This window comes from Bos javanicus, chromosome 22 (genome assembly GCF_032452875.1).
Source record: "Bos javanicus breed banteng chromosome 22, ARS-OSU_banteng_1.0, whole genome shotgun sequence".
NCBI classification, from domain to species: Eukaryota; Metazoa; Chordata; class Mammalia; order Artiodactyla; family Bovidae; genus Bos; species Bos javanicus.
In genome coordinates this window covers 56,937,470-57,225,827 of record NC_083889.1, presented here as the reverse complement: position 1 = coordinate 57,225,827, position 288,358 = coordinate 56,937,470, and the positions used below count along the sequence as shown (strand labels likewise).

The 288,358-nt window shown below is 43.3% G+C and overlaps 2 protein-coding genes across 4 annotated transcripts; one reads left to right on the top strand and one right to left on the bottom strand.

Annotated features, from left to right (window-relative positions):
• Positions 1-56,277: 56,277 nt before the first annotated feature.
• SYN2 (synapsin II) lies at positions 56,278-246,351 on the top strand. 3 transcript variants are annotated; one of them, XR_009732589.1, is made up of 13 exons: positions 56,278-56,819; positions 165,186-165,243; positions 166,510-166,601; positions 168,970-169,126; positions 174,041-174,130; positions 184,751-184,813; positions 185,259-185,401; positions 191,017-191,091; positions 191,547-191,649; positions 192,962-193,111; positions 206,751-206,811; positions 245,076-245,772; positions 246,210-246,351. XR_009732589.1 is itself a non-coding variant. In XM_061397198.1 (13 exons), exons 1-13 carry the CDS (start codon positions 56,434-56,436, stop codon positions 213,568-213,570), a joined length of 1,764 nt encoding a protein of 587 aa, XP_061253182.1. In that variant the 5' UTR covers positions 56,280-56,433; the 3' UTR covers positions 213,571-214,380. The 3 variants fall into 3 exon arrangements, 2 of the variants coding, with proteins under 2 accessions (XP_061253183.1, XP_061253182.1); XM_061397198.1 differs by lacking the exons at positions 245,076-245,772; positions 246,210-246,351 and adding exons at positions 210,716-210,965; positions 213,435-214,380 and having other exon boundaries at positions 56,280-56,819; XM_061397199.1 differs by lacking the exon at positions 246,210-246,351 and having other exon boundaries at positions 245,076-246,100.
• Positions 171,603-183,183, bottom strand: TIMP4 (TIMP metallopeptidase inhibitor 4). The gene is made up of 5 exons (XM_061397200.1): positions 182,468-183,183; positions 180,982-181,079; positions 180,447-180,561; positions 177,091-177,215; positions 171,603-176,472 (listed from the first exon to the last, which is right to left on the bottom strand). The coding sequence occupies exons 1-5, from the start codon at positions 182,604-182,606 to the stop codon at positions 176,275-176,277; spliced, it is 675 nt and encodes a 224-aa protein (XP_061253184.1). The 5' UTR covers positions 182,607-183,183; the 3' UTR covers positions 171,603-176,274.
• Positions 246,352-288,358: the final 42,007 nt, after the last annotated feature.

The window sequence follows — 288,358 nt, the reverse complement described above, 5'->3', positions numbered from 1 at the left end:
TCTTAGAGCTTTAAGCTTGTAGCTCTCCAGCCCTGGTATTAAATTTCAAATGTGTCTATCAAAAACAGTTACATAAGCCTTGGGGACTCTGGTGTCTGGTCCCTGCGGACGGGACCAGGATCTTCCAATCCAGGTGCACCCTCCTGAAGGTTCCATAAAAACTCCTGCATCCAAAGACCGGTGCACCCTCTGGGCTGGAAGAGTTTGAAAAAGTCACCTGCTGTGCAACTCTCATGCTGGTGGGATTCCCCGCTGCAGCCTCCTTGCACAGAGCCATCGCCCCACCTAGGAACCATAGTGTCCTCAGCAGAGCGGTCTGCCAGGGCTTGGCATGGGTCTTGAGGGTGAATAGTAAGGGGAAAGAATTTCTGAGACATAAACCTTGGAGTGTTTCTTCTAGCACATTCCCCTGGAATCAACAACCTAGGAGCATGACTTACTTTAGGTCTCTGATTGGGGGACCGAGTAACCTGAGTGCGGCATGAAGCAGTGCTCTTGCCTTGTGGACATGTCTTGTAACAAGGACTTGGAAACTGGTGGTAAGAACTGATGCTGAAACTGAAGCTCCAATACTTTGGCTGTCTAATGCAAAGAGCTGACTCAGTGGAAAAGACCCTGAGGCTGGGAAAAATTGTGGGCAAGAGAAGGGGACAACAGAGGATGAGAGGGTTGTTTGGCCTCCCTGACTCAGTGGACATGAGTTTCAGCAAACTCAGGGAGATTGTGAAGGACTGGGAAGCCTGGGGTGCTGCAGTTCATGGGGTCGGAAAGAGTTGGACACGACTGAGCAACTGAACGACAAAAGTGAGTAGCCACGAAGGGACCTGAACCTGGTGAGGAGTGACCTCACAGGATTGAGTGACTAAGCATACACACAGGCACACGTATATCCCCTCCCTTTTGAGCCTCCCTCCCACCCCACCCCCATCCCACCCCACTCCAATAATCTTAATGGCAGTTTTCATTTATTTAATAAATGCCAGACCCTGTGCTAGGCATTTGATATACAGTATCTTATTTAACCTAAACCATGCAATGTTCTGTGTTTACAATGATTAAATAACTTCCAACCGTCTCGCCACTAAGGACGTACTTTTATGAGTTTCTTGTGATGAATTCATTCAACACATATTTTATGAGGGTGTGTGTGTTTGGGTGTGTGTGCACCAAGTACTGCCTGGACCTTGGGTCTATAACAGCTAAAAGAAGACACAAGGTCTGCCTTCTTAAAATGTATCAGTACTATAGTTACCCCCTGTGGCAACTTGAAATAAGTTCTATCACAAACTACATTTATAAACTGTGACTCTATTTCTTTATCTGTAGAACCCCTGGTGTAAGAGAGTGGCCACATGATTAGCTATTCAGCAAAGGAATTCTGGGGCTTCCCTGGTGGCTCAGACAGGAAAAAATTCTCCTGCAAGGCAGGATATTCAGATTCCATCTCTGAGTCAGAAACATCCCTGGAGAAGGGAATGGTAACCCACTCCAGTATTCTTGCCTGGGGTATCCCATAAGAGCCTGGCAAGCTACAGTCCATGGGGTCACAAAGAGTCGGACACGACAGAGTGATTATGCACACACACAGGCTTCAGGAAAAACACACACACACACACACACACAGACACACACACATACTCAGTAATTTTCCAAAGGAAAGAGTTGAGGAGAAAGGAAGATTTGAGTTGTTTTCTCTTTAAATCTCCTATGCCTTAGGAAGCACAGCAAAGAGCCTAACTTTTCATAATGTCAAAGACAAAAGTCCACATAATCCCAGGTTATCAGTCACTCCTGATTAAACCTTCAGGAGACTCTTGGGAGTTGGGGCGGCAGCCAAAGAGCAATGAGTCTTGATTCTCAGCAATAGAAGGACTAAACCCCTTAAATAAGGTTTTGCTTGGAAGCTAGGTAAGACGGTGAATTGGTTAGAGGGGAGCAGAGCAGATGGGAGATGACAAGTATAATGAAAGATGAGGACTCTTTCATTGGCCAGCAGACATGGAGACCAAGCTCTGTAGCCATCTGTCCATCCATCAACCCATTCATTATCCATCTCTCCATTCATCAGTTCAACCACTACCGCCCAAGCACATGTGTTATACACAAGAGTGAACAGAAAGAATCCTCTTCAAGGAGGTCTCAGGTGGAGCTTCCAGGTACGGTTGTATAGGGTGTACACGGCATAACTTCAGGGGCCACTCTTTACATCCTTGTCTCTTGTGAGTTGTGCAGTGTATAACCTGGGCAGCTATACCACAGTCTAGCGAGGAAGACAAACAAGTAAACAGGCCATTATGGCACCATAGTTAAGGTCAGTAGGGAGGGAGACTGTGGCAGCAGAGAGCAGGGATATGTAAGTCATCGGCCATGGAGGTGGACTTCACACAGGGCTTCCTGGAGAGAGTGGGGCCGAAACCGAGCCCTGGGACTCTCCTGGTGGTCCAGCGGCTGAGACCCCACGGTCCCGTGTAGGGGGCCTGGGTTCCATCCCTGGTCAGGGATCCCTAGATCCCATAGGCTGCAACTAAGGATCCCACGTGCCACAGCTGAGATCGGCCACAGCCGACTAACTAATTAAATAAAAATAAAAAATAAACTGAGCCTTGTGGGAAAATGGGAGTTATCCAGGGAAAGATGTGGGAGAAAATGGTCCAAGCGGTCGGAAGAGCATTTGAAGAGCCCTGGAGGCAAGCCCATATTTCAGCAATATGTGTACCGTGAACTTCCTGATGTTCAAGCTGGTTTTAGAAAAGGCAAAGGAACCAGAGATCAAATTGCCAACATCTGCTGGATCATGGAAAAAGCAAGAGAGTTCCAGAAAAGCATCTATTTCTGCTTTATTGACTATGCAAAAAGCCTTTGACTGTGTGGATCACAATAAACTGTGGAAAATCCTGAAAGAGATGGGAATACCAGACCACCTGATTTGCCTCTTGAGAAATTTGTATGCAGGTCAGGAAGCAACAGTTAGAACTGGACATGGAACAACAGACTGGTTCCAAATACGAAAAGGAGTTCGTCAAGGCTGTATATTGTCACCCTGTTTATTTAACTTATATGCAGAGTACATCATGAGAAACGCTGGACTGGAAGAAACACAAGCTGGAATCAAGATTGCCGGGAGAAATATCAATCACCTCAGATATGCAGATGACACCACCCTTATGGCTGAAAGTGAAGAGGAACTAAAAAGCCTCTTGATGAAAGTGAAAGTGGAGAGTGAAAAAGTTGGCTTAAAGCTCGACATTCGGAAAACAAAGATCATGGCATCTGGTCCCATCACTTCATGGGAAATAGATGGGGAAACAGTGGAAACAGTGTCAGACTTTATTTTTCTGGGCTCCAAAATCACTACAGATGGTGACTGCAGCCATGAAATTAAAAGACACTTACTCCTTGGAAGGAAAGTTATGACCAACCTAGATAGCATATTGAAAAGCAGAGACGTTACTTTGCCAACAAAGGTCTGTCTAGTCAAGGCTATGGTTTTTCCAGTGGTCATGTATGGATGTGAGAGTTGGACTGTGAAGAAGGCTGAGCGCCGAAGAATTGATGCTTTTGAACTGTGGTGTTGGAGAAGACTCTTGAGAGTCCCTTGGACTGCAAGGAGATCCAACCAGTCCATTCTGAAGGAGATCAGCCCTGGGATTTCTTTGGAAGGAATGATGCTAAAGCTGAAACTCCAGTACTTTGGCCACCTCATGTGAAGAGTTGACTCATTGGAAAAGACTCTGATGCTGGGAGGAATTGGGGGCAGGAGGAGACAGGGACGACAGAGGATGAGATGGCTGGATGGCATCACTGACTCGATGGACGTGAGTCTCAGTGAACTCCAGGAGTTGGTGATGGACAGGGAGGCCTGGCGTGCTGCGATTCATGGGGTCGAGAAGAGTCGGACACGACTGAGCGACTGATCTGATCTGATCTGATCTGGAGGCAAGAAAAAGCTTGATACGTTCGGGGATCTATGAGTAGTTTATGTGGTTGGAATGGGGAGAGGGCAAGGAATATGGAAGATGAGTTTAGAGAGGTTGGCAGGGGCTACATCCCAGGGGTTCTTGTAGGGCTGGCTAAGATGCATGGACTTTATCCTGAGGCCAGTGAGGACCAATTGAAGGAGGGCGTGACATGGTCAGAGTTGCTCTTTAGAATAATCATTCTGGCTGCTGTGTGGAAGGTAGGTTGGAAGGGGACCAGACAGGAAGCCTGGAGTTTAGCAGGGGGCTGGGACATCATCCAAGATGAGAGGGCCCAAGGTAAGGTTGTGGAAGAAGAGAGTGGGGATGAAATGATAGAGGAGGTAGCACTGTCAGAATCTGGTGACTGGTTAGAAAACAGAGGGGCTAGCAGTAGAGAGATTGGGGCCATTACTGAGCTGAACAGGGGTGTGAGGATTGTGGGGAGACAGTGAGTTGAGTCTGAGGTGCCTGTGGGACCCGTGGGTGTTGATGAAGGTAGCATATACCCTGACGCTTGGGAGGGTGATGGAGGCATCCTTAAACCCCACAGTCCTTGGAGGTGATCATCTAGGACCTTACGAGGAACGAGAGGAAAAGAAGAGCTAGACTAGAACTCCAAGAAGCACTGAATCTAAGGGATGCACTGCGATCCACGACGGGAGACTGAGGACAGCAACCTCGTTTTCTTCTTCCTGTGCCTCGTGGGTTTCCAAGTTTGGCTTTAGCTACTACAGGGGGGTTGGGTGACCCATGAGCTCTTAAAATATTCATCACTGCACCCAACGACTGGCATAGAGCCTGGAAAATAGAAGGCTTCATCTGATGTGGGTTGGAAAAAAAATGATTGAATAAATTAAGAAGTGTAACTATAAAGAAGACTTTCAAAGCAATATACCAATATTTATATATAACAAATATATCCCAAATCCTGTTGTTCCCTGCAAAGTGATCTCCTTAATGAGTAATTACCTCCATGGAGGAAAAGGCTTTTAAATTATACCAACAAAGGGAATTCCCCGGTGGCATAGTGGTTAGGATTCAGAGCTGGCACTGCCCTGTGGCTGGGTTAAATTCCTGGTCAAGAACGGAAATCTTATAAACTGCGTGGCATGGCCAAAGTATGTAGGAAAAAAAGGTATCCCAGAAAGAAAGATAACACACAGAAAAAGATCTATACATTTGGCTAACTGAAAGTAAAAGAATATGACTTTAAAAATCATTCGAGATTGAAAACAGTGACAAATTAGGGAAAATGACAAGACACACAAAGGGTTGGCTTCCTTACTATGTAAGCATTCCTCACAAAAAAGAAAAAAGAAAAAGCTAAATATTTCAGTATGAAAAATAAGCCAAAGTTATAAATAGGCAACACACAAAAGAACAAATACGATAAACCTATTAAAAAATTCCATCTTATTAATAATTCATTCACCTTAAAATAACATCTTCACTAATCAACTTGGCAATGAGTTTTGAAAGCTTTAAACATATACATACTCTTTGATCCAGAGGTTCTATGTCTAAAAGTTTGTATTGAGGAAAAAAATCAGAGATGTGCGAGAAATAGATATATAGGAGAATATTATTGCATCATAATTTTATTAGCAGCAAAATTGGGAACAACAAAGCAATAACAGGACATTAAGAATAATTTGTGCTTTTGTTTTCAATCTTTTCTATTTTCTACTTTCTGCAGTAAAGATAAATGGCCTTTGCAATTCAGAAAACAAATAAACACTGCTTTTCTGAAAAAGTAAAAAAGAAGTCACCTTGACTACAAATATTCCTTTGGAAGGCTGCCACTGCTTAAAATCTGCCGAAGCCCCCTTGCTAGCAGTCTTAAAAGCTAATTTCTGAGACACATAGGAAATTGATCATGTTACTCTGTAGTCATCATTTCGTTTTGGATCCATAAAAAAAAAAAGCCATGATTCAGTTTCACCACCCACCTAATTCATCTACCTCTATATCAAATGACTTTAGGGTCTTGTGAAAAAAATCACTCTCCCAAAGTATGAAAATGTTCCCTTCTTGAAGAAATTGCAAAGGAATGTTGTTTAGACTTTTGGAATATATATATTTTAGAATATATATATATGCTTATCACGGAGCTTGGCATATGGAGCTCAATAAATAGTAGCAGTTGTTATCCCCATTTTCTTATTTGGTTTTATTTATTTCCGCAGTTGTCTAGGAGGCCAGATTGCTGAGGCCAGATGGGTGAATTCTCCAGCCAATGCTTTTGATAAAATACTGACTCATTCCATCAGTTGTTTTTTTTTTTTTTTTTTGAGGGGGCGTGGTCGTGGACATTCTGTAGCCTCCCACCTTAAAATGTCAAGATTCCAGGACCCAGAGAAGCAAATGAATAACGTCCAATTAACTGCCTTAGCAACATCTGCGGACTGTGCGAATGGGCATCCTATTGACAGTTCCTCAGTGTATGTTAATACATGGTCTTTGAGATAAGGGGCTGGGTTTGGGGCTGAGCCTTGGTCTGCTCTCCACTGCCGCCTAGGGGCAGAGAGGGGACGTGCTGCCTCTCCTGCCTGGTGGTACCTTCTGGAGAAGACGAAGGATTGCATAGTGTCACCTCCAGAGAGAGCTCAAGCATGTCTTCCCCCGACATGAACGCGGGGTCTGGATGAAGATGAGAAGGTAAATGGAATCAAAACCCAGACCTCGGAGTGCGACAGACCTCCTTCGTATCCAGGCTCTGTCACTCACAGCTGCGTGACTTGGAGCCGTCGCTCTCCCTCTGAGTCTCGCCCTCTGTTACAAGGGGATATAATGATATTTCATAGGCGTGTTTTGAACTGAGACAGCAAAAATAACCACTTAAAATGAGGTCTGATGCATCGCAGGTGCTCCACAGATGGTGTCTCCAGATTCAAAGCATGTGATTCGTACATACTGCCAGCGGGGTGTAAAGAGATCATTCAAAGAACTGGTTGTGCGAGAAAATCTCTTAGATTTTTTCTTTCCTTGAAATTTCAGGATTGCACTTCTCTCTTCTTTCTAGTGAATGCAGTGCTGGGCTTCCGCCCCTGCAGGCAGGCTCTGGCCCCTTGGAATGGAAGACCTGTCCATGTTGGAGAGAGCAGAAAAGAGCCAGTGTACTGGGGGAGTCAGGACAGCGGCTCTGCCCAGAGTCAGAAGATCCAGGATCAGAGTGTGGGGCTGGAAAGAAAGATCCAGGGAGAGCACATAGTTTTCCTTTTGCACACCCAGTCTGATCTGGGGAGTAGCTGGCAGTGCTGAGAAGGAGTCTGGGATTGCCTTCCAGAACCAGTGTTGTGATCAGTTACCAGTGACCGGCTTGGCTGTGGACAGGAAGCTGAGGGCAGGTATTTGCTCCTCGGTGGTCTGCCAAGTGCTCTTCAGCCACAGTTCGGGGACCAGGGCTGATCTGTAGGCTGTTTGAAATTGGTCTGCTAACAAGGGAAGAACAGAAATTGAGAGTTAAGTGTTCAAGAAAGATTTATAGTAATTGGACAGAGTAACTTTATTGAATCTATTGAGTTTGTTGAATCCAATAATAAAACATTCAGGCTCTTATTTGCATGTTTTTTCTTATTTTTTTCCTAATGATTCACTTTTATCATATTTTATCAAATTACCTGTCCGTGATAGAGGCAGAGAGGGAAGAAAGGAAGTAGTCCTTCACCAAAGAGACTTTGAGAAGCACTTACTGTGAGCTCCAGGCAAAAGGAGTCATTTCTGCTCCTAAACTGAGCAGCAAGCTTATTAGAACAGGAGACAACAAAGTCACAAGGATCAGTTACTGCTGACATTTCTACAACTCTCCCTCAGGAACCTGTAGCCATAAGGGGCTGGTGGAGAGTTCAGAAGTGTGAGGTCCTGACTGCCTTTTGCCTTAGAGAATGGTCCAGAAACCAGATACTCCTGTTTGCTTTTTTTTTTTTTTTGGCCTTTTGTCCTCCCAAAGGTTGATTTGCTTTTGGGAAAACTGAGGCAGCTCCTCAAATAGGACATGTGTTCTCACAAAAAGTTTCCAAGGTGGGATGGTGACATGGATACTCCAGGCTCCTGTGGAGACTCTGCGAAGGGTGTTTGCAGGCCTCCTGAGGGGCTGGCCCAGGGACGTGCCCCAAGCAAATGACACGATGCACATGCAGAGGGCTGCCAGCTGGCTCAGTCCTAAGGGTACATTTATCTCCTCTGTTCAACCTAACTGTAGATTTGGGCAATCCGATTTGTGTAGCAGCTGAGCACTATGCTGCTGCTGCTGCTGCTGCTAATTCGCTTCAGTCGTGTCCGACCCTGTGCGACCCCATAGACGGCAGCCCACCAGACTCCCCCGTCCCTGGGATTCTCCAGGCAAGAACACTGGAGTGGGTTGCCATTTCCTTCTCCAATGCATGAAAGTGAAAAGTGAAAGTGAAGCCGCCCAGTCGTGTCTGACTCTTCGAGACCACAGGGACTGCAACCCATCAGGCTCCTCCGTCCATGGGATTTTCCAGGCAAGAGTACTGGAGTGGGGTGCCATCGCCTTCTCCGCTGAGCACTATAGGGAATGACAATTCCCAGGAAATCACTTATATGGAAATCATGAAACAAGAAGCTTATGGGAGGGGAAAGCAAAGAAAAGCCAAATGCTCAGCAGAAAATTGTGATTGTGTAGGCAGTCGATGTATGGGAAGGGCTAGTGGGCAGATGACGGCCCTGCCCCTCACCTGGGAGCTCTTTCTACTCCCCCAGAAGTAAGAGCATCTTGCCTTGCAGCCAAGGCTCTGCACAGTGGTCCCAGAGCCTCCCTCCTCAGGGGGTGTGGGCCAGCAGTGATAGAGGCCACCTGTTGTCGTGGTCCAGAGCCTGGGAGGGAATCAGACAGACCTGGGTTCAAACCCCGGTCGCTGCTTACTGGCTGTGCCATTGTGGGTAGGTTGCCTCACCTTCGAGATATGCAGTTTCCCATCTTTGGCGTGGGATGGCACTGGGATCCCCTCAGGGTCCTCGGGATCTCAGCTGACAAACCCCGAGGGACAGACACCGAGGGCTTGCTGGGGTGTAGCCCCCTGCACAGTCTCATCAGGTGGGCTCTGAGGAGCTGACCGGGGCCAAATGTGAGAGGCCATCTGGTCCAGCTCGCCTGTATTTTCAGAGGGGGTCCCTGAGGCCCAGAGAGGAGCATGGAATTGCCTGAGGTTAACATGCCAGGTCTGGGTCCAGACCCAGGTTTGTTGACTTGCCAGCTTGCTAAAAAGAAAACCCTCAGAACTGCTTTGTCATCCAAGTTTAAAAGTGCTCTAAAGCTGAAATGGTTTCCTAGTATTTAGCTTACTTTTGAGAGTAGCTCAGGTTCTAGCTCAAGCCTTAGTAAGGGTTCAGATCCGAATCCTGGCTTCCTGGAATACCAGTGCCTCCCGGGAGAGAAGTCATCCTTAGGAGAGAGGGCGCCTGGCGTAACAAGCTTGCATGTGTGTGCTCAGTCGTGTCTGACTCTGCGACCCCATGGACTGTAGCCCACCAGGCTCCTCTGCCCATGGGATTCTCCAGGCAAGAGTACAAGAGTGGGTAGCCATTTCCTACTCCAATAACAAGCTTGGCTGGTCAGCAAATTCTTATCTTCAGATGGGGCCATGTCCATGGTTCCCCCATGACTCTGGCTGGACCCCAGACACTCCTCTCAAAGTCCTTGCCCAAGAGGATTGTAAGTGACCTGTTTTACTAACAATTCTATGTTTTGAGTGTGATCAGCACACTCTGTGATAATTTCTAACAGAGAGTGGCAGGAAGGGAGGAAAGAAGCATTAACTCCACTTGGCTGCTACACGCAGGGCAGCCTGACCACCTGGAGATTTCAGTCGTGGCAGGAGATTGAGTGTGATCAGCACACTCTGTGATAATTTCTAACAGAGAGTGGCAGGAAGGGAGGAAAGAAGCATTAACTCCACTTGGCTGCTACACGCAGGGCAGCTCTGACCACCTGGAGATTTCAGTCGTGTTGTGAAGAAGAAACACAGGGAGAGAAGGCAGGTGGAAGGAAGCCTGTTATGGTGGAGGTGAGTCTATTCGAGTTGCAGTTGACACAGCTAGTTGTCTATCCAGTACCATTTCCTCTTTGCTGAATGAGCTACCATCTTGTTCAAAGAGGCAATGAACTTGGCCCAAATGATGGATTGCTAATAAGTCCATACCCTACTTTCCTAGGCTCCCTTGAAGTCAAGGAATGACTATATGCCCTAGTCTGGTCAATGTGCCCTAACAGGTAAACTACTGTAGATACTTCTGAGACGGTATACAGAATATAAGCACTGGGGGAGGGGAGAGGTGACTTGTCCTCTTTCTTCCTCTTCCTGCCTGAAATGTGATTTGATGGCTGGAGCTGCAGCAGCCATTTATTTCGAATCTCTATTAGATAGTTCAGGCAAAATAAAACAAACACTCTCCTATTTGTTTATGCCACAAAGTTCATGTTTTCTCTTCTTTGGGGGCACAAAACATTCCAAACTTGATAAGTGAACACAAGAAAAGAAGACCTGCTTTGGAGTCCAAAGGATGTTGGACTTGAGAGGAAAGCAGATTCTACAGAGAGCTCTGTTGTTCTGTATAGTAATTTGGGTTATAGCATGGCACTTAGGTAATGCACTCTGAAGCAAGAAAGATTAAGAGGTATGGTTATTGGAAAGGAAGCAACAAATATGTGATCATTTGTAGAAACTGTAATTGTGTATGTGAAAAATTCTGAAGAATCTACACAAATGATTAAATAAATAAATGAATTTAGCAAGGTCTCTGGAAACACGGTCAATGTACAAAAATAATTTTAGGTCTAAACACTAGCAATGAACAAATGAAAAAAGAAATTTAAAGAATCTCTTTAAAATAGCATAAAAGACGTCAAATACCTAGAAATAAATTGAATGAAAGATGTATAATACCTTAAACCCTACAAAACATTACTGAGGGGAAAAATAATCGCAAAAAAAGAAAGGATGTTTCATTGGAAAGATTCTCTATTGTGAAGATGACAATTCTTACCACATTTGTTTGTAATTTTAATGAAGCCCAGGGAGGACAAAAAGAAAGCCTAACAAGTATTTTGGTAGTTATTGACAAGCCTGGCAAAGAGCTAAAAATAGCCGAAGCAATTTTGAAGAAGAATAAAGCTGTCTTCGTTATTACAGCTTTTTGTTACCATCAGATGCACACGCGTGCTAAGTCCCTTCAGTTGTGTCGGATTCTTTGTGGCCCCATGGACTGTGGCCCGCCAGGTTCCTCTGTCCATGGGATTCTCTAGGAAGGAATACTGCAGTGGGTTGCCATGCCCTCCTCCAGGGGATCTTCCCAACCCAGGGATCAAACCCACGTCTCTTAGGTCTCCAGCACTGGCAGGCAGGTTCTTTACCGCTTGTGCCACCTGGGAAGCATCAGATGTAAAAAAGCAACAAAAGATGATGGCAATTAGGACTCAAGGACAGACGGGCTGACCGAATAGGAGGGAGAGGCAAGGGCCTGAGTGACTCTTACAGTTATGGAGAATGAAAGAAGATGAACACGAAAGGTTACATATCCTATACTTAGATTTATGCAAAGTTCGGAAACGAGCAAAGTGATTCATGGTATTAAATCAGGATGGTAGTTACTCTAGGCGGCAGGAAGCGGGTGGGGCTGAGCAGGAAGGCACTTCCGGGGTCTGATCGTATTGTTTCTTGATCCATGTCTATTCTTCTGTACAATGTTCACCAGTTAAAATACTAAAGAGTGTGGCCTCTGGAATCAGACTGGTCAGCCTCTCATTGTCTGTGTCCTTGGAGAAGTTCCTCGGGTCAGTGTCTCTGTTTCTTCACATGTAAATTAGAATGAAGAAAGGCAAATGAGTTAATATCTATAAAACTCTTAACACTATCTCTGGCAAAGAGTGAAGAAGTGAAGTAAAGTCGCTCAGTCGTGTCCAACTCTTTGCGACACCATGGACTGTAGCCCACCAGGCTCCTCCATCCATGAGATTCTCCAGGCAAGAATACTGGAGTGGGTTGCCAGACTGGCTATTACTGTGAATTCCCTCATGGTCCAATGGCTAAGACTCCATGCTCCCAATGCAGGGGGACCCGGGTTCGATCCCTGCTCAAGGAACTAGATCCCACATACTGCAATTAATACCTGGTGCAGCTAAATAAATACTTTTTCAAAAAGATTGGTCACTATTAGTTCAATAATAACGAGAGTGGAACTCAAGATGGGTTAGGGTTAGGGAAAGAACTGATAAAGGACTAGTGTTTGGTCTTCCCTGCTCGCTCAGATGATAAAGAATCTGCCTGCAATGCAGGAGACCTGGGTTCAATCCCTGGGTTGGAAAGTTTCCCTGAAGAAGGGAAAGGCTACCCACTCCGGTATTCTTGCTTAGAGAATTCCATGAACAGAGGAGCCTGGTGGGCTACAGTCCATGGGGTCACAAAGAGTCAGACAGGACTGAGCAACTAACACTTTCACTTAGTAGCCAAAATGATAAAAAGGAAAATCAAGATGGTCCCTCGGACTATTTGCTTGCCTACTTGCTAGCTAAAGTGTTTCCAAATCAAGATGAATCTGAGCCAACAAAAGAGCTGGAAATCCACGGTGGAGTCCAGTTATTCCCTAGCTTGTTAGCTAGTTCTGAACTTTGAAGGAAGAGGTTTCCTCATTAGTGTGCAAGTTTAAGAAAAAAAAAAAAGAATTCAATTTCTTTGCTCATTAATTTGTCAGTCAGCTGAAAGCCTACGATTGAAGACTGCTCCCAGCTTTTCACTTACAGTTGTCGTCCCAAGACATTCCCAGTTGTCAGCTGCCAGAGGGCAGACTCAGGGTTCCTGATAATTCTGGGTCTTTGCTGGTAGATAGGCTGGCAAGCCCTCACCTTGCCTTTCTCCTGGACATCTGCCTGTAAGCCTCATCGGTCATTATAGAAGAAAAGCTTTTGTCCTCCCGTGAAAGGGTTTTCAGGCTTCAGCAATCAGAAGGGGAGGTAGACAGTCCTGTATCCTGGGAGTCACCTTGGTGGAGGGCAGAGAACCATGGTGTGCCCTGCGGGGAAGAACACAAAATAAGATCTAGTAATGGTCCTGCTCTTTAGAACAAAAACCTGCCAGCTGGTTCAAAATGCCACCTGATGTATATGTTTTTTTCATGATAGGAAATTAAATGACCACACCCGCCATTGTTTCTGCATGAAACCTTTAGAACAGAGGACTTGTCTTTCCAGATCCCCGGGGCAAATTAAAACAGCAGAAAGCTCTGATGAAAACCTGAAGGCAGGAGCTCTGCACAACCTCACTCTGTTACTGGCGCCCTTCAAAGTCGAGTATTTTCATCCATTTCTCCCTTTGGGGGCCTGAAGGATGGATGGCAAAGCCAGTCCCATTCCTAGTTGGATAGCAGGCACTCAAGAGAGATGGATGAAGGTCCAAGGAGCAGTTGCGCTCTGAGTCTCCTAGGCTTAGCAGGAATGGATAATTATTACGCTGCAGAGTTGGAGAAAGAATATTTCTTTCTTTGTTTAAAGGCCAAAGTAGGCAGTGATCTATGAGGCCCGGCTTCACAGAGTGAGAAGGAAAATATAAAGTGCTTATCGGAGCAAGGGTGGAGTTTAAATCTTCAAACCACAGCTCTGTCACTTACTAGCTGTGTGACCTTGGGGCTTGTGAACGTGAATCTCCTCGCCTATTCAGAGGGTCCCAGAGTACCTATTTCATAGGGTGCTGGTGAAGATTAAATGAGATAACGCGTGGAGAGTACCTAGCCTGGGGTCTGGCACCCGGCAGGCCCTCAATAAATGATAGCTTTTATTTGTTATTATTCATGTCAAGTGGTACCACTCGTGGCTTCTGAAATTACAGTCCGTCTCTTTTGACATCCCTTCTCTATTGGAGTGTTCCAAACAAATTTTGTGGTTGGAATGTTTGTCTGTCTCCGGTGGTCTGGCGTTCTAGATAATCAGGCTGCGGATGTCTGTACCTTGGAGACCTTTTGCCTGGATAATTGGTAAGAAATTGAGTTAGGGGCTGAGGTCGTTTTCTCAGGCTGACCAGTTGTGCCTCTCATCTCAGGGGCAGGGCAGCCTGGCTTTTGTCTCCATCCTGAGGAAGCTGTCAGCGTGGGTGTGAGGTGAGCTCAGGCCTCAGCTGCTGCTGATGCCGTTTGGAGGGTTGCCAGCCGGAGAGGGGGTGGCCCACGCCCACGTTTGTCTGCTTCTGTGTGCCCGCAGCTGGGAGAACAGGGCAGGGCGCTGGCTGCCTGACTGTCCACTGCTTGAGCCGCTGGCCTGGCCCACTTGGTGCTGGCCAACTCCACATTCTGACTCCAGCCTTAGGATAACTTTTTAGGCCTTATTTCTGGGGTTCCCCCCAATAATGACAATATTAGTGACATCGGTTACCATACTGTGTACTTGCCTCACAAGATACCTGGCTTGCATTTGCAGACACACGGATGGACCTAGAGATGATCATCCCAAGTGGAATAAGTCAGGAAGAGAGAGACAAGCACTGCACAACATCACTTTTACACGGGATCTAAAATACGACGCAAGTGAACTCATCTATGAAACAGAGTCACACTCACAGACGTAGAGAATGGAGCTGTGGTGTCCAAGGACAGAGGTAGGGAAGGGAAGGATTGGGAAGTGGGGATTAGCAGATGAAATGAGTACGTGTAGGATGGCTCAACCTCAAGGTCCTAGTGTACAGCACAGGGAGCTATACTGAATATCCTGTGATAAACCATAATGGAAAAGAATACAAAAAAGGGTATGTGTGTGTGTGTGTGTAACTGAATCACTTTGCTGTGCAGCAAGAATTCACACAGCATTGTGAATCAACTAATTAGATCAGATCAGATCAGTCAATTAAAAAGAAAAAGAAAAGAAAGACACTTGGCTCGGCCATTTAGTAGCTCTGTGAGTTCAAACTATATGACTGTTACTGACGCTTGTGGTTCTCAAACTTTGCGATAGAGTAGAATCATCTGGGGGAGGTTTTAAAAATCCCAATGCCCAGGCCACACCCCTACTAATTACATTCGGAATCCATAGGGACAGGACCCTGGCATCAGCAATTTTTAGTCAACACCAAAGAGCAGCTGCCTGCGGACCTGAGAACTCACTCTCCAGGCTCAACCTTGCTCTCAGTGTGGTCCCCGGACTTCAGGGTGGATATCACCCGGAAGCTTGCCAGCACTCCTAGGTTTTGGGCCCCACCCCAGACTTACTGAATCAGAATCTCCAGGTGATTCTCCTGCCCATTAACGTGCACGGGAGAGGCACTAGTCCAAGACTAGCTTTCCTTATCAGTGCGTGCATACTCAGTCGCTTAGTCGAGTTCGACTTTTGGGCCCCTGTGGACTTAGCCTACCAGGCTCCTCTGTCCATGGAATTTCCCAGGGTAGAATACTGGAGTGGGTTGCCATTTCCTCCTCTGGGGGAACTTCCTGACCCAGAGATCGAACCCAAGTCTCCTGTTTTTTCTCCTGCACCGCAGTCAGATTTGTTACCTGCTGACCCATTAGGGAAGCCCCCTCCTTATCAGTAAAGTAGGGATAATAATAACACCCACTGTGTTTCTCAAACTTACCTGCACACAAGGGTCCCCCGGAACACTTCATGAAAACAGAATCATTAGACCTTACCGCAGCCCCACTGAATCTGAATGTCCAGGGCGAGAGTTTGTGAATCTGTAATTATACCATGTTGATTATTATAACCACGTACATTCTTACAACAAGGTACATTTGGGAAACACTCAGTTACAATTCTCGGGGATTTTTTTTTTTTAGAAACAAAGATTTTGTTCTGACCTGGATCATTTTAAAAGTCTCTATTGAGTTTGTTACAATACTGTTTCTGTTTAGTTTTGGTTTTTTGGCCCCGAAGGCATGTGGGATCTTATCTCCCCTATCAGAGGTTCAACTGGCACAACCTGCATTGGAAGAAGTCTTAACCACTGGACCGCCAGGGAGGTCCCTGTTGTCATGATTAAGGTCACAAGTGTTAGTCGCTCAGTTGTGCCTGACTCTTTGCAACCCCATGGACTGCAGCCCTCCTCTGTCCATGGGATTTTCCAGGCAAGGATACTGGAGTGGTTTGCCATTTCCTTCTCCAGGGGATCTTCCTGACCCAGGGATCAAACCTGGATCTCCTGCAGTGCAGGCAGATTCTTTACCATCTGAGCCACAAGGAAGTCCATTGTCATGATTAAGTGAGACAATAAAGCTCTATTTTTGTTGTTGTCATGTAGAGGGTAACTATTTGTGACACAATATTAGCTGTTTTGTGTACAGTCTGTGTTAATGGGTGTCTCCACTCATTGTCTACATTTTTACAGAGAAAGCAATGGGTTTACTTTCTGGCTATTAGGAAAAATTTGTTTCTCGGTTGATCAAAGTTTCCTGGGAATCCTCTCCAACCCCGAGGGCAAAGTCCTTCACATGCTGATGCTCAGGACCTAGGCTGGTGCCATTCTGTGGCTCCGCCAGCTCAGCCCAAGACTTCTGTACTCACCACGGTGGGAGGACAGAAGCAGAGAGAACTGCCACCTGCCCTCGGGTGCTTAGCCCAGGAGTGACCCATGTCACCTCGACTGAGCCTGCTGGCCAGAACTAGCCAGGTGGCCCTGTATAGTGGCAAAACTGTACTCTCCCTATGCACTCAGAAAGAGGAAAAGGAAAACCAGATTTTCATGAGCACAAGTAATGTCTATCCCAGGCAGGCTAATAATTTGGCATTCCTACAAACCATTATTCTTCAAATATTTGCTAAAAGGGTATTTAGAGAAGAGGTTGAATGTTGCTGGGTTTTAAAAATGAAAACAAATAGGAGTCCTCTTGGCAGTATTTAGTCTCCCTGTTGTCCAAGCCGAATGGCTCTGACACATCTCCATCCTTCACTAGCAGAAGGAAGGCTAGCATTAATCTGAACCTCCTTCCTAGAATATGAGTTAAAAACCTGTAATTATTGGACTGGAGTCTGAAGTCAAGTGGGCCTTAGGAAGCATCACTATGAACAAAGCTAGTGGAGGTGATGGAATTCCAATTGAGCGATTTCAAATTCTAAAAGATGATGCTGTGAAAGTGCTGCACTCAATATGCCAGCAAACTTGGAGAACTCAGCAGTGGCCACAGGACTGGGAAAGGTCAGTTTTCATTCCAATCCCAAAGAAAGGCAATGCCAAAGAATGCTCAAACTACCGTACAATTGCGCTCATCTCACACGCTAGTAAAGTAATGCTCAAAATTCTCCAAGCTAGGCTTCAGCTTGAACTGTGAACTTCCAGACATTCAAGCTGGATATAGAAAAGGCAGAGGAGCCAGAGATCAAATTGCCAACATTAGTTGAATTGTTGAAAAGTGAGAGAGTTCTAGAAAAACATCTATTTCTGTTTTATTGACTCTGCCAAAGCCTTTGACTGTGTGGATCCCAACAAACTGTGGAAAATTCTTAAAGAGATGGGAATACCAGATTATCTGACCTGGCTCCTGAGAAATCTGTACGTAGGTCAAGAAGCAATAATTAGAACTGGACTTGGAACAACAGACTGGTTCCAAATCTGGAAAGGAGGATGTCAAAGCTGGATATTGTCACCCTGATTATTTAACTTATATGCAGACTACATCATGAAAAATGCTGGGCTGGATGAAGCACAAGCTGGAATCAAGATTACCAGGAGAAATATCAATAACCTCAGATATGCAGATGACATCACCCTTATGGCAGAAAGCAAAGAAGAACTAGAGAGCCTCTTGATGAAAGTAAAGAGGAGAGTGAAAAAGCTGGCTTAAAACTCAACATTCAGAAAACTAAGGTCATGGCATCTGGTCCTATCACTCCATGGCAAATAGTTGGAGAAACAATGGAAACAGTGACAGATTTTATTTTGGGGGGCTCCAAAATCATCACAGATGGTGATGGCAGCCGTGAAATTAAAAGACACTTGCTCCTTGGAAGAAAAGTTATGACCAACCTAGACAATGTATTAAAAAGCAGAGACATCACTTTGCCAACAAAGGTCCATCTAGTCAAAGCTATGGTTTTTCCAGTAGTCATGTATGGATGTGAGAGTTGGACCATAAAGAAAGCTGAGCGCCGAAGAACTGATGCTTTTGAACTGTGGTGTTGGAGAAGACTCTTGAGAGTCCCTTGGACAGCAAGGAGATACAATCAGTCCATCCTAAAGGAAATCAGTCCTTCATATTCATTGGAAGGACTGTTGCTGAAGCTGAAACTCCAATACTTTGGCCACCTGATGAGAAGAACTGACCCATTGGAAAAGACCCTGATGCTGAGAAAGATTGAAGGCAGGAAGAGAAGCGGATGACAGAGGATGAGATGGTTGGATGGCATCACTGACTCAAAGGATATGAGTTTGAGTAAACTCTAGGAGTTGGTGATAAACAGGGAGGCCTGGCGTGCTGCAGTCCATGGGCTCACAAAGAGTCTGACACAACTGAGTGACGGAACTGAACTGACTTATTGGACCATGCTTCTTGGGTGTCCCATCTACCCAAACAGTTCATCAGAGAATATTCTTCCCAACCATGGACAATACTTTCCTCAAAAGGAATTCTAAAGATGGAACAGTGGAGATGGTTAACTGTCTATCCAATGTTCAATCTCCTTTCCTTCTTTCTGACTATAGGCTATCAATGAGAGTTAGCTACTTACCCAGTTACAATTTTCTTTCTTTTTCCTTAAGAGCAGGACTCTGTTGTGTACCTATGTGAAAAATTATATGTGTCAGTCTCCCCTGAAGGCAGAATGGCCAGATGATAGTACTTAGGTGGGACTTCCAGGAAAGCTCTTTCAAGGATGTTGCCTGTGCTGAGACAACAAGGTTACCTCTTGTGACCTTGTCCTTTCCTACTACTTGAATATAGATGTGATGGCTGGAGATGCAGCATCACTCTTACCACTATGAGGTGGTTTTGCCAATGGAAGTTATTAGATAAGCAACACAGACAGAGGATGGAGTTATCACATCTGCCATGAAGTACCCATATCCAGACTTCTTTTATAAGAAAATGAAAATATGTTTAAGCCTGTAGCTGGGGTTATAGGTTGTCCTCCACTGCAGGCTTGTCACAGAGAGAAAGAGGTAGAGAACGAGAAGTAGAGATAAAAGACAGCATTATGCGTCAACAGTGGAAAAATTAGGAGACACAGAAAAACAAGAAGAAAAAAGAATGTAACTGTCCCTTGTGGTAGGTACCATCAGCTGACTAACCTCACGCCAACCAACCCTGGGTTTTTCCCAGCTTCCCTTGCAGCTGGGGTGGCCATGTGACCCAGTTTTGGCCAATGAGATGAGAGGGTAAAGCTTTTGATTTTCTGGCTCAGAGGAACAGATGGGGCTTGTGCTATCCCTTCTCCCTTGAATGCAGGATGTAGCGTGTGGTGTTGCAACCATCTTGAGACCATGGAGAAAGGCCGAGGGAACTGCACAGATGCTGGCCCTGACAATGTTGGGCTGATGAGTCAATGCCAGCAGCCACCCACTTCCAGACTTCTCATTTTGTGAAAAGAATAAACCCTCATTATTTTAAGCCACTGTTAGTTGGGTTTTCTGTAACTTTCATCATAACTATTCCTTTAATATACTCTCATCATCCAGGGATCATGAATGATGACATCCCAGCATGCGTCTTTTCAGATCTTTTCTCATGCCTAGGCAGCAGAAAAATATTTTCAGAGATAAATATTTCGTTTCCTCCTAACACATGCCACCTTGTACCTTGTGTTCTGCACCCACCATCTGGGCATTTTTCCAGGCATTACCCATGAGGGACAATAAATAGTTTAGAAAAACAAAAAGCCCAAGTCTTGGCTACTCTGAGGGTGACTTGAAAATTTACAGCAGAGACAAAAGCTTAGAAGCCAGAGTACATTTGATTCACAAGAGCCAGGATTTTGATGGAAAACAAAAAGCTTATCTTCAGATTTGCAATAGCCTGACTTTATATATGAAAGAGCAAACCTGGGTGCTTCAGAGCACAGTGTTTGGAAGATAAGCCCCAGAATGGAGAAGAATGCAGGTCTGAAGAAAGAGAAATGAGGTGGGGTATCTGGAGAGAAGAGGAAACGTGGGAAGGCTGAGAACAGAGCTGACCTCAGTTCTGAAGAGGGGCTCAGAGCTCCGCCCCATGCTTGAGACTGGCTGTGTGCCTTAGGAATCCTGAGTAAGTTTAGTGAGAACAGGAAAACGGGAGGCACTTGAGCTTCTCCTCCCGGGATATGAGTCCATTAAAGTCACTCCATGTCAAACCTGGTGCCTTGAGAGGCAAAGTAGCCATTGCTTGAGTGGAGGTGGTGAGACAGAGGGCATCCTTTCGGATGTGGAAACATCTAAGAATTCCCGCCATGGGCCCCTGTGAAGGATACCAAATGGGCTGAAAATAAATTGGGACCAGGAAGACCAGGGAGTGCACACATTTCTCAACTAACAATTAGGACCAGACCAGCAGAGACTTCAGTAGCAGACGCCAGAGCTTGATGATGGGGACCAGAAAAGATGACCTGCAGAGGCTAAGGGAAGAACAGAGGGAAGGGTGGGACCAGATGCCACTTCTCTGGATTCCAGGACAGCACATCTGTCTACAGAAGAGCTAGAGAAGCAGGGGAGGAGGAAGAAATAAAGAGGATCTTGAACTGACCATCTTAAATTAGGAAGTGTCAGAGTTACTTTGAGTTACAAGATTAAGTTTTCTATAATCAGCAAGAATGTGGGATAATAGGATTAGTTGGGTTTTTAGGAATAAAGTTCATTTTCGAGGGGTGGGGCTCCCAAGTATATATTCTGTAAATTTCAGCTCACCATCATGCATACAGTAAAGAATCTGCCTGCAATGCGGGAAACCGGGGTTTGATCCCTGCGTCAGGAAGATCCCCTGGAGGAGGAAAAGGCAAGCCACTCCAATATTCTTGCTTGGAGAATCCCCATGGAGAGAGGAGCCTGGCGGGCTACAGTCCATAGGGCTGCAAAGAGTTGGACGCAACTGAGTGACTAGGCACAGCATACCATGTATACATTTATAACCTATATGTAATTTTTCTCAATATGGAAGAATATTGAACATGCTGTTTTGTCAATTTCTGTTCTCCCAATATATTGTGAACATTTTTCTATGCTTACAAATATTAATTTGAAAAAGTGATACTTAAACTTTGTTTGAAGGTTTTGAGAATCTAAAAAGAATCATGCACCCAGGAAAAGCATATGCAAAAATGTTTGCCTGTCTGTATTTATTTATTGATTTGAAATATTTATTTGGCTGTGCCAGGTCTTATTTGTGACACACAGGATCTTTGATCTTCGTTGCAGTGTGTGGGATCTTTGGTTGAGACATGCTGGATCTAGTATTGATGTATTTAAGGGTACTTGTTTAAGAATGCATGTTTAAGAATCCTTTGCCTGCTACAAAATTTTCAGTCCCTGTATAGTATATACTATAGCCACTCTGCTATGTATTCCATCAGCCTCCTATTGTTGCACATTGAGACTCCAGTTTTCCTTTATTATAGATGCTGTTTATGATAAATTCCTAGAAGTAGAATTTCCAGTTATGTTAGGAATGTTTCCACTGCATATAACAGAATACTCAAATAACAATGGCTTGTTTTTCTCCACATTATAAAATATTCAGAGGAAACGGCCTGAAGTCAACTCAATAATGCCATCAAGGACCCATACTTTTGCTCTCTTTCTGCTCTGCTGTGCTTTGCTTTTTGGTTTGTCACCTCATGGTTACAAAATGGCTGTTGCAGCACCGGATATCATATCCTTCTTTAAGGCAGGATAAAGAGAGGAAAAGGCAACACTTTTTATCAGGAAAATTGATTATTGCTTAAGTCTACATAGCCGGAGCTAGATAACATGTCTGTAGGTCTCTAAGGGAGACTGAAAAAGTAAATATTCCATTTGCCCAGATTTTTTTTAGTGGAGGCAGCAGTTAAGGGAGAAGAACGTCAGTGGTGGATCTTAGGTTAATCAGTATGCCACACAGGGCCTAAGTCTGAACATTTTAAAGGAGTTGATCTACAGAGGCAACATACTTGAAAAGGTTTTATAAACCAACCAAATATTCTGTACAAATGTGAGGTATATAATTTATTAGAAATGATGCTGTGTTTCCCCCAGTAGATTGAATATGTAGTATTATTGCTAATCTCCGGGCAGCTGCCTTTCTAATTGGCCACCTCTGTTCAGAAATAAATTGTTAAAAGCTCTTTCTTATAGAAACAGCTTTTCCATCCCCAGTGACCAAATTACTTGTTTAGACCCTGTTTAGATACTTCAGTCACTTCCTGCTGGGGTGTAAGGGAAACAACTTTAGGCATGGGGTCCAAAGACTTGAGTTGATTTCTGAGTTCTGCTTTCTGACCACAAGAAAGCCATTTTCCCCCAGGTCTTGGATTCCTTATCTATAGGATATGAATAATAATTTCTACTCTACAGCATTGCTGGTGGGGCACGGTGCCGTTCTGAGTAGGAATATAAATTTTGGTTACCCTTGTTTTTTTTAGCACTCATTCTCCTTTAAAAAAAAAAATAGTGTATTTATATTTGGCTGCACACACTCCAGTGTTCTTGCCTGGAGAATCCCAGGGATGGGGGAGCCTGGTGGGCTGCTGTCTATGGGGTCGCACAGAGTCGGACACGACTGAAGCGACTTAGCAGCAGCAGCAGCAGCAGCACTGGGTCTTCGTTGCTGTGCTCAGGTTTTCTCCAGTTGTGATGAGTGGAGGGCTACTCTCAAGCTGTGGTGCTCGGGCTTCTCACTGCAGTGGCTTCTCTTGTTGCTGAGCACACACTCTAGGGCAGGGCTCAGTTACTCCACGGCAGGTATGATCTTCCCGGACCAGGAATCCAACCCACGTCCTCTGAATTGGCAGGCAGACTCTTAACCACTGGACCCCCTAGGGAAGTCCTGCACTCAATCTTGCTGGTCGTTTTCAGACCTGTTGAATCAAGGCCAGGGCCTGAGGTTTGCTGATGAACTCTCCAGGGGGAGAAAATTAACTTGATTTGTAGTCTTTGGTGATAGGCACAGCGGATTTCAAACTATCAACGGTTTAGCAACTAGCAACAAAATTTCTAGATATTTAACAAATTCTCTTGTTAGCTGGTACGAGCCAGCTCCAGCACGTCATTGGCCCAAAGTAGACAGTCAGCCACCTTGTAGCCAACTGTGCCGCTGGGCCATAATCAGCGTTTGGGTCCACCTGGCAAGTGTGGTTGGCTTCCCCAGCGGTCAGTGGTAAAGAATCCACTTGCAATGCAGGAGACGCACGAGACTCAGATTTGATTCCTGGGTCTGGAGATCCCCTAGAGCAGAAAATGCAAACCACTCCAGTATTCTTGCCTAGAGAATCCCATGGACAGAGGAACCTGGCAGGCTACAGTCTGTGGAGTCACAAAGAGTCAGACACGACAAAAGCGACTGAGCACGCACAGGACAGGTGCTCTCGTATGTCCTCCCTGTCTCCAATACCTTTTCTCATACATACCTCTGGATTTTTGAAAGATGTCTATAAACTCCAGAGGGAGTTTAAATGCAAGTTGTTTGAAGAATTGATTTCTAGTAGTGTAGTTCTAGGCCTGCAAAGAAAGGACCCAAGTTACACAGGGAGAAAAGCTATTGAGAACTCTCTCACTCTTTCTCCTCTTCCTGTTTATTTTTGTTCAGAATCAGATCTCAGTTGATTTCACATCATCTCCACCCCGTGTGCCATTTGTTTGGTTGATAAGTGACAGAACCCCAAGTCAAACTGATTTAAAAAGGAGGAAGGTTTATTGTTATTCAGGATTATGCTGGCTTCAGCAAGGCTAAATCCAGGTTCTCGAGCAATGTAACCAGGACCTCAGGCAGGCTTTCTCCAGGTGACAAAATGGCCATCAGAAGTTTGAGTTCAGAGGAGAGAGCGCGTCTTTCCTGACACAGCCTGTCAGACTCCCAGGAATTGCTGATTTGCCCAGCTGGGGTCATGTTCTCCTTGCTGAGCCATAGTTAACAGAGAATGTAGCGCTTTCAATGGCAGGCTGGAGCTATGTACTCATTCCTGGAGCTGGAGTTGCGGTCTGCCCATCTAAAACCACTTGGGCGGGACTTCCCTGGTGGTCCAGTGGTTAAAACTCTGCCTTGCGACGCAGAGGACAACCCTGGTTGGGGAACTGAGATCCCACATGCCGCAGAGCAGCTAGGCCCACGTCCCCTAACTACTGAGCCCGTGCGCCCTGGAGCCCGCTTGCCAAAACTAGAGAGTCTGTGGGCCTCAACGAAAGATCCCGCATGCTGTAAGTAAGATCAGATGCAGCCAAATCAATCAATAAGCCACATGGGCTAGGAATGCCGGGAGGTGGGTCACCCAAAGAGCAGTGGGATTCCACTAACAGAAGAAGAAGGATCAGGGTTTGGCAGGTCAAAATAGCAAATGTCCACAATTCTGGTGTGCTTCCTGTTACCCTGGGAAGATCTGTGTGGCATCAAAGACAGAAATGACAAATAAAGCTAAACGTCCCTGGGTTTCATCAGCCTGTGATTCCCAAGGAGGTCATATTAACACTAATACTTGTAATTTTTTTTCATTAAAAAAACCTGCTTTTATTTATTTATATTGCTTATTTTATTAAAAAAAACTTTTTTAATTGGAGGATAATTGCTTTACAAGGTTGTGTTGGTTTCTGCCGTACAACAACATGAATCAGCCACACGTAAACATATATTCCCTCCCTCTTGAGCCTTGTTCCCACCCCTACCCACCATCCTACCCCTCTAGGTTGACACAGAGCGCCAGGCTTAGCTCCTGATGAAAAAACTGCTTTTAAAGGCAGCTGCTATGATAATTCAGAGAGTCTCTCTGGGTGGATTCACGTGGCCTCATGAATCAGTTTGGGGTACTTACTGCTCCAGCAAAGCTGTCCAGCCAGTGCCCTGCTGATCACTGTGACCTCCAGGGCTGTCAGGATAAAAAGGCGCGGGCCCTGTGCCTGGAGCCCCAGCCCAGGGGGCAGCTGAGATGAACCGCAGCATTGTATATGAAACACGGACTATAGACTGGGTATTTTACATGTGGTTTCTCCTTTAATCCTCTCAATAACTCTTTTGTTGTTCAGTCGCGTCTGACTCTTTGTGACCGCAAGGACTGCAGCACACCAGGTTTCCCTGTCCATCACCAACTCCCGGAGCTTGCTCAAACTCATGTCCATTGAGTCGGTGATGCCATCCAACCATCTCATCCTCTGTCGTCCCCTTCTCCTCCTGCCCTCAATCTTTCCCAGCCTCAGGGTCAGGGAATCTGACTTTGAAGGTCAGCGGGATTCAATTACAGAACTTCCACAGGACTGTGCAAACAGAGACTCGTGGAGGGCACGAACAAAACCTGTGTGCTCCAGGACCCAGGAGAAAGGACCACTGACCCCACGAGAGACTGAGCCAGACTTGCCTGTGAGTGTTTGGGAGTCTCTGGCGGAGGCGTGGGTTGATAGTGGGTCAATAGCCCTTGGAGGTGTGTATTGTATCATCCTGCCCTTGATGATAAAACTGGAGACTAGAGGTCATGTCCAGACTAAGTTTGCAAGACAGGGAGCTGGGATCGGATGATCAGCTGTTCTGGTTTTCAATCTCTCACTCTTTCTCCTCTTCCTGTTCATTTCTGTCCAGAATCAAGTCTCAGTCAATTTCACATCATCTCCACCCCTAAAACAGAGCTCCCCTCCCAAGGGAAGCTTAATCAAAGTTTGTTGAATGTAAGAACCTGTTCTTGTCCCTCAGAGGCCATTGGTCTGCATGGGTGAGTTAATCAGTGTAGCACAGCGTCGTGGCATGAGCTGCATCCTCCAAAATTCACGTGTCCAAGTCCTGACTCCCAGGCCTCAGAAAGCGAAGGTATTTGGAGATAGGATCTGAGAAGAGGAAGTGGAATTAAAATCAGGTCTTGTGTATGGGCCCTAATCAAATATAATATAATACAGTATAACTGGTGTCCTTGTGGGAAGAGATTAAGATCCAGACCTGCACAGAGGGAAGACCAGGTAAGGACAAAGAGAGAAGACAGCCATCTACAAGCCAAGAGGAGAGGCTTCCGGAGAAGCCAACCCTGCAGACACTTTGGTGTTGCACTTTTTTAGCTTCCAGAATTATCAGACAGTAACTTTCTATTGTTTGAGGCACCTGGTACTTTGTTCTGGCAGCCTGGCAAGCTAATAAAGCCAGAAGTATCTTTGAAGAAAAGAGAAATCAGAATTAAACACTGCTGAGATGGGGGAAGAATGTCTTTTTTTTGTTCATTAAAAAAATTTGTCTAGGACTTCCCTGGTGGTAGAGTGGATAAGAATCCACCTGCCAGTGCAGGGGACACGGGTTCAATCCCTGGTCTGGGAAGATCCCACCTGCTAAGGAGTTACTAAGCCCGAGCAGCACAACTACTGAGCCCGTGTGCTGCAGCTACGGAAGCCCAAGGCTCACAAGAGAAGCTGCTGCAACCAAGAGTAAACTGCCCCCCCCCCGCACCCCCGCCCCCGCTATAACTAGAGAAAGCCCTCGCACGAAGCAACAAAGACTTAGCACCGCCAAAATAAAAATAAATTAATTAAAAAAAAAATTGTCTGGGTAAGAATACACCCGAGGGCAAAAGGCATAAATCCGCCTTCCTACCTCTGTCCCTCCCTTAAGCCACCTGGTTTCCCTTCCGGAAGGTGAACGGTTACCGATCTCATATGTCCTCCCAGAGTCATTCATTCTCTCTCTCTCTCCACACACAGGCACAAATGTATATTTAAATAATTTTCCTCACCCTATGCACACTGTTTTGCACCTTGGTTTCTTTGTTTAATAAAACGTGCTAAAGATCCTGCAAGAATGACTTTAACCAAGCATGTTGGGAAAGTAAGAGAAATACCCTGCTGAATCACCAGTGCGATTAAAAACTAAAAGCAACACATTAAAACAGCGCTGCCACCCTGTCAGATATTTTAAGCCTGCTGCCTTCTGCAGAGGCGGGAGGGAGGCCCCAGGAGCTTCCGAGAGGGGCACTGACAGAACCATTAGCGGCTGGAGAGGAGCCTGGCTTGTTGGGAGGGCAAACCTTTGGTTATTCGCTCCTGCCTCAGGCCTCCTCTCTGCCCTTCTCTCCCCCAACACACGACAAAGTAGGTCAGCCGGAGAGATGCTGCCTTGAGCAGGCAGGAGAATGGTCCTGCTGAGTGGGAGGGCCCGCTTCTGGGCCCATATTGGGATGCCATCTGTAATCATAGATTCTCGGAGCTGCGAGAGATCTTAAAGATCGTTCTGTCTAATTCCTTCGGTTTACAGATGGGGAAGCTGAGCCCAGAGCGAAAAAAGAACTTTGCTAAGGTCACCAGCTAGGTGGGGATGGAGCAGGGACAGAAGGTCAGTGTCCTGCACGTTTCACAGCACAGTCTGGACCTGCGGTCCCCAACCTTTTTGGCACCAGGGACCGGTTTTGTGGAAGACGATGTTTTCCATGGACTGGCGGGGGAGACGATGGTTTTGGGATGATTCAGGCGGGTTATATTTATTGTGCACTTTATTTCTATTCTTACTACATCAGCTCCACCTCAGATCGTCAGGCATTTGATCCTGGAGGCTGGGGACCTCTGGACTGTAGGCAATATATTGAGTGGTAGTCCCTGCGGTTGTGCAGTGCACAGACTGGGAGACCGCACATGGGACGTGGCGGGCAGTGATGAGCTAAATGAAACTGTGCTCGTTATTCCTTTAGCATACTAAGAGACAATTAAATGTTGGCTATTATCATCATTATCATTTTTATCGTCTTCATGAAGAACCAACTGTCTCATTTCTAGAAGCAGAAACACATAGGAGAACTAAGAAGAAAAGTCATCTTTTCATGTTTCTTTTCTACTATAAAGGTAACAAGCGTTCAGAACAGAAAGCCTGAAAAACAAACCAAATAACACAAATAATACAATTCCACCAACCAGAAACAGCTTCTTTTGACATATGGTATGTGGTTTTGCAGATCGTTCATTCCCAGCTGCTTTTTGGCTTACACATACATCGGGGGAAAGGTGTGTGGTTTTGCAGATCGTTCATTCCCAGCTGCTTTTTGGCTTACACATACATTGGGGGAAGAATTTCCCGCGTCCATAAATGTTCGTCTACAATGTCAGCTTCAGAGACAGGACCACAGCCTAGTGGGAAAGAACATGGACTCTGGATCTAAGTGGCCTGTGTTCAGTGTCAGCTCTACCCCTTACTAGCTGTGTGACCTTCGGCAAGATAATTAATTTCTCTGTGCTTCAGTTTCTTCTTCTGTAAAGTAGAGCTACTAATAATAATATCCACCTTGTGCAGAGTGCTTGCCATATTTCTGTTCTTAGATCAGCCTGTTTTGTGAAAATACTATCATATGCAAAGCTGGTCCTCTATTGTTGGCCCTTTAGATGGTTTTCAGTTTCTCCCTGTCCTGAATAATGTGGTCACAAATATTCTCAACCATGTATCTTTGAGCACATCAATGGTTATTTTTATTAAATTCATAGAAATGGAATTGCCAACATATAGGGGGGCTTCCCTGGTAGCTCAGATGATAAAGAATTGTCCTGCAATGCAGGAGACCTAGGTTCCATCCCTAGGTCAGGAAGATCCCCTGGAGAAGGGACTGGTAAGTCACTTCAGCATTCTTGCCTGGAGAATCCCATGGACAGAGGAGCCTGGCAGGCTACAGTCCACGGGGTCGCAAAGAATTGGACATGACTGAGTGACTAACAATTTCATTTTGTCCCCCACCAGGGGATATACTTGCCAAATTATCCAGAGTTTGTACCAACTAACTAAAGGACTAAAGAGCAGCATGAGGCCCTGGAGTTCTGGAAACAGACCAGGGGACTGTGGGGACGCAATTTAGGACATGTGATTGATTGATTGATTTTTAAATGTATTTGGCTGCACCGGATTTTAATTGCTGCATGCATGGTCTCCATTGCAGGATCTTTCAGTTGTGGCATGTGGTCTCTAGTTCCCTGACCAGGGATTGAACCCCAGTCCCCTGCACTGGAAGCACAGAGTCTTAACACTGGGCCACTAGGAAAGTCCCTCAGACATGAGATTTAGTTGTCAGTAGATCCATGTAATTCCCTGGAGAGGCCATGTCTGCTCATGCAGCCTAATACCATGCTTCCCCCCTTCAGGATTTTTTTTCCATATAGAAGAAGGTATATACCATAATATGTTTAATATTGAAAAGAAACTTACTTTAAAGACAACACTTACTTTAAAAGAGAACTTTTACTGTTCAGTGGCTGACTCATGTCTGATTGTTTGTGACCCCATGGACTGCAGCACACCAGGCTTTTCCGACCTTCACCACCTCCCAAAGTTTGCTCAACTTCAGGTCCATTGAGTCGGCGATGCCATGCAACCATCTCATCCTCTGTCGCCCCCTTCTCCTTCTGCCCTCAATCTTTCCCAGCATCAGGGTCTTTCCCAATGAGTCGGCTCTTTACATCAGGTGGCCAAAGTATTGGAGGTTCAAGAAAAGAGAACTGTAAATGTAAAGTCAGAATCACTCACGTAAAAAGTAAGCAACTGTAAAAATACACATAACAGTAGCAAAATATCATTGAATTGTAGCTAGAAGCTTTTGCCTGGGAGGGCTCTGAACTCCAGGCCCTGCACTTGGCATCTCTGGAGGGGGATTAGCAAATTAGCAGGAGCCAGAGAGGTGTTAAGACTTAATTAGCTCCAACCTGACACTTTCTCTTTGGTATAGTCAGAAAGATCAAGAGACCATTGAAAAGCGATTTTAGTGGGAGTAGAGGGGACATTGATTTTATGTTGAAGAGCCTGTGAAGTTACCTTCTAAAATTGCCCTGTAACCATTTTCTTCAGTTTAGGAAACATGAGCCAGAATTGCTTCACCAAGAGCCAACTTCCCAGGTGTGAAAGAACTCTTCCTGCACACGTCCATCCCATTAACAAGGTGTTGTAAGTAATGATCAGCTCCATTTTACAGATGATAAAATGGAGGTATAGAAAGGTTAAGTAACACAGCCAAGATTGCTATAGCTAAAGGCCAGTAGGGCTGGCGTTTGGAACTCAGGTATTCTGGCTCCAGAGTTTAAGCTCCTAAACAGCACTTGATACTGATCCTGTGGCTGATCCTGTGACTAGTTACCAGTTACATCCCCATTTGCATCTCATTCTCAGAGCTGAGAATGTTTAGACAACAGGACTCAGCTTGGACCCCTTTAACCCTGCTATAACTGGCTTCTCACCTTGCTACATTTACCTCGCTTTGACCTTGACTTGACCTTGAACTTTCCTTGTTACCTGGCCTGGTGACGGAGACTCTGCTATCCTCCGCTGGCACTGATGGCTCTAGGCCTTTTTACACCAGGAGCACTTGGGTCTAGAAGTGAATGTTACACTGGCATTTTGGGGGGTTACAGTGTAGAGGGGAGTTACTTTGTCAAGGGCTGCAGAGTGAGTTCCTGCCAAGCCTGAGCTAGAACCCTGATCTGCCGAGTCCTACGTGCTCCACCACACCCTGCAAGTTTCTTAATTACATAAACAATTTGTCTTCATAACAGTGGTCTTACTTGCTTTTCCCAGCAATCTTGGGAGACAGATAAGTGTAAGTGTTGGGGGAACTGAGGCCGTGCCCAGATCAGAGCTAGTTCTGTACAACAGACGAAATTCTATCAGAAAAGGGCATGGGACGAGAACCCAATCCTGTCGAGCTTTAAGTTCAGATCCCTTCCTATTAATACAAATGCCCCATCTCCACTTCTGTCTCTTCAGTTCCCCAGGTCCTCTCTCTCATTTCCTAAGACTTTTCATCTTGTCTCTTTTCTCGTAAGGATGGTGGTGCCAAAATATGGGTGATTCATGCTGAAGTGTGGATGACTATGCCTAGGGTCATATGTTTCTCCGTCTGGGTGTGTTTGCACTTACAGAGATTGCTCTCTGCTGCAATGGAGGGTTTCATTACTATATTTGTAATCTGCTGCTATGTAACAAATTACCCTGAGACTGGTGGCTTGATATTAATACAACAGCAGTCATTTATTATCTCTCACAAGCTCTGTGTGTCAGGAACCCAGACAGGGCAGAAAGGAGAAATCTTGACTCCATTCCACAACGTCTTGGTCCTCAGCTGCAAGACTCAAAGGTTGGGGGCAAAATGAAGACTTTCACTTATGCATCTGTGGTTGGAGCTGTGTCCGCTGGAAACACCCCTCATGGCTTCTCCGTGTGTCCTAAACTTCCTCTCAATTTGGTAACTCAGTTTCCAGGGCAAGTAACCCAAAAAGAGAGCCAGACAGAATTTATTGCCTTTTTTTTTTCTTTTCATATAATAAAAAATATATATATATATTATTTTGGCTGTACCAAAGTATTATTTTGACTGCTGCTTAGTTGTGGCATGTGGAATCTTTCATTGTAGCATCTTGGATCAAGTTCCCTGACCAGGGATTGAACCCAGGCCCCCTGCATTGGGAGTGCAGTCTTAGCCACTGGACCACCAGGGAAGTCCCTGAGCTCACTGCCTTGTATGGTCTAGTCTTGCAGTTCCTACAGTGTCTTTTCTGCCTAATCCCACTGGTTGAGGCAGTACCCAAGGTCCATTCACTTCCCAATGCAGGAATATCAACGTCATATTATAAGAAGAGCGTGTGGGATGGACACATATTGGTGTAGCCATCTTTGGAAAATACAATCTGGCAAAACTCTCTGTTGCTGGGATCTCAAGCACAAGTCTGTGGGAACCGCTCTTAGGCACTTGGTGGGGAGGGTCTCTCGCTGTGTCTCCCATCAGACTCACTTGCTCTTGGGGTTCTCTTTGCTCTAGCTTCCTGCATTCCAAATTCTGCTTTTCTCTGCTCTGCATTTACACTGCAGTTAGTTTGTGATACATTATTTCTTAAAAGGTTCAGACAGCCCTCTCCACTGATAGGCAGGGGCGTGATCCTGTCTGCCAAGAGGAACTGACATTGAAAATAGGAATAAAAAGTGCTGATCCAATTCTGTGCCATTGGATGGAGCCCAGCCAACAACGACTAAAAAGTTTCCTCTCTGGAGTAAAGGCCTTCCCTGGTCCCAAAGGAGGAATTTAAAGGCTGAAGGTGGGCTGAGCTTCAGGGATTGTGTATACTGAGTGTGCACGTGTGCGTGCTCAGTTGTGTCCAACTCTTTGTGACGCCATGGACTATATAGCCTGTTAGGTTCCTCTGTCCATGGAATTCTCCAGGCAAGGATACTGGGGTGGATTGACATTTCCTTCTCCAGGGGATCTTCCTGATCCAGGGGTCTAACCCACGTCTCCTGCAGCTCCTGCATTGGCAGATGGGTTCTTCTACCACTGAGGGTGGAGGTTATCAAGATCTGTCCAGCAAAGTGGTAGCAGTTGCAGAATTCCTAATTTGGGGTAGGAGGTGTTTTTGGGCAGCAATCTGTTTAGCAGAAGGGATTGGAAGTTCCATTTGCATAACATTTTACAGATATTTGAGAGAGCATCAGTTGTCTATTTCAAGGATTTGGAAGGGGAGCTGTCTTAGTTTGAATTTGACTACAAGCAGACTCTGAGATAGATTCAAGAATGGAGAAGTGAAACAAACAAGGGGAGGAGGGCAATCAAAGGCATGTTATCAAGCTAGGTACGACTGTAGGTGAATGGAGCTGAGCTTGCTAGGGAAACCATAGGAGTAAGTGCAAAACTCTCACCTCCAGAAGTGTCCCACCCAAGAGGTGACAGAGCTGGGGTATTGATATTCCAATTGCCATCAGGGCTGCTCTTGTAGAGCAGGGTTTAATCCCATCCTGCTGTTTCGAGCCGACCAGACTTTCAAGGCTGTCGAGAAAGGCTATAGTCAAAGAGATGCAGGCGCTGGCAGGGGAAAGGCAGCTGGTACACACCCAAGTGGAAAGGGTTACAGGCATGACATTGACAACGTATCCTGCAGGGAAGGTGAACACCCAGGATTAAGAGGGTTCTGGGAGGTGAGACTTTCAGTATTAAGCTAACAAGCTTCCAGACAAACCAGGATGAAGGGGTCACTCTAGCTCTGTGTGTGTGTGTGTGTGTGTGTGTATGCGTGCATGCGTGCTCAGTTGTGTCCAAGTCTTTCTGATCCCATGGACTGTAGCCCACCAGGCTCCTCTGTCCATGGGATTTCCCAGGCAAGGACACCGGAGTAGATTGCCATTTCTTTCTCCAGGGGATCTTCTCGACCCAGGGATCCTACCCGCATCTCCTGCGTTGGCAGGTGGATTCTTTACCACTGCGCCACCTGGAAAGCCCCACCCTAGCTTTGAGGGCAAAGAAAAACAAGGAACCCATCACCCAAAACTACTGTCTGGAGTGAAAGGATCAACAAAGGATTTACAAATGATAAAACTGTTCTGGAATTAGGCAGTAGTGATGGTTGTACAATTATGTGAATATTCTAAAACCCACTTAATTGTATGCTTAGGGTGAATTTTATGGTGTGGGCAACTACAAAACCCCTTTGAGCCTTTGTGTTTTCTTTATGAGAAAGGAATGATAATAATATCAATTCCTATCTCAGGGGGTTGTTGTGAGGCTTCAGTGAGATAGTGCTTCAGACACTACTGTTGAGATCCTTTGTGTTCTTTACTCTGCTTGTTGGTATAGACAAGCCCAGGGGAAAACCAGGTGTTAGGGCTGAGCTGATTGAGAATTTCTCAGAAGGCAGCAGCATCAGTTTGGGAAGAAGAGCTTATTTCAATGGGCCTCTCTAGGCTGGAGGGAGGAGAGTTTTGGCTGAATTTCAAGCATTCGCTCTCGCTCTCTCAGCACATTCAGAGGCTGCCTCCCGGGTGGAATCCTGTACCACTGTAATCGCCTGTCTGGCTTCCTGCCTCAATCCTTCTCATATCCACAGCTGAGATCTCTGTCACCCGCCGTGGCCTCAGCATCACCCTGACTTCAGGCAGAATCTAAGGAGACTGACACAGAGCGGGAGCATCATCATTAACCAGTGAAACAGCATTTCCACGGCTTACATTTATCATGTATTGGCTACACACTGGGTATTATCCTGGGCTTCTCTGGTGGCTCAGACAGTAAAGAATCCATCTGCAATGCAGGAGATCCAGATTTGATCCCTGGATTGGGAAGATCCTCTGGAGAAGGGAATGGCTACCCAGTCCAGGATTCTTGCCTGGAGAATTCCATGAATAGAGGAGCCCAGTGGGCTACAGTCCATGGGGGTCACAAAGAATCAGACATGATTAAACAATGAAGACTTTCAGGTATTATGCTTAGAACTTCACCTGTGCGATCTCGTTTTGTCCCCCCTGATAAACTTACAGGGAGGTCCTGCTATGACCCTCATTTTACCAGTGAAGAAACTGGTCTTAGAAAGTCATATAAATTGCCAACCCCCCTGCCCCCGCCCCCGAGCCTTAGCTGACTGGATCGGGATTGGACAAGCTGGGTGACTCATTCTCTCTCCCAGAAAATTTGGGGATTGGATTTGGATCCTTGCTAGTGTCCGCTGGCCACTCAAAATGAAGACATATAAACTAGGGAGTTGAGGGGGAGGTGCTTAATAGTCATGTGTGTCTGTTTAGTCGCTAAGTCATGTCCGACTCTTTTGTGACCCCATGGACTGCAGCCCACCAGGCTCCTCTGTCCGTGGGATTTCCTAGGCAAGAATACTGGAGTGGGTTGTCATTTCCTTCTCCACCTTAATGGTCATCAGTTCAGTTCAGATCAGTCGCTCAGTTGTGTTTGACTCTTTGCGACCCCATGAATCGCAGCACGCCAGGCCTCCCTGTCCATCACCAACTCCCGGACTTCACTCAGACTCACATCCATCGAGTCAGTGAAGCCATCCAGCCATCTCATCCTCTGTCGTCCCCTTCTCCTCCTGCCCCCAATCCCTCCCAGCATCAGAGTCTTTTCCAATGAGTCAACTCTTCGCATGAGGTGGCCAAAGTACTGGAGTTTCAGCTTTAGCATCATTCCCTCCAAAGAAATCCCAGGGCTGATCTCCTTCAGAATGGACTGGTTGGATCTCCTTGCAGTCCAAGGGACTCTCAAAAGTCTTGTCCAACACCACAGTTCAAAGGCATCAATTCTTTGGTGCTCAGCCTTCTTCACAGTCCAGCTCTCACATCCGTACACGACCACAGGAAAAACCATAGCCTTGACTAGACAGACCTTTGTTGGCAAAGTAATGTCTCTGCTTTTCAATTTGCTGTCTAGGTTGGTCATAACTTTCCTTCCAAGGAATAAGCGTCTTTTAATTTCGTGGCTGCAGTCACCATCTGCAGTGATTTTGGAGCCCCCCCAAATAAAATCTGACACTGTTTCCACTGTTTCCCCATCTATTTCCCATGAAGTGATGGGACCGGATGCCATGATCTTCGTTTTACACACAAAGGTGGGAAAGAATGAGGCAGACATGCAGGAAGACACAGAGATGAATGGGCCTTTGGAGAAAGAGAAAGTGAGAGAGAGAATGGCTTCAGATTCCCCAGCTACACTTCTTGTCCTGTGTTAGTCAGGACTCTAGGAAGTCAATGATAGGGGTCTGACTCCTACTGACTTAAATGAAATCTATTGACTCTAGGAATAACACTGGCTCCAGCCATGGTTGGATTGGGGGATCCTCTTTTATTTTTGCTGATGTTAATTTCTTATAAAGAAACTGCATTTACTTGTGAATTAAAGAGAAGATATAGAAAAGAAATCCACGATACTGTAGGGAGCTCAGGTAAGAGGAGGCATTTTAAAATATGATAAACATGTTAATTTTTTTTGGCTGTGCCCCATGGCATGGGGGATCTGCACCCCCTGAATTGGGAGCACTGAGTCTTAACCACTGGACCACCAGGGAAGACCCCAAACATGCTACCTTTTGATGAATAAAATATATGCACACTTTTCCGTTGAATAGTTTCTTGAGTGTGGTTCGTGCTGAATTATCTCAAACTTTTGAGCTGCTAGAATCCAACTTTATTCCCAAGAAGTCTACATAAAATGTGATATTTTCCTGCCCCCTTGTTAATCAAAGAACTAATCATGTTACAATGCTGACCAGGTGTGACATATTGATTTTGCTTTAAAAATACTTTCCAGGGAGCTGATTATGAAAACATGAGGAGGATAATGTGCTTCTTTCAATACTGAACCCAATTAATTTCAGTGACTCATAAATGCTAGGGTGAAAAATTAGAATACTAAAGCTCCATTTGTTTAAGAAAGGAACTATTTTCCATGTTCTCAGTAGACTTTCAGTTGTCTTGAGCATAAATTTCTCTCTCAGGTTAGAGAATTCACTGAAACTAAAGGAAAGTTCATCCCCAAATGTTAGTGAAAATATATCCAACTCTCAGGTGACAGATGGCTGGCTGAAGAAGAATTGATCACCCTGTGAGGAAAGAGAGGCAATGTCTTTGCGACCCCATGGACTATGCAGTCCATGGAATTCTCCAGGCCAAAATACTGGAGTGGGTAGCCTTTCCCTTCTCCAGGGGATCTTCCCAACCAAGGGATCGAACCCAGGTCTCCTGCACTGCAGGTAGGTTCTTTACCAGCTGAGCCACCAGGGAAGCCCAAGAATACTGTAGTGGGTAACCTATCCTTTCTCCAGCGGATCTTCCTGACCCAGGAATCGAACTGGGGTCTCCTGCATTGCAGGTGGATTCTTTACCAGTTGAGCTACCAGGGAAGCCCAATGATTATCATAACTAATATTTATTGAATCCTTTCATGGACCACACAATTTGTTGAATTTCTCACAATACTGTGAGGCAGGTAATATTTTGACTTTTTTTTTGGGGGGGGGTGGATAATTTTTAAAGTCTTTATTGAATTTGGTAAAATATTACTTATGTATTTTTTTTTTCTCTTTTGGCTACAAGGCATGTGGGATCTTATCTCCTTGACCCGGGATCCAACCCTCACCCGCTGCATTGGGAGGTGAAATCTTAACCACTGGATTGCCAGGGAAGTCCTCTGACACAGATACGTTTAATTCCCATTATACAGAAGGGGCAAATAAGGCTTAGAGAGGTTTAGTGACTTGACAAGTTCTTCCAGATGGTAAGTGATAGACATGACACCCTAATCCAAGTCTATTTGGAGAGCCGTGATCTTTAAAAATCTACCACTAAATTCTAACATGTCAAGGGGAGATTGTAAGATACAATCTCCAATGCTTACGCATGAGGAAAGCAAAGTTTCGGACGATTCCTGGTTCGGTGTGGTTTCTCATGCACCAAATGCCTTTTACTGAAACGGGCCCACATCTATAAAGCTGGTGAAATTGATCTGTTTGTAACGCATAGGTGATTCCCTACTGGTGTGACTTTGAGAGCCCTGGGAAGACTTTGTTTTCTCCAAGATAAGATTTCCCCTCCATTAGATGATCTCTGAGGTCCTACCATTAATTCCTCTACTTTAAGCCATTCTCCTGTTTTTCTTAAAATGCAGCTGCTCAAGCATTCCAGTGCCGGTGTGTGCACGCTTTCCTGAGAGCGGATTTTAATTGGAGAGAGGGAACCAGGAGAGAGAAGAGGAACTGACTGACATGAGTCCTGGGACAAGAAAGAAGAATGAAGAAAAGCATGAAAAAAAGGGAGGTGGGGTCTGAGCATCCAGATGGCAAATCTCTCTAACTACTGTGCTAAAGAACTGCTTTCGACTAAAGGGGGACACTTAGGGTTCATGATACATTCTTGTTTTGAAGGCGGAAAAAGACGACACTGAGCAGACCCGATTTCTCACACTAAGATCACTTATAGATACAACGCGGATGTGGAGCACAGCTTCAAAGAGCCTGAATAGGAGACTTAGTTGTTCTTGTGACCTTGAGCGAGTCACTCCACCCTGCTCCCACCGGGCTTTACTTTGAAGACTTGCTGTCAGGTGGGGCAAGGGAGCAAGGGTCACTTGAGAATTGATTTGGCTGCTGAGTAGACATATTTTTGAAGCATTCGGAATCTCTCCTGGATTCCTCCAAAAGCTTCTCCACTCTGGATAGGGGTCAAACAAGGCTGACATTCAGTTCAGTTCAGTCGCTCTTTGCGACCCCATGGACTGCAGCACGCCAGGCCTCCTTATCCATCACCAACTCCCAGAGTTTACTCAAACTCATGTCCATTGAGTCAGTGATGCCATCCAACCCTCTCACCTCCATTAAGCATGAAGCATGCTCAGTCACTCAGTCGTGTCCAATTCTTTGTGACCCCAGGCTACTCTGTCCATGGGATTTTCCAGGCAATAACACTGGAGTGGGTTGCCATTTTGTCCTTCTAGAGAGTTCTCAACTCACAATAGCTCCTCCGGTTCATTTCCCTCTCCTGCTTTGTGGTCATTAGTGGAGCAGACTCAGTTGTCCTTCTGTCCTGTTTGGCCAGAGAAGCCCCTGCTAAGGTCCTTTTCTTGGAAGGGTCCTTTCTCACCTCTGGGTGAAGCAGCAGGAGAAAGAGACCGTTTATGTAATGGTGTGACTGCACGAATGCCTCAAACTCATTTTTTCTCCAATTACCACATTTTCTGACAGCTAGTTTGGAAGTTGTTAACCAAGAAAATGTTTTTCCAGCCAGAGAGCTTCCAGTTAGAGATACAAGTTTATCAGAGCATAACTTTAAAGAACACATTGAAAGAGAACTTCAGGTTTTAAAAGAGAGACAGTGAGTGCTTTTTCATGGATGACACAGAGTGGGAAGAGGATGACTCTAAGAAACCTGTATTGTTGTTCAGTTGCTCAGTCATGTCTTTCCCTCTGCGACCTCACGGACTGCAGCACGCCAGGCTTCCCTTTCCTTTGCTGTCTCCTGGAGTTTGCTCAAATTCATGTACATTGAGTCGACGATGCCATCCAACCATCTCATCCTCTGTTTGCCCCCTTCTCCTCCTGCCCTCAAGTTTTCCCAGCATCAGGGTCTTTTCAATGAGTCGGCTCTTTGCATCAGGTGGCCAAAGTATTGGAACTTCAGCTTCAGCAACAGTCCTTCCAATGAATATTCAGGGTTGATTTCCTTTAGGATTGACTGGTTTGCTCTCCTTGCAGTCCAAGGGACTTTCAAGAGTCTTCTCCAACACAACAGTTCAAAAGCATCAGTTCTTCAGTGATCAGCTTTCTTTATGGTTCAGCTCCTACATCCATACATGACTACTGGAAAAACCATAGCTTTGACTAGATGGACCTTTGTCAGGAAAGTGATGTCTCTGCTTTTTAAAATGCTGTCTAGGTTTGTCATTGGTAACTTGCCTGCTAAATTCCTTGAACATTTAATTTGTTAAATATGTGTTGCTTCTCAAAGGACTAGATGGAGAGACTGCTTCAGGAGAGCCTGCTGTGGGAAGCAGGGTGACTGAAAGGCCTCGATGTTCACCCCTGGACCCACAATTGCATTTTGCTGAGGCCACGTTCCCCTAGACTGTTTCTAAGCAATAACTGAGCAGGTGGGGGGGGTCAATATTGGACCAATACTCTATTGGGGAACTTTGGCTTAGTGACTCCCCATAGGCCCGGCCCAAACGTTCTTAGAACTGTGCTATAGCCAGAGACTTTCCTAACCAGTCGTCTCTCCTTCCCTGGCTCTTTTCATAGGTCAGGCCTGCTCTCCCTGTCTTGCTCCTGCTCACCCCCCCCCCACTATCCTCCATAGATGTTTCCCTAAGGAATCTCTTCTATGTCTATCCCACTTGGTACACACTTTTCAAAAGATGAACTAACATAAATAATAAAAAGGTTGGGAGTAAGTCTTGTATTTCACCTTAGAATTTCTACCCACCATAAAGACTATTGTTCTTTAATTCAGTTTCTTTCTTTCTTTATTTTTAATCTCCAGGAGAAAGACTAATTGACTTGGCTTGAGCCAGGTAAATCAATGAACTGTGGTCAAGAGAGTGAGTCATGGGAATGCATGGTGGCCATGTGGATGAATTATGGATTATTGGATTTTTTCTCCAAGAAAAGGTTGGAGAAGAGGATACCAGATGATAATACAATAAAAAATTTCCACAGGGTCTTGAAGGCATTTCAGGTTTTCAGAACTCTTTGGAAAATCCAAAATCAGAACTCTTTGGCAAAAGGGGCTGGAAAGAAACATTCGTAAACCTAATCAGCTGGTGTCTTAAGGGTGCTGACGATTGTCAACGCAGAGAGAAGCTTTATGGAAAATGCCCAGAGGATAACAGCGTCATTAAGCTGGGCCAAGGGCCCTGGGATGGCGTGGGAAGGAGTTAGAGGCAAATTTGTATCTTCTTCCCAATTCCACTAGCCTTATCTGGGTTCCCCTTGGGCAGGGGCAGTGATGGAGGTACTTAACAACTATAACGGCTATTCAGATAACAAATTATTTAGGAACCCTGAGGTCTAAATGCCAGGGGAGACACAAGATACAAAAATCTAGAAGGAGCCAGAGGCAGGGATCGAAATCCGGGAATGGAGCCAGGGGTTTAGACCTGGGAGGCAGATAGACCAGAGAGCATTGTGGGATTGCCTGACATGTCAGTCACCATTTATAGCTTGCTTTTAAGGTCTGGCAGGAATATGATGAGTGGGTGAGATGGTCTTATTGAAAAGTCCTGGGGTAGAATGGCCGACGCACAGGGTAAAATGCACACATTGAATTCTTACCATGAGCTGAGTTGAGCCACAATGATAGATTAGTGTCCCTGGAGCCTTAATGGAATTTCCCAGGAGAACTCAGGGCCAGAGAACACCACGTAGGTCAACAGAAATCTGTAATTTGTGGATATCAGAGGCTTCAGGAAATAAAGAAAATAACTATGGAAAGGGTTTGGGGTATTTGGATCTTCTGAGATAAAAGGAGGTGACTTTGTGACTGTCAGTGGAGTGCAGACATAGGCCAACAGCAGGCAAGTTGAAGGAGTCAGAGATCTAGCACTCTGTACTTATCCTGATTCTGGGCAACCACTAACTAAGCTGTCACATCCACTCTCCTCTGAGCACATGCAAAGTGCCCTTCATGCATCTGCTGTATGCCAGACATTGCCCTGAGCATTTATTGTGCACTTCCTCTTTGAACCTCAGAAAATCTGTGATCATTCCCATTTCACAGAGGAGAAAACTGAAGGTCATAGGATGAAGTCAACTGCCAAAGTCAGACAGCTAGCACAAAACAGATCTGGACCTTGAATACCAAGTTCAAGTCCAGATTGAGCACCCTACTATACCCCCCTCCACCCTTGCTTTTAATTTAAACTCTCTCAGTTATCAACTTTATTACTCATTTTCCCACATAAGACTTTGATGCTCACAGTGGTCCTTTTAACTAGTACCCGGAGTCTTATTGAGTATTATTTTAAAATAGTTTTTGTTTTTCCCCCTTTTTTTTTGAGCTCAGTTTTTTTTTTTTTTTAAACTGGGTAATATAGCCAAATGGTACAAAATTTAGAGACACAAAAGAGCATACAAGTGTTGTTTCCGCATTACCCAGCCTCTGATTATGATGAGGTTTAGAAGTCATTTGTATTTTCTTTCTTTCATGTCAATTACCACCTTCACTATAGAATTGTTTTTTTCCTTATTGCAATGTGTTATAGAAGCTTCTAATATATGAAGGGAACTAGTCCTACGCCTGTGGTATGAATTGCCAGTATTTTTCCCAGTTTCTCTTTTGCCTTTTGAAAATGTGAAGGTTTTTTTCCACGGAGAAACATTGTGGCAGTCAAATCTGTCAATTTTTAAATTTTATGACTGGGATATGCCATTCTCAGACAGCTACACCTCACTCCAAGATTATAAAACAAAATTCCCTGCGTTTTCTTCTATTACTGTTTTGGGTTTGATCCATCTGAAAACTTTTTGCTGTAATGAGATATGGATTCAAGTTAAGTTTTTCATAATAACAAGCCAGTTATTCCAACAATGTTTATTGAATAACCTTTGTTCCTCACCGATTTGAAATGCCACATTTATTCTGTGCTAGATCTCTCAATATATTTAATTCCGAGCTTCATGTTATGGATATGTTTGTCTCTTGATGTAAGTACCACACTGTTTAAATTACTGCAGCTTAATATCATGTTTTAATGGCTGGGAGACCCCGTCCCTTTCTTTCGGCTCTTCCTTTCAGAATTCTCCTGGCTATCTGATTGTTTACTTTTCCATGTGAATTTCAGAATTCATCTCTCTAGTTCTCCCCCATCTCTAGGACCCCAAAAACTATTTTTTTTTCTATTGGAATTGCACTAAATATACAGATTAATTCAGGAAGAAATGACTTCTTTATGCGTTGAGTCATCCTATTTAAGAAGAAGATGTAACTTTCTGGGACTTTCCTGGCAGTCCAGTGGTTGAGAGTCTGCTTTGCAGTGCAGGGCACATGGGTTCAATTCCTGGTCAAGGAACTAAGACCTCCCAGGCCACAGAGCAACTACGCCTGTGTGCCACAACTACGGAGCCCAGGCATCACAGTGACACAGCTAAGATGCCACGAGCCACAACCAAGACCTGATGCAGTCAGATAAATGAATAAATATACGTTTTTTAAAAGATTAACTTTCTTGTTTAAAGCGTTCTTTGATGTCCCTCAGGAATGTTAATTTTTCAAATAGAGTTTTCATGCATCTTGTTAAGTTAATGGATGGATCAGTTCAGTTCAGTCGCTCAGTCGTGTCTGACTTTTTGTGACCCCCACGGAATGCAGCACTCCAGGCCTCCCTGTCTATCACCAACTCCAGGAGTTTACTCAAACCCATGTCCATTGAGTCGGTGATGCCATCCAACCATCTCATCCTCTGTCATCCCCTTTTCCTCCTGCCTTCAATCTTTCCCAGCATCAGGGTCTTTTCAAATGAGTCAGTTCTTTGCATCAGGTGGCCAAAGTATTGGAGTTCCAGCTTTAGCACCAGTCCTTCCAATGAATAGTCAGGACTCATTTCCTTTAAGATGGACTGGTTGGATCTCCTTGAAGTCCAAGGGACTCTCAAGAATCTTCTCCAACATCACAATTCAAAAGCATCAATTCTTCGGTGCTCAGCTTTCTTTATAGTCCAACTCTTGCATCCATAAATGACTACTGGAAAAACCATAGGTTTGACTAGATGGACCTTTTTTGACAAACTAATGTCTCTGCCTTCTAATATGCTGTCTAGGTTGGTCATAACTTTTCTTCCAAGGAGCAAGCATCTTTTAATTTCATGGCTGCCATCACCAGCTGCAGTGATTTTGCTGCTGCCCCCTCAAAAAAAGTCTGTTGCTGTTTCCACCGTTTCCCCATCTATTTGCCATGGAGTGATGGGACCAGATGCCATGATCTTAGTTTTCTGAATGCTGAGTTTTAAGCCAATTTTTCACTCTACTTTTTCACTTTCATCAAGAGGCTCTTTAGTTCTTCTTCACTTTCTGCCATAAGGGTGGTGTCATCTGCATATCTGAGGTTATTGATATTTCTCCTGGCAATCTTGATTCCAGCCCAGTGTTTCTCATGATGTACTCTGCATATAAGTTAAATAAGCAGGGTGACAATATAAGCCTTGACGTACTCCTTTCCTTATTTGGAACCTGTCTGTTGTTCCATGTCCAGTTCTAACTGTTGCTTCCTGACCTGCATAGAGGTTTCCCAAGAGGCAGGTCAGGTGGTCTGGTATTCCCTTCTCTTTAAGAATTTTCTACAATTTTTTGTGATCCACACAGTCAAAGGCTTGCATAGTTAATAAAGCAGAAGTAGATGTTTTTCTGGAACTCTTGTTTTTTCAATGATCCAATGGATGTTGGCAATTTGATCTCTGGTTCCTTTGCCTTTTCTAAATCCAGCTTGAACATCTGGAAGTTCACAGCTCATTTATTGCTGAAGCCTGGCTTGGAGAATTTTGAGCATTACTTTACTAGTGTGTGAGATGAGTGCAATTGTACGGTAGTTTGAGCATTCTTTGGCATTGCCTTTCTTTGGGATTGGAAAGAAAACTGACCTTTTCCCATCCTGTGGCCACTGCTGAGTTTTTCAAATTTGCTGGCATATTGAGTGGATGGATAATCTACATTTTTATTGCCATTATAAATATCTTTTTCCCTTCCATCATATTTCCTAACTAGATGTCATTTTAGCTACAGTTGTAAATCTCCACTCTGACAGTATTGCTGCAAGTTATCTTGGGAAACTTCACATCTGACTTGGGTTCCAGTTGTTGGAACTCAGCAACAACTCCAGTTGTTGCCAATTCAGGTTCCAGTTCCTTCCACCAGCCTATAGTCAAGACCCAGACCCTTTGGATTCTGAGGGTTCTGGCAGAGGGAATGCCCTACCCATACAGCTAGGTGCCTTTAGGATGGGTGCCATGGGTACTCAAATAGGTTGATGATGTTATGTATGTCATAAACAATTACAAATGTGTATGAATCCAAAGCCTTTTCATCCTCTGGGACAGAGAAGAAGATAGCAAAGTAAAGTTTATGTTGCTTCAGTCTGAAACCGTTTGGATAAACTTATCTCTGGTATCCTAACAATTGATCACTTGGAGGAAACTGAGGCAGTATTCAATATTACATGTTCTAAAGATGCTACGCTATTTTTTCCTCAAATCACAAAAGGTGATAGGGTGTCAGGTGTCCTCCCAGGAAAATTGAATCAGTCTGGTATTGGAATTCATCAATGTTCATTAGTATTCTTGACCATCACTGGTATTTAATGAACATCTATTATCTATGTGCCATCTGGTGCTGGGATTTGAGGACACGGAAATGAATAAAGCTACAAGTCCCACCATCCAGTAGGGAAGACAGGCAGAAAGTCACTCTAAATTGAATAAGGACAAATATTCAATAGACTTATGTTCAACATGCCACAGGAATGTAGAGGAGGGGGCTGTGGAATTTACTTGGATTTGGGCTTCCCACGTGGCTCAGTTCAGTTCAGTTCAGTTGCTCAGTTGTGTCCGACTCTCTGTGACCCCACGGACTGCAGCACGCCAGGCTTCCCTGTCCATCACCAATTCCCGGAGCCTACTCAAACTCAAGTCCATCTCGTCAGTGATGCCATCCAACCATCTCATCCTCTGTCATCCCCTTCTCCTCCCACCTTCAATCTTTCCCAGCATCAGGGTCTTTTCAAATGAATTGGTTCTTCCCATCAGGTGGCTAAAGTATTGGAATTTCAGCTTCAGCACCAGTCCTTACAATGAATCAATCCAAGGATTGATTTCCTTTAGGATGGACTGGTTGGATCTCCTTGCAGTCCAAGGGACGATCAAGAGTCTTCTCCAACACCACAGTTCAAAAGCATCAATTCTTCAATGCTCAGCTTCCTTTATAGTCCAACTCTCACATTCATACATACCCATGAGGCTCAGTGGTAAAGAATCCATCTGCCAAGCAGGAGATGTGGGTTCATCCCTGGGTCGGGAAGATGCCCTAGAGAAGGAAATGGCAACCCACTCCAGTATTATTGCCTGGGAAATCCCCTGGACAGAGGAGACTGGTGGACTACAGTCCAGGGGGTCCCCAAAGAGTCAGACAGGACTGAGCGACTAAACAGCAACAGTGGAAGTCTGGCTTTAGAGCTAGGCTTTTGGCTTTTGAGCTAGGCCTTAAAAGGTGAGGAGTAGTTAACCAGTTCAGCAAGGGTAGCAAAGGGTACTAGGACCTCTGGGCTTTACCTGAGAGCTAGCACTGGTGGGGGCTGGGCCTGGCTCTTGCCCAGGGCAGGATGTTAGGAGTGGGAAAGGGGTGTCAGTGGCAGTTATTGTTCCCAGGAGCAGTGCTCAAGCAATCTGGAGTGGGATAAATGCCCTAATTCTTACTCACCTAGTGGGACAGTTCCAAAATGTGTTCTACAATACTGCTCAAGGGATTGGGCCCCAGTTGCTCAAAGGGTAACTTGCTCCCTAACACACATCTTCTCTGCTTCCTTCCCTTTCTGTCCTATTTGTCCAAGTCCCCACTGGATCCCTTCCTGGGATCGCCTCTTCAGCAAACTGCCTGCTTACGTGCTAAGTCGCTTCAGTCCTGTCCGACTGTGATCCCATGGACCGTAGCCCTTCAGGGTCCTCTGTGCATGGGACTCTCCAGGCAGGAATACTGGAGCGGGTTGTCATTTGTGCTCAAATCCTGGTGTCATGGTGTGCGTCTGGGCAACTAAGCCCATACAGCAAAGGATGGGCAGAGTGCATTCCTGGCAGGAAGAAAGTGTCATCGAAGGCACAGAGGTATGACAAAGCATGACTTGTCTGGGGACCAGAAAGAAGTTAAATACCGTATGGCCGTAGAGCTGTTCAAGGACGCTCAAGGGAGATGAGCTTGTCAGGCAGTGTGGAGAAACATGGGTGCGGGGGTACCCAGTGGCTTGACCCTTTGTGGAGAAAGGATGTGGGATTAAAACGAAATGTTTTAGAAGTTCCGGGGATGATTTGGTGGTGGGCAGGGGCACTGCCTGGGGGCTTCTCTGGCGGGGGGGCGGGGGGGGGGGGGCGCAGAGGTAAGGAATCCGTTTACAATGCAGGAGAGTCTGCCTGCAATGCAGGAGAGGCAGCTTCCATCCCTGGGTCAGGAAGATTCCCCTGGAGAAGGAAATGGTAACCCACTCCTGTATTCTAGCCTGGAGAATCCCATGGACAGAGGAGCCTGGTGGCCTGTAGTGCTGGGGGCCTCAAAGGGTCAGACACAACTGGAGCGACTAAACCACCAGCACCCGGGGCACTGCCTGGGGAGCAGCGAGGAAGAAGACCCTGCCCTTCTCTTCCTCTTCTCTCTCTGACGCTTTTGCCCAGGGTTCGGGGCTCCCAGCCCCAGCTCTGGGGCTCAGCACACTCCACCCCACGTGAGCGAGCCTCCAGCCTTCCAGGAGAGATGCTGGCCGCCTCCCCCACCTGCGGCGCCGGCGCCGAGCGGTAGCCGAGGATGCAGCGCAGGTAGCGGAGGTGGGCGGGGCGCCGCCTGCAGCCCCCACGCGCCGTTTCCAGGCCTGGGACGGCTGTCTGTCCCCAGCGGCGGCACAGACGGAATTTTCCTTTCTGCAGCTGCGCCTTCGCGCCGCCGTCCCCACTCTCTGAATGCCGGGCTCATCCGAGGCCTCCTGCTCAGGCGGTCATTGATATTCTCATCCTGTTGCTGGCTCCTGTCGATGGAGGACGGAGGAACCGGGAAGGGCTCTCAGAGAGGCTGGGGGGACCAGGTGCCTTTCCTGTCTGCGTGGACACGGGGACAGGCGTTTCGGGCGAGCACGTGGTGCTAAGCAGACCTGTGCCTTATTTTCTTTTCCTTCTGTCTTTCCTTTTTCTTTCTTTTCCCTTTCCCTTCTTCCTAGGCCCTGAACTAGGCATTCCGGATTCAGAAATGACTCATTTGAAACCTTTGCCCTCAGAAAGCTCCCAGTCGAATGAGGGAAACAGAACACGATGACCCAATACTTACAGTTTTGTGTGCTGAGTACTGTGATTGAATTCTTTATGTATTTCAAATATTTGTTGAATGATGAAAAGAAAAAAATTGAATGAATGTTAGGGCAGGGAGGAGGGAGGTGTAGTCAGGGAGGAGGGAGGTGTAGTCAGGGAGGGCTTCATAGAGACAGCGGTGTCTGAGCTCATTGGGAAGGGCTGGTTATAATCACTAGCTCTTGCTAACTGCCGGGTACCTCAGTAGGCCCTTTTAGCTGGAATCCTCATGACGAAACTGTGAGGCAGACAATCCTATTTTACAGAGGAAGAAAACCTCAGAGAGATTGGATAAATTGCCTGAGATCATAAAGGATTCCAGAACAGCTCCGTCTTCTGCAAAGCCTACGGTCGTTCCACCAGGCCTGGGGAAGCATATCCCAAACAGGGACCAGCTTGAGCACAGGCTTGGGGGGCACACTATACATGACAGAGGAGCTTATTCCCTGAAGCCCTTGGCTGTCACGCTCTCTAATATACTCCAGCACTTTCCAAAGCACTCACTGTGGCTTGCAGGAAAAGCAATTGGCAGGTGAGTGTTTAACACTTCCTCCTAGAGCTGGGAATTAGAGTCTGAATCTCAGCTCTTCTGTGATGGGCTGTGTGACCTTGGGGAAGTCCCTTCCCCTCTCTGAGCCTCTTTTCCCTCATTTGTTTAAATGACTCTGTGATTCTTTGAGGTGTAAGAATTCAAGGCAATGTGTGAAGCCTTGAATTACAATCTATCCATTCAAGGTGACTTTGGGATACCCAGGACTGGCTCTTGATGAAGGGTTTGGCTGAATCACCAGGCAAGGGGACTTTTAGATAATTGGATAGGGAATGCCTTCCATCTTCCAAGAAATGAGGGTGCTGGCAGACAGCCTGCTGCTAGCCTGCTTCAAATGGACCAGATGCTATTTTGGAGATGAGAAAAGACTTTCTCTTGACAGTGGCAGAGTAGAGAGAAGATAAAAACCAAGAAAGAGAAATACTGACTGACTCCTGATCAGGAATGGGAGACAAGCAAGCCAGCCAGGTGTCTCCAGCCCTTGAGAAGGCCTCTAGTCCTGGCAGCATCCTGCAGATGTTCACGGTGATAGGGAGAGGATGGAGAGAGAATGCCGATGGGCTTTCAGGCTGAATCATACTCATGAAAACGACAGTCAAGTGTTTGACCTTGGACTATGACTCTGTTTTTCTCCAATCCCTGGAGCTGGTTGTTTTCAAGAGAAGAAGAAATGGGGCCATCTGCTCAGAGCTGGCCCTGGCACTGAGGAACCTTTCCCTGGGGACAGCCATGCAGGAACTCATACAAGGTGGTGTCAGAGTTGGGGTGGCAAATGTTCTTCTCAATGTACAGATATTTACATTAAGGAGTAAAGCCATTAACGCCTCATGCCATCTCACCAGTAAAGAAGAGGATGTCTTTTTTTTTTTTTTTCTGGCCCAAATCCTCAGGTTCTCGGCAGAGATATTATAACCATACTTTCAAAATAAAATCTTCACAGAGTCTATGAATCTCATCCTGACCTCTTCAAGAAATGGGAGACTCAAAAAAAAATTGACTGCAGAATATCACATAGCTATTAAGTGATAAGCCACGGATTCAAATACTAGTCTGTTTCCAAACTGGAACATAAGTTTCATTACACTCTTTTTTTTTTTTTTTTAAGAAATAATTGCTATTATGAACATGTACTTACCATGTGCCAGACACTGTAATGGGCACATTTTATACATGATCTCTTAATTTTCTTCAGTAACTCAGCAAAGAATGATTAACCCCACTTTACAGATTAAAAAAACTGAGTCTTACTAAAGAAATTGCAGGAGGCTGCCTGGCTAATAGGTGGCTGAGGCAAAGGATAAACCACTTGGATCTGACACTAACGATCTAATTGATCCACGGTCCAGGAGTGGTGGAGCAGGATGGGAGTCAAGAACTTCCCACTATTTCTGTAAACAGCTCATTTACTGGCCTCTTGTAAATATCTCGTCCTACCACCTGGAAGGCACCTCCTTGAACAACAACTGTAGCAGAGGTAGAGAGAGGGGGTTGCCTCCTGTGCGGACTTGGTACAGAAGGCTCAGCTCTGTCCCTGGGATGGGGTTAAATGCTAAGTGGAAGGGATGCTCTTTTACTTATCTGTGAAGTGGTGTGCAGATGCTGCTACAAAACAACCTCTGATGAATTCTCTGAGTTTCTCAGGCAGGGAAAAACCCACTCTGTGCTGCTCTTGCATGCATGACAGAAACAGAAATGTTCCTCTATCACCATGGCAACAGCCAATACACCCGCATCCCACAAGAGGCCAGAGCTGCTCTGTGGGGAGCTGTGGTCCAAGCTTGGTGGGAGTAGGAGTGGGGTGTATGGGGGGGAGGGGTGTCTCATCAGCTAGATTCTTCTTGCTTGAGGCCAGCTTGTTCCTGGAGCAGGAATGTTTATACAGGATTCTGAGCCTCCTATATCTGCAGGAATTTGGGCAAAGGGAGATGGCAGGGAAGCTGAGGAGAGTCCAAGAGGCCTATTATTTTTTTCTATGGCTTCCAATAAATGTATTTAATAGGCAAGCTGCTGATGAATGCCACCCTTCTAAAGACGCCTGTTGATACACCCTAATGCAGAATCTCATGGGCCTTGCACACAACCAGATCTGACTTACAGCTTTGTAACTTTTTAGTTCTAAGAGCTCACGTTAGTTGGCGTACCCTCTCTGAAGTCTAATTGCTTCATTGGCAAAAGGGGGATATTTAACACCACTATGAGAGGTTAAATGAGGTGACACATGGACAGTTCCTGGTATCCGGTCAGCATCTAATCAGTTGCAGTGAGTATTATGTCCCCAGTACTGTTAGAGAAATGGAGACTTGGCGAGGGGACCATCTCTGACTCCCTTAAGTCAAGGGCGGACTTGGAATTAGAATTCATGCCACCTGTGTTGCTTCTGGGCGCCCCAGCTTCTCTCTCTTCCTAAAGCCATCTGCCAGTGTTTAGCCTCTGTCCCTGTGTTCCCCAGCTCAGCCTGGTGACGTCAGGTGCTTACTTCCCCCTATGGGGCCCCGCCCAGAAATCTCACAGCACCAGACCTTGGGGATCACCCAGCTTAGTTCCCTCTCCTTCATCTTTTCCAGCCCAGGAAATAGAAGTCTGGAGACAGAAGTGAAGTTCCTTCTTCAAGGTCATCCAGAAAGGCAAAGTCATTAGTTAAAGTGCTTGTTAACCTTTATTTTGGCAGTTATAACTCAGCCTGGGAGTAGCTGCAGAGGTGAATCTTGTGTCTTCTATGAATTCCCTTGGGTGTGTAATGTGGTGATACGTATGTATGAGAAGAGGTCTTATTTTGCATTTTAGTTGTGCTAGTGGCAAGTTCTATGATTCCCCTGGCATCAGAAATATTAATAGCTAACATTTGCACAGTGCTTTACAGCTGATAAAATACACTCACATACTTGATCTTATTTAGGCCCCCAAATAGTCCTTCAAGGTCGTTGTGATAATTATTGCCATTCTTCTACAGATCAGCAAACTGAGGCTGAGAGTGACTTCTTCAGGACACAGCTACCATGAGGCAGGTTTAGGAGTTGAACTTATATTTGTGAGATTCTTAAATATAGCAAAGTGGCCCAGGCGATGTGCCACCTTCAGAGAATTCAAAGATGCAGACATGGCTGTCTTCTGCGCCAGGGTGGAGGAGAAGGGCATCCACAGGGCTGATGGTCACGATGGCCTACCGGAATACAGATGACAAACCCTCAGTTCAATCAGGTTCTCCAAATGACAGGTCACAAGATAGTACGGGAGGCAATCGTGATGCCTCTTCCAGTAAAGCTTTGTCACCTTCGAAGTTTTCCCATGTTATCTCATGAGAGGCCCAAGGAAGACCTGTTCCTTCCGGTTTACATAAGAGGCCCAGGTTGCTGAGTAGCTTGTTGGAAATTGCAAAGCCAGTGAGTGACAGAGCCAGGACAAGGACCTATTATACTTTCTGAACCCAAAGTCTACCTCGCCTTAGGGCAGCTGGGTCTGAATGGGGTCCCAGATCCTAAGGCATGAGGGAGGGACAAGGATAATACCTATGTTCCAACAAACTTCCATGTTTGGGAGGAACTGAGACAGTGCGCCACGGTTTGCCTTTAAGCTCAGTTTTTTGAGCTCTGCCTGCAGAACGCTCCTGTAGCCAGCCTGGCTGCCTGTGAGCCTTCTCCACTGCACTGTTGCTCAAGGGGAAGAGAGAAATTCAAGAGGCGGTAAAGCATTTAAATTGGTTCCTGATTTTAGTAGGATTCTTTTCATCTGCAGTCGCCAGATGTTTGCTTGTGTTTACAATTCAGGAGGAAGATAAAGATTACACAGGGAAGGACCTCAAAGAGTCCTAGGCTTCCAGGCTTGGAAGAGACATCCGAGATTCTGACAGTTGGTTTAGTCAATCCCTGAATGATTAAGAAAGATGGGGGAGACACCCCACCACCTCCTGCCTTCCTCACCAATCGCTCTGGGAGAAATGCCTTCCCCCTGCAGACGAAGAATGGTGCTGGTTGGTTTCAGAGGAAGATAGGTAGAAAAGGGCCTAAGTGCACCAGAATTTTCTATTTTACAGCATTTCCTACTCCTGCTTCTCCTTCAGTTCCAGAGAAAAGGCACTGGTAGCTCAGATGGTCAAGAGACTGCCTACCAATACTGGAAACCTGGGTTCAATTCCTGGGTTGGGCAGATCCCCTGGAGAAGGAAATGGCAACCCACTCCAGTATGCTTGCGTGGAGAATCCCGTGGACAGAGGAGCCTGGTGGGCTCCAATCCACGGGGTTGCGAAAAGTCAGACGTGACTGAGCGACTAACATACAAGACAGATGAAGAGCACTGTGTTCTCCTTGCATCAGGATCCTAGATCCACAGGTTAGGATAAGGGACAACTTTGAATTACAGCTCATGAAAAATCCCAGCCCATTTATAATGCAGCATCTTTGCACGCTGCAAAGACACTTCTTGGCAAGGACTCAGAGGAACACAGAAGATATTGGTTTAAGCAAATACGATTTACAGTTGTGCCAACAAATGAAAATCTTCTGACCTTATTCAACTGATTAATAACCTCCCATGCCCCATCATAAGAAAATAGTCTGTTCTTCTGCAAGAGTAATATCTTATTAAAACCAACCAGAAGATAATTGTGAATGAGTTGGAATGTTTGATAAATATTTTTACTGGTCTTGTGGGCCTCTATTGTATCAGTGAAGAACTCTCTAGGTAAGCAATTCTCTGGGAACATTTTGGTCTAGCACTCAAGACTGGGAAACTTCTTGTGTGTTGGATATTATATGAGGCTTTGCAGATCATTCTAAGAGAACTAGGAGACAGAATTCCTCACTGGGATTGCCATCTAAAGAAGTAGCTAGATAGGGACTTCCCTGGTGGTCTAGTGGCTAAGACTCTGTGCTCCCCATGCAGGGGGCCTGGGTTCGATCCCTGCTCAGGGAACTAGATCCCACATGCCTCACCTATGAGTTTACATGCCACAGCTAAAGATTCTGCATGCCACAAAGAAGACAGAAGATCCCAAGTGCCACAGACATGGCATAGCCAAATAATAAGTAAATATATTTAAAAATTTAAGAAATAGCTGGAGAGACACTAACAAAATAAATATATGCATAACTACAGCCCCTCAGAGCACCTCTACAGACATTTGAGTACATTCCACATGCCAGGTGCTATTCTAAGGCTTAAGGAGTACAATGTTAATACAGGGAAGGTCTTTGCCACCAAGGAATAGATCTATACATTCTTATGACTTACCCACTGCATCATCCCTGACTTTGCTCTTGCCATCTGCTCTGTCTTGATTGCCTCCTCCAGCCTGTCCTGGTTATCTGAATTCTACCCACTTTATAAGCCCTCCCGTGTGAAATCTCTTCTACCCCTCCTCTTCCTCTGGCTCCTTTGGCACTCACTGCCTGCTCCACTCTCTGGTCACACACAGCTGTTGTTGTTGTTCAGTGGGTAGGTCACATCCAGCTGTTTGCAACCCCGTGGACTGTAGCACACCAGGCTTTCCTGTGCTTCCCCATCCCTTGGAGTTTGTTCAAACGCATGTCCATTGAGGTGGCAATGCCATCCAACCATTTTATCCTCTGTTATCCCCTTCTCCTTCTGCCCTCAGTCTTTCCCAGCATCAGGGTCTTTTCCAGTGAGTTGGCTCTTCGCATCAGGTGGTCAGTTTTGGAGCTTCAGCATCAGTCCTTTGAACGAATATTGAAAGGTCACACACAGGTTTCTCTGCTATTGTTAGTTATGTGTTCACCTGTTTCAAAGTTGTCTCCTTATGGGCTCAACTTGTATTTTCTTCATCCTTGAATCTCCTCTACCCTCCAGTGCCTAGTATCATGCTTTGTGTGTATCAGTTTCTCAAAGCATGTTTGTTAACCCGTTGATTTTTGAATATTATATATGCACTACAAGCTTAATGGTTAGGGGGAATTACTTAAATATGAAAAGAAATATAACCCACTCATCCACACACACACACACAAAGTGATGCAGTGTCTGAAATCCCAGATTAGAGATTCATGCCTTTGAAAAGATTCCCCTCACTTTCTAAAACAGTACTTCTAGGAAGGACAATATATTAATCAAAGTTTATTTACTTAACATATTAGTGACTTACTAGTTTTATTCTCCAACAGACTCAGGAACTAAGTTGGGTACAGCTGGATTGTAAAACAGCAGAGTCCTTGCTATGTATCAGGCAGTGTGCTTGATGCTGGGGTCCAAAGATGATCACGACCCAATCCTATCCTTGAGATGCTTATATTCTAGTCATCAGAATATTCTGTTATCATTTCTTCAGGGACTCTGATGAATCCAAGCACAGGCAATGAAACAGTGCAACGTGGGGACTGAGGAAAGGTTTCCTGGAGGAGTTATCAAGGCACATTCCTCTAGGACTTCCCTGTCTGCATGCTTTCTCCACTTCTCTGCTGGTAAACTCTTACAGCTGCCTCGAGACCCATCACAAATGCCACCTCCTCTGAGAAGCCATCCCTAAGCCTCACAGGCAGAATGAATCCCTTGTTGTATGACAGTGTTTCTCACATCTTATTGTGGTGATTGATCCTCCCTACTCTTTCCTCTAGCCCACATGGACAATGAACTCACAAACAGGGGCCACTTTCTAATCACGTCATTAGGGAGATTGGTGAAAGTCGCTCAGTCGTGTCCGACTCTTTGCGACCCCATGGGCTATACTGTCCATGGAATTCTCCAGGCCAGAATACTGGAGTGGGTAGCCTATCCCTTCTCCAGCAGATCTTCCCGACCCAGGAATCAAACCCAGGTCTTCAACATTGCAGGAGGATTCTTTACCAACTGAGCTATCAGGAAAGCCAGGGAGGAGACGGGAGGACCGCTGTATTACTACAGTTGACCGAAGACCTCTCGGGCATCACTGGGTTTCTGGCTCAGGGCTGGACTGTGCATCTCCAGCTCTCAAGCTGAGTGCCAGCTGGGATGTAGGAAGCAAAGACTGCCTGCCAACATTAGTGCCAAGCTGCTCAGTGATTCCATTCAATCCAGTATATACTTAACTTACTGAGCACTGAGTTCCAATAAGAGTAAGAATCTGGCCACCACTCCTGGAATACTTACTGTGTGCCAGGTGCTTTACATACATGATCTCACTGGCTATGTGTGACACTTTTGTAAAGCGTGATCTCCTTTTACTAGCTGAGGAAAATAGGCTGGGAGGTCTGATTTTGCCAAAGGTCACACATCACTCGGAGTGGTCTGAATATAATGTGTATATGCTGTGGCCTGCTCCAATTCAATGTGGGGACTAAGTATATCTCCTGAGAGGTGAAAACAAAGGTCTGGGGGTGGAGGGCATACAAAATTTAGGGAATGTGCATGAGAAGGCCTTAATCAGAAAAACTCCACGGAGGTCAAGGCAGATCTGGCCAATAAATGAACTGGAAAAAAGACATCGATCTTTAACAGGAGACTTTCTTGGCAGAACACAGGATGTACCAACACCTGTTAGCAAGGATAGAGAAGGGGTGGGGGAGTCTTAGATGTCTCACTTTGGGGGGGCTCCTCCTGGGGGAGGGGCATCTCCAGCCTCTCACCTTTTCTCTCTCTTATGGAAGAGAAGGAAGAGAGGATACGTGCTCTAGGGTGAGGCATCTCTAAGGCGCAGGTGCTGAAAGTGCATCTCACACACCCTTCTAAGATGGGTGCAGAGAGCCTATCCCCCACCCCCTTACTCCCCAAAGTGGAGGAGATGACCCTTGGCTTCCTCACGAGGTCTTGTCACCTTAGGGTGTGTGGTGGGGGGTGATTTTCTCTCCCTGCATTGAGCAAGGGATAGTTCTTTTTCTTCTCACTATAGGGTGTATGCGTGCGTGCGTGCGTGTGTGTTACTGGGGGTGGATTATTCCTTTCTCCCTCACCTGGGGGTTGGGGAGATGGCACTTTTCCCCTGCTTTGGGAAGGGAGGTGGTTCTTTTCTTTCTCATTCCCGCCTTTGTGTGTGTGTGTGTGTGTGTGTGTGCATGTGCGTGTCCGCGCGCGAGAGAGGAATGGCTCCTCTCTCACCTCAGGGTGGGGAAGCTGACATTTCTCTTCGCTCCCAATGGGGACAGTTTCCCTAGCCTCCATCTCGGGTGGGACACGGTTCTTTTCTCCCCCAGTCATAAAAGGGATAGGGGCTCTCGGCTCCCTTTACCCACTTCTTGGGGAGCAGGACTGGCTTCCACGCCCTCCCCACAGAGCCGCGCCCAGGTCGCAGGAGCCCTGGCATTCCCCGGACCTCGAGTCCCCAGACCCCGCAGACCCCAAGTCCCCAGACCCCGCAGACCGGAGGCTCCCCGCCAGCTGCATTGGCGGAGAGTCGGGGGCGGTGCCGGCTCTGCGGAGAGGGGCGGGGCGATCAGTGGCCCCGCCCCCGGCCCCGCCCGCTCCCTGGCGCCGAGCCTCGCGCCGCCCCGCCCGCCTGGCCCAGTCCTCCCCGGCTGCTGCTGGGCTCGCGCGTCGCGGACTGAGCTTGGGCCACCTCAGCCGCCTCAGCCGCCTCAGACCCTCGCCGCCGCCTGCGTCTCGCCCTCTGCGCCGCCCGGCCCCGCCGCCCCGTGCGCCCCCAGCCTCTCAGCCAGATGATGAACTTCCTGCGGCGCCGGCTGTCGGACAGCAGCTTCATCGCCAACCTGCCCAATGGCTACATGACCGACCTGCAGCGGCCGGAGCCCCAGCAGCCGCCGCCGCCGCCCCCCGGCCCGGGCGCGGCCTCGGCCTCGTCGGCGCCCCCGGCCGCCTCACCCGGCCCCGAGAGGAGGCCGCCGCCCGCCCAGGCGCCCGCGCCGCAGCCCGCGCCGCAGCCGACCCCGGCGCCGTCGGTGGGCAGCAGCTTCTTCAGCTCGCTGTCCCAGGCGGTGAAGCAGACCGCAGCCTCGGCGGGCCTGGTGGACGCGCCCGCGCCCGCGCCCGCCGCCGCCAGGAAGGCCAAGGTGCTGCTGGTGGTCGACGAGCCGCACACCGACTGGTAGGTGTCCGGCCGCCGCCGCCGCCGCCGCCAGGGGCTCCGGGCTGGGGGCGCGGGGGCCGCGCGGAAGCTGCTCCGGGGCCCAGGGAGGTGTCACAGCGACGAAAACCAGGGTCTGGGGGCCCGCGGTGAGGACAGGTCCTGCGAGCGCGCGTGCGGAGGGGGCGGGGGAGGCAGTGATCGGCTTCGAAAGGTGAAGTCTGAGGTAAAACAGCCCCTCAGTTGACTCAATCCCTCATAATATGCTGGAGCTACTTTATCCAATAGGGAAGAGGCGTAAGAAGTAGTTTTTTTTTTTTTCTTCTTCTTTCTGAGGGGTCGCGGAGGGGACAGACTTTTCTGCCTCTATACATCAAAAGCTGAGGTGAAAAGGGTCCCGAGGCCCCGGAGGGACATTTAAGGCCAATAAAATGGGTTCTGCTTCATGAAGCCGGGGGGTGGGGGGCGAGTAAGGGATTAAAATAGGTATTTTGAGGGGCGGGGTGGTGAGGTGGAGAGGGCAAAGGTAATTTTTCACCTGGTCGGTTGAAGGCTGATGTCAGTATTGACATCAGGGTTGATCAGATCACAGATGTGGGAGCCCAGGTGTACACGGACCTGTACAGCATGGGGAAATCGTTTAAGAATAGTACGATTCTTGTATTTTGTGCAGCCCCAGGTGTGTGAGTGTGGGCGGGGGGGGAGTCGGGATATGTGGCTTAATAAAATCTTTTTTGGAAGCGGGTATTAGTGTTTTGGGGTGGAAGTGATGGTGGCTTTTTCCAGTCTAAAGGATGATGACCGAGGTAAAATATTCTGGATCATTAAAGGATCACAAATAAAAAGAGATCTGCCTTAATGCAGTAGATGGGGAACTTAAACATTTTTTTCTTCTTTTATTCTTTTCTATTTTTTAAAAGGGATATTCCAACTTGGAATGGTGAAGGTTGGGGCACTATGTGACCTCTAGTTGGTAAAAGCATGAATGAGGTCTGTTTAAGACAAATTCGTTAAAAGAGGTTCTAATTTATGGAGGAGGAAATTGACCCAGGGGCGCATGGTTGGGGTGGGAGGTGATAGTGGAATTGACTGGTGAAAGGCTTGAAGAAATGAAGAGGTGAGGGAAAGGGGTTGCTTTTTCTTCTGGACCCTGGAAAGGGTTTCGTTTTGTTTTTGTGTTTTTGTTGGTTTTTTTTTGGCTTGTTTGTTGGTGGTTTTTCCTTTCCTCACTAGAGTTGGGGTTGGAGACTAGACCTAAGTCTTTCCTCCCAAGAGGCAGGCACAGAGGGACCACTGAGTTATTTATCTCCATTTCCTCTTCTGACTTCTCTGGTTTTCTCTATCATTTTCTTACTGGGAGACCTACAAGGAGAGAGTGCTGGTGTGGGGGTGATGAAAGTGAGATGTAGATGTGGAGAAGCCCTCTTGCTGGCTGGTAAACATGACCATTCTAAATAGTCACTTGGGTGACTTGTGCAGTTGGCTTTTTCTTAGGACGGCAGAGTAGAAAATCTAAAGGGACCTTTGTAAGGAAATGACAAAGACACAAGGAAGAGTGTAATGGGGAAGGTAAGAGAGTGTACAATGGTGCCATTGGCAGTACCCTATGAGAATTACTCTAACTCAGTTCAAAATCAACAAGTGCTTATTAAGTGGGAAGGAAAGGTAGCTAAGCTTTTTGAGCATTGTTATATGACAAACCTTGTACTAGGTGTTCGAATAGATCTCTTGTCAAATTTTTACCACCAAACTGAGGCTTAGAGAAAGTAAGTAATGTGTTCACATTCAAATGGTAGGACTAGAATTTGAGCTTAGGCCTATTTGACTCCATTATTGCCACTCCATTATATTACCTCCTATTATTATTATTTTATTATTAGTAATATTAATAATTAGCTCCCTCTAGAGGCTAGGCAGTGTACCTTACAGGGAACTCAGACTAATTTGAGAGACAAAACGGAAACATAAAACAGTTAAGAAAAAGGAATCTAGAATAATTAGTTGAGACTAATGTTTCAGGCATTCAATAGATGTAATGATTAGTGAGAGTTAAAGTCATTGGAGAAAGCTTCACAAAGGCTGAGTCCTGAAGAAAGGCCAGGAAAAGGAGGGGAGAAACGAGAATGAAATCAGTGCTTCATTTTTTATGCAAGAATCTGATCCTCCTGTACACGCTCCTGCTCTCCTACCCTGTTGAAGGCATTTGTTTTGGATCTAATTACCAGTTAGGTACCCACAGGTAGGAAGATACTCATTTGTATGGGTATGTGTTTATAACTGCTTCAGTGGCTTGAGATTTGAAACTCTCCTTGGGTAGTGTTATTCTCTAGGAAGACTACTTACCTGGCATGAACCACAAAATTTACCTTGCCTTGGAGACTAGACTTCTGATGAAAGTAGTAGAGGACATTTTCCTATGGCCTGACTCCCAACTGTTTTCTCTGAAGTAATAATGTTGATTTATTAAAACTCATAAACCCAGTTTGAGTCTAGTGCTTGACAACAGTTCTGTGCTTCTGTGTTTCTGTGCTTAACAGCAGTTCTCAGACTTGCAGAGTCTGTCTTCTTCTAAGGTGTCTATGTTTGTTAAAAACATCTCAGTTAAATATTGCTGAGTCGTTTTATTGAAAAGTTTCTATGAGTTAAGAAGCAGATGCCTGTTTATGACAAGCTCAGTGACTTTAAAAGGTATTGTTTGTTCTAAAGGTTGATTTTAGTAAATTTGTCTCACAGTTTAAGCTACCTACATAGTATTCTGTGAGCAAGTGTCATACATGCCTGATATTATTTTCTTGGTGCTTGAATAGGAAGTCAAAGTATAGCCTCCCAGTAAAATTTAAGAATTTTGGTCCCATTTGAATTATGGAGTTTTAACAAGTATTTCAATAATTGGAAATCTAAAGGGGGGCTTAAAATAGGCAGCCTTGATACAAGCTGATTCTTTTGAATTTCTGTAGCATAATTGTGGGCAATGGAATTTGGGGATCTTATCACTAACCAGGTTGATGGGAAAACTGGAGGGTGTTTCTCTCTCTCTTTTTTGCTTGAAATGTGTTTTCATTGGGTGCCCGAGGCCTTGAGATTAATTGCACATTAAAGAATCATTGAAAAATGTTTCTGTTCCACTAAAAAGTGATATCAAGCTCATTATATACCTTTTTAGTTAATTATTACTGTAATTATAATAATTTATTTTAAGAAATTACTATTATATGATAATAGCTGTATTAATATATAATAATATATATGTATATTGTGTGTATACACACACACACACACACACACACATGCCTGAAAATGCATGTTTTCTTTCACAGTTTGTACCTGAATTTGAAGTCCAGTTAAGACTGCATTTTAATGACCTTTGTGCTTAAACAAGGAACAAGCATCTAATTGTATATATTACTTTTTCTGTGTATTATATTCTCACTGGTTATGAGGTAAGTTTTCTCTCAGATTCTTCCCTGCCTCTGTTCCTGTGAAACTAATTCCAGTGACCAAGTGCTTTTTCAACATCAAATGTCTCAGTGTTTGAATTTGAAAATCAGGGTGGTATAGGTGTTCTAGGGACTATCTAGAGTATCTAGAGACTGCAGATTGGTAAATCCACAGATGTTTATTGAACACCTCTGTATAGGGTATATATGCTAAGAAAAATGAGACATAGTACCTCTCTTCTAAGATCTTTCTGTCTGGGTAAATAGACAAGATAAATACATTTTAAAAAGTTTCCAGAAACTTCCCCTCCTATTAGAACTATGGTTCTTGGATCAATAGAGGTGGCATCAACAGGAGCTTTTCTTTTTATTTTTAAATTTATTAAGGGATCATTTTACTACCTTGATGGACATGGGTTTAGGTAGACTCTGGGAGCTGGTGATGGACAGGGAGGCCTGGCGTGCTGCGATTCATGGGGTCACAAAGAGTTGGACACGACTGAGCGACTGAACTGAACTGAACTTACTGCCTCTACTTTTGTCTTTGTTGTTGTTTTTAATTTTTTTAATTATGAAAGTATGGTAACGCATTTACAGGAGACTTGGAAAATACAGAAGGTTACATATAGTTCCACTATGTATTACAATTATTTTTTTAAGTAGATAAATGTAAGATTTTAGTTGAAGTTTAAGTATCAAACACTCAAAAATTAATAGAATGAATATACAGAGAACAGAAGGATATAGTAGACCTGAAAAGCACTATGAACCAATTCAACATAATTAGATGTATACAATTTTTACACAACAACAGAATTTGTAGGAACTACAATTTCTATGTAAATTCCCATAGACTGTAAACTGGGAGACACTGGAACATATCCAGGGACACAAAACAAGGTGCAAAAGTTTCACGGTCTAAACGTATTAAAATCATATGGAGTCTGTTTTCTTATCACTATGGAATTATGTTAGAAATCAATATCAAAAGATATTTGAAAATAATCCACATATTTTCAAGCACAATGCACAACTTAGCCATCACATGTCTCAATAAAAGACTGAAAAAAACAGAGGGTAATTGCAGAGAAGAAAGCAGTTAAGTGAGAAATTAGTATCAAAATGAGAAATTAGTATTAAAGATACTTTAAACAAAATCCCATGTATTTGGAAATTAAATGTCTACTTTTAAATGATGGGTGTATCTAAGAAGCCATAACAAGGAAAATTAGAAACTATTTGTAATAGAATAAAAATGAAAAGAGAATTTATCACAATTTGTTGCATGCAACTGAAGCTGCTCAAAGCAGTTGAATACAATATGGAGTCTTGAATAGGGTATGAAAACAAATAATGGACACTAGCATAAAATTTTGTGAAATTTGAACAAAATGTGTACTTGAGTTAATAATACTGTATCACTTTTTAATTTCCTGGATTTTTTTCTTTTTTTTACAGCATAGTATTTCTTTATATCCTCAGAATTGGGTTGGAAGTTTCAAGCCTCATTCGAATTTTTTTTTAATCACTGCTGCTGCTGCTAAGTCGCTTCAGTCGAGTCCGACTCTGTGCGACCCCATAGACAGAAGCCCACCAGGCTCCCCTGTCCCTGGGATTCTCTAGGCAAGAACACTGGAGTGGGCTGCCATTTCCTTCTCCAGTGCGTGAAAGGGAAAAGTAAAAGTGAAGTCACTCAGTCATGCCCGACTCTTAGCGACCTCATGGACTGCAGCCTACCAGGCTCTGCCGTCCATGGGATTTTCCAGGCAAGAGTACTGGAGTGGGGTGCCATTGCCTTCTCCTTTCAATCACTAAGATAATAAATTTTCTTTACTTTTATCAGTAATACTAAATGCCAAAATACATAGAACTATATCAAAGTTTTTTATGTGAATATAAATTAGAAATCTAGCATTCTATTCATACTAAGTAAAACAAGTGGAATCAAAATGTCATAAATTGTTTTAGCTAGGCAATAATTCATAAATTTTCTAAAATATATATATTATACATTATATAGGCTTCCCTGATGGCTCAGATGGTAAAGAACCCACCTAGCAATGCAGGAGACGTAGAGACATGGATTTGATCCCTGGGTCAGGAAGATCCCCTGGAGAAGGAAATGGCAACCCACTCCAGTATTCTTGTCTGGAGAATCCCATGGACAGAGAAGCCTCGCAGGCTACAGTCTCTGGAGTCGCAGAGTCGCACATGACTGAGTGACTAAGACACACACACACACACACACATGCCTTATATATACATATACACATATACACACACTACCTCTACTTTTAATATACTTTGGGCATTAGGACTTGCTTATTCTTTAATACACAGCAATATTAATTAAAAGGCACAAATAGACAATGGTTCGGCAATGAACTTGTCTAAAGACTGATGGGCACAGAACCCTTCTTAAGCAGGAGCTTTTTGAACTACAGATTATCAGGTCCCACTTGACGCCTACAGAATTGTAATTTGCATTTGAATAAGACCTCCAGGTGATTCACAAGCACATTAAATTTAGGATGCACTGAATTAAAGGTTATGTGATTAGTGCTAAAGGTGTGGTAAAGCACCAACTCCGATCCTTTTTTGAGCCACTGCTATATGTCATGTGTGGTGCCACGTTCTTTACAAATATCATTTAATCTCTACTACAACGGTGTATTGTGGATGTTTGAAAGAGGGAGAGATGGATGTGGGCTAGAATGGAAATAGTGAGATTTGAACTGAGCTTCAAAGGATTTAAATCAAAAGAGACAAGTTTGCTCAGTCCAGACAGTGGATGGCATAAGCAAAGTGCACCGGTAGAAAAGAGGGAGACCACCATGAGACCAGCTTGATGTGTTTGTTATCTGGGAAGCACGTGTTTCCATTCTTCTCTGGTCTGTCTTTGGGCATTTCATTAAGAATAGGGGAATTCAAAGTACAGTAGCCTGGACCAGTGCTTGGGTGTAATTCAAGAGAAATATTTGAATTGAAACTTGGGGTGGGAAGCTCAAGTGAGGTCTGAGGCTTCTCTCTGCCAGATGTTTTATCGATATGTCCTGTTTCTAATACAAACATACTGATTCCATAGAATTTCATTGTTCATAGCAACAGTAGCCTATAGCTTAGAATCCTAAGTTTTTAGAGCTGTTATATCATCCAGATTATTTTATAAATGAGGGAAATGTGGATCTGAAGAGGCAAAGTGGCTTGTTCAGGTTTACTGAGAACTAGGATCTAGAACTTCTAAGGCTTTCTTCTAAGCCCAGAGAAATGGAATGGTTTGCCCAAGGTCAAATAAGAGGTTAGTGAGAGAATGGAGACCAGAATTCTCATCTTCTCACTCTTTAATTACTCTATCAGTAGATTCCTTAAATTTAACCCTTTTACTCTGAAAATTCTGTTGTGTTTACTTCTTTTAAGGAGTTATTGTGGAGTTGTGAATGCTTCAAAAAGAACCACTTGAGCATAATATTGCACTGTATCTCCACCAATAATTTCATTCTTATTTGTGTTATTGTTATTTCAGCAAAGATCATTGTAAAATGATTGAAGGAGACTCTTAGAGCCTACTCATCAAACTCCAACAGTATAATAAAGTTAGTAGGACTGTAGTATTAGGATGACCTTGCTCCCAGGGATGCATTTTTACCTTAGTGTCCCTGTCTGCCTAAGATTGTTTACTGTCTTTCTGTACCCAAGTTCGGAATGGAGGCCAAAATAGCAAGTTTCCCAGAATCTCATACCTTCCCCTCAAATTTACAAAAGAGTTGACTGGGATATGTTCAGTTCACTTGAGTGTTTAAACACAAGCCAGGTGCTGGGAATATAAGATTAAGTTGGGCGTAGGCCTTGTCCACTGAGATCTTCCAGTCCAGAAGGGGAGAGGACAGACATTTAAGTAGGATTTTAGTATAGCATGGTAATTAGTATGGATAAGATGCTGTAGGAACACAGAAGAATAATGTTGTGGTTAGAGGTGTTTGTACCACTACCCGTTAAAAATGTGCCACTGTTGAGCCTGATGGAGAAGGAAATGGCACCCAACTCCAGTATTTTTGCCTGGGAAATCCCATGGACAGAGGAGCCTGGCAGGCTATAGTCCTTGGAGTCACTAAGAGTCAGACACGACTGAGTGACTAAGCAGCACTGAGGCTCTGCTCTAGAACCCGGAAACCACAACTACTGAAGTCCTAGGGCCTGTGCTCAGCAGCAAGAGAAGCCCCCACAGTGAGAATCCTGTGCACCGCTACTAGAGAGTAGCCCCCCACTCGGTGCAACTAGAGAAAAACCCAAGCACTAGCAAAGACCCAGCACAGCCAGTAAAGACATAAGTAAAAACTTATTTTAAAACGTGTCACTGTGTATTCTTAGTTAAACCACTTTGCATCTTTGGAGTTTGATTCTCTAAACCCTGTCAAATGAGAGCATGGACACAGACATTCTCTAAGATCCTTTACAGTGCTACGTTAGTTCCATGTTATCATTTTTGTGTGTTTTTCTTTCAAAGACTTTGGCTCTATGATTTGCTCTGTGTGGTAATGCTTGCAAACTTTTGAAAGAGGAGGCATAGGTCAGTATATGGCTCACATGTCCTTGGATGAAAAGCTCATCTTCAAGTACTCCCCTTTCAGTACCCCTTTCTTACAGCATTGATACCATGTGGTTCAGTTCGGTTCAGTCACTCAGTTGTGTCCGACTCTTTGCGACCCCATGAATTGCAGCATGCCAGGCCTCCCTGTCCATCACCAACTCCCGGAGTTCACTCAGACTCACGTCCATCGAGTCGGTGATGCCATCCAGCCATCTCATCCTCTGTCGTCCCCTTCTCCTCCTGCCCCCAATCCCTCCCAGCATCAGAGTCTTTTCCAATGAGTCAACTCTTCGCATGAGGTGGCCAAAGTACTGGGGTTTCAGCTTTAGCATCATTCCTTCCAAAGAATACCCAGGACTGATCTCCTTTAGAATGGACTGGTTGGATCTCCTTGCAGACCAAGGGACTCTCGAGAGTCTTCTCCAACACCACAGTTCAAAAGCATCAATTCTTCGGCACTCAGCCTTCTTCACAGTCCAACTCTCACATCCATACATGGCCACTGGAAAAACCATAGTCTTGACTAGATGAACCTTTGTTGGCAAAGTAATGTCTCTACTTTTCAATATGCTATCTAGGTTGGTCATAACTTTCCTTCCAAGGAGTAAGCGTCTTTTATTCATGGCTGCAGTCACCATCTGCAGTGATTTTGGAGCCCCCCCAAATAAAGTCTGACACTCTTTCCACTGTTTCCCCATCTATTTCCCATGAAGTGATGGGACCAGATACCATGATCTTAGTTTTCTGAATGTTGAAATCCCACCCCAAAAAAGGGGTTGATCCTGTAATGCCCACTGTGTATGTTTCCTCCTCAATAGTGGGGACTTGTGGTTGAATTTCTCTTTCCCTGATAGATGGAAGAACATTTGAATACATATTTCGCAGTGTTGGCTAACTGCATTTATTTCTTGATCCCTGCTGGGTGCACTGTGTTGCAGTTTGCACAACATATTCATACCCATTGTCTCATTTTATCTTCATGATGATGAACAAACAGGCTCATAAAAGTAGTTGCTTGCCAAATATTAAATAGCTATTCAGCTTTCCAGCTCGTCGTTTTTTGATGCACATGAACACCCCATGCTTGCTCTTCCTTCCTTTCTGGAGAACAGCTATTGTGCTCTCTGCCTCTTCTGCTCTCTCAGCCTGGGCATGAAGATGTCTTTCTTTTTTCTTTCTGTCTAAGACCTTTCTTCCATTCTACTCCTCCCAAGCCCAGCTTTAATCCCTTTCCAGGACATTGTGTGTATCTAGTTCTTGTTTAGGGGACCTAACAACTTTATGAAGTAACTTGAGCCTGATTTAATCCTACAAAAGGAGGCTTGGGCTTTGTGGGAGTAAACTGGAAATCCCCTCTCTCTATTGTGGACTTGAATCCTTGGAGGGGCCCTAATATTAATAATAACACAGTTTAAGACTGTGTTTTCTTTTATACCTCAAAGTTTTAGTGATATAGAATGAATCTTCTGTCATCGGACCCTGTGATGTGCCTCTTGGGACACCTATGGATATAATTCCCTCTTCAGTCCTATCACATCCTGAGGCATAGCTGATGATGAGAATTTAAGTTCTGTAGAGTCCTAGGTTTACTAACATTTTAATTCCTGGGGAAAAGGACAGCAATGAAAGATTGATCTGCTAATCAATTAGCGAAGAGCTAATAACTCCAGTTTGTTAGTTTCCATGAAGACTACAAAATAAGTGAAAAACTTGGAATTAGATAAATTATATAATGCATGCTTTCACTTTTGAGAACTTGTATAGAATCTTAGGGAAGACAAAATTAGCATTGTATAGTGGAAAGATCATTGCAAACATTTAAAATATCTGGATTCACATCTCTCCTCTGCCATGTAACTTTTTGTTTCACCACAGGCAGTTTAACTGTTGAAGCCTCCTTTTCTATTTCAGAAATTAGGGATTAGAGCTAAATCATTTATCTTCAGAGTCCTTTAGAAATTTGATTTCTAAAGGTGAGATTGTTTGATGGTATAAAGAGTTGTTCAGAGAAGGAAGAAATCACTGTGGGCTGATAAAGTCACAAATGTCACAGAAGGGCTAGGTCTCACCTAGGCTTTGAAGGCTGAATGAGATTTGTATTCATAAGGAAGGAGAGAGGCATTATAGTTAAAAGGAAGAGAAAGCAAAATTACAACAGCAGTAATGCGTAAAATGTGTGTAAGAGAACTTCTGGCTAGTCAGCATATACGTTTCAGGACAGGGAAAAGAGGAAGGGAGGTTTGGATAAGCAGGGTGAAATGATGACAGGAGAAATGATAACAATAATATCTAATGTATTGGGTATACAATGTGATAGGGGTTCTTTTATACAGAAAGTTATTTTTGAGATGGCTTATTTGTAGAGACAGTTTATACTTTGAGGACTGTCACATCCATGTCTCATTTAATCCTCCATGCAGTAGTATTTGGGCTTTCCAGGTGGTGTTATATATGTGTATGTACATATGGGGCTTCCCAGGTGGCTCAGTGGTAAAGAATCCCCTGCCAATGCAGGAGATGGGGGTTCGATCCCTGGGTTGGGAAGATGTCCTGGAGAAGGAAATGACACCCCACTCCAGTATTCTTGCCTGGGAAATCCCATGTACAGAGGAGCCTGGTGGGCTACAATCTGTGGGGTTGCAAAGAGTCAGACATGACTTAGTGACTAAACAGCAGCAGCATATGCACATCTGCTCTTTATTTATTATTTCTGATTGCACTGTGGGTCACGCAGGATCTTAGTTTCCCAACCAGGCATTGAACCCGTGCCCCCTGCATTGGGAGCACAGAATCTTAACCTCTGGACCACCAGGGAAATCTCAAGGTGTTCTAAGTAAATGTATTAACTCATTTGTTAAGTTATGAAACAGATTACTGTTGTTAACCTAATTTTACAAATGAGGAAACTTATAGTGAATTTGAGATTTGAACCCAGGTAGTTCAGCTCTTCAGAGAAGGCAATGGCACCCCACTCCAGTACTCTAGCCTGGAAAATCCCATGGATGGAGGAGCCTGGTAGGCTGCAGTCCATAAGGTCGCTAAGAGTTGGACACAACTGAGCGACTTCACTTTCACTTTTCACTTTGACGCATTGGAAAAGGAAATGGCAACCCACTCCAGGGTTCTTGCCTGGAGAATCCCAGGGACGGGGGAGCCTGGTGGGCTGCCGTCTATGGGGTCGCACAGGGTCAGACACAACTGAAGCGACTTAGTAGCAGCAGCAGCAGTTCAACTCTTTAGACTATGTTCTGTAATCACTAGATAACAATGTTCCAAATTTCTCCTTGGCATCGAACACGTTGGTGTTTCTTTTCCTCAGTGTCACAGACACGTGTTTTATGTTGAGCAATGTCTTGTTCTCTGTGAACTTCAGTTTCTTCAACTATAAAGAGGAAATAAAGTATATTTCAAAGGGTTCTTGTGAAAATCAGTTGACATAAACTCTCAAAAATGCTTAATGTGACTAGGACCTGGGAAATGTTCAATAAATGTTCCATCCTGACAAGCAGATTTTCATAGCAGCTTTGAGGCAGCAGCTTACATATGAGTATTTACAGGAGCCTTCGAGTCAAGTAAGATCATTTGTAGACAGGTTTCTGTGACACTAAAATTAATTTTGAAAAATAGGACAAACCTAAATGAATATTCCTTCATTTTGGTTGGAGTAGTTTGTTGCACATGGTTGAGAAAACACTCATTACTAATGTTTTGAAACAGTCTTGGGGTAAGTTGTTTTTGAGATGGCTCAGTTGTAGAAATTATACTTTGAGGACTGTCACATTCATTGTCTCATTTAATTCTCCATACAGTAGTCTTTGGGCTTCCCAGACAGCACTAGTGGAAAGAACTCACCTGTCAATGCAGGAGACGTAAGAGACACAGGTTTGATCCCTGGGTCAGGAATATCCCCTGGAGGAGGGCATGGCTACCTACTCCAGTATTCTTGTGTGGTGAATCCCATGGACAGAGGAGCCTGGTGGGTTAGCATCCTTGAGGTTGCAAAGAGCTGGTCAGACACAAGAGAGGCAACTTAGCATGCGTGCATGGTAGTATTTGTGGGGCAGTAATTAATGTTATTTTAATTTACCTATGAAGGAATTAAGGTGGGAAGGTTACCCAAAGTCAAATAGCCAGGAAGTGATACAGTCAGGACTACCACCCAGGTCTCTGTCTTTGGATCTTGTGTATTTTTCTGTGGGCTTCCTGGACTGAGTTGCAGGTGCCATAGAGCTAGCTGGTTAACTAATTTAGTTAGAAACTTGATTTAAGTGAACAATATTATTAGTTATCCCAGCCATTTATTAAACTTTGTTTGCCATGAGTATTTAGATTAATGATTTCCCTTTAGTGCTACCTTGGGGTTCTCTTGCAGAAACTGTGATTGTATACTGCTTGTATATCTATTAACACTTAGAAGCGTAATACTGTGTGCAGAAAAGTGAGGTGAATATAGTTGATGGACTGCAAACTGGAAAAACCTTTTATAGGAAACAATATTTGAACAATATTATTAGTTATTCCAGCCATTTGTTAAACTTTGTTTGCCATGAGTATTTAGATTAATGATTTCCCTTTAGTGCTACCTTGGGGTTCTCTTGCAGAAACTGTGATTGTATACTGCTTGTATATCTATTAACACTTAAAAGCGTAATACTGTGTGCAGAAAAGTGAGGTGAATATAGTTGATGGACTGCAAACTGGAAAAACCTTTTATAGGAAACAATATGGCAATATCTACCAAAAGCTACATATATCATCATAATCTTTTTGTTTTTAGCAACACTCACAAGGCATAGCCCCAGGCCCCCAGGGGCATTCAAAGTGTCAGTGATCAATGTATCCTGCAATTTGCATTAACTCTGGCAACTGTGTTTTACATTGAGATTTGAGCCAAGAGATCCAATGCTGAGTTGTATTATAATATTCAATCAAATAGTTCATTTCCTGAATGTATATATTTGACAGAAAAAACCAGTGAACAGTGCCATGAAAGATGGCAGGAAGGTTGGGGCTGGTATTTATCTTCTCTGGTGAGGTTGGAGCCAAAAGACCTCAAGAAGCACCATGATGTTCTGAACAGCTTTGGAGATTTGTAGTCAGAAGGTCTGGGTTTAATTTAGCCACAGCAAGCTGCTATTCTCTGACTCTCAGTTTCCTCATCCTTAAAACTGGAGTCATAAAACCTGCTCAGCTTTCTTCATAGGATTGTGCTGCGGACAGATTTCAAGCAGTAACATCCACAACAGATTTAAATATATACGTATTGAAACTGTAGCAACAGGTGGGACTAAGAGTAGATATGAGGAAGAATTCCACACTTAATTTCCTTCTAAGTATTGTCATGGGATTCCCAGGTGGCCAAGTGGTAAAGAATCCACCTGCCAGTGCAGGAGGCACACGAGACATAGGTTTGATCCCTGGGTCAGGAAGATCCCCTAGAGAAGGAAACGGCAACCCACTCCAGCATTCTTGCCTGGAGAATCCCATGGACAGAGGAGCCTGGTGAATTACCGTCCATGGGTGTGGAAACAGTTGAACACGACTGAGTGACTGAGCGCACACACATAAGTAGTGTCGTGGGCAATTTTTCTATTTTATTAGGAGTAAGAATTTAAGGGAAAAATAGTTTTTTTGCAAGTGTCAGGGCTGCTGATTCTAGTGGGAACTGTGGAAACAGTTAATTCTGTTTCTTCACGTTTCTGCACCTTCCCCCTCCACTGATGCCTTTCATTCTTTGTCCATGGCCTCCTGCGGCCTAGGACCCATTCCAGAGGTGAACATATTTTCTAAAACAAATTTGGGAATGAGGTCTTGTTTTTCAGTAAGAAGATAGTTTGAGAGATGTTTAGATGCTGACATATGGAAATTGGGGGGAAATTTGGGGCTTCCCTGGTGGCTTAGATGGTGAAGAATCTGCCTGCAATGCAGGAGACCCAGGTTCAATCCCTGGGTCGGGGAGATCCCCTGGAGGAGGGCATGGCAACCCACTCTAGTCTTGCTTGGAGAATCCCATGGACAGAGGAGCCTGGCAGGCTACAGTCCATGGGTCACAAAGAGTAGGACATGACTGAGCGACCAACACATTTTGGAGGTTGAAGACAATGGTGGTTGCTGATAGGAACCTCTTTGAAATCCAGAGATTCCTGGCCAAGTTGTTGTTGGCTTCCTTATTTCTGAGCTTTTCATTTTCAGCAGGCTGAATTAATCTTTGTTCAATATGAGTTGTTAGTGGCTATTGACAATCCCTTTTTACAGGTTTTTGCATTTTCCTAGAAGGATCTGGAAAATAGAAAAATCTTCTGTAACCCTAAGTAATGAACAGTGCAATTTTAGCATTAAGATAGGAGGAAAATGAGAATCATACTTTATTGCCACCCACTCACATGGAAAGTCTACTTCTTAAAAGAAAAAATTATCATGACTTGGCAAAGAGGGGTGAGATCGATTTTCCTGTAGCCTCTGGATGACTTACACAGTCAGATCAGGCTGAAAAATGCACTGACCTTAACTTTCACCCTGGAAGGAAATTGTAGCATTTGTGATTCTGTAATAAGGCCTATGTTTAAGTAAAAATGTATAACGTATTACATACTTCAACTTGCATGTATCATCTCATTTAATTGTCATCTTAACCTTGTGAGGTAAGTTGGTATGGTTGCCTATTTTGATTAGGAAACCAATGCTCAGAGAGAGTGTGGTTTATTTAAAGTTACAGCATGAAACAAGTAGAGCTGTATCTAAAATCTAGATTCTTCTTTCTCTGCACCCTTCTCTCCTTGCTCAGTGTCCCATTCTCCACGCAGCTAAACTTTGAGCTCTGCATGAGTCAGTTACGATGCTCTTGCCTCGAAGCACCAAGGACGGATTAAAGTTTGCCTAAGCTGAAAAGAGCCTGTATGGTCTGTGACAGGTGCTGCGTAGGTTGGTTGAAAAATAACTTAAAGATTGTCTCCTTTCCCTACGTGTTTTTTGTTAATGCTTATAATATTCTGATGACTTACAGTCCTTCTGGTGCCTCTGGTATATTTCAGAGTGCTTTTAAGTTGTCAGGAAAGAGAATGTTCACTCCAGAGCTCAATTCCTTTAAAGCTTCTTATTTTCCTTTTGTATCTGGAAATTTATTTCTTAGCCAGAGCTACACCCACTCTTCCTCACCTCAGTTTCAGCTGGAGTCGTGTAAAGTTCTGCAAGTCAAGAGCAGCGAGTTTGGAGGCAAAGAATATGAAGCTCCTGTCCCTTCTGACTCTGCCTTTTCCCCGAATGTGCAAAGCATCCTGCTTCTGTGTCCACTTAGCAGAACCCTGTGCCTTTCTCTAGACCCTTCAACAGCAAAGGTCTTGGCAGTGGCCTTGAGGGAAGAGAGGCTTTCCAGAGATTCTTCAGTGAGATTATTTGGTTTTCCCCATAGTTAGAGCTTAAAAACAAGCATAGAGACCACCCTTTTGTTTGTTTGGTTTTGGCCTTGTGCTTTGGGATCTTAGATTTCCCAGAAACTCTCCTCGGTGAAAGCATGAAGCCCAAACCACTGGACCACCATGGAATTCCACCTTGTTTCATTTTTAATTACCCACTTCTTCACCCCTTCTTGGGGATTAGTTTGAGGTTTCCCGTTTATCTCATTAATTCTTTCATGAAATAAGGAACTAGTGCTATAATGCTGAACACAAGTGACATTGTCCTGTCTTCACAAAGCTTATAGTTTATTTGGGAAAGTAGTCAATTAAACAAGCAGTGTTAATAAAGTATGCATATCAACATGATTAAGCGAAGTTTTAAATAGAACATGTTTCTATCATAATTTCACCATAGCAATAGAGCAGCTGTTGCATATTTATATTCTCTTCCAATATTTGTCTAAATACAAGCATATTTTTACAGAATTGTGATTGTTATTTAGCTGTAATTTCATATTTTGTTTTTCTACTTATAATTTTTATATATTATTACAGTCTTAATAATTATATATATTTTAAGAACTGTTGTATCATAAATTACTCAATTATGTTTCTTTTAGAGAACTGTGTTGACTTCCAATTTTTCAACATTATTACATAGTAATACCACAGGCATTTTCATTTTTCAGGAAATGAACTATTTGATTGAATATTATAATACAACTCAGCATTGGATCTCTTGGCTCAAATCTCAATGTAAAACACAGCTAGTTGCCAGAATTAATGCAAATTGCAGGACACATTGATCACTGACACTTTGAATGCCCCGGGGGCCTGGGGCTATGCCTTGTGAGTGTTGCTAAAAACAAAAAGATTATGATGATATATGTAGCTTTTGGTAGATATTGCCATATTGTTTCCTATAAAAGGTTTTTCCAGTTTGCAGTCCATCAACTATATTCATCTCGCTTTTCTGCACACAGTATTACGCTTTTAAGTGTTAATAGATATACAAGCAGTATTTGAATATTTTATCAAATATTTCTATGAGTACAGATGAGTTGAATGTTTTACCTAATGTTTGTTGATAAATATGTGAGACAACTGCTCTGGGATTTTTGGCATTTTACTGGTTGATTTGCTAACTTGATGGTTTGATTTTGAATGGGACATTCATTGTCAATGAAGAGGAATGGATGACAGTGGTAGAATGTCTGCTGGGGATTTGCTCTAATTTGACAAAAAACTTCTGTGGTTGTAGCATTAAGAATCAGATTCTTTGAGCTAGAATCAGTACTCGGTGTAGACCTGACACCTGTGGGGTCTACAGTGGACTGTGAGCTCCTTCAAGGCAAGAGTCGTGTTTTATTCTTTGCCTCAGCATTTAGAGCCTGGCCAATACGAGGCCTCAAAAAAAAAAAAATTGTTGAAGGAATATGAATTTCTTGGGATAGTCTCCTTCTCAATATCATTCTCACATCTTTACCATTTAAAATTCATTCTTTGGATCTCAGAGACTTTCTAATCTTGAATGCCTCTAGGAATTTATGAGTACCTATAGGAGGATGAGTGTGGTGGTCTCAGGAACGTATTGGAGATTATAACCACAATACAAGAGAGCAACACTCTGTAGAGGTGGAATGAAAAATGGATAATCAGTGATGCACGTGTGGAGAGGGAGTGAGAGAGATGCTGAGAAGAGTGGTAGGTGGTTGTCAGGAATAAACCTCATTTATTGTAGAGAATCCCAGGAATGTGAGGCTAGGAAGGTAACGTTAGTGATAACCTGAACTTTGGTGTCCATATGTATAAATGCAGATAAGGATATTTACTTTCCAGGTTTTTTGTGCAACTTTATTTAAATAAAGTAAGTTATAAAAGTACTTTGTAAACTCTGAAGTGCTATGTGAATAAAAAATCATTGTTGTCATCACCATCATGTAGGAAACCAAGGAGTAGAGGGATAAAGTTACTTTTATTTTTTTGCCAGGAGCTAGATTTCATCTTCATATTTTACAGTCAGTCTTTATCATTTGAAGATAAAATGAAAGTTTCTAAAGTATTATTCCGCCCCACCCCCACCCCATTATAATAGTGAGAAAGAATGGAGGATGGGGTTGGGTAACTTTAGGGACTGAATAGACTTTGTTAAGCTTTTTGTCAAATGCTTTTCACCAAATGATTAGTTTCTCTCTGCCCAAGTCCTTTTCCGAGAGCACGAAGCATAGCAAAAGGGGAGGATAAAACAACCTGAGCATGGCTGTGTTCAGAGGCAGTAAGTGATTTGATTGAGGCAGTGGGTTAAGGTGTGGAGGAATCATGAGCCGATTCTGGATTAGTAGATTAGGATCCAGCAAGGAGGACCTTGAATACAAAGCTTAGACATTGTCAGTAGAGAACAGTGAAAGTTTTGAAACAGGAGAGTAATTCAATCAGTGCTGTGCTTAGGAAGGTTTATCTGGGATGCTTAGTTGCTCAGTCGTGTCTGACTCTGTGGCCCCATGGACTGTAGCCTCCCAGGCTACTCTGTCCATAGGATTTTCCAGGCAAAAATACTGGAGTGAGTTGCCAATTCCTACTCCAGGGGATCTTCCCAGCCCAGGAATCAAACCAACATCTCTTACGTGTCCTGCATTAGCACGCAGATTCTTTACTCCTGTGCCACCTGGGAAGCCCATTTATCTGGAGATGGTGTAGAAAATGGGGAGGAGGAAGAACTTGGATAGGGCTGGAGACCAACTTAGTGCATGCTTTGGCTGTCCATTGGTGAGACACTGAAGGCTTCTAACAGGACTATGGTAGTGGAAAAGAAGGGGTCAACACAGGATGTCAGAGAGTGTGGTCCCAAGCTGAAGGAACTCTGGGACGTTATGACCTTTCACCTGTTATCTCTCCCAGAGGTTTGTTTCCCTGTAAACTTTTTTAAAAATTGAAGTATAAAAGTGCATGAATAATAATAGTTCAGTGAGTTTTTACAAAGTATAAAGTCTGAGCCAAGTTAAGATACACAACATAACCAGCACCCTCTAAGCCTCTATAAGCCCCAGTCCCGGCTCAGACAGAAAAGAATCTGCCTGCAGTGCGAGAGACCTGGGTTCAATCCCTGGATTGGGAAGATGCCCTGGAGAAAGGAATGGTAACCCACTCCAGTATTCTTGCCTGGAGAATTCCATGGACAGAGGAGCCTGGCGGGCTGCAGTCCACAGGGTCACAAAGAGTCAGACATGACTGAGCGACTAACACTTTCACTTTCAAGCCTCTATAACCCCTTCAGTCATTACTTCTCCCTCCCCAACAGGTAACCACTGTTTTGGCTTCCTTCACTATATGTTAATGTTGCCTGGTTTTGAGCTTTCTCTAAACAGAATCAAGTGGTACTAACTCTTTTTTGTCTGGCTTCTTTTGTTTGACATTATGTTTTTGAGATTTTTCTGTTTTCTGGTATGGAACATTAGTCCATTCTCTTTCAGTGCTCATTTGTGTTTCATTGTATGAATATATCACAATTTATTTATCCATTCTGCTATTGATGGACACATAAGTTGTTCCCAGTTTGAGGCTGAATAATGAATTTATTCAAGTTATGAATCACATTGCTATGAGAAATTCCTGTGCATGTCTTCTGATAAATGTAAGCTTTTGTTTCCTACCCACGAGCATAATCTGCTGGATTATAGGGCATATGCAAGTTCAGCTTTAGTAGATACTACCAAATAGTTTAGCATTTTACAGAGTTTACTGGTTTACACTGCTTTTAGCAGTATGTCAGAGTCCCTTACCAATTCCTGTGTCTTGGTCAGCTTGAGATGCTGCAGTACATACCATAGGCTGGTTTAATAAGCAGTTATTTCTTTCTCACAGTTGTGAGGCCAGAAGTCCCAGATCAGGTTGCCAGCATGATCAAGTTCTGTTGAAAGTCCTCTTCTTGGCTTGTTGATGCCACCTGCTTGCTTTACCTTCACATGGTAGAGAGACAGCTCTGATCTCATCAACTCCTTATGTGGGCACCAATTCTATCACAGACTCTCCACTCTTAAAAATTCATCTAAACCTAATTACCCCCCAAACGCCCCACTTCCAAATACCATTACACTGGGGATTGGGGCTTCAACATAGGGATCGTGGCAAGGGACACAAACATTCAGTCCATAATAACTCAGCATTGTAATATTTTAAGGGGTTTCCCAGGTGGTGCTAGTGGTAAAGAACCTGCCTGACAGTGTAAGAGATGTGGGTTCGACTCCAGGATCAGGAAGATATAGTGGAGGAGGGCTTGGCAACTCACTCCAGTGTTCTTGCCTGGAGAATCCCATGGACAAAGGAGCCTGGTAGGTTACAGTCCATGGTGTCGCAGGGAGTCGGACATGACTGAAGCGACTTAACACTCATGCACGTAGTATTTTAAATGTCAGAGGCTCTTAAATTATAAGAAACTTGAACAGAGAGGGCTGAGTCTAGCATAAAGGAAGAAAGTGACTGCAGTCCTCCCTTCGCATCCTCAGGGGATTGGTTCCAGAACCCCTTCCCCACACATTTATGAATACTCAAGTCCCTTGTATAATAACGGTGAAGTATTTTCCATACAAACTATGCCCATCCTCTTGTATACCTTAAATCATCTCTAGATTACTTACAATACCTTGAATACTGGAGTGGGTTGCCATGCTGTTCTCCAGAGGATCTTCCCAACCCAGGGATTGAACCTGGGTCTCCGGCATTGCAGGCAGATTCTTTGCCATCTGAGCTACCAGGGAAGTCCAATATTAATGTAAATGCTATGTACATAGCTGTTGCATGGCAAATTCAAATTTTGCTTTTTGGGGGGAACTTTCTGGAATTTTTTTCCCCAAATATTTTTGAACCCCAGTTGGTTGAATCTGTGGATGCAGTATCTCAGGTACAAAGAGCCAACTGTGCTGGTTATTGAGGGCCTGCCACATACCAGATACTGCCTCAGTGCTTTCTACTTACATTGTCTCGTTTAATCAAGATAATTCTCATGTACACTTTGAGCTCAGTGTTATTGCATTGATGTTTCAGGCCAGAAAACAGACTCACAGGTCAGGCAGCTCATAATTACTTCCAGAATCCAACCTAGATCTGCTTGAATCCAAACAGTCACATCACATAAAACTGCAGTTTGTCAGTGAGGCGTTTTCGGTTTTTTGGTGCAAAAGGGGGCTCTTGCTGATGACCCCGAAGTCCCCTCATATACATAGTCCCCTTCTGAGACTTAGACTTAGCTGACCCTGTAAACAGCAGCCTCCCAACCAGGCACCCCCCTGCCTTGTGCCCTCTCTGCTTCCCCACTGAAGCTCTTAGCAGCCAGTCATTAAGACTGTCTCAGGGTAGTTATTATTCTGACACACACGTCCTCCAGCTAGCAGGATGACGGAAGAAGCTCCCATGGAATTTTTAATGCTAGCCAAGCCTCTTACTTCTCTCTCTCACCAGTTTTCTTCATGTAGCTTTCCCCTCCCAAGACTAGGAAGACGGACATGACATATAATAGAAAGAGCTAGAAGGCAGGAGACCTAGTACAAAGTACCAACTACTAAATACTAATACTGACCCTAATACTAAATTGTATGCTCTTGAATGTCACCTGCTCTTGATCCAGGTTTCCTAATTCATTAGAAAGGAGATTGGATTGTGGTTGGTGGTTACATGGGTCATCCTCAGGGCTTACTGCGGGAAGACTCAAGCAGAAGATACTTAGAATTCTCTGTATGTGATTAAACAGAGCAGCTCTGGTTTTACTTTTGTTGTGTATATATTGAGCTTCTTCCTGAGATTTTAGGTAAGGTGGAAGATTGTATGAAAGTACATGCTTGAAATCCACTAGACTAGATGATATCTATTAAGTCAGTATATCACTTTGTGAAAACCTTATGAAAGATTATAAGTGGCAAAACTGAAACGAGCAAAATTTTCACCCTTTACATACACACACAAACACACACACATACAAGCCTTCATGCTCTTCTCTGACCACTGTAAGGGAGTGGGGCAGATATAATGAGTTTTGCCCAGGGTGGTAGGTTGTGGAAGGATTAATCAAAGAGGAGGCATCTGAGCTGGACTTAAAGGAAGAGTAGAGCTTCTCTAGGTAGATTAGGAGACTGGAGAGAGAAGCCATTTCAGGCAGAGAAATGAGGCAGGAAGACATGGGAAAACACTGCTCTTTTAGAAGTATTGTGTTCTTGGTGTAGAGGTTGTATATGATGGAAAGAGAAAGAAGGAGGAAGGCCAGGTGACGAGGCCTCTTTGTGAAGGGACTTGAACATTTGAGGACTAATGAAGTGTGGATGTCACTTGAATTAGCACTGTTCATTCATCTGGGGCTCCTTTAGTCTCAGGACCCCTGATCCACACAGCAGTGGTTTTGCATGGTAGCTATGGCAATGATGATGCTCACATACTCAGAAGTGACTTTGATTAGAGGCAACCTTGCTGATCTGCATTAGTTTCTTCTTAATTGGCTAGGAGTACTGGGTATATATGTGTCATACTTGTATAAAACGAAAGAGTAGGCGTGGGGGAGGCTGTGCTTGTGGGCAGTGACTTTCCACACTGTAATAAACTCATTAGTGTCCTTACCATTTACATTCATCATCAAGAGTGGAAGTGGCAAGATTGTCATTTTACCTCCTATGTGAAAAACTAGAGTCAGGCTTGTGGCTCAGACTTCACAGCTCTTCTCCATAATGGATCTCCTGATTCTGTCCCTGGAAACATATGTTTATTTGTAATGCATTCAATTTGTGGTAATTGGAGCACCATGCCTTTTGATTCTCCTGTCAGATGGCTGTCTTCCTGCTTGGAGAGCCTCAGAGCCTGATATAATGAGCCTATGAATTGCATTGGATCGGGAATTAGGTTTCTGATTAAACATGTAGAAGGGGCATCTCACCCACTTGCCCCTTTTTCTCATTTGTGACCTTGAGATGTCCCTAAATCTCATATGAATCCTATCCTGGTTGAGGACAGATTTCAGATTGGGACACATATCTGCCCATTTGGGGGTAGTGTCAGCTTCATCCATTTTACAGAACAATGAGGAGGAGTGAGCTGACAGTGACTGAAAAGTTGCATGGAGCAGGCACTTTATGTACATTGTCTCACTGACTGCTTACACCTAAAAAGAGGGCTTACCAACATTTTGCGTATGAGCAGATAGTTAAGTAATTTCCCCAAAGTTGTATATAGCTGGAAAGTGATAAGTGAAGATTTGAATCTTTGAATTCAAAACTCATGTTTTTTTCTTTTTTTTTCCATTTCATGACTCTGAAAGCAGAATGGTTGTGCTAATAGAGTCATAGGAATTTTGTAGCTTGATGGAAAAATTTTAGGGAGGAGGCTTTAGGCATTAGAGCCAGAGGAGCGGCTTTGGAAAATCAACACTAAAGGCTAATCAAAAGAGTAGCCTTTATAAAATATAGAGAGTAAAGAATTATAAGCTGTTCTAATACTTTCCTCACTTTGGGTTTACTGTGACCAGTGTTAAATTTAGAGGATATCCAGTGTGAGGCAGAGTAGGGAGCAAGAAATTGATAGGACATGTAGCTGGGACTTAAAAACAACTGAGATATAATTTGCATATCATATAATTCACCTTTCTAAAGTGTACAGTTTGTTGACCTTAGTGTACTTATGAGATTGTATAACCGTCACCACTGTCTAATTCCACAGTCTTCATCACTCCAAAAAGAAAATGACCTGTATGTCTCAGCAGCCATTCCATTCCCCTTGCTCCCTTCCTTCAGCCCCAGAGAACTGATTATCTACTTTTTGTCTCTATGAATTTGCCTGTTCTGGATATTTGATGTAAATGTCTAGAATTACACCATAATGTGACCTTTTCTTCTTCTATGTCTAGCTTCTTTCACTTAACATTATGCTTTCAAGGTTTATCCGCATTGCAGAATGGACATAAAAAGGAACTAAGTAAATGGCACTTAGTAGTACTTAGTTCCTTTTTATAGAATTTTATTCCTCTGTTCCTTTCTGTAATATTCTGTTGTATGGATGTACCACATTTTATTTACCCATTCATCAGTTAATGGATATTTGGGTTGTTTCCACTTCTGTGCTGTTGTGATAATGCTGCTATACACATTTGTGTATGAGTTGTTATGAACATGTTTTCACTTTTCTTATGTGTATTCCCAGAAGTGGAATAGGAGTGACTCTATGTTTAACTTTTTGAGGGACTGCCAAACTGTTTTCCAAAGCTGCTGTGCCGTTTTACATTCCCATCAGTAATGTGTGATGGTTCCATTTTTTTCCCACCTCCTCAACAACATTGTTATTGTTCTTTTAAAAATTCTTATTCTAGCCATCTTAGTGTGTGTAAAGTGGTATCTCATTGTGTTTTTTATTTGTATTTCCCAAATTAAAAGACGCTTACTCCTTGGAAAAGACTCTGATGCTGGGAGGGATTGGGGGCAAGAGGAGAAGGGGACGACAGAGGATGAGATGGCTGGATGGCATCACTGACTTGATGGACGTGAGTCTCAGTGAACTCCAGGAGTTGGTGATGGACAGGGAGGCCTGGTGTGCTGCGATTCATGGGGTCGCAAAGAGTCAGACACGACTGAGCGACTGATCTGATCTGATCTGACTCCTTGGAAGAAAAGTTATGACCAACCTAGATAGCATATTGAAAAGCAGAGACATTACTTTGCCAACAAAGGTCCTTCTAGTCAAGGCTATGGTTTTTCCAGCAGTCATGAATGGATGTGAGAGTTGGACTGTGAAGAAAGCTGAGCACCGAAGAATTGATGCTTTTGAACTGTGGTGTTGGAGAAGACTCTTGAGTCCCTTGGACTGCAAGGAGATCCAACCAGTCCATTCTGAAGGAGATCAGCCCTGGGTGTTCTTTGGAAGGAGTGATGCTAAAGCTGAAACTCCAATACTTCGGCCACCTCATGCGAAGAGTTGACTCATTGGAAAAGACTCTGGTGCTGGGAGGGATTGGGGGCAGGAGGAGAAGGGGATAACAGAGGATGAGATGGCTGGATGGCGTCACTGACTCGATGGATGTGAGTCTGGGTGAACTCTGGGAGTTGGTGGTGGACAGGGAGGCCTGGCGTGCTGCGATTCATGGGGTCGCAAAGAGTCGGACATGACTGAGCAACTGAACTGAACTGAATGATTAATGATGATGAGCATCTTTTCATGTGATTATTGATTATTTGTATATCTTATTTGGAGACGTATCTATTCAAATATTTTCTCATTTTTAATTGGATTAGTTGGGTTGGTTTGTCCTTTTGTTGGTAAGTTGTAAGAGTTTTCTTTATATGTAATAGCTATAAGTAACCTTACCAGAATGTGATTTGTAAATATTTTCTCACACTTAGTGCATTATCTTTTTACTTTTGATAGGGTTTTTTGAAGCACAAACCAAATTTTAAAATTTTGATGAAGTCAAGTTTATCTGTTTTTTTCTTTTGTTGCCAGTTCAAAGTCACCTGTTTTCTTTTTAGAGCTTACCTTAGAGTTTTACCTCTTGCATTTAGACCTTTGATTCACTTTGAATTAATTTTTATAGATGGTATAAGGTAGGAGTCCCACTTCATTCTTACATATGTGGACATCTATATTTCCCAGCACATTCATTGAAAAGATTCCTCTTTCCTCATTGAATTATAGATTCATTTTTGAATTTTCAGTTCTCTTCCACTGATGAGATGGATTCCAGTGATCTGCAGTCTATCCTTATACAACTATCACACTGCCCACACTGTAGTTGCCTTGATGTAAGCTTTGAAATTGAAAAGTATGTGTCCTCCAACTTTGTTCTTTTATAAGACTTTTGGCTATTCTTGGTTCATTGAATTTTCTTATGGATTTTAGGATCAGTTTCTCAATTTTTAAAACTTGTTTATTTATTTTTGGCTGTGCCACACAGCTTGTGGGGTCTTAGTTCTCTGACCAAGGATTGAACCTGGACCCCAGCAGTGAAAGGGCTGAATCCTTACTTCTGGACTTCCAGGGTTTCTTTTAAAAAGGCATTTGGAATTTTGAGAGGGTTTATGTTGAATCTGTAGATTTATTTGAAGAATCTTGGCATCTATTAAGTCTTCTAATCCATGAATACTGTTGATTTTCCACTGTTTAGATCTTCTTTAATTATTCTGTAGTTTTCAATGTATCAGTCTTGTACTTCTTTTTAAACATTTGTTACCAATAATTTTATTCTTTTTGATGCTATTATGAATGGAATTGTCTTCTTGATTTAACTTTTAAGTATTCATTACTGGTATATGGGAATGCAACTAAATTTTTTATGTTGGCTCTGAATCGTGCAACCTTGTTAAACTCATTTATTAGCCCTAATAGAATGTATGCATGTATTCCTTAGAATTTGTTGTGCATAAGATCATATCATCTGCAGACAGCGGTAATTTTGCCTCTTCCTTTTCAACCTGGATGCCTTGATTTTTTTTTTCTTGTCTGATTGTCCTGGCTGGAATCGTACCATGCTAAGTGGAGAGAGCAGACATCTTTGTCTTATTCCTGATTTTTGAGGGGAAACTTTCCGTCTTTCACCATTAGTATAAAGATAACTGTGGTTTTTTTCATAGATGCCTATTATTAGCTTGAGGAATTTCCTTTTGATCCCTGGGTTGCTGAGGGGTTTTTTGTTTTGAAAACATACTGGGTTTTGTTAAATACTTTGTGTCTGTGATCATGTGGTTTTTGTCCTTTGTTACTATTGTGTATTATATTAATATTTATATGTTGAATCAACCTTGCATTGCTGGGATAAATCTCAGTCATCATATATAATCCTGTTTTTCCCTCTTGAGTGTTTTTTTTCTTTATTGAGGTCTAGTTGATGTATAATATTATATATGTTTCAGATATACAACATAGCGATTCACATTTTTTAAAGTTATATTCTGTTTATAGTTGTTATAAAATATTGGCTAATATATAATTCTTTTTATATATGGTAGATTTGGTTTGTTAGCATATTGTTTGTAGCTGGAGCTTTTTGCAAAGTGTTTTTAGTAGATCTGACATTATACAGAGAGAAATAGAAGGTGCCTCACATTTCACCAACTGCTGTGTGCTGCCACAATGCTGAAAGACTTACTTGTCTTTCTCTTATTTAGACTTCTAGGCCGTATTGTCTCTGTCTTGCTTTTAAAGGAACTTTTAAAGATGAGAAAACAAAGAGGCAAAATTTTTTGGCTCAGCACTTCTCTTAAATAGGGATTGATACTGCAAGGAAAAGGAGTAAGACAGAGCCAATAGCTAAAAAAGCAGCAGAATTTTTGAAGATGTATCGTAAGTTATAAAGCTAGCTTTATGTATGTAATACCAGAACTGAACCTGTCATGGGTATAATCTTAGGCTAGACATCTCATGTAAGGTAAAGCGTTGGGGATAGAAAGAAACACAATTTTTTCTTGGCTGTATGACTACCCTTTTTTGATATCAGATACAGTCAGGCCTTTTCATACTGTTTATAGTTGAAAAGATGGAGAAGCTCTAAACAGTCAGCAAAAACAAGACCGGGAGTTGACTATGGCTCAGATCATGAACTCCTTATTGCCAAATTCAGACTTAAATTGAAGAAAGTAGGGAAAACCACTAGACCATTCAGGTATGACCTAAATCAAATCCCTTATGATTATACAGTGGAAGTGAGAAATAGACTTAAGGGGCTAGATCTGATAGATAGAGTACCTGATGAACTATGGACTGAGGTTCGTGACATTGTACAGGAGACAGGGATCAAGACCATCCCCCTGGAAAAGAAATGCAAAAAGCAAAATGGCTATCTGGGGAGGCTTTACAAATAGCTGTGAAAAGAAGAGAAGCAAAAAGCAAAGGAGAAAAGGAAAAATATAAGCATCTGAATGCAGATTTCCAAAGAAGAGCAAGAAGAGATAAGAAAGCCTTTCTCAGTGATCAATGCAAAGAAATGGAGGAAAACAACAGAATGGGAAAGACTAGAGATCTCTTCGAGAAATTAGAGATACCAAGGGAACATTTCATGCAAAGATGGGCTCAATAAAGGACAGAAATGGTATGGATCTAACAGAAGCAGAAGATATTAAGAAGAGGTGGCAAGAATACACAGAAGAACTGTACAAAAAAGATCTTCACGACCCAGATAATCACAATGGTGTGATCACTCACCTAGAGCCAGACATCCTGGAATGTGAAGTCAAGTGGGCCTTAGAAAGCATCACTACGAACAAAGCTAGTGGAGGTGATGGAATTCCAGTTGAGCGCTTTCAAATCCTGAAAGATGATGCTGTGAAAGTGCTGCACTCAACATGCCAGCAAATTTGGAAAACAGCAGTGGCCACAGGACTGGAAAAGGTCAGTTTTCATTCCAATCCCAAAGAAAGGCAATGCCAAAGAATGCTCAAACTACTGCACAATTGCACTCATCTCACACACTAGTAAAGTAATGCTCAAAATTCTCCAAGCCAGGCTTCAGCAATACGTGAACTATGAACTTCCAGATGTTCAAGCTGGTTTTAGAAAAGGCAAAGGAACCAGAGATCAAATTGCCAACATCCGCTGGATCATGGAAAAAGCAAGAGAGTTCCAGAAAAACATCTATTTCTGCTTTATTGACTATGCCAAAGCCTTTGACTGTGTGGATCACAATAAACTGTGGAAAATTCTTCAAGAGTTGGGAATACCAGACCACCTGACCTGCCTCTTGAGAAACCTCTATGCAGGTCAGGAAGCAACAGTTAGAACTGGACATGGAACAACAGACTGGTTCCAAATAGGAAAAGGAGTACATCAAGGCTGTATATTGTCACCCCACTTATTTAGCTTATATGCAGAGTACATCATGAGAAATGCTGGACTGGAAGAAACACAAGCTGGAATCCAGATCACCGGGAGAAATATCAATAACCTCAGATATGCAGATGACCTCACCCTTATGGCAGAAAGTGAAGAGGAACTAAAAAGGCTCTTGATGAAAGTGAAAGAGGAGACTGAAAAAGTTGGCTTAAAGCTCAACATTCAGAAGACAAAGATCATGGCATCTGGTCCCATCACTTTATGGGAAATAGATGGGGAAACAGTGAAAACAGTGTCAGACTTTATTTTGGGGGGCTCCAAAATCACTTCAGGTGGTGACTGCAGCCATGAAATTAAAAGACGCTTACTCCTTGGAAGGAAAGTTATGACCAACCTAGATAGCATATTCAAAATCAGAGATGTTACTTTGCCAACAAAGGTCCATCTAGTCAAGGCTATGGTTTTTCCAGTGGTCATGTATGGATGTGAGAGTTGGACTGTGAAGAAGGCTGAGCGCCGAAGAATTGATGCTTTTGAACTGTGGTGTTGGAGAAGACTCTTGAGAGTCCCTTGGTCTGCAAGGAGATCCAACCAGTCCATTCTGAAGGAGATCAGCCCTGGAATTTCTTTGGAGGGAATGATGCTGAAGCTGAAACTCCAGTACTTTGGCCACCTCATGCGAAGAGTTGACTCATTGGAAAAGACTCTGATGCTGGGAGGGATTGGGGGCAGGAGGAGAAGGGGATGACAGAGGATGAGATGGCTGGATGGTATCACCGACTCGATGGACATGAGTTTGAGTGAACTCCAGGAGATGGTGATGGACAGTGAGGCCTGGCGTGCTGCAATCCATGGGGTCGCAAAGAGTCGGACACGACTGAGCGACTGAACTGAACTGAACGGTCAGGCCTTAACCCTTGCTGTTGCTAAGTCACTTCAGTCGTGTCCGACTCTGTGCAACCCCATAGACGGCAGCCCATCAGGCTCCCCTGTCCCTGGGATTCTCCAGGCAAGAACACTGGAGTGGGTTGCTATTTCCTCCTCCAATGCATGAAAGTGAAAAGTGAAAGTGAAGTTGCTCAGTCATGTGGGACTCTTCTCGACCCCATGGACTGCAGCCCACCAGGCTCCTCCATCCATGGGATTTTCCGGGCAAGAGTACTGGAGTGGGGTGCCATCGCCTTCTCCCCTAAACCCTTAAGCCTCAGTTTTAAAGAAGACATGGTTTCCTGCCCTTAAGTATTAATAGTTAGTTTTCTAGTGTGGATGACAGGTAAGCTGTTCAGTGAGGTTCTGGGTTCCTAGCTATGCCCACATTAACCAGGTGGGCACTGGTGTTGGGGGAGCCTGGAATACTTATTGTATACTTAGTTAATAACAATGAAGTGTGGAATGATTAAGTATAAAATATGCTGATTTGGGACACAGATTGGTGATTTGGGAGATTTGTGTCTGTGCTTGACAGCAGAGATTCTCAGTTGGATTCCCATGAGTTAAGATTTCATGAGGATTCAGCTTCCAAAGATGATTGGAATTTGATGAGGGATTGCCTGGCAAGTGTGTAGCTGCAGACAGAAAAGAGTAAAAGTAGATGTCAGAGTGGGAAAGGAGGTCTTTGGACTAGCAAATTAATCTAGTTCTGATGAACAGGAGAGAAGAATGATAAGCATGACATTCTGCATAGTGATTACTTCTGATGGAAGCCAGGGTAAGGCAGGAGGGTTGGATAGAGAGCTTTAATGATATTGGTAAGTTCTGTCTCTTAAAACAACTGGTAGATCCATGAGTGTTCTTTTTATTAGTAGACTTTATAGTAACTTTATCATGTTTTAAAATATATACAATATTTCTTTCAGAAAAGGAGGAGATGAAAGAAAAATGATGGAGGAATAAAGGAAGAGAATCAAGTCCCAGCAGGGAACTAATGCCAGACGGCCTTTGCTTAATATGTCATTTTATAGTCATCTTGCCCATTTGGAGTTATTAGGGGATATATGTTTCTCTCTTTTCTTCCATGACTTATAACTGAAAGGTAATTTCTTAGAGCTAAGCTTTGGGAAGAAGAGAAGAAAATGAAGCTTTGAAACAGATTTTGTTTCTCCTTCTCAGGGGAGAAAGTGGAGGGTGTAGGAGTGGGAGCTCGTGTGTCCAGGCACCAAACTTGGCAGACAGCTCCCTCAGAGCAGATGGAGCGAGGATTTCATCACCTGACAGACTGACTCAGACCTGCCTCCCTGCAGCCAGCCACTACTGGGTATGCTGGGGATGGCTTGAATCTCTGTCAAAAGCGGCAGGATGGTGTTATTTCTCCTTCATCTCTAGCAGTGACATACTCTAACCTTCCCGGATGAAGAGTTGCCCAGGACCCGGCAGACCCCATATTCAGTCAAGGAACTGGTGTATCTGACCTCTGTTGTTTGCAGGGACAGTGGCTTTGGTGGAATGGGCATTTCTTAGACTGAAGTGTTTAAGCAGAGGCTGCAACTCGGAGTGGATGACTTCCCCAATCCATGTTGCTGTAGGGAGGATTTTTACATTGAATTAAATTGCCCATGTGTCCTCTGAGCTTTTTTTCTCCCTGGAGATTATGAGAAATGTGAAGTGGAAGCTCTTATGTAGTCCATGATTGGTTTAGTGAGGTCAGCATAGGGGAAAAAAAACCCTGGGAAAGACTTAGAATTATCGCCTAAGAAGTAAGCAGCTTTCTGGAAGTGACAGATCTTGCTGCCAGTCACGATTTTAGTAACCAGTGAAGATGAACATGTGCTGGATTAGGGCCACAGCCTTTTAGTTAGTGTCCTTGCCTTTAGTCTCTCCCCTGCCATTTTAGATTGCAAATGCTGCCAGGCCTTTTTTCCTAAAAGCCGACTTTCATCATGGCACTCTCCACTCAGGTTTCTCCAGTAGCTGCCGCTCTGCATCAAGTCTAGGCTTACTGTCTACCTTTGAAAGTGAAAGTGTGAGTCTGTCAGTCGTGTCTGACTCTCTGCGACCCCATGGACTGTGGCCCACCAGGCTCCTCTGTCCATGGAATTCTCCAGGCAAGAATACTGGAGTGGGTTGCCATTTCCTTCTCCAGGGCATCTTCCCAACCCAGGGATTGAATCCGCATCTCCTGCATTGCGGGTAGATTCTTTACTGTTTGAGCTACCAGGGGAAGCCTTTGAGATGTGTTATATCTGGCCTTCTCTATCTAAAACCTACCTACCTGTCCTGTAAGTTTTAGCTCAGTTTCCTCCTCCTTCAGGCTAACATTGATCACTGTCTTCTGTGCTCTAAGAAACGTATATCAGTTCAGTTCAGTTCAGTTCAGTCCCTCAGTCGTGTCTGACTCTTCGAGACCCCATGAATCGCAGCATGCCAGGCCTCCCTGTCCATCACCAACTCCCGGAGTTCACCCAGACCCACGTCTGTCGAGTCAGTGATGCCATCCAGCCATCTCATCCTCTGTCGTCCCCTTCTCCTCCTGCCCCCAATCCCTCCCAGTATCAGAGTCTTTTCCAATGAGTCAACTCTTCGCATGAGGTGGCCAAAGTACTGGAGTTTCAGCTTCAGCATCATTCCCTCCAAAGAAATCCCAGGGCTGATCTCCTTCAGAATGGACTGGTTGGATCTCCTTGTAGTCCAAGGGACTCTCAAGAGTCTTCTCCAACACCACAGTTCAAAAGCATCAATTCTTCGGCGCTCAGCCTTCTTCACAGTCCAACTCTCATATCCATACACGACCACAGGAAAACCCATTGCCTTGACTAGAAGGACCTTTGTTGGCAAAGTAACATCTCTGATTTTGAATATGCTATCTAGGTTGGTCATAACTTTCCTTCCAAGGAGTAAGCATCTTTTAATTTCATGGCTGCAGTCACCACTTGAAGTGATTTTGGAGCCCCCCAAAATAAAGTCTGACACTGTTTTCACTGTTTCCCCATCTATTTCCCATAAAGTGATGGGACCAGATGCCATGATCTTTGTCTTCTGAATGTTGAGCTTTAAGCCAACTTTTTCAGTCTCCTCTTTCACTTTCATCAAGAGCCTTTTTAGTTCCTCTTCACTTTCTGCCATAAGGGTGAGGTCATCTGCATATCTGAGGTTATTGATATTTCTCCCGGTGATCTGGATTCCAGCTTGTGTTTCTTCCAGTCCAGCATTTCTCATGATGTACTCTGCATATAAGCTAAATAAGTGGGGTGACAATATACAGCCTTGATGTACTCCTTTTCCTATTTGGAACCAGTCTGTTGTTCCATGTCCAGTTCTAACTGTTGCTTCCTGACCTGCATAGAGGTTTCTCAAGAGGCAGGTCAGGTGGTCTGGTATTCCCAACTCTTGAAGAATTTTCCACAGTTTATTGTGATCCACACAGTCAAAGGCTTTGGCATAGTCAATAAAGCAGAAATAGATGTTTTTCTGGAACTCTCTTGCTTTTTCCATGATCCAGCGGATGTTGGCAATTTGATCTCTGGTTCCTTTGCCTTTTCTAAAACCAGCTTGAACATCAGGAAGTTCACAGTTCACGTATTGCTGAAGCCTGGCTTGGAGAATTTTGAGCATTACTTTACTAGTGTGTGAGATGAGTGCAATTGTGCAGTAGTTTGAGCATTCTTTGGCATTACCTTTCTTTGGGATTGGAATGAAAACTGACCTTTTCCAGTCCTGTGGCCACTGCTGTTTTCCAAATTTGCTGGCATGTTGAGTGCAGCACTTTCACAGCATCATCTTTCAGGATTTGAAAGCGCTCAACTGGAATTCCATCACCTCCACTAGCTTTGTTCGTAGTGATGCTTTCTAAGGCCCACTTGACTTCACATTCCAGGATGTCTGGCTCTAGGTGAGTGATCACACCATTGTGATTATCTGGGTCGTGAAGATCTTTTTTGTACAGTTCTTCTATGTATTCTTGCCACCTCTTCTTAATATCTTCTGCTTCTGTTAGATCCATACCATTTCTGTCCTTTATCGAGCCCATCTTTGCATGAAATGTCCCCTTGGTATCTCTAATTTTCTTGAAGAGATCTCTAGTCTTTCCCATTCTGTTGTTTTCCTCTATTTCTTTGCATTGATCACTGAGAAAGGCTTTCTTATCTCTTCTTGCTCTTCTTTGGAAATCTGCATTCAGATGCTTATATTTTTCCTTTTCTCCTTTGCTTTTTGCTTCTCTTCTTTTCACAGCTATTTGTAAGGCCTCCCCAGACAGCCATTTTGCTTTTTTGCATTTCTTTCCATGGGGAAATAAACAAATAAATAAACGTATATAGTAGTTTCTCAATAACGTAGTGATAAATTGTTTCATAATGTTTATTTGTATATGAGTGTTGGACTGAGAGCCCTTTGAAGCTATGGACCATGTTTCCTCCTCTTCCCCATGGTATTTAAGGTGGTACCTGGCACTTATCTGTACATTTTGTTAAATTATTGAACACTGTAATTTTTGTAATAATTAGTATCTGTATATTAATAATTTTAGAGTTCACAAGTGCTTTCACATTTATTATTTCATTTAATTCTCCCAGAAATTTTATGATATTCCCATTTAGAGATGAAGAAATTGACTCTTAAGAGAGAGATAATTTTTCCAAGATCTCATGGTTGCTAACTGGTAGACAGAACTGGAGTCCAAGTTTTTACTTCTGTTGAAAATACCGACTTGCCTTAGGTTTTCTTAAAATCCCAGTTTTCTTTAAGGGGTTTGTAGATATTTGTTATTCAATACCATGGAAATATATGCGAGTGCAATGAGAAAGTACTGTCTTCCTGTGAACTAGACAGTTATAGAAGATGTTATGTTTCAGACTCAAACAGATCTGAAGAGGAAAGGTATAGTGAATTGAATAGGGTCTCTCTAAAATTCATACCCAGCCTTCACTTCAGAATGTGACCTTTTTGGGAAATGAAGTCTTTGCAGAAGGTAAGGACCTTGAGATGAAATCATCCTAGTTTAGGGGGGCTCTAAAGTCAGTGACTGGCGTCCGCATAAAGGAGAAGAGAGCACAGAGAGGAGCAGGGAGGAAAAGGCCTGTGAGGACAGAAGCAGAGACTGGAGTGAGGCAGCTGCACGCCAGGGAGCAGTGAGGGCTGCCGACAGCCACTTGAATCTGCAAGAAGCAAGCAACTGGTGGGCCCCTACCACTTTCAGGGGAAACATAGCCCTGCCATCACCTTGACTTTAGGCTTAGCCTCCAGAACTGTGAGAGAATAAATTTTGCTTGTTTTCAGCCATTATGTTTGTGCTAATTTGTTATAGCAGCCTTAGGAAACTAATACAGAAGGGGAGAAAAAAAGTCTCTTATATACCAGGCTAGTTCTAGGTACTATAATATGTTACTTTACTTTATCTCTCAACAACTTTATGTAGGTAGGCTGATTTATCCATATTTTATGGTCAGGAAAGTAAGACTCTGAAAGGTAAAATAGAAAGCTCATGTTTTAAAAATATTCTGTCATCCTGTTTTCAGCTGCGTACTTTTCCTGTTGATTGCCTGAGGAGCTTATTTTGTGGTCCTCACAGTGCCAGGGCACTGAACTGTGATGGTCTATCCTTATTAGATTGGTCAAAGATGTGAACGGTGGATTAATCAAATGAGGGCTGAAAGTCTCATATGCCCTTTCTTCTGAGCCTGACTTTCAACCTCACTCTCCCAACTTCCTTACCTACATATTCACACAGCCTTCCTGAATCTTTCTTAGGTTCCTCTTTACCCAATATTCAGTGTTTGTCTCTCTCTCTTTTTCATCTGAAACTCCATAGCAGCTTATCTATTGAATTTTATTACACTTATTGTTGTCTATCTTTTATTATGTGATTTGTGCCTGTCTAACTCTCCCAGGTGTATTGACAGTTTCTTAAGATGAGGATCTTGTCTCGTTCATTTTTATGTCTTCCGTATTACCTGTTGGGAATCCTTAGTTGTCACATCTGTTAATTAATGATTCGTTGAATTTTGCTTTCCTTTTCTTCCTCCTCCCCAGTTTTCAGGTTCCAGTGCCAACCTTTGGAAGGCAAAGTTCGCCTTTGGCTCCCTTCTGTCTTCCTTTCCAGTGACATCATTTTTCTGTGTGCCTCCTCCCTTCTCTGAGCCTTGCTGTCCACTGGCTATCACTTAATTCTCTTGTGAAGTGCCGCTGTGCTGTGCTCCAAATCACTTTATAAGAGGCCTATCGTAGCACTGTTACAGTGTTATGGCCACCTTAGGTGTCTGCCTCCCAAACTACAAACTCCTCAAATGGAAAAGAACTTTCCTCGCTCATTCTAGTACCCAAATGCCTAGCTCTTTGCTTCACATTCATTAAATGTTGATTGAGTGAGTAAATTAAAGGTTTTTTAAATTAAATTAAATTAAAGACTTCATAGGATGTCTATATTTTTCTAGGAAAACTGGTAACCTGATAGGCCTTCCAAATCTGGTTGAATCTGGTGGTAGAATTTTTTTAAACATATTAACAAGTATTGAGGTAGAGGTCTGAGTTGGGAGCCTTTTGATTCCCCAAGTATTCAACCTTATAGGTTACTTTCTATTTTATATGGCTAGTCTTGCCAGGTATAGATGCGAAGTAGATCATAAGGCCAAGGTCATCTTGAAAAGTGATGCCAAAACCCTCCATATGGAGCAGAAGTGTTTCCTGGAGAGTTTTGTGAAGCCGTCTTTTCATGAAAATAGCTTTTAAGAAGCAAAGCAAAGCATTTTAAGCTTCAGATAATTCAAAGCTTAGAGGTGATTGAGATTCTCTTTTATAGTTTCTTCCCCTAGGGGAGTCGCATAGTATGAGAAAGAACACCGAACTGGAAGTCCTACAGTGCAAGTTCCTCTCCCAGATATGACTGTTATTAGTTACATGGTTATAGTGGACTCTTGTGGGTTTTGGCTTCCAGTGTCTGTTTCTCCTTCTTTTAGATACCGGTGCCCAGGTTTTCCATCTCCTCCCTAGAACTCAGGCCTTATGCTTTGGACACAGCCCACTTCACCCCTGGCTCCAAGGATACATATGTGACTCATGCCTTGCTAATAAGAGGATTGCATTCTTTCTGATGATGTAGATTATGTAAGAACGGGCTGTGGTCTCAGTTTGGATCTATGCCTGACTTTTTAAAAAAATTTATTTTTTACTTGACGGATAATTGCTTTACAGAATTTTGTTGTTTTGTGTCAAACCTCAACATGAATCAGCCACAGATATACATATATCCCCTCCCTTTCGAACCTCCTTCCCATATCCCTCCCCGTCCCACCCCTCTAGGTTGATACAGAGCCCCTCTTTGAGTTTCCTGAGCCATATAGCAAATTCCTGTTGGCTATCTATTTTACATATGGTAATGTAAGTTTCCATGTTACTCTTTCCATACATCTCACCCTCTCCTCCCCTCTCCCCATGTCCATAAGTCTATTCTCTGTATCTGTTTCTCCATTGCTGCCCTGTAAATAAATTCTTCAGTACCATTTTTCTAGATTCCATATATATGCATTAGAATACAATATTTATCTTTCTCTTTCTGACTTACTTCACTCTGTATAATAGATTCAAGGTTCATCCACTTCATTAGAACTGACTCAAACGCATTCCCTTTTATGGCCGAGTAATATCCCATCGTGTGTATGTACCACAACTTCTTTATCCATTCATTTGTCAGTGGACATCTAGGTTGCTTCCATGTTCTAGCTGTTGTAAATAGTGCTGCAGTGAGCAATGGGATACATGTGTCTTTTTCAATTTTGGTTTCCTCAGGGTATATGCCTAGGAGTGGGATTGCTGGGTCATCTGGTGGTTTTATTCCTAGTCTTTTAAGGAATCTCCATACCACCTTCCATAGTGGCAGTATCAATTTACATTCCCACCAACAGTGCAAGAGCATTCCTTTTTCTCCACACCCTCTCCAGCATTTATTGTTTGTAGGCTTTTTGACAATGGCCGTTCTGACTGGTGTGAGGTGATATCTCATTGTAGTTTTGATTTGCATTTCTCTAATAATGAGCCATGTTGAACATCTTTTCATGTGTTTGTTAGCCATCTGTATGTCTTCTTTGGAGAAATGTCTTTTAGGTCTTTTTTCAACTTTTTGATTGGGTTGTTTGTCTTTCTGGTATTGAATTGTATGAGCTGCTTGTATATTTTGGAAATTAATCTTTTGTCAGTTGTTTCATTTGCTATTATTTTCTCCCATTCTGAGGGTAGTCTTTTCACCTTGCTTATAGTTTCCTTTGCTGTGAAAAAGCTTTTAAGTTTAATCAGGTCCCACTTGTTTACTTTTGTTTTTATTTCCATTATTCTGGGAGGTGGGTCATAGAGATTCTTGATTTATGTCATCAAGTGTTCTGCCTATGTTTTCCTCTAAGAGTTTCATAGTTTCCGGTCATACACTTAGGTCTTTAACCCATTTTGAGTTTATCTTTGTGTAGGTGTTACGAAGTGTTCTAATTTCATTCTTTTACATGTAGCTCTCCAGTTTTCCCAGTACCGTTTATTGAAGAGGCTGTCTTTGCCCCATTATATATGCTTTCCTCCTTTGTCAAAAATAAGGTACCCATAGGTGCATGGGTTAATTTCTGGGCTTTCTATCTTGTTCCGTTGGTCTATATTTCTGTTTTTGTGCCAGTACCGTACTGTCTTGATGACTGTAGCTTTGTAATATAATCTGAAGTCAGGAAGGTTGATTCTTCCAGCTCCATTCTTCTCAGGACTGCTCTGGCTATTCGGGTTCTTTTGTGTTTCCAAATGAATTGTGAAATTTTTTATTCTAGTTCTGTGAAAAATGCCATTGGTAATTTGATAGGGATTGCATTGAATCTGTAGATTGCATTTGGAAGTATCATCATTTTCACAATATTGATTTTTCCTATCCAGGAGGACATCTGTTTATGTTGTCTTTGATTTCTTTCATTGTCTTATAATTTTCTTTGTACAGTTCTTTTGTTTCTATAGGTAAGTTTATTCCTAGATATTTAATTCCTTTTGTTGCAATGATGAATGCGATTGATTCCTTAATTTCTCTTTCTGATTTTTCATTGTTAGTATATAGAAATGCAAGTGATTTCTGTGTGTGGATTTTGTATCCTGCAACTTTGCTAAATTCACTGATTAGCTCTAGTAATTTTCTGATACTATCTTTAGGGTTTTCTATGTACAATATCATGTATGACTGACTTTTGATCAATTTTTTCTTTTTTACAGAAGGCATGTATTCTTTTTATATTGGATATGAACCTGGGAAGATGTAAGATTGGGGTCCTCAGGAGAAGTTCTGCCTGGGAATGAAACCAAAACAGAGATGAAGAGCAACCAGGTCCTTTGAACCCCTAAAGTCTGTTGAACTCAAAACCTGGACGTTTCATATATGTGAATTAGTAAAAAAAATTTTTTGCCTAGTTTACTTTTGCAAGTCATCTGAAATGGTGACTTTCAACAAACTTTTTTGAGCCTTTATTTTAGTATCTTTAAAATGAGTAGACTGGGCTCATTAAGAGATAGATTAACTTCTGTGTTGATACCTGTTTGAAATAAAATAGATTTTTTTCACACAGGAATTATACAGATTGAGAGTCTAGGTGTTCTTGGTGCTACTAAATTGTGTTTCCCTGTAGTTAAATCTGACCACTGATGTTTCAGTGAATTTATAAAGTTATAGCCTTGTCATTGATCAGATCTGTGAACTTGACCACATCTTTTAGCCTCTGAGGTTTAATTTCCTCTTTTAGGATGTGATGCTGATGGTGTCTTGTTAAACTCACAAAGTCAAATGATAGAATGAAATCAGAGGGTCAGAAGAGAAGTGTAATTTTGATGGTACAGGATAGGTAGGGTTCAGATGAGGAGAGGAAGGGAAGGGAAGGCATGAACATGAATGATGTGAGCAAAGGCAAAAAAGAGTGAGTCAAAGTCTGTAAGTCAAATTTGTTCAGATTCCTGATGGAATATTGTGTTTCATTCTGTCTTTCCCACTACATGAATAATTAGGGTACTGAAAGATTTGAAATGAGATCTTTGTGGGAAAGTAAAGGCTTCCAGAAATATGACTGAGAATTTAGTAACTGTCTGTAGTTATCTTGCTCTGTGGTTGAAACAATTTGAACAACTATTTTCCATTCTTTCAGAGGAGAGGACTAGGGGAATTAATATGAGATATTTGGAATCTAATGAAGACATTTGGTTAAACATTATAACCCCTCAAAATAGGAGGAATCTTTATCCTGAGTCATGGTCCTCTAGCTTTGTAGACGTATGTGGAGGCACTGAGGTTTCCAGAGGAGCAGTTTGCCTCCCCCATTAGAACCATGTGGTCGTGGTTCTTGTTGTAAACTACAGATATTTCTGATATTGAGGAATAAGCACAATACCTTCAAATAAATTTTTTATATTTTATTGTGCCCCGTGGCATTAGGCTTACAGAATCATGGAACTTTAGAGCTGAAAGAGATAGAATAATAGAGCAAGTATTTATTGAGTTCTGATTGTGTGCTATCCACTGCCCTGATTTCTTTACGTATATTAAATATCTTCCTCGGCTTATGATGGAATTAAATTTTTATAAATCTATTATAAATTGAGGATATTGTAAGCTGAAAATGCACTTAATACACTTGATGTCCTGAATCACATTACAGCTTAGCCTGGTGGTGTTTTAATCATTAAGTCATGTCCAACTCTTCGCGACGCTATGGACTGTAGCCCACCAGACTCCTCTGTCCACAGGATTTCCCAGGCAAGAATACTGGAGTGGGTTGCCATTTCCTTCTCCAGGGAATCTTCCCAACCCAGGGATTGAACCTGCCTTTCCTGCATCATAGGTGGTCTCCTGCATCGTAAGCAGATTCTTTACCAACTGAGCCCCCAGGTGGCACCAGTGAGATGGAGTTTCAATCCCTGGGTCAGGAAGATCCCCTGGAGGAGAAAATGGCACTCTACCCCAGTATTCTTCCTGGGAGAATCCCGTGGACAGAGGAGCCTGACAGGCTACAATCCATACGGTCGCAAAGAGTCAGACATGACTGAGTGTCTGAGTGTAGCACAGACAAAAATAGCTCAAATGGACAGTATTGTAAGCTGAAAATGCCCTTCATACACCTAACCTCCTGAACATCGCAGCTGAGCCGAGGCTACCTTAAATGTGCTCAGAACACTACATTTGCCTACGGTTGGGCAAAATCAAGTGCTGAATCTCTCATGTAACTGCATACGATACTGAAAGTAAAAACAGAATGGTAGTCTAGGTGCAGAGTGGTTGTAAGTGCATCATTGGTTTACCCTCGTGTTCGTGTGGCTGACAGGTTCTGGGGAGCTGTGGCCCAGTGCTGCTGCCCAGCATCAAGGGAGACTGTCCTACCACATGTCGCTAGCCTGGGAAAAGATCAAAATTCAAAATCTGATGTATGGTTTGACGAATGTGTATTGCTCTTACACTATTGTAAAATAAAAACATTATAAGTCAAACCATCGTAATTTGGGGACCATCTGTGTGTTTAATTCTCACAGGTACCCTATAAAATAGGTACAGATATCATTCTTATTTTTAAAAATTGAAGTATAGTTGATTTACAATGTTTCAGGTATATAAATCATTCCTACTTTATGAGTGAGGAGATTGAAAGATTAACAGGTTAAGAAATGTACCTCTAGATCATGCAACTAAGAAGTGGCAGAGCCAGAATAATTAAAAATCTGTAATTGTATACCTTAAAGTTTCTGTGGTCTGGGGGTTTGCAGCCTGGGCTCCTGATGTTTAGCAATCTAGAGTCACAGTCCCCTTCCCTTCCAGGGTCTTTGCACTGTACCACCACCAGGGGGCAGTACTTGTGGTGTAGCAAAATCTGCTAAAAACGCAGTTTAGAGGGAAGTTTACTGCATTTAGTATTTTAGTATTTTTTAAAAATATTAACTTCAGTGACTGCTTAATGACTGAGATGTGATTATAATAAATTAGGACTGTTAGCCTTTCAAGATTTTTCTGATGCAATAAAAGAGTAGATAAAAAGCAAAATGCATAAATTAATTTTCCTTTTGCTGCAAATAAGAATTTTGGATTTAAAATGGTTTAAAATGAGATGCTAAGGATGAACAAGGAGAATATATTTCAGGTTTTTTTTTCCTGGGTTAAAAAAGTAAGTGGCGGTGCTGTTTCTCTATTTGAATGGGTGGTTTGTTTTTGTTTTTTTCTTGTCCTTTGGGGATTACATTACACCACCACTAATAACACTTGAGTAATGTTTCACACTTCACAGAGCACTTTCACTTATGTTATTGTACATATCCGGAGAAGGCAATGGCACCCCACTCCAGTACTCTTGCCTTGAAAATCCATGGACGGAGGAGCCTGGTAGGCTGCAGTCCATGGGGTCGCTAAGAGTCGGACACAACTGAGCGACTTCACTTTCACTTTTCTCTTTCATGCATTGGAGAAGGAAGTGGAAACCCACTCCAGTGTTCTTGCCTGGAGAATCCCAGGGATGGCGGAGCCTGGTGGGCTGCTGTCTATGGGGTCGCACAGAGTCAGACACGACTGAATCGACTTAGCGTAGCATAGCATTGTACGTATGAGTCTTTCCGTCTTTGGTGTTCCCATAGACCTCTGCACAGACCCTTCACTGTGTTTTACGTGTTATTTACTCCCCCACCAACTATAGTCTCCAGAACAGTGTTCCCAGTGAACTGGTTTGTGGGTCCTGTGGAGTTAGTATTGCCATGTTGAGTGGTAGGGAGCTCAGAGCTGCCTCCCAGAACTATATGAACTTTGAATCTGTTGGAATTAAGAAAAAAGTTAAAATCAATTTGCTTAGAAATAAAAATGAAGCTTCTATTTCAAGCATAATGTAGCAGAAAAAAAGCTTGGACTTGGAGTCAGAAGACCTGAATCTGAATTCCTTCTGCTATTTTACTAGACATTGATTCATGCTTAAAGCACCCTTGTTCTTCTCTATAGTATTTATTGCAATTGTAATCAAATAAGTATTTGTTTAATGATTGTATTTTCCACTAGTATATAAATTTGATCAGGGAAGAGACTACAGTATTCTTCACAATTGCATTCTCTGCACCTAGCACAGCAACTAATACCTTTTAGGTGCTTAATAAATATTTGTTGAATGAATAAATGAATGAAAACCCAGTAAACTGGGACAAGGGAAATTAAAATTGGCTTGACTGGATCTGAGGAGTTGGACACTTTTTAACTGAGGATGTTATATTTAAAATTGAGACTTGAAGGGTGAAGGGGAGTTGGCAAGGCAAATAATGAGGAAACTGTTCTGAAGGAAAAAACATCTGGGAAGGCGAAAGAGCCTGGTTAATTTGAAGAAACACATCCCTGTGTAATTGGAATGTAGAAGGGGCGGGAGGAGCGCCGTGAAGAGAGCCTGGAGTGCGCAGAGGCCAGATCATGCGGAGGCCTATGGGCTTTGCTAAGGCTTTTGCGCTTGATTCTAATAGAAATGGGATGCTCTTGGAGTTTTGGTAGAGGAGAGCCGTGATTAGGCGTCCCCTTTGAAATGGCTGTCCTAGCAGTTGTCTAGTGGGGACTGAATTGGAGGAGGGGGAATGTGGGTCCTGGGAAACCATTAGAAGTCTCTCACAGAAGCCCACGTGGGAGATGATGGTGGCTTGGGCAAAGACAGTGGCAGTGGGGATGGAAGGAGGTGGAATAGTATAATGTTTGCTAGATAAGATGATCAGGCCTTGATGATTAATTGGATGTGAGATGAAGGAGAGGGAGGTGGCCAACTATGTCTAATAGGTTTCTGATGAGGCACCCAAGTGGATGGGGTGCTGTTTCTTGAAAGGTGAGGAACACTGGAGGAGCCTGAAGTAACAGGTTTTAGAGTGAGAGGAGGAGTGTTATTTTAGACACGTTTCTGACATGTGTTTCAAGTGCTGTGAGACATCCGAGTGGAGGATGACTCTGGGGGTTAGGTATATGGGTTTGAACTTCAGGAATGCGTATTGTATTCTATGACTGTGAGAACAGAAAGAACCACCTTATTCTTTTTTTCATGACTGCATGTTTAAGTACTAAGGTACCAATTATGTGGCATAATTATCTTAAGGAAAATGTACATAACATGGAGAGAAAGAAATAAATGTTTTTGCCCAGATTGTTTTTTTTATTGAAGTATAGTTGATTTACAATTTTGTATTAGTTTTAGGTGTTATCACAGATGTGATCACAGCAAAGTTGTTATACATATATTTTCTTTTCCAGATTATTATTCGTTACAGGTTTTTACAAGATGTTGAATACAGTTCCACCCTGAATGTGCCCCGCCCCCCACAGTTGTCTAATCTCATAAGGTCAGCAGGGTGGGGCCTACTTAGTTGAGAGAGAAGAGTAGTTTAAAATGTGAGTTTCCTTTAAGAGAAAGGGGAAATGAGGTCCCCCAGCAGGTGGCTTTGGTCTTAGATTAGAGGAGGTCCACCCGATTTATTATTTTAACAGAAGGGATGGAGGAGAATGTACAGAGGGATGGAGAGGAAGATACAGAAAGCTGTGTGGACTGAATGGTGTGAAGTTGAGGACGTATCCATCTGGTGGATTCTATTTTCTTTGTTAAGTAGGAGGCTAGGTCATCTACTGAGATGGCAGAAGGGAGAAGGAAGGGATGCTATTTGAAGGGAATGAATAAGATTGGAAGTCACCATTGTCTTTTGACCAGACAAACACGTGATTTATTGGCAGTTGAAGACTTTGTTGAGGTCCTTTCTGCTGGTTATATGTGGGTGTTTTGGCATTCCTCAGCAGCTTGGGGACATATTTGGAGAAGGTGGGTAATTGAGCTTATCAAGGGGTTTTGAAGTTTTACCAGGTAGAGAGGATGAAAGGCAAAGGAAATATAGGCTATTGAAATACTGGGTCATGGAATCCAAGTTGAGTGGAAAGGTAGAAGATGATAGGAAAGGAGCAATGGAGGGAGAGAGTGGCACTCAAACTTTAGTGTGCATCAGAATCATTTGGAGGATTTGTTAAGACATAAGTTGCATTCATTTGTAAAACAGGAGGATAAGTTCTGATGCCTTTTTCATTTGATTGTTGTAGAGTATAAGGAGGCAGCATGTGAACATTCTCTTTAATTCGAAGAGAGCTATTAACATGCTTTTTTTTTTTTTTTTGCAGTAAGGCATTCAGATTTAAGGTGGCTCAATAAATCAGCAAGTAATTCTTGGTATAAGAATACTTTCGTTTCCTAGGTTCCTGATTACATACAGGTTACATACTTTGTGTATTCCAGCCTTTTGCTCTGACTTACAGGCAAAGTGCTCATTATTTGTCTCTAGTGGATCGAGCTTTTTCTGTGATCCCTAATGAAAGATTTAACCTCTCTGTGCCTTTTTAAAATGAGGCAATCAATGTTTGCATTGTTTTGCTTCCCCATGAAGAGAGTATGAGATTTCATTATTTTTTTTAAATAAAAACTTTTTTTTGTACTTTTGACACTTTTTCACATATAATAAAAGTCTTCATTTTAGTTATAGAATTTGGTGATTTATTATAATGGTGACGATGGCTAACATTTATTGAGCATTAATTGTGTGCCAGTCACTGTCCCAGTTATACAGTAAACAGGGCAATCCAAGGAAGTGCCTACTTAGTGTTTTTATATGTTTCACTTAATCCTTTCAGTAGTCTTAGGAAGGTATACACTACATTCCCCCTATTTTACAAATAAGTTAAGTAAGGCTTAGGTAAGCAATAGGCCCAAGTCAGGCAGTATCTGTGTGATAGCTAGGGTTCAAATCCAGGGTTATCCAATTCCATACCCCTGTTCATAATCACTAGACTAGAATTGCAGCAGTCAACATAGTAGTGTCTTCTGTTAGTCATTGAGTCAGCTGCCTTATTAATTTTGCAATCACCTGCAGACTTAAGCTCCAGGAGCTTGTGTGTCATTCTTTTGAGTTCTATATAAGATGGGATTGTCAGGGTTTATGAATATGCAGATGAGACTGGAGGCACTTGAAGTTAAGAAATGTTCACGGCCCCATCTTTATCATTTATTCAACAAAAACTTATTGAAAACTTAGGGTTTGTAAGGACATTGTGCTAAGTATGTTCTAAGGAAGACAGTCTGAATTCTTACTGGTTTAGCATAACTTAGAGATTTTAACATTGGAGCTCAAAACAGAAGCAGAGATAAATTGTGGGAAGAAGATTAGAGTGCAGCTTGAGAGATCTAGGTTCTAGTCTGGTACCAGAGTGCTATAGATGGGTTGGGGGTTTTATCAGAAATGGTACAGTACTTCCTGTGAACTGGCTAGAACTTGCTGAATGAAAACCATGGTTTGGAACTAATTTTGTTTTACAGTTCTGTGATATTTTCTATTATGAAATTCTTCTCTTTTGCTTATTCATACATCCATTGGGCCCATTGGGCAGTGTATATGTTTGTTCCACACCTCTGCCTAGGTGACTGATGAATTTGGAAACATGCTTGTGTGCAGAGGACTGGAGGGCAGATATAAGCCAGAGGTAGAATCAGTACCCTGGAGAGCTCCAAGTGGGCATGTGATCCGAAAACAAACCAGTCCTTAGGCTGTCAATGATGGTAATTCTCTGCAAGAATCTTAGAACGTTAACAGATCCTGAAGTTATGCCCTTCATTTACTATAGATTCCTTGAAAATGATGGCTCCAGTTTGAACTTATTTCATAAGTTTGTAGACTTGGAAAGATCTTTGGGATCATCTCACTAACGTCTTAATTTTAAATATAGAGAAAACAGAGACCCAGAATGAGAATAGCAAAAGGATAAGTGGTCTGGACAAGAATCCAGTCTTTTGACTCACAGGCCAGTGCTTCATGTGTGGTGATGGAGCCACCTGTCTTTAAGTGTCCTCTTAATAAAACCAGTTCGGATTATAGGAATAAAGGAAGTAGTAAATCTTACACAGTATTTGTAGCAAGAACTTATAGTTTTCTGAGTGAATCAGGGTTTAAGATGACCTCATAGTACTACAGTTAAGGGATATATAGTGTCAGTTTCTTTAGATACTCTTGGTGTCTTTCAGTGGAGAATATTCTTTTTTATTACTGGAACATAAACAGAGGGTATTGTGCTGAGAGGTGAATTGCTGCATTGTTCTACATCTCTGGAAGAGGCACTGCTGCTGCTGCTGCTGCTCAGTCACTTCATTCATGTCCAACTCTGTGCGATCCCATAGACGGCAGCCCCCCAGGCTCCCCCATCCCTGGGATTCTCCAGGCAAGAACACTGGAGTGGGTTGCCATTTCCTTTTCTGCTGGAAGAGGCACAAGCTCTGATCATTTCTTCTGCAGAGCTGCTACTGGTCTTGTAGTGTAGGGTGGTTGTGGTCTGTTCTTCACATTGCTGCTGCCCTAGTAAGTTTCCTTAGTAGAAATAGATACCCAAATGTCAGAGCTGAAGGGTCTTACCTAAGGTCTACCTCCTTAATTTAATGGAGTACTTTTAGTTCTGAGCTTCTCTCCAACTTTAAGTGTATCTCAGGGGCTCTGAAATTGAACACTCAGGCTTGTTCTTACATTGACCTACTTGGAAATGGCTTACCAGAGATCTTTTCTGAACCAGAGGAATATACCTTAAATAGGTCAGTTGCAGAGAACCTCTTTTGAAGCACACCCTGAAACAGCATCTGGCCTGAGGTGATAGGGTAGCATGTCTTCAGGCAAAAACTTTCTCAGATACTCATTTGACTTCTCCGCGAAAGAAGCTTTTTAGTCCACTCTATATTTTCTTATGAAGTTCACTCTCTATTTCCCATACGGGTTACTGCCTCTGGGCTGGCTTTCTGCTGGTTTCCTCTTCCATTCTGTTTCTTTATGTTGTACTTTTTAATGATGATGATTCTTTGCCTTTGAGGTGTTTCAGTTTTAAAATTGTTGACACATCCTTATTTAATCCTCCCACCAATTATATGAGATATATATTATACACATTTTAGTATATAGACTTAGCAAACGTTTATGAATGTTAGCTACATGCTCTCATATATACCATTTTCAGAGAAGGCAATGGCACCCCACTCCAGTACTTTTGCCTGGAAAATCCCATGGATGGAGGAGCCTGGTAGGCTGCAGTCCATGGGGTCGCTAAGAGTTGGACACGACTGAGCGACTTCACTTTCACTTTTCACTTTCATGCATTGGAGAAGGAAATGGCAACCCACTCCAGTGTTCTTGCCTGGAGAATCCCAGGGACGGGGGAGTCTGGTGGCTGCCGTCTATGGGGTCACACAGAGTCGGACACGACTGAAGTGACTTAGCATAGCATAGCATATACCATTTTTAAAAGTGTCAAGTTTTATCCACATTTTGGGAAAGAGAAACTAGAAGCTCAAAGAAATTAAGTAACTTCGATTCCATTCTTTTTTTTTTTTTCTTTCTTTCTTTTTTATACCTATCACCTGATTAGAATTGTTCTTAGCACTTAGGAGAAGTAAAAGACACGTTTGCTGTTCTTTGGAACTCATGCAGTGTCTGAGGGAGTCAAGATTTGTAAAGATAGTGTAAACTTTAATCAAGGTTAAGAGTTAATTGTTGGTTATACTCCCAAGGAAAAAAAAATAAGTTGATCTGTTAGAAGAGAGCAAGAAAAATCAGAGTGGACCAAAGAAACAAATACAATTTACTGATGAGAAGATAGAAACTAAATTGAGGGATCTGGAGCCATTATAGGTTCCTGATCTGTGGATAAGATGAGAAAGAGTTAGGTTAGGAATGTTAAACTAACTAGAGGGATTAGTGGGAAAAGAGATTAGAGGCTGAAACACAAACTAGGAAATTGTTTTAATCTAGATTACCCACAGGGGCCAGGCCTGGCCATGTCTTTGAAGTTATAAGAGAAAAGAGAATTTTTTTTTTAATACAAAGGATCATAGCATTTTTGAAATTCTTAGCTTTACCCCTGCAGTTTAGCCTTCAAAGAAGTGGTAATTTAGTGACTTTGAACTCCTCGTATCCCTCTTCTCTTCCTTTGACCCCAAAATGCTGTTTTGAACTTGCTAATACTCTCTTCTCCCATCTCCTGTGTGAAGATCTCCCTCCCAGAACCCTCTGTTCTGTTTCAATCTATTATTTGCTATCTAGGCCTATTGCATCCTGGGATTTTGCTTTTTCTTTCAATACTCTCCTGGGGATTAGACACTATTTTATGGATTCAGCTTTTTTTCTTTACTTTTATATCCTCATTCTTCAGGAGCACATACTCCAGGAGGTTTTAAGAAAGAGGCCTAAGAGATGAGTCTTCTGAGAATTGCATGTTCAAAAAGATTGTTTTTGTACTCATACATTTGGCTTACAGCTTTGTCGAATACAGAATTATAGATTGAAAATAGTAATTTTCTCCCAAATTTAGAAAATTATTGTTTCTTTCTTAACAGCATCTCATTTTACTTTGAGATCTCCAATGCATGAAAGGGAAAAGTGAAAGTGAAGTCTCGACCCCATGGTCTGCAGCCTACCAGGCTCCTCCATCCATGCGATTTTCCAGGCAAGAGTACTGGAGTGGGGTGCCATTGCCTTCTCCAACTGATAGATTAAGAAGGCACAATTGAAAATCGAAAAGCTCAATGCTTGAACTTTTGGTGATACAGATTTCTGTATCAAACAATTTAAGAATATACGTGGAACATTTATAAAAATTAATATGAACGAGTCATAAAGAACACATAAGGTTTCAGAAATAGAAATTATAAAGAATGATCTTTGACTACAAACTTAACAAAATTAGAAGTTAATACAAAAAACATAAATGTTTAAATTCTTTATGTTGAAAATTTAAAAGCGTATAGCTAACCTACTGTATATAGCACAGGGTAAATCTGTTCAGTATTCTGTAATAACCTAAATGGGAAAAGAATTTGAAAAAGAATAGATACATGTGTATGTATAACTGAATCACTTTGCTGTACACCTGAAACTAACACAATATTGTGAGGTTATTTTTTGACATTTTAAAAAATTGTCTAATAAAATTCACATTTTAAGTGCTTCACATTTCTATGAGTGCAGACTGTAACTTTTTTTTCATTTCATATGCAGAACATATTTACCCATTACCCATGTGACACCACTGAATATATTATTGATTTAGAAACAAGATTTCAGTAGAATTTTAGTTCTTAACACTATGGGGAAAATGCATTTTCTTTGGAATTATCCATTATTAACACATTATTAATCAACTGTATTCTAATATAAAGTAAAAAATTTTTGAAAGGCATATTGCCAAATAAGTAACATAAATTTAAGATGCCTAGAACTGAATGAAAATGAAAACATTACATAGCAATATTTGAAGGATAAAGCAAAGGTAGAGTTTTGAGGAAAACATATTTTAAATACATAAATTAGGTAAGAAATCTTTAAAATGAATGAACTGTTTTATGAAGTTAGGAAATGAGGAGAATAAGCTGAAAGGAAAAAAGAAGCACATAAAAAATAATGGATTTCCATACACACAGAAAAGACCTGTTGAGATTTTGTGATTGTAATGACTCTGTGGACCAGTTTTGGAAGAAATGACATCTTTGCAATTATGAGTCTTCTAGTTCATAAACATGATGTATCCCACCATTTATGTGTTGCTTCTGTAACTTCTCTAAATTTCGTTTTGTAGTTTTTCAGTGTGGAGACTTTTGCATATTTCATTACCTTTATCCCTGGGTGTTTGGTGGTTTTTTTCTGCTATTATAAATGGCATTATTCTTTGAAATTCATTTTTTATTTACTGACTGCTGGCACATAGAAACAAGTAAATTTTTGTAAAAAAAAAAAAAAAAAAAGACAAAACTAGAATATTATCATTTTGCAATGCCTAGTGAATTAATGTATCTAGGTATTAGTTCAGTTCAGTTCATTTGCTCAGTTGTGTCAGACTCTTTGTGACCCCATGGTCTGCAGCACTCCAGGCTTCCCTGTCCATCACCAACTCCCAGAGTTTACTCAAACTCATGTCCATCGAGTCAGTGATGCCATCCAACCATCTCATCCTCTGTCGTCCCTTTCTCCTCCGCCTTCAATCTTTCCCAGCATCAGGGTCTTTCCCAATGAGTCGGCTCTTCGCATCAGGCGGTCAAAGTATTGGAGCTTCTATACATATTTTCTGTGATCTGAACTAATGAGCAAGAGGATTAGTGGAGAAAACAAGGGAGCTGTATAAGAAAAAGTTTTTTTTTTTTTAATTTTTTTTTACTACTCTATGCTGGTCTCTGTGCTAGGGCATTTCACAGATAGTATCTTAATATTCAAAACCCACTATCCCTGTTTTACTGAGTCTTATAGAGGTTAAATAACTTGATCATTATAGTGAGTTAGCAGAGTAGAAGTTAAAGCCCAAACTTGACCTGGTTCCAAAGTACAGATTACTTCTGTTTTTCCCATTGATTTGATATTGGCAAGCAGAAATGTGGGGAGTACACCGATTTCTCTCTAAATTCATTCTCTATTGTGTTGGTCCTTCAATTAGTATTTTGTGTATATGAAAAATTTTGTGGAAACATGTATGCTAAGTTCTCTTTCTCCAGCTGATCAATACAGAATGTCTCATTATATTATTCATTCTAACAGGAAAAAATGATAGTTCTAAGAAGATACCATAAGATAAGAAAATACAGTATTACCTTTAAATATCCTTTTTTTAGGGGAATTGATTTTCTAGTGAAACATGGAAAAAAGATAGGAATGAGTTACAAATATAGTCTAGTTTCTGAACAGTGCCAGAACAGTCTTATACATATAGAAATATGTGTATTGGGGGAGATATTGTTTTTAATATTTTGTGTTGATTTTAGCCCTCAACACTATATAAACTTGGATTAGACTTGCCAATAGATTGACAAAAATTAAAACTGTTATTTTTCTGACTCCAGATTGATTTTCTAAAGTTTATTTTGTATTTAATTTTGACCTAGATTTATTTCTCTTAGCATTTTATCTGTTGATAACTTTATTTGTACTCTTAGTTTACAGGAAACTGATCTCTTCTACTCTCTGTTGTCCTACTTTTCCTTTCCCATGTTGCTGTTGTTTAGTTGCTCAGTTTTGTCCAATTCTTTGTGACCCCATGGAATGTAGCCTGCCAGGCTCCTCTGTCAATGGGATTTCCCAGGCAAGAATACTGGAGTGGGTTGCCATTTCCTCCTCCAAGGGGTTTTCCCAACAGAGGGCTCAAACCTGCATATGCTGCATCAGCAGGCAGATTCTTTACCACTGAGCCACCAGACGCCCTTTCTATTCCCTTATCATGCCTTTATTGTTACTATAAGACAATCAGGGGAGATTTTGTGAAATGCTTAAATCAAGCATATAAATTGAGCTGGTTTTAATTTTAAAAGAATGTTAAAACTAAAAATAGTTATATAAATATACCTGAAATATATTGACGGTTTTAATCATTTTAGAGCATGCTTGTCAAAGTGTGATACTCTGCCTGCCTGCGTCAAAAGCCCCAGCATGCTCATGATTGTAAAAGCATACTCCATAGGTCCCTCTCCAACCCTTCTGAATCAGGATCTCTGCATTTCTAAATGAGTGCATGCGTTTAGAATTTGATTTTCATCCTTTTCTCAATTTCCGTATTTCTTACCTATAATGTCTTTAATGACTTACAGATATCAATAGACCACCTGCAGGTTGACTTTATAGATTTGTGATGTAAGTGGAAGATATTGAGAGCATAAATACATTTTCTTTCCAACAAATTAATGATCTCTTTAATGATAATATATGATTTGTGAATGATTCCCAGCTGCATTATCAAATACATTAAATTAAAATGTTATTAGGCTTTGTGTATAGACTAAAAAAGGAATAAAGACTCAGGATTTCTTTTTCCAGAACGAGTGTCAGTTATTGCAGTCATTATTAACCTTTGTATGTCTGTGTGGCTTAAGATAACAGTAATTTACTTCTTTTCCTGACAAGCCGTTGTTCCCTTTCTCTTTAAATATGTCAGAGGCAGGAAGCTCTTTCCTGAAGCAAACTGTTCCTTGCCATGAAGGACAATTTGCCTCTATTATTTCCACTTATTCTAGGATCAGTTCTTCTGATAATGATTAAGCTCTAGCCTGTCAAAGTGGACCCAGTGAATGAGTCAAGATAAAAGTATTGGGGAAGGGAATATGAAGGCAGTGCTGAAACAGGAACAGCAGCCTGGGCAGAGAAAAGCCCAGAAAGGAACATGGGCGCTGGAGATCTATTTGATTATTTCACTTTCCCTGACCTAGTTAAAAGATTCTGTTGGAGTGTCATAAGGTGCTGAGAATGGCTTCCAAAAGGAGCACTTACCTTTATTATCTCCCATGCCACCCCACACCCTGAGAGTCCCTTCTCATTTCAGTTCCATGCTGGTTCCAACTACTTTCTCATCTTATAAAACAATTCTCTAATGGTAGCACTTGAGCTCTAAGTCACCATCAGTTTGGATGAGAAGGCATATTTAAATCTATCTCTCTGGTTACATGCATCTCAAGTATTATGTTGCCAGGTGGTTTCTCAAGAGGGCAGTTGATTAAACCATATGGATGAAAATGCAAGCAGCAGGTGTCAGTTCCCACATACAAAGAGCTTAGAAGTCATCACACCCATCCTCACACAAGAAACAACTGAGCAAAATGAAAACTGGTAACTTTCCTTGAGCAGTAGGAAATCAGTGATAAGTAAGTTTTCTTATCAGAGAGCTGAGGTTGCTGCCCCCAAGTATGGAGAGACTTATCCAGAAAAACAGTTGAGATCTGCTTACTTGGGGCAGAAGCTTCTGCAGTCGTAAACTGGTAGGAACACCTAGATGGTAATTTAGATGAGTTGCTGCAGGCTGAGTGTAGGCTAGCTGGAGAGTGAGAAACTCCTGGGGCCACAATCTTAGACATGTCCCACATTTTCATAGGTTTTACACCCAAGAACCTTATCAGGTTCTCACTGTGAAGAGCCAAGAAAGACCCCATCTTGATTCTGGCAAGAAGAGGAGAGTAACTATTATGAAATGTACCTGGAACCTTCTCTGTAACAAAGGTCTGCTTCCCAGGGGAAAAGACTTGGCCAGAGCCCTGTTCCACCTGTGGAAAGGACATTTCTCTGACTCCAGCCCCTCATGTCTTATTGTCTCACCTAAGTGAGGAGAGGAGAAAGAAGTTGAGAAACACTGGTGAAGGTCATAGTCCAGGGACAGAATCCTACTAAAAGACTGAGATATACTCATAAGACTATAGAACTCTTCCTTCTCCCTTATCTTACCACCCCATTAATAGGACTCTGATATAATAACTGGATTACAGCCAACGGTCTAGTATTAGATAGTTGGTGACATTTGCACAACCTTCTGAATACACTGCTGCTTCTGCTGAGTCTCGTCAGTCATGTCCGACTCTGTGTGACCCCATAGACGGCAGCCCACCAGGCTCCCCCGTCCCTGGGATTCTCCAGGCAAGAGAACTGGAGTGGGGTGCCATTGCCTTCTAAATCGTACACCTTAAAATGGTGAATTTTATCTTATGTGAATCATATCTCAGTAAACTAAGGAAAAAAAACAAATCTGAATAATGTTTGTACTTTAGTTAATAATAATAAAATAATTTATTAATTTTGATAAGTGTATCATACGAATGTAAATGTTAATAGAGCTAGGCTTGGGGGTTTTGAGAACTTTCGATCTAAAATTGTCCTAAAAAACAGAGTTGGTTTTAAAACAGGAAAGCAGCTGTTTCAACATCAGAAGTGAAAACAAAATCTCACTTATGAAAGCAGGAATAGTTGGAGTCAGTTGTTTTTGAAAAAAGAAAAAGATTTAGAGGGAGAGAAAAACCTAATCACTGCGAAGGATGGATTGAGGATGTTCACCAAAACTCCTGGGGCCATTCGTAGAAAGTCCGGCTGATTCTTATGCAAATTGGACATCGTACTGGCATAACTACTGAGTTTTTCAGCCCAAACATGTCCCTCTCTCCCCCCAACATTTCTGTACTTATATGTTTATAGCATGTTGGATATGGAAATAAATATGCTGGAGCCCTGATATCACAGGGTGATGTGGTAGAGACGTTTGGAAGGTAAAGCACTATATTCTGTTTCCAGAATCTCTTCACCAGTTTTGTGAAATTTGTCTCTAGGGGAGAAAGGACAGATGCAAATTGTAGCAAGGGAAAGGAAAAGAACAGATCCATGTCAAAATGTACTTCAAGTTGTGTTCAGTGATAAAAAAGGAATGTTGTTCCTTTATTGTTTCGACTGTCTGATCTTCCCTTGTGAAATTCTTTCCATCCTCCAAGACCATGTCTTCTATGAAACCTCTGTTTCTCTCTAGTCCTTATTATGTCTCTGTTGAATTGCTCTAACTACAATTGATGTCACTACTTTGGCTCTTAAGTACTTATATATAGTCTGATTATTTGGGACATTGCATATCATGTATGACATGTTTCCTTTTTGTGAGAATCGGTGGGAGGAAGTTCATTTTAGTTCTGATTGTGAGATGTAGTTGGGCTTTGAAGGTGGCGCTAGTGGTAAAGAACCTGCTTTCCAATACAGGAGACACAGGAGATGAGGGTTTTATCCCTGGGTTGGGAAGATCCCCTGGAGTAGGAAATGGCAACCCACTCCAGTATTCTTTCCTGGAAAATCCCACGGACAGAGGAGCCTGGCAGACTATAGTCCATAACGTCATGAAGAGTAGGACACGACTGAAGTGACTTAGCACGCACGTGAGATGTAGCTAGGTTGTATGTGCGTGTGCATAGTCACTCAGTCGTGTCCGACTCTTTGTAACCCTGTGAACTGTATGTAGCCTGTCAGACTCCTCTGTCCATGGAATTCTCCAGGTAAGAATGCTGGAGTGGGTAGCCATTCCCTTCACCAGGGGAATCTTCAAACTCAGAGATTTTCCTTGCCTTAACACTATCAGTAATTTATTTTGCATTTCTCTCTATTGTATGTATGTTAGGAAGCACTCATAAATCCTTTGTAAAAGGGTTTAAACATTAAAATTACTTGTGGGTGTGTGGTTATTATAGCTGGTATGGTGAGAACAGTAATTAGCAAGTCAGTAGACTTGGGTTCTCAGTGATCTGGTACATTAACTAGTTATTTGCATTTCCTAGCTTCCATTTTGCCACTTGCAATATGAACGAATACTATCTTATACAATTTCTAAGGACATTTTGTGATATAAAATTCGTGGGACTTCCCTGGTGGTCCAGTGGTTAAGAATCTGCCTTCCAGTGCAGGGGACATGGGTTTCATCCCTGGTTGAGGAACTAAGATCCCACATGCTGCAGGGCAACTAAGCCTGCCCACCACAATTTAGAGAGTCCGTGTGCTACAGTGAAGATCCTGTGTGCTGCAACTAAGATCCGACCCACAGCCAAGTAAATAAACAAACAAATGAACATTAAAAATAAATATGTATGTCAGTCTCATCCCACTATGTGAAAGTCTCTGACAGCAGCAACTGTCCTTCGTCTCTTGTATCTTGCAGAGCGTCATACATAAGGCAGAGTACCTGTTGGGATATTAATACAAAAATTTTTTAATTAAACATTTTTCCAGGCACTGTTCTGTGTATGGAATCATGGTTATATTTTCAAGTTGATACCCCACTAATTTTTATTAACAGATGAGGAGGTCAATTTATTTCACAGAATACTGCAGAGTGCAGACTTTTCTGTGCTGCAGGCATTATGAACTGTTTGCACATACCCTGGGGCTTTCTGCAGGGCAAGTAAGTGGCTGCACTTGTCCCATATCATTGATGTTCCATTTGGCCCGTTTATCAAAACTGAGATACTGTAACCTCTGTAGCAGACATTAATGTCAGGCTTTCTGGGAAGAGATAGCAAGTCCCTTCTATCTCTCTCAGATACAAAGGTCTTATCGTTGATGAAAGGCAGATAGAAGGACATGTAAGAGAACTAAACTTTGAGTTCTAAGTTCTGGTTCTGGCTCTGCCTTTGATTTTTATTTTTGAAACAATAAAGTTGGTTTTTAAAAATACAATCCCAACATTATTGGTCCCAAATAATTTTACACAGATTTTTCTTTTTCTTTTTTTACTTTCTTGTAAACTTTGGAAAATCACTATACCTCTGAGGTCTTTAGACTCTTCATCTTCACACTGAGGAGTTGGACAAGATGATTCTTGCAGTCCTTTCCCAGAGTGAACATTCCAGAACTTGTATGGCTTAAGTGCTTGAAGATGATAGGCTTTGCCTGAAACCCCTGATGGGTGATAAAAGTTCACAGTCACACTCATAACTTGAGCCTAGAGCACTGAGGGAATCCAGATTTTCTCCTTGATAATTTGTACAATCACCTCTAGCGCTTGAGGCACTGTTACCTCCTGGATAGATTCACTTCAGGTATTTTGCAACTGTACACGGGAAAGTTTATATGGAATCACACAGGTGCAGCCTAAGTTCTGTTTTTCATGTCCGAAAATACTACCCTAGTGCTTAATTGATAGTTACCTGGCTTTGGAGTTCTAGATTGGAAGTCTTTTTCCCTTAGAATGTTGAAGGCATTATCTTTTAGATTCCAGTATTGTTCCTGAGAAGTTCAAAGCCACTTTGATTGCTGATCTTTATTCCTGGTCTTTTCTATGTGATCTGTTCCCATCGCTCTTCCTTAAAAGCTTTAAGTATTTTCTCTTTGGCTTGCTCTTCTGAAATGTATAATGTTGAACCTTCATTAGAATCTATTTTCCTTCTTTGTGCTGGGCTCTCGGGAGCATTTTCAGTTGGGAAAACAAGTCCTTTGATCTTGAATTCATTCTCTTGAATTATTTCTTTGTTCATTTCCAACCCGTATTTTTCTCATCTCTCTTTCTGGAGCTACTGTTATTTGGATGTTGAACCTTCTGAACCACTTGGCTAATTTTCTTAATTTTCTTCTCTTCTGTTTTCTATCTTTGAGCTTTTTAAAAATGTATCTTTCAGAAGGTCTCCTCAACTTTTCTTCCAACCTTCCTACCTTTTTTCCAGCAATATTTTACTTTTTCTCTTAAAAAAACTTCCCATTTAAATCATACATTTCAGTGGTTCCTAGTGTTTCCACAGAGCTGTGCAGCCAACACTATTCGGTCTTAGAATATATTCTTTCTCATCATCCCTAAAAGAAACTCTGTACCCATTAGCATCCATCCTGTCTCTCCTCACCTTCTCAGCTATAGACAGCCACTGATGTAGTCACTAAGGCTGAAGTCACATGACTAGGTAGTCATGGAGCCAGGACTGAAATACAGGTCTGATGCTCTAAGTGCATGCTGTTCTCATTATGCTGTGGTGCCTTCCAAGGTGAGAAAAAGCAGGCTCATAGGAAGCTAACGAAGTAATGCCCGTGTGAGGTAATAAGTGCCTGTGATACCACAGCTCTTGAATTTTCTCGATGCTGATTTCAGATAGTCTCCTTGTCCCATGAGCCATGAAAATATTTGGCAAAATCCAGTGTTTGGGCATGTAAAGTATATTTCTCAGGTTGATTTTTGAACCTAGAAGTAATATATATATTTTTTAAATTCAGACCATGTGTACCAATATTTTTATATTATGATAACATGATCACCATGAGAAGTGAGGCTAAAGGAAAAAATTATTTCCAGGGAATAATGCTAAGAGTCATTACTAGGTGCCAGACACTATGCCAAGTATTTTACTGGTGTTGATTAATCCTCACAAGAATCCTATTGGAGAGGGATTATTTCCCGCCAAGACTAAGAAAGGTTTAATACCTTGTCTAAATATCACATGGCTACTTAGTAGCAGAGCTGCACTTTGAGCCTTCACCTCTGTCATTACAAAGCCCTTGAGCATCCCTTTACACTGCTCTGGAAACACAGTGGCTTCACCCTTACGGCCCAGGGAGAGATGAGTTCAGTCCCAGGAATATTCATGTAGGAATACCCTTCAAACATGGCTACAGATTTCAAACAAAATCAGCTTAAAGTGTTTTAGGGTTTTCTACCATCTTAATTGTGGTGGAAGAAAAATGTTCAACTATAAGAATATGAAGGTTGATAGTTTAGAGGAAAGATAATTACATTTTTGAATAGTGTGAAGAAAGTAAATAGCATCATCTGTTAGTGTATTTTTGCTGATGAGAGGATTTATCACATCTGGATTTTAGAGCATTTTTAGCCAGTAAACAACAAAGTTTAGTCAAAGGTTAATCTGCACTGTTAGCTTGGTAGTGCTTGGCATATAAATGCTTAATGAATGCTCATTGAATAAACAAGTGAAAAGCTGACTTTTATTTAAGCACACACAATTGTCTTTTCAAATGCAGTGCTGTAAGTATGTCCATAATATCAAATCACAAAAAGAACTTCTTGAAAGGAAAATGGAATAAATAATGTTACCTTCTGTTGGTTTCTGAAGGAATGGGCCATTGTTCCAGATATTTTGCATTTCTACAATAAAAATATAGCTGAAAGATGATTTGCTTTTTTAGCATTCCTCATTTTAGTGCATGATTTTAAGCATGACCTTACTAGCATGAGAGATGAGTGCAATTGCTTCTTGGCAGGAAAGCAATGACAAACCTAGACAGTATGTTGAAAAGCAGAGACATTACTCTGCCGACAACGGTATGTATGGTCAAGGCTGTGGTGTTCCCAGTGGTCATGTACAGTTGTGAGAACTGGACCCTAAAGAAGGCAGACGGTAAAGAATTGATGGCTTTGGACTGTGGTGCTGGAGAAGACTCCTGAAAGTCCCTTGGACAGCAAGGAGATCAAACCAGTCAATCTTAAGGGAGATCAGCCCTGAATATTTACTGGAAGGAGAAGCTGAAGCTCCAGTATTTTGGTTATCTAATGTGTACAGACGACTCATTGGAAAAGTCCATGATGCTGGGAAAGATCAAGGGCAGAAAGAGAAGAGGGCATCAGAAGATGAGATGCCTGGATGGCATCACCAGTGCAATGAACATTAACTTGGGCAAATTCCAGGAGATTGTGAGGGACAGGAGGCCTGGCGTGCTACAGTCCATGGGGTTGCAAAGAATCAGACACAACTGGGTGACTGAACAACAACGTTTTAGTGCATATTATCAGATTGTTCATTTTAGCTATTTGGACTTCTAGCTTCTTCCCTTAATTTACCTTTTTTTTTTTTTTTGTTACCAATGCAAATCACAGAAAGAATACTTGAGACAATTTGGTAATGATCAGTCCTTTATAAGGCTTCCCAGGTGGTGCGAGTGGTAAACAATCTCCCTGCCAATGCAGGAGACATAAAGATGCGGGTTTGATCCCTGGGTCAGGAAGATCCCCTGGAGAAGAAAATGTCAACCCTCTCCAGTATTCTTGCCTGGAAAATTCCATGGACAGAGGAGTCTGGTGGGCTACAGTCCATGGGGTTGCAAAGAGTAGGACATGACATGACTGAGCACACACACAATCCTTTGTAATAGACCCAAAGAATGTGTTTTGTACATTTCTGAATTAGGAAAGGTTCTGCAATTAAATTGATGATTTGTAACAGTGCTCAAAAATTAAGAGAGTGAGAATCTCAGACTTTTTTCCTTAATAGCCACCTGAGCCATCCTTCTGCCTCCAAATATGCCCCTCTCCCACAATCTTCTGCTTTATCCTGTGTCGAAGTGCTTGCCCTATTATCTAAATGGATGGATTTGTAATTTATTTTCCACCTATTTACATGCTACTCATTACTTAAGGCCCAACACAGGTATTATTTCCTCTAACGAGCTTTCCTATGGCTCATTGCTGTTCTCTGTTTGGTTCTTGGTTTGTCATTAACTTAGCATTTGTTCTAAGATGTAGAACTGAAGGACCAAGGGGCAGAAACTAAGGAAGGGAGAAAAAGGCTCCATCTGTGTGTCAGGAGTCCCTAAAACAACCCTCAGTTTTGGTGATTTGCTAGGAGGGAAGATTCTCAGGGCTTAGCATATAGTCATCCTCACAGCTAAGATTTATCATAGCAAAAGGATACAAAGCAATGTCAGCGAAGGGAAAAGATGCACAAGATGAAGCATGGAGAAAACTGTGTATAAGCTTCCAGGAGTCCTCCTTGGTGGGGTCACACAGGATATACTTAATTCCTCCAGCACCAGTTGTGACAAATAGAAATGGTGTCTTCCAAGAAAGCTCACTAGAGACCCAGCACCCCAAGTTTTCCCTTGGGCTGGTCACGTAGGCACCTTCTGCTTAGCATATACATAATTCTAGGCCCTACAAGGAAAGAATGTGCTTCCCTGGTGGTTCAGTGGTAAAGAATCCGCCTGCCAGTGCAGGAGATGCAGGTTCAGTCCCTGGGTTGGGAAGAGGAGATATATCCACTGCTGCTCTATAAGTCTGGGGACTTTTGTAGTCCCATAATATATGTTATTTTGTAGGTTCTTTGTTCCATATGTTAGTCCCTTATTACACTGGAGAATAGCACTGGATTAGAAATCAGAAGACCTGAATTTTGACTGATTTAATGCTGGATTATGGGTATTATTTCTGCTATATATTTACTTCTGTCAAAATAATGAAATCTCAAGATTTAGTGGAAACTTAACAGTGGTCTAGCCTCTATAATTTGCCCATGACTTGACATCTCTGCTTGCCGATCATTGGAATAGAGGACTTGACCATCAAATAGATGCAAGGCAGCAGCTTATGGGGAACTGGGGAGAGAGATTGTTGAGCCAGAATTTGAGGTGACTTCAGAATAATCTTTTATGTTTCTTGATCAGTACTGAAGAACCATTGGTGCTCTGAGAGTAGCTCTGTATTTTTCCTTTCCCTTCATTTTCATTACTTTTTTCACCAGGGGCCCTATGTGACTCTCCTTCTTCAGGATCTGTTTGCCATCCCAATGACCTTCTCTCCTTCAGGGTCCCTTTGACTTTGAACTTATCACTTATCCCCTTTGGGCTCCTGTGTCTTCATTAGTAAAATAAAACCAAAGAAATCTTTAACTTTCTTTCCAACTCTAATATTCTATGATGCCATTGTCCAGAAGCTTTGCTGAATGGTGGAGCAAATTATATATCACCATTTCATTGTCATAGAAGCCAAATTGGTTTATTGAACAGGCCCCTGGATAATTAAAACTTATTAATTCAGGCCTCAGATGTACTGGGTATATTAGTATTAGTGGTCTCTGTGGGTTTTTAATCCAAGGAAACTTTAGACAAAGGAATGCTCTCTTGGTTGCTTGCTGTCAACTGAGAGATGCAAGCTAGGAAGATGTGATTGATGTCATTAGCCCCTTTTGACAGCGTAATGTTATTCTCAGAACACACTACAGCATATGAGTTATTTTTGTCTCCTGTGGGTCAGAATCTGGGGCTTGTTCCTCTTCCCTGGGAAGGTGGGCAGATGGTTTAATGATGGCTTTGCCCGCCAAGATATTTGATCTTAATAATGGGCTCAAATTTTCCTTTGTTCCATTGGGAACTTAAATAGTTTCAAGGAAACTTAGTAGTAAAATACTTTGATGTGGGGAAAAGTAAGTACCTCTTGCTGAAATCAGTTTGCTCTCATCATTGATTCTGAGCATGTTTTTCTCATTTCCACATCTGTAACTTTATTTTCTGAGTGTCCTGCCCCTCTTTGCTGATATCCTTAATATACATCCTTCCTGTCCTAATAGACCTTTGCAGAAGCCCACTCCCATCCCCTTCCCCCCAACTGCCCTTTCCCCTTTCTCTGAAATTTTATTATAAAAAGACTCTGCTATGCAATGTAATGCTTAGTTATCTACTGTCTTATACTATTGTCTCATTGTTTTATGTTTTTTTTCATTTTGTCTTCTTAAAATATTGGCTTCTTGAAAGCAAGGAGCAATCTTAGTTCAGCTCTGTAATCCTAATATTGCTGAATTTGCCCCAGAAAAAAAATGTATAGAAGAAGGAGTAAAAGGCTGTAAAGGAACTTATTTATTGAACTGATACCCAGTACTAGGTATGTGTAACTTATAGTTTATTTAAAATTTTAAAATAATACCCTAAAGATGGAAAGTATTCAGTTCAGTTCAATCACTCAGTCGTGTCCAACTCTTTGCGACCCCATGAATCACAGCATGCCAGGCCTCCCTGTCCATCACCAACTCCCGGAGTTCACTCAGACTCATGTCCATCGAGTCGGTGATGCCATCCAGCCATCTCATCCTCTGTCGTCCCTTTTCTTCCTGCCCCCAATCCCTCCCAGCATCAGAGTCTTTTCCAATGAGTCAACTCTACGCACGAGGTGGCCAAAGTACTGGAGTTTCAGCTTTAGCATCATTCCTTCCAAAGAACACCCAGGGCTGATCTCCTTTAGGATGGACTGGTTGGATCTCCTTGCTGTCCGAGGGACTCTCAAGAGTCTTCTCCAACACCACAGTTCAAAAACATCAATTCTTTGGTGCTCAGCTTTCTTCACAGTCCAACTCTCACATCCATACATGACCACTGGAAAAACCATAGCCTTGACTAGATGGACCTTTGTTGGCAAAGTAATGTCTCTGCTTTTGAATATGTTATCTAGGTTGGTCATAACTTTCCTTCCAAGGAGTAAGCGTCTTTTAATTTCATGGCTGCAGTCACCATCTGCAATGATTTTGGAGCCCAAAAAAATAAAGTCTGACACTGTTTGCACTGTTTCCCCATCTATTTCCCATGAAGTGATGGGACCAGATGCCATGATCTTCGTTTTCTGAATGTTGAGTTTTAAGCCAACTTTTTCACTCTCCTCTTTCACTTTCATCAAGAGGTTTTTTAGTATTAGCTCCATTTTACTCCTGAAGAGACTTGGCCTCAGAAAAGTTGAGTGGTAGGGCCAGAGGTAGTGTGGAGTTACAATATTTAGTCTTGAATCCCTCTTTCTCTGCCATTTACTATCACAATAAATTTCTTATGCTTTCTAAGCTTCAGTTTCAAAATGGGGATAATTCCTGCTCTACTGGGTATTCGTTACCCTTAATAAGAAAGATAACGTAGATGAAGACGGCCCATAGACAGTCTGTAAATGAGACACATGTGAAAGTAGAATGAACAGGACTTTCTGTTGGATTGGGTGTGGTACATGGGGAGAGAAAAAAATGAACCATGACTGCCGGGTGTCTGTCTTGAACTACTGAGAAGATAATGATAAAATTTGCAGAGAATTTGACACACTAGAAGAAAAACAGGTATGGAAGGGGAATAAGGAGGTTAATTTCGAGATCTTGAACAGGCAATTGAATATGCAATTCTAGAGCTCAGAGGGGAGATCTGAAACAAAGATCCAGTGTAAAATCTGGGAGTCACTGGCTTGCATATGGTAACTGAAGCTGTTAGGTGGAAGGGAGGGAACAGCATTAGATGACCTAAATTCTGAAGAACTTCAACATTTAAAGGTAAGTAGAGGCTAACTCAGCAAAGATGACCAAAAAAAGGCAGCCAGATAGGTTGAAGAATCAGGAAAGTATAGTGTCACTGAAGTCAAGGGGAAACAAACATTGCAAGAAATTTGTCTGTACATGAAGTCATCTCTTTCTCACCTTCCATTTATTCATCAGCTCAGAACAGTCTGGCTTCTACACCATCCCCTTCAACTGCACTGAAAAGATGCCTTTAAAAGGACCAGCACTCCTAGCTGGACAAATACAGTGGGCATTTCTCTGTCCTCGTTGAAATTGCTCTGTCAGCAACATTCAGCACAGCTGGCCACTCCCTATTTCTTTCTCTTACCTCAGTGGCTGTTCTTTTTTAGTAGATTTCCTCGTTATTCCCCCTCTACCTGATCCCTAAATGTTGGGATTCCTCAGGGCTCAAAAGTGAGCCCGTATCTCTTTTCTCTCTCTGTTAATTATTTTCTTAGGTTATCTCAACCAATGCTGTAGATTTTATAGCTGTCTTGATCTTATAACTTCCAAATTTTTAATATCTGTCCTTTGAGTTTCAATTATCTGCATGACATCTCCACTTAATGTCTTATATTCATGACCAAAAACAGGGCCGTTAAATATTTTCCCTTTGAAACCCGTCTCCTCCTCAACACTTTCCCCCATCTTAATAAATAATATTAATACTGCAATATAACCATTCAACCTATAATGAGGTTTGACTCCTTTCCCCTTATTCTTCACATCTAAGAAAAGTGAAAGGGAAAAAGTGAAAGTGTTACTCAGTCGTGTCCGACTCTTTGCAACCCCATGGACTGTAGTGCACCAGGCTCCTCTGTGCACAGAATTCTCCAGGCAAGAATACTGGAGCAGGTTTCCATTTCCTTCTCCAGGGGATCTTCCAACCCAGGGATCAAACTTGCATCTCCTACATTGCAGGTAGATTCTTTACCGTCTGACCTAGCAGGGAAGCCCCTTCACTTTTCACTTTCAGCCTGACACCAAATCAAATATTTTCTGTCTCCAGAATTTCTCGTATCATCTCATTTCACTTTGGTTCAGGTTGCCATCAGTTTTCCCTTAAACTTTTGAAGTAGCTTCCTATCTACTTGTCCTGCTTCCTCTTTGTCTTCTTGTAATGCTTTTTCCATAAACCATACAGGAAAGAGAGCTCTTAAAAAATAGAAATTTGATAGAGCATGTATGGGTCAAAGATGAAATTAATCACTTCCACATTAAAGGGCAGATTCTTTTTGGCTCCTTCAGAATCCTACAGCAGGTCAGAAGGTGGATTGAAAGAGAACCCAGGTGTCCAGAGAATCAGTCCAGAGCACCAGAAGGACGTTCTCACTAATCTGATTCCAAGTGATGTTTTCTCAAAGTTAAATAAAAAGGAATTACATGACTTTTCTGTTTATTCTGTTAACTATAAGACTTTTTTTTTTTTTATTAGATTTGTATGATAAAATTCAGTTGTGACCATCAGCTTCTGCTTTCATCTGAGGACTCAATGCCTTTGATGAGATTGGTTTTTATTGCCAGTAGAGTGGTAACTTCTTTACTGAGAATCAGTTCAAAAAACATTTTCTCAGTGCCTTCTCTGTATGAGATTTTAAGTGTACAAAGATGAAAAGGTATAGTATCTGTCCTGAAAGATTTGCAGTCTAGTAAAGGAGACAGGATGAGATGGTTAGATAGCATCACCAACTCAATGGACGTAAATTTGAACAAACACTGGGAAATAGTGGAGGATGGAGGAGCCTAGCATGCTGCAGTCCATGAGCTTACAAAGAGTCGGATATGACTTAATGACCAAACAACAACAACAAAGGAAACAGGATACATTAAATATCAGCTATAATAAATAGATGCATATAAAGAGGGCTATAGGAAGAGGGGCAGGGATGACTGGTTTTGTTCATTGCTAGATGGAGTGAGGAGGACCTAACAGAAGAGTTGATATTTGAACTAGATCATAAGAATGAACCAGAGTTTGCTATAATAGGAAGAGGGTATTTAGGAACAGAACATGACCACAGATTTAAGAATACGTCAGAGGATGACGTGGAAATGTCTCATAAAAGTGCACAGTGACTGTAGATTCAAGAGGAAAGAAATTATGCACCAGAAGATAGAGAGTGTGAGGAAACAGGAATAAAGAAAATGAAGAGTGGGTCAAGTTAAGAAGAATTGCCTAAGTCAGGAAGGAAGTTAAGAGTTGCCTCAGTGAGAATGATGGAGTAAAGACCTCTGACAGTCCTCTCCATAAAAGCAATGAGAGTACTGGCAAAGATTGTCAGAATCAACTTAGTCAGAACTATGGATATGAACTAAAGGCTTACGGCAATGCAGAGAGCATTTTAAAAATGGCTAAATCTCAATAAGAACAAAAAATCTTGTTGTGTTGTACCTTGCCCTATTCAAGTCCTCACACCTCAGCTCCACTGTAGCCTTGAAAACCAGTAGCCTACAATCACCATTAGAACCAGCAGACTGTCAGCCACTGGATGGGTAGAATGAGGATGGAGTTCCTTTGAAGCCACATTGCCAGAGAATTGTCATTACTTGACTTGTCTTACGGTTCCCTGTAAGACTTCACTTGCAAGGCTTGACTGACTGGAAAATTGCCCAGTAAGAAAACCCTTTTCTCTGGGAGTATTTATTGAAAGCAATCAGTGGCAGTTGTTTAACATGACCGCCTGAGGTGAAACAAAGGGAGACATTAGGGAATGAGATGTCTATAGAGGACTTTAAAAAGCTCCATACTTTTCTGTATGATACATTTCTGGGAATGTATGTGGGCTTCCTTGGTGGCTCAGATGGTAAAAAATCTGCCTGCAATATGGAAGCTGGGTTCTATCCCTGGGTTGGGAAGATGTCTGAGAGGAGGGCATGGCAATCCACTCCAGTATTCTTGCCTGGAGAATCCCCATGGACAGAGGAGCCTAGCGGGCTACAGTCCATGGGGTTGCCAAGAGTTGGACACGACTGACTAACTAAGCACAGCACAGAAGGCCATGCACATATGCAGGACTGTGTGCATATACCAGAAACACCTGATAAGACCCCAGTCTCTCACCTCTGACTAACACGAGGCTTAGTATATGGAGGGTTTATAGGGTAAATCAGAGTTGTGAACTGCATGGCTGAGTTTCAAAGTCCTTGCCCAACACACACAGACCCTCAGCAAAGTCTAGGAGACTTACTGGTCCCAGGCATTTAAAGAAATTTCCAGTCATTAGGAGACCACTGAGCTAACCAAGCAGTGACTTTACTGACCACACAAAACAAAGAGTACAAAAAAGAAATGATACAAATGAACTTATTTATAAAACAGAAACAGACTCACAGAGTTAGAGAATGAATTTATGGTTGCCAGAGGGGAAGGATGGGGAGAAGGGATAGGGAGTTTGGGATCCATATGTACACACTGATACATTTTAGATTGGTAACATAAGAGAGTCCTACTGTATTTTAGGTTGGTAACATAACAGAGTCCAACTGTATAGCACAGGGAGCTCTGCTCAATGGTATGTGGCAGCGTGGATGGGAGGGGAGTTGGGGGAGAATGGATATGTGTATATGTATGGCTGAGTCCCTTTGCTGTCTACCCGAAACTATCACAACATTGTTAATCAGCTATTCTCTACTACAAAAGAAAATGTTAGAAAAAACTTTTTAAAAACTTCATGAATGAAAAAATAAAGAGTGCAGGCACTTGTTCATCAAAATCACTAAACAAACAAATGGAAAAAAACAGCAGCAGGAACAACAACTAACCTGAATACCTGAGAGATCCTGACCTCCAGAGTTGCATATTATATGACTTAAAATGTCTGCTTTTCAAAAAAACTTGCAAGACATGCAAATAAGCAGAAAAGTATGGCCCATACATGGAGGGAAAAAAAAGATACTCAATAGAAACTGTCTCTGAAGACTCCAATTGTGGGACATTTAATAGACAAGCCCTTTAGTTAGCTATTTTAAATATGTTTAAATAATTAAAGCAAATGGTATATAAAGAATTAAAGGAAAATATGAGTATGATGTCTCCCCAGGTAGAGAATAATAAAAAGAAAATTTGTGTGCATATATGTGTGTATGTGTACACATACAAAGAAATTCTACAGTACAATAACAGAAATGAGAATTCACTAGAGAGGTGCAGTAGCAGATCTAAGCAGGCATAAAATCGGTGAACTTGAAGATTGGTCAACTGAAATTATATACAATCTGGGGAACTGAAATAAAAAAGAAGAAAAACAGAACCTCAGAGTCTTCTGGCACATCAACAAGCATACCAATGTAAACATAATAGGAGTTCTTAAAGGTGACAGAAAAAGGAAAGAATATTTGAAGAAATAAAGCCAGGAAAAAGAAAGAATATCTAGAGAAATAAAGCCAGAAAACTTCTCAAATTTGATGAAATACATGATTTTATATATTCAAGAAGCTCAAAAAATTCCAAGTGTAGGATAAGCTCAAAAGAGATCCATACCTAGACACATCATAATTCAGTTTTGTTGAAAGCCAAACCCAAAGGCAGTCTGAAAATGGCGAAAGAGAAGTGTCTCATATCATTTATAAGGAATCTTTAAAAGGATTATCAGCTTATTTTTCATCAGAAATGATGAAGGCAGTGGCACAAGGCAGTGGGATGACACATTCAAAATACTTAAAACATTGTCAATCAAGAACTCAATATCCAACAACATTATTCTTCAAAAATGGGGAAAATACAATATTCCCAGGTAAACAAAAATGAGAGAATTGCTGACAATAGTTATAAGTTTCCCACGTGGCACAGTGGTAAAGAATCTGTCTGCCAAGCAGGAGATATGGGTTCAGTTGCTAGTTAGGGAAGATCCCCTGGAGAGGGAAATGGCAGCCTACTCCAGTATTCTTGCCGGAAAAATCCCACGGACAGAGGAGCCTGGTGAGCTATAGCCCATGGGGTTTCAAAGAGTTGGCCATGACTGAGAGACTGAGCATGCGCGTGCGCGCGCACACACACACACACACACACACACACACACACCATTCTTAGGAGAAAATATAGTGTCAGTCTTTGTGACCTTGGATTGGACAATGGGCATTTTTTTGTTTCTGTTTTTAGATACTATGTCAAAAGAGCAAGCAGTAAAAGAAAAAAACTGATAAATTTCATCAAGATTAAGAATGTTTGTGTTTCACAGGACACTATCAATAAAGTGAAAACACAAAATGGTACAAAAAATTTACAAATTATGTATCTGATAAGCATCTAATCAATAGAATATGAAAAGAACTTGTAAAATTCAAAAATGAAAGACAACTTAATGAAAGAAATGGTCAAGGGATTTGAAAAGATGGTTCTCTAAAGAACATAAACACATGACCAATAAGTAGATGAAAAGTCTCATGAGGACATAGTCCTGAAGGAGTAAAGAGCACTGAGGGAACAGGTGAGAGTTTAGATGGCCTGTTAAATTGGTTTAAAATGAAGCCATAAAGAAGATGAAGAAGCTCTTTTTGTACTGATATGGAACAATTTCTAAGATCTTTTTAAATTAAAAAAAGAGATGAAGTACAAAGTGTATACAGTCTGTTACCATTTGCATAAAAGAAGAAAAATTATAAAATCAGTTATCTACATAAGTATGAACTTTCCTAGTGACTCAGATGGTAAAGAATCTGCCTGCAGTGCAGGAGACCCTGGTTCGACCCCTGGGTCAGCAATATCAAACCAGTCAATCCAAAGAAAATCAACCATGAATATTCATTAGAAGGACTGATGCTGAAGCTGAAGCTTCAATACTTTGGCCACCTGGTGCAAAGAGCCGACTCATTGGAAAAGACCCCAATGCTAGGAAAGATCAAGGGCAGGAGGAGAAGAGGGTGACAGAGGGATAAGATGGTTGGATGGCATCACCGACTCAACGGACATGAGTTTGAGCAAACTCCAGGAGATAGTGAAGGATAGGGAAGCCTGGTACACTGCAGTCCATGGGGTCATGCGAAGTCGGACATGACTTAGCAACTAAACCACAACAACATAAGTATAGAATATCTCTGGAAAGAGGCAAAGAAGCTGAAAACATTGGTTGCCTTTAGGGACAGGAGTGGGATAGAAGGGACAGTGGTGGGGAATGTGGAAGAATTTTTACTGTGATGTCAGCTTGGTACAGCAGATTTTAAAGATCCTTCCCATTATATAACTAGGTCCTTGATAAACTACAGTTAAAATATCATTTTTAATCATTGCTAGGCCCTCAAAAACATAAAGGAAGTCTCTAAACTTCCCTCATTCATATCCCTCCATGAATTAAAAAAAAAAAAAGGAAATATAAAATGAGTGCAAAATGAATTGGGAAAAAGAAAAAAGAGTGGTGGAATGAAATTGGAAATCAACCACAAGAAGAAAACTGGAAAAATCACAAATCTGTGGAGACTGAGAAACATGCTATTAGATAACTTTACTCAACAAAGAAATCAAGGGAGAAATTAAAAAATTATCTGAAGATAATGAAAATATGACATACCAAAATTTATAGGATACAGCAAAAGTGGTACTAAGGAAAGTTTATAGCAATAGAGGTCCATCTCAAGAAATAAGAAAAACTTCAAATAAATAATCTAACCTTACACCTAAGGAAACTAGTAAGGAAAGAACAAGCAAAGAGGAAAGTTAGTAGAAGGAAGAAAATAATAAAGATCAGAGCAGAAATAAATGAAACAGAATAAAAGACAGTAGAAAAGCTCAATGAAACTAAAAACTGGTTCTTTGAAAAAATCAACGAGATTGACGAACCATTGGCAAAATTAACTAAGAAGAAGTAGAGGACCCTGATAAATCAGAAGTGAAAGAGAAGAAATAACAATATACACCACAGAAATAGAATTATAAGAGAATATTATTAACAGCTGCTGCTATACACCCACAAATTGGGCAATCGATAAGAAATGGACAAATTCTTGGAATCATACAACTTTCCAAGACCTAATCAGGAAGAAATAGAAAGTCTGAAAAAAAAAAAAAAAGAAAGTCTAAAGACCACTCACTAGTACAGAGATTGAAACAGTAATCAGAAAGCCCCCCAAACACTAAAGTCCAGGACCAGATTGCTTCCCAGGTGAATTCTACCACACGTTCAAAGAACATGTAATACCTATCCTTCTCAAACTGTCCAAAAAATGAAAGAGAAGGGAAAAATTCCTAACTCAGAAAGGAAGGAAGGAAGAAAACCACTGTCTTACACCATACACAATTAACTCAAAATGGATCAAAGACTTGAATAAAAGACCTGAAACCATAAACCTCCTAAAGGCAGTATGCTCTTTGACATTGCTCTTAGCAATATCATTCTAGGTATGTCTGTTCAGGCTAGAGAAACAAAAGCAAAAATAAGCAAATGGGATTACCTCAAACTGAAAAGCTTTTGCACAACAGAGAAAACCATCAGTCAAGGACAACCTACCAGATTGGAGAAGATATTTGCAAATGATATATCTGATAAGAGATTAATGCTTCAAATATACAGAATTCATACTCAACAACAAAAAACGACCCAATTTAAAAATGGACAGAAGAGATGAATAGACATTTTTCCAAAGAAGATATACATATCTCCAATAGGCACACGAAAAGATACCAAACCTCACTAAGTGCTAGGGAAGAGAGGTGAGCAAATAAATGAATAAACTTTCCTCTTTAAGTCTAAATGAACATTTTATAAGAATGATGTATAATTATGGAATTTTAAAAAGACAACAAAAATCCCAGACAGCAATAGCATGTGGATCTAAATGGGGACATTTGAAGTAACAGGCTTCCCTGGTGGCTCAGCAGTAAAGAACCCACCTGCCAATGTAGGAGATGCAGGCTGGATCACTGGGTTGGGAACATACCCTGGAGGAGGAAATGGCAACCCACTCAAGTATTCTTGTCTGGGAAACCCCATGGACAGAGGAGCCTGATGGGCTATAGTTCATGGGGTCACAAAGAGTTGGACATGACAGCGGCTGAGCACGCGTGCACACACACACAAGTACTGCTCTGGTTGGTTGAATCCTCAGATGTGGAACCTTGGATTCAGTCTGGAAGGCTGACAGTATTATTTAAAGATTTTCCCCTGAGCTAGGGAGTCGAAGGATTGATGCTCTTACCTACCATGCTTTTCCACAGTCAACTAGACATCCTTCTTAAAGCACATATGAAACATTTTTTCAAAACAAAACAAAGCTTGAAACAACTAAGAAGGAAGAGATTGGTGATGCAGGTAAGTGTAATACAGATAGTGCAGTTTAGTCGCTCAGTCGTGTCTGACTCTTTGCGACTCCATGGACTGAAGCACTCCAGGCTTCCCTATCCATCACCAACTCCGGGAGCTTGCTCAAACTCATGTCCATTGAGTCAGTGATGCCATCCAACCATCTTGTCCTCTGTTGTCCCCTTCTGCTTTCAATCTTTCCCAGCATCAGGGCCTTTTCTAATGAGTTGTCATCAGGTGGCCAAAGTATTGGAGCTTTAAGTCCTTCCAATGAATATTCAGGGTTGATTTCCTTGAGGACTGACTGGTTTGATCTCCTTGTAATACAGATAAGATGGGCTTTTAACGATTTTCTTTTTAAATCTTTATTTTGAGCATTTCTAGCACTAAGTGAGCACAATACATGTAATCACTGGTTCTGAAGCCTTGCTCATCCCTGTGAAACTCATCTCTATTTTAAATTTGCAGACACTGCTGTGAATTGAGAGGGAGCTGCTTGTGTCTTTGACAACATAATTGAATTGTATGAGCAATCTGATTTCCTCTGTTCATCAGGCTTAAATTAGGAGAATGCCAACTCATGCAGCAGCTGCAGTGTTAGACAAGGGCTTTGCATCCAGTAACAAGAATGAGAGGAATAGAGATTTTCGAATTTTGGGTGTACTGCCCTTCCTTCAGCATTCTTGATTCCTGAATTGTGACTTCTTTGCTTATGCAAAAGCCCAGTAGAGTAATTTTTGGCCTTTCCAATATACCCCATCCCCAGCCAGAAGTAATCTCCACCTCTTCTGAATCACTGCAGTCTTTTATCTATGCACAGTGTTTGGCACAAAGTGGTCAGCTAACAAATGTTTGAAAGAGAAAATAGAAGGGAAAGAGGGAGAAAGAAGACCCGTGCTTTCCAGGAGGAGGTTTTGTTGCAGATAGTCCAGGAAAGGAAAGGAAACCTGACTTGGCAGAAAAGAGGCTTGCTCTAGGGCAAATCATGTGCTTCATAAAGAAGGGGAAAGCATCAGAAGCTTCTAGTGAAACAGTCTATAATATTCTCCAAGACCTTTAGCTATAGAATTCATATAGCCACACTTGAGAGTTTTCTCTCAAGATTTCTAGAGAACACATGGGCTCTGTTATAGTACAAGGAAACTTTTCTAGCCTGGTTTGAAGGGAGACTATATATTATTATTATTACTATTATTATTATTATTATAGCATGCGATGGCTCAGATGGTAGAGTCTGCCTGCAGTGCAGGAGACCTGGATTCAATCCCTGGATCAGGAAGATCTTCTGGAGAAGGAAATGGCAACCCACTCCAGCATTCTTGCCTGGAAAATTCCATGGACAGAGGAACTTCTGGTGGGCTATAGTCCATGGGGTTGGAAAGAGTCAGACACAACTGAATGACTAACACACACGCACACACAGTTATGTATTATTATTCCAGACCTATCTCGCCACCTTAGCAGATGCTCTGCACTCACACACTCCTGTACTTGGTAATGGTTTGTTGTGTTAATCTCCTATTGCTGTGTAACACCATTGATTAGTTCACAGTTCTGTCGGTCAGTAGTCTGTCTGACAGGGTAGCTAGGTTCTCTGCTTAGGGTATTAAAAGGTCAAAATTGAAGTGTCTGGCTGGGCTGAGTTCTCATCTGGAGAAATCTGCTTTTTTTCTCATTCTTGTTGGCAGAATTCAGTTCCTTGTAGTTGTAGGCCTTAGAGCTCCTTGTTTCCTTGCCAACTGTCAGCCACAGGCCACTCTCAGCTCCTAGTGTCCGCTTGGATTTCTTAACATGTGGCCTTCTCAATCTTAATCCAGCAATGGCACATCAAATCTTAACTGTGTTTCAAATCTCTGACTACTTCTTCTGCCACCAGCTGGAGAAAACTATGCTTTTAAAGGGCTTGTGTGGTTAAATTAGGTCCACCAGAGTAAATTCCCTATATTAAAGTCAGTTGTGCTATAAAATAACCTATTCATGGAAATAAAATCCATCATATTCAAGAATCCTGGGAAAGCTGGGGCCATCTTAGAATTCTGCCTACCACATTCATATGTGTTTTACCTCATTTATTAGGTCCTAAGAGTCTTGAGGACAAGTTAATGCCTTGCAATAATAATGCTTAGTAAATACTGATATTCACATCAGCAGTGACTAAAAATTAATATTAGAAGTTGTGTATGAGATTTATAATCTTATTCATGTTTAAATCCCTAGTATCTGACATAGTGTATGATTTAACTATATGGCTCAGATAATAAAGCATCTGCCTACAATGCAGGAGACCTGGGTTTAAAAGCACATTCTTGGGTGGGGAAGATCCCCTGGAGAAGTGAATGGCAACCCACTCCAGTATTCTTGCCTGGAAAATCCCATGAACCGAAGAGCCTGGTGAGCTGGAGTCTATGGGGTCACAAGAGTCAGATATAACTGAGCAACCAACACTTTTAGCATTTTGGCAAATATTTAGATGAAGTAATGAAAGAATGAATAACTAATTGTATAATTCAGGGCTATGAACACTTCTGGTTATTATGTAGCATGATATATTTTCCTAAAATCATGTGTAATCCAATTTGTTATATTTTTGTAGTTTTAATGAATTGATAGAGTACAGATAGAGTCTTACAGATATTGATATTTTTAATTGCTATTTTAAAAGCAAAACTTTGAAAATTGCTCTTTCACAAAAATATCTTCTATATTTTTTTCCTGATAAAGTGATGAGCACTGGAATGGGAAATGAAAGTTAGATTTAGATCTTGACCCTACCTCTAACTAGAAATAGGTAGCGGGTGTGTGCATATGTTCTAAGTGTGGGGACAGTTTGGCTTGGATAATCTTTTACATTCCACTGTCCAGTTCTATTATTGCATATACTATTCAAACATAATAGTTTACATAACTCTGTGCCTTAAACATTTCGATTTCAGATACCCAGCAAAAGTATTCCAAGTAAAGAAAGAAATACTTGAAGTTAGGTATCAGAAGGATTAACCATTTCCTTCCAGCATCCAGATGGCTGCCAACAATATGTTCCAAGACACATTTATCTTTGGAATTGAAATTCTATTACCCTGGGACTCTCTAAATGTAAATGTTTCCCTTCCTGCTTGAGTAGCTTTCTAATCTATAGTTTTGAGTGATGGGTATTATTGTTGCAATTTAATGATATTAGCTCAGCCCTTATTGATTATCTGTTTAAAAAATGGATTAGTGGATACTTATTCTATCAGAGAACTTATCTGTATAATGATGTCACTGTAATCAGACTGGGTAATGTAATTTTCTGCTTAGATTAGTTGCTAATCGTCATCCACAGAGGTTGTTCCCATTTGAGATGACTCACGCGGAGGCTTCTGGAACACAACACTGTATTTCAGAGAATACCATGTAAGGAGGAAAATTATGGCTTTTTCATCATCTCTGCTTTTTCAGTGCAGGATGGATCTTAAACCAGCGTTTCCTAAAATCATTTGACTACAGAAGAGCTTCCACCTAACACCTAATAAATTTCATAGAACACAGCTTGGGAAAGGCTGATTTTTTATAATCTAAGACTCTAAGACTAACTCTAGAGCATTATAGAGCACTTTTTTAGAAGTAGCTTTAGATGTCATTTGGTTGAATTACCATATTACAGGGCTTCCCTAGTGGCTCAGACAGTAAAGAATCCACCTGCAATGCCGGAAACCTGGGTTTGATCCTTGGTTTGGGAAGATCTTCTAGAGGCGGGCATGGCAATCCACAGCAGTATTCTTGGCTGGACAGAGGAGCCTGGCAGGCTACAGTCCATGGGGTCATAAAGAGTCAGACATGACTGAATGACCAAGCACAGCAGACAGCACCATATTACAACTGGAGAATCTGAGTTTCTGGAGGATTGAAGAAACTTATCCAAGAAAATTGGTGGCAAAGCTTGGATGAAAACAATCCAAATGTCTTGTCTCTCATTTCTGCGCTTTTCTTACTAGGATGCATTTTTAAACAAACTGATAAGCCTAACAACTGTGAGCCGTAACCCCTTTTTTGCTAAAGATGACCATACCTTTAACATTGACTGGGCTTCAGTTTGGGGGTAGGATTGGGAAGAGGGCTTTGACTAAAAGAATATACTGAAGTTTTTGTTTTTTAAAGAATGTCACAAGGGACTTTCTTGGTGGTCCAGTGGTAACGAATTCACCTTGCAATACAGGGGATGTGGGTTCAATCCCTGGTCAGGGAATTAAGATCCCACATGGTACAGCACAGCTAAGCCCTCGGGCCACAACTACTGAACCTGAGCACTGCAAGAAAGATCCCTCATGCTGCAACTGGGACCCAAGGCAGCCAAATAACTAAATAAATATATTTTTAAAATGTTATTCCTCTAAAAAAAAAGAATTGCCATTCTTAAAAAAAATGTTATGAAATAGCTCTCTTCAACTCTAGTTCCATTCTTTTTATGTGCAGAACCCTTGTCTTAAGTAAAACCTTCTTATCTTCCCTTCTCCATTCAGGAGTAAACTGTTATTAAGTTATCAGACTCCAGCCATCTTCTTTTCTAACTTCTGCACTCTAGTACTGCGTGTTATGAGTGGAAACTTGCATTCTTCATACTTTAGTGTTTGGTTTTGTTGTTGTTAGTTTATTTGCTTAGGTTTTTTTTTTTTTTTTTAAGATACAATCCATTTAGAAACCGATTTTCCCAGAGCTCTTGCTGACCATCTAGTTAAAAGAGAGAGAGAGGAAATAGATGCAAAGTGTTGGGGGAGAGATTATATGGAGAAAATGCAAAAACTTCTGTTTCTAATATTGAGGTGTTCAACTGAAAAAAGCCACAGGGACCCAATAATGTTTGCAGGTTGTTCCTGCTTATAGCCTGTAATTCCATCCCTGAATAGCTTTACATGCTGAAGATTTTTCATTCTTGTTTTCTCTTATCAGAAAGTGCCATTATCAGAAATTAAGGGAGTATTTTATTGGATTGGAGTAGGATGGAGGCAGGATAGGAACAAAACTGGGGGTCTGGGAACTTGGAGAAGTGTTAGGCAGGGAACCTGCACGGAAGATACAGTTGCCAGAGGCACAGTACTGAAGAGTTACCCGGACTTTAAAGTCACCATGCTTTCTGGTTTTGAACCTTGTCCACCTTGGACAAGGTATTTAATCTCCCTAGGCTTTTATCTATCTCTAAAATGAAGGTAATACTACCTATCTTCGGGATTATGAAGATTACAGAAATCAAAGTACAAGTGTTTATTATATCAATAGTATTACATTATTTTTTATATGCATCAAACCAGTTAGAATTTGTCTTTGGGAAATGAGATTGAGAAAGTTTTTTACTTTCTCCTTTTTGCTTGAGATTTTTATGATAATTATATAGTATCAGAAAATCAATAAATATACTTTTGTTTTAATGTAAAAGGAAATATATGAAGTGCCTGATATTTGCTCAATGGTCAGTTAGTTCTCTTTTCATCTCTCCCATCCTTCCTTTCCTGTGGCCAAACGTCTTGATCTTTTTTCCTGGTACTGTCTTTTTTCTCTGTAATGAAGAGAATAAGACCCAATGATACGGGCAACTCACCTCCAGGGTTTGAGGTACATATGAGATGAGAGAGGTCAGTTCTGCCTATCTAAGTGTTCTGTAAGAGGCCACAAAGTGTATAGATTAAAGACTCAACCTTGGGAAAGATTGAGATATGAATTTGTATCCTGGCTCCTATCATTTACTAGCTGAGCAAGCTAAGGCAAGTTATCTTGATGAAACTTCTGTTTTTCCTTTTCCCAGGCAAGAATACTGGAGTGAGTTGCCATTTCCTTCTCCAGAGGATCTTTCCAACCCAGGGATCAAACATGCGTCTCCTGTGTTGGCAGGCAGATTCTTTTACCACTGAGCCACCAGGGAAGCAAGAATTATAACACCTAATAAGTTGTGGTGTGTATATACTTAGCATACTATTTGGCACATTATGATGCCAAAATAGATGTTAGTTGCCATTGTTGTTATTATCACCATCCCATCCGGGTCTCCTTCATGTCCTTCAGTTCAGTTCAGTCGCTCAGTCGTGTCCAACTCTTCTCGACCCCATGAATCGCAGCACGCCAGGCCTCCCTGTCCATCACCAACTCCTGGAGTTCACTCAGACTCACGTCCATTGAGTCAGTGATGCCATCCAGCCATCTCATCCTCTGTTGTCCCCTTCTCCTCCTGCCCCCAATCCCTCCCAGCATCAGAGTCTTTTCCAATGAGTCAACTCTTTGCATGAGGTGGCCAAAGTACTGGAGTTTCAGCTTTAGCATCATTCCTTCCAAAGAAATCCCAGGGCTGATCTCCTTCAGAATGGACTGGTTGGATCTCCTTGCAGTCCCAGGGACTCTCAAGAGTCTTCTCCAACACCACAGTTCAAAGGCATCAATTCTTTGGTGCTCAGCCTTCTTCACAGTCCAACTCTCACATCCATACATGACCACAGGAAAAACCATCGCCTTGACTAGACGGACCTTTTTTGGCAAAGTAATGTCTCTGCTTTTGAATATGCTATCTAGGTTGGTCATAACTTTCCTTCCAAGGAGTAAGCGTCTTTTAATTTCATGGCTGCAGTCACCATCTGCAGTGATTTTGGAGCCAAAAAAAATAAAGTCTGACACTGTTTGCACTGTTTCCCCATCTATTTCCCATGAAGTGATGGGACCGGATGCCATGATCTTTGTTTTCTGAATGTTGAGCTTTAAGCCAACTTTTTCACTCTCCACTTTCACTTTCATCAAGAGGTTTTAAGTTCCTCTTCACTTTCTGTCATAAGGGTGGTGTCCTCTGCATATCTGAGGTTATTGTCCTTAGACAACCCTAAATGAACTTTTAAAGAACTGGTAATTCCTAAGCAGCCCTATAGAATACCTCAGAGAAAGTCATCTTCCTCTTTTAGTAGGTCTTCTTTTTTCTGATCTTTATCTTCATCTTAAATGGGACTTTAACTCAAAAGCTTTGAATTTGCTTTTGGTGTCAATTTATTGCCCACTTTACCAGTCTACCAAGTAGTCCTAGTTAGTGGGCTTTTTTTTTTTTTTTTTTAAAGAAAGAGAAATCTGGAACTTTTTAGTGATGATTCACTCCATTGAGTCATTTGTCTCTGGGATATTGACTACTGTTCACTGTTGAAGAATCAGAAAATCCTTGACATTTACAATGTTGTTCATCATTGCCACTGTCTAACTCCAGGACATCTCACCACCCCAAAAGAAAACCCTGCACCATTAAGCATTTGCTTTACATCTCCCCATTTCCTAACCCTCACAACCATTAACCTTTTTTCTATGAATTTGCTTATTTTGGATATATAATATAAATGAAATCCTCCAGTGTGGTCTTTTGTGTCTAACTCATTTCGCCTAGCATGTTTTCAAGGTTCATTCATATTGTCGTATGTATTGGTACTTCATTATTTTTTATCACTGAATAATATTTTATTGTTTGGATATAGCACATTTTATTTATTCATTCATTGGTTGATGAACTTTGGGGCTGTTACCATCTTTTTCCAACTGAAATAGTGCTGCTATGACATTCATGTAAAATATTTGTTTAAATACCTGTTTGCAATTCTTTTGGGTGTATACCAAGCAGTAGAATTACTGAGTCATATGGTAACTCTATGTTAAATTTGTGAGGTACTGTCAAACTGTTTTCCAAAGTGGCTGCACCATTTTACATTTCCACCAGCAATATATGAGAGTTTCCATATCTCCACAAGCTTGCCAACACTTACTGTCTGTCTTTTTTTATTACAGCCATCCTAGTGGGTATGAAGAGGTATCTCATAGTGGTTTCGATTTTCATTGCCCTAATGACTAATGATGTTGAAAATCTTTTCATATACTTGTTGGCCCTTTATATGTCTTCTTTGGAGAAATGTCTGTTCAAGTCCTTTGCCCTTAAAAAATGGGTTGTCTTTTTGTTGTTGTGTTGCAAGAGTTCTTTTTATAATCTGGCCCTAGGCCCTTATCAGATATATGATTTGCAGATATTCTCTCTCCTTCTATGGGTTGTCTTTTTACTTTTTTGATGATGTCCTTTGATGCGCAAAAGGTCTTCATGAAGCCTTTTTTTTTTTTTTGGTTACTTAAGCTTTTGGTGCATATCTTAAAAAAATATATTGCCTAACCCAAGGTCATGAAAATTTATCCCTCTGTATCTCTTAAAAGAAAATAAGAGTTTTACAGCTTTTGTCTTACACTAAGGCTATGATCCATTTTGAGTTAGTTTTGAATACAATGTGAGGTAAGGGTTCAACTGTACTTTTTTATGTGTGAATATCCAGTTGTCTCAGCACCATTTATTGGAAAGGCTATTCTAGCCTTGTCTAACTCAATGAAAGTATGAGGCATGCCATGTAGGGCCACCCAAGATGGACGGGTCATGGCAAAGAGTTCTGACAAAATGTGGTCCACTGGAGAAGGGAATGGCAAACCACTTCAGTATTCTTGCCTTGAGAACCCCATGAAAAGTATGAAAAGGCAAAAAGATAGGACACTGAAAGATGAACTCCCCAGGTCGGTAGGTGCCCAATATGCTACTGGAGAAGTGTGGAGAAATAACTAAGAAAGAAAAAGAATTAACAGAAAAAGAATTAAGAGACAGAACCAAAGCAAAAACAATGTCCAGCTGTGGATGTGACTGGTGATGGAAGTAAAGTCCGATGCTGTAAAGAACAATATTGCATAGGAACCTGGAATGTTAGGTCCATGAATCAAGGTAAATGAGAAGTGGTCAAACAGGAGATGGCAAGAATGAACATTGACATTTTAGGAATCAGTGAACTAAAATGGACTGGAATGGGCAAATTTAACTCAGGTGACCACTATATCTACTACTGTGGGCAAGAATCCCTTAGAAGAAATGGAGTAGCCCTCATAGTCAACAAAAGAGTCAGAAATGCAGTTCTTGGGTACACTCTCAAAAACCACAAAATGATCTCTGTTTGTTTTCAAGGCAAACCATTCAATATCACAGTAATCCAAGTATGCCTGAACCAGTAATAAATGCTGAAAAAGCTGAAGTTGAACAGTTCTATGAAGACCTACAAGACCTTCTAGAACTAATACCCAAAAAAGATGTCCTTTTCATTATAGGGGACTGGAATGCAAAAGTAGGAAGTCAAGAGATACCTGGAGTAGCAGGCAAATTTGGCCTTGGAGTACAAAACAAAGCAGGGCAAAGGCTAATAGAGTTTTGCCAAGAGAACGCACTGGTCATAACAAACACCCTCTTCCAACAACACAAGAGAAAACTCTACACATGAACATCACCAGATGGTCAATACTGAAATCAATATTGATTATATTCTTTGCAGCCAAAGATGGGGAAGCTCTCTACCTAAGCAAAAACAAGACCGGGAGCTGATTGTGGCTCAGATCATGAACTCCTTTTTGCCATTTTCAGATTTAAATTGAAGAAAGTAGGTAAAATCACTAGACCATCCAGGTATGACCTAAATCAAATCCCTTGCGATTATACACTGGAAGTGACAAATAGATTCAAGGGATTAGATCTGATAGACCGAGTGCCTGAAGAACTATGGACGGAGGTTTGTGACATTGTACAGGAGGCAGTGATCAAGACCATCCCCAAGAAAAAGAAATGCAAAATGGCAAAATGGTTGTCTGAGGAGGCTTTACAAATAGCTGAGAAAAGAAGAGAAGCTAAAGGCAAAAGAGAAAAGGAAAGATATACCAAACTGAATGCAGAGTTCCAAAGAATAGTGAGGAGAGATAAGAAAGCCTTCTAAAGTGATCAATGCAAAGACTTAGAGGAAATCAATAGAATGGGAAAGACTGGAGATCTCTTCAAGAAAATTAGAGATACCAAGAGAACATTTCATGCAAAGATGGGCACAATAAAGGACAGAAATGCTATGGACCTAACAGAAGCAGAAGATATTAAGAAGAGGTGGCAAGAATACACAGAAGAACTGTACAAAAAAGATCTTCATGACCAAGATAACCACAATGGTGTGATCACTCACCTAGAGCCAGACATCCTGGAATGTGAAGTCAAGTGGGCTTTAGGAAACATCACTACGAACAAAGCTAGTGGAGGTGATGGAATTCCAGTTAAGCTATTTCAAATCCTAAAAGATGATGCTATGAAAGTGCTGCACTCAATATGTCAGCAAATTTGGAAAACTCAGCAATGACCACAGGACTGGAAAAGGTCAGTTTTTATTCCAATGCCAAAGAAAGACAGTGCCAAAGAATGTTCAAACTACCACACAATTGTACTCATCTCACACGCTAGCAAAGTAATGCTCAAAATTCTCCAAGCCAGGCTTCAACAGTATGTGAACTGTGAAATTCCAGATGTTCAAGCTGGATTTAGAAAAGGCAGAGGAACCAGAGATCAAATTGCCAACATCTGCTGGATCATCAAAAAAGCAAGAGAGTTCCAGAAAAACATCTTCTTCTTTATTGACTACGCCAAAGCATTTGACTGTGTGGATCACAACGATCTGTGGTAAATTCTTCAAGAGATGGGAATATCAGACCACCTTACCTGCCTCCTGAGAAATCTGTATGCAGGTCAAGAAGCAACAGTTAGAACTGGACATGGAACAACAGAGTGGTTCCTAGTCGGGTAAGGAGTACGTTGAGGCTGTATATTGTCACCCCGCTTATTTAACTTAATATGCTGAATACATCATGCAAAATGCTGCGCTGGATGAAGCACAAGTTGGAATCAAGATTGCCATGAGAAATATCATTAATCTCAGATACACAGATGACACCACCCTTATGGCAGAAAGCAAAGACGAACTAAAGAGCCTCTTGATGAAAGTGAAAGAGGAGAGTGAAAAAGTTGGCTTAAAAGTCCACATTCAGAAAACGAAGATCATGGTATCCGGTCCCATCACTTCATGGGAAATAGATGGGGAAACAGTGACAGACGTTATTTTTTTGAGCTCCAAAATCTCTGCAGATGGTGACTGCAGCCATGAAATTAAAAGATACTTGCTCCTTGGAAGAAAATCTGTGAGAAACCTAGACAGCATATTAAAAAGCAGAGATGTTACTTTGCCGACAAAGGTCCGTCTAGTCAAAGCTATGGTTTTTCCAGTGGTCACGTATGGGTGTGAGAATTGGACTATAAAGAAAGCTGAGTGCCAAAGAATTGATGCTTTTGAACTGTGGTGTTGGAGAAGACTCTTGGGAGTCCCTTGGACTGCAAGGAGATCCAACCAGTCCATCCTAAAGGAGATCAGTCCTGAATACTCATTGGAAAGACTGATGCTGAAGCTGCAACTCCAGTACTTTGGCCACCTGATGCGAAGATCTGACTCATTGGAAAAGACCCATTGAAGCTTCAGTGTCACCCAAGAATTTTCTGTAAAGTGAATATATTTCCTGGTAGTTACATGAAGTCAATGCAGTTAGTTACAACCACATGCCCCTTTCCTACCTTCATGGATATGTAAAAGGACTCACTTAAAATGTACCAGCGCCATGATTTCTCCTTGCTCACAAGCTTCCAAATATAGCATCATTGGACCCAGTTTTTATTCCTAGGGAAAACTACAAAGCACATTCTTTCAATAATTACTACTGAGTCATTCAGCATATAATTTTTGAGTGACAGCTTTGGATTCAACGTTGAGAAAGGTGGATTTAGTCCCTAAATTATATCTTACCAAGGTGCAATCTTTAGGAAAAGGACTCTCCTGTTTTGTTTAAATCTCATCTCAAAATCTACAAAGAAATGCTGGAAATTACTGAAGATGTGCAGCTCTGGATTTTGTACCATTCAGTGCTGACTCTATAAGATCTCATTATTCATTGTGTACAAAGGCTCTGAGAGACAGAGAACTATTCCCCAGCCCACCCTCCCTGAAAAACATCAGGGACTGGAATCAGCAGCACTCTGGATGACATAAGCAGATAGTGCCAGAATCTGTTATATAACCTGCTAAAAACTCTGCCTTGAGGTTGCAGTTAGTCAGAGCTAAATCCTCTCCTGCCTTTTGCCCTTCTTTAAAAGGACTGAACCTCCTGCCTAGCAATCTGTAGCATCTTCTCTAGAGGCAAGCTTCAGCCTTCCTGCAGTGTGTTGGGAAACAGGGATTCCCACCCAGCTCTTCCTGTCTTGGCCCTCTGTACCACATTTTAAGTGTTAGTGTTAGTTGCTCAGTTGTGTCTGACTCTTTGTGATCCCGTGGACTGTAGTCCACCAGGTTCCTCTGTTCATGGAATTCTCCAGGCAAGAATATTGGTGGGTTGCCATTTCCTTCTCCAGGGAATCTTCCTGAGCCAGGGATAAAACCCAGGTCTCTCTCACTGCAGGTGGATTCTTTACCCTCTGAGTCACTTGACTTAGTCTCAATTCTGAGTTCCTACTGATGATGGGCATTAGATCGTATTGTGGCTTCAGACGTGAACATGGCATGGGTAGTACATTTGAAGAACGTAGTCTGGTTAAGGAGATGGAGGTACAGAGGAAGAGCTAAATAGTGAGGAAGAGCATTAAGACAAGTGAATTTTGTGCAGTGACAGGTAGCACCAAGTAATGGAGACAGCAGTGACTTTACAGTTGGAATACCCAAGTTCAAAGGCTCAGTTTTATGTACATGACCAAATGAACCTTTTCTTGACTTAGTTTACTCATCTATAAAGTGGAGAGAATGATCTCTACTCTGTCTAAATCTCTGCTGCTGCTGCTGCTGCTAAGTTGCTTCAGTCGTGTCCGACTCTGTGCGACCCCATAGATGGCAGCCCACCAGGCTCCCCCGTCCCTGGGATTCTCCAGGCAAGAACACTGGAATGGGTTGCCATTTCCTTCTCCAATGCATGAAAGTGAAAAGTGAAAGTGAAGTTGCTCAGTCGTGTCCTACTCTTAGCGACCCCATGGACTGAGGCCCACCAGGGTCCTCCGTCCATGGGATTTTCCAGGCAGGAGTACTGGAGTGGGGTGCCATTGCCTTCTCCAATCTAAATCTCTAAGTGGTTGTAAATGTTGAGTGAGATATTGTATGAGAAGCTTTGGGAAATGCCAATTGAAAAGCAAAGTGGAAAGGGTTATCTCATTTTACAGTAGGGGAAACTGGCATAGAGATGAAAAACCTTGCTGAAAGTCTCATTTGCTTCTATGAAACAGCACTCCATTATTTAAGTACAAAATAGAATGACTTTCTTCATTTGTCTCCCTCACTTGTAGACTTTGTCCACTGCAAGAACTCTAAGTAATCCATATGCTGTTGGCACCAAATAAAGTGTGTTTTGGTAGAGTGTGAGGAAGTTTAGGGGTCCATGTTTTATCCTAAAGATATTGGTCAAAGAGATATACTGTCACCTTCTTTGCTGGACATGGCAGAGGTTTAAATCAACACTGTCCAGTAGAAATATAATGCAGATGGCAAATGTGAGCCTTATGTAAAATTTTAACTTTTCTAGTAGCCACAGTAAATGGGGAAACAGAGACCCACAGAAGTGAAACAATTTGTCTAATCCACACAGCAAGCTAGTGATAGAATCTGGACTAGAACCCAGGTTTCCTTTCCAGGCCAGTGTTCATTCAATCACAGTTTACTGTCGAGAGCCCCATTTCACAAGGGTAGAAAACAGTAACAATGAGTCTTTTATTATATTCTCCTTGATGAGACCTGACAGGGTCCACCTCTTCTTCTCCACTAATAAATCAGGTTGGCCCCCCTCTTGTTATTGTTTTTCTCTAGAACCCAGGCTGGGGCTTGCCTTAGCCTTTGTTCTGTTCCCAGTTTTTGCAGTGCCAAGAAGGATGGGGAGAGAGCGGATTCAGGCAGGTCACGGTGGCCCAGATGTTTCCTGGTCTTTCCGAGGGAGCTGAATGCCATGGCCAGGTGTGTCTTTCAGGGCCTTCCAAGCCCTTGGAGGTGGTAGGTGTTTATAACCGCAATTTCCTGATTAGCTTCTGTTTGTCACAGGCCTCTAGCCACTACCTGAGGGAGTGCATTTAAGCCTCTTCTCTGGGAGCCATCAGGCAGGCAGAGCTCTCTAGTCTGGCCATAATCTACCTCTGTATTCTTATTTTCCAGCGTCCCCTTCATGCATCCTGTGTTTTCTCCCAGAATACTATGTTTTCTTCCTTCTCTCCTCATCTTTACCTATTAAAATATTACTCATTTTTCCATCAAGTTGAAACACCACTTCAAGAAACCTTCAACATTATGCTCCCTCCTTCCATCGTATTATTTCTTAGCCCCGTCTCCCACCATTTCTTGCCTCATATTTTATATGCAGGAACTTTGCAACCTGTTATTTTCTACTTCCATTTCTTTGCTAATGCTGTCCATTTGCCTAGAATCCATACCTCACTTTTGCCTAGCTGAGTCCCCTGATGCTGGGAAAGGAAGGAGGAGAAGGGGAAAACAGAGGATGAGATGGTTGGTTGGTGTCACCAACTCAATGGACATGAGTTTGAGCTGACTCCAGAAATGGTGAAGGACAGGGAAGCCTGGCATGCTGCAGTCCATGGGGTCACAGAGAGTTGGACATGACTAACTGGACAAGTCCCATTTAAATTTAGGACGGGCTATCAGGCATCACCTCTTCCAGGGTGACTTCCCCGACCCTCCATGCTGAGTTCGGCTACTCACATAATAGAATCTACCTGTCTCTACCTTTGTACTTACATGCTATATTTTATCTATCTGTACCTGACTCCCACACTAGACAATGTTCCAAGGGAGATATATGTGCTTTACATTTTCTATCTCTGGCAACTAGCAGCATCCCACTAACAACAGATGCTTAATAAATGTTTATGGAATAGGTGAACAAATAACCTTTAAACTATAATATGACCTTTAAATTTTTAAAGGTTTAAAGGCTTAAACCTTTAAACTTTATATGGTTTGAGTTATCTCAGGTAGCCTAGTGATAAAGAACCTGCCTGCCAATGCAGGAGACACAGGTTCAATCCCTGGATCAGGAAGATCCCCTGGAAAAGGGCATGGCAACCCACTCCAATATTCTTGCCTGGAGAATCCCATGGACTGAGGAGCCTGGCAGGCTATAGTTCATAGGGTCTCAGAGTCACACACGACTGAAGTGACTTAACATGCACTTTATTTTTGGGGGTACCTATTTGTCTATCACTAGATTATATGTTCTGCGAGGGCAAGGAAAGTGATTGAGTCTTATTCATCTTTTTGTCCATCACAGGGCCTTATTCACAATGAATACATCAGTTAGGTTTCTGTGGAGAAACAGATCCAGTAGGAGATACATAGATGTGTATATTGATTTTAAGGAACTGGTTCATGTGGTTGTGGCGGCTGGCAAGGCAAAATCTGTGGGGCAAGCTACAGGCTAGGAACTCGGGCAAGAGTTGACTTTGCACACTTAAGTTTGAAATTTGTAGAGCAGGCCAGCAGGCTGGAAACTCAGGAGAGATTTTTCTGTTACTCTTGAGGCAGAATTCCTTCTCTGGGAAACCTGGGTTTTTGCTTTTAAGGCTTTTAACTGATTGGGTGAGTTCCACACACATTATCAAGTATAATCGCCTTTGCTTAAAGTCAACTGATTGTGAATTTTAATCACATCTACCTAATACTTTCATAGCAACAGCTAAACTAGTGTTTAACCAAACAGCAGGGCACAAGAACCTAGCCAAGTTGACACATAAAAATTTCATCATCAGGTAAGTGACCAATAAATGTTTGCTGAATTGAAGTCTACTTTTCAACTTATCTGAAGCTCAGAAAAACAGAATGATCTTAATTCTGTTTACAGCAGTAATTTGGACTCAAACCCCCAAATCTTTTACCACTAAACTCCTAACAGCTCTGAATAAAAAGTAACAACATTCTAATACATAGCTGAACTTGCAGGAAAGTAAGGGACTCTCCGTGGCTGAAAATGAAGACAAACTGAGCTGTAAGTGTGTCACATGAGGCTGTATTGGGCCTCTTGAGATATCTGTGTTGGTAACCTTGGAACTTGGATTTAAATACACACACAGGAAGAGAAAATGAAGACTTGAGTCTTCATAAGACGAGCATTAAAGCTGAAACCCACAAGTGAGATGGGACTTTCAGTAACATGGTGGTTAGAAAAAAAATCTCCTTAATACATAGACACAAGAAAGTTGTCTTTCTCAGCCTAGTCTCTGAGAAGAAAAAAAGTCTGTCTCAGAATTCAAAATGATAGGTCTGTTTGAAGTTGGGTTCAGAGTTTATATTTCTACTACCTATGTGATATGGATCCTGAAAGTTGATTAATTAACATAAAAATTATACTCAGCCAGTGATATACCCTGAGGTACCTAGCAGAATAAAACAAAAAACCCTCTTAAGGTGATAAAAGATCTAAAACTATAAGATGATTTTTTTAATACATAAAATTAATATATTTAAACAATTAAGAACAAATAAAAAATTAAGAATATGAGTTTAGAAATGGATACCATGAATAATGGGGCTTCCCAGGTGACTCAGATGGTAAAGAATCTGCCTGCAATGCAAGAGATCCGAGTTTGATCCCTGGGTTGAGAAGATACCCTGAATAAGGGAATGGCAACCCACTCCAGTATTCTTGTTTGGAGAATCCCATAGACAGAGGAGCCTGGCAGGCTATAGTCCATGAGGTCACAAAGAGTCGGACATGACTAAGCAACTAATACACACACACCATGAATAATATAAGGTAGATATGACAAGTAGAGTTTAAACAGGAGATTAGACACTGCTAAAGAGAAAAACTGGTAAACTGGAAGATAAGGTAGAAATAACCCACAATGCCTCTCAAGGAGAAAAAGAAAAGAAAAATATGAAAGCAAAGTTAAGAGACATGCAGGATAGAATGAGAAGATGTAATACGTGTCTAATAATAGTTCTAGAAAGAGAGAATAGAAAGAATGGAAAAGAGACAATACTCAGAGGTAATGGTTGAAATTTTTCCAAAACTGATGAAAGACCTCAGTTAGGAAGCACATTGAGTTCCAAAGGATAAATAGAAATAAAGCCAATTCTAGAAATACTGTGGTGAAACTGCATGGCAGCGAAGATTAAAAGTAGGTATTAAGAACATCCAAAGATAAAAGAGATATCCTACAGGAAATCACAATTGAGCCAAGAACAGTGGCAAAATAAACAAAAGAATAATGCCCTCAAAAGCTTAGAGAAAAAAGAAATCCCACCCAATCTAGACTTTTCCATCTAGTTAGACCTTTGTTCAAGAGTGAGGGTAAAATAGAGACAACTTTAGACAGATAAAGATATCAAATTTACATCTCAGAGATAATTTCTAAAAGGACTAATAAAAATGGATATTCTTCATGAAGCAGGAAATTGAGGACTTCCCTGCTGATCCAGTGGCTAAGTCTCCACAGGGGTCTAGGTTCTATCCCTGGTCAGGGAACTAGATCCCACATGCCTTGCATCCATCAATGAAGATCAAAGATCCCAAGTGCCACAACCAAAGACCTGGCACAGCCACATAAGTAAAAGAACAAATAAATAAATATTTAAACAAAAGAAGAAGCAGGAAATTGAGGAAATTGAACACAAAAGGAAGTAGTGACATGAAAAAAACAATAGAGACTAGAGAAATAGGTAAAGTGAAAGAAAGGGAAAGTCACTCGGTCACGTCTGACTCTTTACGGCCCCATGGACTGTACAGTCCATGGAGTTCTCCAGGCCAGAATACTGGAGTGGGTAGCCTTTTCCTTCTCCAGGGGAATCTTCCCAACCCAGGGATTGAACCCAGGTCTCCTGCATTGCAGGCGGATTCTTTACCAACTGAGCTATCAGGGAAGCCCAGAGAAATAGGTATACATGTGAGTAAATCTAAAACAAATGAAAATAGAAAAAAATGACAGTACAGAATAACAACAAAAATAATGATTAATTTAGAGAGCATGGAAATAAGGTGAAATTAAGATATCAGGCAATAATATGTGACAGGGAGTAAAGAGAGTAAAGAGAGAAGAACTGTGATCAGTCTTGAAATATACTAAAACTTGGGAGGACAGTAAAGCTACTGATTAAATTTAAACTTGATAAATAAAATGTGCATGTTTAAAAAAAAAAAGTTGGTGGTAACCACACCAAGGATAGAAATGTGTAATTGCCAGACAATTAAAGGAAAAAGACTTGCACAAAGGACCCCATTTAAAAGAAAGATGAACTCTGCATAATTTATAATAACATTCAGAATAACCTAAGTATCCATCATTGTGAAAAAAGATAAGTAAATTGTGATATAGTCACACAATGATAATAAATGAGCCAAGGTTTTATGTATTACCATGAAAACATGTCATAATTATAAGGTTAACTGAAAAAAGGCCACTTAAAGGCAGATATAGAATAGCACAACTTATATAAGGTCCTCAAATAAATGTTGTCCCATCAGCTGCCTGAAAAGGAAAACAAAACAAAAGAAACTTGAAAAATAGTAATTTTTCTGTTGACCCCTTGTTATGAATGTTATAGTATAGATTCTTGCATTGGGATGGGAGGTGGGGTTTGATGACCTAGTTTTATATTTCCTACACATAAATAATAGAGAGACAGGCTTTTAAGTCTTTAAGTCATTCAAGTGAACATAGACACATATCAGAACTGTTGACACGAAGAGGGAAACTACTTTTGGCCTCAGGATTTCCTCTTTATCCTGGAAAAAAATCCCCAAAGTATAATACAAAATCAAGAACCTGGGAAATAACATTTAAGTAGATATCTCTCTTCCAGAGTATGTGTCTTAAGGTTTCTGTTTCATCATTCCCAAGATTCCAAATTGTTAGCTTCACGGGTCTTCAGCGGTTCCTCTCCTGGTTATTGGCAAACCAGGAAGCAAGGAACTGGTTCCATCCTACCTTTCAACCTTATCCTCACAGCCCTTCTGGCGTATGTATATCCTGATTATACCATCACAACGCCACCACTTAGCAGAGCTTTGTGAATTATACTTTCATGCTGCAATACTTTTGTTTAAGTCAGTTTTCTTTTTGAAGTGTCCTTTCCACGTCACATATTGAAATTCTACCAACTCCCAGACTGTCAGAGCCTAAAATGCCTTTGGAAACTGTGTGCTTAAAGGAGGGGCAAGAGGAGGGAAGGGGATTGAGAGGTACTGGCTAGGAGGTGTAAAATAAATAAGATATAAAACTATAATATTATAACTTTAAATAGAACATAATCTATAAAAATATTGAATTACTGTGTTGTACACCCCAAACTAATATAACATTGTAAATCAACTATACTTCAATTTAAAAAAAGAAAGAAACCATGTGGTTCAGTTCAGTTCAGTCGCTCAGTTGTGTCCGACTCTTTGCGACCCCATGAATCGCAGCACACCAGGCCTCCCTGTCCATCACCAACTCCCAGAGTTCACTCAAACTCATGCGCATTGAGTCAGTGATGCCATCCAGCCATCTCATCCTCTGTTGTCCCCTTCTCCTCCTGCCCCAATCCCTCCCAGCATCAGGGTCTTTTCCAATGAGTCAGCTCTTTGCATGAGGTGGCCAAAGTACTGGAGTTTCAGCCTCAGCATCAGTCCTTCCAATGAACACCCAGGACTGATCTCCTTCAGAATGGACTGGTTGGATCTCCTTGCAGTCGAAGGGACCTGCAAGAGTCTTTTCCAACACCACAGTTCAAAAGCATCAATTCTTTGACACTCAGCTTTCTTCACAGTCCAACTCTCACATCCATACATGACCACTGGAAAAACCATAGCCTTGACTAGATGGACCTTTGTTGTCAAAGTAATATCTCTGCTTTTGAATATGCTATCTAGGTTGGTCATAACTTTCCTTCCAAGGAGTAAGCATCTTTTAATTTCATGGCTGCAATCAGCAACTGCAGTGATTTTAGAGCCCCCAAAAATAAAGTCTGACAGTGTTTCCACTGTTTCCCCATCAATTACATACGAAGAAAATACAATTCAGATGAATTCCTAAGCTACACAAAATTTCTGTTATTCACCCTGTAATAAAAACTTATCACTTCTTTCTCTGTACTATAACACAAACAGAAAGTCACATATGTGGAATGTCTGGGACTTTATTTGTCCTAAGTTAGCAATTGAAGTTTAAGTATTATAATTCTAAAAGAGCACAAGAAATTTTCATTTTTAATTGTGGTAAAGTACATGTAATGTAAAAATTACCATCCTAACCATTTTTAATGTACAGTTTAGTACTATTAAGCATATTCATGTTGTTATGCAATCGACTTCCAGAACTCTTTCATCTTGCAAAACAAAATCTTTATATCCATCAATCACCAAGTCCCCACTGAGCATAAGAAATTATAAAGAGATGTTTCTTCCTGTAAGATGTGATAAAAGAAATAAAAGAGCTTTAACATATATATGTCTTAACTAAAAAGCAAAACTGAAAGTTCAGTTTCAGGAATTATAGATTTTTCTCTTGAATGCCACTATGGGAAAAAAGAAGGGGATTAATACTTACAATGGTTGATTATTAGTGAGAAGGTTACAAACCTGTACCTAAAGATGTTGGTTGTCTTTACTATCCTGTATTCATTTTCCATTTTTTAGGCTATATTTTTATTACAAAAATTATACTTCCCAAGAAGCCATTTAAAAATAGTAATAGGAATTGTTACTCTTAATTGCTTTTATTACAAATTTTTATTTTGAAACTAAAATAGAAAATCATGCATGAAAATCTAAATCCTCTTAAAAGCATTTAAAAATCTAAATTCTCTTTTTATGGTTTTTAAAATAATTCCATATTTTAGAAGTAGCGTGAAACAATGATTAAGATCTGCTCTGGAGTCAGTTTGCCTGATCTCAAATCCTGAATCCAACCATTAAGTAGTTATATGTCCTTGAACAAGTTAATTATTCTCTGTGCCTCGGTTATCTTATCTGTACGATTAGGAGATAATGCTAACTGTCTTATATAACTGATATGAGGGTTAATTGAATAAGGTGAGTAAAGTCACTAGTCAGTAATTAGTGCTTCAGTTCAGTTCAGTCACTCAGTCATGTCAGCCTCTTTGCGATGCCATGAACTGTGCAGCACACTAGGCTTCCCTGCTGCTACTGCTGCTGCTAAGTCGCTTCAGTCGTGTCCAACTCTGTGTGACCCCATAGACGGCAGCCCACCAGGCTGCCCCGTCCCTGGGATTCTCCAGGCAAGAAGACTTGAGTGGGTTGCCATTTCCTTCTCCAGTGCATGAAAGTAAAAAGTGAAAGTGAAGTCACTCAGTTGTGTCCGACTCTTAGCGACCCCATGGACTGAAGCCTACCAGGCTCCTCCATCCATGGGATTCCCCAGGCAAGAGTACTGGAGTGGGGTGCCATTGCCCAGGCTTCCCTGTCCATCACCAACTCCTGGAGCTTGCTCTAATTCATATCCATCAAGTCGGTGATACCATCCAACCATCTCATCATCTGTTGTTCCCTTCTCCTCCTGCCTTCAATCTTTCCCAGCATCAAGGTCTTTTCCAATGAGTCAGTTCTTCGTATCAGGTGGACAAAGTATTTGAGCTTAGCTGGTATCAATTTTACTATAGTTGATATAATTCTGATACTTGGACTTTGGGATAAATAATCTCCTGTACTTCTGTTAACACTGTTTTAATTCTTTGTGGCAGAGCTGGGTAAAGTCTGGGTCTATAGTCTTTCATTCTCCTACCCTTCACCCACTGCTTTGCATACTGCTGGAAAAATAGTAGGTACGCACGTTGATAAATCGTTGTTAAATGAATAAATAATGAAAATATTTTTAAAGGTTTATAGAACATATTTCATTATAAAAACTGGATGGTAGACTATTTCAAAGGAATGTATGGAGACACTAAGGATACAATTATTGGTTTTTAAAACTATCCTTTGGGCTTGTTGAATGTAAGGGCCGTGTATCCTCAGTGACTCATTAGAGGTGGTTGAGAGGAGGCACAAATTCACTGCAGAGGAGAGAGCCTGGAGAGCACCGTTATAGTAATACTTCGATACTAAGGCATGAGCTTCTGTCCAAATCCACCCTGAGCTAAACTTGGTATAACAAAAAGAGCTCTGTTGAGACGAGATCAGAGTTCCCACCGGGTTCCCACTCGTGACCTTGGCCCACCTTTCCCCTTAAGCCTCAGGTTCTTCACCTATAAAAATGAGAATGCAGCATCTGAGGTCTGTTTCTCTGTTCAAAGCACCTTTGGTTCCATGTTACTAAGCCCTGGTGCACCTGGGAGCCCATGGCATGTGTCTTCCAGGACAGTGACAGTTCTCCCAGCCTGCCAAAATTCAGTCGTCAGTGCCCATTCTGGTGAATAATATCTCCTCCTGAATTGGTGCCAGTTGGAAAATTGTAGAATGGAATGTGCCACCTGGGTTTGAATTTGGAAATCCAAAGTGTTGTTGCCTTGAGGTACAAGGATGTTTCTGCCCAGCCACAGTGGTGAGTAGGCTGATAATACCAGTCATGGCAGTTTGCACTTGGACTGAGAAAAGAGGGTCAAGTCTCCTTTGCTAGTGAGAGCAGAATGAAGAGAAAGCTGTGTTCTTATTTCCTTCAGTCTGCTGTGTGAACTGTGCACCAGTGATGTAGTATCACAGACAGAATTAATGCATCAGCAAAGTGATAAAAATTAAAACTTTATTATGCTTCTGTGATGCTTGAAGTAAAAGTGAAAGTCGTGAGTTAGTCGCTCAGTTGTGTCCGACTCTTTGCAACCCCATGGACTGTAACCGACCGGGTTCCTCTGTCCATGGGGTTTCCCAGGCACTGGAGTGGGTTGCCATTTCCTTCTTCAGGGGATCTTCCCAGATCGAACCTGCATTTCCTGTGTGTCCTACATTGACAGGCAGATTCTTTACCGTCTGAGCCACCAGGGAATCCCTCTCTAATGCTTGGCTGTTTATATTCTTTATTGTACTTGAAGCACTTGGAATGGAAATCAAGTCCTCAAATTCTATAATATCCTATAAATGACCATATTTCTGTCTATATTTATAAATGCCTGAGCAGCATTCAGTGAATTCATTTTGTTGACATGCTCTTCATTTCAAAGGACTCACACAGGCACATTGTTTAACCCAGGGATTTTTACCAAAAAAAGGGAAGAAAAGGATGTAAAATGTGTGAATGGGTGCTGTGCTAGTTACTTAACATATTAATTAATTCTTTCCACAAATATTACTGGGTACCTAACATGTACCAGGCATTATAATAGAGCTGGACAGATGACTGACACTGCAGTTATTACACCAGCAAGATCTCTGCTCTCAGAAAAGTTACACTTTGGTTGGGGAGATGAGTAATAAATAGTCAAGGTGATTTTAAAATAACATCTGTGATGAGGAACTAAAGAGCCTCTTGATGAAGGTGAAAGAGGAAAGTGAAAAAGCTGGCTTAAAATTCAACATTCAAAAACTAAAATCATGGCATCCAGTCTATAGGTAGGGAAAAAATGTAAACAGTGACAGACTTTATTTTCTTGGGCTCTAAAATCACTGCAGATGGTAACTGCAGCCATGAAATTAAAAGATGCTTCTCCTTGGAAGGAGAGCTATGACCAACCTAAACAGCATATTAAAAAGCAGAGATATCACTTGGCTGACAAAGGTCTGTCTAGTCAAAGCTATGGTTTTTCCAGTAGTCATGTACTGATGTGAGAGTTGGACCATAAAGAAGGTTGAGCCCCAGAAATTTATGCTTTTGAACTGTGGTGTTAGAGAAGACTCTTGAGAGTCCCTTGGACTACAAGGAGATCCAACCAGTCAATCCTAAAGGAAATCAGTCCTGAATATTCATTGGAAGGACTGATGCCGAAGCTGAAACTCCAGTACTTTGGCCACCTGATGCAAAGAGCTGACTCATTGGAAAAGACCCTGATGCTGAGAAAGATTGAAGACAGAAGGAGAAGAGGGTGGCAGAGGATGAGATGGTTGGATGGCATCACTGACTCAATGGACATGAGTTTGAGCAAACTCTAGGAGATAGTGAAGGACAGGGAAGCCTGGCGTGCTGCAGTCCATGAGGTCTCAAAGAGTCGGATATGACTTAGCAACTGAAAAACAACTACAAAACAAGCTTTAGGATACATGGTATAATAATTCATAAAATCTGTACCAGAAAAGAAAATGGAAGCCTCTCCATCCAGTTTTCTTAAGGCAAGGATAACCTTGACAATAATTTGCATCAGAGCAGTGAGAAAATTATATTTGTCTCAGTGCACTTAAAAAATCTAGATGCATTCACTCTTTGTAATAGGTTAACTAATTGCATCCAGTTAGGTATTAAAAAGCACAATATATGATAAAGTAATATTTATTCCTGGACCCAAAGTAGAAAGTCTATGATTGCTTTACAGATGAACACTCCCAAACATTTATGGTAGCGATAATACAAGTTCCACAAAAATCCTTATTTCCCAACTCCCTCCATGAAGCCAAAATTATTACTCTGACACCAAAGACACCACAAAAAATAGAAAACCACAACCCCAAATCCTCAATAAACATAGTTGCAACAATTCTTAACAGCATTTTAGCAAATTGGATTTCTAAACATTTTGCTAAACAGCATTTAGCAAATATGATACATAAAAAGGATCATGTGTCATGACCCAATGCAGTTCCTCCCAGAACTCAAGTTTCAGGTAACATTTGAATATCAATCAGTGTGTCTCACCATACAGCAAATGTAAAAAGAAAAGCACAGCCTTTGAGATTACCTTCTTCTTCTCTTTCCACTTTTTCTCCTCTTCTTCCTTGCTCTTCCTCTTCCCATTCTTCTTTGTCTTCTTTGGCGGGAACTCCTAGCAGATTTCAAGTTTTCCAATACAGTATTGCTTACTCTCATGCTGTCCATCAGCTCTCCAGAACTCATTCACCTTGCATAATTGGAACTCTGAACTCTTTGATCGACATCTCTTCATTCCCCCAAACCCCCAGCCCCTGACAACCACCATTCTATCCTCTGCTTCTCAGTCTGACTATTTTAGATTCCACATGTGAGATCATGCAGTGTTTATCTTTCTGTGTCTGCCTTATTTCGCTTAGTGTACTGTCCTCCAGGTTCATCCATGTTGCTGCAAATGGCAGTATTTCCCTTTTTTAAAAAATGGCTGAATCAGTATATCACATTTTCTTTATCCATTTGTTTGTTGGTGGGCATTTAGTTTGCTTCCATATACTGGATACTCTGAGAAAAGGGTGATGGTAGTTTGACAGGAGGTGGTTGGGAAACTGTGAGTGGCAGATTGGCCTACTGGTGGCATTCAGTGTGTGAACGACGGCGAGACAGGGCAGCTGCATGTGTTCATGCAGGGTATTGACTGACAAGGGCATCTGACCAAGGAGACAGGGGTGAAACGCACATTCTACCTGCCAAGCTGCGTACCCTGAAGCAGGAGTGTCCAACTGGAGGAAGGAATGCCTTTTCCTAATTCACGCAGACTCTGGGGCCATCTTGCAGGAGAGAAACACCGAGAGATTAGTTTAGCATAGAAGAATGGGGCCAGATCAGGGAGGACCCGTCTGTGTATCTAGAAATGGATGGCTTTGATGGTAGTGGTGATCATGGGTATAAGTTTTGAAACTGACACTAGAGTTAAACCTGGGTATTTGTCAAGGCCAGGATCCCTGTTTTTCTGGTATAAAAACAATCACATCTTTCAAAATTATATTTGCTTGAAGTTTTCTCCAGAGCATACATTAGTACCGACCTACTTTAGTATCAAATCAGCCTGATTTAATTTTATAAGCTGGTCAGGACTGTCCTATGACTCCAAAGCATTCTGTCTGTAGCTCCACTGTAATCACAGACAAATGCGTCTAATCTTCCCATCACGTGTCGTCGTGAGTTACAGGATTCTGTTCCTCCCCCCGCACCAGTGTTTGATAATCTCGTTATCTTGTGATACTGCATCATTTAATTATCCCCCAAAATAGAGATCTTCAGAAAATCTGCTCAGAGAAAGTGATTTTCTGTTCCCAACTGGTCACAGCTGGTGTGTTTACTCAGGAATTAGTCATTTTCAGAACTTGGCTTTTTTTCCTGAAGGGATCTCATCTGCCATCTAAGTCGGTTAAAGCCTTCCTGCACGTCTCTGGAGGGAATTTTATAAACTCCAGAGAAGAACTCAATAGGTGTCCTCAGAGATCTACAAGCCCAGGACTCTTGTCAGACTGAGCATGGTTACTCTGTCTCTGCTATTAACCTCCAAATGTCTAGCTGTATTCATTTCAATAACTCCATAAACGTCTCCTGAGCATCTACGGTGTGTCCAAGAGTCGGACAGGCATTGAGGCCACAAAAATGAGTGGAGCACAGTTCCCATGGATGTCCAGGGTATTTCCCTGGCAGTCCAGTGGTTAAGATTCCATGTTTCCACTCCAGGGGGCACGGGTTTGATCCCTGGTCAGAGCACTAAGATCCTACATGCTGTGCTGCACAGCCAATATAAATAAATCTTGGGCTTCCCAGGTGGCAGTAGTGGTAAAGAACCCACCTGCCAGTGCAGGAGATCTAAGAGTCGTGGGTTCAATCCCTGGGTTGGGAAGATCCCCTGGAGGAGGGCATGGCAACCCATGCCAGTATTCTTGCCTGAAGAGGAGGAGCCTGGCGGGCCACAGTCCATAGGGTTGCAAAGAGTTGAATATGACTGAAGCTACTTAGCATGCACAATTCCCATATAAAGGAATATATAGTTTCTAAACTTGGTCATCCCAAGTGCTGAAATTTAATTTTATTAGCTCTGCCTCCTACTAACTGCTGCTTTTAAGCAAGTCACTTCATTTACCTGATCTTCATTTTCCTACAAAACCAATAACATTGAAATGAGTTCCTGTAAGGCATGAAATACTGGGAGATTACTTTGGTTGTCTGGGATAAATGATGCATAGTATGTCATCTCTCAAGGTCTCTTTCCCTCCTTTAGACCCTTCTGTCCCCTTTGGACCTTTACAGACTGAAGAAGACTCATTCTATCAGCCCTTCCTAAAACCAGAGACTTTTCATTTTGTTTTCTTTTTCTCTGGGCCATTTCTACTTCCCTCATGTCATTTGTGTTTAGACAAGTGGACCTGATATGCCGTATCACAAGTATGAAAGTACTGTGACTTGTACAAGATGAAGTCAGCGTAAAAGAAACCCTTTATGCTGAGTTTCCAATAAACTTTCTAATGATGATCAACATTTTTTTTACCTTTCAATCTCTGTCTTTCTGTGTTTTTCTCTTACATCTCATAGGACCAGTGTCTTAAGGAAACAGTTTTCTGTTATTTCAGGTTCTTTTTTTGAATCGTAGTTGAACACTCATGATCCCCTGATAAAATCATTTTCCACTGAATATGTTTTCTTGCAGTTAGTCACATTAAAACTCCTCTGCCACTTTACTGCCCACGTCCACATCTTCTTTCACTTTATCCCTAATCGACTTGGCATTTTAATCCCTGGAAGAGCTGAATGCCATCTGCAAACTTGGCATTGCATTCTTTCCCAGATCATTTATATGATTGTTAACGAAAACGCCATGCAGCTTGCTTTCCATCTAGGAAGTTGCAGAGATTTTGATTTAACTACTTAATCACTGAGTTAATAATAATACCAAGGACCAGCCGCAGAACATTGCCTTTATCCAGAAAACTATTCACTTTTTCCTATTTTTTTCTTATTCCTAAACCAATTATCCATAACAGATGTTTTTCCATGTACTAAAAGAGTTTTATGACTTATGAATTAGATTACAAATCCAAATTGGATTTAAGAACCCCTTTCCCTGGGTTGGGAAGATCCCCTGGAGAAGGAAATGGCAACCCATTCCAGTTTCTTGCCTGGAGAATCCCATGGACAGAGGAGCCTGGTGGGCTACAGTCCACAGGGTCGCAAAGAGTCGGACAGGACTGAGCGACTTCACTTTCACTTTACCAACTAAGTGACTTCCCTGGTGGCTTAGATGGTAAAGTGTCTGCCTACAATGTGGGAGACCCAGGTTCAGTCCCTGGGTCCAGAAGATCTCCTGGAGAAGGAAATGGCAACCCACTCCAGTATTCTTGTCTGCAAAATCCCATGGACAGGGGAACCTGGTAGGCTACAGTCCATGGGGTCATGAAGAGTCGGACATGACTTCATGAGCGACTTCACTTTCTTTTCTTTCTTTACCACCTATTTTACTTCTCATTTATGTCTTTGTTCCAGAACATCTGTATGAGGTGTCTGTCCTGTACCACTTTCTGTCACATAATTAAATCCTATTTCTTAACATCAGTGTTGTTTGCCAGCTGGCTTCTAAGTTCCTAGGCCTAATCAATCAGATGCTCCATTGAGTTGCCTGATGAGTGTTGTGCAGTAGCTGTTGGTTTGCCGTGTACCAGGAAGACAGCAAATCTTGACATCTCATTACTGCGGCTGCTTCCCAAATGATCTGGAGCCCTGGTTGGCTCCCTCCCATCTCTTCTGCGTCCCAGACAATGTGGCCTCTCAGATCGTAGGCACATCTGATCATGTCACCTCTGCTTAAAAGCTTTGGCAGTGTCTTGGGAGATAGTTGTGAAAACTTGAATATAGACTCAGAAAAGACACATAATATTCAAGTTTTCCCAACTGTCTCCCAAGACACTGCCAAAGATTGTAAGCAGAGAGGTGACACAATCAGATGTGCGTAAGATCTGAGAAGCCGCGTTGTCTCAGAGACCCCGGTTCGATTCTTGGGTCGGGAAGATCCCCTGGAGAAAGGATAGGCTACCCACTCAAGTATTTTTGGGCTTCTCTTGTGGCTCAGACCATAAAGAATCCGCCTGCAATGAAGGAGACCAGAGTTCCTGGGTTGGAAAGATCCCCTGAAGAAGGAAATGGCAATACACTCCAGTATTCTTGCCTAGAGAATCCCCATGGACAGAGGTGGGCTACAGTCCATGGGGTCACAAAGAGACAGATACAACTGAGCGACGAAGCACAGAGATGCTTTAAATTATTATTAATTATTAAATACTGATTGTTATTTAAAAAGTTGTTACCCTAAGATAGGCAAATCTATTAAAAAAAAAAAAAAAGGTAAATTAGATGTGACCAGAGACTGTGGAGTTGGGAAGGGGTGAGGGATGGACAGTTGCTGCTTAATGGCAGCAGAGTTTCTATTTTGGATGACGAAAACATTTTGGAAATAGTGATTTTGGTTGCACAACACTGAATACACTCAATGCCACTAATTGTACACTTGAAAATGGTTAAGATGGCAAATTTTGTTATGTATATGTATTTTGCCACAGGGGAAAAAAAAGTTTTTAAGCCATTACCAGTTAGAGATATTACTTAAAACTTTGCAAGAAAAATAACATGATATTTGGGATTTGTCTTAAAACACTTAAACAGAGAGTTCCCTGGTGGTCCAGTGGTCAAGACTCCAAACTTCCACTGCAGAGAGCGTGGGTTCAATCCCTGACCTGGGAACTAAGATCCCACCTGCTGCACTGCACAGACAAAATATTAAGAACAAACAAAGGGCACTCAAACAGTAGTCCCAACAACAACAGTCAAGGTGATAAATGAAAAAAATTGGCCAAATGTTAGTTACCGAAGATAGAATTTTCCATAATAAAAAAATTTTTTTTTTATTTTATATACAAAATTTTTAAAAAGGTCTTTTGGAGGCTAGCTCTTACATCCTAATTTCTCAGCCTGAAGTCTGAAGTCCTTTGATGGCCTTCCCTTTTTCAAGGAGCCTCAACTCTTGCTTCTCAGCCTGCCTGCCCTGCCCCCAGGCAGCTAGGCACTGCAGAGCTCTGTGCGCAGGCAACCACTGTGCTCTCTGCTTCTTGTGTGGCAAAGTCCTCCTCATTCTTTAAGGCTCAGCTGCATCCTGGAGCCTTCCCAGGCTCCTGCAGGCAAAGAGAACTCCTCCTTCGGGTTCCCACAGCGCCTTGTCTGCACCGCTGTGACCGCTTGCTTATACCACGTATTATCACCTTTTATTCATGCTTCTGTTCCCCGCTAACCCGCAAGCTTCATGAAAATAGAGGAAGCGTCCTTTTCAGTGTGCGTCTTCCTGAGCTATGGGAAACTTTCATTGCTGTTGTTTTAGTTGTCTGCACTAAATATTTTTAAAGGAAAAGATTGGACGGCGGGGATGTGAATATTCATTATAAACCTTAAAAGTTGAAAGGGTCCTTAGCGATTACCCATAGGAATATCGGTCTCTTTCTAGACTGTGCTTTCTCTACTTGGCAACTACTGATGCGTTTTTACATTTCCAGTACCTACCACTGGGTGTTCAGTGCATTGTTGCTGAATTTACTCACAGATCACATCCTTTCTTTCTACAGATGGCAGAAAGCCAACTCTCTAGCTTGGGGTGTGTGGACACACACTTTTTAGCAGAAACGGTGAATTTTCAGACATGGTTTGTCAGGGCAGCAAATAAGCACCTGAAGGGCTGTCACTGGGCCAGAGGAGCTGACTCAGTGGGTGGCTGTGCTGGGAGTGAGGCACGTCTGCAGTACACTTGCTGCCAGGGGGTGGCGGCAGGCACTCACAGACTCTCCAAGATGGGCAGGCCTGAGTCACCCTTTGAGTGTAGGGTGGGAGATGGCCTCCTCTACTATTCCTAGTTTATTTTCTAACTTCTTGATGCCTTGAGATGCTTGGCCAAAAGAATAGGGCCCGAGTTAGAGACAGTAAGAGCCAGAAACTAAGCGTCTTGTTAGAGTTAAATGTCCAGATCAGTGCCAGGCGCTACTGGGCACACTGTTTGTTTTAGTCACTCAGTCGTGTCCTGCTCTTTTGTGACCCCATGGACTGTAGCGCACCTGGCTCCTCTGTCCAGGGATATTCCAGGCAAGAACACTGGAGTGGGTTGCCATTTCCTTCTCCGGGGATCTTCCTGACCCAGAGATCGAACCCGTATCCCCTGCAATGACAGGCAGATTCTTTACCACTGAGCCACCTGGGAAGCCCTAGGTACTTCATTAGTGCTCTCATCTTCTAGCTTGAAGTTTTGATCCCTGTAAGAACTTTAGGCACCCTGGGGGGATTTACACTCCAGACTGTTTTTAGGTCCTTTAGTTCCAGTGTGGATGGAAACTGAGAACAGATTTTCATGTGGGGAAGAAGAGGGAAGAAAGAACATGACACCCTGGGATGTGCACATGCGAGAAGAAAGGAGGAAACGGCTGGACCTGTAGAGACACAGTCCACTCAGTCCTGAGGCGGCCTGTTCTGGCTTTCTACATCTCTCCAGCCAACACCATCACTCCTAACATCTCCAGTGAAGAAACAAGCCCTGATTGTGAATAAGGAGGAGTTGGAAGGAGTTGGAAATCTATAGACAGGACGATTCTATTTGTACAGGCCTTAACTCAGAGCACATAATATGACAGAAGAACATAATCAATATTTAAAATCCAAGATGATGAAAAATCCAGGTTTGTATTCATATTCCTTGCTTTGAAGTATTGCTCTATAATCTAGTGGTCTGAGGCTGGAGTTGGGGAGTGATGACACAGGTTATTAGATAACTGAGTTTGAAAGGTAATATCAGATGATGAGGCCATGAGCCAAATATCATGAGTAGATGATAAATGAGACAAAAGTTCAGAAGAGAAAGAATCCTGTTGGCTGTGGTGAGACAGCAATAATCCCTGGTATGTGAATGTTTGTTGCATTTTGCCAATAGTCAATCCTAAAAGAAATCAACCCTGAATATTCACTGGAAGTACTGATGCTGAAGCTGAAGCTCCAATACTTTGGCCAACTGATGTGAAGAGCCGACTCATTGGAAAAGACCTTGATGTTGGGAAAGATTGAGGGCAGGAGGAAAGGGGTCAATAGAGGATGAGACGGTTGGATAGCATGATCAACTCAATGGACATGAGTTTGAGCAAACTCTAGGAGATAGTGAAGGACAGGGAAGGCTGGCTTGTTGCAGTCCGTGAGGTCTCAAAGAGTCGGCCACAACAGAGTGACTGAACAACAACAACTTTATATTTGCATAATATTTCAGAGTTTCCAAAACACTTTCATGTCATTTATTTTTATCTGGCTTCATTAAATCTTCACAACAGCCTGGTATTATTAAATGAGGTAAAATACATAGAATATTTGGGGCTTCTTAGAATAGTGGTTAGTATGTAGTGAATGTTTACTATCATTATGAAAATCATTATTAGCCCTATTTTATACTTGACAAATCTGAGGCTCAGAAAGGCTGTTACTTGCCCAAAGTCACACAGCTGAGAAGTGGTAGAAATAGGCCTCAACTCAACTCCTGTTTCTAGACCTTTCTCCATTTTCCCATGCGCAAAGAGGGAGTATTTAAGCCGGGCTTGCCAAAGTTGGGCCAAGTTTTGAGGTGGCCTTAGCGGAATCATCTCTGATGAGGTCTCCTCAGCCTTATGAGCCCTAGTTGGCTGGTGGATGGGAATTCCTGAGTGTGTTCTGTGCCTTGAGTAAGAAGAGTTAAATCTAGAAGCCTCTACTCATTTTAGCAGTGAGGGGAGATGGTTCATTGCCTCGTCCCTCAAGGAAGCTGCAGGCCATTAAACTCACATAGATCCTCAGCTGGTAGGCTTGTTAAGAAAATGTGACAATAGGGGGAAATTGACAACCCAGGCACCATAGATATTTTTAGTCTGTGCTTCAAGGATGTACATCTTGGTTTCTGTTTAGATTGAGCATAAGGGAGTGAACTGGATTGATTTGACAAGACTGGCAGTCAGAAAGTCCTTACTGAGACCCTTCTCTTTGCCCAACTTAAGCAAGGGACTGAGGGGAGTAATTAAGGGAGGTGAAGTAACTTTCCCAGATGCTCAAACACTGTGGAGTGTGGTATAATCTTTTTCTTGGGTGGGAGGCAGTGTGCTGACATCAGTAAAATTTCTGTCTATTCCCTGCACCAGCACTTCTGCAGTAAATTATCCTTCTAATGTACAATGGGGTGACTGCAGTTACCAATACTGTATCATATACTTGAAATTTGCTAAGAGAATAGATCTGAAGTGTTCTCAGTGCACGCTTACGGACACACACACACACACACACACACACACACGGTGATAATGTGAGGTGATGGGTGTGGCAGTTAACCCGATTGTGGTTATCCCATTTCACAAAGCATACATATATCAAGTCATCATGGTGAACACTGAAAATAGTACAATTTTATTTGTCAATGATTCCTTAGTAAAGCTGGAAAAAATAATCTTATGAGTATAGTTTTAATTGTCAGCCATTGTAGCTCTGTTTGTAATAGCAAAAACAGTCCAAACACTGGAAATGGAATTGAACTATTACAAAGAAAGAAGTCTTATCAATATGTGCTAAAAGCATATCACTAAGATTTGTTGTTTTTTTTTTAATTGAAGTACAACTGACTTGCAATATTAGTTTCATGCATACAACATATTAATTCAGTATTTTTTTCAATTATACTCTATACAAAGTTATTATAAGGTAGTAAATGAAAAGATATCCCACATTCATGGATTGGAAGAATTAGTATTTTAAAATATATATGCTACCCCAAAGGACTGATATATTTTTAAATGCAATAAAAAATTATGCGGCAAGAAAGAAGAATGTATATAGCATGATGCCATGTGTATGTTCGAAGCATACATGAAGGCAAATATATGCATACATTTTCCCCACACTGGAAGGATATACTTGCAAGGGGTAATGAGGGGTATGGATAAGAGGAATGGGAGGGGGAAAATGTGTTTTTCATCTTATACTTTTAAGTTCTTTTGAAAATAGAGTTTTTGGTTTAGCCATCTGACATACTTTTTTTTTTTCTCATTTAAGCCACTTGCCAGAAGTCACAGAACCAAAAAAGTGCACAGCTAGGATTCCCACCTGAACTGTGATTCTAGGCCCTGTGATCCAGAGCCCTCTGGATCCTAGCACACTGCTTCCTAACAGTGCTCTCTTAGGATCAGGAAGTAATTCTGTCACTTGTTTGTAAATTACAAAAAATTTTCCACGAAGACACCTGGGAGAATGTGCTCATCCTCAAGAAGGCTCTGTTGCCTGCCACCTTGGCTGCCACCAAAGCCTGCTCCATTGCCTGCCACCTTGGCTTCTGTTCTGTAGGACGTGGCACAGCCAAGAGAGGTCAGTGACCTGGAGCCAGGAAACACAAACTGAGATTTCCAACAGGGCAAATTACCTTCAGGAAAAGACATTAAGATAATTGGAGAGGTGGGGGTGGGGAGAAGGCATGAAAACAGGGTCATTAGCCAACTTGGTCAACGGGCAGGTGCAGGAAGTGGCAGATAAACACAGCCAGAATCTATAATTATACCTTCAATATCAATGTTCAAAACCCACAAAATAAATGAGTGAATTTAAAAACTGGCAGCATCTAAGTACCTAGATATAAACTACTAGTGTTAGGCTTAGCTCCTGTGAACTTCTCTGTGATTTCGAGCATATTATTTAGCTGCTCTGGCTTTCTTTCCCCATTAGTCAAATGGACAGCACAGTCTATCCTGGCCACTTCACAAAGTTGTAAGGAACAAATAAGGCAAGAGATGTGCTTTGAAAATGCAAGACGTCGTACCAAATGAGAGATTATTGTCTATGCCTCTGGGACATACCTCACAGAAGGAGACCTCTTTTCTCATTAAACTTTTTTTTAATTGGATCTCAAATTCTGTGACAGATTTTTTTTCAAGTTGTTTCCATTAAATAGTACTGATTTTTAAAAACTAAAAACTGCCACACACAAAACAAATGGTCCGCAAAACATTTATTCTCCTTTCCTGCTGAAGGGTTTACGATGCATTGTTATCATTAACCAGTCTTTTACTGTTAAACTGAAATGAGCAGTTCTGAGACAAGCAGTTCTGAGACCATTCTTCCACCACTGGTTAAGACTGGGGTGGCAGGTATTTAGAGATGGGAAGCTGGGAGGAAGCATCAGGAAAACATTGCTGGTAGCAAGGTAGAAACAGCTCACCAACACAAGCGAGGATCCTCATGGGATCATTTTTTATTCCAGTTACTTCTGTTTAGAGTCATGGACAAAGACCTACAGAGTCCACAAGATCCCCAGAGCAGTGATAGAGCAGTGCGTAGACTATTACTTAAACCCACAAATAAGATGTGCTACATGTCCTTTGCCTGAGGGGCTTGCTGAGCTATGAATGTTGAGCCGGGCTCTGGAAGCAAGCTGATGAAGCACAGTAAGGAACTGGGGCAGAGGTACGGAGATGAACTTCGGTGATCCAGTTCTAGGATGGCTGAGTGCCTCTGAGGAGCAATTTGAGGGTAGCCAGGGACTTGGACAGGACAAATGACAACTTCCTGGAACAGACTGTTCCAGGACCAGAGAGGAAAGGAAATAGCCTGGCCCCATCCTGGGCAGTTCACAGGAACTGGGGCGGGAAGTATTTGAAATGGAACTAGCGCTCACAACTTCACGCGCTTTCTCAGTGGAAGAAGGAAAATGGGACAAGAAACTTGTGACGCAGCATACACGTCAAGTCAGTTTTCGTAATGGTGGGAATGAAGATGACAAGAATGAACGAGCAGAGGGAGATAGTGCTGTGCAGGGCCGACAACTCTGGGTTCAGACTAGCGCGTGATTATTGCTTCTGTCACTCACTTGCTGTATGACCTTGAATACGCCAGTTTTTCCTCTGAGTCTCTGTTTCCTCATCTCAAAAATGAATGCCCTTCTTCCCATCTCAAAAGTAGTTATGAGAGTTAAATGAGATGTTCTTGAAAGCAACTAACATATAATTCCTAGAATATGATTCCTAGTAAATGTTAGTTTAGCCCTTTGTTTCGGAGAGGGACTTAAGAAAACCTCCAGTGAGACGTGCTGATTTGAAATTTCAAGCACTGGGAAAGCAAGGCCAACCTAGGTACGGGGTGGAAAGCCCCTTTTGACAGAAGGAGAAGCAGCCTAAAAAGGCAGATAAGAAACTCTTATGAGAGGAAGGGTAGGTGAAGGGCAGAGTAGCACTGGCTATAAATACAAGCACAAACTCAGTCCTCTTACCAGCAGCTGGACTGTGAGGTTCCTCTGGCTTGTGACAAAATGGGAAGACAATAAGTACGGTTTATCTAGGCTTGACTCATCCCCTTGACTGTTCAGAAACACAGGAGAGGTTTTGTGTTCAATTACAGTACTTTTCCGAAGCCTCTCCGCCCCCCCGCCCCGCCCCCACACTATTTTTCTGGTATAATTAACTCTGCTTCATTCATTGACTGTCCTTTCCTCCTTGATTTATTGGTTATATTTGCTTTTTAAATTATCAATTACCTCAAATCCTTTCTGGAAGTATGGGTATGAAGGGGTAAAATAGTTTTAGTTTCTTCAGAAACTAAAATTCCAAGGGTAGAAACCAACTAGAAAACCAGAGTGAAACGCAGGATGGGGAAAAAGATAAGGAGACTACAGTGAGGCATAAACTGACCTGGTTTGTACCAGGAGTCTCACCAGGGAAATCCTACTCCTGGACTTCACTTGTAGCCAAAACATGACAGCAACTGTTTTCATAGAAGCGGACAGCCTGAGAGTGAGAGGCCTTTTGGTTTATTTTAGAAAGGAAAGGCCATGGTTTGCCTGGAGGCTCTCTCATGGTGATCCGGTAGCAGACTAAGGTCTAACACTGACCCAAGTCTCTTGACTCTCATTCTGGGATTCTGTGTGCCGTGGGCCTCCTCATCTTTGTGAAAGTGAATTTCTGATGACAAACACCTGTACAAAACTAATAGGTGTGGGTTTGTTTGTTTGTTTTTTTTTCCTTTTTTTCCAGGGCCAAGTGCTTTCGGGGCAAAAAAATCCTTGGAGATTATGATATCAAAGTGGAACAGGTAACCACCCTGGAGCCCAGGATTGCATCTGCATCATCGTGGGGCCCACTTGACACTCTGGAGTGAACCATCTGGTGCTGCCAAGTGGAAAGATCAGGGTCTATCACTAGCTTCTAGGCTCTCTACCTCCTCCCCCTACCCTTTCCAGGATTTCTCTCTCTATGAGACCCGGTCTTGAAGCCTGCATCTTTCAACTCCCCTGACTTCTCTTCATGGCTCTGGGGTCTCTAGGGAGGCAAGCAGTGTAGCTCTTAGGGCCTCTGGGGGTGCAAGGTCCTCGGGCTGAGGAACACTGTAGAGGAGCGTCTTCTGAGGACACGGCCACACCTCCACTGTGGTGGCAAGGCCTTGCTTGGTAGATACGTGTCTGCCACTCAGGTGTGCAGCCTCCAATGAGGCCTCCTCTGTGCCCAAGGCTGCACTTCAGAGAGAACTGAACAAAGAGCACCTCCTGGTTTTAATGCAGTGAAGTCCTGAAAGGCTCATTTTTTTATCTTCCCTTTGCTTCATGATAAGTAGGGATTAGGTCCATTTGAGTCAGCGGGAGGGGGGATGTCCAGTTTACACAGAACATGTATTTTCTTTGTAACGATAGAAGCTACTCATCATTCCTTACACAGTGTACTGGGATTTACAGATTTACTCTTTCTATCCATTGCTGCATTCAGTTCTTAAAATAACTTGTTAGGCAAGGTTGATAAAAATTATTTCCATCTTATTGATGGGAGAAACTGTCCACCCAGAGAGAATAAGTAACTTGCCTGAACATCTTATGCATCTCATTGGGCCAGAGCAGTACCGAAACCCGATTTCCTAAATGAAAACTTAGTGCTTTTGTGTTGAGACTGAGAAAGGGCATATTTGCCTCAGTTTGCATTCCTGCTCTGCAGAGAGGCAGCACAAAAGATGCTGGGTGGGGAGTCGGAAGCCCTGAGTTTTGCTCCTGTCTCGGCCAACAGTAAGCTTTGTTTGTCCAGAAAAGTCACTTAACTGCTCCTTTGGTAAATAAGGATAATATTTCTGTCCCTCCTGCCTCATAGAATGGCTATGAGAGTAGATGGGATCAGTTTGGGAAAATGCTTTGCAAACTGTAAATACATGTTTGGTGGAAAAGATACTGCTGCTGCTGCTTTATGGGGGGCGCTCTCAGAGTCAGGACTGTAGGGCTCACTCCCCTACTGCTAATTTTATTTAGTTATGTTCTATCATAGTAAGAAACACATAAGGTGAAATCCACGCTCTTAATCCCCTCCTGTTATTTTCCAGGCGGAATTTTCAGAGCTCAACCTGGTGGCCCATGCGGATGGTACCTACGCCGTGGATATGCAGGTGCTCCGGAATGGCACAAAGGTGGTCCGGTAAGGTCCTTTCTGTCTTCGGGGTCACTGCCACCGTCTCGGGCGTGCCGTGTGTAGTGTACCGACCTTGATGATGTGCTGTGTGGCGGTGGTGGAAGGAGCAGAGAACGCTGGCTCTGGCCCTTAGAGATGTCTTAGTTCCATGGTAAAGGAAGCTCCGTGGACGCAGAGCTCACTTTGCAGTCACTGGATGGTTCCCGTCAGAGGTGTTGGAGGACTCCAGCCCCACTTTAGCCAGTGCAGCTCTGGACTTTCATCTCTCAGTGTATTTCCCCTGGAAAACATGGTTCCATTGCTTTAAAAGAAAAGGGCCCGGGGGGTAGTTTAAAAATCTCTGCTCTGGTCCAGCCTCCCATTTTACATGGATTTGCTTCCATTCACTCAGTGAGTTGGCAGCAGAGTCCTGTGTACTATGTGAATTCTCTTAACGCCCTTCCCAGTGTTCTGCTATATTCCAAATTTCTGGGAACTCCTAAGTCTTGATAGGAAAGCCTGGGTCAGAGGGATATGGACTGTGAGTGGAAGAAAATTTGTAATTACAAAGCACTTAGGCTGCAGGTGAGGTGCTAGGTGACGTGTAGACGTCATCAATTGTAATACAACAATTCTGTGTGGGAGGTGATGAAGATTCCAGATGAGGGAGCATGGTTTCCACATTGTTATTCTTTCCCAGGACTCAGCGTGGCCTCAGGGTTCCAGGCATTAGGGTCTTGCTCCAGAAAGAGTCCTCACTTCACCCTTTTCCCTTTTTCAACCTGCACTGCCCTGACCCCGAGGCCACCAGCATCCAACCAGACCTGGTCTGTGACAGGGAAGGCAGAACTCAGGTGTCTGGAGCCAAATGTCAGGGAGTGTGAGCTCATCCATCCTGGAGACTGAGGAGGACAGAAAAGAGCTGCCCACCCACGGTTGGGGAGCACTCAGGAAGCTTCTTCTAGAGACAATGATGGGCTCCCCCAGCTGCAAGTAGAGTAGGTCATAGGGATCCATGACACAAATGGGTGGCAACAAGAGGGCCCGTATCAGCGTGCTGGGACGGATCTGGCAAAATCAAGGCAGGCCTTTCCCATCACCAGTGTGGGGACCTGACGCTTACTGCAAGCCTGGAGCTCAGTTTCAGTAACCGGGATATAAGGTTTGGTCTCAGGCATATAGACGGAGCCAGTTTCCCAGAACTCGGGCACAAGGAGGTTGGCACACACGCCATCTGACTTGATGCTCACTCTCCTGAGTGACTGAGGAGGGGTCCTCCCACCTCTACTTTGAAAGACTGATCTCTGAGCCCAGGTGGGGCTGGAGCAGTAGGCAGGAATTGGGTGGGTCCCAGGGCAGAGAACCAGGTCGGTCACTGCACATGTGTGAAATGGCCAAAGCCTGGAACCTTGAGGGGAGATGCTGCCACAGAACCGACTGTCTGGGAAGGTGAGGTTCCTCAGGAGTCAGGGCATGAAGTCGGGGCCCTGATCCTGTGGACCTCTGCTGTCTGGAGGTGAAACACAGGGAGCCTTCCTGTGCCTGGGAACACACTGTACTCTCAGCTTCCTGTAGCCAGTTGCTCAACCTCAGCTCTGTGGAAACATTCGTGCCCCTCCCTAAATCTGCTTTGGAGGAATAAAACTGGGGTGTCTGGCATCTGTTCTCAGCCAGCCTGGACCCTGGCTCACCTGGGGAGTTGCTGAGGGCATGGCATCTTTAAAGAGCAGCTTGAGGAGTCAGAGCAGGATGCTGAGGTCAGGGATCTTTGGGGCAGGGCAGTGAAGTCAGCCAAGTGTGGTATCTTCAGAGTCTGCTGGGACCCCCTCGGGGTGCCAACTCCAGAGCCACAGGAGCTTCCACTCTCATCCACAGGGACACGGAAAATTGTTGTTGACTTAAGATGTGGCAGTCTAAATGTGTTTCTTCCCCGCTCCCTGAGGGCTTCTGCACCTTAGAAAAAGTCAGTGCTTAACCTAGAGGAATTGTCCAGTTGCTAAGTCATGTCCGACTCTTAGTGACCCCATGGACTGCAGCATGCCATGCTCACCTGTCCTTCACCATTTCCCGGAGTTTGCTCAAACTCATGTCCTTTGAGTCAGTGATGGCATCCAACCATTTCATCCTCTGTCACCCTCTCCTCCTCCCACCCTCAATCTTTCTCAGCATCAGGGTCTTTTCCAGAGGAAAGGAATTTCAGAAATCTGTTCAAATCTCCTTTGAGGAGTGCCGACATAAAACAGCATTTCCTAGTCCATAAGAAAACAGTCATGACAAAATGAGGGTCTTGGCTCAGGGAACCCCTTCCCTGTCTTGGGCTTTGGAGATGGGAGACAAGAGGATACGTGACCTGAGGTGCTGGTTGGTGGCAGACTTGCTTCTGCATTCTTTCCAGGTCCTTCCGGCCAGACTTTGTGCTCATCCGGCAGCATGCGTTCGGTATGGCAGAGAATGAGGACTTCCGCCACCTGATCATTGGCATGCAGTACGCAGGCCTCCCCAGCATCAACTCTCTGGAGTCCATTTACAACTTCTGTGACAAGCCGTGGGTGGTGAGTGAGTCCCTCTTCCCTCAGGTAAAAGGGCAGCATCCTGATCCTCTGTCTCCGGGTCCCTAGAAGGACCTCTGTTGATCCAGACACCATGAGGGGCCAGCTGAGAAGATGTGGGAGGAGCTTCAGCTGGGGCACGGGGTGGAGCAGGCTCTCACAGTAGGACTTTGTTGTCACTGGCTGGGCTGCCTCTGCTGCAGAAAGGACCTTTGGCCTCACAGCAGAGTCACACAAAGATTCTGTGAAGGAGCCCTTCCAGGTCTGCAGCCATCAGATACAGCAATAAAAACACCTACTTCTTGCCTCCGAAAGATTTAACCATTGGAAAGGCCTGAGGCCAGTGGGGACCAAGGGGATGGTGCACTTCAGAGGGATGTCAGTGTCAGAGTCCTACCAAGTGTCTCAGCAACCTTAAAATGAGATTCATCCACACACATACCAAATCAGACGCTTTTATGCTCTGGAAGTGCCCTCTGAGATAATCAGCTCTCATTCCTTCATGGCAGAAACGTGACCATTTTCAGAAGGAAGGTAAGGAGTATAAGACCACTTATGATGTGATGCCAGCTTCAGAGATTTTCCTACATGAACTTCATTTAATCCTCATAATAGCTTTACAAGGAAGGTGTTATTATCATTATTATCACTTTTTACAGAGAAATGAGACCCAGAGAGGATTCAGTAACTCACCAAAGTTTCAGAGCCAGGATTTCTCTCACACCATCCCTGGCATAAGCTGGGTTACCATGTGAGGAAGAAGCTGGTCTGGTGTTCTCTTCCTGGGCTAGTCTGGAAATCTTGGAGGCAGTGGAAGCCTTTGAGCAGAGAGAAGAGTGCAGCTGGGAGAGGAAGTGGCCTGAGATGGATCTAGGCTGCCCTAGCCTCCCTCTGACTGCCAAGGGGATCCAGCTCCTAGAACTCTGCTGCTCCAGGCTGCTCCTCTCAGAAGGAAACACCTGCCCCTAGTCACATCCTTCTCTTCTTGTTTTTCAAGAGTTATTTCAGCTCTCACACACTGGCTTGCCAAGGGTCATGGCACTGGTGGCTGATTGTGGAGTTCCCAGACCCCAAGCTTCTCCCACTCAGGGAGCTGGAACAGGGGTGTTTTTTTTTTTTTTTTTAGCCAAAAGGACCCATCACCTCTGCTCTTACACCTGAACTCAGTCTTCCTACTGGAAGCCAGGGAGACCTGACAGTGTGAGAGGAAGACCAGTGAGCGAGGAGTCGAAAGATCTGGGAGCTGCTGTAGTGGCCCCTCGTTCAGCCTTTCCCTCTGTCTGGCCTGAGGACTTGGAGTCCGAGAGTTCTGCACAAACCAGCTGCCGGAGTTATGTGATTTGAATGGGTTGCTGATCACAGGAGAGCGCGTATGAGGCCGTCAACGAGTTTCCCCTTAGTCACACGGCCTTCCGTGCTGCACTCATCCCTAGCCCTTTCCTCCCTCACCCCTTCAATACTTGCTAGAATTTGGCTCCCTCATAGCCACACAGGGTGGTTCTGCTAGTATCGGCTTTTCTTCTGGGCAATCTCACTAATCAGCCTCCTAAACCACTCTGTGCCCTGGTTTCTTTGTCTGTAAACTAGGAGTGGAGGCTTCCCCAGTGGCTCAGTGATAAAAGAATCTGCCTGCCAATGCAGAAGATGCAGATTTGATCCCTGGGTTGGGAAGATCCCCTGGAGAAGGAAATGGCAACCCACTCCAGTATCCTTGCTTGGAAAATCCCGTGGACAGAGGCGCCTGGTGGGTTACAGTCCATGGGGGGAGGGGGGGTGGTGGCGGTCACAAAGAGTCAGACACGACTGAGCATAAGCATGAAACAAGGAGTGATCACAGTACCTGCCACCAGTCTGCCAGCCTGGTGTTATAGCCCCCAGTGTTGGGGATCAGAAAGAAACTTATTCTGTGCTGCATGTTCCAGAACTGTGCCAGTGGCCAGGGAGGGGCGGGTCAGAGAGCCTGGGCTGGGGCTTTGCCCCTCCTGGGATCTGGGATCTGGTGAGGGTTCACATTCTCACCCATTCACAGTTCCAGCACATTGCCGTTGGCGTCACAGGGGAACAGCAGGGCTCCCTGGCCACATACCAAGTTCTCCCTTCATTTTCACTAAGCAGCTGCCACACTAATGGCATTTTATATATTGTTCACGGGGATGAACAAATCTGGTGACTGTGAAGGGGGCTTCCCTCTGAGACCATGACTTTGGTGTGTGTTTTCTAAATGTCTCTACTGTGGCTGCTCCTGGCATGAGGAGAGGCCTCAGCCGTGTTGTGAAGGCTCCACCTTGCCTCTGAGCACATCGGCTATTTCATAGATTGCCCAGGGCAGGCACATGGGGAGTTTGGAAGCAGAAGTAAGACCTATCAGTGAAAGCAGCATTCCAGGGAGAGCAAGAGTTCTGCCTGCCATATTGCTGCAGATTTATCTGAAAATCCTGTCACTGTATGTGGGGTTTTTTTAGAGGCAAATGCACAAGAGTTGAATTGAAGCATTTTATTTCCAGGAGGGATAAGGGTAACATTAAATTCAGACCGATCTTGAAATCCCATTTCATCTGAGAAATCTTTCCTGATATATTGGATAAATGGTTATGCTGAGCATTATCTTCCTATTCATTGCCAATACCACCCCCAGCTCCAAATGCATTCTTTTGTCTATGTGGAGAGGAAATGACCCTTATCAGATATTACTTTTGTTTAATTGATGACTGTGTGCTTGTGACTGAGGATGAGCTTCCAAGGAGGCAGGGGTTAGATGCCAAGTCTAGTGCTCTGAGCAGAAGGGACTACAGAAGGTGGAGGAGGGCAGCGTGAGTTCCAGGGGAACCAGCTTAGTGCCTGGGAACTGGCTGCCATCTTAGTCTTGACTGTGCCAGGACTCTGGGAGCCCGCCGGGGGCCTTCTTGGCATCAGCGTGGTGTCTGTGTAACTCTGCCACATGCTGGGAAGATAGGGCCCCACATGCCTTGATGCTGTGCCAGGGCGTGGGCTGCAGCAGGACAAAGGTTGTGAGGCAGAGCTGGCATCAGCTGGCGGGGGAGGCTGGAAGGCCTCGGGAGCTCAGGGAGGTATCCAGACACCGAACAGGAGTCCAGTCATTCCAAGTGGCCAGCCAGGACCTAAAGGTGAGGTAGTGGAGGGAATTGGAGAATGCAGGAAAGGTCTGAGAGGTGGTCTTGACAGTCAGAGAATGTGGAAGAACCAGAGAACACCAGCAGGGACGGCAGGGTACAGTCAAGAGCACACTGGGCAGGATGGGACCCGGGCCCTGTCCCAGCACAGCCCCGACTCCAGGCACGATGTGGGAGCCTGTGCTCCCCTTTGCTTCTCTGGCCTTGGTCTCCTCATTTGTAAGACGAGATGTCTGGTCTAGAGACTCTCTGAAGTCTCTTCCAATAATAAAATCTTAGGGCCTTGGGGGTCCATCAATCATACTTGCAGCCCCGGAGGAGGCCTTGGAGATCTAGAGCCACCAACTGCATGTCACTGAGGAAAGTGACCCAGAAACGCCAATGTTTCTCAGCATTTCAAAAATAACAGATTCTGTCTCTACGCACAAAAGGACCACAGCCAATGATCACTAAACAGCAGTCTCATCATGAAATTTAGGAGGAAATACAATGAAAAGATTTTTTTTTTTTTTGGCGTGGTTAAAAAGTCTGAAGAACTGACCAAATTCAGTTGTCTGTTTTATATATGAAGAAAATGAGGCATAGAGAAGCGACATAATTTGCCCAAGGACAAGCAAGTTCAAGGCAGAAGAAGAAGAATCAGAAGACTCTGGTTTTCTAACAACCCAGTTCTGGCTTTTATTGTCTCCCCGTACCAACACACGTGCTAACATCACTGATTGAAAACAGGAACTGGGCTTTTGAAACATGTTCTATCTTTCCCTCCTTTAGTAAACAGAAGGTCGGTTTGATCTGGCAACTCTTCCTTCCAGCAGTTCCAGGTATCAGTGGCTTAGAGTGTGAACCCAGTAGCACCAGAGAGAAGATGCTGGATCACTGCCGCTGCTAGTGCTCTGGGGTGGGTGTGTGTGGAGGTGGGGAATGAGTGTGAACGGACTGAACTGGAAAGTTTCCTGTGGGAAGAGCATGGTCTCTTTAGAGCCTGAAAGGCAGCTGCATGGAGGAGAAGGAAGAGTTACGGGTTAGGACTAAAGGGGTCTGGCTATGAGTCTGGCTCAACTACTTTGTGACCTTGATTGAACAACCTCTCTGGGCCTCAGTTTCTCCACTTATAAAGCAGAGGGGTGGGCAGGGGACACCAGGGACGCTACATGTTCACCAAAGGCAGACCCTGACACTTAAGTACGTGCACTTCACCCCTCCTCCCCGGAGCTGCTGGGGCTTCTCATAGGTGAAGGATCCAGTGAGTTCAGTTCTTAGATGAGCAGTGAGTCCAGAAGACAGTGTCTGTCTTTGCTACCTTCCATGATTTCTTTTCCTTGGCATTCAAATTTCCAAGACTGGGCCCCTTGTTCCCCCATCCAGCTTCATCACTTGCCATCTCTAGAGATGATGGTGGTTAAAGTTATACAGACCCAAATTGCAACCCCAGCTATACCTTTCTTCGCAGCACTGTGGCTTTAGGCAGTCACCTACCCTTCCTGAGCCTCATATGTAAAATGAAGATGATAAAGACCCTAGCTCATCAGTTCGATATGAGGATTAAATGAAATATCATTAACACTGAGTAGGCACTGAATGAATAGTAGCTCACTCTCTCCCTTCCCCAACAGAAGCATATGTTCCTGGAGAATAGAGGGTGGGACACCTCTTTTATATCCTCAGAGCACTTTGCACAAAGCCCTCAGTGGAGCAAATGCAGAATAAATATTTGTTCAATGGATTGCCATTTTGTCTGTTCCAGAAGCTGTCTGGGTAAACTGAAACCTTTGCTTCTCTTTTGCAGTTTGCCCAGCTGGTGGCCATCTACAAGACACTGGGAGGAGAAAAGTTCCCGCTCATTGAGCAGACTTACTACCCCAACCACAAAGAAATGGTAGGTGACTGAGAGGGGCCATCAGTCTCTGCTGTCTGCACTCTGAGCTTAGCCGTGTGCTGGCTGTGGGCCTCTGAGGTGTGCCTCAGCCTCTCAACCCCAGAGAATCTATTGAGGTTGAACTGCAGACCTGCTTTGTGAGGCCACAGTGTCTGGGTTTTAGCTGACAGCCCTCTGTCTCTGAAACTTGGAGACAGAATAGGAAAGAGCAGAAACAGGGGCATTTTATCAAAAGCTGAGAGTAACAACCTAGATGGATCAACAGTCAGAAGATCCTGCTGCTTGCAATTCTAGCCACAAGTCACAGACGGTTACATTCCCTCACCACGTGTCAGCATCCCAATCCGAAAGGCGAGTGGGCTTAATGATTCCTGGCCAGGATAGCTAATATGACACTTGCATGGTTTCAGTGAGATTCTTTAAGCAAATAGTCTGTGAGGAGTGTGGAGTGCTCCTCAGATGTAAGCTTTTGTTCCTGATATTATTTACCAGCCCTTCCATTCCCTGGGCTTCCTCAAAATTCAGATAAGGATTTCACTCTGCTTTTCACTCTACCTTCTCTGAGGCCATCCCAGGATGGCAGAAGGAGCAGAATGATGGGATAGATGGTTGGTACGGAGGCTGCCTCTAATGTTTATACCCCTTCTTCATCTCTGGCCCCACGTTCTCTGCCCCAGGCCTGCGTGGTCAGTGGGTAATTCTACTTAACCCACCAGTGGAGACTCTCTGCCTTAGCTTTCCAAGTCTTGTGTTCCAGGACAGAGATCTCCAGAAGGACTCTCCATTTGCACCATTTCTGTGGAATCTTCTTCTGGTGTTTTGTGCATGCCCCAGCTTATCAGCAAGCCGTATAGAACCTTGGGGCCTTGGAAAGAACTACCTTCTCCATCTTTGCCAGAGCTTCCCCAGGAGAGGCCATGGAACTTTAAGCACTTGTCCCTGATAAATCCTTAAGACCCCCATTAGGGCTTTCCCTTTCAGGACAAGTCAGGAAGGCTTGTAGAGGCAGAGGAACCCTCAGGGGCTGTGCTTGTAGATTTCAGGGCATCCAAGAGAGGACTGAGCAGAAGGCTGGGCGAGGAGCTCTCGAAGCTGGCTTCGTCCTGCTGTAGCATCTAGCAGGCTGACCACTTGAACTGTAACACTTGCAAAGTATATTCCTCACCTACATCCTCTCCCCCAAGGGCCCTTGTGTTCTTTTTCTCCTGTCTTCTAGCCTAAAATTTGCTCTCAAGAGAGGACACCCACCCCTCACCCCTAAGATCTCTGTGAGGCTTGAAGAGGGAATTTCAACTCTATAAGAGAAAGGCTTTTTTTTTTTTTTTTTTTAAGCTTAAAAAAGATTTTGAAGTAGTAATGAAAACATTAGTAATGTAGTAGAGAAGGACTTTCTAAAGGAGACAGAGAAGAAGCCTTTTGGACAGCAGTTGAGGACATTAAGTATAGTTAACCTGGAGAGACAATACCCAAGTCTATTCTTGCTAACTGGGCCAGGCCCTGTGCCAAGAATGGTATAGAGGGGATTACACTGTAGGCTTCACATTGAACGACTCCTTGTCCCCCTTTGTCACCCCGCTAAACAGATTGAAAGTATATCTGAGGATCAGAATGAGTTGAGACAGGAGGAGTAGATGAAACACAGCCAGAGGATGTTGTTCTTTTCATTTCTCCAAATCAGCCTGTTTATGATACTGTCACCCACGTTCTGCTCTTATATCTCACAAGCCCACCCCATCCCGTATGTATAACAGTCATCATTTCTCCCCTGTCAGATCAGTTAAGATAAAAAGAAAACACATTTATCTGGGGAGAAAAAGGAATAGTCCTAGCTTTGAAAAAAGAAACTAAGCCAGAATCAGCAACAAATACCAGCTCAACTAGAAAGTTCGGAGGCAGGGATAAAGGGCTGAGGGCGGGAGAGAAAAGTCCTGCTGCTTTCCCTAGTCCTTGGCCCGACGTGTTCTGGACTGGGGTCCTGGACACAAGCTGCCACATGCCCCATCCCTGCCCTCATGCTGGCCACACCGTCCACCTGGTACTTCCCCTTGTCTGGCATCCATAAAGCAGGTGGGGACAGCCAGCGCCCTGCCAGGAAGGAAAAGGGCTTGGTCTTCGGGACTCTCAAAGGGTTGTGGCGATCCGTCCTAGGGCTGGATGATGTCAACAAACTCCTTCCTGAGGGGCAGGCGTCCCTGGTACCAGCTACAGCTGCCATCAACATGCTTCATGCAGACATAATGCTGGGCCTGGTACCCGTAGAGCTTCCGTTCCAATAGCCAGTCTGTCCAGAGGCACTCATTGGGAGCCGAGATGGTGCAGGGCACTGCATAGCAGGTGGTGATCTAGAGCCATAGCCACACAACATCCAGGTGAGTAGGGTGTCCTTTTTCTATTCTTGCCTTTCAGACTCCTACATGTTCTTACAGCCTAGCTCAAATGCCCCCTGGCTTATAAGGCCCTTGCAAGTCTCCAAATTTCTCCCTTAGTTCTCTTTCCCCTGTACTCTCCACATACAGTATTGCCTCCCAAAAGGCCCGAAGGCCCTTATTCTACCACTGACCTAAGCAAGTCACTTCACTTCCTATAACATGAATTTCTTCCCCATAAAATGGAAATCTTAACTCTTCATAAATTTGTTTTAAAGACTAAATATCTTAAATAAATTAACCATTACAGGTCCTGACAAAAAGACTAGACTCTTTAAGTGGTAGTGTATTATCCCAGTGTGTCTTATATGATGGCTGCCTTCTCAGCCAGAATGCAAGTACATTGAGATCAGGGACTATGGGCCTTGTTGCTTTCCCACCCCCGGCTTTGAACGATGCCTGATCCATCACAAACCTCAAGTATAGTACAGCAAGTGAATAGATCACACACACGGGAAGGAAGGAATACACGAAGGGTGAGGCTGCATGGCCCTTCCCCCACCCCCGAAGACCTTGGAAATAGACAGTCCTTACTTGGCAGCCACAGTTCAGATGGTAGTGGTGATTCAGACTTTCTCTCTGCAGAAAGGATAGGTTCTCCCAGGGCTCAATGTAGTTGCAAAGATGGACAAAGACTTTGCCATCACTGAGGATCTGACCTTAAAGGAGAGATAGAGGAGAGCCAACATGAGGAGTCTGCTTGTGGAGCTCTAGGAGTTCTTGAGGGAGCCCAGAATCACAGCCTCCTCGGTATCTTGTGGTGGAAGTGGTGACATGGGGCTCAGTGAAGGAGCCAGAAAAACCTCTACTGTCTTTATATCAAAGCCATTACCAGATGATGTTTGTATGAGGGAGAGTTGTAGGGCAAAGGGCTTTCCATTAGCATGGTGCAGACAGAGGGATGTGGGCTTTAAGTCAGAATCTTGGTGGAAATCCCTTCTTTTCTATCATTTACTAGTGTATGACCATAAGAAAGCCATGTAACTTCTCAGCTGAAAGATGAGAATAATAAGGTTATTGTCAACATTAAATGAGAGAATACCCATAGAAGATGTTCGATACTTAGTAGGTCTCTCTTCCTTTTCAACCTTTTCCAACCTTTCTCCTGCTCCAGTGATATCTTGGTGAGTCTGTCCCCTTCCCCTTCTTTACATATCACACTCTTTCCTATTTTACAAATACCCTTTTTAGTACCACCTTGTCTGCAAAGCCATCCCTGGCCATACTAGCCCTCACCTCTCTTAGAAGGTCAGTCATTCAGTCATTTACTGGCTGAGCAACTACTATGGCCTGGTGCCAGGAATACAGGAAATAAACACGACAGGATTTCTACCCCTAAGGAGCTAAAAACTAGTAGGGAAGACAAATTGTTGTTGTTCAGTTGCTCAGTTGTGTCCAGTTCTTTTCGACTCCATGGACTGCAGCATGCCAGGCTTCCCTGTCCTTCACTATCTCCCAGAGTTTGCTCAAACTCAAGTCCATTGAGTTGGTGATGCCGTCCAACCACCTCATCCTCTGTCATCCCCTTCCCTTCTCCTCCTGCCCACAATCTTTCCCAGCATCAGGGTCTTTTCCAGTGAGTCAGCTCTTTGCGTCAGGTGGCCAAAGCAGTGCAGCATCAGCTTCAGCATCAGTCCTTCCCGTGAATACTCAAGGTTGACAAACAAGCAGAAAATGATACCGTTGTATGATTCTATACAGGATGTGGTATAAGAACAAAGGAAACACAGTTATCTCTGTCTGTCGAAGGGGTGGGGGCAAGAAGGGTGTCTAAGATGATACTTGGGTTGGGCGTTGAAAGGATGGGTAGGAGTTCAGCTGCCAGACAAGTTGGGGAAGGACTTCTGGACACTGGGACGGATGGACACAGCCCTGCAGAATACCTTTTGCAACTGCAAGTAGTTTAAGCCCCAGGGGAAATGAGGGGCTGGGAACGGCCACTGAGCAGTGACAGGAGGCAGGGCTGGGGAGGTCAGCGGGTCTGCTCTCAGAGGGTATTAGGCAGAAGGGCTGCATCTTCTGCTGCAGAGCATGGGCACCAGGATGAGTTTTCAGTAAGCCTGTGCTTTGTCACTTAACCCCACCTCCGGGTGGACTTGACCTCCCTGAGGCAGCCAGCGCGTGTCTGCATCCCTGATGCACTTCAGCCCCTAGCAGGGGGCAGGTGCTCAGGAAGGAGGTGGCCCCATCAGCTAGTCCCGGGACCTGGAGATGCCAGGGGCCTGTTCTGCCCCTGCTCTCCCATCCAGAGGTGCCCGGTCCAGCACAGTCCACGTCCTCAGAGCTGGGGCCCTCCACCTGCGTGGCCTCCAACACCTGTGCCTTCTTAGAAATTTGAACTGTGAAGGAGCTCCTTGAGGACTGTGGCATGTTTAGTGCATCTCCACTTGCCTGCCCCAGGCCAGGCAGTGAGGAGGTGGTCACTCATTGCTGAAGGGATGGACAGAGAGTGGAATTCCTCCTTCTGTTCTCCCCACCAGCTGTGTTTCTCTTTTCCTGGCCTTCTTTCTAAATATGTTTTATCCTTTAGGGAAAATTTAGATCCCACTTACACAATGAAGGCTTCCCTAGTGGCTCAGATGGTAAAGAATCTGCCTGCAATGTGGAAGACCTGGGTTTAGTCCCTGGGCTGGGAAGATCCCCTGGAGAAGGAAATGGCTACCCACTCCAGTATTCTTGTCTGGAGAATCCCGTGGACAGAGGAGCCTGGTGGGCTACAGTCCATGTGATCTCCAAGAGTCAGACACGACTGAGTGACTACACTTTTACTTTCACTTTACACAGTGAGGCTTCCCTGTCTACAACCACACAGATACCTTCCCTGAACAACAAAATAATTCAGTATTGCGTTCATTCAGTTATGGATTAGATTCTTTTGAGGTACTTTAACTATTTTATCCCAGTCAGTGGAGGATGAGGAGATCTGCCTGGGCCCAAGGTCTTGGAGACAGAATCATATTAGAATCAAGGCTGCTATTAGGGCCTGTGCTTTACTGCACTTCCAGAATAAGGCCTTGGGTGTGAGTCAGTCACGAACCAAGAGTGTGACCCGTCATGGCCGCCTAAAGCTGATGCTATCGTAGGCTACAGTGACTGTTATGTGTGTGTTGTGTATATGTGGGGGTGAGGTTGCGAATGCACAATCCTCCTTTGTTCTGTGTGACTCAGACCTCCCTGCAGTGTGGTCCCCGGTTCAGGGTTCAGTGCTGGGGAGGGACGGGGACAGGCTCTATCCCGCTGAAAGTGGCCAGGACAGGAAGGGGTCTGGGGACCACGGCCAGCAGAACCTGGAGCTAGAGTGCATGTATCTATTGTCCTCAGGCCTCTGAAGGGTCATCCTGGAACAGAGGGCAGAGCTGAACCCACCAGGGGCATTTTCAGAGTGGCATAATTTGGCTCAAGATACCAAAAACCTTAGGCTTCCCAGATGGCTCAGTGGTAAAGAATCTGCCTGCCAATGCAGAGGATGCAAGAGAAGCGGGTTCGATCCTTGGATCAGGAAGATCCCCTGGAGGAGGAAATGGTAACCCGCTCTAGTATCCTTGGCTGGGAAACCCCATGGACAAAGGAGCCTGGTGGGCTACAGTCTATGGGGGTTGAAAAAGAGTCAGACACGACTGAGCATGCACACACCAAAAATCTTACATCATTTAAAGCTGTTTGGAAACAGAACCAGCTGCCCTAGGCTGGGACAGCAGCCTGTGAACTAGGAAGGCAGTGGCACTGACAGGGAGGTTACCAAGGCTTCTCCCAACTCAGACTGCCTTGAGTAACGCAGCTGCTTGTGCCCAAGAAAACGGCTCAGCTTGCTGCCCAGGGTCAGCCTGGCTCCTCCCTGCCTGCCTTCCTAGGGCAGAGACTCATAGGGCCGCTGCTGGTCTTTAACTTACCAGTTAGGAGATACTGCTTCTGGCTGTTAGCTTCTAGTTTCACCCCACAGAGGGAGGAATCAAAAGGCGTATAAATATACTGAATATCGTTGACTTTCTCAAACCCTTTGAACATCTGAAAGGTAATTACGAAAGAGCAATATTGAGTCAGTAAGTGTACTTTATATCTTAACAGGAAAAACTTTTTCTTAATCTAAAAAAGTTAAGTGAAAGTCTAGTTCAGGACTTGTTGCGCACAGATGGCACCGCTGGGTCTTATCTCCCTAAAATATTTAAACCTTGGTTTATTCCAGTGAGAAGGGAGGCTCCTCTAGCAGCCCCACGCACAAGCACAGAGGGCCTGTCCTGCACTGTCCTCTGGCTCCTATGGCCTGTCTTCTACATGTCATCCACTCTGCTTCAGTATCTATACCCCTAGCATCACTGAGCCAGGCCGCCCGAACCACCAGCCCCACAGCCCCACCCCTCCCAGGTCACAGCCCCCACCTCCTCCTAACAGCCCAAGGGGGTGACGCCCTGTCCTGCCCCCATGTACCTTTATCTGTTTGATTTCATACCGGATCATTTTTTGAGGGTCAGCAGGGTCTGTGCTGGCAGGAACTACCTTCTCACTGGAGATCTTGGCCCGGATAGCTGCACAGGAAGAGAAAAGAGGGGACCTTCAGCAGCCGGTGAGAGTGATCCTCCTGGGATCTGGGTGACCTGTGGCTCTCTGGAGAATTCTGAAGGGGGGTTCTGGGTTTAGGTCTCGGTGGGTTGCAAGGAAGATTCTACAATCCCTGGAACTTCCAAACCCCTCGGACCTACCAGGTCCTCGAGTCTCTCCGCTCTGCCTGCTGCTCTGGGGAGTCCAGTTCTCTGCAGCCCAGACTAAGGCGGGTGGAGACGGGCAGGGCCAAGGAGCCGCATGAGGGCAGTCAGTGTGCAGTCATCCACTGCTGTAGCCCAGGACCTCAGAGAGAGCCCGACCAGCTGACGTTGGCAAATGTTTATTGAATTAATAAATATCCTGACTGTGCACAGAGGTAGTTCATCTCTTTGTTGTTCGGGTAGTAATCAAAACCTATTTATGAAGTTCTTCCTCGGTGCCTGGTCTAACACTGGGTCCTAGGCCCACAAGCATGGTTAGGGAAGGGCCCCCACCTTGCAGAACTCTTGGTTTAGTGGAGAACACTCTTACAAAGACCAACAGCACAGCACACTAGGGGCACAGAGATGTTGGAGATGTTGTGGTAGCACCAGGAGTCAGGAAGCCTTCAGAGAAGAGGAGACTCCCTGGTTTTGAAGGATGAATAGGAGTTTGCCAGGAAGTTAAGGGTTTTTGAAGAAGGGCATTCCAGGCAGAGAGAAAGGGTAAAGGGTGTGTGTTGGGGTGGGGCCGTGGTGACAACCTCAGTTATAGTCTTGGATACAGAGGGATGTTTATCATGAAAGCCCAACCCTCTGAACCCCCTCCCCCCCAACCCCCCTAACCAATGGATCAGAATAATCACTGGATAGTTCCGGAGACTTGTTATTCAGTGACATCCCATAACTGCAGTAGGCAGGGGAGAGGGGATCGCTCTGGAGCCCTTTACACTGTCTTTGGGCTCATTCTCTCAGTTGTAGCTGACTCTTTGCAACCCCATAGACTGTAGCCCACCAGGCTCCTCTGTCCATGGGATTTCCTAGGCAAGGATATTGGACTGGGTTGCCATGCCCTTCTCCAGGGGATTTTCCCGACCCAGGGATCGAACCCTTGTCTCTTGAGTCTCCTGCATTGGCAATTGGGTTCTTTACTACTGCGCCACCTGGGAAGCCCTACACTGTCTTTGATTCTCTGGCAAGTCAGCGGGTCTCTGCGTTTGCATGGTTGCTATGGCGCCGGCCCGGCCCAACCCACCGGTCGCAGCAGGAGGCAACTGGGGCGGGATTTGAGCTCCACCCCTTCCCTCGAGACTCCAAGTCCGCGGCGCGGCCCCACCTCGACCCCACAGACCCCCACCCACTGCTGGGGCCCTCGAGGGCTCCCCCGGACTCACCGAGCGCCGAGTGGCAGACGTGCTGCTGGGGGTGCGCAGGGGCGCAGCTGCACGCCTCGCCCAGCCCCGGCGGCCGCAGCAGCGCCAGCAACCGCAGCAGCAGCGCCCAGCTCGGCACGGGCCGGGGACTCTGGGGCATGTCTCCGCAGGGCTGCGACTGATCCTGCGGGGACTGTCAGACCACACTGCCCCTCCACGGCTTCTCCAGAGCGCGGCGCGCCCCTCGCCCTTGGCTTTATGAGGTGGACCTAGAGCCAATCCCGCCCCAGTGGGCTCCGCCCTCCCTTGGCCGCAGGCCACCCTCGGGCGGCCGACCCGCGGCCCTCCTGGCCGGCAGGCTCAGTAAGGCGCAGGGGAGAGCCGCGAGAGTCCCCGTGCTGTTTCCCTGCCTGAACCTTCTCGAAGTAGAGGGAAGGCACCGGGAAAGGGGATGGCGTCAGGACAGAAGGACAGGGCCACAGAGACAGATGCTTGGGGAGCACAGAGACCAAGGGTCTGTGACTCAGACAAAAGGAGCAAGAGTGCGGAGAGGCTCAAACAGAAAGAGTGAGACAGGCAGAGTCAGAGAGAGGCAGACAGAATTACAACAGGCAAGAGAGACAGCGACAGAGAAGGCCGGACCTCTTGCTGAGCTGCACACTGGGAATGAGACAAGCTCCTCAGGGCTTCTTTCAGCTGCAGGAAGTGTTTTCAATGCCCTATTTATGAGGCTCCAAAGCAACAGCAAACAGTAATGGAACAGGACAGGGAAAGTTGGGGTGTGTGTGTGTGTGTGTGTCTTGGCTCTATTGGCTGGGGGGTGGGGAGAGACAGCGGAGAAAGCAGCCGGTGCCTTAGAAACCCTTTTGCGTTCCCCGAGCCCATGCAGATGGCGTGAGGACAGTGCTCTTTGAGGGGCTCAGAGCATGGGGTGGCCCATCACTCGGGGCAAACCTGGGCCCTCAAAGCCCTTTCTCTGCTCTTGGCCACCCTGATGTCCTGTCTCAGGGCCCCACTCAGCCGAGAGACTGCGTCTTGTTATAGAGGGCGGGGCCGCTTTGAAAACGAGTGAGGCACTCGTGGACTGGCGCCTGTGCTGTTTGACGGGGAGCGTAGTGCTCCGAGGCTGCGAGTAGAGACCCTCGGGGTGGTTGGAGGGAGTCTCCACAGTCTTGCACAGGACAGTAGGAGGCTGGGTGCCGCTTCTCTCAGGCGCTTCACACCCTTGCCTCAAACTGAACTTGAAGCTCCTTGCCCCAGCCTCAGCTGGCCGCAGCCAGGAGTGCTGAAATCCTCAGGTCAGGCACTCCCAGTATCTGGTCACACTCAGGATTCCCACAGGAATCTGACTTTTCGTCAGAGTCAGTAGTGTATCCTCTGAAAGACTTCTTTTCGTCTCGAGGTGGTCATGATGTTTGCAAAGAAGGCAGCTGAGAGAGCACTGACCTGACTTAGAAAGGACCAGATTTGGCGTCCGGGTTGGATCTTCGTGCAACCCCAGCCAGAGTGCTGTCTGATGTGGGATTGGACAGGCTCTCGAAAGCCTCCCGTTTGGCCTCTGCCCTTGGCGGATATGAAGGCTGAGGCCCAGGGAGGCGTTGCCGAGAGACTGGGATGCAGGTCTCCTGACGTCTGGTCCCCTCTACCACGTTATTTCTCCCTTGGCCATTGTGTAACAGCTTGAAATCCTGCCTTTGGGGGCTGGCTTTTCTTCTTTTAAGTCTTTGTGGTTTCTCTGTTAAAATACGGCTATCTCGAGGTAGTGGTGAAGGACAGGTAGGTCTGGTGTGTCACCCCCATGGGGTCGCAAAGAGTCAGACACGACTGAGCCACTGAACAACAAGGTAGCATTTACTTTCTTAAGCTTCTCTTTTGAATGGTAAACATGCTGAATTCTTATGTTAGCTCTTTTCCAACCCAAACTGGGCAGAAATATGCCTTTGCATTCTGAGCTGTGTTTGATGCTGAGTTTGAGGTGTTGGTGAGCAAGGAAGAGAGTGTAAGAGGGGAGAAAAGCCAGGTTCAGTGCAGGAAAGCTGGACACATGAAGGGTGACGCAATGAGTCTTAAAGATGCAGAGAATACCAAACAGGAAAACGGGCTCCTTGTAGTTCTGCCACTAATATGCTCTGACCTAAGGCAAGTCACTGTCACTCTGTTTTTAAATTCTTAAATTTCTGATGCAAATAGGTTGCACTGGTTCTTTAAAGAGCCCTTCCAAGGGTGTTCCCAAGAAAAATATTTGTAGGTTTCCCCAGAGAGACAGGTACACTCTGACCAATTCAATCCTTTCTCTGTTTTCAGCTGACTCTGCCCACGTTCCCTGTGGTGGTGAAGATCGGCCACGCTCACTCGGGCATGGGCAAGGTAAGGCCAGGGCCTCTGTGCTCTGGGGTTGAGGCCACAATGGGAGCTTTTCCGGGAGCCCGGTTGTGGACTGTTCTTCTGCCTCAGTTGCTGATGAATTCTTTCCGAGGTGAAGATGATATGGCCCCTCTAAAACCATGAGTGTTACCCAGGCAGGCCTCTTGCAGCAAGCAGAGTGTAGGCCACCAGACTGTCCCTGTGCTCTTTGCAGCAAATGTGGCTCCCCAGCCCTGGGAAGGGAAGCTCAAGAGTGGGGACCTCCTAAGGAGATGTGGCACCCAGGTTTGCCTCTGGGTGCGAGCATCGTGATGAGCCTGGGGGCCCAGGGCTCTTGTGACTCTCAGTATGTGTGTGTGTGTGTGTGTGTGTGTGTGTGTGTGTGTGTGTGAGACTGTGCGCGCATGCGTACCTCCCTTTCTGCCTCTCTGCTTTCCTCCACCATTAGGTCAAAGTGGAAAACCACTACGATTTCCAGGACATTGCCAGCGTGGTGGCCCTCACCCAGACCTACGCCACTGCAGAGCCTTTCATTGATGCCAAGTATGACATCCGGGTCCAAAAGATTGGCACCAACTACAAGGCTTACATGTGAGTGGGGTGGGGGCCCCCGGACACCCGTCACTGTCTCCTCAGCTCAGGGACAATGCTCAGCCTCCAGGCAGCAGCCAGCTCTCAGTTTGGCCTCCCCTGGCCCCACAAGGTAGAGAACACAGCGAGGGCACCATGCACATCGGGGCGTCTTGGCCTGGCTTCCTTTCAAGGCAGAGGAGGGGATCCCGAACTGACAGGAGGCAGAAAATGAATATTTATTTTCATTCGCCTGTAAGTGAAACCCGACGCTCTCCGCAGTTGTGAGCAGACTGGAGTAACCGCAGGAGTTAGTACACAGACGTGTGGTTTGTCACCAGCGGTCACCACAGAGGTTTTTGTATCACATATGCTCGTGGCAGATACCTTTAAATACCAATTGCTTTTATCACTACTTACAAGTCATGGGAGTTAGACTTGCAGCTACATTCATACCTGTAAATACATTTGTTATTTATAGAAAAAGACTTATATTTTTACACTAATCAGAGAGTTATTGTTTTTGATAACTTTTTTGATAATTACTTTAAATCATTGAGTTCTTCTGCTGTCCTGTGTATTTTATTTTACACTTATACATCTTCAGTATTTCATACATCGAAAGGAATCTGTAGGCTTCACGAGGCTGCCAGAGCACAGAAAAAGCTAAGAAACTATAAATATGTAGCCCTGTAGACACTACAGAATGTGAAAAGCATTGTGGTTATGAGAATAGGTGACTGTTCCATGTAACTGGGTCCATTTGCCAAAATGAGAAGGGAAAGGCTTCCTGCGATAGAATTGAGAAAAAGAAAAGATTTCAAGACTACCCGATCTTCTGAAATATACATCCAAACACAAATGGCTTACAAGTCCAATTTTGGAAATAGTAACTTCACATTTTCCCCGATAACTCAGTTGGTAAAGAACCCGCCTGCAGTGCAGGAGACCCCAGTTCAATTCCTAGGTTGGGAATATCCCTGGAAAAGGGAAAAGCTACCCATTCCAGTATTCTGGCCTGGAGAATTCCATGGACATGGGGTCACAAAGAGTCGGACAGGACTGAGCGACTTTCACTTTCACTTCAACTTCACACTTCAAAAAAATTTAAGGTGGTATTTTTCTTCACAAAGAAAGAACATCACAATCTATGAATGTGACCTTTGCCACACTGGACTTGAGCTCCCATCAGGGTGGAGCAGCTTCCCTCCCCTTCACCCACCTATTTTCATTTTTCTTCCCTCGTCTTTCTTTTTAGGGTTTATACTCCCTGCCCCTCGAGAGAGTTAGGAGCCCGTCCCTGTGCGCCCTTCTTGTAACCCCTCGCACACCTCTAGCTGAGCACTCTTCGCACACGGGCCTTTGTACGGTGCTCCTCTGAGCTCTCTGGGTGGTAATGACAGAGTCATTGCGCAGCCTGCTTCCTGGTCAGCCTGCTTCCTGGTGCAGCAGCAGACTCCTAGGAGGCACCCAACGAATATGCAGAGAGAAGCCTTGTGGGGAACTGAGGCACCGAATCCTTTTTACAACTTTATTGGCCAGATTCCTACTTTCTGAGTTTATCGTTTTTTATTTAAAGCTATTCTGCTTCAGAAAGGAATTTAAGGTTGCTTTAAGAGTACACACAATGTGGGACTTCCCTGTGGTCCAGTGGTTAGGACTCTGCACTCTCACTCCTGAAGGCCCGGGTTCCGTCCCTGGTCAGAGAACTAAGATCCCAAGTGCTGTGCATGGCCAAGTAAATAAATAAATAAAATAAGGAAGTATGCACAATATAAGATAGGAAGATGCAGGTTCAATCCCTGGGTCAGGAAAATCCCCTGGAGGAAGAAATAGCAACCCACTCCAGTATTCTTGACTGGGAAATCCCAAGGACAGAGGAGCCTGATGGGGTACAGTCCATGGGGTTGCAAAGAGTTGGACACGACTTAGCACAATTTAAAAGACCGTTATAAAAACTAGCTAAAAGTAGTAGGAAAAGCCATGATTTTGGTACTGATGAAAGCAGATTTCCTATTCTTTAGTTTTAAAATCCCATAAATAAACAAAAAAGCATCGACGATGGTAGAGCAAGAGGGTCTTGATCCTTAAAAGGAGGAACCACATTTTTAAAAATTGAGGTTCCTGAAAACAACTTAAATGGAGCATAAGAAAAGAGAATCCCCAACCACTGATGAGGGGTAAGCGACGAGAGCAGCTTTAGAAAATATTCACTTTTACTTGTGAGGGACTGTCAGTTATTTGGGCAAATGTTTAGGTTCTCTCAGCTCCTCTTCCCCAAACGTTTGGCCATCTTCTTGCTCTCAGAAGAAGGAACTGACCTGACAGTAGCCAAGGTAAGTTTTGAGATTCTTCCCTTCTGCCCAAGCCCTCACCTAGAGACCAGGAGATGGCTAGGCTTGGTGGGAAGAGTGCACCGCCCCTGCTGTCTGTCAGTCAGCAATAATGTGGGTCCCTCTATGGACGTCGGATGGCCTGTGAGTCCTGAATGGCCATTGAGCTGTCCCTGAATGGCTTCTCAGCTTCCCCTCTGCTCCCGTGTGCCCCAGGTAGCCTTCATGGATCTGTGCCTGGCATCCCATTGTTAGAGAAAGGTGTGAAGCATAAGGGGCTTTACTATTACTCACTCAAAAGTTTCTGACACCCTATTATGGATCATGGCCTTGTCCTGCAGACAAGGAAGTGAGGGACTCTGCCCAGCCTGGTCACAGGGGCACACCTATGAAGCACCAGTGCTAGGAAGACAGCGTTATTTTTTCTCTGATCTGTCTTTGTGTTTCTGTTCACATAGAGCAAGCCACTCAACTGTGAGTTGTTCATCTTTTCTGAACTAGGCAGTGGGGTGTAGGGGAAAGCGAAACCCAGTGAGGGCACCAAGAGTCCTGGGCTTGTTGTTTAGTCACTAAGTCGTGTTCAACTCTGCGACTCCAGGAACTGCTGCACGCCAGGCTTCCCTGTCCTTCACTACCTCCTGGAATTTGCTCAGACTTATGTCCTTTGAGTTGTTGATGCCATCCAAGCATCTCATCCTCTGCTGCCCGTTTATCCTCTTGCCTTCAGTCTTTACCGGTATCAAGGTCTTTTCCAATGAGTTGCCTCTTTGCATCAGGTAGTCGAAGGATTGGAGCTTCAGTGTCAGCACCAGTCCTTCCAATGAATATTCAGGGTTGATTTCTTTTAGGATTGACTGATTTGATCTCCTTGTAGTCCAAGGGACTCTCAAGAGTCTTCTCCAGCACCACAGTTGGAAAGCATCAATTCTTGGCACACAGCCTTCTTTATGGACCAACTCTCACATCCATACAAGACTACATCCATACATACACACCTTGATGTACGGACCTTTGTCAGCAAAGTAGTGTCTCTGCTTTTTTGATATGCTGTCTAGGTTTGTCATAGCTTTTCTTCCAAGGAGAAAGCATCTTTTAATTTCATGGCTGCAGTCACCATCCACAGTGATTTTGGAGCCCAAGAGAAGAAAATCTGTCACTGTTTCCACTTTTCCCCATCTATTTGCCATGAAGTAATGGAGCTGGATGCCATGACCTTAGTTTTTTCAATGTTGAATTTTAAGCCAGCTTTTTCACTCTCTTCTTTCATCCTCATCAAGAGGCTCTTTGGTTCCTCTTCATTTTCTGCCGTTAGAGTGGTGGCATCTGCATATCTGAGGTTGTTGATATTTCTCCCAGCAATCTAGATTCCAGCTTGTGATTCATCCAGCCTGGCATTTCACATGATGTACTCTGCATATAAATTAAATAAACAGGGTGACATACAGCCTTGATGTACTCCTTTCCCAATTTGGAACCAGTCTGTTGTTCCATGTCCGGTTTTAACTGTTGCTTCTTGACCTGCATACAGGTTTCTCAGAAGACAGGTAAGATGGTCTGGTATTCCCATCTCTTTAAGAATTTTCCACAGTTTGTTGTGATCCACACAGTCAAAGGCTTTAGCGTAGCCAATAATGTAGAAGTAGATGTTTTTCTGGAATTCCCTTGCTTTTTCTATGATCCAACAGATGTTGACAATTTGGTTTCTGGTTCCTCTGCCTTTTCTAAATCCAGCTTGTACATCTGAAAGTTCATGTTCTGCTGAAGCCTAGCTTGAAGGATTTTGAACATTACCTTGCTAGCATGTGAACCTAGTTTGACTAAGATATACAATCTTGGACGAGTCAGCTAACCTTTCTGAGTCTCAATCTCCTCATCTGTAAAGTGGGGGCAAAAACTGCAGCCTACTCACACCAGGGAATTTTCAGTGAGGCTCTGGTAGGGGATTTGGGATGGAGCAGCCTTGCAAGGGAATCAGCACTGTACAGATGTGAGGCGTTGGGCTCGGCTCTCTAGGCTGGCGCAGGGCTCTGAAGAACCTGCCACATGTCTTGGTTCCCAGTGTCTGGTATCGGATCTCCAGGGAGGAGACTCCTGAGAACTGCTGAGCAGAGAATCACATCATCAGTCTCCAGTCATAGTGAGTGACAAGGCCGGCATGTGTAGGGAGTGACTGGGCTCTGTCAGTGGATGAGCGTGGCTTTTCTGTCCCTGGGCCATCCCCTTCCTCTTGACTTTGTCTCAGTGAAGACTAATTTACAGTTTACTTAAAACCTGTATAATTTGGTCCTCATGGCAGCCCTGTGTTTACACAAGGATAAATAAGGCTCAGAGAGGTGAGGTGATTCACCCAAGGTCACCCAACCAGTCAAGAGCAAATCCAGAACCAGAAACCAGGTCAATTGCCTCCTCCTTAGTCCAACACCAATTGAGTCTATGTAACGTGTGGCCACAGATGGAGGACACAGGGCACGGAAGAGAAGCCTTGGGGACTTGACTCCATGGGCTCCACGTGAGGGATGAGGCAGCTTAAGCCTGAAGAGGCCAGCCGGCTTCTCCAGAGCCACAGTGCTGATACTGTAGGCCCTCAGTGTTAACTGTTGAAAGAATAAGTGAGCTAGTAAGGAAGCCACGGGATGATACTCACTGGAGCCTGGAGGGTGTTTCCAGCACCAACAGAATTCAGCTTGTGCATACCAAGGCAGCCCAGATACCAAGTGGGTGGGCTGATGGGAATACTAGACCCAATTTGTTGTCATTGTTTAGTTGCTCAGTTGTGTCTGACTCTGCAATCCCATGGACTGCAGCATGCCAGGCTTCCCTGTCCTTCACTATCTCCTGGAGTTTGCCCAACTCATGTCCATTGAGTCAGTGACGCCATCCAACCATCTCACCCTCTGCTACCGTCTTGTCCTCCTCCCCTCAGTCTTTCCTAGCACCAAGGTCTTTTCCAATGAGTCAACTCTTCCCATCAGGTGGCCAAAGTACAAGACACAATATATATCCTCAAGTGGTTAATAGATTTGTGGACAGAAGACTTAGCTCAGATAACTAAAGTAAAAAGTAGACACAGGATTTGAAGAGAGGTGGAGGCAAAGTCCTCTAGGAATTGTAAGGAGAGCAAGTGCTCATCAGGTTGAAAAGATCAGGGAAGACTCCAGGGCACCAGGGCAACCTGGGCTGGACCCTTGTAGAAAGGAGGAGAGCATTACGGTTGGGGTCAGCAGACAGGCCCCCAGGCTCTGGGTGGGGGAGACAGGTGGGGACAGCGACCATGAGCTGTCACTTGGCGGGGCCTTGTTGCAGGAGGACGTCAATCTCAGGGAACTGGAAGACAAACACTGGCTCTGCAATGCTGGAGCAGATCGCCATGTCAGACCGGTGAGTGAGGGGAGGGGTGCAGCGCCCCTGTCTGGTGAGGGTGGCTTCCATAGAAGAGGAGGTGTAAGAAATGAGTCCTGCCCAAAGGGAGCCTCTAATCTAGCCAGACAGATGGAACACAAAGGCCCAAACACCCAGTAAGAAGATCAGGCAGGACTGGAGATATGATGAGAATGATGGAGATAAAGACTGGACTTGCCATAGATGCTCCAGGGCAGGAGGAGTTACTGTGGGCTGAACAGCTGAGGGAGGCTGCGTAGAGTAGATGAGACCTGCTCTAAGCTTGGGAAGGTGGAGAGGGTCTAGAGAGCAAAGCAAGAGGGTACGGTAGATAAGGCAGTGTGCTGGGGGGTGCAGCCAGGAGAGGTAGAGGCCGCCAGGATCGCATGACCACAAGCGGGCTAGGTGGGAGCTAGTGCCCCAGCCTCAGGACACTTTCCCCCACCCCACTCCAGGTACAAGCTGTGGGTGGACACCTGCTCTGAGATCTTTGGTGGCCTCGACATCTGTGCTGTCAAAGCTGTGCATGGCAAAGATGGCAAAGACTATATTTTTGAGGTAAGTCTGGCCCAAAGAGTATATCAGTAAGAGACGAGCCCTAGGGCTGGAGGCCAAGCTCTTGGCTTGAGAGCTGCACGGGCGCACGGACTGCAGTTAGGTTAGAGTCTCCTGAGCCACGGGAAGGTTCCCAGGTGACACAGCTGGGGAGCGTGCAGAGCCAAACAGCTGCCAGTAGAGCTGTGGTTTCTAACCAGCCGGGCTGACCCACACCATTGGTGAGAGATGCCAGACCCGCGTTCCTGGGTCCTAGCCTGCCACTCCTCCGGGAAGCCTTCAGTGGTTTTGCCATTCTAGTCTCAGGAAGCTGGCCTTGGGAATCATTGGATCCAGTCTGCTCTGCCAGTGAGAGAATGGAGGCCTGATGCCACAAGCAAAGCCACACAGTGAGTCGGTGTCTCAGCCTGGCTAGAACTCAGGTCTCCTGGATGCAGGAGATTCTTCTTAGCCCTTCTCTGAGCCCTGGAGACACTTGACTCAGTCTGGGCCTCTGGCACAACCTTGCTGACCCTTTTCCCATGTTAAAGGGAGAGACAGTGGCCATATGTGTCCTTCACACACATTCCTGTCCAGTCTTCCTGGGAGCAGAAGAGGCTCCTTGCCAGGTGTTGGCAGTATTTACGGAGGATTCACGTCTGGAGCCCAAAGTGGGCTTCAGAATCTACTCCATGGCCTGCTCAGCGTGTAACTTCTACGTGGTCATACTACCCTCCTCTTGGTGGGCCTTGGTTTTCTTATCCCTGAATGAGAGAGTTGAACTATGGAGTCTGTGATCCTGGGCAGGCAGACACTTCCTAAAGGAGGAAAACATTGATCTGGACCTTGACATACAGGAGGAATTGGCTCGGTGGCGAAAGTGAAGGCATCTCAGGTCATGAGCAAAGGCAGGAAGCCAGTCGTTTAATGGGCAGAGTATCAGTGGGGACAGAGGTTGTGTGGGAGAAGAGTCACAGAGGAGAGAACTGCCTTCTAACCGGAGTTAAGGGCCTGGCCTTCCGTGTTCCTGCTCCCCTGTCTGCCAGCCTCAGAGCCCGGGGCTGGACTGTCTGCCTGCCCTCTGCCTCTCCCCACCACCCTCAGTCGCCAGACTGAAGTCCCACTGAGCCCTGACCTGCATGAAGTCTGGGGAGGCCCAAGGCCAAGGCTGCAGGAGAAGGGAACAGAGGCATGCAAAGGAGCATGCCTCCAACAGAAGACACAAGCACCCACTTCACCCCAACCTACCTCTGCTGGCTTAAGTCCTGCTCGTTCTGAAAGACTGTCCCAGGCCGTGGATGTCTCCTTTCCTAACCGAGTTCCCTTCCTCCCCCAGGTCATGGACTGTAGTATGCCGCTGATCGGGGAGCACCAGGTGGAGGACAGACAACTCATCACTGAGCTGGTCGTCAGCAAGATGAACCAGCTGCTGTCGAGGACCCCTATCCTCTCTCCTCAGAGACCCTTAACCACCCAGCAGCCACAGGTAAGCAGGGAGGAGACACAAAGGCAGCCACGAACCCTTGCCTAGCCTGCTGCTCCAGACGGCAGTGGCTCTAGGACGGAGCAGAGGTCAGATGCCCACAGGTCTGGATGGGCTCTCTGGAGTCTTTTCCTTCTCCCTCTCTTTCCCTTCCCTCCCCTCTGGACACCTGATTATCTTCCATCACCCCTAATAGAAACCTTCTCATTAGCAATATGCAGGATCAGCTTTATAACTGTCCAGAGATGGAGTATCAGATCCCTCCCCTCTGAACTTGAGGACTCCAGGGAACCAGACCCTGTTCCCTCTGGGACTTGTAACCTGGAGTTCTTTGAGGAAGGGCTGGGTCAGGTCTCATTAGCTGCTCAGTGCCTGAGAGGTCTGTCACACTTGTAGAGAAAGAAGGGTGTTTCTGAGACACCTGCTGGTCTGGAGAGGGGGAGAGTCGGGTCCCTCATTCTGGGAGAGAGTAACAGGTAGAACTCAAATAAGAACTCTGCTTTCCTCCCTAGGGGAGACGAGACAACTTCCTAGTTGCCTGTGGTGTGTGACTCAGGTCAGTCACATCCCCAATGACAGTACTCCAGCCACAGGTCTAGTGGGAGATCCACACTGAAGCTTTGGTGGAACCTCAAGCTCTGTGGCTCTAGAATGGGCCAAAGAAAGGCAGGGACCCTGGGCCTGAGGGCCTTTAGTCCCTCGAGGATGTAGCTCCTTTTTCAAAAATATTGCCAAACTCTTCCCTCCACTGTGTAATAGAGTTGTAACACCTTGGAACAGTGAATCCAAGAACTGAGTCCTAGTTTAGCTCCAAACGGCTGTGTGACTTTGGGGGGAAGTTACTACCCTTTCTAGGGTTCGGGTTTTATCACTTGTAAATGAAAATCTCGCAGCAATCTTGCTTTCAAGATCCTACTTCAAACATTTAAGGAGGTGGGGTCGAACTCAGAATGTGGGCTTTGATGCAAGAACTCTCCAGGTTTGATAGTTTACTGGCTTTGTGACCCTGAGCAAGGACTGTATCTCTGACTCAGGAGAGATCTGAACAATAGCATCTGTATTCTAGGGTTGTTATAAGGATCAAATGAAGTAAAGAACACAAACTATGGCATAGCATATCATAAATGCTCAAAAAAGGCTACCTGTGTTATTACGTAAGCAGGCAGCCTCTGGGTGTGGCTTCCCTCCAGTGTTCGGCTTTGAGATCATCTCTCCCTTTTCTAAAGATCAGGGCTTTCCTGGGATTATGCTGCAATCAGGAGCCAAGTAATTGGATTCTTGAAATCATATGGTAAGAAAGAAGAAAAGGAGGGGGAAAAAAAGTATAAACTTGTCTGGTTTATTTAGTATAGAAGCAAATTACCCCCACATTTTTCTTCTCATCATTTGAACATCACAGGATCATAGCATAGAAACATAGTTTACAGTCATAACAATGGACCTGAACCCTCAGGAAAGGATTGCATTTTAGTCACTGTTTCACACTCTGGTTAAGAAGGCCAGAAACATAACGCATAAGAAGTGTTTCTGTAGAAAATGACTATGATAAAACAACATGGCAAACGGTAAGTCAGTACCCTCTCTCAATCTGTCTCCTCCGCCCTTTCTCCACCCCCTATTAATACAAGATGATATCTAAATACCTTTTGAGCTTTAAAGATCTCTTTGAGTAGAATTCTCCTTCCATCCTGACTGATGAGAGCTTATGGACTAACGTATGTCTGTGCTGTCTTTGTGCCCAAGTTGAGAGTAGCCCCATGAGGCAGGATGTTGCCATAGATTAGCTTTTGTGTGTGTTACACACCTTCTATAGGGCTTTGCTGGTGGCTTAGATGGTAAAGAATCTGCCTGCAGTGGAGGAGATCAGGGTTCAGTCCCTGGGTCAGGAAGATCCCATGGAGAAGGGAATGGCTATCCGCTCCAGTATTCTTGCCTGGAGAATTCCATGGACAGAGGAGCCTGGCGGGCATCCATCTCCATGGATGGCAGAGTCAGACACACTGAGCCACTAACACTTTCACTTCTTAGATGGCTCACACTGTGGGGACCTCTAAACAAGTACAAAAATCTGTTCCTGTGCTTTAGGAATATAGTCACCAGATAATTATATAGGGTAATTAGGGTAACACACCTTAGTTGCTTGTTAGAGATACAAGCCCATTATTTACATATTGTGCTTAACTAGAGGTAATAGAAAGATTTTCCTGGTTGAAATAATATCAGGCCTGCAGTAGATTTTATGATTTAGTAAATCTGATGGCATCAAGGTGTCTTCTGGTCCTAGCTGTCTCAGTGATGGGATTGGCAGATGGTTGCTCATTCCTGCCCTATAAGACTGACAAGAGTCCCCTTTCCCCCTGACCCCCTGAGAAACAGAGTATCTGGTAGCTGCTTAAAGACTTTATGACAGAGTAAGACAGCCAATGTTGCCCAGGCAAGATAAACAAAAATGGGCTGCTCTGGGGCCCTGTGAGGGTCCCTTCAGGACTTTGATATACGTGTGCACACTCTCTTGGCTCCTACAGCAAAATCATTCTGACTAGACTGAAGGCTAGGTCAGGAGACCTGAGTTCAATCCGTCCTTGCCACTGACTCATGAGGTCGCCTTGGATAGATTTCCTTTTCTTTCTCCGTCTCAGCATCTCTGTGTGTAAAAGGAAGGGTTGAACCAAGAAATTCACTAAGATCTTTTCTAGCAATAAAATTTAATTATTTGAAAATTATAAAATTTTAGTAACAAAGAAAGACTTTCTCCCTAAAAAAGTGTTTTCACCCAATGAAAGCATTGATTCTTCTTTCATGTGATTCCCTTACTTTGTGAACATTAAATACTTCAACTTAAATATTTTAAAGAGAAAGCCTTCAGAGTCAAGGCAGGAAACCTGGTAAGGAATGAGCTTCCCTAAACACAGGGGCGCCTGTAAAAATTCCTTATAGCAAAGCCCTTGTGGCTTCAGGGTGAGTTTTTCTCCACTGAGCTTCACAGTTGAAGTTACAACAGGATATTGCAGAAAGCACAGTGTGTTGGGAGTCAAGACACTCAGGGGCCAGTCTCCCTCTGCCAGGACGTTACGTGACTGTGGGTGAGTCACTTCCCACCTCTGGACCTGCTTCCTCACCTGTGAAATGGAACTGGGATAGATGATCTTTAGATCCCTTTCAGTTCTGAGGTCACGTGAAACCTGAGGTCAGCCCACCTGTGAAATCCGAAGGCAAGTCCTCCACAGACCGCCCTTACTCCTGCCTCGAGCAGAAAGTTTAGACACTCCCCCAAACCACCCTCAGGTTCGAGAATTCTCTGGAAAGACTCACAGAACTTCCTGAAAGCCACTGTACTCACAGGTGCATTATGGGAAAGGGCACAGATGCAAAAATAAAGGCCCAAGAAGGCTGCCTAGGGCAGAGTTTAGGAGAGTTCCAAACCCAGAGCCTCTTTTGTCCTTAGGATGTGTTAGTCTCTGGCCTCTATCACTGATACAGCACAGGGAGTGTTGCCAACCAGGGAAGCTCACCTGAATTCCAGTGTTCAGGGGTTTTTGGGGTTTCATTTCATAAGCTTGCTTGATTGATTGATCATCTCCTTGAACACTGGCGTCTCCAACTTTCCCCTCCCTAGAGGTCAGTCTAATACCACAGGGCCTGAGGGCCCACCCTGAGTCACCTCATTATCATGCACCATCAAGGGTGGTCTGAGGGGGCCCCCACCTTGAATAACAAAGACACTGCTGTCACTCAGGAAATTCCAAAGAGTGTAGAGGCTACTTCCCTAGGCAGGGAGGGAGATTGTGAATATGGGCCAGATCTTTCTTTGGGCAAGGCCAAATTCTTTACTGCATACATAATTAAATTAATTTAGCAAATGTCTCTCAAATACTTTCAAGCCTTATTTGTCCGTGTTTTCTCTGACCAGCGTAGGCCTAGGCCAAACTATGTGCTTAAAATTAGTAGACTTGGGGCAACAGGGATAAATGCAACATCTTCGTACCGTCCTAGCTCATGCCCACCATGCCCTCACCACACTGGTACAGGCTTTTGTGTTAGCTGCATCCTGTCTCTGACGTGCTCTTTCTGTTTTTGCATGGCTGGCTCCTTTGTGATCATATAACTGATTCTTCCTCAACTGCTGTGCCTCAGGTCTGGCAGAGGCATCCTGGCTACACTAAGGAGCGGTGTATGTGTGGTCTGCCCAGTACAGTCAGTCGTGGGTAGAAAAGTCCAATGACAATAACAAAACCAAGTCTGTCGGCTTTTTTATTATCACTACATGGTAGCCATTCTATATAAATGACAGCGATAAACCACTCCCACTTACTTCTCCCTTGATCTGCCAGTGTAATACATACTTGTTGGACGAATTCCCGGTTGGAATAAGTGTCTTTAACAGCCCTAGCAGCGCACTGGACTTGGGGTGGAGATCTTCTGAATTAATTGGTAGAGTCCAAATGGAAGAGATGCAAACCAAAGCGAGTTTACTTGGGCCTCAGCCAGGGCTTTGAATGGCAATCTGAGCCCATGGGTGTTGCCACTAACTCTTGTCCGCTCCTCACCATCAGGCTCCCCAGTCCTGGCCTCTTTCTTCCATGGCTCTGGCAGCTCAGGCTGCGAGAGCCTCTGACCTGTGTCATAAGCCGCAGGTGCTCCTGCTTGCCCATATTCTAGGTCAAGACCAGGACAGACTTCTGTTCAGTTCAGTCGCTCAGTCGTGTCTGACTGTCTGGACTGCAGCACACCAGGCTTCCCTGTCCATCACCAACTCCTGGAGCTTGCTCAAATTCATCTCCATCGAGTCAGTGATGCCATCCAACCATTTCATCCTCTGTCCTCCCATGACTTACAACTAGCCGTTGTTGACCTTTCTCCCTTTCTCCCTTCCTCTCCTTGCCTACAGCTCCCCCATTAGAGCTTTTGTTTGTTTCCATGACTCTAAAAAAAAGCCTGAAGAAGGTTAGAGGTGGGGGAGGTGAGCAGAGGGCCTCCCTTACCTTGTCAGCCAGCCACCTAAATGGAGTAATTGTAAGAAGCAGAGAGCAAAGTCATGGGGCTGGGCCCAGGCCAGCTGCCAGGCCCAGTTGAGAGGAATAGGGGCAGGGGTGTCAGAGGCACGAAGTCGCTGAGAGCAGGAGTAAGTGGCAAACCCTTATCATCTTGGCCTCGCCCTGGCTGGCCTGCCAGCTTCAGGGCTGCCCTGAGAGACCCTCTACTTGGAGTGCTGTTCTCAAGGTGGCAGTGACACCTGGTGGCCAGTGCCGGCCAAAACCTCCAGGCTAAATGCCTTCAGAGCCTGCCCCCTCAGGCCTGCTCTCCTCTCCCCTTCTCACTCCCTGTGCAGGGATCTGAGCTGGGCCTCATCACATCCTGGGTCCCTGGAGGGGGTTTGCTCCTGAGGTCCCAGGAACCACAGGGGCAGAGCTGCAGGGGGACAGACCATTTGGGTCACGCCCGCAGAGAAGGTGTCCTGGGGCTCTTACTCATGTGTCTAGTTGTTGTCATTTCATCACATGGCTCTCCTTTTTATTCCCCAATAAAACCTTCCAGAGCCAGAGGACTGAATTGCTCATGAAGGGATTTCAGACACCCCTGGTCTTTCTATCTGGCTGTGGGTTAGACCCCTGAGGGTCTAAGATGCTAAGATTCAGCCTTTGGAAACATGAATGCACATAATGTGTCCAAGAAGAACATGAGGCTCTGCCTCGACCTTGAGCTGATCACAGCACACCTCCAATGTCGCTTCCCATCCGGGAGTCACAGCAAGGCAGGTGCTCAGAGGAGAGAGACCCAGAGGTTGGGGCATTTGGTAGATCTGTTCTGTGAGCAGAAGTTAAAAGGGCTGCTGTGGAGCAGCAGAATTCTCAAGGAGCCCGTGACTCCATATCCTCAGCTCTCTGACAGCTGTCATGGGGCAGATCAGGTGCCAAAAGCAAGCCTATTGGAAGATGTGAGTAAAGTCTCTGATGCTGAGAAAGGAAATGGCTGCTCGGGGAAGCGGTACGTGGCTGCCACATCACTGCTGATGTCCAAGCCACTCTTCAGGTACATGGTGAAAGGCTGGGCTGGAGGCTAGGGCTGTTGGAACAGGCAGCTCTTAACAATCTCCTTCCAGGTCTGAGACACTGTGATCCAGGCTGTGTGCTAGCTAGAGACCTGGGAAAAGCAATGATGAGTGTCCCAAATTGAAGGACTGGGGCCCGATAACCTCTGTCCTTGGGCTTCTGGTGGGGCATTATGCAAGTCCTTTTTCACTGATTCTCTGGCCTAGAGAGATACTCAGAAATGTTTCCAGCTAGGCCTTTCCAACTGCAAAGGGCTCTGAAGTCTCTCGAGTACAAGGGGACCCGAGATTGAGAAGGGGTCCAAGATTGGAATCTAAAGGGCTAGGCGGTTAGGGAGGAGACACAACTCAGACCCCAAACACAGACCTCAGAGGGCTTCACTCAGCTCAGAAAAAGTAAATTTGAGGCAAAGAAAGGCCTTCCTGCTTCCCACAGTCAGACTGCTTTAGGGAATTTTTTCCCCAGTGAGTGTAAGCTGAAAATGTGAGATTTGAGGCAGGTTCATATAAAGTCACTAGTGACCAGATCCCTTAACAGACTATTCAGGGAAACTGACTATTTTGAGGCTGTCTTAACTTGTAAGGGACATCTTTAATCACTTGTCGCTGACATTCTGACCTCGGGTGACCCAGCCCTCGGGGCCCCCTTAGGTCTCATGGACCACCCCACGGGACCTTTCTTGTGTCCGTAGGAAATCACTGATCATGGGAGGACTGCAGTCCAGGACATGCCTCAGCCCTCAGAGCAGCAGCTCCCCTCACACAAGGAGGAGGAGCAGGTCCCTGGGTGCTTTTTGTAACCTCTCAGCAGAAGGAAGGTGGGCTCTAGGGACTGCAGGAGTGATCCTAGAAAGGTCCCAAGGTGCCTGGAAACATGCCGTCCCCTTTGCTCCGGCTGAACCTACAACCTCCCGACCACATTCCTTCCTGCTGCCTCATTCCCCCTGGGGTCCTGGACCGGGGGAGCAGGGCCTGGGGAGCTGATCAGAATAGCTCGGTGGCGTGTCCAGCAAGAAGCTTGGCCTGGCCTCTTTCCTGGGGCCAGACCCTGAGACCCTTTCCCAATTTCCTGTCTCAGATATGCTGAGCAAGCACAGGCTTTCCTCCATGGTGGGGGCCGCTGGACTCTGGCCAGCAACCCTTAAGAGTTGAGTCACTCAGTGTCTTTCCTTCCTCAGCTCTCCAGCTGCTGGGACCTCCGATAGGAGCTCCTCTCTCACAGCTCGTCTGCTGAAAGCCACAGGCGGGCGAATGAAGGGTGCCTTTGGCACAACCCCACAAATTCTCTTCCATGGTCTTGGTTTCTCTCCCAGACTAGTGATTTCCTTTCCAGTCAGCTCAGGAGCTAACATTTACTGTTTTTGAAATGACTTTACTGCATCTTCAGAGGCCTTGCTGGAACATGTCAGTGATACACAGAGGGCAGCCCAGCCCCGAGTCCACACCCTACCCGGCCCACCCTGAACTACTGTGCACTGCTTGTGCAGCTGACAGAAAACCGCCAGCAGTGTCTTCTCCACTGATGCGTGAAATCCTACCATTAAAGCTTCACTCCTCTGGACTGATAATTTATTATTATTCAAATAATAGTAATGATGCTCAGATCATTACTTTACCTGGCACTTTGCGGTTTACAAAGCACAGCCATTATTCTGAGCCTCACAGCCTTTCTGTGAGATGCCTTAAGCTGGTGTTCCTGTCTCTGTTTTACATATCAGCAGAGTGCAAACGATCTGTCCAAGGTTTTTAGGCAGGAGAGCGGGTCTTCTGGCCCCCAGTTCCACAGACGTTCTGCAGTGCCCTGCTTCGTGCCCTTTGGATGCTCCTCTAGAGCTCAGGGACGGTGAGAAGTGGGGGAGCTGGCCCTGGGGACCCTGTGCAGGGGGAGCCCTTGCCCTCCTCCTCCTCAGCCCCACACTGAACCTTCCAACCTGGAGGCACCTCCACACTTGACCAGCTCTCTCTTGCTGTCCCCTCCCTGGCTTCCCTGGTCACCAGCGCCGGTGGCCTCAAGCACAGTGGAACCCGAGCCCAGTCGGCTTGGATGGGGAGCAGCAGCCCACTCTCCTCAAACCCTGCGCCTGCAGGACTCCTCTGCTCACACCCTGTAGCCTTGGCTTCTTGCTGGGCTCAAGGCTCCACAGCTAAGAAAGGCTTGGCTCATACCTCAAAAAAGTACACAGAGGACCTAATTGGGAGCCCAGAGCCTGTAGAAGTCGCCACAGCCTGTGACTGCAGAACCCCACCTCCACCCGCCCCTCTACCCCCGACCCCGCTCCTCGGACAGGAGTTTGTCCAGGCTCTTTTGAACACTGCTGCCAGGAGGCTCACTCCTGCCCACGCCAGCCCTTGACCTTGATCAAATTCACGTCTGAGTGACTTTGAGCTTCTACCTGGTCCTCGGGGTTTCCCCAGTTACCACATTTACTCCTTTAGACTTGGCTCATTTGGGAAACTGAGACTCAAGAGATTAAGTAACTTGCCCAGAGTCACATGAGGGGAGATGTCCTTTCACACTTCTCACCATCCTGTCTGCTCCACGTACCCATTTTATTGCGCTGGTGTCCACCTTTAAAAGAGGCACCCAGACCTGGTGATCACTGCTCTGTCGTGAGGCTTATCCATCCAAAGAGCAGTGGACTGGTGGCCTCCCCTTGTTGGGACACTGATGCGCCTCCAGCTGCAGCGTTGCCCACTGACACCCTCTGAGCCTCTTGTCTTTCTGTCAGCCCAGGCTTGTTTGGGGGTTTTCCTTGTGCTGCTGCAAGGCCATTTATCCTCCTTCTTTGTGTGCAGCTGGGCACAAGCGCTGGACCTCGCATTCTTACCTGTTTGAGTCAACCCAGTTTCCTGAGGGAAATGCTGCTGCTCAGTCTGGCCCCGAGTTCCTGCTGTGGGCTGGCCACAGGCCAGGCTTTGGCAGTGACGCCAGAGTGGCCAGACTTCTGTGGAATTCGGCATCCCAGGCGGCTCTTGGTGACTGGAGACAGATTCCGTGGTAGCCAAACCCCACAGGGAGCAGGCCCTCAGCCCCAGCAGACAGAAGGCTTGTGGGTGGGGCCAGAGAGTCTCAGCCTGGCAAGGGCCGGTCCTGGGGGACTCTGCTCCCTCCTCCCATCACCCCTGGGAAGTCTTCAGTCCACAAGCTCCATGGGGCGGGGGCCAGAGAAGCTCCCCAGGCGCCAGACCAGGGTGGCGCAGGCACATTCCCAGGCTCCAGTGTGAAGGACAGCTCCTGGGAGTTCTTCCTCTGCAGCCTTTGGAAGGGAACTTGTGGGCTCAGGTCACCATTGGGGGTCTCGGTCGTATAATTCTGAGGCTACAGAGAGGAGAGGCAGGGCCAGGCTTCATGGTGTCATTACCCTGGCAGCTCATGCTCTGAGTTTTACCATCAGAGCTTAATCTAATCCGTGGGAGTTTTCGTTTTTCCTGGAATCATATGTTCTCAGAGTTGAAAGATGAAGCGTAGTGTTCATCTAACCTATCTCGTATTTCATAGAGGTGTACTCCCTGCTGTATCTCTGTCAGGTAATTTTCTAGCCTCTGCATGAACATACCCACCCTCCCAAGATGCCTCTTCCACTGTTTTTACAATAGGAAGTTCTTCCTGTCATTGAAAGTCTACCTTTCAGAGCTTTTGCCCACTGGCCCTGATTCTGCCCTTGTGCCCTGTGGTCTTCCATAACTTTCTCTGAAAATAGCAATTCTCTGGGAGGAGAGCATCTTAAGCTGCTCTGAGCAGAGTCTGAGGTGTTTCATGGGCAGCTGTCAGGGGTACAAGGTGAGGCCCTGGGGGAGGGGACCATCAAGAGCCAGTCTACTGGTTCCACAAACTGCATGAGTTTCTCTGTCTTTCATCTGAGTATCCATCTCAGGCTGGGAAAGATCGAAGTCAGGAGAAGAAGGGGACGACAGAGGACGAGATGATTGGATGGCGTCACCAACTCAATGGACATGAGTTTGAGCAAACTCTGGGAGATGGTGAAGGACAGGGAAGCCTGGCATGCTGCAGTCCAGGGGTCACAAAGAGTCAGACACGACTGAGCGACTGAACAACAACACTCCATCTCAGGCAGTGAGACTGTGACACCAGTGGCATGTCAGGGAGCTCAGAGGAGACTGTACCATCAAAGCTGAGTCAAGTTTCCCAAAGCCCAGAAACAGGAGCACGCCAAAGGGGGTATTCCATAATGAGAGTGAGACCTGAGAGATGACAGAGCATCAGAAGGAAGGACCCCATCGGTCTCACTGTTACCGCCATCTGTCGTGTCTTATGTAGCACCTGCCAGGGACAGATACTCGTAGATATCTCAATAGACAGATGCATAGGTAGTAGATCGACTGGTGGATAATATCCCTTTATATCATAGAAACCATTGGAAGAAAGATAGATGCAGAGGGGGAAAATAGTTTGCCCAAGGCTACCAAGCTAGTAAGTGGGAGATTTAGGTTTAAACCCAACGTCTTCCTAACCCCAAGGCCCAAATTCCACTGTGCTGCCCAGTCTTAAAGACTTACTGTCGGGGACCCAATGGAGTGTGTGTGTGTGAGTGAGTGTGTGTGTGTGTGTGTGTGCGTGTGTGTGTGCGCGCGCACGTGTGTGTGTGTGTGTTGGGCGGTAGGGTTGATAGGCCGCTCGGCTAAAAAGGCAGCCCTGGTGTCCCGTGTGTCCATTACCACACACCATCCTATAGTCTCCTCTTCCAACTGGCAGCCAGGCCAGGGGGAGGAAGAGCTCACGGTGGGAAAGAACTCTGGGGCCTGAAGTGTCACTAACTTGACTGGATTACGCAGTCTTGATGGAGATCATTTCTGCTTCTTTGAGGATTGTATTGAATTTCCCTTCTGCACCGAGCGGGCAGGCACGGGTAGCCAGCCTCATGTTCTAATTCTCTAACCTGAGCATTTTCAGAGCTGTTGATCAGAGTTGATCCCAGATACGGGGTGGTTTGACATCTATGGTTTAATGACGTCTTTCTCTTGAAAGACTTATACCCTACTTCATTTTGGACTTTACTGTTGTCGCGTGGTTATTTATCTAATAAGCAGTCATTAAGGACCTCTTATGTGCTCAGTCCTGTGCTTGGTGACATTGATAGAATGACAATAGTCTTAAACTTTCCAAAATAGTCCCAATCTTAACTATTTTACCTTTTAAATAAATAATTACCAAATCAAGCCATACATCCCAATTTTTCTTTAGAAAAAATGGGCACTGTAACTGTTAGGAATTCATGAGAAGGTGAAGACTCATCGTCCTTGCTGTCAAGGATCTGGTGATAGAAACATCATCCCAGTCTTCAAGATGATAACAAGACAGTCTGTTAAGTGCTGTTATAGCATTTCAGAGAGGAAACCACAATCAAAGGGGGCAATCAGAAGAGAGATTTCACACATGAGGTATAATTTGACTCAGACCTCCAGGATGTGTGGGATTGGATTGGTTGAAAAGGAGAGAAGGTGTTTCTGGAGGGTACTTATCATAAACACTGGAGTGGCCTAGATTAGAGAACAAGCAGTGAAGGGTCAGGCTGGAAGGAGCAGGCATGTTTAGAACATGAGGAACAGAGGCTCAAGGGGCCAGTCCAGCCATGACGAAGCAAGTTTCTGGTGTCAGCCTGAAGAATGCAGACGTCATCCTGTGGGCGACGGGAAGAGGTCAGACTGCCTGGGCTCGCGTGCCAGCTGCCTCTGTAATACCTGACTTAGCTGGGCCTCAGCTTCCTTATCTAAAAATCAGGGATGTGGATACTTGGAGAGCTGCTGTGAGGCTTAAGGGAAATACTGCATAAAATTGTTCATCATGTTGCCTGGCACGTGTATAGTGTTAGCTGTAAATTATTTAGAGCAGTGAAAATGTTACTTGCTCAGTTGTATCTGAGTCTTTGCTACCCCGGGACTGTAGCCCACTGGGCTCCTCTGTCCAGGGAATTCTCCAGGCGAGAATACTGGAGTGGGTAGCCATTTCTTTTTCTAGGGGATCTTCCTGACCCAGGGATAGAACCCAGGTCTTCTGCATTGCAGGCAGATTCTTTATCATCTGAGCCACAAGGGAAGCCCATTTAGAGCAGTAAAGTGAGACAATTAGAGAAGGAGTTTAAGAGGATAATAGGTATCCAGAAGATGGATTGGAAAGGAGACTAAAGAATTGAGAGACTATTCTAGTAGTTTAAACAAGAAATGATACAGGCCTGACCAGAGTTGGTCAAGAGGAAATAGTGAATCTTGGATGCCAAGACGGAAAACCTGGTGGGTCTTGATGGCTGATTGGAAGGTGTGGGCTCTAGCTGGTTGGGTATGAGGATTTCAGGGTCAGGGGTGAGACCCACCTTGAAGGCCCCATGCAAGTCTTGAAAGAAGGGAAAGGGAAGTGTGAGCGTTCTTGCTGTGATCTGTACGATATCGGGATTGTGGATAGAATGGACACCCTCTGGGGCAGTGGCACCAAAGACATTTCAGAGGGTCTCCCTGCCTTCTACTGCCTGAAATCCTCTTGGTAGAACAGCTGTAGGCAATGCTGTCGTTGAAAGACCGTGACCCTGGCGAGAGTGGCCCTTTTGCTCTCCTAGTAGTGGAGCTGAAAACAGGCCTGCAGCAGCAGGAAGGGAGATAGGAGGCCAGATCAGGGGCCCATGGAAATGGGGAACAGTTTTAATGTGGGAGTAGGGCTGGGGGGTGGGGGCTGTCACAAGGGAGAGGAGCACTGAAAGAGGAAGTGGGGGTGCTGAGGACTTGCAGGGCCTCTCCCGGCCTCGCCTCCAAAGCTCGGGCTTTGACATCACCGTCAGCACACATGGCAGCCCCCCGCCTCGTGGAGCGTCTCCCCTGAGCTGAATTCAGGCTCCACATGCTCCCTGCCTTCAGTGCAAACCATAGATAAACTGAAGTCACAGGCATCTCTGCTCCTGTCGGGGCATAATCAGAATCACAGCTGGGAGGAGAGGAAGCCTGGGAGTGGAGCCATGGTGCTGGATAAAATGCAATTATGCTGTTAAGACAGGGAAAAACAGCTTGGCCTTGAGCACTTTTACAAACATTAAGGTCTTACTCCTTCCCTCTGGGTAAGGAGGGTCCTGGGAAACAAAAGACGGCCCCCCTCCTTCAGGTCCCTCCCTGCGGGAGTTCCAGCCCAGCCCAAAGAGTGGCTCTGACCCCTGAGTCAGCCAACTCTGCAGGAGTTAGTGCGAAGCTTTAAGCTGTCACCTGGCCCAGCCCCCGCTGGTGCTGGGGCTGATCCTTCCCCCAGAAGCCGGCGGTGAGTCCCAGGGTAGCTGGCCCTCAGGCAGCCCCCAGAGAAGAAGCCAGATGCTCTTGGAAGTTTCTAGAAAGGGTCTAGAAGGAAGGGAAAGGAAAAGGGAGTAAGGGTCTCGGACACTACCCGCCAAAGTGGTTCTCAGCCCCAGATTGCCTTCACTTAGGTCCCAGCAATACGCCAAAGGCTGAGAACCCCCTTGAGGTGTTTGCAGAACTGGTGAAGCCCTTGGGCCAGGTCCCAGTGGATCCCACTGCAGCCCCGCCACAGAGCCACAGGGTTTCTCTTGGGAATCTGCCTGGAGTTTCGTTTTTTATCTCTTTTGCATTTTTGTCTTCCAGAGTGGAACACTTAAGGATCCGGACTCAAGCAAGACCCCGCCTCAGCGGCCAGCCCCCCAAGGTTGTTTACAGTATATTCTCGACTGTAATGGCATTGCAGTAGGGCCCAAACAGGTCCAAGCTTCTTAAAGCGATGGGTAGTTAATTTTTTTCAAAGCAGAAATTTTAAGCCAAAAATAAACAAGGAAAGAAAGGAAAGCGGGGAGGGAAGCAGCGGACCCTCCCACTGGTGCCGTTTCTGCGTTCTTTCAGTGCTGACTGGACTCTGTTCTTCCGATGCAGTGTCCGCGCCTCTGTCTGGCTGTTCACCTGTTCCTGTTCGTGCTTGTAACACTCACTTAACGTTTCTCTGTATAACTTGTGAATCCAGGGCTGTTTGTCAACAGTGTACAAAAGAATTGTGCCTCTCCCAAGTTCAGTGCGACTATCCTCTGGGTGGTTTGGTAGTCTTTTCTTTTTTAAGTATTACACAATGCGGGGTGCAATAGGCCTGGGGGTTGGGTGGGGTGGACAGGGGAGAAACAAAGACCACAAGATCAAACCTGACTCCCCTCCTTCTTCCCCCAGACTCAGATAAACCGCCCCTCTCCCCCCCAACCCCCTGCTTACCTCCATGAGTGTGCTTGGGATCTTCAGTGCTTTTCGCTTCCTTTCTGCATGACTCGGGTAAATAGCTAAAAGTTTACGAGATTTCCAAAGTCTCGTTTCCATCGCTTCATCCGTTGAATCTGAAGGCGTCTCTCTTTTTCTCCATTTGCTAAACTTTGGTGCATTTGAGTTTCTGTGAATAGGCTGGCTGTGCCCGTGGAGCTCTTGTGTTTTCTAGTGATGACATAAACTATAAAGAACAAGCTTATCTCCAGGAGTGTGTTCTGTATTCGACATCCCAGTGTACCTTTCGTTTTATTATTAACTAATTAGCTATGAGATTAGACAAAAAACAAATGGGGCCGCTGACGTGCAATATCAAAGTGACTTTGTGAGTATTTTTTCTGTGTTCATCTCAGTCCCCCTAAATTGTTTCTGAGTTGGCCATCTGTGCGCTTCTGTGGAAACGAGGCTGCTTCGTTTTCCCCAGAGCTTGACCCATATACAGTGGTGATTCCTTAGCGATTTGGGAGCTGCTGAAAGTCTGGGAAGGACTCGGTCGCACTGCCTTTGGCCTCTTTCGAGGCATGGCAACTTGGGAGCGAATCGGAACTGTCCCGTTTCCCATGAGCAGGGTACACTGCCTCCTGAACTCCGAGGTGGGCGCCTGCTTTAGTTTTCAGCTGTTCCAGGAGCCCTCCTGAGTCCAGAGACTGAAGAGCTTCGTCTTCCCTAGGAAAGATTGTCTCAGATTTTAGCCCTGTGTGTGTCCGGGGCCGGGGCTCTGGGAGAGCCCTCACCCATCTTGTCCTCTCTCCTCTGACACGCATCTCCTGGGCAGGGAGGCGGCAGTTCCTACACAAGGCCTCGGGTCAGTGCCTCCTCTTGCCGTCTCCTGGCCAGGCCGGGACGGGACACCGAGTGGCCTCCTCTAGGCCCGTGGGCCGAGGGGTTGCTTCCTCTAGGCCCGTGGGCCGAGGGGTCTCACGCCAGCTGTTTGCCTTTTAGAAGTGCTTCGAGCCCTATTTCCACATTCCCCCTCAATGCCGCCACGACATGTCGCCTTTCCGGATGGCCAGGTCTGAGGATCGCTGGTGATGGTGGTGCGTGACATGGTTCCTGTGTCCAGGGGTCCGTGCCCTGCTTCCCGTCTTGGCTGCTGGCAGGTTCTGAGCTGCAGGGAAATGCACTGAGTGTGAGTGTTCTCGATTGTGATTCCTCCCTTAGCGGATGTGGATGCCGACGGTAGTCAGTGTGCTGTAAAATAGATACATATATTGTATGCGCTCCCAGGTGGGTTGCCTAAGAATCAGGTCCTTAGAATACCTCCCAATCTGACGAAATGATAGAAAGGAATAAAGAAACATTTCCTAGGATGGAGGGATACATTTTATTTTTTTAATTTTATTTTTGTTCAAGCAGTGAGCTGATGATGGTGTTGCTTCTTTGCATGTGATCAGTGTGAACATCCAGGTGCTTTTCATGTGACATTCGTGAGCCACAAACACACAGTTGCCATTTGAATTCAGTCGGACTGCAGGGCGGTGTCAGCCACGGTCTTGTCAGGTGGGGAAGAGGAGAACCAGGGCTCCCTCCCGCTGTCAGACGCGAGCTGACTGCGTACCCTGACTGTCCTGTGCCCTCGGGCAGCATGCTAAGGACAACGCTGTGGCCTGAGGCATCCGTATCACAGTAAAAGTGCAGTTGAGGTGTTTTGTACCCATTGCTTTTCTTGATGTTGTCCCCCTTTTTTTTGTACCAATCCAGCTGGGAGAACCTCATTTAATGCTGGAAGTGTGATTGAAGTACCTCTTTTTTGTGACTCTTGTACAGCTTAATGTGCAATAAAGGAAAAGTTTTATCTGTCTTCAGTGTTAAGTTGTAGTTTCTGGCTGTTCAAGCATCTCTGTACAGGTGGGAAAGCTCTCAGGTGTCTGGTCCAAGAGACTGAGCTCTCAACCTGTGGTACTTGACAAGAAAATGCTGGTACAAACGATGCCAAGCTTTGGAAAAGGCAAAAACGGGTTCACGTGAAATGATCTGCTAATCTGTCATCTTTACTAGTTATCTGATTTGAACCTAGAGCTTCTTCAACGTGCAAAATTCCATTTATTTATTTACTTGTTTATCTATGTGTAACTAACCCTGGTATGAATTGGTCATTTATGATAAAGTGGAATCAATCTGTATCATGTAGAGGGGAAACCGGCTTACAATCGTGGATATACAGTGGTATAGATGTATGATTCTGCCTGTCCTGAGGCCACAGGTATCCCTGTGTTTCTGGAAAACTAAGTTACAAGTCTTAGCTGTCCATTGAGTTTCTGTGAGCACACTCCTTCCAGCGGGCACATGTACGGGTACTCTGGGACTGAGACTAAGAAATGAGATCTCCAGGTTGCCAGACTGTTTTCTGTCTCATTCTGGGAGAAAGGGGATCTTGGTCCTTTTCTGTGGGCGGTGGGAGATGGGGTGGGGGGGCTACTTTGCCAAATGGTGCCGACAACATCTCCAGGAGAGAATGGGACTTGATTTTTGGAGAATTTCACCACACACACCTGGGAGGGACAGGAGCCCCTAAGGATGGTACTAAGAGGGAGAAGAATTGCCTAGACATGGAAGTTCCTAGTCATGGGCGTGAGTTGACGCTAAAAGAAAGCCCTGTTGGGGGTGTGGCAACCAGACACCCAGGCATGGAGTGGGTTGGGACAAAGGCCAACTCTAAAACAACACAGTGTAAGTCAGTGATGGTTGTAAGGCACAGAATACTTTCTGAAGAATGTTCTTGTCCATTGTCATCTTTGACACACTACCCTCTTGAAAGATAACTAAGACTGGGTCTTAATTGTTCACAGTTTTCTGGTTGGAAACACTGAGCTCCAGAGAAGTCAGCTGACTTGCTCAAGGACTTGCTGATAGACTGTGTCTGGGTTTTCTGATCCCCAGGCCAGGACTCTTTCCACCACCCTACGCAGTGCGTGCCATGTGGAACTTGAGACCCCCTAGTACCCCATGGGCCGGGTTGGCCTGCACCTGAGGAAGCTCTGCGGGGGAGGGGTGGTCCCTGTGTGTGGTCTGGGGGCTTTCTGTAGCAGAGCTCACCCCTGAAAGGGCTGCTCATCCCCTAGTTTCTGCCCTGTGTTCCCACTTCCACTGTGACCGCTTTGTCGTGCGTCTGAGAAGGCACACGTAGAACCATGTCCTTGGGGTAACCAGGGACTTCAGCCTCCAGGGGTGGCTCTGAAGGGCTCCAGCAGCTTCCTGTGACAGAGTTTATCCTCTGGTAATTAAATAACCACACCCTTCGAGACGTAGATTCTAATAAGGAAACCCTTTGATATGGTTAAATTATGAAGTTTTTCTTGTACTGAACCTAGGGGGCCCTGGGCAACCCCAAGGAATGCAACCCCCAGGCAAGGTGCTGCCTCCACGCCGGCTCCCCCCAGGACCATCAGTGCCACCTTCCTCCTCCTCCTCATCCTCCTCCTCTTCCTCCTCCTCGGCTCCTCCGCGGCCGGGCGGCCCCACCACCCACGGAGATGCGCCTTCCAGCAGCAGCTCCCTGGCAGAGGCCCAACCACCCCCGGCTGCTCCACCGCAGAAGCCCCAGCCTCACCCACAGCTCAAGTAAGAGACAGCTCAGCCGCTCCCCGCCTCCCCTCTTCCTGGGGCTCCCGAGCTGCTAGGAAGCACCTTCAGTCAGACCTCCGCCCACAGACACTTTTGTGGGGGGTTTTTGGGGGTTTGGGTTTCGATGGGGGTTTTTTTTTGTTTTGTTGTTTTGTTTTGTTTTTTAGGGGGGCATGGTCGGGTTGGCTGGGGAGGGTAAGAAAGAGGGAAGTGAAAGTCTAAGGTCTAGCTAGAAACTCAAACCCTCCCCTTTCTTCCTGGGGAGTGACAGATAATTAAGACAGTTACTACCCCCTCTCCCATTCTTGTACTAACTTAGGGTTTGCGTTTTGGGTTTTGTTTTTTTTTTAATCCTCTTTCCCCCTCTTTTTTTCCATTCCTTTTCTCTCTGTGTGTATGTCTCTCTCTCTTTCTTTAAAAAAAAAGAAAAAAGTTCTCTTTTCTGCCTCTGACTCACAGTTCATGGTATGCCAATCAGCAAGGCTGCCCAGAAAGAAAAGGGAGAAGTAGTTAGATCCATCTCAACTTTTTACCTTCAGCTTGGTCAGAAGGAGGTTGGCTTCTGGTGTGGTCATCAAAGGAGAGGCCCACATACAGACCCCGAGGGACTCCATCCTCTTGGGTTCCCTCATTCCCAACAGTGACCCCAGAGACTCCCACCACACTGTCTGGCCTCAGAAGACAGAACCGGGGGCCCCTGGGAAACAGCACAGATGCATATGGGGGGTTAGCACCAGAGGACTCAGCCCTGCCTCCCCTAGGCCCGGGATGTGTCTCTCCAGCAGCCCAAATGCAGACCTCTGTCATCACTGTCAGCTCAGACCCCACCGCCCAGGGCAGTGGGAGTGGTCCGTGAGGGCATCTTAGTAAAGAGATGAGACTCTCGGGGACGGAGGACAGGGGCTGCAGAGTCTGGGGCTCCGCTGAGCCACTCAGAGACAGTCTAGTCAGTACAGAGACGGGAAAACCCTGCTCAGAGCTCTGCGTTTCTTTGTTGAAGCCCTTCTGCTCATCAGTGACAGAGCCGGGTGAGGGCTCCGGTGGTCGATGACTGCCCTCTCTGAGTCTTTCAATCCTGTACAATGGGCAGGCCATCCCCCAGTCCAGCTCCCCAGCCCGGGACACAGGCACTTTCCACATCTCGCCTGCCCCACAGCCTCCCCTCAACCTAGTCATGTTCTGCTTGCGAGCCTTTTAATCTCTCCCTCCTACTCTTGAGCTGACTCTGGCCCCAGTCTGAGGGCAAATCTCTGGGTTTGTCACTGCCTCTGGGCTGAGCCAGACAAGTGGGAGGCTGGTCCCGGTGCCCTCAGCCCGTGTGTGCAGAGGAGTCCCCGCTGCCCAGCGGCTGGCGTGTTGGGGCTCATCCCTGCCCAGTGAAAGGCAGGGCGCCCGTCCAGTCACTACGGGAGAAGAGATGGGCTCACACTCGTGTAGAGGGTGGTTTCTGGGGCAGCGCCTGAGTTCAGGAGAGGGCTGGGAGTGCTGAGACTCTGGGAAAGGAGTTCTGGAGGCAGAGGCAAGCAGGAAAGAGACAAGCTGAAGTCAGGAAGGAGAGCACATGGCCACGGGGACACCAGACCACGTGTCCCCTCCTAAGCGCTGGGCCTGGCCTTCCCCTCTACCTGTGGCCTTCACAGCTTTTCTCTCTGAATCACTGGTGTCTCGGGGGAAAGTCGGTCCCTAAAATGTGTGTAATTCGGGCTTTTTTCTCCTGAGGAAACTACCCAGTAACCTCACGTGGGCCCGATATCTAGTTCTGTGGCCCCCAGACGCCCTGCACCTCACAACTCTTCCCCGAGGAAGCCTGGGAGGGCCATTACGTCCACTGGAAGGGCGGTCCATGGAGGCGTTAGAGTTTGTGCCAAGTCCGGAAGTTCTTTAGGAATCAGAGAAAGAAAAGCAAACTAGAAAAAGCTGAAAAGGCCTAGAGATCATTTTATCAGACATCAATAGAACACAATTAAGAAAGCAAACAAGACTCCGAGAGAGGCACGTGGCTTCCCAAGGTCAAGAGTGAGTGAGGGCTGGAACCAAGACTTTGATCCAGGTCTTCCGACACCGGCTCCACTCGCTCCCGGACGGTTGGTGGGAGAGGGAGCACATGAGCCCACTGACCCCCATTCCTGCATTTCATCCGAGAGCGGGCGAGGGTGTGGGGTTCCTGGATTGGTACCCACCCAGTTGGTGCTTTAGCATTAAGGAAAAGAAAGAGCCTCAAGCCCCTCTCTTCTCCCTGTCTCCCCCGCGCCCCGTCCTTTCCTGCTCCAGCAGCGCTGCAGGGGAAGAGAAGGTGGGGCCTTCCAGGGCTGGGAGCCCTCCCCACGCTGGCTCTCTCCTCTGGCTCCCGGTCTCCCTGGGGTGGGAGCATGTGCTCCCATTGTTGTATCCCCGTGTCACCATCCCTCCCTTCCTCTCCTGGAACACCACCATCTCACATTCTCTCTGGTTTTTATCTTCTTCAAGCAAGTCGCAGTCCCTGACCAATGCCTTCAGCTTCTCTGAATCTTCCTTCTTCCGCTCTTCAGCCAGTGAGGATGAAGCCAAAGCAGAGACCATCCGGAGCTTGAGGAAGTCCTTTGCCAGCCTCTTTTCAGATTAGCTCTGCAGACACACAGGGGGCCCCCGGCCCAACTGGGAAAGGCGTCTGAGACACTTGCCAGCAACCGGCCACCACACTGGGTGGTGATGTCCCATGCCCTTGACGTGTGTGGCCCCTTCCTCCGCTCCGTTGTGCTCAGTGGTGTGGTACAGCCCAGCAAAGGAACCAGGTGACGGTCTCAGGGCAAGGTGCCTAACCAGCGAGGGGCACCTGGCGTCAGAGAGGGTCGAGCCCCCTTTCCCGTAGTCGTGAGAGTTTCCTCTGAGGTCCCCGTCTGCTGTGACTTTAGTGGCCTTACTGTGATAGCGCCATCATGTCTTACTCTCCCTTGTGAAACCAGGGTGCCCTTCACCGAGGACAACTGCTTGCTTCACCGAGCTCAGATGCAGTGCTAAGCATGCCCCCCTCCCACTGTAGTCAGTGCTGCCCATTTGGGGAGGAGAATATTCTTGCCCTCCCCCAAATATTCTAGGCTGTACGTGTTAGGGACTCACACCCGGATCCCTTGTCACACCTATTTAGCTGTTGGAAACACCCCTTCCCAACACACGTGGTTCCTCGACTTCTGTGGTGGTGAAGCGCCTGTGGTCTGCTGACTCCAGCGATCAAGGACCTGTGGTCCCCCCTTCCCCACCCCCACCCCCCGATCACCATCCCCTCCGGCGCAGTCCTCCTGAGCGGACCGTGGTGGTCTTGAGCTCCTCTGAAGCCGTGCTGTAGAGAATGCATGCCAGTACGCCAAGTTTTGTGTTCCTCTCCAAATAAATGTTAAGACTTTTGGTGTAATAAAAGCAGCAGCATTCACCAGCATTTGATTCAGCTGTGAGGTCTTCCCTAGGCCGCCCTGTTGACTGAGATGTTGGTGACGCCTGCGCGCGAGTGTGCACGAGTGGAGGGCAGAGAAAGGGTGAAGCTGTCGGTGTGTATGTGACTGTCTCTGCACGTGGTTGAGAACATGACTGTCCCTCAGACGCTCCCTAGGCCGCACTTCCTGACATCGCCTGGGCAAACCTTTTCCTCCAGGATGGCTGGACCTCCTTCAGTAACTCAGCCATTTCACCAGTTGTACGGGATGTAGAGCCTTTCCCTTAATAATAAGCATGGCACCCTTCCTTCCGTATCGGCCAGTCCGAGCCACTTGTCAGGTCCATCCATTTCCTCAGCTCCAACCCACATGGAGGTGCCAATGAGGCAGGACAGACCTGCTCTGGTGAGTGGGGTCCCCAAGCCCCCAGCATCCTGAAGAAGTCTGCGCTGGAGGGATTTCAGTCTGGCTTCCTCATGACTCTTGGGTGCTCAGGAGTGTGTTCCCCCGACCACAAGCGCCGTGAGGATGCACACTGAGTCTGCCCTGATACTAACATCTTACCTAAATAATGTCCTGTACACGATGCCCACCCCACCAACCACTCAACCAGATAATACCCATCCTGATGTGCGGTCTTGCTAATTCCTCACAAACAGTAGGTGCTGAGAGGTCTAAGAATGAAGTCCTCTGGTGCCTGGGTCTCCCTCCGAACTAAGCCGAGGCTCCCAGGGTTTGAGGATCTAAAACGGCCTCTTCTTCTTTCTTTTTTTTAATCTGTTTGTTTCCTGGGGCTTCCTTCCCTGGCGACTCAGACAGTAAAGAATCTGCCCGCAACGCAGGAGACCTGGGTTCGATCCCTGCGTGGGGAAGATCCCCTGGAGATGGAAATGGTTACTTCAGTATTCTTGCCTGGGAAATCCCATGGGGACAGAGGAGCCTGATGGGCTATAGTCCATGGGGTCACAGCTGATTGACTAACATGCACATTTGTGTATTTAATTAAAGAAAAAAAAATTTTTTTTGGCCGTGCCACACTACATGTGGGATCTTAGTTCCTTGACCAGGGATTGAACCTGCACTTCCTGCAGAGGAAGTTCAGAGTCTTATCCCTGACTCTGTCCAACTCTGTCCAAGTTGTCCTTCTGCCAACTTTTTACACTTAAAAAACAGCAAGTAGAACCTCCACTGAGTGACGTCTGGGGGACAACCCTTCTCCCACCACAATGCACATAACCCAGGCACAAACAGCCAACAAAACAAACAAAAGGAGGGTGGGAGGGTAATACCTGAACTCAAGGGAATTGATCTTCATGGTTGCTTCCACTTCCAACCGAGAATCTCCCACTTGCTGTCACTTCTATCCCCATCCCCTGTTCCAAATGTGTTTTAATAGAATGAATTTGTTTCATTAAAAAGTATTTATTGAGCATTTCTTTTGAGCCTAAACACTGTGACGGATTCAAGGAAATATTTACTAATATATCCACAGTGGCTGCTAAGTTCTGGGCACAATCCTAAGCACTCAACATATATCAATTCATTTGTTCCTTGCAATGTGATAGACGCTATTGTTTTACAGATGAGGAAATGGAAGCAAATCAAGAGTCAATAACTTGCCCAAAGTCATCCAGCTGGTCTGTGGTGGAGCTGGGCTTTGAACCCAAGGAGCAGAGCCCCATGGCCTTGCTTACTTTGTGACATTATTTTTATTTAATCTAGCAGAAGCAGCAAGGTACAGTTTTATTGAACTGTACAGAATGTGAGAACAAAATTATAAATGTACACAAAAATTCTTCACATCCATACCTACCTCCTTCTTTTGCCTTCTCTCTGTCCCTTGGCCCCAGGGAAAGGAGGGGTGGGAGAAGTTTAGGGTACTTGTTACCAGTGTTGACCCCTTGTCCTAGAACCATGAGTAACATACACAATGGACCTTATTCTGATCAAATATAACTCTGGTTCTTAAAAAATTACTCATTCTTCCACATGTGATGTCAGAGCAAAAGCCGCAAGTGGCTTATTTAGAAGATGAGTCAGCCTGGAACTGCTGGGGTGTCAGAAAGGGGAGGCATTTACCAGAGGTCACACAGCTTCCTAGTCCAAAGGACACAGGGATCCTATCCAGCCCTTGGTAACGGGGTAGGGCCAGAGGTGGGGGAGTTCCATTCAGAAACAGCAGTCTTGACTTATAAAAAGACAAACCCAGAGACTGGGAAATTTGCTACTTTCAGCAATCAGTAAATATTTGATGAATACCATGATAAAAAGTTATCTAGAGCTTGCATCTCCAAAGGTCGGAGACAGTCCTCCATAGATGTTGAAACCTTTGGTTTATCAGCCAGCTCTGACCACTGTGCCACCTTCGCCGCAGCTGATGGGGATTCCCTACCCACATCCTCACCCCAGATGAACAGCGATAGGTGTTTCATCCCTCCCCTCATGGAATCTCCACCTCCTTGGGTCAAGACAAATTCAGTTCTCATCGTTTATTTGTTCACAACACTTTATTGCGTCCTTACTAAGCTCAATGCATTCTTTGAGTTAAGCAAGGCTTCTGCCCTCACAAAAGTTATAGCCCAGGAGGGGAGGTAGCATATAAACAAATATAAAGTGGGGAACACTAAGTGCCATGAGGCTAATGCAGCCAGAATGTTAGTTTGGAAGACTGTTAAGCTTGAGAGGATTGGTGAGGATGTGAGGAACAAGCATGTTGCAAGTGGGAATGTATGTTGGCACCAGCACTTTGGGGAACCATTTGGCAAGACCTAATACATAAACCCCCTGGCTCAGCAATTCCATTTCTGGACACTCATTCTAGAAAATCTCTTGCACATGTAGTCAAGGAGGCAACCTAAAGAATATTAGTGTCAGCACTGTTAGTGAAAAATGGAAACAACCAACTGTCTGCTGTGGAGGAATTAAAACATAAATTGGTTTATTCTTACACTGGAGAACTATATAGGAGATAACAAAAAGGTTTGAGGAATTCAGATAAAATATGGAAGGGAAGTGGGAAAGATGAGCCAAGGGAGTGTAACATGGACAACAGCCATACATGCGGTTGGAGTGGAGCTTCCTTCTAGCCAGGCGGTCAGAGAAGGTGGCACCCAGAGGGAGCCGTGAGCAACCCACAGGGTTGGGAGGCCTGCCGGCCGCTGGGAATAGGGGGAGTGCGCAGAATTCAGGCACTGAGGTTTTCAGTGGCAAGTTTCATCTAGTTCTATCATCTTCATTTTACAGGTGAGAAAACACAGACAACTTACGGAGCTTGCCGAGGTCAGGAAGGAAGTTAGTAATAGAAGCAAGTGAGGCTGAGTCCCAGATGTCCGATGGGCTGGCCGCTCAGGACACTGTCCTTGGTGAGATAAGTGAGTCTCTTTCACTTCCAGGGGCTTCTAGCGAGGGTGCAGCTGCCAGGAGCATTTCCCAGGGGCTGGGAAGAAATGGAAGGGTCAGTGTTGGGCAGTGGAAGGAGTTCTCAATTTACATCTGAGTTTAAATCTTGGTCCCCGGTGGCTCAGAGGTTAAAGAGTCTGCCTCCAATGCGGGAGACTCGGGTTCAATCCCTGGGTCAGGAAGATCCCCTGGAGAAGGAAATGGTAACCCACTCCAGTATTCTTGCCTGGAGAATCCCATGGACAGAGAAGAGAAGCCTGGTAGGCTACAGTCCATGGGGTCGCAAAGAGTCAGACATGACTGAGTGACTTCACTTTCACTTAAATCCTTGCTTGGCTAGTTGTTAGCTAATTGACTTTGTGGCAGCTTTTCCGTGCCTTGGTTTCCTGATCTATGAGAATAATACTATCTTTCTGAAGAGGTTAAGAGTTAAATGAGGGAGTTCACCTAAAGTCTGTTTCTAACACTGGTCAGCATGTGAGAGAATCATAAGATATCCCCTCCATCTCACACAGAGAAGAGCAGCGTCAGCTCCAACCCCCCCACCCCCTTGGCCAGGACTCCTTTGAGAACAGCTACACAAACAGCAGTCATGCCTTTCTTCCTCTCCTGTAACCAGTTGGACATAAAGAGCACTGTCAGCCCATCCGATGCCTTTTCCTAGGGCTATGGCTCTTCCAGGTTGAGTTGGTGAAATTGAGTTGAGGGTAGACACCTGGGGACGCAAAAGCTGCCACCTAAACATCCCACTAGCAACGAACACAAACACACACACAGGCCAGAAACCACTGCAGCTACAGAAATGACTGCACAGACCCCCTCTGACTCTAGTGGACTAATTTTTAAACATTCATACCATATGATCCTCCCTGCAGCGGTGTGGTTTCCCTCAACCAGCTCCTTTGGGGAGGCTGAACATTTGTTCCAACAAACCTGCTGCTTATGCTCAGAAAGTAATTGCCCTCAGATCTGTAACCCTCAGAGAGCATCACCAACTCAATGGACACGAGTCTGAGCAAACTCCAGGAGACAGTGAAGGACAGGGGAGCCTGGTGTGCTGCAGTCCATGGGGTCTCAAAGAATTGGACACGATTTAGCTAGCAACTGAATGACAACAACAATCACTGGAGCCCTCAAACTGGAACTTCTGTAACTCTTGGAAGATCCAGAGTTCTTTGCCTCGGAACCTAGAAATTCCCACGCCAACTGTTCTGTGCATTGGGCACTTTGGCAGGTCCTCAACACACCCCCAAAATGATTAAGAATTTTTATTTAAAAAAAACACTTAAAGTTCTTTTGTATTCAACTCTCATGATTAAGCTAGATAACATGTAAGGTTCAAAACACAAGGTGACTATAAATTAGTGAGATCATTTTTTTGTGTGGCTTGTAAACTGGTTTCAAAGGAGATGAATCCCAGAGAAGGAGTCTTGTAGGTTTTGAATAGTTTCTCTTTGAAATAAATGTCAAGACCCATCAAGAGTATAAGATCGATAAGATTCTGAAAGAAGATACATTTCAACAGGCAAATTCTGTTGTTTGTTTAAAATAGTCTTCTTACTGTCTAATTCTCAGGTCACAGACTACACTCAGAATAATGTTTTCCTCCTCAAATAATTGTGATCATTCTCCCTTACATCTGTGTAGTATTTTGCAGTTTATTTAGCACCTTGGACTTTAAAGGCACTTTACAGTTTATAAAGCACCGATTCATCTCTCAACTTGTTCAATTTTTCACAACAGCCCCCTGAGCCTATTCCTCATTATAAGTGACTTCCGAGTGTCTGAGCTTTGGTATCCAGCTCTAATATTGCTCTTCCTCCTACACATCTCCCTGGACTTCAAAGCCTGTTGTTTGTAAACATGTGGGGAAATCATGCAATTCTTCATTCTCTCTGGTAGACCCTTCTCTTCTTCAACACCCTCTCACTGTCTGAGAACTTGCTTTCCATCTTGGTAGTGATGTAGTCTCACGCGCACACACACACACGGATGCACATTTATGCTTGTCCACTGGTCTATATTTTCAGGAGTCTTTTCTCCTGTTTCATGGTCTGTACGCCCCAGCATGTCACTTTATCGGGGAAATAACTGGAGAGAGAGGGGAGGAGGGAACACCAGACAACTGTTTCAGGGACGCCGCCCCACATGTAAATGAATGTCCCCCAGGGAACACCACCTCTCTGGGAATTTTCGTCGACCTCCATATCCGAACACATCTCTTTTGATAAGAATCCCCACCCTCCAGCTGACTCCTCAGGGCAGCTCCCAGCAGAAAGCCACAGCCATCCCAGTGGATCAGGGATGATGATCAGTGACAGCCTAACAAACCCTAACTGCTCTAGATCCAGTTCTAGGGGAAGGGAGATTAGCTCTATCAGATTACTGATGGGAAGGTTGGGTTTGGACCTCTTGAATCCACTCTGGAGCTCATCACTAGTGACAGAGAATTGCAAGACTGGACCCAAAGGAGCCCTATGGGAGTTCACACAAGCCTGACCTGCCAACATGCTGAAGACCCTCAAACTCTCCCTGAGGCCTGAGCGGTTTGGCGAGTGGACTGGAATGACAATAAATAAATAAATGTGTATTTATTTGTCCTCGGAGCCTCACTAGGCTTATACAATGCAATGCTTGGGATCTAATGATACTTTTAATTTGAATATTTAATACCAAAACAGTGATTTTTCTCAATATATTTCAATATTAGGAAAAGTCAGTAGACTATTTCTGCTTAAAGACTATTCCTTTATTCTGTCCCCACAGCTATTTTATTCACACCTTATTGTGACAGCTCCCTAATTGGGTTTCCTAGCTTCCATCTCTTGCCTATTTATGCCAATTTTTTTTATAAAAGTCTCTGATCACCAAAAAATCTTTCAGTGGATCTCCAGGCTTAGGGAGGAGAGCCTAAATTCCTTACTTTGGGGTATAAGGGCCCCTAGAGTCTAGCCTCACTTTTTCCAGGGAGGCAGTATGTCTAGTGGTCAGGGGTTTGGACTTTGGGGTCAGACTTTGGGGTCAAACCTGGTTCCGCTGCTTGCTTGCTGTGTGACCTTGGGCAAATGACTATATACTTCTCTAAACCTTAGTTTCCTTACTAGAAACTATTTTAGTTGTAACACCTCATGTTTGTTGAGAGGATTAAGTGAGATAAATACCTGGAGAGTGCTCTGTGCAGGTACCTCAAATACTGATATATAAGGAAGATCCTAATCATATTATTTATCATCAGCATTACTTTTCAACCTTACCTTTCCCTGTTTAGTTGTAGCTGATTCCCTGTTCTTGCTTGTTATCTTGCTCCACACATATGTTCACTTTATCATTTTCAGCTGTCCTCAGCCCCTTAAAAATTCTATTCCTGGGACTTCCCTGGCAGTCCAATGGCTAAGATTTCATACTTCCACTGCAGGGGGTGAGGGTTTGATCCCTGGCCTACGAACTAAGGTCCCATACGCTGCAAGATGTGACCCAAAATATACACAAAATTCCTGTCCTTAAACTCATTACCCATCCAAATTGTGTATATCCTTCAAAGCCCAGCTGGAATATCACCTACTCCTTGAAGCACTTGTGGCCCAACTTGGTGTCCCTCAAGGTTGCTCTCTCCTCTAAACTCTTACCACACATGTATTGCCTCTACTACTTACATAAAATTTTTGCAAGTTCACACAATTCTATTAAAATGTATACATCTATTTTGTCTCTTTGTTCCATTTCTAATTTTGATGACTTTTATATTGAATTACTTGCCTTTTTTTTTTTCTACCAAAAAACTTGCTTTAGGCTGTTCTGAACACCACATTTTTTCCCCCAACATTTTAGTTTGAAAATCTTGAACTACACAGAAAGTTGAAGTAACTGTGTAGTAACTGAATATCCTTATATTCACTACCTTATCTACAATTAACTTTGTATTACGCTTACTTTGTCCCATTCCTATCCATCCTTCTATGCATACAACCATGCATCTCACATTTTTAATGCATTCCACAGTAGGTAGGAAACATCAGTGCCCTTCACAAATCGTGATACAAATTAGTTCCACCTGGTATGGATTTTGAGATGATTTAACTTATCCCCTCATTTTATAGATTAAAAACTTAAAGCCCTAAGATATGAAGCAATTAGTCTAACATCAGTCAGTCAATCAACAAACATATACCGATCATCTACTGTATGCCTGGTATTCTGCAAGGTCCTGGGAACATAGAAATGAATAAAACAGATAAAGGCTTTGCCATCATGGAGCTTACAGCTTAAGGGGGAAGATAGATGTTGGATAGATAGTCGTAAATGGTTAACTAATTAAGTACATGGGGATTCAGCTAAGTGGTGGGTTAGAAAAAGGATTCTGAGAGAAGTCATTACTTACCGTTCAGACCCTCACTGTTGGTAATTTCCAAAGGCTTTCATGCATGATAAGAGACACCTCACAAATTCCTCCAGAAGAGATCAGGTGCTGCAGGTAGTTGAAGGTGAAGCTTTCGTGGACAAGAAGACTCTCAGGGCCATGGAGGCGTCAGCCTGAGCCCACTCAGTAAAGCTACAATGTGGAAACACTGGCCTCCCAGCACTCAGGTCAGACTGCAGGAAGCACGTGAATTCAGGCAGAGGGACTCTAGACTCTCAGGAAGCCCCATGTATGGTGGGCTAAAAGAATTACCAATGTAAGGATTTCAGAGTGGCCTCCTGAGCTGGACTTGGTATCTATTTTTAGAGTTGTAACTTCTGAGTAGACTGAGTACATGTGAGTGAAACATGATTTTTCCTTAGGAAATTTCTAGAAGATTCCCTCACGTTGAATGGTTTAAAGATTTCAGTTTCTCTTCCACATTTGTTCTACTGGGATCTATTTTACTGTTCTAAGGTAAAGAAATAGGTCCATTGCTTGTCTCAAGACAAGGATGTAGGGCAGAGATTTATCAAGGACTGGTGTCTCATCTTTGGACTTCTGAAGCCAGCTGGCCCTAAGCTAAGTTCATAAATTAATTGAGGACACACCCAATAAGATCCTTTTTCCTAAAACTGCCATTTCAAAGAACATCATTATATCTGAAAGGGACTTGGTTTCTTGTCTTTTCTTTCTTGTTTCTTTTTAAAAATTTTATTTTGCATTTGTAAGTAGACCACATGTTGTTGTTTAGCCACTAAGTTGTGTCCTACTCTTTGTGACCCCATGGACTGCAGCATGCCAGGCTTCTGTTCTTTCACTATCTCCCAGAGTTTGCTCAAACTCATGTCCATTGAGTCAGTGATGCCAGTGATGCCATCCAACCGTCTCATCCTCTGTTGCCCCCTTTTCCTCTGTAGATAATCCTAAAATCTTGCTGAGTGAATGGTTATCATGAACAGAGAGGACTATGTTTTGTATTACTGTTTCCCAATTATTATTTATTAGTTGTTATTGCCAATTATTATTACCCCAGAGTGATCTCTGAATTCCTCCCGTGGGACACCCAGTCTAATAAAAAACAGTTTATCACTGGTCTAGGTCAACCCTGCTACTCAGTTTACAACATCTCTGATGATTGTTCACCCAGCCTGTCTTCAAATATAAGAGTTTAGACTTCCTGTTTAGTGGAATCTGAGCTAAGGGTATATTATAGCCATCATCAAAATACAGAAGTAGAAGCTGCTGATATCAAGATCTCCCTGGGATACCCAGGACAGGATCCTTCAAGCAACAGTCAGTATGCATGTGGGTCAAAGCACTTAGAGTAACAGGGTAGAGATGCAGTGTCAACCTCTGGGTCAAATCCAGCTTTCTGCAGCCCAGGGGAGGCAGGCAGGAGTCCTACCGAGCGTTCCTTGGAAAATGGGGTTGGGCTCTTTGGCAGCATCTTTATTCCTCACAATTGCTTTAAGCCTCGGGGCTGCTGGCTGTTTGAAATAGCATTTTAATTAAAACATTTACCCTAAGTGACAGGATCAGTCTCATGAAAGGTTGCAAAAACCAAGCGCAGAGAGTATTAAAAACGTGTTTCATATTGCCGTTTCGCCACTGTGGCCGTCTCAGGCCTCTATCTTCTGTTTTGAAGTCCAAGGCTTTAATAGATGAAGTCTCCTAGGATCACAAAATATGTGTCTCTTTGCCTCCATGAAAGGGAGCTTCTTAAACAACCAATAAACATTGGTTTATTGTGCCACATTAGAGGTGGCACTGTGGGAAGAGGGGTTCCTCATATCAGGTTCCACGTCCGAATGAACTGAGGAGAAGAAGTACTATATGTGACGAGTGATCGTGGATAAGCACAAACGGGAAGCTGGACTTCCTACTGGTGGTTGTCCAGAGCTTCCTGATATACCACTGGAGGGCTAAGCCAGAGTTCCCATTCCACCTGAGTCAGGTGTTACCGTCTTCCAAACACCTAATACCTAACAAACAAACCCTCAAAGCCCAGGCTCATGAGAGAGAAGGGTGGAGAGAAAGGCAGAACTCTATATGAAAGGAAGTAATTTCTTTTAAAATATACTGTATTTAAATACAATATTCAAGTGAGCATAGGATTCCACACTCTACTGTGAGAAAGGGTGTGGCTGCTAGAAACCAAACTGGGAAGAAACAAAGAATCAAAGTTGGATTTTGGTAGAGGTATCCCAGCATGAGTAAAATACCAGCAAGGCGCTGGCTGGGAGACTTTATATACTGAGCACAAAACAAAGCAATGTTCTAACAAAACACTTGGTGAACCCTCAGAACATAGAGCTCAGGCCGTGAGACAGAACTCTGAAACACAACACAAAACCTAGCAATCAATCTCTCTGCTTCTGAATTATGCTGACAGTGGCGGTGTTCTTCCAAACACAAATGATTGGTTATGGTAAGGTAGCAATAGGGTGCTGGCATAGGGTGGTTTCGGGTTGTCTGTGTGTGAATGGGAGTCAGTTGGGTCCCTGTTGCATAATTCCCATAGCTGGAGATTAACCGCATGTGCAGTTTCTGTCCCCAACAGATCAAAAGGTGAAGTCCCTTGAGTGGGATGAAGTGACACTGGGTGGTGGCCCTGAAAGCAGGGGGCTCTGGGTGGTAACAGAACTGTATTCCATTCCCTGCACTTTTGCTGCTTCCACTTTATTCTAAACTCACCTCCATCAAGAATTTTTCTGGAGACTTCCCTGGTGTACCTGTGGTTCAGACTTCACTTCCAATGCAGGAGATGAGGGTTCAATCCCTGATCAGGGAGCTAAGATTTCACATGCCTCACAGCCAAACAACCAAAACATAAAGTACAAGCAATGTTGTAACAAATTCAATAAAGACTTTACAGTTGGTCCACATCCAAAAAAAAAAAAAAAAATCTTTCTACTTGCTGGCATTCAGTCTAAATATGGGGCACAGACCGAGGACATTTGCTTTCTTCTTGAGAGCCATAAAAATCTTTCAGAGAGAAACATCCACTTAAAAACCAGAATTTTAAAATCTAATTTCGATGTATATGTAGAATAATTAAATCTTGAAATTGGAAAGGATTTCAGAGGGTATCTAGCCCAAACTCACCTATCACCAACCCGGCATGGAGCAGTGTACAAGACTGGCAAAGTACAAACAGATATAGACAGAGAGGGAGATAGACGAGAGATAGCCCAGTCTTCAGGCGACCATCTTATTTAACGTATGCTTAGTCACATCCGACTCTCTGTGACCCCATGGACTGTATCTCCTTCCAGGTTCCTCTGTCCATGGGATTCTCCAGGTAAAAATATGGGACTGGGTAGCCATTCCCTTCTCCAGGGGATCTTCCCAGCCCAAGGATCAAACCCAGGCTTCCTGTGTTGCCGAAGTGCTCGTTACCATCTGAGCCACCAGGGAGCCTAACGTGGTGTGTGTGCTTAGTCGCTCAGTCATGTCTGACTCTTATTTAATGACAAACATCAAGGGCACACCCAATAAAATTGGGTTTAAGACAAGAGTGAATACAGTCACCATTATTGTTTAACCTGGTATTGGTGTGTTAGTCAGTGCTGTTAGAAAAGAGAAACCAACCAAAGGAGTAACAATTGGAAAAGAAGCATAAAATTATCTCTTTGGGGAAAAATCCAAGAGACTTGATGGAAAACTACAAATATTTAGAGAGCTTAGTTAAGAAGCAGGAGATGGTGTCTCCCCGCTGCCCCACCACCCCAACACACACACACTTTTAACACGGCATGTTTCTGTTTACTCTTTGTTTTATTCCATTAGTCTATTTTTAAATTTGTAGTCCAGTGCTACATCATTTTAATTACATTAACTTTACAATACGTTTTGATGGTGTTAGGAAAATCCCAGTCTTTTTTTCCTTTTCAAAGTCATCTTGACTGTTTTTTTTCTTGCATTTTTTTCCTGTTCAATATGAAACTTAGGGCCAAATGTCAGGTTCCATTAAAAAGTCTTTTGATGTTGTGATTGAGAAGGCCTTGAATTTGCCAAATATTTGTGGGAGAAGTGACATCTCTATGATAGAAGACGTCCCACTGTGTAGCATACATTGTCCCTCTAAGCCAGGCAGGCCTTCCCTGACCACCCTGTTTTAAATTGCATCCCTTCTCTTTTTTTATTGTATTAAAAATAATAATTTTTTAATTATTTTATGGTTGACTTACAATGTTGTATTAATTTCCTCAGTACAGTAGTGACTCAGTTATGTATATACTATATGTATTATTTTTCATATTCTTTTCCATTATAATTTTTCACAAGATATTGAATATAGTTCCCTGTGCTATACAGTAGGACCTTGGTGTTTATCCATCATATATATAATATTTGCCTCTGCGGTCAGCAAGCAACAATTAGAACTGGACATGGAACAACAGACTGGTTCCAAATAGGAAAAGGAGTACGTCAAGGCTGTATACTGTCACCCTGCTTATTTAACTTCTATGTAGAGTACATCATGAGAAACGCTGGGCTGGAAGAAGCACAAGCTGGAATCAAGATTGTCGGGAGAAATATCAATCACCTCAGATATGCAGAGGACACCACCCTTATGGCAGAAAGTGAAGAGGAACTAAACAGCCTCTTGATGAAAGTGAAAGAGGAGAGTGAAAAAGTTGGCTTAAAGCTCAACATTCAGAAAACAAAGATCATGGCATCCGGTCCCATCACTTCATGGGAAATAGATGGGGAAACAGGGGAAACAGTGTCAGACTTTATTTTTTTGGGCTCCAAAATCACTGCAGATGGTGACTGCAGCCATGAAATTAAAAGACGCTTACTCCTTGGAAGGAAAGTTATGACCAACCTAGATAGCATATTCAAAAGCAGAGACATTACTTTGCCAACAAAGGTCTGTCTAGTCAAGGCTAGTCAAGGTTTTTCCAGTGGTCATGTATGGATGTAAAAGTTGGACTGTGAAGAAAGCTGAGCGCCAAAGAATTGATGCTTTTGAACTGTGGTGTTGAAGACTCTTGAGAGTCCCTTGGACTGCAAGGAGATCCAACCAGTCCATTCTAAAGGAGATCAATCCTGGGTGTTCTTTGGAAGGAATGATGCTAAAGCTGAAACTCCAACACTTTGGCCACCTCATGTGAAGAGTTGACTCATTGGAAAAGACTCTGATGCTGGGAGAGATTGGGGGCAGGAGGAGAAGGGGACGACAGAGGATGAGATGGCTGGATGGCATCACCAACTTGATGGACATGAGTTTGGGTGAACTCCAGGAGTTGGTGATGGACAGGGAGGCCTGGCGTGCTGTGATTCATGGGGTCGCAAAGAATCGGACATGACTGAGCAACTGAACTGAACTGAACTGAACTGAATCCCAATCTCCTAACCCTTCCCTCCTCTACCCACCTGCTCCCCTTCGGCAAGTACAAGTCTGTTCTGTATGTCTATGAGTCTGTTTTTGTTTCAAAGATGTGCTGATTTGTATAATATTTTAGATCCCACATGTAAGTGATATCATATGGTATTCAATGTCTTTCTCTTTCTGAGTTACTTTGCTCATGTATAATAATCTCTAGTTCAATCCATGTTGCTGCAAACTGCATTATTTCATTTTGTTTATGGCTGAGTAATATTCCATTGTCGGAGAAGGCAATGGCACCCCACTCCAGTACTCTTGCCTGGTGAATCCCATGGACGGAGGAGCCTAGTGGGCTGCAATCCATGGGGTCACTAAGAGTCAGACACGACTGAGCAACTTCACTTTCACTTCTCACTTTTATGCATTGGAGAAGGAAATGGCAACCCACTCCAGTGTTCTTGCCTGGAGAATCCCAGGGACGGGCGAGCCTGGTGGGCTGCCGTCTATGGGGTCACACAGAGTCAGACACGACTGAAGCGACTTAGCAGCAGCAGCAGCAGCAGTATTCCATTGTACATACAGTGTATGTGATGGGTATGTATGTATCTTTATCCATTCATCTGTCAGTGAACACTGAAGTTGTCTCCATGTCTTGACTATTCTAAATGGTGCTGTTATGAACGTAGGTGCATTCTTTTTTTTACCTCCTTAGGTAGGTTTATTCCTATGTATTTTATCATAAATCTCTGGAGGTCTGTTTCTAAAATCTCTATTATATTTTATCAGTATGAAAGTGAAAGTGAAAGTTAAGTCACTCAGTCGCGTCTGACTCTTTGTGACCCCGTGGACTGTAGCCCACCAGGCTCCTCTGTCCATGGGATTCTCCAGGCAAGAGTATTGGAGTGGGTTGCCATTTCAGTATATCCTTTTGTAAATACCACATTGTCTGAATTATTGGAGCTTTATAGTGAACCTTGTCATCAAGTAGCTTTACCCTCCAGCATTTGTCTTCATCAGAACTATTCTTACTATTCTTCACCTTGTCGATTTCCACAAAAAGCCTTCTTTTTAATTAGAATTGTATCAACTACTGAAGAACTGACATGTTAATAACACTGAACCCACCGACCCATGAACGTGGTATATCCCTCTATTATTTAGGTCTTCTCTAATTCCTCTAAGTAAAGTTTTGGACTCTTCTGTGTCAGCTCTTCCACATATTTTGCTAGTTTTTCTTCCTGGATATTTGATTTTTTTCGTGTTATAAATATGTATTTATAAATACATGTTAAAATAATCATTTAAAATTTTGTTGTCTATTTTATTTCTGGTGTATGGAAATACAATGGATATTTTTGTATTGTACGCTGATCTAGTATCTAGCAATTTAGTGTTTTGTCTGTAGATTATTTTGGATTCTGGATGTGCAGTCGTGTCATTTGTGGATGATGACAGTTTCATTTCTTTTATTCCAATCCTTACATCTTTTTTTTCTTTCTGGCCTTATTATGTAGCTAGGACTTCCAGTATGTTGGCTGACATGTGATAGCAGATATTCTTGTGTTGTTCCTGATTTTAAGAGAAAGGCTTTCAATATTTCTTCATTAAATATATTTGCTGTGTCTTTTCTTATTTGGTTGGTTGTGTGTGTGCATGCTGAGTTGCTTCACTCACGTCTGACTCTTTGTGACCCTATGGACTATAACCCGCCAAGCTCCTCTGTCCATGGATTTCTCCAGGCAAGAATACTGGAGTGGGTTGCCATTTCCTTCTCCAGGGGATCTTCCCAACCCAGGGATTGAACCCAGGTGTCCCGCATTGCAGGCAGATTCTTTATCATCTGAGTCACCTGGGATCTAGATTCTAGATAAACAGATTTTAAATTCAGTAGGTCTTTGTAGATAAGGATGTGATCAAGGAATCTGGTTTTTACAATCACTCCTCTAAAGATTCTGCTGGTAGCCAGGTTTGAAAACTACTCTCTTAGGGAAGTCTTGGGAGTTTGAATTTTACATGCTGAATTTTAAAAAGTCACAGCTAAGTTTCTACTCACATCTATATTCCTTTACAATAACAGAATTTATATTCTCTCTGTATTTTTTGCAAAGGACTTTTATGTAATTTCATCATTTGACCTTTGACCCTCACAAAGTCCTATATTATCCATGTTATAAATTAAGTCTAAAGTAAATAGGAAAGAAAAACTAATTTTTTTGTATTCCTTCCAAATACTGTGCCAAGTGGTTTAACTTGACTCATCTCGTTTACTTTTTACAACAGACCTTCATAAAATATTCTTGCACTCAAAGACCTTACTTATGCTACTTGCCAGAGGACTTGTAACTAATAAGTACCGAATTGGAATTTAAGGCAGTGAAATGGTTGGGAGTTTGGGCTCCAGAATCAGTATGCTGCTGCTTCTGCTAAGTCACTTCAGTCGTGTTCGACTCTGTGCGACCCCATAGATGGCAGCCCACTAGGCTCCCCCGTCCCTGGGCTTCTCCAGGCAAGAGTACTGGAGTGGGGTGCCATTGCCTTCTCCACCAGGATCAGTATACTTGGGTTCATTTCCTGATTTTGTCAATTGTAAGCAGTGTATACTTGGGCAAAGTTACTTAAGCTTCACAATCCTCAGCGTCCTCATCTATATATACATGAGTAATAATAATAATACCTACTTCACAGATTAATTTATTATGAAGATTCAATAAAACACACAAAGAGCTCAGTACACTGCCAGGCACCTGGTAAACCTTCATAAATGCTAGCAGTGTTTATTATTATTATGTTTTACTCCAAAGCCCATACTTACTCCATCATGCCAACATCTCCATAAAAGAATGTGATGAAGAAAAAAAAATACATAATACCCAGTGGCTCATTATTTATTATTTTTACCTCTAAAGTCCTAAATTATATAACTTCCTATTCAGTAAGAATTTCATAGATATACTTCACAAATTTCCAATTGATAGCATCTGAGCTAACATGTTTGATGCTTTGTCTTACATGGTTGTATGTAGTTTCATGGTGAATATTCCGCCCCCTTTCATGCCCCCACCAGCTGAATCCGCATTATTTCTGTAAGCTTTTGGAAGCTAGAACTAAGTTTTGCCCCTATATAATAGTACTATGAAATCATTAAAGGATGTTATCACAGTTTGCTTTCTACGATAATAATCTATATACCTATCTATCTTAAAAGACATCCCAGGGCTGCTGCAGCTGCTGCTAAGTCACTTCAGTTGTGTCTGACTCTGTGCGACCCCATAGACAGCAGCCCACCAGGCTCCTCTGTCCCTGGGATTCTCCAGGCAAGAACGCTGGAGTGGGTTGCCATTTCCTCCTCCAATGCATGAAAGTGAAAAGTGAAAGTGAAGTCGCTCAGTCGTGCCCGACTCTTAGCGACCCCATGGACTGCAGCCCACCAGGCTCCTTTGCACATGGGATTTTCCAGGCAAGACCATGTCTAATTCAACTTCGTATTTCCTTGGTGTTTAGTAAAACTTTGTATTGTTTAAATATAACTATTAACTGAATGTTACTATAATCTACTATAATCTTTAGAAAACATTTAGAAATAAATTTTATTGAAGTATAGTTACACACAATAAAATCTACTCATTTTTAAAGGATACACAGTTTGATGAGATTTGGCAAATGTATACTCTCATGTAACTCTCCCCTAGTCAGAGTAGAGAACATTTCTATCACCCCAAAAGCTCCCTCATGTCCTTTACAGTCAATTCCTGCTTTGTTACCAGCATCCACCCACCCCCAGGCTATAGGCGACCCCTGATCTGATTTCTATCACTAAAGATTTGTTTTATCTGCTCTAGAATTCCACTAAATGGAATCACATAGTGAATACTCTTTTGTATCTGATTTCCTTTGGTTTTTATAATGTTTTTGAAATCATTCATGTTGCATATACCAGTAGTTTTCTCCTTTCTGAGTCATAGTTCTGAACGGCTTATCCACTCATCTGTTGATGGACATTTGAGCTCTTTAGTTTGGGAGTATTATAAATGAAAGTGCCATAAGCATCCATTTCCAAGTCTTTGTGCGGTTCCTGTTTTTACTTTTCTTGAGGAGTATCTAGGAATGAAATTTCTGGGTCAGATGGTAAGAATACATTGACTTTATAGAAGACTGACAAATAGCTTTCCAAAGTGGTAGAACTATATTACACTCCCTCCAGCAATGTGTAGCAGTCCTTAGGTGTTCTATTCTCGCTAAAACTTGACAGTATGTCTTTTTCGTTTTAGCCATTTTAGAATATATAGTGGGATTTCCTGGTGGCTCAGAGGGTTAAGAGTCTGACTGCAATGTGGGAGACCTGAGTTCAATCCCTGGGTCAGGAAGATCCCCTGGAGAAAAAAAATGACAACCCACTCCAGTATTCTTGCCTGGAAAATCCCATGGACAGAGGAGCCTGGTGGGCTACAGTATCCTTGCCTGAAAAATCCCGTGGATGGAGGAGGAGCCTGGCAGGCTACAGTCCATAGGGTCACAGAGAGTCGGACAGGACTGAGCAACTTCACTTTCACTTTCAGAGTGTATGGGCTTCCCTTGTGGCTCAGCTGGTAAAGAATCCACCTGCAATGCGTGAGACCTGGATTCAGTCCCTGGCTTGGGAAGATCCCTTGGAGAAGGGAAAGGCTACCCACTCCAGTATCCTGGCCTGGAGAATTCCATGGGCTGTAGTCCATGGGGCCCAAAGAAAGGGAAAGTGAAAGTCGCTCAGCCATGTCCAGCTCTTTGCAACCCCATGGACTGTAGCCTACCAGGCTCCTCCGTCCATGGGATTTTCCAGGCAAGAGTGCTGGAGTGCCTTACTGTGGTGTTAAGTTGCATTTCCCTAGTGCCTCTATTAAGTATCTCTTGTATATCCTTTTTTGGTGAAGTATCTATTCAAATCTTTTGCCCACTTAAAAATAAGTTTCTTTGTCTTCATAATATGTACAGTTTCTTTATATTTTCTGCATATAAGTCTCTTGTCAGTTAAATGTTTTTTCTTCCATTCTGTGACTTTTTTTTTTCATTTTCTTAGTGGTATTCTTCTAAGAGTAGATTACAATTTTGATGAAACCAAACTTATGTTTATTTTTCTTTCACTGTTAGTTCTTTTTTTTTTTTTTTTTGCATCTTACAGAAGAGATCTTTGCTTATCCTAAAGTTTTGAAGATTTTTCTCCTAAATGTTTTTCTAGAGTTTTACAATTTTTGATTTTACACATAGGTTTATGACACATTTCAAGCTAGCTTTGTGAGATGAAGGTGGAGGCTTGTTTCTTTCCAGTTCTTCCAGGACCATTGGTTGAGAAGACTTTTCTATCTGAAATATTTTGTTGAAATTAATTAAATTATTTATGATTGGGCTTCCTAGGTGGTTCAGTGGTAAAGAATCCACCTGCCAATGCAGGAGACGCTGGTTTGATCTCTGGGTCAGGAAGATCCCCTGGAGAAGAAAATGGCAACCCACTCCAGTACTCTTGCCTGGGAAATTCCATGGACAGAGGGCCCTCAAGGGCTACACTCCATGGAGTCGCAGAGTTGTACATAATTTAGCAACTAAGTAACAACAACATATATAAACACACACATATATTTTTATTGCACTTTGTGTTATTGTGCTTTGTAGATACTATGTGTTGTGTTGTGTTGTGTTGTGTTTTATAAATGGAAGGTTTGTGGTAGCCTTGTGTGGAGCAAGATTATTGGAGCCATGTTTCCAATAGTATTTGCTCACTTTGTGTCTGTGTCATATTGTGGCAATACTCGCAATATTTCAAACTCTCTACCAGCAAAATGATTATGACTCACTAAACCTCAGATAATGGTCAGCATTTTCTAGCAATAAATTTTTAATATTTTAAAATTAAGGTAGATATGTTTTTTTGTAGACATAATGCTATTATACACCTAACAGACTATAGCATAGTATAAACATAACTTTTGTATGCACTGGGAAACTGAAAAATTTTTGTGACTCACTTTGCTGCAATATTCCCTTTTTGATGGTCTAGAACCAAACTGACAGTATCTCTGAGGTCTGCCTGTACGAACAATGGATTATTATTCAGCCACAGAAAGAAATGGAGTTCTGATACTCTATGTCATCCATTTCAGCATGAATGAAACTTGAAAACATTGTGAAAAAGAGCCAGATACAAAAGGACAAATAGTGTATGATCCCACTTACTTGAAATCACTGGAGTAGGCTAACTCACAGAGACCAAAGTAGAATAGAAGAAACCATGGACTGACGGTGCATGACAGGAAATTATTTCTCTTATTGAAATATAGTTGATTTACAATATTATGTTAGTTTCAGCAAAGTGATTTAGTTATATCTAACAACAGACTGGTTCCAAATAGGAAAAGGAGTACGTCAAGGCTGTATATTGTCACCCTGCTTATTTAACTTGTATGCAGAGTACATCATGAGAAACGCTGGGCTGGAAGAAGCACAAGCTGGAATCAAGATTGTCGGGAGAAATATCAATCACCTCAGATATGCAGAGGACACCACCCTTATGGCAGAAAGTGAAGAGGAACTAAAAAGCCTCTTGATGAAAGTGAAAGAGGAGAGTGAAAAAGTTGGCTTAAAGCTCAACATTCAGAAAACGAAGATCATGGCATCTGGTCCCATTACTTCATGGGAATTAGATGGGGAAACAGTGGAAACAGTGTCAGACTTTATATTTGGGGCTCCAAAATGACTGCAGATGGTGACTACAGCCATGAAATTAAAAGACGCTTACTCCTTGGAAGAAAAGTTATGACCAACCTAGATAGCATATTGAAAAACAGAGACATCACTTTGCCAACAAAGGTCCATTTAGTCAAGGCTATGGTTTTTCCTGTAGTCACATATGGATGCGAGAGTTGGACTGTGAAGAAAGCTGAGAGCCGAAGAATTGATGCTTTTGAACTGTGGTGTTGGAGAAGACTCTTGAGAGTCCCTTGGTCTGCAAGGAGATCCAACCAGTCCATTCTGAAGGAGATCAGCCCTGGGATTTCTTTGGAAGGAATGATGCTAAATCTGAAACTCCAGTCCTTTGGCCACCTCATGCGAAGAGTTGACTCATTGGAAAAGACTCTGATGCTGGGAGGGATTGGGGGCAGGAGGAGAAGGGGACGACAGAGGATGAGATGGCTGGATGGCATCACCGACTCGATGGACATGAGTTTGAGTGAACTGCGGGAGATAGTGATGGACAGGGAGGCCTGGCGTGCTGCGATTCATGGGGTCTCAAAGTGTCGGACACGACTGAGTGACTGAACTGAACTGATGTCTATTTCAGATTATTTCCATTATAGTTTATTATAAGATATTGAACATAGTCCCCTGTACCATAAGTTAATCCTTGTTTCTTATCTATTTTATGTATAGTAGTTTGTATTTGTTAATCCCATACTCCTAATTCACCCCTCCCCTTCCCTTTCCCTTCAACCACAAGTTTGTTTTCTGTGTCTGTGAATCTGTTTCTGTTTTGTGTATAGATTCATTTGTATTATTTTTTAGAGTCCCCATGTAAGTGGTAGTGTATAATATTTGTATAGTAGTATAATATTTGTATTTCTCTTTCTGACCTAACTTTACTTGGGGTGGTATTTCCTAGGTCCATCCATGTTGGTACTAATGTTTCATTCTTTCTTTATGTCCAAGTAATATTCCATTGGATTAATATATACCACATCTCCTTAAGCCGATCATCTGTTGATGGATGCTTGGGTTGTTTGCATGTCTTATATGCTGCTTTGAACCTTGGGGTGCATGTATCTTTTCAAATTACAGTTTTCGTATTTGCTGGATATATGGTCAGAAATGGGATTGCTAGATCATATGTAGGCCTATTTTTAGCTTATTACAGACCTTCCATATTGTTTTCCAAAAAAACAATATGGAAAAGTTGGCTGCACCAATCTACCTTCGCACCAACAGCGTAGGAAGACTCCCTTTTCTCCACATCCTCTTCAGTATTTATTATTTGTAGACTTTTTAATGATGGCCATTCTGACTGGTGTGAGGTGGTACCTTATTGTAGTTTTGCTTTGCATTTCTCTAATAAGTAGCAATGTAGAGCATCTTTTCATGTGCCTGTTGGCCATCTGTATGTCTTCTGTGGAGAGATGTCTATTTAGGTCAAAAAAAATCTATTTTTTGATTTTTTTTATTGAGTTTTATGCACTGTTTGTATATTTTGGAATTAAGCCCTTGTCAGTTGCATCATTTGCAAATACTTTCTCCCATCTCATAGGTTGTCTTTTTGTTTTGTTGCTGTTTTCCTTTGCTATGCTAAAACTTTAAAGTTTTATTTGGTCCCATTTGTTTATTTTTGCTCTTATTTCTTTTGCCTTGGGAGATTGATTTAAGAAAATATTGATCTGATTTAAGTCCAGGAATGCTGTTTTGCCTGTGTTCTCTTCTAGGAGTTTTATGGTATCAAGTCTTTTATTTAGATTTTTAAACCATTTTGATTCTATTTTTTTATATGGTGTAAGAGAAGGTAGTCTAATTTCATTGATTAACATGCAACTGTCCAACTTTCCCAGCATCACTTACTGAAGAGACCATCTTTTATTCATTGTATATTCTTATCGCCTTTGTTATAGATTAATTAACCATAGGTATGTGGGTTTATTTCTGGTCTCTGTTTTGTATTCCATTAATCTGTATGCCTGTTTTCATGCCAATACCATCCTATTTTGATTACTGTTGCTTTGTAGTATTATGTGAAGTCTGGGAGTATTATGCCAGGCAATTCTTATTTCATGGGCATGGAGTTTCTGTTTTAGATGATGAATTATTTTGGAAATAGATAGTGGTGATGTTTGCACAACATTGTGGGTATAATTGATGCCGCTGAACTTAAAATGGTTAAAAAGACAAATTTATGTTCACATATATATATACATACACATTATAGATAGATATATATAGGCACAATAAAAAAATTAAAAAATATTCCATTCCTCCCTCCTGCCTATACTTTTAAAATTCTGTATATTATAAACACTCAATACCTTGTTGTTATTTTCCCTTCAAACAGTAAATTATTTTTTGAAAGAAATAAAAAAGAAAAAATCTTTTAAATTTGCCCACACATTTGTTATGTCTGAGACTCACCATTCCTTTGTCTAGATCCAGATTTCCCTCTGATGTTGTTAGCCTTCATCCTGAAGTGCTTCCTTTAGAACTTTTTGCAGTGCTAGGCTGCTGCTGCTGAATTCTCCCAGGTTCTGTTTGCTTGACAATGTCATTATTTCACCTTTAGTTTTTAAGACTATTTTCACTTGGAATATTGGAAAATTTTCTTTCAGCATTTAAAAATCATCTAGTTTGCGTGGTTTCTGAAAAGAAGTTAAAAGTCATTATCTTTGTTTCCTCTAAATTAAAATGTGTGTTTTTCCCTCTGTCTACTTTTAAGATTTTCTCTTTATAACTTGTTTTCAGCAATTTGATCATGAAGTGTCTTGATGTACTTTTCTTTGTATTTATTTTGCTTGGAATTCATTGAATGTGTTTGACTCATGGGTTCATAGGTTGGTTTTGTTTTGTATTTAATTTGAGGGAAAAGAGAAAGTGTTAGTCGCTCAGTCATGTCTGACTCTTTGTGACAGCACAGACTGTGGCCCTTAAAGCTCCTCTGTCCATGGAATTCGCCAGGCACGAATACTGGAGTGGGTTCTCATTCCCTTCTCCAAGGGATCTCCCTGATCCAGGGATCGAACCTGGGTCTCCTGCATTGCCGGCAGATTCTTTACCCTCTGAGCCACCAGGCAAGCCCAATTTGAGGGAAATTTGGCCTTCATTTCTCCATTTTTTTTTCTGCCTCTCCTCCTTCTTGGACTTTTATTACATTCATGTTTGACCACTTAATTTTGTCACACAAGTCACAAAGGCTCTATCTTTTTCCAAATCTTTTTTTCTTTTATACCTGGCCTTTATAGTTTCTATTATCTATGGCTTCAAGTTCCCTGATCTTCCATCACACGTTCTTAATTACTATTATTCTCATTTTTCATTTCAGATATTGTATTTTTCAGCTCTAGAATGCCTATTCAGTCCTTTTACACATCTTAATTTCACCCTTCATTGTGTTCATGTTTTTATTCAAACCCTTCAATATTTGTGTTAGCTTTCAAAGTTCTTGTCTGATATTAACACCATCTCTGTCATTTTTAGAACTGTCTTTGCTGACTAATTTTTAATCATGCCTATGGATCACATTTCCTGTTTCTTCACAAGTCTAACAACTTTTTCTTGGATAGTGGATATTGTGATGTTTTGTGTTGATTGTTTGAATTTTGCTATCTTCCTTCAAAGAGTATTATGGGCTTTCGGCAGGCAGTTAAAATACGTAGAGATGAATTTGGCCTTTTCAAGGCTTGCTTTTTAAGTTTTGCTATGTATGTATGGGACAACCTTAACTTATAGTTAGTTTAGCCTTATTTCTAAGGTATGGTCTTTCGGGGGTGCGTGCTGAGTGATCCAGGTGCTTAAGGGGGTCCACACTTGAATGTCTCCTAGCATTGTATGACCTCTGTGAACTGTGCTCCCTGCTGCTCATGTTTTCCCTGGTAATTGTTATACATCATTGTTATTAGCCCTGCTTTGTGGTCTCATTCTATGCATGCTCTTATTCAGGCTCAAACAACTTCTGGAGCTTTTTCTCAGTGTAGCTCCCACCTCACTATTACTCTAGCCCATAAACTCCAGGATCTTCAGCCTCCCAGAACCCCAGTCCCTGTCTCTTCTCTTAGCAAGACCTACATGTTCTGCTTCTGTCCCCCTTCCCTATACTGAACTCCAGAAAGTGCAGTGGCTCACTGGGGTGCACATAGGGCTTACCCCTTTTGTCTCTCTTCTCCTGAGGACAGCAGTGCTATGCTCTCTATTGTCTGCTGTCTGGAAAACAATTGTTTCATAAGTTTTGTTCAGTTTTTTCGTTGTCTAGCTGGAGAGCAAGTCTGGTACTAGTTATTCCATCACAGCTAGAAGCAGAACTCCAATCTGCATTTCAGTCTCATGGAAAAATAATAGCTTATAGCTGTGTTCCGACTCAAGGTTAAATAGGGATGAGTGAAATATAGTAAAATAAATCACCAATTGTGTAATCAGGTACCCTATAGCTTGGAGAAACTTTAAGTTTTCACTTTAAAGTAGAATGCTTTAAGTTATATTACCAGTTTAATTTAAGGTTCATTCTTTCTCCCAGGCCATGCGTATTTCTTGACATTATCCCTTCGCAACCGGCCTTTAGTTGATCTTCAAAACAAAAGAAATCTAACCCTAGTGACACTAGCTGTCTTCTGTGATTCCTAACATAAAATTAGGAAAACTTGAGTATATTCTGTATGTGCCTTCAATTACTGAGGTGCAAGTAATAAGCTCCAATTTGCTTCAAGGTTACTGGAATTAAGTCATCCAACCATATTCTTGAGGTCAAGTATACTAACATTTGTATACAATTTCATAAAGAAAATAAAATCTTTATAAGATATGGATGTGTAAGATCTGCTTTTGAGATTATGTCCAATTTTGTCGATTTAGTTGGCAAAGCGGTTGCCAGGGTATAATGTGTTACACTTTTCACACTGTGAGTCAGTGTGTTCGCTAGAAATGCCATATAAGCCTGAAGGCTTATCTGAGGACAAAGGACGATGAGGGGAGGAGAGAGACGGAATGGATCCATTTTGAGGTGCTGAGGATTAGAAGACTCCTCAGATCCCTAGGAGATCCATGTTTACTGCACCAGCCTTCAGAGTAACCAAGACGCGGAAACAATCTACATGCCCTTCCACGGACGAGTGGATAAGGAAGATGTGCCACATGCACACAATGAGACACAATCCAGCCCCCAAAGCGAGGGAAACACGGATGGACCTCGAGGACATCATGCTAAGTGAAGTAAGCCAGTCGCAGAAAGACAAACACCTCGTGGTTCCACTCATGAAAAATCTAAAATAGTCAAATGTGTAGAATCAGAGTGGAATGGTGGTTGGCAGAGGCTCGAGGTGGGGGAAACGGGGAGCTACTAATCAATGGGCTAAACAAGACAATATGTTCTAGAGATCTATGCAGCCTTGTACCTAGAGTCCACAGAGCTGCATTGTATGCTGGAAAATTTAAATGGGTAGATCTCACGTTAAGTTCTTGCCACCATGTGTGTGCTCAGTTGCTCAGTCGTGTTTGACTCTTTTCGACCCCATGGACTGGAGCCCACCAGGTTCCTCTGTCCATGGGATTCTCCAGGCAAGAATATTGGATTGGGTTGCCATTTCCTACTGCCATAAGAATTAAATTACAAAAAAAAAAAAAAAGGATTGCTGATTGTGTTCATGATATAAAGATCTTACAAAAATGTTAAAAAATCAAGGTTAAAAAAAGACTGAAGTCCAGTTCTTTAATGACTTTCAGGTTTTTAGCACATGCCTGGTGCTTTGACTTTATGAATGGAAAAAGGTGGCATGTATCCACTGGCTTAATCTAAGGTGTCAACAATCCCTCTCTGAAGCTATTGAAATAAGAGGAGTGCCCACAATTACTAAAGATCTTCCGGTGATAAAAGAGAAATTGCATAAACTCCTGGCTCCATGCATGAGAATGATTCAGCGTTTCATAAAAAAAAAAAAAAAAATACTTTCATTGACTTTCCAGTTAGGTTAATTTTCAGGAATACTTTCTCCTCATACTTAACCGTTGAAATGCAACAACTTCTCACTGCCCCCCAGGTCGCAGGCATACAGCCTCTGAAAGCTGGTCCGAAATCTGCTTTTACTGTGTCTTCTTTATAAGACAGGAAAGAGACTGGCTGAATGGCTGAGCCGGAGCAGAAGTCTACCTGCTGGCAGGAAATTTTCTTAAGCCATGTAAGCAAGGACAAGATGACTGATGAGGCAAAGAGCATGCTCCAAACCTGCAATCAACCTGCAAGAATCAGTACCTGGCCTCGTGCTTATCAAGTGCACTCCCCAGGGGACCTGATTAAGGAAGGAAAGAAATAGGATACAGAGCCACTGCCACAGACACGTGGTGGGAACATCTACCTAACAAAGCTCTTGTTGAAGCCATGCCTAGTGAGCTTCAGATCCTCCAGAGAAGGGGGTGGAGTCTGAATAGCCATGAGTAAGCAGTCAAGCTTTTAAACCATCAACTACATGCTGGAAGGAAATTTTCCTGAAATCTGTTTTGGCTTTATAAACAAAATGTAAGGAATACCGCTTTCTTGATGATCTGATCATCAGAGTGATGGGCTGTGTGATAGGATGATGCCATCAGGCATAGTGAGACGCTAGGATCCGTTTTCTCTACAACACTAACTGATTCTGGACGCCTTGCCCTTTAAGTTGTTGTTGTTGTTTTTGTTTTCCTCCTTCGTGTCATTTTTCTTTGGCTCCTATCTCACAGGTACACTGTCAGCGGTTACAATGTCCTGTTATCAAGACGTTTTTAATTCTCTTCTGCATGTGTTAGTTCTCATCGAATGTGGGCGTAGATGACGTATTGCCAGGTTTCTTGTGCAGAGACTCCTGTGAATCAGGTTCGTTATCTGTGGTGCATAGACTTGGTGACCTTTAGTGCAGGACCCAAGTCCTCCTTCCCCCAGCTCAGGACTACGTCCCCCAGTAGCTGACAGCACTGACTGCTGAAAGCTGACAGTCGAGTTTCTCTCTGGGCATTGCCCTCAGCCCTGGGCAGCTGCTTCACCCCAGGTTATGCTCTCTCCCAGGTGCCGCTTACATCCAGTACATGGGCTTGTACAAAGACCCAATCTTCTCGTTTTGACTTGAGCCAGCTTTGAAAGGCCACCCCAGCTCCAGAACTTTTGGCAGGATTGGCTGAAGCTTTGTTGCAGCTTCTTCACAGCTCGACTTCTCCTCATACGCAGTCCTGCTTCCCTCACTGCCTTCCAGGGCTTGCTGCTGAGAAGATCCCGGCTGACCCTCCTGCAGGCAGATCTCCACCTCCAGGTCTGTGTCCCAGGGAACCTCCACTAAGGCAGGTGGTGTGACCTCAGCCCTGCCGGTGTCCTTCACAGCAGTGGTACCTGTGTGTCTTAGGACAGGTCTTCTCTCTTGCCCGGTTTTGCTCCCAGTTCTTGATTTCCATGTTTTCCATAGAATTTCTTCTTTGTGTGGAGATTTTGAAGTTGACTAGTGGAGGTTATAAAAATGAGGTTTCCAAATAGATTAGATTATAGGCTAACATTTATTCAGAGAACCACCTTTATTGAAGAGGTCTCCACTGGTAGACTATGAAGTGTCAAGGATTTTTTTTAATGTTATTTTATCTCTTCAATGTTTGAAACGTTTATTTGGACCATCCTCTATGTTTTCTTAACTCTTTTAAACCAAAGTTGATGGTCCAAAACAAAAGATGATTTATGGACACATATTTTCCCACTGTTGGTATTTGCTGTTCAGATGCTAAGTCATGTCTGACACTTTCGTGACCCCATGGACTGCAGCACACCAAGCTTCCTTTTCCTTCACTATCTCCAGGAGCTTGCTCAAACTCATGTCCATTGAACTGGTAATGCCATCCAACCATCTCATCCTCTGTTGCCCCCTTCTCTTCTTGCCCTCTTTCCAGAATCAGGGTCTTTCCCAATGAGTTGGCTCTTTGCATTTCCTGCTGTGGCTTTCTTCAAATTCCCTAGCTCTCATATTCTTGCTGGTAACATTTAGACAAGTATTATATACCTTCATTCTTTTCTTTAAGATCTTTGTTCTATTGTTTTGATAGCTTGCTCTAATTATCTCCCTACCCATTAATTTTTTTAATTGAGGTATAATTGACAATCCTACCCCATTGATTCTACCTGGAAGTTTCTAATTTTATTTAAATAGCCTGTTTAACCAAGTGGAATTCAGAGACTGGAAAAGCCATTGAGAAAATGCTAAGTATGCTAATATAGTACAAATTTTTATTTACTTAAATCACATATAAACAAAAATGTGTTACTGATCAAACCTGGCATCCTCTAAACGGATGTCCCCTGTTTTACAGACTAATAGACACCGAAGGACCTCAGAGATCATCTAGTGCAAGCGCCTCATTCTGTGGAGGCCCCAGGGTGAGGCGACAAGCACCAGAATGTGCAGTTAGATCCCTCATCTGTCAATTCAGAAACCGTACTTCTTCACCACAGTTACCACTGAATTCCTTTTCCTTTCTCTCTAACTCCTTCCATGAACCCAGGACATTCTCTTGACTCAGTACTTTAGAGACCACAGTTATTTTAACTTCATTGTCCTTTGAACCTCAAGCGGGTTTCTGGCATTCCTTTTTCCTAATTCAGTTATGCAATCCATCAGCAGAATTTAACCAACACAAATTAGTTGGGGTGAGAAAATATTTAGGCACTTTCATCCAATACTAGGGCTTTTTGTTTTTTAAAAAATAACCTTATGAGACTCTTTTTTTTTTTTTCCTTTTAATCTGTGCCTGTTGACTCAGAGAACCAAGGACCCCAAGTGGCCCGTTTGTATGGGCTGCTAAAATACCAAAGACTGGGTGGTTTATTAAAAACAGAAATTTATTTCACAGTGTTAAGAGGTTGGAAGTCCAAATCATGGCATTGGAAGACTCAGTGTCTGGTGAAGGCCTGCATCCTGGCTTATAGACAAAACCTCTTCACCATGTTCTCACGTGGTGGTCCGGGGCAAATATGTGTTCTTCGGCCACTTTTTAAAGGGCACTAATCCACTTTCTAGTAGATTTCCAGCCTCTTAATCACCTCCCAGAGATCCCACCTCCTAATACCATGACCTTGGGGATTAGGTTTCAATATATGAATTTTGGAGGGACACAAACATTCAGACCATAGCAGATATGACTAATACAAAACTCAGTGTTATGAGCTGTATGATGTCCCCTCAAAATTCGTATGTTGAAAACCTAAGTCTCAACACCTCAGAATATGACTGTATCTTGAGATAAGTTCATTAAAGAGGTAACTACATTAAAATAGAGATGAGACTTTTTTGGAAGCTATGAAAGAAAGTGAAAAGTGAAAAGTGTTAGTCACTCAGTTGTGTCCAACTCTTTGTGACCCCATGGACTGTAGCCTGCCAGGCTCCTCTGTCCATGGGATTTCCCAGGCAAGAATATTGCAGTGATGAGTTGCCATTTCCTTCTCCAGGGGATCTTCCCCACCCAGGGATTGAACCCATGTCTCCTTCATTTCAGGGATATTCTTTACCATCTGAGCCATCAGGGAAGCCCTTTGTAAGCTCTACTTGAACCCTATGTTGGAGAAGGAAATGGCAACCCACTCCAGTATTCTTGCCTAGAGAATCTGGTGGGCTGCTGTCCCTAGTGTCGCACAGAGTCGGACACAACTGAAGCGACTTAGCGTAGCATGAACCCTATGTACTAAAATAATCAGAAAATGTGCAAGTTCCTTTTACAAAGCGCCTTACATACTATGCTTCTTTGTGTGAGTTTTAGCATCACTTGTGGCAGAATGAAACTATTATTCTGATCAAAAAGTACGTGCAAATTAGTTCACACCCTGTATACTTAGTCTGCCCCTGAAATAAATTGGTTAGCTAAATGAGTAACAAATAAATTATTCAATGATGCAAATATTCATCATGGAAAGGCAGGCTGAGCTTTCAACTTGAATAAGAGTCTTAGAATTACTCTAGAGAGATAAGACTGGTGCCAAGTGGAAGGAGCAAGGACTCTAATTTTATTTCACAAATATTTTCCTTTCATATCTCTGGTCTTTGTCAGTCTCTCTAGAGTCACCAAGGGAGACAGGCAATTGATAGTTTCTTGCAGTAAATCATTTTGCTGAGAAATCCTGCATAGCAGGTATTGCCTGACTTAGCTGAGAATGATAAACTAGCAATGTTGTTATTCAAGTTAGAAGGACCTGAAGGAGCATAAAAACTACCTGCTGTGTTGTTGTCATGGTGTCTCTTTAAAAGAGTGATAAAGAACTTCAGTTTTGGGTGGGAGGTGGCTTGCAACTTTTTTTTTTTTTTTTTTTGGCTTTCAGCATGACCTGAAGAATTAGAACTCTCCAAAGCCTTCAATTTGAGTTAAACTATCCAGTAAAGAAGCCGAACCCGGTCTTGACCTTATCTATAATTTCATCCTCTAGCAGTTATCTCCAAAGATACGAGAGAACTACAAAGGTTTCAGTTACAGAACATCTCCCAGTTCCCTGGCCGTCTCATGGAGTTTTCTCACAAGCCTGATGTGGGCGGATCTGATCTTGCTTCTTATATTTGCCCAAAATGAATGGACCGCGCCAGAATGAACCACGTCCCTACCCCAGGTTTGGCGGGTGCTGATCCCTTAGGGGCAGCACGTCCATGAGGTGTTCTCGTTTAGAAATCCTTGACTGTCCTGCACCATCACCACGACCACCACCGCCATCACCACCACCATCCCCATCAAACCACCAATCTCCTGGCGTTCTTTACTGAGGCCCTGAGATTCAGGCTGAGACCTGCTTCCTTACAAAAGACTTGTTTCCTTCCTATCTGACATAGCCCAGGTAGCAATCACATTTCATAATGTTTTTCTCCTTTTGTTCTCAGGTGTTCTAAGCCGGCTCCCCGCAGCGCACATCAACAGTAGAACACCTGGGGCGGACCTGGCTCCCAGACCATCAGGAGAGACTTGCCAACCAGCTTGCTTAGGATGTCTCCGTAGTGGAAATTCTGGGACTGGGGCCTGTTTGGAAACACCAGAGATAGTTCAGTTCAGTTCAGTCGCTCAGTCGTGTCTGACTCTTTGCGAACCAATGAACCGCAGCATGCCAGGCCTCCCTGTCCATCCCCAACTCCCGGAGTCCACCCAAACCCATGTCCATTGAGTCGGTGATGCCATACAACAATCTCATCTGGAGACCCCCACCCAAAAAAATTAGCATCGGTGCTTCCTTTTAGAACAAGACAGAAAAGCACATATATCATTTTAAAGAAGCTGAGCTTTGGACTGGTTGAGAGAGGAGATGGTGGGGAAGAGCCCCTTTCTTACTGAGCGTATGTTGGCTTGTTTTGTCACTCATAATTGGAAAAAGCTCTGTTGCCCTCCTTCTGCCAAGGTGTTCCCTGCATAACCTGGGTTCCAGTAAAAGCGCCGAATGCATGCAGTGTAAGAAGTCCTTCCTTCACTCTATCTTTTCAATCACAAAGTATGTTGATTCACTAAAGTCCAGACTTTTTGCTGGCACCACCTTGACCTCCGCTGCTCTACTTTGGCCTCTCATGATCGCCTCCATAAAAGCCACAGGTGAGTCAGCTGAAATGGGAAGGAGTAAAGAGGTGTGTTTCTGGCTCCTCCACTCAAGTCTCTGAGCAATGAAGGACTGCAAACAAAGTCTTTCAACCTGAAACTCTCAAGGGTAGGGTGTGGGAAAGTGTGCGGCCCAGTGCATGTTCGGCAGGTCGGACATGTGTACTTTCCTTCCATTTAATGATTAGAAAGGAATTAACTCTCCCTGCCGCACTGCAGTCCAGCTCTCACGCTCTCCTCATGGAAAATGCCACCGGGACAACACCAAGCTTCAAAACCCTTGTGCTTTCTGGCCAGGGATAAAGGGTTCCCTCTCTCCTACACTGATTTCCGCCCCTTCCTCGTTTCTCATTGTTCTGAAAATGTTTGTAATTTAATTGCTAAACATGAGAAACGTGATTAGTAATGTTTGGCTCCTCTGGTTGATTCTGTAGAAAGACTTTTTCACACGTTGACGTCAAGCACCCGCACACACGTTGGGCGGTGGTCTGCTAACAGCCCAGAGCCTTGGTCTGCCTCCATGCCAGGCTGCAGTGTCAGGGCCCGCTCCTTCCTGCTACACTCCAACATTCCTCATAGCTGAAAGAAGTTATCTGCAGGCCAACCGAGAAGACAACATCGCTCCTCTCCTACCTCCGTGGAATGTGCCCCGGTAAGAAATAAGAATTCTTCATTCAAAGCCTGGGGAGTCTGATGGTCTGCCTCTCATGAAGGGTCAGCAAATATTTTTTCAGGAATCCTGAATTATTTTCCTTGATGTGAGAGCTTAAAAATCTAGAAAAACATTATGAAATGTGATTTCTATCTACTTGGCAACGAGTGAGGGGATGGTGTTGCGTTTAAACACACACACACACACACACACACACACACACACACAAAATACACTCTGTGGAGACAGGTCTTAACCTGTATGTTGGAACCCCTGCTTAAATCTCAGTAGACAAAAGCAGAGAGACAGTATATCAGAGGGGTTTCAGCACGCGGACCTGAGTCAGGCTGCCCAGGTTCGCGTCCTCGCTCCCTTCCTTACCGAGCAGGAGACTCCGAGCAAGTTGCTACATTTCCATGTGCTGAGGCTCCCCCATCTGCAAACCGGGGACCAGAGTAGTCCCTACCTCATGGAGCCGTTATGAGGATTAAATTAATGTTCATAAAGCTGCTCACAGCATGCCTGGCACATATAGTAAGCTCTAGAGGTGTTTGTTAAATAAACGAAATAAAGATGCATGTCATGGCTGTGTTAGTCAGATCAGGGTGCCGTGACTACACCACAGGACGGGTGGCTTAAACAACAGACATTTACCGTCTCACGGTTAGAGGCTGGAAGTCCGAGACCAAGATGGCCTCAGGGCTGGTTCCCCGTGAGGGCTGGCCATGATGGAAACATCTGTTCCAGACCTCTCTTGTTGGCTTGTAAGTGGCTGACTTCTCCCTGAGTCTTCCCTCTTGTAAATATCTGTGTCTACATTTACCTTTCTTCTAAAAAATATTTATGTATTTATCATCTACTTGTCTGCAAGTAAAAAATTTAGTTGCAGCACATGGGATCTTCTTTGCATCACGTGGGGTATTTCGTTGCAGTGTAGGGACTCCCTAGTTGCAGCAGATGGGCTTAGTTGCTCCATGCACGTGGGATCTTACAGTTCCATGACCAGAGATCAAACCTGCGTCCCCTTCATTACATGGCAGATTCTTAAGCACTGGGCCACCAGGGAGGTCCCCAGACTTATACTTCTTTATAAGAACATCTGTGGTACTGTATAAGGGCCCATCCTAACGACCTCATTTTAACTTAATCAGGTCCGTAGAGATGCTGTCATCAAATATGGGCACAATCTGAAGTGCTGCGGGTTAGAACTTGAACAGATGAACTGGGGGATGACACCCAATTCATCCTGTAGCAACAGCAGTTTCAATGGGGGCGCCTCGACTCCAGAGGCAGCGCTTGGAGTGGAAGCAGCCACGTGTAACAGCAGCTGCCAAATCACGTGGAAGGGCGGGTCTTTTATTTGCATGTTTTCCTTTAAGCCTGTTGTCTTCATCAATCAAACTCTTATTCAACACTATGCTTAAGCCTCTGCCTCTCCTTGAGACTTAATGAGTTCAATAAGCCCATACTAATTCTTCAGAGTAGCGCAGTTCTTAAATGTTGTTTGGCTTATTCAATTGGTCCAAAGTCCATTTTCGTGCCCTGTTGGATTCTCCCTAGTTCCAGGGTCCTTCACTAAAATCTGTCAATATTTATTTGACTTTGATGGTGTGCTTATAATCCTTCTCCTTTCCATAAACTCAACATTTCTTATGAATAATTTAAAAATTTTGTTTCCAATTCTTCTTCATGACATGCCTTCATGGGTGAAATACAGAATGCTCACGCCATGCGTGCAATGACTATAGCTTATGAAAGACTGGATTTGTATTAATATCCACCAGGTCAGAAAATATCTTATGTTCTGAATGAGGAAGGAAAACCAGAGAAACATCACAGAGTCAATTGATTTTAGAAACAGTGGTGAAGATAAAAATCCAAGAATAACTTAGAATAAGTTGAAAGGAAATTGTGAAAAAATTACTTCCCCAAACCTGGGATAAGGAGAAGGAGGCAGCAGAGGATGAGATAAGTTAGATAGCATCACCCAGCTCAATGGACATGAATTTGGGCAAACTCTGGAAGCTAGTGGAGGACAGAGGAGCCTGGTGCTTCAGTCTGCTGCTGCTGCTGCTAAGTTGCTTCAGTCGTGTCGGACTCTGTGTGACCCCATGGACAGCAGCCCACCAGGCTCTCCCATTCCTGGGATTCTCCAGGCAAGAACACTGGAGTGGGTTGCCGTTTCCTTCTCCAATGCATGAAAGTGAAAAGTGAAAGTGAAGTCGCTCAGTTGTGTCTGACTCTTAGCGACCCCATGGACTGCAGCCTACCAGGCTCCTCCATCCATGGGATTTTCCAGGCAAGAGTAACAGAGTGGGTTGCCATTGCCTTCTCCAGTGCTACAGTCTATGGGGTTGTAAAAAATTAGACACGATTTAGCGACTGAATAACAACAACAACAAACCTGGGATGCCGTTCACTAGGTTTTGAGCTTCTTAAGAGCAGTACCATTGTCTTATACTGCTCCCTCTCTCTCTCTTTTTAAGCCTCCATGGTGACTAACAGAATTCTGGACATATATAAGAGCTCAATGGATATTTGTGTATTAAAAGCCTTGATTGAGGCTAAGGTTTAAAAGAGACAATATTAGCATTTATCTGTAGGAAATTCATTACATGTTAAAGGCAGTACAAGTGGAAAATATATACAGACTCATAAAAGGAGTTCAGAAGTGGAGGCTTTTTTCTTAAGATATTGTTTACTCTAAAAAAAAAAAAAAGATATTGTTTACTCTAAGGGAAAAAAAATCCAAAACAAGTGAGGAACTATCTACTTGATTTAAGATAATAATTTAACCCTCCCACTTTAAAAATAAGGAGAGAGAACAAGAAATTGCGCACCTTGGGAGGACATTCATCTAGACCGAATCCCTCAGTTTACAGATGTATAGAGGACTCAGCAATATTAACTTCTCCGTGGTCATACAGTGAACTGGACACTAAGCTGATTTCCATATGTTACGCTTCCTGCCTTTCTCCTGTTGATTTACTTAGTAAATAAATAATGTAAAATATACTCCAGTTTCCTGATGTGTACAATTAAGGAAGAGGCAAAGGAACTGCTGGAAACGGAAAGCATGTGCAATAGCCAAGAGGTGGAAGCACCCATCAACTGGTGAATGAACGGAGAGACCAAATGTGGTCCATACACACGACGGAACATTATCCGTCCCGAAGAAGGGGGTGATTCTGATACATGCTGCAACATGGAACTAAGTGAAGGGAAGTAAACTAGTCACAAAGCGACAGAATCTCTAAGACTCCACTCATATGAGGTCCCTAGAGTCGTCAGATTCACAGAAACAGAAGGTAGCATGGTGGTTGCCAGGGACTGAGGGGAGGAGACGTAGGGTCTTGTTCTTTAACCGTCGAAACTTCAGTTCTGCGAGATAAAGATGTTCTGGAGGTTGGTTGCTCGTCATTGTCAATATACGTAATGCTAGTGAACTGGACACTTAGAAGTGGTTAAGAGGGTAAATTCTGAGTTGTATGGTTTTTTTTTTAAAAACCACATTTAAAAGAAAAAAAAGGAAAGATGAGACAAACACAAAATGACAAGAGAGAAAAAGACAAAGAGGGTGCAATGCAAAAAAAAAAAAAAGCGCAAAGATCAATACAGCATTTCCCAGCCACAGAGCTCCTCACCACCCACCCACTAGCCTCCCAAGCCAGCCTGTCTTCTGATTCTTAGTTCTGCTTCACTATGCTAACCAAGATCACTCTGCTATTCATACCAGCAATGCCTGCTCTGCTGGCAAACTCCTGATCCCAATTCCTACACACACATACACACACACACACACACACACCACAGCAGGCCCAAACACGCCTCCATTCTGCAGCCCTCTCCTCCCCAGAGCTGACTAAGTCACCAAGCTTAAAATCTTTGTCATCCTGTCTGTCAAGGTGGCCAAGAGTCAGAACTAAACCAAACTGTGAGGATAAAATTCATTTCAGGATCCCCTTCCCCTCCCTCCTCTCCTTTCTTTGGTTGCTCAGGGGCCCATGCAGCTCCCAGGCAGACAAGACGCTCTCACTGCGGTCAACCAGAGGTTCCTGGGTCAGGCCGCCCCTGTTTTGCATACCTTTTTCTCCACGGCCCATGCACCATCTCCTTCCCTCCATCTCTACCCCACCCCACATCTCACTCCCCACTAGGGTCACCATCACCTGTACATGCTCTCCAAATTTGCTCTTAGGCAGAGATCATGCTAGAAATAGAACCAGACCATAAAAGTCACACTGTGGCAGTATGGAGAGATACTTTCACCACCAGACACATCGACAGCTGAGTGTCGTTTCTGCTTTGGCTCAGCCACTTCATTCTTTCTGGAGCTATTCGTAATCGCCCTCTGCTCTTCCCCAGTACCATAGTGGACACCTTCTGACCTGGGGGCGGGGGGCTCATCTTCTGCTGTCATATCTTTTTGCTTTTTCGTACTATTCATGAGATTCTCACAGCAAGAATACTGGAGTGGTTTGCCATTCCCTCCTCCAGTCTCCAATGGATCTTCCTGACCCAGGATTTGAACCAGGGTCTCCTGCATTGCAGGTGGATTCTTGACCAACTGAGCTATCAGGGAAGCCTATCCAGTGGACCACGTTTTGTCAAAACTCTTCACTATGATCATCCATCTTGAGTGGCCCTGCACAGCATGGCTCATAGCTTCACTGAGCTGACGTGAGCCCCTTCACCATGACAAGACTATGATGCTTGAAGGGGGGAGAGATAATAGTGCATTTATATGTGATGATCTCTCGGGGAATATTTGCTCTCTTTTAGGTTACGATTCAAACATCCATGTCTTTAATGGTGGAACTTTAGCTATGAGAGACAGGCCTTTGGGGGCATGGTTTTAGGGTGTTTAATGATTTGGCTGTCTCAAAATTCCTATTTGTTCATATGGTCAATTCTGAAGAATCCTCACTGGGAGACTTTGAAGCAGTTAAAATATAATTCTTAAATTCCTGGTAAATAAAATTTCAGCCTCTTCCTCACACTCTTCTTACAAACCCGCTCGCTGCTTTTGCATAGGATCCAAATTCTTGTTTGAGCATCACCTTTTAAAATTTCCTGTTGTTTATGTTGGAGAAGCTAGCAAGCAGGGATATATGATAAAAAAAATTCCTAAGGTGGTAGAGAAATGGTTACAGGTATTATGGAATTATCGTCTCCTTATTTCACTGGAGGCCAACTTGGCAGAAAGGATTTTTTTGAACTCTGTGTTTCTATTATGATGGGGTACATGTGGATTCTGGAGGTGAACCCCTGAAAAGAAATTCTTCTCTGAAAAGCATTTCAATGAATGTCACAAATATCCTTCTAAATACCAGAAGGTCAGGCCCTGTGGTCAATACATGGCTGGCCTTATGACTGACGAGGAGAGTCCCTGGTCATTATGAATGCAGTAATATGAAGATTTGTGATATAAATGTCACTTTTTCTATTTTTGTCAAACCGCACAGCATGTAGGATCTTAGTTCCCTGACCAGAGATCAAACCCCATGCCCCTTGCAGTGGAAGCATGGAGTCTTAACCACTGGACAACCAGGGAAGTCCCTACCTATATGTTTTTTGAGTGATAACTCATCTTTTATTCTCTAGTGAGACATCCACATATCTGCCTGTCATCCTAAATGAATGGCCTTTCTGTTCTCACTCACCGTGAGCTCTAAGAAGGAAAGATCAGATAATGTTCACTATTTTTAATTGCACTTGGCTTAAGAGTTCCTCCCATTTTTCCTTTTATTGCTCTTGAAGTGTCATGCCAAATAAAGCAAGACTGTCTCCCCTAGCATATTTAAAGCCACCCCCATGTTCCTAGCACCAGGATCAAGCAGGAGAAAGTTCAAAATGAGCACTCATTTTTGCAGGAAGGTAAGTAGAAATAAACCACTTCTGTAACACAGAGTGCCATCGAGAAAGAAAAGTTTGTAATCACCAATAAACCAGTGAAGCCGCACCACCATCTAGCTAGCATGGTGCCTTGTAGTTAGAATGGCCTCAAAAGGCAATCCTGTTCTATAAGGAGAAGTGAAGTGAAAGTGTTAGTCACTAAGTCGTGTCCAACTCTTTGGGACCCCATGAACTCTAGCCTGCCAATCTCTTCTGTCCGTGGGATTCTCTAGGCAAGAATACTGGAGCAGGTTGCCATTTCCTTCTCCAGGGGATCTTCCTAACCCAGGGACTGAACTCAGGTCTTCTGCATTGCAGGCAGCTTCTTTACCGTCTGAACCACCAGGGAAGCCCCCTCTGTGGAGAGGGGTTGTGCTATTTGTGGGTCATCCAATAAAGCTTCCAGTAATTCTGCTTTCTTCTGCTCTCGTTTAGTTTTTTCCTTTGCTTATCATTTGGGGTGATGACTCATATTTACTATTGGGCAGTTACCTTCGACTATTCAACTTTTATTTTAGACTTGTCTGCACCCTTTCCAATGGCATAGAATTCCTTTTCCAGGGAACATGTTATGGCAAATCCTAAAGAAAATCCAGAAACCTGAATAACTCTTATTTGTAAACCAGTTACCTCCTTTCATCTCCCAAAAAGGTGTTCATTTTTCTTTTAAACACGTTTTTTTAAAAAGAAAGAAATACCATAGTCTTCCCAAGGGCTAAAACCTTAGTTTGCCTCTGTTTCAAATATTTCTTTATCCCACTTGAATTCCAATATTTTTTGAACAAATTAAACAAAACCTGGTTATTAGGGGCCAGGAAAGAAATGTGCCTCTCCTTGCTGTTATTGTTCAGTCAGTAAGTCGTGTCCAACTCTTTGCAACCCTGTAGACTGCAGCACGCCAGGCTTCCCTGTCCTTCCCTCTCCTAGGATCCTTCAAATGTTATTAAGTTTGGCTTGGGATGAGACCCTGGGCTTCCCTGGTGGCTCAGTGGTAAAGAATCTGCCTGCAATGGAGGAGCCTCGGCAATGCAAATTTGATCCCTGGATCAGGAAGATCCCTGGAGGAGGGCATGGCAAACCATTCCAGTATTCTTGCCTGGAGAATTCCCTGGACAGAGGAGCCTGGCAGGTTACAGTCCGTAGAGTCGGACAGACCGAAGTGACTTAGCATGCAGGGGTGGAACCCTAGAGCAATTTAATTAATTTTCTTTTGCTGAAACCAGTGTTTTGAAAAGAGGAGTAAAACAAAACGATTTTCAAATGTCAGGCATTAGAATGTCAACGTTTGCACTATGTTTTATAATTGTCGTCATCATCACATTGAAAAATACTTATTAAGCTATTGAGTGTGTATGGTGCTGTGGTAAGCAGAGTATAAAGAGAACTATGTCGAGATAATTCCCATTTTTCTGGATGGAAAGGGAAGCTGAGACCACGACAAAACATGAAGAATATAGGTTGGTTCCAGTGGATAAGGCATTATGAAGATTAAAAAGAACAGGGTTTTTTTTTTTGTTGTTGTTTGTTTTCACAGTTAAATTTGTTAAAAAGCAAAGCAACCATACAAAATTATAGAAGTAGGAAAAATATTTAATTTTTTAGATCAGAAAACCCTGCAAGAGAAAGGCAGAGCGACTTGCCCAATGCTACAGAAAATTAAAGACACACTCGGGATGACAATGTAGTCATCCAATTTTAAAAAATATTCATTTGGTTATGAATTTGGCTGTGTTCGGTCTTAGCTGCTGCAGGCAGGATCTTCTGTGCATGGCACGGTTTCCTTGTAGTGCATGGATTCTCTAGTTGTGGTGTGTGGTGCTCAGGTGTAGTTGCTCTGAGGCATGTGGGATCTTAGTTCCCTGACCAGGGATCAAACCCATGTCCCCTGCACTATTACACATTCTTAACTACTGGACCACCAGGAGAGTCCCTTATATCCAAATTTAATGTTCTTTTCATTGCACTGTTTTGCCACGATGTTTTCAGCAAGTTGTTTATAGATGTTATCTCAGCAAAGATTCAACACTTAAAGGTTAGAAGCTACAGGATTAGTTTATGAGAACCAGGAAAAGATCAGAGGCAAGCCAAGAGCATGTCTGGGAGATAGAAAAGTTATGAGAGTTAAGCAGGAACGAGAGAGATGCACGCCCCTCTCACGCAGGACGGGAGCACCACAGCAGAGAGTGCAGCGCTGGGGGATGTGACGCCTGGGCTCTGCCTCCTATTCGGTTCAGGACCTAGGATCAGGGACTTATCATTTTCCTTCTTTCCTGGAGAGGGCTTCCCTGATGGCTCAGACAGTAAAGAATCCACCCACAGTGCAGGAGACCTGGGTTCAGTCCCTGGGTCAGGAAGATCCCTTAGAGAAGGAAGTGGCAACCCACTTGAGTATTCTTGCCTGGAGAATCCCATGGACAGAGCAGCCTGGCGGGCTACAGTCCATGGGGTCACAAGAGTTGGACATGACTAAGTGACTGATACTCCTTGGTGGAGAAGGCAAACGAGTTGAACTGAATTCCCTCTGAGGTGTCCTTTCCTGCTCTCACATGTTGCAATTTCATTATGTGATGGGCTCCAAACCATAGGTAGTTCTGGAAAGAGAATCTGGTATTGTTATGGAAGAAGGGTAAGCTTCCCACAGGGTCACACGTGAAATGTTGTCATCCAGAGCCAAGAAGAATGTTCTCTCTCACTAAAGACCTCAGAAACTCAGAAAACCAGGCAGCGCTTTCGTTTGTTTCCATCTCCATTACTTCTTTATCACATAGGAGGATTTGGTTAGGGACTTTCTTTTCACTCTTTGTTAGAACTATGAGAGGTAGGCTTTTTTGTTGTTGGCTCTAGATCCATATCTATGTATGTACTCATATATATTAAAAGCTTTAGGAGTTACTGATGAAAGGAAGCATTTCTTTGTTTCTTTCTTTCTTTATCACTCATTTGTTTAAATTCTCTCCTCTCTCTTAAGTTCCAAATTTGGGGTAGTAGGTGAGTTTAGGAAAATGTTCCTCCAGGGACTGGGTGCTCCTCATTCTTGAATCTCCTGGGGAAATACTGTGGTCTGAGAGGATACTCATTCTTGCTCTGACTTCAGTTCAACCCCTCAAAAGACAACTAGGTCACACCTGGTTTCTGTTATGTTTAAAAACTCGGCCACCAGGTTGCCCGCTTGAGACCAAATTGATCACTAAAATAAACGTAACCAACCCGTCCTGACCCAGGTTTAGAAACCCCAGGGTACAAATCTGTCTTTTTTTTTTTTTTTGATGTGCTAAACCACACAGTCAAACTTGTGCATATGATTATTAAAGAGTTGCAATCATAACTCATTTCAACAAAAAGCCAAGCTAACTTAAGACAGATTTAAATAAAGTCATGAGCTCTGCACAGCCCATTTCCTCAGGCCTGAGATCAAGAGCAATGCACATCCAGTCATACCACCCAAGTATCAGGACACAACCTGCAAGTTTCTGTGAAATGTCTGTGTTTGGTGTTATGTCACTTGTTCTGTTTTGTCTGGATGGTACTGAGTGTCTAGATGTTTGGAAACATCCAGATCATAGACCTGAAAACTTTCATTTTGACGGGCTATTTGGCATTATAACCAAGAAGCACTTCCAATCAATAACGTTGACATCATCAGCCTTTGATAAAGCATATGCTTTGTTTTATTTCAGATTGACACGAGAGAGTGAAAAAACCTCATAACCATAGCATTTTAACTCAGCTTTGCATGTTGGCATCCACTTGCTATTAATACAAACTATAAAGCAGTTAAATGCCTCTTAAGTTTTTAGAACATTCTCACTCCTTGCCTGCTTGCTTGCCTGTCTTTTCTTTTTTTGCATTAAAAATTTGATCTTTGCCTTATTGGAACTATGAAGAAATCTAAATCTGAATAGCCCTTTTTATAATACACAGTCATTGTTTGTACTTGCAAAATTGGATTAAGAAATCACTGGTGTTCTTACACATGTCTTTTTGCCAAAGAAAATTCAGTGTATTTCTGCCTAGCCGTGAAATTTCCACCAACCAGAGTGAGTGATTTTGTACCACCCACACTCTTCTCCTTGGCGTCCCCACTTCCCTAGGGAAATATCAGCTTGAAACCCATAGAACATGTAGAAACTCCTCTTGTGCCCTGCTCTGTTACACCTGTCCTGCAGGTGAAATAATTTCCCAGCTTGTACCACGTTACGAGGTCTAGTGCCTACTCTGTAAAAATCAAATAAACATCTTTCCTACGTTTCCACCTTTCCATCTTGTTCTTTATCCAAAATTAAAGACAACAACCTTCTCTTGATCAGAACTCCTCTCTCTGTACTTCTTTTTCTTACTCTTAGGTATCAAACTCCACTTGGGTGCTAATTACTCTCTTGAGCACAAGCCTAGTTGGTTCATTGGTAAATGGACCAGAAGATGTGGGTTCAGTCCCTGGGTTGGGAAGATTCCCCTGGAGAAGGGCTTGGCAACCCACTCCAGTATTCTTGCCTAGGGAACCCCATGGACAGAGGAGCTGGTGGGTTACAGTCCAGGGTGTCACAAAAGCGTCAGACACAACTTAGCCACTAACCAACAACAGAAACAGCACAAATGATTAAAGTTCTTCTTGAGTTTTGCCGCAAATTCTTGATGTATTTAAAACCCCAAACTTTTCTTTTCCTGAAACCAACACACACATACACACACCCCACCCCACATTAATTGTTGTTGTCATGTTGCTCAGTTATGCTTACTCTTCGCAACCCCGTGGACTGCAGCACACCAGGCAGGCTTCCCTGTCCCTCACCATCTCCCAGAGTTCGCTTAATCTCAAGTCTGTTGAGTCAGTGATGCCATCCAACCATCTTGTCCTCTATGGTCCCCTTTTCCTCCTGCCTTCAGTCTTTCCTAGCTTCAGCATCTTTTCCAATGAGTCAGCTCTTCGCATCAGCTGGCCAAAGTATTGGAGCTTCAGCTTCAGCATCAGTCCTTCCAATGAATATTCAGGACTGATTTCCTTTAGGATGGACTGGTTTGATCTCCTTGGAGTCCAAAAGACTCTCAAGAGTCTTCTCCAACACCACAGTTCAAAACCATCAGTTCTTCAATGCTCACCCTACTCCATGGTCCAACTCTCACACCCATACATGACTACTGGAAAAACCATAGCTTTGACTAGACGGACCTTTGTCAGCAAAGTAATGCCTCTGTTTTGTAAATATACTGTCTAAGTTTGTCATAGCTTTTCTTCCAAGGAGCAAACATTTTTTAATTTCATGGCTGCAGTCATGATCTGCAGGGATTTTGGAGCTCCCCCAAAATAAAAAGTCTGTCACTGCTTCCATTGTTTCCCCATCTATTTGCCATGAAGTGATGGGACCAGATGCCATGATCTTCATTTTCTGAATGTTGAGTTTTAAAGTAGCTTTTTCACTCTCCTCTCTCACCTTCATCAAGAGGCTCTTTAGTTCCTCTTTGCTTTCTGCCATAGAGTTGGCATCATCTGCCTATCTGAGGTCATTGACATTTCTCCTGCAATCTTGATTCCAGCTTGTGCTTCATCCAGTCTGGCATTTCACATGATGTACTCTGCATATAAGTTAAATAAACAGGGTGACAATATACAGCCTTGACGTACTTCTTTCCCAATTTGGAACCAGTCCATTTTTCCATTTCTGGTTCTGTTGCTTCTTGACCTGTTGTGATCCACACAGCCAAAGGTTTTAGCATAGTCAATAAAGCAGAAGTACATGTTTTCCTGGAATTCTCTTGCTTATTCTATGATCCAGCGGATTTTGGCAATTTGATCTCTGGTTCCTCTGCCTTTTCTAAATCCAGTTTGAACATCTGGAAGTTCTCGGTTCATGTACTGTTAAAGCCTCCCTTGGTGAATTTTGAGCATTACTTTGCTAGCGTGTGAAATGAATGCAATTGGGCAGTAGTTTGAACATTCTTTGGCATTGCCTGTCTTTGGAATGAAAACTGACCTTTTTGAATGTGATCTTGACCCCACACTAATAGTTTTAAACAATTAATATGAGAATATACATTTTATCATCGGTATAACAATCAAAACTTTTTACCTGGCAGCTCCTCTTGGCTTTACCTATATCCTAGTACTATCATAAAGGGAAATGCAAAATAAATTTGTAATCATCATACTGAGCAGAAATCTGGAGTTAAAAAAAATTTTTTTTTGTCTCAACAATTCAAGTATATAAGTGAAATAGCATTACAAAGCTTACCACAAACAAACAACACCCTCCTCAAACTACGGATCACTTCCTCACACCACCGTCTCTGAATTCCGCTCCTCAGAACGTCTCAATCTTTCACCGCTTTCTTCTGCTATTTCTCTGTTTCTTCCAATATTTCCCCCTGTATTTCGAGATGATTTGCTTATACTGCTTTTTCTTTATCGGTCAGCTTGGGCATTATCTCACTCGCAACTATGGAGGCTGTGAATTTAGCATCTTACATCCTCACCCACCCATGTCCATCCCTTTCCTTCACTCCTTTTTTTCTTTTTTTTCCATTTTTCTCAGTACAGTTTTCTCACAATATTTGGAAAGATGAACATTCTGTGTTTACATGTATTATTTCAATGTAAATATTGCTCACAAAATATTCCTTTTCTTGTACAAAGTTATTTTCCCCTAGAGTTAATAATTGTTTCTTGCCTTTTTTTTTTTTTTACTGCCACTCTTTCTTCCCAAACTCTGTAAAGAACTGTAGAATTCCTTTCAACACAGTCAGATCATCTATTGGTATTATTCTGGGGCATGGGGTGATATCTTTCTAGAATCTCTCCATCCTCCCCCTCCAGATAGAATTAGTGGTTCTTTTTGGTCTCCTGTGAACTTGCCAACCTTGCCTCCACCATTATCCTGAGAACTGTCCTTCCTTTCCCAATGGTGTTTCCCAGTTTCCTGGATTTGTTGTCTTCCTTGTCACTGTTTCACTCCATTTCTTTGTTGGAGTTCCATCATCAAGTAACTTGCCAAGGAAAGGTGAGTGGGTGGCAGTTTTTAACAACTTTGTCTTTGTAAATAACTTCAAGATTACATGACTAAATTTTAATTTTCCCCATCTTCTCCTATATGTAACATTTTGCCCCATTTGCACACACATACACATGTGTATGTGTACACATATAATAAAAATATTTTTTCTGAACCATTTAAAACTAAGTTCTGTACATAATGATCCTTTATCCCTAAAGACTTCAACTTATATTTCATAAGAATAAAGATACTATCTTGTATGTTTATAGCTCTGTTGTCAATTTTGGTGAATTCAACACTGACACAATACTTTTATCTGCCCTTCAATTTTGTCAGTTGATCTAAAGATGTGTTTTATATTATTTTTTCCCCCTCCAGTACGGGATCCAGCCTAGGATCAGGCATTGTGTTCAGGAGTCAGGTTTCTTTAGTCTCCTTTAATCTGGAACTTTTCCATAGCCAGTCTTTGTCATTTATGATGATTTGTTTGGGTGTGTGAACCCAGAGCCTCCTGTCTCACTCATGTATACCCATTTAGCATTCCCTCCAGAGAGGGTCCTCCCGGCCCCAACCCAGGTAAATGCAAGATCCACCTTTCCCACCAGGGCTGCCAAAACTGGTCTGCTTTCCCCACCAGAATGATGTTGTTATTGAGAACCAGGGAAACAGGAAAAAAGGTACAGTCTCTATCCTCACGGAGAAGGCGATGGCACCCCACTCCAGTACTCTTGCCTGGCAAATCCCATGGGCAGAGGAACCTGATGGGCTGCAGTCCATGGGGTCGCGAAGAGTTGGATACACTTTCACTTTCCTTTCACTTTGGTTTTTTAAAGCACAAAGCCCCGCCCCCTTTCTTTTATTTTAAATAGAATGCTCCACATTTTGGTTTCCCCGTGTTTCTTCAGAGTGAGATTCAAGTTATGCGTCCCTGGTCAGAAGCACAACATAAGCGATAACTGTGTTTTCCAAGTCCTCGCATCTGGAGATGCCCAGTGTCCATCTGCTTCTCACTAACGATGTTAATTTTGGTCACCTGGTCTAGGTGCTATTCAATTTTTCCCCCACTGGATAGTTATTTTCTCCCCTGTGGTGAGACACCGGTGGGAAGACACTTTCAGGCCATGCTAACATCTTCTTCATCATTGAAATTTCCCCCTAGGTTTCGTAGTCATTGATGACTCTTGCTTGAAACAATCTTTAACAATTGAGAATGATGATTTAACTCCTGCACTTACCAATCAGCACTCAGCATTCTTCCAAAAGCAAGAGGATTCCCTTCTCTCCCATCTGTCCGTCCATCCCTCTGTCTACCCACCCACCCACCCTCTATCAATCTATCAGGCTGCAGTCCACGGGGTGGCAAAGAGTCAGACACAGTTTAGCGACTGAACGACAGTAACACTTAATCCTAATTCAAGTGGAAATGGCTTCTGGATATGTGTAAGGTGCATGTAAGTTTGTTCTGTGATCAAGGAGAAAGACATGATCCTAAAAGATTAGTGTAAGGGAGAAATGTGATACAGCTGTTCAGGGAAGGGCACACACAAACAAACAAAACTATATTATATTTCCTTATATAATATGTAAAATTGTACTTCACAGGCATTGACCCATGTAACTTTCATAGGACAGATTTGGAGAAATGGGACAACTTTAAGAAGACCTAGTAGCCTGATGTTAAGATGATAGATTTTATTTCCCCCTCCTTCATGAGGCCTCCCTGATGGCTCAGATGGTGACGAATCTGCCTGCAATGCAGGAGACTTGGGTTCCATCACTGGTGGGGGAAGATCTCCTGGAGAAGGAAATGGCAACCAACTCCAGGATTCTTGCCTGGGAAACCTGGCAGCTATAGTCCATGGGATTGCAAAGAGTCTGACACGACTGAGTGAATAACACTTTCACTTTCTCCTTTATGAAGTTAAGCTGCAGGGAGGATTGTTACTGTCCTATTGGAAACCTCTGGGGGTCATCTTGGTAGTTGCTGAAGAAAAAAACTATTTCATTTCAAAACATAAAAAAAAAGAAGACCCAGTAATGGAGATTATCATATGTATATGATACAAATGACCTACACTTCACCATTTAAAATGACAATTCAAATATAATATGGAATACAGGGATAAATTTAATATAAAATTAAATCAGAAAACTACGTTATTTTTGCATATTCAATGACTAATGTCCAACACGTATTATGTGCCAGGCACAATATTAGGTGCTTGCTTCCTAGATTCTCTTGCTATGTTTTCATGAATATCCTCATCAGAAGAAAATGTTTTTTGAGAGAAATGCAGACAAACCCAAGTTACAATGATGAAATAGGGAAACAGTGGTTGACTCTATACAGTTTAAAAAAAAACAAAATTGGAGAGTGACAAAATATAATCTGTCTAGAGTGCAGTTTGACCTATCTCAGAGGGATTAACTCAATAAAATATTGCCTAAGCATCTGGGAAGACTATACTTTATAATCCTGTGACTAACTTGAAATTAAGCAATCTGATGGAATCAATAGTTTATTTATAAATATTCATGTGTGTGTGTGTGTAACCACAGCAAATTTTCATGTACAGTTTGTCTTCACGGGAACATAATGTAGGAAAAGGAAGACCCATTGTATGATCCACTAGATTCACAGTAAGAAAGTCCATATATTGTTTAGGATTTTCAACTTTATACTCCGTTAAAACTTACAGAGTTTTAGTTGAATCATGTGATAGAGGAAGAAAGGGATATTTTTCCTACACAATTTCTTTATAGAATTTGTTGCTGGTGAGGGGTAGAGGGAAGGGGGACTGGAACCCTCTGCTATGTATTGTTGAATTTAAAAAGGAGCTCATCTATGGCTGATTCATGTTGATGTTAGGCAGAAACCAATACAATTCTGTAAAGCAATTATCCTTCTATTAAAAATTGAGTAAATTTGAAATGTAAAATAAAGGAGGTCATGATATGTACCATCATATCCACTCTGTGTTTAAAGTGAGGGCAATATTTATGTATTTATAGAGAGGGTCTACAAGTATTTACATGGTTAAAAGAGTTTATATCAAATTTGCAGCCTATGTCAGGCCAGCTGGTGACCATTGTAGTTCCCGACACTACAAGCCTAGTCAAGGCTTGTGGTCAAGATATCATGTGGGTCAAGATAGATGCTAATATGCTTCTGTTGGGAGTGAAATTTGGTACAGCCATTTGCAAAGCATTCTAGAGCTTCACATCAGAAAAATACAAAATAAAACAGTGCACATCAGGTTGGCAGCAATTTTAAAATCTGACCATACTAAGTGTTGGCAAGTAGGTGGGAAATTTGATACTGTGTATGCTTGATAGATACAGTATAACTCCAGAGGATCATTTTCAAGAGCACTGTGTGAACTCAGTCACTCAGTCCTGTCTGACTCTTTGTGACCCCATGGACTGTAGCCCACCAGGCTCCTTGGTTCCTGGGATTCTACAGATGAGAATACTGGAATGGGTTGCTATTCCCTTTTCCATCCCAGGGATCGAACCTGTGTCTCCTGAGTCTTCTGCTTTGGTAGATGGATTCTTTACCACTAGTACCACCTGGGAAGCACATGAAGAGCTTTGGCAATGGCTAGTAAAGTTGAAAATAAGCCTTCTCCGTGACTCAGATACTGCAGCTTTTCACTTCAATGGGCTTCTCTTGTCATTCAGCTGGTAAAGAATCCTCCTGCAATGCAGGAGACCTGGGTTCGATCCCTGGGTTGGGAAGGTCTCCTAGAGAAGGAAAAGTTTACTCATTCCAGTATTGCAGCCTGGAGAATCCCATGGACTCTCCATGGGACTGCAAAGAGTCCATGGGGTTGCAAAGAGTCTGACATGACTGAGCGACTTTCACTTTCACTTCATTTCAATTCCTGGTTGAGTACTTATATCATCAAGTATATTTTCTAGAAATGCTTTCATCAAGTATATTTTCTAGAAATGCTTTATCTCCAGAATCTTTGCCTGTCTGAGGCTATCTATTGCCTGTATGTTTCTTGTGCTTATCTGTTGCCCGATGACACTTGGGTATAGAATTTTTCAGTGAAAAATCCCTTATCACTCAAGACATTTAGATGTTGCTTCACTGTTTTCAGATGAATGTTCCTGTAAAGAAGGCTGAAGGCAGCCTGATTCCTTTTCCTTATGTAAGTGGTTTGACCCCTTTTGCAGGAGACCTGAAAGAACTTTTCTCTGTCTTCAGCACCCCACCAGTATTCTTCTTGGTGTTATTTTCTATGTTTTCCCTGAATCCCTTTGATATGCAAATTGAACAAATCATTTAAGAAATGTTTCTCTCCATCACTGAATATATCTTTGACATGGTTTTCCACATGTTCATTCCTTGCCTTTTAATTTTTAAAACATCTCTTTTTAAAAGCATTAGTAGTGCAAAAGAAGTGCGGGAGATAATATTGAAAGAAATGAACCCTTAAGAATATATGGAAGTCAAACTCCACCAGAAAATTACTAGAACTAATCAATGAATATAGTAAAGTTGTAGGATATAAAATCAACACACAGAAAAAAAAAAATCTCTTTGTTCTGGAACTGTGTTGCTTAGTCCTCCGTTCCTTTTCTTGACAAGTTCCTTTTGGACCTTATTGTGTTATTTTGTTGTTTCATTTTCTTCTTCACTTTCTCAAGAGTGTGACGAATACAATATTTAAACATTTCTTCCCTTTCCAGGGTAAGTTTTCTTCCAATTGGGATTCTTTGCTATGTTTGTAAATTCTCCTTAATTCCAAACCTTGCTTATCTGAGTAATATTTGAATCCGACCCTCAGAACAAGAGTTTAAGGACTCCTGTTAATGGATTGTGGTTATGATCTGTCCTGTGGGAGTAGGAAGGGGCTTGAGAGGGTTGGGACTTGGAACAGATGAAGTCTTGGAACTTTACCCCCACCCTTCCTAATGAGTCTTGTATAAAGAGGTCATTTGCTTGAGTTTCGGGGAGATGGGTTGTCCCTATATTCAAATAGCTAAGGCAGTGAGGTTCTCTTGAGTTTCAGTGATGTTTCCCTGTTCCAGGGTCATCAAACTCGTGTATTTAGAATGAAAGCACTGGCTGTTTTCCACTTGGAGTCTAGGGTACCCTAATGTTCCTTCCTCCCACCCACTATCCAGAGACTTTATTGGCTACTTAGAACAAAACAAAAATATCTCTTTCACTGGTAAATCCTATGAGGACCTTTAAATTAGATTCATGAACTATTTATCTAAGGTCATACGGAGGAGCTGTGAGTCAGAAGTTCTCTACATTTTGTCTTCTGTATCTCCCATCTCCATAGTGAGGTTTTCCGGGATTTTCTCTGACTACCGATCACCCCACTGCACTTCTCTCAGTTGAGAGTCTATTCCCCATATTCTCCTTTTAACTCGACAAAAGGTGTGTTGTATCTGATGCTATTTCTTAAATTTTGTAGCATAAGACCGAGACCCTTGCATGGAGTCTCCATCACTTGCGTATTCTTTACTCTTTTACTTCATTTCGTATGTTTGGCTTAACTTAGGAGGAGAATCTTCTCTTGTGATCTTGCATTTTAATTACCATCTAAAAGTCTTTGCAAGTTCATATTGTGTATATATCTTCCCTGTTGTGAATGTGATTCAGTTAAGTATAGAAGATTATTTGCATTGAAATTCTCTATGGCAGATCAGGTCTTCAAAGTTTTATTTGAGTGTTTCCTTCTTTAAAAAATCTTTTGTGATCATCATTGCTATTTTTACACATTTATTCCTACAAGCAGCCTACAGACCAGAAGAAGATGGAAGAAAGGATCTTTTGAGCGAAATACATTTGACTATTTTTAAGTCTTGAGGAAAGGAGGTAATAGTAACAGCATGCCTAGAGCAGGTAATTTTGTTTAGTTTAGTGAGTAGCAGTATCTTAAAGGTTCTCTATCCACTATGAGTTTACCTTTAATATAAATAAGTAGAGTATGAAGGAAAATGAAGTTTAATAGCTTCCAAGATATTAATAAATTAGGTTTTCACAGAATGATTTTTGTCAGATTTTTTTAATCAAGTATATCTTCTACTTAGATTTACCCAATATATGCCATACATTAAAAGGTCATCTTGGCACTTATATTAATAGTCTAATACCAAAATGTCTATAGGAAAATTTTAAACTAGCATTAACAAGCCATTGAAGAGAAAAAATTACAAATAGCCATTAAAAACGGTCACCTTCAGTTCAGTTCAGTTCAGTTGCTCAGTCGTGTCCGACTATTTGGTGACCCCATGAATTGCAGCACGCCAGGCTTCCCTGTCCATCACCAACTCCCGGAGTTCACCCAAACTCATGTCCATCGAGTCGGTGATGCCATTCAGCCATCCCATCCTCTGTCGTCTCCTTCTCCTCCTGCCTCCAATCCCTCCCAGCATCAGGGTCTTTTCCAATGAGTCAACTCTTCACATGAGGTGGCCAAAATATTGGAGTTTCAGCTTTAGTATCAGTCCTTCCAATGAACACCCAGGACTGATCTCCTTTAGAATGGACTGGTTGGATCTCCTTGCAGTCCAAGGGACTCTCAAGAGTCTTCTCCAACACCACAGTTCAAAAGCATCAATTCTTCAGCACTCAGCTTTCTTCACAGTCCAACTTTCACATTCATACATGACCACTGGAAAAACCATAGCCTTGACTAGACAGACCTTTGTTGGTAAAGTAATACCTCTGCTTTTTAATATGCTATCTAGGTTGGTCATGACTTACCTTCCAAGGAGTAAGCGTCTTTTAATTTCATGGCTGCAGTCACCATCTGCAGTGATTTTGGAGCCACAAAAAATAAAGTCTGACACTGTTTCCACTGTTTCCCCATCTAATTCCCATGAAGTGATGGGACCGGATGCCATGATCTTAGTTTTCTGAATGTTGAGCTTTAAGCCAACTTTTTCACTCTCCACTTTCACTTTCATCAAGAGGCTTTTTAGTTCCTCTTCCCTTTCTGCCATAAGGGTGGTGTCATCTGCATATCTGAGGTGATTGATATTTCTTCTGGCAATCTTGATTCCAGCTTGTGCTTCTTTCAGCTTAGTGTTTCTCATGATGTACTCTGCAAAAAAAGTTAAATAAGCAGGGTGACAATATACAGCCTTGACGTACTCCTTTTCCTATTTGGAACCAGTCTGTTGTTCCATGTCCAGTTCTAACTGTTGGTTCCTGACCTGCATATAGGTTTCTCAAGAGGCAGGTCAGGTGGTCTGGTATTCCCTTATCAAATACATTCAAATTAAAATAAGATACCTTATTTGCTCATCGATTTCACAAAGATAAAGATTTTATTCTAAGTGTGAGAAGAGTGTAATGAGATACTCTGATATGAATAAAAATGAATACAATCTTGATGGAAATGTAATTTGAAAATTCTTAGAAAAAAATACGTGAGAATTTAGCATTCTCATCTAGACATTCAGTTGCGAGGACACCATCCCAAGGAAATGACAGGAGAGAATATAAGTATTTAGGTACAAGACCATTTATTGCAGTATTACTAATAAGAAGGAAAAAACTGAAGACAACCTAATGTCAAGTACTAGGAAAATGCATAAATAAATTTTACTACTTTTAGATATAATATTACATAATCATTAAAATTGTATTCTGGAAGAATTTGGGAAGAGTACAAGGCATAACATTGAATGAAAGAAGCAGACCATTCTACTTATGTTAAATCATGACATATTATTCACATGAAATGAATTGGGAAAGAAACATACCACAATATCCTTAGTCAAACTATCTGGGTAAGGGAGGACAAGCTATATTTATTTTTTTCTTTAAATTTGGTTATATTTTCCAAATGTTCTTCAGGGAGCACACATTCTTTTATAATAAAGTAGATTTTAAAATACGTATTGTATATGCCATATATAATATCTATATATCCACAATGTGTCTCTGACAGGACAGGGACAGATGCATCCTTAAAAAGAACATCTCAGGGCTTTTACAGTATGTTCTCTACTTCCTCTACTAATTTTATTGTTTGCCCTTCATAAATCTTTCCCTTCATTTCAGTCACGCTGAGAGCTCTTGCCTAATCTCGCTGAATGTGCCACGTTTATCTACAGATGCTGTGTTTTTGTGTGGGTTTTTTTGTTGTTGTTGTTGTTTTTCCTGTATGCCCTGGGCTTGATTTCAGGAGCGAAGACATTCATTTCTTTGGAGAAATGGCTTGTAAGGACAAGACAGGGCCTAAGGTGGAGAGGATATAGGGGCACTGGGCAGAACTCGAAGACAGGAACGCAGGGAGAAGGGAGTATGGAGGAACTCCAGCTATCAGAATCAGGACACCAAGAAACAAATTAAATGTCTGCAGAGATTCCCTGGTGGCTCAGTGGTGCAGAACCCACCTGCCAATGCAGGAGACATGGGTTCTATCCCTGAGTGGGGAAGATCCCCTGGAGAAGGAAATGGCAACCTACTCCAGTATTCTTGCCTGGGAAATCCCATGGACAGAGGAGCCTGATGGGCTACAGTCCATGGGGCCGTAAAAGAGTCTGACATGACTGAGTGACTCAACAACAGCCACCTGTGGTGCTGGTTTAAAAACCCTGCAATTCTCACACTCAAGGATATGGGAGATGGCCATATTTTGTCTAAAACAAAATCAAATTCTAAAGCTAAATTTAAAAATGATTTGCAGTTAGGAAATTCCTGGTGGTCCAGTGGTTAGGATTTGGCACTTTCACTGCTAGGGTCTGGGAACTAAGTTAGGGAACTAAGATCCTACTGCAAGGCCAGAAAAAAAGAAAGACTCAAAATTATTGTTATCATCATTTATTTTCATGAGAAGGCATGATGGAGAATTCAGTATACCCCTAATCCTTACCCCATGCAAAGAGTTGACTCATTGGAAAAGACTCTGATGCTGGGAGGGATTGGGGGCAGGAGGAAAAGGGGACGACAGAGGATGAGATGGCTGGATGGCATCACCAACTCGATGGACGTGAGTCTGAGTGAACTCTGGGAGTTGGTGATGGACAGGGAGGCCTGGCGTGCTGCGATTCATGGGGACGCGAAGAGTCGGACATGACTGAGCAACTGAACTGATCCTTACTGAATAATCATCTAGTTCAACCTCTGGCAAGCTTCGTCTAAATATGAGCCTCCCAACCTCTCTCATATTGTGGGGCACGTGGAAAATGGTGAGGAGGGCATGGCAACCCACTCTAGTGTTCTTGCCTGGAGAATTCCACGGACAGAGGAGCCTGGTGGGCTACAGTGCATGGGTTGCAAAGAACTAGGCACTACTGAGCGACTTTCACTCCACTTCACTTCAGGGCTGAGTCCAAGAGGACCCTTGAGAATGAGAACGCTTGGCCAGCCTTGGGTCTCTGCGGGCCCCAGGGCTGCCCAGCTCCCCCAGGGCTGAAATGATCACTGTCTCTGCACACCCGAGACACATTCCCTGCACACCAGCTCTGATATACATCGCTTAGCCAGAGGTCCATCTCTTCTGTTTAGAAATGCCCCCAGGAGAAGAGATCCTACCCCTCTTCCAGAGGTAATTTTTTCCTTTTGGCTATTCCTCAGATTTCCCTATTTGAACAGCAGTCAGAGATCCCTTAATTCAAATCCCGTGCTCCTCTGGGCCTCCACATCATTGACAGGCCTTATTTTAGGTGTACACTCGTCAGTGCATCCTTTAAAGAAGCTGTTTCCTATCTTGCTTTCTTTTGCAAACCACCCTCCGTAAGGCATACCTCACTCAGTGACCAAGCTCTGACCCATCCTTTCACAGATTGCTTAATAAATATCTTTACTATCAGGGGTGAGCAAAACTCTACAAGCAGATACAGAAGTAAATCAGTAGCCATCAGCCGACAGGTAATGTTTCTCAGGTTTGGTGTGGGCTTTGGGGAGAGAACAAGGAACAAAAAGAAGAGAAGATGTGATGGGCTTGTGTAGACCACTATCTTCTGGTGTTTTCCCATTCATTAGAAACAGACTCATTTCCCTGTTTCTTATTCTCTGCTAAAGGACTAGGCTGAAATTGTCCTGCCCAACTCTGCTGACCGTGTTTCAAAGGAACAATGGGTATGGTCAAAGGCATTACATAGAAGCACTCATAGCTTATTTTTTAAGGGAATAATTTAAATAATATCTATTACAAACTGCTTGGGTTTAATTTCTTTCCACCGAGGCCAGGAGAATGACCAAATAGGCTTTGACTTTTTAAACATGCCAGCCAATAACTAAACTAGTTCCTACCATGATTGGTTGGTGGGAAGTGGTATGCTAGACTCTAGATTCATTGTTTTTTCTGTCCCTCTGCTCCCCCAGTGTAGGAATGTCTGTGTATAATATCTGTATAATCACATCTTCTTGCCTTCTACCAAATGCTTCCTTCAGATGATATGTGCATTCCTTACACTTGGAAGTTGTAGCTGCTGACCCTTCCTTAGCTTCTATTTTCTTTATAAATAATACTTAATCCTAATCCTAATAGTGCCCACCTTAGAAGAGTTTCAAAAAGGGGATTTGGGCAAACAACTTACTCTATGGACCCTGAGGAACATCTAGACCTAGGATACTCAGAGCTTCCTCATCATAACTTTTTAACAGAAACAAGTGTTAAGTGGGATCTGTTTTTTTTTTTTTCTCCCCCAATGCATATAAACCATGTTATTTGCCATAGGTTTATAGAACGGGATGTGTAGGCAGGCTTTTATGAAGCTGTTTTCGTTCATCTTAGTCAACATGCTTGCAATCTGGGTACGTGCCAACAGGTTAGAGGTGGAGCCTCGTGTATGGCTTTATACAGCACTTGGCTAGGTCTTCCTAGCCCTGTGGATGACTGAGAGCAAGGGCAGCGTACTGCCTAGTCGGCCTCGTTCTTCTTATTGTAAAAATAGCTCAGTAATACCCAGCAACTCCACTGCCAAGGTGTTTAGCCAAGAGAAATGAAAACATATGTCTACATAAAAACTTGGGTACGATGTTCCTATCAACATTATTCATAGTAGCCAAAAAAGGAAAGCAATCCAAATGTCCATCAACTGACGGATGGGTCAACAAAGTGTGGTGAGTCCATACAATAGACTACTACTCAGCAATGATGGGCAACACAGCACTGATACGTACTACACCGACGTGCTCCAAACCGTGCCCAGTGAAAGAAGAGTCATAAAGCGCCATGATCCCATTCGTATGAAATGCCCAGAATAGGCAAATGCATAGGGACAGAAGGTAGATTAGGTTGACATGGCCTTGGGGAGGGAAGGAGAGAAAAAGGGGAATGGCCGTTGGTGGGTATGAGTTTCTCTATGGGGTGGTGGAAATGTTTTCAAATTGGTCGTGGTGGTGAGGTTTTCGCAACTCTGTAAACATACTGAGAGCTACTGAATTGTGCACTTTGAATAGATGAATCATATGGCATATGAATTATGTGTCCATAAAACTGTTATTAGAATAATAGCTCAGTTATAACTCTCCACCCCTTAAGTATGGGCTGGGAATAGTGACTTCCTTCCAAAGAGGACAGTCTAGAAAGAGGGGAAAAAGAGTCACTTCACAGTGGAGAAACCCAACAAACACTACCTTAGCCTGGTGTCGGGGTTGACATGATACGGTGAGAATGGCAAAAGGTAAACCTCTGTGGTCTGCTCCCCCAATTCCATAGTCAGAGGCTAAACAGGAGAAAAGCATCAAACAAATACCAACTGAGGGACCTTCTGCAGAACACCCAGTCAGCACTCCTCGAAACTGTCGAAGTCACTGCAAACAAGGAAAGTGTGAGGCACTGTGACAGCCGAGCGAAGTCCAAGGAGGCGTGATGACCAATGTAACACAGCGTCCTGGATGGGACACTGGGCAGAGAGAGGCCATCCGGTGAAAACCGAGGGAATGTGAAGAAAGCATGAACTTTGATAATAACATATGTAACACTGGCCCATGACCTGTGGCAAAGGCACCGTGCTCATGGATAATGTTCATATCAAAGGAAACTGGGTGTTACCTAACTTCCCCTTGGCTCAGTTTCTTCTCGAAAGTGAGGATAATCGTAGTACCCACATTACTGGTTTGGGGGAATTCAGCCATTTTACATACAATGCTTGAATGCATGCATGTGTGCTAGGCTTCAGTCATGTCCAGCTCTTTGTGACCCCATGGACTGTAGCCCACCAGGCTCCTCTGTGCATGGGATTCTCCAGGAAAGAATACTGGAAAGGATTGCATGCGCTCTTCCAGGGGACCTTCCAAACTTAGGGCTCGAACCGTGTCTGTTATGTCGCCTGCCTTGGCAGGTGAGTTCTTTACCACTAGGACCACCCGGGAAGCCTTGCGATGCTTGAATAATGCCCGACAAATCGTAAGTGATCAATAAATACTAGCTATTATGATTACTAAAGTCACTCACACTTTCAGATACTTATTTTAAAATGAGAGAAAGGTTAACAAAAAAAAATCGACCTAGTGCAATTAATAAGGCTGACTTTTATAAGAGGCTCAGAAATGCTGCCTTTTACGATGTTTTTTAAGCAAATACATGCCTATTTCAGAGGGAAGTGATCTGGAATGGAATATGTAGGTACATGTTTCTCTTTAAACCACTTATGTTTCAGACGGAACTGAAAGGAAGTGAAATAATAGATATATATATCCAGGGGGGAAATATAAAGTCAAGAGATTGTTTTAAATTCAGAATTTGCGGTGGAGAAACAAGTGAGAAACCTACTGGTTGTTCTCACAACCCTCATGCTAGAAATAGGAAAATTATTTTTAATTATAGTTTTTTTTTCACTGTCACTCACCTTTATCCAGTGGCCTTCCACAGGCATAGTAAAATTTCAGTGGGAAACTGCACCAGGGATCTCTAAATACGGAAGCAGCAAGGAACTCTAAATACAATTAGTCCTCAAATTAAAAGCATGTATATGTAAAAGACCAATCATAAAATACTGAATGCCCAGTTCCATGAAATTTCAGATAAATAAAACCTACTTATATGTATGTCTCAAATATTACACAGGAATATTATACTCAAATATTATACTAAATAATTATTTGCTTTTATATGAATTTATATTTAACTGAATGTCTTTTATTTATTTATAGGCAACCCTACCTGAGGATAATTATGCTTTTCAATGTTCATGACAGTTTCTTTCTAAAATTTTCCTAAGAAACTTGGAAAAAAATTAACAGAAGCCCCTTTGAATATCTCATACATTTCCTAACTGGTAGTGCTGTACACCGTACTAAGAATGCTTTCTTTCTATCAAAGATCACTGACCCACAGACACAAAAATTAGAAGTTACCACAGCTATATCTTTGGAGAAATAGATATTGTATCAAATCACCAGCTTTCTCATCTAAATTCAGGAAAGAAAATGCTTTAAATAATAGTTTAGAGATTTTTTTTACAAGAAAGAGAAAAACGTGAATGAATGAAAGAGAAACAGGGAGAACAGCAGACGTAGAGACACAGGGAGACATGCAGGCAGATACAGAAAGAGAAAAAAAAACCATGGAAGGCAGAGGAGAGGACAAAATGGGGAGGGAGAAGAAAATAGAGGAAGCGAGGCTCGGCACTGACACGTGCATTTGTGGAGGCACAGCGAGTGCCGTGCAGAGCCTCCGTCTTCATGGAACAGCCGGCAGCGCAGCAGGGCCCTTTAGGGTACGGTGGTCCGAATAGCTCGGTCACCCTCTCCCTAAGGACTGGACGCAGTTAAACTGAACACTGCGGCAGTAGGTATCCTACCTGCCCTGGTGCCAAAGAATCCTGAGATGACACTTTTGCAAAGGAAGGAAGAGAGGGAGGGAGGAAGGAAAGAAGGAAGGAAGAAAACGTTCCCAACTTTAAGTTCTTTTTTGTTTTTTCCTCCTTAAAAAAAAAAACAAACAAACTGAAGTATAGTTGATTGACCATGTGTTGATTTCTGCTGTACTGAAAAGTGATTCAGTTATACATGTATATGCATTATTGTTCATTTTCTTTTCCACTATGGTTTATCATAGGAACTGAGTATAGTTCCCTGGGCCATGCATCAGGACGTTGTTTATGCATCCTGTATGTAATAATTTGCATATGCTAATAGACTCTCAATCCACCCCTCCCCCAGCCCGTCTCCGTGGCAACCACAAGTCTGTTCTCCAAGACTGTGAGTTTGTTTCTTTTTCACAGATAAGTTCCCTTGTGTCATACTTTAGATTCCATGTATAAGCGATGTCACATGATATCTCTTTAGCTCTATGTATTTTTTTTTTTTGTCTACCTCTGCAAAAGAGTCCCCCTGGAGGAGGGCATGGCAACACTCCCGTATTCTTCGGTGGAGAATCCCATGGACAGAGGAGCCTGGCGGGCTGCAGTCCATGGGGTCGCAAAGAGTCGGACACAACTGAAGCAACTTAGCACACACAAGCACACAGCAAAAGATTCTTTAAAAAAAAAAAAAAAAGGCACTCTGGAGTTTGACTTGGAAATTAAATCTGTCTCTGTCCTTCTCTGTGTCTCTCTGTCTCATACACACACACACACACACACAGACACCCCACCCCCAGTGATTTCACTTTACATGTATGACCCTGACTCAGTTCAGCTTCCTTTCAGCATCCTTGAACCTGGTTCAAGTGCCAGAGTGAGAAAGAGCTGAGTCACCAGAGATAAAGTATAATTCAAGTAATCCATCTATAAATCATAAAGATTTAGTTGTACATTAAGTTGTTACCAGGCCTAAAGAATCAGACTTTGAGAAAAGATTCTGAGCTGCTATAGTTTGGGTCATTCAAAGAATGAAAATTGGTGTAATAGCATTTTACTACCAAGGATAGGATAGGGTGCATATATCTTTTTAAGGAAATACAGACACGGAAATTTTAGAGGAAAATTTCCTTATGTGTCATGGAAATAAGAAATAAGTGTGACCTTGGTTAAAGCACAGACATATCAAAACTCTTTCTTATATGTGCCCGAGTTCTCTAAAGAGAAAGTGACTAATATCAAGAAGCAAGGATGGTGAGAGTCATCTTTGGGGTTGTTTAATTTAGAAAGAAGGCTGGACAATAGCCAATAAATTTCTTGGCTTTAAATAAGACCCTGATGACATGTTTCATTTTGATTTCTGAGATTAATTAATTATGGGAAAAATCTTAGAATTTATTTAAAGGGTCACATGGGAAAAGTCATACACCAGTAGAGGGGTTTGGTCTGAGACTGAAGAGTTCCAGGACAGGATGACTGGCAAGTGGAAAATTACTAGGAACCAAATTACGGCTAGTGTTTTGGTTTTCCAAATTAGAAAAGAGAGATTATTTTTGATACCGCTGTAGAGATCATTAGAACCTTTACAAGCTTTTGCGGGGAAAGAACTTGGTGTACAAGTTATACCAGTTACAGTGAGAATGAGAAACTTTTCTGAATTCTTCAGCATTGGGTCTCAAGTCCCTAACACAGTGCTTGGCACACACACACACACACACACACACACACACGTGTTTTGTGTGTAATAAAACAATGCATTGCACGATCAAACCTTCCAATGGAAGAGTGCAAATTCAAGAGAAATGTCAGATTCTGACAAATGGAAGATTAATGAAAAGGTTTAATGAAGAAAGAAATCAGATCCTTTTACTACATTGGATATAGTTTTAGCGGTTGAGATTCCTCAAGCATTGGCCAAGATTATGGCCAAAAGGCCTGCAGAAATAAGAGCAGCAGAAGCATCAGACTTTAACCACTATAACACATCTGTTGAACTTTAAAACACAAAGGTGATGATTTATTTTTAAACTCTCCTCTATGTCTGAGAAGAGTTTCACATACTTCATTTGCTTTTCAATTTTTGTTGTAAACTATAGACCATTTGAGGGATTTTTCTACATGAAATATATCCTGAAAAACACTTTTTTTTTTAAGAAAAAAAGAAAAATATAAAATCCAACCAAAGATCTCATCTAGAGACCTCAATTTTAGCTGGTCTTCTCTGCAACCGTCTTTCCTTGTTTGTCTGAGGTTTTCTGCAAAGATAATAAAAATATGACCAAGTCACATGTCCAGTCATATACTCCTTCTTTCTCAACTTCCCTCTTTATCTCATGCCTCTCTGGTGCTGGAATTCTTTTACAACTTCTGATTATTTTTAAAAAGCAGTACTAATAGTTCATCCCTAAGAGTGTTATTAATAGTTTGTTCTATATATTACTTTTGTCAAAAAAATCCTTAACTATCATTTATTTTTTTTTCCACCAAATGTTATCCTTGCTTAATCTGCCTGTGACTCCAGACTTCACAGCTTTCCACATGCATTGCTTCACATTTTCCTATGAAAAGATCACTTTTTTTTTAGAATTGCCATTCTAGAAACATTTTTCTTACAAGAACTTCTGCTGAAACTAAATTCATCCCCGCCAAAAGCATCTGTTTAGGTAAACAAATCCTCAAATGATATTTTCTGTTTGGTACCATTTGCATCATTGAGGAAAATAATTAATCAAGTAATTTTTAAAACTATGTAAATAGCTATAGTTTGATTCAAAATCATGAAGTTTTCAACTATAGCACTGAGTTATATTCTGCAGTATCTATTTTTCCATGTGAAAACTGCTCAGCATAATCAAACTTGGGAAAAAAAATCTTATCACTAATAATTGCTATCCCACAAATTCGATCACATTCATGCCAAGAGTAAAACTTTCACTTTTGTGCTGAGTAGTAAGTGGAAAAGTGGGCTTTAATTCTTTCCCCTAATTTAGGACGACTATTTATTCAGTAGCTACATTTTTTTGGCGCTGCGTGGGGATACAGGTGCAGTTCCTTTCCAGATTTCACATTGTCTGGAATGTTCCATGTTTTGATCCAAAATATACTTTATGTTCCACAAATGAGAGGAAGAGCTTGGAGGCCTGGATTATTTTCACAAAAGTAAGTTTGTAACTTGTAAAAACTGACTTACTCAAGAAAACTCAGCGCTTTACATATTTTATTCACATTTTCTTGATCAACAGGACACTCTTCTCCCTGTTTCTCCATACCTTACTAAATAAGAAAGTCACACATGAATTTCTGAAAAGTTCAGGAAATAGCAGGAAAAGAAAAATCACCAGTATTCCATACCCTAGAGATAAGACCTTTTGACAATTTGAGGTATTTGTCTTCCGATTGTCAGTTGATTTTAAATTTTATGCAAGTTTTGCATCTGAATTTTAAATAATACATTGCATGCCCTTCCTTTACAACTTCCTAAGATGGGAAAACAGTTTTATTAGCTACTATCTCTCCTCAAAAAAAAGTCTTGGATTTGCTTATGTGAAATCGGGAGAGAGATTCAGAAATAAACATATCTGTTGTGACATAATGGAGGGAAGATCACCAAAGGGAGTTAGCCTAACGACCACGTGTGCAAACTGATGAGCCCTAAACACAGCACACAAAGCCTACAGCGCTTTACTACCTGCAGGTTGAAGATGCTTAAATAAGTTTTACCCTGTGAGCCCCTTTAAATCTTTTCCAGTTGGCATTATTGTTGTTTGCTTGGGGTTTTCTGTTTGTTGTTTTGTTTGTTTTGTCTGAATGATTATGGGCTTGGACGTGTTCAGTAATATTAGGTTATAAGAAACGTTCTTTTGTTATCAGTATCCTAGGTTTAAACAATGAGTACTAATGGTTACATATTTTCAAATAACTTTTTGGTCTGAATAAATTATGGCAAATAAATTCTTTCCCTCAAAATATGGTCACCAAGTAAAAGCAATCAAAGTCCGATATATTTTACCTTATGGTGCATTTAGCATTCCTTAAGCTATTTATTATATTTCAATATTTAACTAATCATTTCCGAAGACAAATATTTACTTCCTTTCAAAATTAAATGAACAAACATGAAGTCTTACTTAGGGTTTAAACTGGGTGGCCTGAAGCTTGCTATTTCTTTCTAAGAACATTTAGGGTAGATGCTGAACTAACATGTTTATGACTTCTATTGGCATACAAGATAGAATGTTTGGTGTTTCTTTGGTTTGGTTTTTGACAATCAATTTCCTGCACTGATAGTCTGGTCTTAGAATTTTCATCAGTTTTCAATTCAAGTTATTAAAATGGCAGCACGTGTCACCCTTGCCCTCTTGCTTGTTAACTAAACATTAGCTAATTCTTTAAACTGGAAATTTCTGGGGAGATGATCCAGAAACAGAGAGAAGACGACGGTAGCCAAATATAATGGGATACATTGCAATGACATTTTCATAAGTAACTTGTAAATCTGTATGCTGCCATTTCCCAATACATAACTACTTGATCTCTCAGGCCACTGGCTTCAGAAATTACACTCTCCCACAATACAAAAAAATAATGTCACAAAGGTGAAGTCTAAGATACATATTGACAATGAAGGGCCGCAAGCACACAGTGGGCAAAAGTCCTAACAAACTTGAAAAATATTTAACCGAACAATAATGGAGCCGTGCCAAATGCTAAAAGTCACCAGAGATAATTTTAATTGTTGTAGATATAATGGTGTTCAATGACAGCTGTTTGGGAACAAAAAGGTTATTTCCTGCAAATTTCAGTAAGTTTTCTCCTAAAATAAACTCTCATTGATTGTTAAAATTACCAATTGTCCTTAATGGCAAATGGACACCCAAATTGGCTAATAACTCTGAATATGGAGTCACTGCTACATGTTGATGTGTAAACACTATCTGGAGGAAAAATTAAAAAGACATCATTCAACCCAGGGTTATTTCTCCCTATGGAGATATTACAGGACTCTTATGTAAGAGAAGTAGTTGAAAAAAATATCTAAAGCAAAAAGCACTTACGAACTGATGTTGCAACTTTCCCAGTAAACACAGCTTCCTCTCTCCTTTCCCCTGTCTTTTTTTGGAAATGACAAGAATAAGCTTTCGAAAAAGTGAATTTTGCCAAACTATAAATTAAATATAGTAATAATTTAACAAAAGAAATCTAACATATTAGTCAATAAAAATGCATTTTGTGAGCTGGCCTAATCGTACTAGAACAAGCTGCTTTAGATGATGTGTTTTATTTATGCATTACAAGTCTATTTTTTAGTTTATCTGACATGAGGTTATAATTTAATACATTATGCTTAATGGTCCAACGCTATTTTTTGTTTTTCTAGATTTTAAAAGTTTGACAGCTAACTTGAGTAAACGTGGGGAAATATAAAGAGGCCACAGTTCTTTTTCTTAAATCCAGAGAAATAGTCATTCATTAATTGCTAATTCATTTTATTTTTTCTAATTAAGGAAACACATACTTATTATTTTTTAAATTGGAAAGTTCAGAAAAAAATAAAGACTGACAATCACCTTGAACACATCACACCACCTAGCAATAACCACTGTTAAAACATACTTATTTTTCTCTAGGCATTTTTCTATTCATGCGCATGTAAATGTTTTTTTTAACAAGGTGTACACAGCATCCTGGTTTTCCTTTAAGATTTTAGTTATCAGTTTAACAATGATGAGAAAAGAACCTCTTAGATACTATTAGAATTCCCATTATTATTAGATATGTAAGAATTTTTTTATTTCATTCTGTTTCTGCATCATGGGATCCACAGTTTTCAACTGTAGCTTGTTAGGTAATATTCTAGTATTTTATGCTTAAGTATCCCTTTTAAGAATACTTTGGGGCTTCCCTGGTGGCTCAGTGGTAAAGAATTCGCCTGCCAATGCAGGAGACACGGGTTCGATCTCTGATCCAGGCAGACCCTCCATGCCACAGGATCTGTGCGGCACCACTTCTGAGCCTGTGCTCTAGAGGCCGGGCGCCACAGCTGCTGAGCCCTCGCGCCCTAGAGCCTGTGCTCCAACAGGAGAAGCCACTGCAGTGAGAAGCCCGGGCACCCCAGCTAGAGAGTAGCCCCCTTGCCACGACTAAAGACGACAAGCCCTTGCAGCAACGAAGACTCAGAGCAGCCAAAAATAAGTGCGTACAATTGTATATATGTGTATATACTTTTAATACTTTGTTTCGAACAAAATACTTACGCATAGTCTTTTATGCATCAAAATATGTTCTTAAAAGATGGAAAAGTTAAGAGGAAATTCCTATGAGGTTTAGCTTTCTCAAACAAGAAATTAAAGATGGAAGTAACTGAATATAATCACTACTGTTTGCCCATCAAAGCTTTTAGAACTTAGGCATGTTATTTCACTCTCCTGTAAGACACATTTAAAAATGTATTCCACAGTGACTTTAAATAGAATAGATACATATGTTCTGACATGAAAGGACTTCTGGAGTGAGAAAATTCACAGCACAATGCATTTCAAATAATTTAGGCTAAACAACTATAAAAGTGTGTGTGTTATAGCCCGTATGGACTTCTATACCTATGAAAATGCACAGGACGCCTCATTCTGGGAAGGGAAGTGGAAGTGGGGAGGAAGTAATGGGGAACTTTTACAGTTTACTCTAGATATTTCTGTATCCCCTTCAACAAAAATAAATTCCTGCACTACCGGTGTAATTATTTTTAAATGGAAGAAATTAGGGTGACCCAACATCATTTCACCATTTTCACTGGCCTTTTACGACTCTGAATTCTTGTCACTTCTGCAGCCAGCAAATCTCTCCTAAGACAGCTGAAAGCTCCTGGAGAGGCAGGCACAGTTACTTTGCATTTTCCCCCATAGCTCTGCCACTGGAGCCTCAGCACAGAAAGTCCTAGTATGTCTAAAGGTATAAAATAATGACCTAGACTATGATTTCTTTAATTTTTATTTTATATTGGAGTATAGTTGATTAACAATGTCATGTTAGTTTCAAGTGTACAGCAGAGCGATTCAGTGATATGAACACATGTATCTGTTCTTTTCTCATTTAGGTTATTAGAGCAGAGTTCCTGATGTTGTACAGTAGGTTCCTTGTTGGTTATCTATTTTATTTATTTTTTTTGTAAACAATAGTCTTTATTTTTACACAAAGCACAGTTCCCCAAAGAGTAAGTTGGAGCTAGAAAATCCATCCCGAGTGTGAAAGTGTTAATGTTAGTTGCTCAGTCGAGTCCGACTCCTTGTGACCTCATGGACTGTAGCCCTCCAGGCTCCTCTGTCCATGGGATTTCCCGAGCAAGAACACTGGAGTAGGTTGCCATCCCTTCTCTAAGGTTATCTTTTTTAAATAGAGCAATGTGTACATGTCAATCCCAAACTCCCAATCTACCTCTCCCTCTACTCTTCCCCCCTGGTAACCATAAGTTCATCCTCTATGATTCAGAAGGACAGAGGAGCCTGGTGGGCTACAGTCCATGGGGCTGCAAAGAGTCGGACATGACTGAAGTGACTTAGCACATTTGCAGAGCAGCAAAACTATGATCTTTTGGAGAGAAAGCTATAAAGAACTCTGGAGGGTCTCAGTAGGGAATTCATTATGAGTCCTTTGTAAACTAAACATGTTGAATTTTACTGCCCTTTCTAGTATAATTGGACTTCCCTGTTAGCTCAGACAGTAAAGAATCTACCTGCAATGCAGGAGATGCTGATTTGATCCCTGGGTCAGGAAGATTCTCTGGAGGAGAGAATGGCAAACCACTCCAGTGTTCTTGCCTGGAGAATTCCACAGAGAGAGGAGCCTGGTGGGCTACAGTCCATGAGATCGCAGAGAGTCAAACATGAGTGAACAGCTAACACTTCTAGTGTAATTACTAGAAGTTCAGTTTAGATAAAGTTTACCCACACACGGCATAAGTTTTTTTTGAAAACAAGATTTGGGAGAAACGAAACTAGTCAGTACCAGCAGGATCACCTAGGAGCTCTGAAATGGGCACTTTTTTTTTTTTTCTGTTACGAAGAAAAGAACTCTGAGCATTCCACCAGAGCATAGCAGCTGATGAAAGGAAAGAAAATGCTAGATTTTATCGTGTGAACGTAGGAAGGGATCGTGTAAATGGGGCCTATCTCTGACTGTTAGTACTGACCTTGAGCGTAGATAGGTAGGGCCAACTTTGATATGGTAAGTAAAGTTGTGAATTGTAGTGAAATACGAAATTCAGTCTACTTTATCGTGAATGATATTAATTACATTTTAATGGATTCCAGAGTGAGAAAAAACTGGATGGACACCCACTGAAGGTGATTTCTTTCATAAAGCATACTGACATACATAAAGTGTAACAAACAGCTTCAACTGTTTAAACTGACAGCCTCTCCCCAGATCTGTTCTGATTAGAAATACATCAAGACTTCATTCTAGAGACGACTGTTTTCCTTCTCACGAGCGCTGGTCCTCAGCTTATCATCATGGGCAAACCTCTCTAATCCTAAAAACAAAAATAAAAACCACTTTATTTAGACCCAGCTTCTCCTTTGGAACATCTATCCTCTTTCCTTCACTGGGAAACGTCTCTAGAGAGTTGCCCCACGTTCATTATCTCCAGTTTTTCACCACCATTGGACACCAGCAGTGGCTGAGAGGCTGGACCCAAAGTCAGGTACAGCTGGCTTAGTGTCCATCTGTTGCAGGCAAGTTGTCTCGTCTCTGGTCAAGGCCTTTCGGTGCCTCACTGACTCAGCTGTAGTGTGAGGATAATGCCTTAATACCTCAGAGAGCTGCAGTAAAAATTAAACAGCAGGATACCTTACAACACCTGGCACATAGTAGATGCTCAGTAAATGTTCCTGACCAACACGGTCTCTGCCTCTGTCTCCTTCACCAAAGTCACCAGGCTCGTCTTAACTGACAGCTCTGTACCATCTGACAGTATCGTCTTCCCTCTTCCTTTGACCTTCACTGTACCAGGCCGTTCTCATTTTTCTTTTTTCTACCCCTCCAGTGGCTCCTTCTCAGACTCCTTCTATCCCTTACAAGTTCATCACCTGCAGAGAGTTCTCTTCAGCCTCCTTTTCTTGCTCCCCCTGGCAACCCAGGCACATCAAAGGCTTCAACTGCTAGCATATGACGACTCCATTGAATTTCCACCTGAGAATCCCTTCCAAAGTTACAGGCACAGGGTGCCAATCGTCCATGGACATCTTCACCTGGATCCCATCCTACAACCAACACTGAAAACCTAGTGTGTCTCAAACTCAGCCTATTAATTGCTCAAGTTGGAGCAAATCCTTTTCTTCTGTTTTTCTTTTTAAAGGTCTTGGACTCTCCCTCCTAAATATGTTTATTATTAATATGGCTGCATTGTACTCATCCTTCAAGATGAAGCCCAGGTAGCACTTCCCTTCCCAGCCTTCCTGTGTACCCCCAGAATCACGCAACCCCTCTTTCATTGTACTTACCCATTGTGTTCTACTTTTCTTTAAGTTTCTGCCTCCTCTACAGGACAATAAGCTCCCTAAAAGCAGGATGTTTCTCTTCCAGCTAACACTGTGCGTGGCAAAGAGGATGTGGCAAAGAGGACGTACTTAATAAGGACTTGACAGTGAACCTATACCAGCTCCCCACCCCCACCCCTTCAGCTCGGTTAATTCATCTCTGCTATCTCAGGCACACGATCCATAGTCCAGAATTTAGTAAAATTATGAGAGGAGGCTCAATGACCTTACAACTTCCAAAATAGTAAAATTTGTTCCTCGATAAGTAAGAGTTAACTATACACTAGAGTTCAAGGGATCCTTGCCAAGTCAATAAATTACTTGGTGTTTACCGAATACCAACTGTTTTCCCCATGCACAGAATATGTTTACTATTTCCATTGCTCACATTTCTCACTGAGGGTAGCTGAAATTAAACAATTTTTTTTTTTTCGTGAGAAGGAAGAGATTCTTTTGGTAAGATATCATCTTAAATGATGGCCCTCAAATACTTGAAAAGGGAGTTCTGTCTTAACTGGAACTTGGACTCTGATTCACACAACACTGTGTGTGTGTGTGTGTGTGTGTGTGTGTGTGTGTGTGTGCACGCATGCGCGCGCATGTGCGGGACTTTTTGCGACTCCACAATAGAGAAAACATTAAAAACGTGGCCTCGTATTTGAGCTCTAACACAACTTTTCAGTTTACTGCTTCGGACCTCTTCATTATGGCAGAGGTTCTCAAATTTTTATTGTGGGAAAGGAGCACACCCGTGTCAAGGAAGGAAAGCAGAATTGGGACTGATGATGAGAATCTGGCATTATTCAAAACCTTTCCATTTTTTTATGAAAAAAATTCTGTTCCTGTATAACTTGTGTAGTTAAAAATAAGACTTAAAATAATCACCTAAGATGCTTCTTACATTTGATTCACAGGCTCAAGCAGGTGGTACTAATTAGTCTAGGAATCCTGGATTCCACCTTTCGAGGACTGGAAACACACAAGTACACAAACATCCACTGATATGCAGCCAGATTTGAGAGCCACTGATCCTTGATTTTTATGTAGAAACACTTCAAATATTCATGAAAGGTAACAGTAAATAGTCTGTCATAAACAAACAGGCAAAGTAAACAAAAAAACTGCTGAAAAAAATTGGCAGCTACAAATATTTAACACTAAAACAATGGTTAGTTTGCCAGAGTTGTGGGATTTATCTTAGAAGTAGTCATTCATTTTATCACACTTTTTACATCAGCTTCCCTTCTTTCTCTAATGGTAAAATTAAGGACCTATTAAATTCTAGGGTTATTTGTCAGTGTTTAGGTATCACAAATATGTTTAAGGAGCACAAATAAACAAAATTGCTCTTATTCATCGATTCATCTTCTAATATTTATTGAGTACCTACTATATGCTAAGTACCTAAGTACTTTGTATGTAAAGTACCATGATTTGGGGGTTCTTCCTGTTTGGAATAGACTGTTATTTTTGAACATAATAATAACTCAATAAATGTGCATTGACTCACTGATTAAATTTAGTGTAGAAAATACTATTATTTGAGCTCTTTTGAAATCTCTATAAGAATGCCTTCAGAAAAGTTGCATTGTTAGAACAAATCAGCATCAGGAAATCCTCTTAGTAGTGATGGTATCAAATACAAAAACTGTATTGGAGGATCATAATGTAAAGTTGAACAATACACCAAATCCTTTTTAAACAAAAAAGGCAAATTTAAAGGAACTGTATAACATATTTAAAATAGAAATGTACTTCTTAAGCTTAATCAGATAATTTTCAGCCCAACTCGTAAAGAGAGGCCCAAAGAGTGCTCGCTTCTAGAAAATAATCCCACTACAGCATCAGAGTACAATGAAGTGCTTGACTTCTTTATCGAATTTCTAAAGTTGAAGTAGAGTTGATTTATAATGTTGGGTTCATTTCTGCTGTAACACAGAGAAGTGATTCAGTTATACGTGTATATTGTTTTTTAAATATTCTTTCCCCATTGTGATTTATCATAGTGTACTGAATATATCAATAGTTCCCCATGCTATGCAGTAGGAAGTTGTTTACCCACTTTGTATGTAATAGGTTACCTCGTCTAACCCCAAGCTCCCAATCCGCCCCTCCCCCGCCCTCCCTGCCCCATGGCCAACAGCAGTCTGCTCTCTCTGTCTGAGTCTACTTCTGTTTCATAGGTTCATTTCTGTCACAGTTTAGATTCCACATGTAAGTGCTACCGTATGGTATTTGTCTTTCTCTTTCTGACTTACGAAGCCCTTGCGTTTCAATCCAAGACAGTAGACTGAGTACATGTACTTACCAACCGTCCCGATTCCAAAAGCCCAGGCAAGGCCACCTTTACGTGAATTAGAAGGAAGCCCTCTCTTTCAGCACGAATGAGTGCGTGGCTGGGACATCAGCCCCTCTTTGTCCACCTGGCCAGCCCCTATGGGCACAGTTATAACCTGAATGGTAGTCTGCTGCAGCCCTGGAATAAGAGAATAAGAGGACAAAAAAAACCCAAAAAACACAAGGCTAGGTGGCTGGAGAAAAGAAAAAACATTCTGGGTGTTTTATTTGGTACGGGAAGGATATAATTAACCATCTTTTTCTCCCCATCATTCTTTTAGTTGAGATATAATCCACAGACCATAAAAGTCATCCTTTTCAATGGACAATTCAGTAGGTTTTCATATATGGAACAGACTTGTGCAGCCATCACCACTACCTGAAACATTTCATCACCGCTCCCCAAAGAAGCCATGCTCATGAACAATCAGTCCTGATTTTCTCTGTGCCCCCTTAAATCCCCGGGCAACAGCTAATCTTCTTTCTGGCACCATGCACTTGCCTATTCTGGACATTTCATATAAATGGAATCATATGATATGAAGTCTTTTGTGACCGACTGTTCAGTTCAGTTCAGTCGCTCAGTCGTGTCCAACTCTTTGCAATCCCATGAATTGCAGCACGCCAGGCCTCCCTGTCCATCACCAACTCCTGGAGTTCACCCAAATTCATGTCCATCGAGTCAGTGATGCCATCCAGCCATCTCATCCTCTGTCGTCCCCTTCTCTTCCTGCCCCCAATCCCTCCCAGCATCAGGGTCTTTTCCAATGAGTCAACTCTTTGCATGAGGTGGCCAAAGTATTGGACTGTCAGCTTCAGCATCAGTCCTTCCAATGAACACCCAGGACTGATCTCCTTTAGGATGGACTGGTTGGATCTCCTTGCAGTCCAAGGGACTCTCAAGAGTCTTCTCCAACACCACAGTTCAAAAGCATCAATTCTTCAGCACTCAGCTTTCTTCACAGTCCAACTCTCACATCCATACAAGACCACTGGAAAAACCATAGCCTTGACTAGACAGACCTTTGTTGGCAAAGTAATGTCTCTGCTTTTGAATATGCTATCTAGGTTGGTCAAAACTTTCCTTCCAAGGAGTAAGCGTCTTTTAATTTCATGGCTGCAGTCACCATCTGCAGTGATTTTGGAGCCCCCCAAAATAAAGTCTGACACTGTTTCCACTGTTTCCCCATCTAATTCCCATGAAGTGATGGGACCAGATGCCATGATCTTAGTTTTCTGAATGTTGAGCTTTAAGCCACTGTTCACTTAGCATAATGCTTTTGAGGCTTATACTTCTATTATCAGCACTTTGTTCCTTTTTAAGGCTGAATACTATTCCACTGTAGGACTTGATTCTGTTTATCCATTTGTCAACTGATAGACATCTGGATGGTTTCCACTTTTTTGTGACTATGAACATTGGTATACAGGTGGCTTGACTTTTTACAGGAAGCTTATATTCTATAATTTTTAAAAAATAATTAAAAAGAAAAAAGTCACAATTTACATAAAAGTCCAGAGCTGTGATTTCTTTCTATTTTCTCTTTTGTTTTTCCTCTTAGATTTAAGTATCCTTCCATTATTTGGTTGTATTGACTTCTGTTGCCCCTATATTACAATTGTTATTGATTTTTGCAGGTTTGTAAATATTTTGTTGGTTTTATACAACATTGCCTCTTTTAAGATGCTACATGATAGATTTAAAACTTGGAGGTGGGGGGAATGTCTAGTCAGTCTAGTATTAAATATAGCAATTGAAAAACCATAATGAGAATTATGTTCTGTAGAACCAGACTAAATATTGCCCTAAATGCTAATAATTCTATTTCTGTCATTAATAAATGATGCAATTCATCTAGGCCACTGCAATTCCACTTGGCAGGAGAACAGTTAAAGAGGTCAATTAAATTTACCTTCTTAAACCCCTGTACAGGGAAGAATCAACTTCTTACTACCACAGGAATAAAAAAAATATTTTAAAATTCTGCATTCTAGGTGAAGGTATGCAGAAATTGACCTACTGAAACTTTGAGAGAATAAATGGATAATTACAGGAGATTAAAATCAGAAAAATACTTTTGGGAGGAGAAAAAATTCCATGTACCCATATCACGATGGTAGGAAGCGTGGCTGCCAGATACAATGTCAGTAAATAAAGTATTCAGTTCAGTTCAGTCGCTCAGTCGTGTCCAACTCTTTGTGACCCCATGGACCACAGCAGGCCAGGCCTCTCTGTCCATCACCAACTCCCGGAGTTCACTCAAACTCATGTCCATTGAGTCGGTGATGCCATCAAACCATCTCATCCTCTGTCATCCCCTTCTCCTCCTGCCTTCAATATTTCCCAGCATCAGGGTCTTTTCAAATGAGTCAGTTCTTCGCATCAGGCCAAAGTACTGGAGTTTCAGGTTCAGCATCAGTCCTTCCAATGAATATTCAGGACTGATTTCCTTTAGGATGGACTGGTTGGATCTTCTTGCAGTCCAAGGGACTCTCAAGAGTCTTCTCCAATACCAGAGTTCAAAAGCATCAATTCTTCAGCGCTCAGCTTTCTTCACAGTCCAACGCTCACATCCACACATGACCACTGGAAAAACGATAGCCTTGACTAGACGGACCTTTGTTGGCAAAGTCATGTCTCTGCTTTTTAATATGCTGTCTAGGTTGGTCATAACTTTCCTTCCAAGGAGTAAGCGTCTTTTAATTTCTGGCTGCAGTCACCATCTGCAGTGATTTTGGAGCCCCCCAAAATAAAGTATGTCACTGTTTCCACATCTATTTGCTATGAAGTGATGGGACCAGATGCCGTGATTTTAGTTTTCTGAATGCTGAGTTTTAACAAAGTATTACCTACTGTAAAGCATACACATCTCCCAACGCCCTCCCTATCCGTCCCCACTAGTGTACAAAAGTTCCTAAACATATAAAGGCGATTCATGATCAATCTACCAGTTACTCATTTAAAAGGCAGTAAAAATGCAAAACACAAGTGTAGGACAGGCCTAAGTGTCATCTCCAGAAAGTGGGTCCATGTTTCCTGTCTCAGATGCGTGAAAAGCGCTCCTTGTAGGTATCAGTGCCAGGACTGGAGAGAAAGTTGTGGGGATGGCCAGGGCAGCAAGAAGTCTACTGCTAGCTTAGTTCACACCTTTATACCTTAAGGCATTTCAGAAATAGGCCCCTGTGTGCCTGAAAACCTCTTCTGTAAAAAGGGATAAGGGAAATTATGTGACAGGACTGTCACCGTGGAAAGAGTCGCTGAACTCACGGTAACCAGAAGCCTCGCTCCTCAGGCTTTGGTTCCAACTTCCCATCCTCAGTCTGATACTGTGTATCAGTAGCAGCAGCTCTTTGGATCAACAGCAAAGTTGGCACAGGGGTCCAAATATTCAAATTAAAATTATGTTCATAAAGACAGAAAGGCTTGTGGCTACCTAGGTAAGTCAGTTAAA

Coding starts and splice junctions, on each gene's coding strand:
- SYN2 (XM_061397198.1), top strand. CDS start 56,434: ATGATGAACTTCCTGCGGCGCCGGCTGTCGGACAGCAGCTTCATCGCC. Junction 206,812..210,715: donor TCAGCGGCCAGCCCCCCAAG/GTTGTTTACAGT, acceptor TACTGAACCTAG/GGGGCCCTGGGCAACCCCAA. Junction 210,966..213,434: donor CAGCCTCACCCACAGCTCAA/GTAAGAGACAGC, acceptor ATCTTCTTCAAG/CAAGTCGCAGTCCCTGACCA.
- TIMP4 (XM_061397200.1), bottom strand. CDS start 182,606: ATGCCCCAGAGTCCCCGGCCCGTGCCGAGCTGGGCGCTGCTGCTGCGG. Junction 177,216..180,446: donor GAAGCAGTATCTCCTAACTG/GTAAGTTAAAGA, acceptor CTCTCCTTTAAG/GTCAGATCCTCAGTGATGGC. Junction 176,473..177,090: donor ATCTGAACTGTGGCTGCCAA/GTAAGGACTGTC, acceptor CTATGGCTCTAG/ATCACCACCTGCTATGCAGT.